The following is a 288,358-nucleotide window of genomic DNA, read 5'->3' as shown; positions in this document are numbered from 1 at the left end:
GTCCCAGGCCGCAGCTGCCGGGGGGAGGTCCAAGAGGCAGAGGTCGGAGTTGGACTCCTCGGCAGCAGAAGGGGCAGCTGGGACCCCACAGGGCCCAACGGGGGAAGATGGCACGGAGTCATCCAGGTTGGTGGGGGGTTTGATGGAGGAGGAGGCCGTGCAAGCAACAGAGACGGGGTCAGGAGGTGGGGATTCCACTGGTGCTAGTGGTGCAGTGCAGGACCAGGGACAGGAGGCAGCACAGGCCGCCGCGGAGGTGCCTGTGTGCAATCCTGTCCCTGAACCTGTCACTGCATCATCTTGCACCAGCAGGGATGCCTACGTCCAGACCCGTTTTCAGGCAGGGGATGAGCTCACAACAACTGGCCTTCCTCTGCCTGCGGATGTGGCTATCCGGGTCCACGTTGAGCCTGTCCTGACTGGTGTGGCGTTGCGTCAACGGGCCATGCGAGGTGACCTGCAGTCTTTTCATGAGGAGACTGCACGTCATCTGGAATGGCTCGTTGACCGCATCGGCCTACTGGGACAGGTCACCCAGGCCGGATTCCTCCATTTGATGGGGCTTGCTCAGACCCCCTCCTCAACTGAACCCCCTATGCGCCAGTCGTCCTCCGTGCCATCTTCCCACCCATTAGTCACCTGGGTGCCCTGTGGAGCTGCCCCTGACGGTGCGGCCAGGCTGGTGGAGGAGGCATCCCTGCCACAGTAGGGAGTCGGACGTCCAGCAGGAGTGGCCACATCAATGACTGCACCCCAGCCGGTGGAGGATGTGCAGGCAGCAGGAGCCAGGGCACGGGCACAGGCACAGCAGCAGCAGCAACGAGGTGGGAGCCATGGTGGCTCGGGGCCTTCGACATCAGAGGGGCAGGCATCGGCCAGAGGGCAGGAGGACCCAGGACGGGAAGTGTCTTCCGTGTGGCAGCGGTTGGGCCACGCCATAGATGCGGAGCGGCAGCGGGCGGAAGAGGCACGGCTCACGATGGTCAGGGCAGATAACTCCATGCGGAGGGCCCTGAGGCGGGCTGAGTGCCTCGAGGCAATCCGCAGGGAATTGGAGGTGAACATGTCGACGGCCCTGCGGACCCTCGGGGCCATGGAGGAGGACCGCCTCTGGGACATTGAGCAGGAGTTCGATGATGCCCTGGCCCGGAACATCCCGAAGTGAGCCGTCGGACTGGCCCGCTGCCCTTGTAAATAGGTCTGTAGTTAGTGTTAGGTTTCCTTTGGTTTTGCATTTTTTTTTTACCTTTTGGACAATGGGCCACATTTTTGTATATAGTTTTTTTTATTAGGTAGTGTTATTAGGTAGGTTTCATTTCTTCTGTTGGGTTCATGGACCCTGGATTGTTTATCTGTATATAGTTGACTGTTGGATTTTCTATTTTTTTTTTTATAATTTACCCATGGAGCAATGGTTACTTTTGTGAACTGTGACTTTGGACACCTTTCCTTTGGATTATGATTTGTGGTTTTACATTATTTTACGGACATGCTGCTTTCTTTTTTAATTCCCATTCTCGTTTGTTTATTTTTGATTCAATTTATGTTGCTTTTAATACATATTTTTTCTTCAAACTTCAATGTTTAGTATCATCTCATTGGTTTCATGCATATCATGATATGGGTTTTGACATTCACTGACACCCATTGTGTGTATGTGAGGGAGATGTGTTCATTTACAAACTTGCCATTGGGGTTGTATCATGTAATTGCCATTTCTAAGTGGGTGGATGCAATACTTGGGTGGGTGTTTGGCATTTGGAGGCTGCCCATAAGGCCCAGGGATCTAGATTGTGATGACGTGTTGGCTGGGGGACATGTGTGGGGGCCTGCTGGCAGGTGCCCCTGACTTGTGGGGGGTGGGGGTGCTGAGATACATGAGTGGGTGCCTGGTGGAGGGTGGCCCACAGTGCTGGGGGGTGGGGGTGCTTGGAGACATGAGTGGGGGCCTGGTGGAGGGTGCCCCACAGTGCTGGGGGGTGGGGGTGCTGGGAGACATGTGTGGGGACCTGGTGGAGGGTGCCCCACAGTGCTGGGGGGTGGGGGTGCTGGGAGACATGAGTGGGTGCCTGGTGGAGGGTGCCCTACAGTGCTGGGGGGTGGGGGTGCAGGGGGACATGAGTGGGGGCCTCTGTGGAGGGTGGCCCACAGTGCTGGGGGGAGGTGGTGCAGGGGGACATGAGTGGGGGCCTGGTGGAGGGTGCCCCTGGATGCAGGGGGCTGGGGGTGCAGGGGGACAGGAGTGGGGGCCTGGTGGAGGGTGCCCTACAGTGCTAGGGGATGGGGGTGCAGGGAGACATGAGTTGGACATGAGTGGGGGCCTGGTGGAGGGTGCCCCTGACTGGTGGGGGGTGGGGGTGCTGGGAGACATGAGTTGGACATGAGTGGGGGCCTGGTGGAGGGTGCCCCTGACTGATTGGGGGTGGGGGTGCTGGGAGACATGAGTGGGGGCCTGGTGGAGGGTGGCCCACAGTGCTGGGGGGTGGGGGTGCAGGGGGACATGAGTGGGGGCCTGGTGGAGGGTGCCCCTGGATGCTGGGGGGAGGGTGACATGTGGGTTGGCTGGGGGGCATGGGCATGGTGGATGGGCTGCCTGCGGGACATGTGCAGGGTAGTCCCCTGTGGTGTGGGCTGCCTGCAGGGGCCGTGGATGGTGTCGAGTGAACAGCTGGGAGGATCCAAACGGCCGATTCACGTGTAGGACTGCCCGGCACCCCCGGAATACACGTAGGCTGCTGGATTCGCATGTGGAATTTCCCTTGGAACTTGGAATACACGTACCGTGCTGAAATCGCGTGTGAAACTTCACGCGCAACCCGAAATACACGCACCACGGACAATCGTATGTGGAACTTCTCGCGCACCCCGAAATACACGTGCCCAGGGCAATCACGTGTGGAACTTCCCGCGCACCTTGGAATACATGTACCCTGCTGAATTCACGTGTGGAACTTCCCACGCACCCCGAAATACACGTGCCCAGGGCAATCGCGTGTGGAACTTCCCGCGAACCCCGTATTACACGTACCCTGCTGATATCGCGTGTGGAAGTTCACGCAGACCCATAATACACGTACCCTGATGAATTTGCGTGTCAGACTACACGTGCAACCCTGACATACACGTACAAAGGCGAATCGCACTGCTGGGGGGTGAGGGGGTGGTAGAAAGGAGTGAGGGCCTGGTGGAGGGTGCCCCTGGATGCTGGGGGGTGGGGGTGCTGGGAGACATGAGTGTGGGCCTCTTGGAGGGTGCCCCACAGTGCTGGGGGGTGGGGGTGCAGGGGGACATGAGTTGGACATGTGTGGGGCCTGCTGGCAGGTGCCCCACAGTGCTGGGGGTGAGGGTGCTGGGAGACATGCATTGTTGATCAGTAGTGCAAGGTGACATGTGGCTTGGCTGGGGGGCATGGCCCTGGTGGATGGGCTGCCTGCGGGACATGAGCAGGGGTGCAGGGTAGTCCCCTGTGGTGTGGGCTGGCTGCAGGGGCCATGGAGGGTGTAGATGGAACACCTGGGAGGACCCACACGGCCAATTCACGTGTAGTGCTCCCCGCGCACCCCTGAAATACACGTGCCCTGATGGAATCACCTGTGATACTTCCCGCGCACCCCTGAAATACACGTACCCTGCTGATTTTGCGTGTGATACTTCCCGCGCACCCCTGAAATACACGTGCGCTGATGGAATCGCGTGTGATACTTCCCGCGCACCCCTGAAATGCACGTACCCTGATGGAATCGCGTGTGATACTTCCCGCGCACCCCTGAAATACACGTACCCTGCTGATTTTGCATGTGATACTTCCCGCGCACCCCTGGAATACACGTGCCCTGATGGAATCGCATGTGTTACTTCACGCGCACCCCTGATGTACACGTACCCAGGACAATCGCGTGTGAAACTTCCCGCGAACCACTGAAATACACGTTCCCCACTTGGCGTTTGCTGTTTGGCAGCCCTGTGAACTGGTCCAGGGTTAGCGCAGCCCTTTGCGATGAATTGGGAATTTTGATGGCTTTTCCTTGCGCAAGGGCGTTCTTGGGGGCGTAACTGGCGCTGCTGCAGGGTCGCTGCGCCACTCTGCACCACGGCTGGTTTTGGAGGCTTAAATCCATGAAAACGCTGTTCGATGAAATGGATTTTATCGCACGCGGCTAGCGCAGTGTATCGCACGTGGACACTGTGCGCCAGCCGCGTGCGCCACTTTTGTGCGAAATTCTATGAATTACTGTGCTCCACAAGCATTCCTTCGGCCACGCATCCAATAGTCTAGGCCTTGAGCACACCCACAGCAACATAATGCCCCCATCATGTCGCTGTGTTACCAAGTGCAACATTCCACATACACACCACTGCCACCAGCACTCCTACCTAACATCCCCTTAACTAAGTTTTTTCATTGAATTTCATAGGTTTTTATTAGTGCAACTTAACCATAACGTCCCTTTAACAAAGTTTATTCAGTGAATTTCACGGGTTTTTAACAGTGCATGCTATTTTCCTACAACTTACTAATATCATACTTGGCCAATAAGCAATATTTTTGTCCAATTTACAAAGTTTCACCTTAGAACTTTGCCATTTCCCACCTTGTAGCATCATTTTTAACACGTCTACACACTTTTTGCAACTTTTTGAAATAATTTTCCATCCGTAGACTTCCGGGAAACTTCTGGACAGTGCCACGTGACAATACGCATGCGTGCGGCATGGTGACGAGTTCGCAAAGGCGTCTGCACTTCGTGATCAGATACGTGCTTCGAAGACAGTTCGAAACTGCATTTTCTACAGATCTAGGAACTTTAAACTTCAAAATTTCCCTTGCACACCTCCGATACCTTTACGTACTCATTATCCATTACCAATCTAGTACACAGTACATACTTGGAAGAATGTTATTAAAACTGCTATTTATCTTATAAATGGTTCAGTTATTACTATCCATCCTCCCCAAGAGCCACCACCACCACCAGTTGGAGGACATTCACAACAAAAAAAGCTCAGTACTTTCAACGACAAAGAAGAGGACCAAGAAGATGAGGTAGAGGAAGTGCCTACTTCTAGCACCAATATCGAATCATGGGTGTGCCATTTCTTTGCTACTGTTGGGAGTGTACCAAAGACTAAAGCTACCAAAGTGAAATGCACTTAGTGCAATTTTGTGCTTAGTCGCAGACTACCTGGACAGTACTCCTACGGGCCCACCTCCATGCGCCGCCACACCAAATCCAATGGCCACAATGCTCTCAGAAAAGTTGTTCCTTTCTCAGCAAGTAGTAAGCTGTCTTCCTCCACCTCATCTTTCTCAACAAATACTGTAAACACACAGCCTGATGTCTGCGGCTTTGGCGCGTTATAAATAAATAAATAAATAAATAAATAAATAAGGAGGGTTACAGACCATTATCGTACATTTTAGCCCCTGAAATGGGGGTTAAAGGCCATTAGCACCCCTGGTTCCCAAAGCGGGAACCCAGGGTGCTAAAACATAGATTTTCTTCCTATAGCATCCCGCTGTGGGAAAGAAAATCCTTTTCCAAGACAGCCAACATGAAAGAGAAGGTGGGTATCCGTACACAGCCCCTCTTCCCTTGCCATTGCAGCCTGCTTAACCCTATGAACATATTACCACAAGCACTTTTTCTCCCTTTCAAACCTATCCTACCTTCGAATAACTTTATCACATAGCCGGTCCCAGGTAAACATAGCCACTTTAACACAATTTTTTATTATCCCTAGCGGTCATGGCCAGTAGCAAGATTGTCTGCGTCATGACCTTATGTCATGACCCAGACAATCTGGCTACTGCCCACGGCAACAGGCTATATATACACCTCAGTCACCAAAGGTATATGACTATTTTTTGTACCTACATTATGACACTTGTCAAAAAATAAAACACGGGCTCATTTGCAAAACCATGCTTTAATGTCCTTGCCAATGCTCCTCATGAGTTTTCTCGAAATCTGCCCATGTTTTATTTTTTTTAGAGTGTCAAAATGTATGTACATACAATAGTCATATAACTTAACCCCCACTTGACAAAATCCATTCAGTCTTTACACAAACATTGAAGGTTGGAACTGTAATCTTTCTCAAAACTTGTGTCCACATTCGTCAAATAGCAACAAAGCTCTAAGCAATCTAAAAATGTTGAGACCACCCTCTAATTTCGCCCCCTCTTGAGTAAATCCCACCAAACTTTAGAAAACCATTTATATCTAGATCCAAAATCGTTTTGCCAAATGTTGTGCAGATTCGTCAAATGACACCACATTTATGTGCCTTTACAATATTTTGGGCCCCCCCCTCTAATTTTGCCCCCTCTTGACAGATCCCACAAATCTTTGCAAAGCCATGCAGGCTTAGTTCTAGAATAAAATTGCAAAATTACATGCAGTTTCATTGAGTGGCGCAAACGTTATAAGCCATCCAAAAACTGCTTGTCCCCAACCCTGTAATGCAGAAATAGGTAGAGATGTCTGAAGTGTCCGCGAACACCCCAGGACTGACCCGGGACATCTGGAGTGTTCGTGGACTGTCAGGGGGGTGAAACAACCCGTTTTCTGGATTCTTATGGCCATATCCCATCCCATTCTCACCCCTCACCACATCCCCAGAGATTGTTTGTTGAGTTTGACAAGTGCAAAGTTGCTTTTTTTTAATGTTTTCACTGTGCTGCCCGCGGACCCCAAAAAAGTCAGCGAATCCAAGATGGCGGCCGTTTCAGGAAAACCGACGCATTTCAAATTTTCTCACCACCCAATCAGCGGCAGCGTCCCGTGTCCACGGACCAGGCAAAAGCATCTAATTTTTTGGGGCAATCGGATGCCAGTCCATGGACCGAACAGGGAAGTGAGTCCACGGGGCGGACATAGATATCTCAATTTTTTTTGCCTTATGTTTTGGTCGTTTAAAAAAAAGCTACCGGATGGATTTACACCATATTAACAAAAGCTGTCGGGACCAGGCCGCCGCTGCTGCCGCAAATTTGGTGAAAATCCATCCAGCAGTTTGGGCTGTAGGCATGATGGAAAGTTTTCCCATTATGTCTATGGGAAAAATATAAATTTTGGGACCCCCCCTGTAACTTTACTCCCCCTTGACCAAACGTCACCATACTCAGAGTGGGCCATATACTTTTTTTGTAAAGTTTGGTGAGTATTCGTCCAGGTGAGCAAAGTTATAAGCCACCCAAAAAGTGCTCTTCCTATGGGTTTTTCAACTTAACCATAGCTACATGGCGGCTACCGCAAGCCATGTAATGTGTATATATATATATATATATACATACATATATATATTTAGTGAAAAAACTTTGTTAAAGGGACGTTATGGTTCCAAGTAAAACCGAAAAACCCTTGAAATTTGCCAGTTATGGTAAGCTAAGCAAGTATAACTCGTGCCACCACCGTGCACTGCTAAGCCTAACACCCAGGACATCAAAGATGACATCACAAATGTCATTGATGAACATTCTACCTGTCCGTACTGTTCGCTACCAACTTCAAACTGTTCTAGAACACATGTGGTGTCCCGAAATGTTCGTTTGACGTGTGACACACTTTTAATTACTTCAGGACCCGAATAGTGTCCATAGAACATCAACACGCATGCGCAAACCAATGTCCATGCATTCGGTGTCCTGCGGACAGCTGCTTCCTTCGCAAACATGTTCGCGAAGCGATCATGTGACCGCGCCCATGCTGATCGCGTGTTCTGAATGCGGACACTGTTCATGTCCCAGAACAATTTAAAAGCACATTTTCAAGTAATCCACAATATTTCTCAATAAAAACTCACCATAGCACAAGTCCCACATACTAATCCTGAGTTTCTACATACTTTTTGAAAGTTTTTGAACCTTTTTTTGTGCTCGATCTGTCCGCGGACAGCGCGCATGTCCGCGAACCGCGAACAAGCACCCCTATAAAATACCACGCCTTAGAGCTTATTCTCATTGTGTTTCTGGCTATTCTTCAGAGCACTGCTATTTTTCCTGCAACTTGCAGATTACACCATCATCGAGATGGCATCCATGGCTGCACTACTGCCACCTGGTGCTGCACCTGCTTCAGCACCCACTCCCTCCACCACCACCACCTTCCCAAGGGCCTGAAGAGGGGAACAGGAGTGAGGATGCAGAGGAGGAAGAAGAGGATGACGAGAATGAGGTGGAGGAAATCCCTACTACCCGCACTAGGCGTGAGTCTTGGGTGTGGCGGTTGTTTACCATTCATGGGAATGGTCCTAAGGCTTGTGCGAACCGTGTCACCTGCAATGAGTGCAAAATGGTACTCAGTCGCGGGAGGCATGGTTCGTACAGCTTTGGGACCACTACCATGAAGTGACACCTAAGATCATTTCACTCTGGGGCCATTTGCAAGGTTGTACCTTGCGAGGAGCATAGTAGGTTGATTTCCTCTACTTCATCCTCCGTTTCTGATCCTGTCACCACAAGGACCAACTCTGTGGGACAGCGTCTTCCTCAAGCTGCCTCACAGGCAATACAGAATTCTGATGACCCTTACCTTTCGAGGGTCACAGTTGCATGTATGTACTGCGACATAGTACTCTGCAGGGGGGGAGCCACTTAGCAGTGCTTTTGAGACTATCGTCTCAGAGCATGAGAAGACCTGCTCACAACCCAAATAAAACCCACTCTACATCTTCCTCTCTCAGCTCGCCTTTTCTTATCCCTGTGGTTGGTGTCCCCCCCTTTACCCTCCTTTCCCCTCCTCTCCTATTGTGTCATGTATAAAAAACCAATAAAAATAACAAAAATCAAAAAAAATAAGGCTCTTTTCAGAGCCGCCTTTCACAGTTAAAAAATAGAAGTGAAAATAAATGAAGCAGGGCCCTTTGTATTTTTTAGAAGTCCGCGGACAGTCCGCGGACATCTAAAAATTTGGGGTGCTACCCTATCATAACCATTGCAATTTTCTCTGGGAGTAAGTGTTGGCTCTGAAAAGAGCCTTTGGGAGGTGTTTGTATGTCAAAAATACTCAACACCTACTTCAAAATGGATGCTGTAATTCTAAAAAAGGTTGCACTGCATTTTGTACATTTCTCAGAAAAATCTGATTGCCAGCATAAGTAAGATGGGCTCCATCTCTGTGAAAAATGTATGTACTACGAAACATAATATTTTCATTGTGAAAAGAGGACATGCTAAAATCTCTTAGAAAGGCACAAACAGCATTATTAACATTCGCCTTGCTTTTTCCATTTGTCTCTGCGCAATACTTGAAAATATTACTTGAGAATTAGGAAATATGTCCATTACCTTCCCAAGTCCTTCTTTCATAGCAAATTTCAAAGAAATTCCAAACACATGTCCTAATCTGTTCCCTCCACAATGAATTACAATTATGTCAAGGATGTTGCTCTGTCTCCAAAGTAGCACAGAGAGCTAGCAAGTCCAACCACTTCATTCCACGTACTCCATGCCAGTGTACTTCCACATGTGGAAATCCAAGATCTACAGCTACTCCACAGCTTTCTGCATGCACCTTCAACCAATGTATCCACGAATCTCCCAAAATCCAAACAATCTGTTTTCTGAAACACACAGTCATAGCTATCTGTTTTTCTCCCAGCAAAAACAGTATCTGAGAAACTCTCTCCTGGCACAACACACCCACTAAACTTTTCTGACCAATCCCTTTCAGTGCTCATTCTCATTTGCATGACTTCTGAACCCCAAAATCCCCGGATGTAACACCCGATGTCCGCGAACTACTGGCATGTCCGCGGACATATCGTAACATGAACAGCCCTTTAACCATTTCCACTTCACTCTCTGTTCCATTCCCTCATTGGATGTAGCTAAGAAGTCACATGACCATCCACCAATCACATTCAAGACCTCTACATCTAACTGCATCATCATAGATCAGCACTGCACATGTACTATGAATCTCTCTGAGTACAAGTGTCATATCATTGGCAAGCAGCATCTACAAGAAATACTGTACAAGTCTCCAAGATTTCTACTTGCAGCTCCGTACATATCCATATGCATGAACACAAACTACAGGTATGCATATTTTCTGTACAGTACATGAACACATTTTCAAACTGACTTTTAGCTTGTGTAATCTGTAAAATGAATCTACTGTCTTTTTTTCAATCTCCTTAAATCAACTGTCACTTATAAACCTTTATACTTATATACACCCACACACTCAAATCATGTTAAACTAACATTTTTTAAATGAAATATATAGACTACATATATTCAAAAAAATTACATACATGCACACGCTATGTTCAAATCTAAAAATAATACTTATATAATTACATAATTTTTTATTCATTTATTTATTTATTTAATTACTTTAATTTAAGCATGACATTGAGGCACTATTACCTGTAAGAGCTTAGTTACAGAAATAGTGGTATTCAGTGGTACATTATGAATTTCACAAGACATTGTAAAGATATTTTGTTTGCTACAGTTAGTTATTGCAATACAATTTGTTCATTAAGAAAATATCATATGTATTGAACTGGTACAACGTATCTTATGTAAATAAGATAGTTTTAATGGTTTTGAGGAAGGCGCTGAGGATTTCAATTAAAAATATCAATGTCTAAATTAAAAACAGTGCTATATACAAACAAAATTACTAATTTGTTTCTTTTACAATTGCAGTGAAGACCATTCTCCTGAAAAGAAGCAGCCGAATTTGAAGAACTAAGAAGTAACCTGTTCATTTTAGAAAAAAAGTAAGTAGAATATCACCATAATATTTGTATTATTACTCAAACACACTGTAAAGTTAATTCATGCTATTTCTGTGCTTAAAAATAGAGATTGTGCACCATTCTGTCCAAAAATCGCCATGTCTTAAACAGCGATTTACAGCCAGAATGGCCCACAAATTCCTATTTTTGGACACACAAATTACCCAACTCAACCGCTAGAATTTTGATATTATAGAACAAACAACTGTTTTAATTGTATACATTAGATTTACTATGTGTACTTTTCCACACCACTAGCTTACTTTTGTCTGTCATCTGAACCCCAGTTTAGTAGCACATAAATTCAAGAATACCCATCCCTACTATTTGAGGTTCCCAATGCACAATCACACACCATTACATACATCTTTATCATCTTACTCAAACACTCATGCACACAGCACACATACATTGCAGAACACCCCAACCCATACCTTCTTTATTTTTTTCAACAGACCCTAAAGAATGCCTACCAAAAGTCAAATCCGTAGAAAGCAACGCAGAAGTGGAGCAAATGAAAATAAAATTGTCCAACATAAGCATCCATCTCTAGCAGAATTTGTAAAAAAGTTGAAACAAAACAGCTAATACAGTCATTTAGTGAAACACAAGAAGTTTCAAGTACAAAAACTTTGCCTCCTCTATCAAAATGTAAACCAAACAAAAAAACAATTAGTAGAAAATCAGCTATCACTATAGATACAACTGCCTCTTTAAATCTTGATATAGTTCAAAGTAAGCATACCAAGAAAAGTATTTTAGCCAAAATGTTCTGTCACAAAGTCCTTCAAAATCTTATAAAAACAGGAGAGAAACCAGGTTCAACGCTTAAAACCTATCGTAGGAAATTAATCTTAGAAGCGTTGACAGACAGTGCAATTCCTCTCAAAAGAAAGGTATTTATTTTAGTGTTAAACAAAATGAAACCATTAACAAAACTAATAACTAAATTACAAAAAAGACTTCTCAATAAACGAAATGTCAACAGAAAGAACTTCTTAAGTATCTGCGGAGGTGAATGGAATCACACTACGAGCACAGAACCATACTTTAATGAAGAAGCGTACAAACAAAACCAAACAAATACAATTGCCATACATAGCAGTGGTCAAGGTTATGAAAAAGTGAATAATACCATAATGGAACAAGAAGTACTCCTTACAAAAATATGCCCTGAAAACTTAGAATTACCCCTCCATTCAACTGAATCAGAACATCTAGTGTACAAATGGCCATGCACGTCAATGTGTAACATTCCCAAACAATGTTTCAAATCTTTACGCCAATTCCTCAATCAATATGTAAAAAGCAAAGACAAAATCAAAATTAAACTACTGCAAAATATGGATACCTGTCCAGTGCGTAAGTACACCGGACTACAAGGACATTCATTGGCCTGCATTACAGGACCTACTTGCAAAACCACCTTCCATGGTATCAAAAGGATATCAACACATCATTCAACTATAAGAAATCTAGTCCATAGGTTGTACTATGCTAAAAGTCCTGCTTTAGCACTAGCAAATTTAAATAACATTCTTCTACATGGTACAGCAAAAGACCTACTTGAAGAAATTGACTATATCCAGAAAAAAATATTTTGGAAGTGAAAGCCACTTACAGAATGAAATAGCTTTAAACCAAATTAGCAACAATTCTACACATGGCAACCTTTTACTAAACGCATACAAAAAAGAAATAATAAAATGTAAAAGTACATCAGCTGAAGTACCAAACCATGTGTGTGTATGTTGCCGCAGAACTTTTTATAAAATTAAGACAAAAACTGGAGACCTATCATACAAAATAGAAGACAATGAAGATTCTAAATGGTTTGAATTAGCTCTCTACCTTGTAGCAGAAAACAAATACGAAATAACTGACCCCTTAATACTTTGCAGTTACTGCACTACAAAACCTGACAACAACCAAACTCCTTCACGTGCTATCACAAATAATTTGGAATTATACCCACTACCAAAACCCCTACAACAACTTAATTTATATGAGAGCATCATAATTCAAACAGTGCACCCATTTCAAGCAATAATATGCCTTCAACCAAAAACAGAAAAATTACCTCCCTCTGAATTGGTAAAAGGCATTTGTGGAAAAGTAGTTTATTTACCATTAGATCTAAAAGAAAATGTGCATACTCTAGGAGTGTAACGTCTAATGCAGCAATCTTTAATTACCTTAGTAAATGGAGTACCTACAAAAGACAAAAAATATGGCAACAGCTGGTAGATTTACATAAAGTTAGACAAGCCTTGCAATATCTTAAAGAGAATAATTAATATTACAAAGAAATTAATATTGGAGAAAACTTGAAGGATACAACTGAAATAATTCAAGAAACACAAGAAACTGGTCAATTTACGCTCTTAGATCCTGTTACAATATCAAATACTTTAGACCATTATACAATTCATCCTTTGCACTCTAATGACACCATAGAAGATGCACTGGAAACATACCAAATGCGTCAAACCAATGGATCACCAATCAGCATATGGGAAAAAAGTATAGAAGCCCGTGCTTTTCCTCTACTCTTTCCTACTGGCAAAGGAGGAAGGTACGATGATAGACCTATTCAAATACAAGCATCAGAATACCGCTCATTACGGATGTATTCTGAAGATCCCAGATTTAGACAAAATGTGGAATACATATTCCACCTACTCTTTGAAAGTGAACTAGCAACTTTATGTTACGGAGTTGCACGAATATTAAAATCAGGATCACACTTTCAAAATATGACAGCTATACAATTATTACAAAAAGTGCAACAAAAGGATGAGGTTTTACAATCAAATATTACAAATCTATTAGCAAATATGCGTGGTATTAAAGAGTACTGGTTTCGACGTCATGGAGATGTACGTTGTATGATCAGAAACCTTGGCCAACCCACTTGGTTTGTTACATTAAGTTGTGCAGAATATGCATGGGAAGATTTACATGATTTCCTACGCATATCAAACAAAAACAAAACAAAACAAACATAGATATACTAACACCTGCAGAACTTTGTTCTTTGGATACTGTTAATGTTTCAAGATATTTTCACCATCGCTTCATTGCTATGCTACATTTTATTTGTAATAAAACTGTTCCTCCCCTTGGAGAAGTGCAACACTTCTATTGGAGAAAAGAATACCAAGCCAGAGAAGCACCACATATCCACATGCTTTTATGGATTAAAGATGCTCCTAAATTTGGTCAAGACAGTGATGCCACTGTTTTAAAGTTTATAGAAAAATATGTCACTTGTGAAATTCCATTGGAAGCAACAAATAGTGATTTCATGCAAACATTTTACAATTTCAAAGACACAAATGTGGAAAATATTGTCGTCGCAAATACAAAAACAAAGGGAAATACTACACCAAATGCCGATTTGGTTTCCCTAGACCAGTTACAAATACAGGTCAAGTGAACAACCTTATGTCTTCAGTTAGACATAGTGTCAAAGGTAAGTCACCTAAAAATACATATTACATAAAAAGAAAAGAAGAAGAAAAATATATCAATGATTATAATGCAATCATTGCCCACTTATGGAATGCAAACATAGATGTGCAGTACATTGCAGACAATTCTACTGCAGCTGCACGATATGTCACAGCATACTTAACCAAAGTAGAAAAGACAGAGCTCCAAGACCTCTGGAATGACCTGTCATCAGATAAAACAGTGTCTCAGAAATTATGCAGCTTGGGCATAAAAATGATCTCCCATAGAGAATGTGGATCATGTGAAGCAGCTGATCGTTTAACTGGTACTGCATTGTATGGTAAATCTGAAAATATAGTATGGCTAAGTCTTGGTCCAGCTAAATCTAGAAAAAGAGTTCTAAAATCATACGAAGATATAGAAACAATTGCCAAACGTGATCCCAACAGCCAAGACATTTTGAAAAACAATGTATTGGACACATACTACCCAAACAGAAGTAATACTTTGGAAACCATGTGTCTATACCACATAGCCCAAAACTAAACATACAAAAATCATATAAAAGCTGAATAAAAAAAAGGTAAATACAGAGTGACAAACTGTGAAGGCAGCTTAGTTAAACTCACCAAACCACATTTAATTAATCATATCAAATTGTCATTAAAGACTCCTCAACATAAAGAAGTATATTATATGTCCCTGCTACAACTCTTTAAACCATAGAGAAAAGAAGAAGAAATACTAGATAACTATGACTCACATGAAGATGCTTTCAAAGCAAGCGAAAGCACTATAACTGATGTAAACTTTACACAGTACAAAACAATGTTGCACAATGAACAGCAACACGAAGAAGAACTCCAGGCCCAACTAGATAAGGACACTCCTGACAGTAGTCAACCTTCTATCACAGGAAGCCAAGAACCACTGGGAGACCCACAATTAACAAATGAGGCGAAATAGCTATGATAGAATTAGAAAACACCATGTGTCAGTATGAAGAAAAAGAAGACTTAACTATACTACAATCAAAACTAAACAATGAGCAAAGTAGCATTTTTCAAGAAGTAACAAAACAAATTGCACATGGTGTACAACATGAATATAAAGAATGCTCCTGCCATAATTATAAACCTATAATACTATACGTCAGTGGTGAAGCTGGTTCTGGCAAAACATTCCTAATCAAAATCATCAGTAAGTTAATTCAACAATTGACAAACAACAAACTGTCAGCTGTTGTCACTGCCACCACTGGTTTAGCTGCCTACAACATAGGTGGTGTCACGTTACACCGATTACTACTATTGCCAGTAGAACACCAAAACAAATTAGACTATTACAAATTTTTCTGCAGAAGCTGCAATGGAACTACGCAGAGTATTGAAACAAATGAAAAAGCTACTAATAGATGAAGTGAGCATGGATCCAACCTAATGTTGGCTTTGATTCACCTCAGATTACAAGAAGTACTCAAAACAAACTATGAAGAGCTCTTTGCAGGAAAACACATTATTGTTTTTTGGAGATCTTCTTCAATTGACACCAGTAAAAGGTGAGCCTATTTTTAAAACATTAGGACACAAACTCTGCCGTAAAACTGTTGGCAGCATTGGAAATTTCAACCTTTGGCAACATTTCCAATACAGAGAATTAACAGAAAACATGCAGCAATCTGCAGATCTCACTTATGCCAACATCTTAAAAAGTATGAGAGTTGGTATACTTTCTAAAGAAGCAGAAGCAATATTGAAAACCCGGCACATCCATGCACTTTATGGCGATAATGCATGTGCTACAGATGTTATGGAACAATTAGCCCACAAAAATGTCAATTGTATGGCCTTAATGCCAACTCTTGCAAGCTGTTTCAAATTCAATGAAACAATGTTAAGTAAAGAAATGCAACCAATAATGGAAATTAGCGCCACAGACAAACTAGATGTACATGGTATGACACTACCCATGTGTAACCAAGCCCCAACAAGACTAAATAGTTTATAAAAATCAATCTCAAACACAGCAGACTTAGAAAAGATATTAAAATTATCCTTAAATTGCAGAGTAATGCTTATACATAACCTTGACGTGGACCAAGGACCAGTTAATGGAGCACTGGGTACAGTTGTTGGCTTTCAAACATACCCACGTGACAACACAATTCAGTTTGTCAATATTCTCTTTGACAAACTTTCAGAAGTAAAAAGGATTGGACACTCAACAGCTCGATTTCTTCTCTTCAAAGACATGTAGGTATGCAGAGAACAATTTTCTCTAACTCTTGCATACACAGTCACGATTCATAAATCACAAGGTCTTACCCTAGACAAAGCAATGATAGATATTGGGAACACAGTCTTTAAAGAAGAAATGAGTTACGTAGCACTATCACGCTTACGTACACTTGACGGTCTATTTCTAATCAACTTTGATGCAAGTAAACTGAACGCTGATATTTCTTGCATTTTAGAATACAATAGACTTCGCTCACTATACACCCCCCATCTAAACACATATTCTGTTCCACAAAAAGTAAAACGTTATAAAAGAAAAATAAATCAAACAGAAATGCAACAGGATGTCACTGCAAATCCTCCAAAGAGAGTAAAATAAACTAATACTTCATTAAGTACCAAAAGCAAAAAAGAATCAATTAGGGAAAGTAAACCAGGTACTTCTTCAAAGAAGGAAGACAAACTCCAAAAAAAGCAGTCAGATACAGAACTACCTGGTCAATTTAAACTCTCAAATATAGTTGGTGTAAGTTGCTACGCAATTGTAGCAATGAATATTCTATTTCAATTACCACCAATTGTTGAAAACATTTAATTACACAGTACAGACCCATTGTGTTTGCAAATGTTAGTACTTCATAGAAACGCATCAAACAAACCTGACAACACGTATAGTGTTTATGGAATCAAACAACAATTGGACCACTGTGTTGGAATGGTGAAATTTACTATAAACTCACAGGAAGATCCACAAGAATTTCTAATGTACGTACTACAAGTACTGCAAAACAAAAACATACCTATAAATGAATACTTCCAGATTTCATACATGTGGAAACATACATGCGCACTCTGCAACAATGTGACACAAGAACAAATCCGCAATGAACGCTTCGTATATATATTAATACCTAATTGTGAATCCATTCCATTTCAGCAACTTGTACAAAATGCAAACCATGGTAGATTATGTTCTACTTGCAATTCAGATAATCGCTCCACGTTAGTAATTCGAACACATAGTAAATAAGTAATACTAATGCTTCTACGTTACAATGCAGATGGTACCAAAAACAACTGTAAGCTGACTGGATTCACACATGGTCAAATATCACTTGGTAAGAAAACCTTCACAACAATAGGTATAATCTACCACGCAGGAGCCACAACCAATTCAGGGCACTACACTGCATATATAAAAAAAAATGTGTATGGTTTGAATGTAATGATAGTACCATTACTCTAAACCAGAGATTATCAGCAAATCTTACAAACGCTTATTTAATGTTCTTAAAACCAAAATTTGATTACTAAACTGTACTTAAACCTTTAGTAAACTTGTAGTAAAAAAATTTAAACTGTTAGAATATTCCAAAAGCTATCTAACTGCCCAAAGATCTGACAACAACTAATCCGATAAATAAATACCACTAAATTAGAGCAAAAAATAGATAGTTAGAATACGCCAATTGGTATCTAACTGTCCCAAAATTTAACAATATCTAAACAGATAAATCAATACCACTAAAATATATCAAAAAATAGACAGTTAGAATATGCCAATTGGTATCTAACTGTCCCAAAATTTAACAATATCTAAACAGATAAATCAATACCACTAAAATATATCAAAGAATAGACAGTTAGAATATGCCTACTGGTATCTAACTGCTCCAAAATTGTACAATATCCAAACAAATAAATAATATGTTACTGCTCCAAAAAAATGCAACAAGTCAATGTATAAAGCATTAGCCAGAAACAACAAGTGAACACTGAAAACAAACAGACAAATAAACTGTAGCATAACAGAAAAAGTTTTTTTTTAATCCAATATAGATTTTTTTTTCTCCCACAGACCCAATGATTTTAGCAACGAACAAAGAAACTGAGCAAATTGCACAGTACTCTGGTTTGTAATCTACTAAATATGAGGTCAAAAAAAAAAAAGTTGATTATACAATGTAATAAGTCATTACAAAATACTAATACTAACATGCTATTTTCTTTTATCACAGAAATGAGCAAGAAATACATGTACTCCAGTTACTAAACCAAACAGTAAGTATATTCTACACTCTATGCCCTGGCCACAACCATCGCAGCATATCACACCCATAGTACCTTATAACTTTGTTTTTGACCCAAAGTTATAAGCAACTATAAGTTGCTTATAACTAGGGCATAGAGTGTTGGGTGCATGGCCAAATGGCAAACAACACTCTATGCCCTGGCCACAACCACCGCAGCATATCACACCCATAGAGTCAAATATATCAACTATGGCCTATGGAAACTTTTAATGTCCGCGGACATTATGAGTATTCTTAGAACACTTTCAACTTGCCAGCGAACAATACGGAGAGCATCTTCAGGACACCCCCTATGAACATTTCAGGACAACGCGAGAGTTCTAAGAACACATTCAACTTGACAACGAACAATACAGACAGCATCCTCAGAACACCCCCATTTTGTTTATTTGCGAACATTTCAGGACACCGCAAGTGTTCTTAGAACACAGAACACCCCCATTTTCTTTATTTACGAACATTTCAGGACACTGTGAAAGTTCTTAGAACACTTTCAACTTCTAACAATACGGACAGCGTCCTCAGAACACCCCATTTTGTTTATTTACGAACATTTCCGGACACCGCGAGTGTTCTTAGAACACATTCAACTTGACAAAGAACAATACGGACAGCGTCCTCAGAACACCCCCATTTTGTTTATTTACGAATATTTCAGGACACCGCGAGAGTTCTTAGAACACTTTCAACTTGACAACGAACAATACGGACAGCGTCCTCAGAACACCCCCATTTTGTTTATTTGCGAACATTTCAGGACACCGCGAGTGTTCTTAGAACACATTCAACTTGCTATAGAACAATACGGACAGCGTCTTCAGGACACCCCCTACGAATATTTCAGGACACCGCGAGTGTTCTTAGAACACATTCAACTTGCCATCGAACAATACGGAGAGCGTCTTCAGGACATCCCCTACGAACATTTCAGGACAACGAGAGAGTTCTTAGAACACTTTCAACTTGACAACGAACAATACGGACAGCGTCCTCAGGACACCCCCATTTTGTTTATTTACGAACATAATACGGACGGCGTCCTCAGAACACCCCCATTTTGTTTATTTACGAACATTTCAGGACACCGCAAGAGTTCTTAGAACACTTTCAACTTGACAACGAACAATACGGACACCGTCCTCAGAGCACCCCCATTTTGTGTATTTGCGAACATTTGAGGACACTGTGAGTGTTCTTAGAACACAGAACACCCCATTTTCTTTATTTACGAACATTTCAGGACACTGCGAAAGTTCTTAGAACACTTTCAACTTGACAACGAACAATACGGACACCGTCCTCAGAGCACCCCCATTTTGTGTATTTGCGAACATTTCAGGACACCGTGAGTGTTCTTAGAACACAGAACACCCCATTTTCTTTATTTACGAACATTTCAGGACACCGCAACGTTCAACTTGACAACGAACAATACGGACAGCGTCCTCAGAACACCCCCATTTTGTATTTGTATTTATTTTATTTGTATAGCGCAAACCAGGCACGGAGGCTACCAGGCGCGTATCTTGGTACATTAGTTACATAACAGTATGACATTACATAATACATTTATTTAGCATAATAACGTAGGAGCACAATGCAGATTGGACAGCTGACACATAAATAACAAGATTATCTGCGTGACTCATGGTCGTCAAGGGAGACCAGCCAAAGTTTAGCTTTGTGTTTGAATGAGTTCAAGGAGGGCATGTTTCTGATGGAGAGTGGCACAGAGTTCCATAGTTTGACTGCCAGAACTGGGAAACTGGCCCCACCAGCTGTTTGGAGCTTGAATCTCGGGATCTGTAGGCCCTGGGTGGAAGCAGACCTTAGTGAGCGAGGTGGGATATAGTGGGTGAACCGGGAGGATAGATAGCTAGCGGCCAGATTATTCAGGCATTTGTACGTCAGGGCAAGAGATTTTAGTGAGATCCTTTGGGAGACTGACAGTCAGTGCAGGTTCTTCCTAGTTTCAGAGATATGGGCCGATCTAGGGATGTTGAGGGCTGCTCTGATGGCGTTGTTTTGTATGATCTGGAGTTTGTCAAGGTTGCATTGGTTGGTGCCTTGGTACAGTGCATTACAGTAGTCAAGTTTGGAAATGACCAGAGTCCTGGCGAGGGTTGTGCAGTTCTGGGCAGAGAGAAACGGGTGACATGCTGTGATCAGCTTGCATGTGTAGGCAGATGCAGCTGCAACTGCATTCATTTGTCTTTGAAGGGAAAGAGTGGAGTCCAGGTAAATTCTGAGGGTTTTGGTATCTTTGGAGACTTTTATGAAGTTTCCGTCGATATTGAAGGAGCTGAACATAGGGTTCAACTTGTTCAGTCTTTGCTGTGTTCCTAGGATGAGGAGCTCTGTCTTATCATCATTAAGACAGAGCTCATGTTGTGCCATCCAAGTTTGCACGACATGGTATATGTCATTTAGGGATTTCGAGTCTATCGTGTAGTCACCTATGATGGGGATGAGTATCTGGGTGTCATCGGCATAATTGGTGTAGGTGACACCCAGATAGTCAAGCACATCAAACAGTGGTTTGGTGAAAACATTGCAGAGGGTGGGGGACACGCACGAACCTTGCGGAACCCCACAAGGGGCTGGCGCAGGGTCGGCCGAGGAAGTAGGGGAAAATACCCTCACATGTCTGTTGTCCAGGAATGATTTAATCCAATTAGTGGCATTATCAGAGAAATGGGCTGCAGTGTTTATTTACGAACATTTCAGGACACTGCAAGAGTTCTTAGAACACTTTCAACTTTACAACGAACAGTACGGACAGCGTCCTCAGAACACCCCCATTTTGTTTATTTGCGAACATTTCAGGACACCGCAAGTTTTCTTAGAACACATTCAACTTGCCAGAGAGCAATACGGACAGCATCCTCAGGACACCCCCATTTTGTTTATTTATGAACATTTCAAGACAACGCCATTGTTCTTAGAACGGTTTCAGCTTGCTTGTGAACAAAACGGACACATATTGAGTCCTAAGAACACCCCGCATTCAGTTTATTTAGAAAATTTCAGAACACCCGTGATGTCCGCAGACAAATCGAACACAACAAGAACGTCTACCACATAAAAAAACACAACTTTCAACCTATCTCATACTTTCCCACCCTCCGCAAACACTCCTACACACCAACACACTCTACTAAATACAAATTTTGAAACAAGCTTCACTGTGCTGTCCGCGGATGTCCGCAAATCGAAGATGGCGGGCGCTACCGAAAATCTGACGTGCTTCACGCTCCAGACTGTCCAATCAATCCGCAGACACCACGAAAACTGATTGGCCAATCAGGACACTGCCCGCGGAGCAAACACGGAAGTGTGTCCGCGGACCGAACACAGATATCACTGATTTTTTATGACCTACTTTTTGGTCATTTTTTAAACAATTACTGGACGGATTTTCACCAAATCTGCAAAAGCACGCTTTCGGGACCAAGCCGCTACTCCTGGTCCAAATTTGGTGAAAATCCCTCCAGCGGTTTGGGCTGTAGGCATGAGCAAAGTTTTTCCCCCATTCAGTCTATGGGAAAAAAAAAAGTTTTGGGACCCCCCTTATAACTTTGCCCCCCCGGACGAATCCTCACCAAACTTTTTTACTCCATTTTTACTTCCTGACTGTACTGAAGAAAACTATGTGGCTTAGATATGTCAGTAAAGGAAAAAAAGGGAGAGCCAGCCATGTGATGTAATCAGTGATGTCATCAATGACATGTGTGATGTTATCTTTGATGTCCTGGGTGTTAGTGTTAGCAGTGCACGGTGGCGCGAGTTATGGTTGCTTATCTTACCATAACTCCCGAATTTCAGGGGTTTTTTGGTTTAACTTTGAACCATAATGTCCCTTTAACAAAGTTTTTTACTGAATTTGATAGGTTTTTAGTAGCACAACTTAACCATAACGTCCCTTTAACAAAGTTGTTTTACTGAATTTCATATGTTTTTCATAGCACAACTTAACCATAATATCCCTGACTTTATACACATGTAACATAGAACATACTGGACCCCTAGCTAGTGATTTCGATGTCCGCGGACTACCGCCATGTCCGCGGACATATCGAAAATCTGAGCGTGGTAAATGTAAATTTAAATAGTGTGCCCCATTTCCCCTTTGAGGTTGGCTCTGAAAAGAGCCGTTTTTTTGTTTTTTTTTGCCGATGCTGACAGACACCTGTTATTTTGTATTTATTTTTTCTTACTTTACTCCTAAAATCTTCACATAACCTTCTCCAAAGCAACCCTTATATTCCAAAACAGAATGGCATTTCCCATAAAAGATAAGGAAATGCCATCTTCTTTAAAATAAATGTCTATGGGAATAAACAAAAGTTTAGGATCCCCCTATAACTTTGCCCCCCCCTGGACCATACCTCTCCAAACTTTGCAAAAATATTCAGAGTGGGCCATATACTTATTTTGCAAAGTTTGGTGAGGATTCGTCCAGAGTTGAGCGAAGTTATAAGCCACCCAATAAATGCTCTTCCGATGGAAACATCAACTTAACCATAACTACATGGACGCTGCCGCGTCCATGTAATATATATATATATATATATATATATATATATAAATATACATATAGAGTGAGAGAGAGAGAGAGATACATTCATATCTATGAGTTTTTCATAATCCCTCCATATCTCTATTCAGTAAAAAAAACGTTGTTAAAGGGACATTATGGTTAAGTTGCGCTACTAAAAAACCTATGAAATTCAGTGAAAAAAATGTTGTTAAAGGGATGTAATGGTTACAGGTCAAACCGAAAAACCCCTGAAATACGCCAGTATGGTAAGCTAAGCAACCACAACTCACGCCACCACCGTGCAGTGCTAAGACTAACACCCAGGACATCAAAGATGACATCACAAATGTCATTGATGACATCACTGATGACATCACATGTGCATTTACTTTTCATGAAAAGTCTGTACAATGGATTCTTATTGTAATGTTAATTTAAAAAAGTGTCAACGATCATTATAATAAATATCATGAGGTACGTAGTGCATTAAGCAATTCATTAATCCAAATAGCATTCTATTATGATCTTTTTTTCCAGTAAACTAAGGTACATATGTAGAAACATAGGTATAGTGTGCAGCAGACATGATGGAGGTGCAATATTAATAATCTTGCTATATTAAATACTAACATTATAAATGCTTTCTTATTAGATTTCTCCATATTATAAATATTTAATAAGTACCTAATAAAACCTACTTACTACATAACTGCATTATTGCAAACAAAACACAAACAGACAACAACACATACAAATAAAAGTAAAGTAAACAAACAAACAGCAGTATTACCAAACAATCTTCATACCCTAACTGATTATCTTCATGCACAGAAATGATTGCTCTGCTTCAAAGCTTCTACTTCCCTATGTATGACTATCACATACTGTGACTAGATCCCAAGGAAAGTAGTGTAAGTGCAATTTGTACGAATATGAGCATATCCATGGAAAGTATAGTAATAAAAAAACAGCAGAACTATAAAAAAGCGTTGATAACCTTACTAATCATCTCCATACATAGAAAGCATTGCTGTCTTCCAAGTCTGTGTTTTCCTCTATGTATATGTTTCATATGCTGTGAGTGAACCCCAAGTGAATTACTGTAGCACATATTTGAAGTATAAGTCTATAAATATAGTACTTTTTGAATTTTTAGTTCCTGACTGTTACTGGACTACATATTACATATGTCAGTAAAGGAAAAAAGAGGGAGTCAGACATGTGATGTCATCAGTGATTTGTCTTAGCAGTGCACAGTGGTGGCGCAAGTTATGGTTGCGTAGCTTACCATAACTGGCAAATTTCAGTGATTTTTTGGTTTTACCCGTAACCATAACATCCCATTAACAACGTTTTCTTCACTGAATTTCATAGGTTTTTAGTAGCGCAACTTAACCATAACGTCCCTTTAACAAAGTTTTTTACTGAATATGCATATAGACAATATAAATTGGATAAATGTTTCCTAGGATTCCCTTATTTTATATACATATAACAGAACATACTGAACCCCCTACCTGCGCTAGTAGGTCTGATGTTTGCGGACCATGCATATGTTCGCGGACGGACTCGGTCAACATCAGCACTATCCAAAAACTCATGGGGGTATCTTACATTGTTGTATCATGCAATAGAAACACTGAACATGTTCGAAAATCAGCACATAAATACATTACATTCAATAATAAATAAGAAGTGGAATCTGTATATGTAAGACACCAACCTTCCAATTACATAACATATGCAACATAATGCAATATACCAAAACAAAATCAATATGCCTCCATCAGAATTGCCTCATTCAAACTGCAGAACAAAAATCAGCAGCACACCAACGCATCAGTAACAGCAAAACTTAGCAAGAAACTAGTGAGTACACTACATTTATTTTATATATTTGTAAACTTTCAGTATTAGGTACAGTAAAAATAATAATATATTTATTTTTATTACACAGAAATGTCTAATACTTTGAAATGCCTGGAAGAAAATGTTCCTCGTGATGAATTGAGTGAAAACAGTGATATTAATGGTAGACACTACACTTCTCTATATAAACCAATTATTACCCATTACTTTATGTGTACTTACCAAAAGACATTTTAAACACACCATACAAACATTGAAAATAATACTTAACAGAGACCATAGAAAATCATCTGCAGCGAATGGAGCAAAATATTGGTCTATTGAAGGAATAGGGCGCTCAGAAATATTATTGTCCGAGGGTTCGGGCATGTGTCTCTACGCATATGTGATCGATCGTACAAACATTTCCTATGCACCTTACAGTAGTTTTCCTCTTTTTTACACATATGAAAACAGGCAGCAGGGCACGGCCATCTTGTGATAATATTATCCGTTGCTGCATCGCCCAAGGTAGACTGCCCTGGCGGCACTAATTCATATGGCCCGCCCCTGAGGCTGACATCACCAAACCTAGTGATATTCTCTGCTTATCTCCGGAATGCCACTGGGCAGCATAGCCAAACGCACCCAGTCATCATCTACATGATAACGTTAGTTGACACAGAACCCGGGATATCAACACACATCATCTCACAACACAGCGCATCTCAATTTTGAATTTAAACCCATACTTTTAAAGGAAATAGCAAAACTGTAAATTTTTTAAAGTACTTTTATTTCACAATAAACACTCTGAGAATATCCGGCGATTGCCATAATCAAGCAAATAGGTCATGTTTGCCTTCATTTTCGAACCACAAATGTTTATCATGAGTCACGCGGTGTTCCTTTTGGATATAAAAAGGGCATTGGACGCACTGTGAATCGCAAGGCTGTGGCATCAGCTTGGCGCTAGGCCACCGTAAACGATGTTAGGATGCTCCTTATCAATGATGCAGCGTAAGGGCATAACGGCCTGTTGTGATCATTCCAAAAAAGAGTCACTGTTATCCAGCCATTCACGTGTATCTGCAGCTGCCGGTTGAAAAACCCATCAGTTGGTATCTGGAATCGATGACAATCGCAGAAAGGCAGGATGTACCTGTTTAAAAAACGATAAAAGAAATGTGTCTCAGTAGCCGATCTTTAGTACAGTTTATCATTTTACCCATTCATTTGGCCCCATGTTAAAACTAATGATGAACACATACGTGAAACAATGGGAACACAGAGAAAACAACGTGAAAAGTAGTCATCAATTTACTTCAAAGGTTACTGCTATGCAGTATGTTCACCTCGAAATGGAATGCTGAGGCTACAATCAGGGAGCAAGCTAAAGTCACAAAGAACATATAGATGGAATTTTAATTAAATATTAGCGTTGAATTATGCATTTGTGGAACCTGTGGGAACCCACTAGTGGAGTACACGCATCTTGATGCTGCACTGCCCAGGAGCCCGGGACAAAGCCAAGTACACACACAGGTTACATTTGCGTGTCGTTCCAATATGACACAAACACCAACAGCGTACAATGTAAGCCAGCAATAAAGGCTGGTGAATGGTAAGTTGACACGTTGCTCTATAAAATCTTCGAAAGTAAAAAGTACATAATATTTGGCATTTCAATTCTCTCGGTCTAACGCAGATACTCCATTCAGGTCAACGAATTTTCATGAAATGAAATTACATGTTCCTTTGTCCAGTTTTGGAATGGTGAACCTTATCATATTTGACAGTGTTACATCCCTCCCTGCAAGCATTCCTTTTGGAATCCTTCCTTTTTTTCAAGGTCAAACAACAATTGAACTTTATACTTCATATGATGGCTTGGTTTGCTGAGCTCGGGTACAACATTTCAACGGCGCTGACCCTCACTCAGAATGGCAGCCAATAGCCCTTCAGACCATAGTGGCATTAGAAATATTTTTTTAAAGATATGAATTGTTTGCTGTCATCCACCAATGCTGCGCAAAATTTCTAGTGATTTACTTTTTTAAATGAAAACAGTTACAGTTAGTTTATTCCAAATGCCTTATTTATAATGTCCCACTGGAGAACTTCACACTCTCCCAGCGACTCGCACAGCCAGCCCACACCACCTATCAGCTCAGCCCATCTCCTGTTCACACGGCAAAACACGTAAACATTTTTCGCAAGCAGCAAATCCCGACCCCTGACAAAATGTGCTTGTACGAGAATGTCCGAGGAAGTCCTGCTGCAACCCCCTCCGAACAGGCCGCGGTACCCTGAACCCATAACCGCAGTTATGTGTTTGAGGCCTATAATGTGCACACATGTCTTTGTACTAGCCCACTTTGGGTCACTAGAGTGGTGAACCGTGTGGGGATCTTGCCACCATACAAATACAGGCACATAGTAAATATGTAATAGTAATACTTTTACGATATACTGCAGATGGTACCAAAAACAACTGCAAGCTAAGTGGATTCACACATGGTAAAGTATCACTTGTTAAGGAAACCAGCAAACGCTTACTTAATATTCTTAAAACCAAGATTTACTAACTAATCTGTGTATGAACTTAAACAAACTTGACCTTCAAAACTATGACCAGTTAAAAAACGCCAACAGGTGCCTAACTTCCCCAAGATTCTGCAACATCCAAACAAATAAATGAATACCATTAAAATGAAACAAGAAATAAACAGTTACAATATGCCAACAGATATCTAACTGCAACAATGCTACCACCACTTCCAAATCAAAAACCATACACATATTCAATTCCTCCTACTGAACTCAATGAAAGAAATGTATTGTACCACAACATAGAAAGGTTTTTTTTTTTTTAATTCAGCATGGATTTCTTTCCCACACACCCAATGATTTAATCAACAAACATGAGCAAATTGCACAGTACACTGGTTTGAACTATAGTACTTGTAAAGCGCTAAATATGAGGGTCTACAAAATACAGAAATATCTACTATGCAATGCAATACTCATTATGAACTACTGTAACGCTCACCTGGTATCCACGGGGACGCCACTCAGCCTGTTCTGACGTCAGACGACCTAGAACCCTTCCCTGGAGTCTACTCGACTGGAGATTGGGCCTGAAACTCAGGATTGGTATTTAACTCCCTATTGTCTCTGTGTGCTTGAACCCCTTCTTTCCCGGGGTCCAACCCTTCCCTTTGATCCACAGCTCACCTTGTTTTCTTGGAAAGTGTGCTCTCCATCCTGCTTTCAGCGCAGGGGTGCGTTGATTTATGCGGGCTCGTTGCTGCCTAGTTACTTCACTGGCAAGAGTCCGACAGGTAAGTATAATGAGTCTTTTGAACAGTTCTCTAACTTCGTTCCTTTCCTTCATTAGATGATGGCCGGCGTCTGGGGATGTCGAGGTGCTGCTGAGATGAGTAGCACTGAAGGTGAGTGAGAGCGCGATGCGCGATGCGACCCTTTCATATTTGTATTGAACTGAGTTCTTTTTCTGTGTCTTTCAGGTGCCATGATGTTTTCAGTGTGGATGCCGGGTATGAAGAAGAAATGCGGTGAGTAAGTGCGGTATGCAGCGCCTCTAGATGTTTCCACGCTAACCTGAAATGTCTTTTCCCTCTTGCAGATGGATGAGAAGTTCCGGAGACAGAGTTTCCCCAGAGCGGCTGGGATTCAGGTAAGCGTTTAAAGCTGGTACAGTCTTTAAAATATAGGCGAAGATTTGCTAAATGCTTACTAATGTCTTTTTTCTGTTCTTTTCCCTTTTCCTTAAGAAGCAGCGTGCCGGGATGGGAATGGCACCGCCGAAGATGCCCGCAGAACAGAAGAAGCGATGAATGATGGGCAGAAGCACCGCAAGGTAAGGCTGTTCCTAACAGTGTTCTTGTTCTTGCAGGAGCTGAGCACAGAAGAAAGATGCAGGCCTACTGGAGACTGATCCGAACACGATGAGTGTCACGCTGCAGGTGCAGAAAACACAAAGCATGTTTCTCAGCCTGGGCGTGGCTTAAATAGTCACTAGGTATCCCAGGTGTCTCTGGGCTGAACCACACCCAAAAAACTAGACTGCACATGCAGTTCTGCGAACCGAAATATGTGGGGGCATCCATCTTGTCCCCATCAAAGCACTACAAGTCCAATCCCCAATGTTATCCTATGGGAGTGAGTGAGTCTGGTGCCACAAGCGCCAAGTCTGACTTCAAGTGGGTCTTTGGAGGGATGGAGAGGCCCTTGAGGGCCAGGTAGGTGATCGTGGCCTGGCTCCAGCCTGACATCTTGGAGGGATGGGGACATGAGGGGCAGGAATCATGACAACTACCTACACTAACATGTGTTTTTTTCTTTTATCACAGTGATTGAAAACAAATGTCTGTTCGAACTACCCATGTTATGAAAAAACTGCAAAAAACAAGCGGGTTCCTTGGAGTCTCTCTGCCAGACATTAGTCCTGGGTGCGAGAGCCTTACCCAGAATCTTTAGCTCATTATCTTTTACAGAGGAGAAATATCCCAATCATATCAGTATTTCTCCTGCCCTGGGGCAGTCCAGTACCAAAATGCTAGTCAATTGCCCTCTGAACAACAGTACCAACAGCAACCCCAGATACGTGTTTTGGTCTGGTTGGACCTCATCAGTAGGGTGGACATGTGCCTCTCTAAGAATAGTGAGTAAGGGATCCACGTCTGGATTCCCCTAGTAATTTAGGGTAGGACACAAAGTTACTTAAATATGCAAAAAACAAGGGGGTTCCTGGGAGTCTCTCTGCCAGACATTAGACCTGGTTGCAAGAGCCTTACCCAGATTCTTTAGCTCAGTACCTTTCACACAGGAGAAATATCCCAATCATATCAGTATTTGTCCTGCCTAGGGGCAGTCCAGCACCAAAATGCTAGGCAATTCTCCTCTCAACAAGAGTACCAACAGCAACCCTAGACACGTGTTTCGGTGTTATTGGACCTCATCAGTAGGGTCCAGCTGCCCATCTGTAAGAATAGTGACCAAGGGGTCCACGTCTGGATTCCCCTAGTAACTGAGGGTGAGACCCAAAGTTACTTAAATATGCAAAAAACAAGGGGTGTCCTGTGATTGCTATTGGTACTCTTCTTCAGAAGAGAATTCCCTAGCATTTTGGAGCTGGACTGCCCCAGGGCAGGACAACGACTGCTATGTTTGGGATGTTTCTTCTCTGTGGAAGATAGTAGGTAAAGACTCTGGGTAAGTCTCTCGTAACCAGGACTAATGTCTAGCAGAGAGACTCCCAGGACCCCTCTTGGTAATTTGCATGAAAAACCTGCATACAACCACAAAAAGTCAAGTATATAATGATTGGACTCACAATCACCACAGCATAACACACCCATTCAAGCAAACACCTCACCATACACCACAATCCAAAATGTTTGCTTCCATGGCTATATTATGTTGCAGAACTTCTTGCCAAACACACAATCTTGACTGCATGGCCTGGCCAATACTCTTCATACAGCCTCACCAAAAGAAACACTAAGTATATAATAATTAAACTCACCACCACCACAACATAACACAGCCATGCAAACGAATACCTCACCAATAAATACATCCCAAAATGCTTAGAGTCTTCAATACCAACATTCTGACACAATCCAACTAACAAACTAAGACACATCATGTCATGGTCCTATAAACACTATTACACTACTACCAATCAGTACACACATTTTTGAAAACATATCCCCTAAGCAGCCCACATACCACAGTCAAAATGGGTCTGTTATGCTGCGGTGGTTGTAGCCAGGGCCTAGAGTCTTGGGTGCATGGCCGAAGGCCTACGGCACTTCGGCCATGCACCCAAGAGTCTAGGCCCTGGGTACAACCACCGCAGAATAACACACCCATAGAAACAAACACCTACCAAATTACCACAACTCAAAAACATAATAGATCGACCTCAAAACCTACCCACTTCGCTTAACATTCTAAAAAATAATTATAACCAACGTACAAACTCTTCAATACATACCCTCTTCACCCAATGCTCTTCTAACGACCCAAAACCAACATCATACTAAACAAAAATAGCCAGTAGTGTGCTCAGTTTTTATTATGTCCGCGGACACCGTGAACACATTGCAACCTTCTCCCACCTATGTAAATACAGCATTTGACCCATCTCTTACTCCCCACCCTCTCCAAGCACTCATACACACCAACACACTCCCCAAAATTGGATTTATGCTCACTTCCAGCGCATGTACATGCATCCAATATGGCAGGCGCATCGAAACAATTTTACGCACCTCACGACTCATCCCAGCCAATCAGACAACACGTCACGTGTCCGCAGACATGACGCAAGCCGATTATCCAATCGGTGTCCTGTCCCCGCAGCGAACAGGGAAGTGTGCCCGTGCAGCGGACATAGATGATCACTAATTTTTTTGCCTTACATTTTGTTTGTTTAAAAAAAAAAACTACTGGATGGATTTACACCAAATTAACAAAAGCACACTTTTGGGACCAAGCCGCTGCTCCTGCCACAAATTTGGTGAAAATCCGTCCACGTTTGTGGACCATACTCACTCATGGGAGACGTGAAGAGAGGATTTGTAAAATTAGTATGGGCAATTTTGCTCAGCGCAGAAGGTTTGTAGAGACTAGCTAGGTAACTATAAACAACACATACTTATCATGTGATGGAGTAATGTTGCAACAGGTGGAAAAGTCACAAAGGTGACATTATTTAACTGATGGGTAGAATTTTAGAAATGTTTCTAGGTTGTATTGGGTTCAAGGTGGCAATGCGTATTTTCATGGTGTGTAATCAAATTCTGTTTTTTGAAAAGTGTGGAGATGAGTTGGCTGTGTCCAGGTGTGATACGGTTAGGTTTTGTTGTGATGCGGTGGTTCACTTTACATTGAAGAAAGACTGGCACCTGGTAGTAAAAACTCTTTTGACATTAATGCAATCACCATCTAGTCTGATCGGAACCGTAGGGGTAGATCGTTCAGCACCCCAACCCCACTGCTGCAGGATGGCCTCCGTTCGGGGCATCTATAACAAACCTTATCATACATGCCAAGGGCACGTGCCTGGTGGTGGCCCTGAGCACACAGCAATGTGTGGTGTCTGTATACCACATCACTCCATGCTGCAGGTGATGCAATAGCCCCAAGTGGGGTGGGACAGGGCACCTTGAGACCATTAAAATGGAAGCTGTGCTCACAATAAATCACAATAACACAACATAACCTAAACACTTGTTTGTGGTCAGTTCCTGCTGAATTTCACAAGAAACCATGTATCGAATTGTAGTTTATCATGTAGGACAATTTCAGAATTGTGTTGAAATAAGTTAGTCGTTATTGATTGCACCAAAGTAAATTTGATTTGGAAGAAAAGTTATTACGTATTTGCATTGAATAAATTGCTGAACAGATGAACACTTCCTTTTTCACCATGTATTCATGGATGTTAAAATTATGAAACAAATTTTAAAAGATTACATTGCAAAGAGGTATATTTAAGGTAAAGAACAAAGTAAATATTTTGTTCTTTGGAAGAGTTGACATATTTCCTTATTTTCATTGCACAGCTTGCAATTGAAAGTGGAAGATAATATTGTAAATTTTTGTGCCATTTGTTCACGAAAACGAAACGTTCCTTTGGAATGTGAACACACAATACAGGGTCTCTTTGTTATTTGTCCTTGAATCCCTCGTACTAACAATTTGAAGGACACAAGGTGGAAAATAGCCACAAATAATTGATAAGAATCACTATAATTAAACCTTACATAAGAAAGTGAAGTTTCAATTCATGAGATCTGTCGATCAAGACGGTTCTTCAACTTTACATAGAGTGAATAAAAAATCAGCAAATAATATAAAGAAATGTTTACATAATATTTATGTGACTGATGTTGGCATGTGTGCTGTATGCTTGATGATTAATGATGTGCCGCATTGATGTTCAAGTTGACACAAAGACTAGACATCATACATGTACATTTATATACTGTGTATATTACTTTTGAAAATGGGTATTGAAATATATTTTTGCCTTCCCAAATCTTCATAGCTACGTCATTGGGATGTGCATTTGTCATGGATGCAATCTTCCTGAGGCCGGGTTTTTTATCCAAAACCGGACAGTAACCATCAATAACAGAACTGAAAAATCCATATTCTGGGAGGATCGGCAGGCACCATTGTCCATTTTTGGTGGCAGTGATATGGAGCAACATGCCAGCCTTACGGTATGAATACGTGCGGATGGATCGCAAAGTGGTGCATTTCAAAGTGAAAGGAGTCCTTTGTTCTCACAAATGGAACACCATGTGCATCGATCAAACATCAGAGATGGAACATAAGTGCATTAGATTTAACACATGGAATGTTGACTTCACAGTGAAAATACAGGGATTAACATCAATCAAGGAAATAGGCAAGATTTGATGGAAGTTGACAGTTTGGGAAAAAATGTGAAGCATGCCATGTTTTCTGGTTATCACTTTTATTCACAAATGTTTTTAATGTGTTTGTAGATGTAATCCTCAATTTTGAGAATCATGTGAAAAATATAACTACTTGTAACATACCTGACTATTAGTAGTTGCTTAAACGTATAAGTTGTTTTCTTCTTTTTGTAAAAACAAAGTGAACTTCAAGGCTGTGTGTGGATGTGTGTGTAGATCTTTCTGGATTTGTGTTATGTAACATTATGACATAGGTGATGACAGGTTGCTTGGGTATGCTGTACACAAACAGCATGAGAATAGGTGGATCATATCATTTTTGACTAGGGATGTCGGTATGAGGGGCGGGTGATCTGATTTACTGCCACAGGGGCCCTTAGACCTAGGGTAATGGATCAACAGATAAGATTAGCACAAGATGGTGGTTACCAGCCCATGAGTTTCGCATGTTTTAATGTGAGAAAATTGAAGGTAAGATGCAATGGAATTATTTTTTGGATCGATCGATGTATGCTCAAAAAAACATGCTCCATCAATTTGGTCCATAAAATTCCTGAGAGAATTTCCCCTTTAAGGCTTTGTTTTTTGTGGCATTGAGACTAAATCCATTACCCGAATCTGGGAAACCTGTTCCCCAACACCAGATCCTCATGTAAGTTGTGGATCACCAGGTCTTTGGTGTTCCAGATTGTGTCCCTCACCAGGTAGCCATTTTGGTCTCTGCCTTGGAACTGTGTGAGAATAGGAGTTCTGGACGTATGGTAATGCTTGTGCTGCCAAAACTAACAAGGCCCAGACCGTCTCACTCTGAAAAAGTCTTCAGGTAGGTAACCTCGTATATCCAGGTAGCAGTAGAGGGAGCATCCCTTGGAAGCCTTTCTCTTGCTCCTGCATTATGGAGTTGGTTTCAATGAAGGAGACGGATCCAGCTCCTGCTATTTGGAGAAAGGGCACAGACTTTCAGTTCCCCCCTCAAACAACAGATTAGGCACAGCAATATTTAATTGGTCTTAATCTCACTGCTCTATGGGAGATCAAAGTCCTCATTGCAGTCATTTTGCAACTCTCGATTTATCCAACATCCTTCCATCCTCCATCACCACAGCATCATCAAGCACTTTCCTAATTTTTGATAGGTAACCCCGGGGCGCTCCACAATAGACCACTGACACAAAGTAACCTGTTTGAATACTGGACTAATGAATTAACACATTGTTGGTGTAATGCGATTATTGAGAGAGACAGAGTGGAGAAACATTGTAACACACATTGCCAAAGTAAAGCAGGGAAAATATTCAAATGAACCGAACGCAATCTACACAAAGGGAGATTACCCAAAAGGGAAAACGATACCTAGCATTACCTAAGCCAAAGAAAGGCAATTATAAACAAAAGGGGAAACAACTTTCCTCGAAAGGGACATTTTAGAAAGAAACATTACCAACAGATACATTATGTTGTAGTAGGAATCAAAGGGTGGCAGGAAAGACCTCCTTGAAAAAATCATCAGGGGGAGAGGAATATAAGCTGCATTGCATGTGTCAAACAAATCAGTGGAACAAACATCATCAATGTGCATTGTACCCTTATGGAAGAGGTTGTGAACCCCAATGCTGTTGTTGAAAGTCAAAGACTTTTCTAAAGTTTGAAGCAAGCCACACCACAGGGTACTTATATTAGTGGTAGGAGTTTTATCCTGGCATGCGAGTACCGCAGGAAAGGGACTTTTAGTGGTTAGTCTTGGCAGGTGAATGGACCAGGAAGAAGATCATTAAAGTGCTGCAGTGTGGTTAAAGTTTGTGGTGGAAGGAATGTGGCATGGCCAATAATCTGTTATGATGAACTGTGCTAAAATCATCCTGACAAAACGCTATTGTTTATGAAGAAGAAATGTAAAAGTGGTTGTTTTTCAAAGAAGAGAAGTTACATTGAATACTGACTGGAAGTGGGAAGACAAAGTCTTTTTTGGTTTAGCAAGCCAGAGCTTGTTGAAACTTTGACAATCATTTTTAAGAGTGATAATTCATGTTTAGCAATAAGACAATCCAAGTGGCAAGTGAAAGACTTTTGGAGTGAAAAGAACATTTGTGTTAAATTTGGAGCAGAACTTGGCTATTGAAAAGGACTTTCTTGATTTGAACTTTGGTATAGAAAACCCTGAATTACTTCTGGGCAAGGGGATCAGACCATGGTTACAAAATTTATCTTAGAATATAACTGTTATTTTATTGTTTGAATGGCCATATGATACCTGCATAATTTCCTTGTATGTACAAGTGTGAGAGACAGATACCTTTTGATATTAGAGCGTTTTCCTTTAGTCTTAGTTTGACAGGTATGGAGCGAGGTGTTTATCTCATCCTTATTATTTAATAAAATGGCTACTTGTGAGAAAACTCTATCTTCTTGTCTGTCTCACATTTCTGACTCCTCACAATGATTTCCTCCTTCTCAGTACCTCGAATGGCATCAGGCCAGTGATAGGACGTGGTGCTAGACTGTTAGCAGATACTCTCTTTTTTACCAATTCCTCCCACTTTACTCCTACCCCCAAGGCCATCCTGATACCTTGCATCAGTGTGTGGTTAAACCTTTCCACTGCCTTATTAGTGTTAGGATGGTACAGCAATGTCTCGTGGTTCGCTATACCAACCGCTTCTAAAAATGTCTCCATCATCATCGAAGTGAATTGCACCCTGTTATCAGTTAACAATTTCCTTGGGTATCCCTTCCTATGGAACACACCATCCAGGAACCGTATAATTGCTTTTGTGGCTGCCTCAAGAACTACTTTCACCTCTACCCTTGGAGTATAGGTCCATCAATACAATAACATATTCTGTCCTTCCCTTTCACCATTAAAGGGCCCCAACATGTCTAAAGCAACATGTTCCCATGGCATGGTGGGCCATTCCAATGGCCTAAGCGGCTGAACACAGCTCCTCAGCATTTTATCAGCCTACACTCAAAGTGCACATTCTTTTACCATTTTCTCGACCTGTGCATCCAGCCTGAACCACCAATAATCCACTCTAAGTATCCCTGTCGCCTTAGTTATTCCCAAATGGCCTTCATGACCTCCCTCTACGAGTCTGTTCCTCACCCCAACAGGTGGAACAACACGGCCAACTTTGCACAACAGTGCCCCTTCTACGCTCAGTTCATCCCTCACCTTGTGAAATCCTCCTTATCCCTCCGATTCTGTCCAATTCCTCCAACCTGTTTCCGCATGTTCCTTGACAAACCTGAGTTTACTGTCCTCGGCAGTGCCATCCAGCCACTGTTTTGTGCCAACAGTAGCTTTGTGCACCACAAACACCTGATCCTCCACCTCACAATGTTATGTTATGTTATGTTATGTTACCTACATTTTTAAAGAGCACCTACACCATATAGGGCATCATGGCTCTTAAGAGGTAGAAACTGTACAAGGATCCCTCAAAGAGACCGCAAACAGGCTCAAGTTGTGAACAGAAAGATAGTTGACAATTTCATGGAGGAACAGTGGGGTGAGCTCCATAAGTGAGCCACAGCTACAGAAAAAAGAATGAACACCCACATGAGAATATTCAAACCGGGGGCCAACGATCAGCAAGGATGTGGAAGAGTGCAAAGGTCAGAGAGGGACATATTGACCAAAATTGCCTTGCAAATATTCAGGCCCTGTTCCAGAAAAAGCCAGATGGACTATGCAGAGGGCCTTGAACTTGGCCCACTTGGCCACAGGCAACCAATGCAGCGTGTTCAAAATAGGTGAGGCAGACTCGTAACGGGCTGGCCCAATGGCCAGGCAGGCCACTGAGTTTTGGAGGATTTGCAATCTCTGGAAAAGAAAAGCTGGTTGAGCGAGAAAAAGTGAATTGAATTAAACCAAGGATCCAGATGTTAACGAGGACACAACCAAGGGACGAAGTGGAGAGGGTAGAGATGAGGTAAGACCTTGAAGAGAATGTGCGGTTTGTAATGAATAGACTGGCATACTGCCCTGACCTGCCCTGCATTGAACATGCAATCTCAGGGCAAGCCTAATTATCTGACCACCTTATGTGATCAGCATACCATCTGAATCTTATGAGAATGAACATTTGGAACACACAAAATATATAATTAAGACAAAGGTAGACCACTTTCCAAGCCAGAGCTTTTTTCTCTCTCTAGGCTACGAAAGGTTTAGACTGTTGGAATGAACCCTCTTGTCAGCTAAGTGAATAAGGGAAAAAGGAGGAGCAAGCACATACTAGGTTAAACTCAGCCAGCACAGTTGAAATGATGGCCCCAAAAACCTGAAATTAGGAAAGGCATACTGCAAATGAAAAAAACACAAGGAGCATCAAGCAAAAACGAGATGTCTCAGAACAGTAATACACAATATCATTCTTTCATCCACGAACAAGGACATGTCGCTATCACAAATGCCCAAAAATCCTTTTTCCAGCCAAACCAAGACCCAGGATAAACAAGATGCTAGAATTCCTCAAATAAATGAATGGACAAAATCAAATAATGGAGTTGAATTGCGGTATGTCCGCAGAGTAATCTTCCCCAATTTCTGTGGTCTAGTCTGTGAACAGCTGAAATAAGACATCGCTCCCTTGCTGCGGAATAAATGGATGACTTTGAAGCATAGACTGGGAAACTTGTCAATTCTCTAACCAAGTTTGCTATCGCATTTCTTTCACTCCACCCAATACAATCTTTTCTGATCTGCCTTTCCAATCCCTCCTAGTTCGCCCTTCTGTCCCTTCCCAGGCCCTCTGCATGGCACTGGCTTCTCACTTCATCTCTAGAACTCAGGATATCCTGTCCTCACTCTCTTCCTATCCCCTCCCACCCCCTAATCCCTGATTTTCCTCTGGCCCTTCTGCAGCCACCTCTCTTCCCTCCTTCTCTGCCTTTCCCCTGTTCTCCGCTGACAAGGTTTCTAGACAAGTCCAATCTATGAAAGTCTTGTCAGAACAGGTTCATCCCTGTTCCTCCAAAACTGTCAAGGACCCCCTGGCTCCTGCCCTGGCTGATTTCTGCAATCACTCCTTCGCCACTGGAGTCTTCCCAACTCCCCTGGCTGTTCAACCAATACCTGGCACCTCTTGCCGACTGCATCGCCACTCTCTGTCCCAACTTTCAGTGCTATGCAGATGACACCCAGCTCATTTTCAGGCTACCCTCCGCCTCCTCCTCTCCTTCCCTCATCTCTGACTGTCTGCTATCCAGGAGCGGTGTGCCGCCAATGACCTCTGCCTTAATGCCAGTAAGACTGAGATTCACCTCATCGGTACACCCACTCCCTACTTCCCTGTAGGTCTCTGGCCGGCCTCTCTTGGCCCTCTTCCTGCTCCCACCTGCAAGGCTAAAAACCTCGGGGGTAATCTTCAACTCCACACTCTGCTTCTCTCCTCACATCTCTGACGTCTCTAAGAAGTCACACTACCAGATGCACCTCCTCAAAGGTATTCTTCCTTTCCTCTCCTTCCCCCAGAAGCTCACTGTCTCCAGACATCTGGTTCTCTCTAGGCTGGACTATTGCAACTGCTTCTTTCTAAATCTGCCTGCTTCTAATCTCCGCCCTCTGCAACTTATCCAGAACAGGACTGCGAGACTTGTCCTTGGCCTCAGGCCCAGGGATCGTATCTCTCCAGGAATGAAATCTCTGCACTGGCTCCCAGTGGCTGCGAGGATTAAGTTCAAAACCCTCTGCATCGTCCACAAGGCCTTTTGGGGCCTGGGGCCTCAATAACTTCAACTCTCTCTTCCTAAATATCTTCCTTCTCAAGCTCTTCGCTCATCCGCCTCCAACTCCCTCGAGGTCAGTTGCTTCTCCAAGCAACGAGTTGGTGGTAGATCTCTTTCTTCCGCTGGTGCCTGCCTCTGGAGCAGCCTCCCTGCCTCCCTTACACTTGAGGAGAACCATCTCCGGGTCCGGAAGCCCTCAAAACCTTTCTCTTTGCTGCACTGGCTAACTGGAGACCCTCTGATCTCGAGCCCAGGTTCCTACCCCACCAGTGTCTCACACCTGCACTGCCCACCTGGCAACCACCGCACTTGGGGACTGTTTCTGCATCCCCAAAGTCCCCTTACCATCTCCTGACACCTGATGTCCGCACTTACCCATGCACTTTCCACATGTTGGTCGTTACTTATTGTTATGATCTTGTACTGCACTGTCCCTGCCCTCTTCCCATGCACTTGTGCGATCTGAATGACACGTGGCCTAGTAGGATCGTTGTCCTTCCTCCCTCTGATTCCCCCCTTGCCTTGTCGCACCTTGAAGCACTTGTGCATAGGCGCGTTATATATGCCATATCATATCATATATCCAATATTACACCACAGGTCATCCCCACACCCTCTGGTCCATGTGAAGTTCCTTTGTGCCCCCAACCCTTCTCGCACACAGGTGTTGTCTGTTTGGCTTTATTCTTCTACCATGCTCCCCCCCACCACCAGCCTACTTCTGCAGGAGACTGTCCTGAAACATTCTGTTTCCACCATCAGCATCTTGTGGCTAATGCTGGATTTGACTTTTATGGACTTCACTGATTCACAGTGTGTCACTGTTTCTCAACTCTCATGCTGTACTTCCTTTGCATCTTGTACTCATGGTGGCCCTGAATCATGCTGTTCCCATCTTCATCTTGTATCCTGGCTTGCAACATTATGTGTTACTACTGACTTCTGCAATTGTATTCACTCTCCCCTCTTGCTTCTCCACTCTTTTTGACTGCTTACTCTGTTCTCGCCTCCTCTCCCTTTCCCCCTTTTCCTATCTCCTCCCCTCCTCCCCTTACTTTATTCTATGCACTTACTCTATCAGAATTGTCCCTGGACATAGTATGATAGCTGTCTCCTCCTCCCTCCTCTTACTTTCCCCCATCCCCCAGCACTATCTGAAATGTCATCAGGACTAGCACGATAGTCGCTTGTTTTGTTCCTCCCATCCCTTTCTGCGCCCCTCTCCCTCACTGTTTGTTTTTCTCCGGCTCTACCAGAAATATCATCAGGCCTAGTATGGTAGTTGCCTGTCTGTGTCCATTTCCTTCACACTCTCCCCCTGCCTTCCTTATCCATGTCTTAGCGCTTGCACTATCTGAATTGTCGTCAGGCTGATAGTTAATTTCACAACCTTACTGTTCATTGCCTGTAAGAATGTCATTCTATTTTCCCTTGTTCCCTCCCTTGCCTTGAAGCGCTTTGAAACACATTATGTATAGGCGCTATATAAATAAACGATCATATCATATCATGAAGCAGCAAACACTGAAACCCAAAAGAGTGAATCAGTTTAACAAGTGGCTGAATATACATATGGAAGAGAAGAGAGGAAAGAGCAGAGCCTTGGGGTACACCACACTTGAGGGGTCTAGCAGCAGAGAAAAAAGGGGAGCGAGAAAGAGACTGAGAACGGCCAGAAAGGAATGACCCAAACTAGTCCAGGACCAGGCCCGAGACACCTCTAGGTTCTCATTCTTATCATCCACCTGAGTAACTCTCGAAAGGTAGTCTGCAACCATGTTGTCTTTTCCAGATACATGTTCCACCACAAGTCCATGCCCTTGTAAGGACGTCACCCATGTAACTGTCCTCCTGGTCAGTACACACAACAAACGTCCTTCCCAAAGGAATATTTTACTTTTCTTAATGGCCCATCTTGCGCTCAATGCCTCTGTTTCAATTGCAGAGTATGTTCTTTCTGCTCCCCTCAGAGCTCTGGACGCAAACACAAATCTTTCCACACCTGCATGCAGTTGCATAAGCACTGCACCTGGACCCTTATCACAGGCATCAGTCATAACAATTGTGTCGCACTCTGTATCAAAGTTCACCAACACTGGCACACAGGCAATTGCTCTTTTTACATCTTGAAATTCTCCCTGACACTTCTCACACCAGACAAGTGGAGAGCCCTTTCTGCAGAAACCCTGAATAGTAGCACATTTACCCACACAATGTGCCACGAACATGGCACAGTATTCAACCAGCCCCAAGACAGACATGACCTGTCTGTTAGATGGTGCTTCCACATCCACAAATGCTTTTACTAACTCCTCTCTCGGTTCTAGCCCTTTCTTGCTAAGTTTGTGTCCCAAATATTCAGTCAAGCTCTTTCTAAACTTTCACTTCTCCCACTGCAGTGTCATTCCAGCCTCTATCAACAACACAAGCACCCTGCAAAGCCTCTGGTCATGTTCCCTCATATTGTATTGTATCGTATTGTATGCTACTTGTCATTTGTATAGCACCAATCTACCATAATTGTATTCTCAATGCGCTGTTGCGTGGAACGCCCTTGGAGGACCGAAGCCCAGAGTGTTGGGGGACATGGAGTATGATTAGGATGCCTGTGTGCATTTGGCCAAAACAGGCTTAGAAGGGCTGGCCAGGTTCCAGTGGAGAAGCAACCCATGTGGTCATGCAATGCAATGTGTTTAGCATGCCCGAATTTGTCATAGGTCTGCGCTGCACTCTGCTTTCAGAGGTGTTGAGGCATAATCTGTCGTGAGTAGGTGGAGAATGTATCTGAACAGCATGACCACATTTTATCGTAGTCCTTGCTGTATACTAATGTGTGTGCATAACCATGCCTGAAGCCAGTGGAGAGGTGTATTATACTTAGTCTGCTGCAATTGGTGGTGCTTTGTTCTTAGGGTGCCCGCTAAGGTACTTGGCTTCTTCTGTCGGTTCTTGCGGCTGTGATGAAAACATTTGGCAGCAGCAACTGCCTATGCTCCAACTATTCGCCACAGGAGGCACATGCGTTGTGCCTCCAGATTCTTCTAGGTGGGTCGGGTGTCGAGTCTGCCCAGATAAGGATTCAAAATGGATTCATCTCGTCAAACAGATTTTCTACTGCTGTTTGGGGAACCTTGACATATGAATGAAGTGGATAGTTGCTGCCAGACAGATGGTCAACTAGGAATAACCTGTATTCACAATCTATACTAAATGACCCTGATAATATGGTCACTGATACAGTGTCTCCTCCTATTGCCATGTCACCTGTTTTACCCTCTGAAGTAAGCAAGCGAATGCTAGTGCCTAACGCCCCATGTTTGGATGTTGGAATTAAAGATATACCCAACATCAAATGGGTCCAAAACCCGACGAAAATACATATACTCCAGGCTATGCCCAGAAAACTGTGAATCAGAAAATCTTTCAAGCCGGTGCCCATAGAGAATACCACTAGGAATGTGTTGCAATGGACCAGGGGAATTGTATTATTACACATATCGAGAAGCCTTGCAGCAATAAACCAAGAGTAGCCCTGCAGAACAAAGTAATGGCATAGCTTCTGCAAAGAACTTAGCCATGAGTGGTCAGACGCTCTGACCTGAAGATCTTGTGTAGACTCAAGATAAATGACTAGTGCACCCAAGAAAATAAAGACAGTGTTCGTAGGATGTGGGACTAGCAATTTACCATTCTTTCTCTCAGTATCTGTCGATATTTGTCCAGAAGCTCCTCGAACCTAAATCTTATAGGTAATTAGATTTAGGTTTTTATTTCTTGTTTAGAATACTTTTATCATGATCCCATTTTTGTTTGTGGTTATGTTTTGTTTGTAGCGCTCTGATGCCTGTGCGCTCCAGCGCTATATAAATATATAAATGAATAAATAATAAATATCGAACACTTACTGACCATCCTTTCCCATAACCAAAATGTCATCTTGGAAGTATGTTATGCCTTCCATTCCCATCAGCAACTGATGCAATATCCTCCGGAAAAACGCTGCTGCAGACACCAATCCAACAGCATCCTTCTACATCGATAGGTCCCTTCTGGCATTACAAATGTCGTAAGATCCCTACAATCTAGATGAAACCTCACCTGGTGTAATGCTTTTGACTGAGACATGGCGCCTGAGTGCAAGTGCATTCTGGGTGCACCCAGAATCATAATGGACATTTGCTCCAGGCCTCAGTGGAAGCTGCACTTGATGCAAACTCTTTTCATATTACTTCGCTGGTAAACATGTTTCCAGTGCTGTATATTGCTTATGTTATTCTGCATTGCTCCAAGGACACCTCGGAAAGAAGATATGCGCATAAGCAGTTAGAATGAGCCAGGTGCCGGCTGGTACTTTATAACATTGTTGTGGAATTTGCTAAAGCCGAAGAAAAGCTATGTAGCTGTTTTGACTGCTTTCTTGAGAAAGGGAAATGCTTTGCCGCTTGAGGTTACCATGGATCACACCGCCCGAGGGCCCATGGAAACTGGCAACAGGTAGAGACTTAGAAAAAGCCAGAATGTTCTGGAAAATGCCAGCACACTTTTGCGAATGGCTTAAATTGAAGAGAGCCAAATGAGGAAGAAAGGCAGAAAGCTTCACTGGGAGATAGACACATCGTTCAAGGCCTGTTGATGCTAAGAATCTCGCTGCCTGGCCTGTTTTGGGAGCTTTTGAGAAGACTGCTGGCAAGATGAGGATGTGCTTTGTATCTGTGTTACCAGTGATGTATTTGTGATGTACCTTTCCCTTGAACTCCAATATTGCCTCAAATACTCCAGTTATTTCAATTTGAGAGCCCCCATAGGCATTAGCTCTTACAGTAGGCTGCTTGAGTTTGGTGCACTTAAAATGTTCTTCACATACTCCGCTTTCCAAAATGGTATAGTCAGAGCCTGTGTTCATCAACATTGACACCCCAACACCATTTATCACAACCACGGGATGTGTTTTCTCTCCTCTTCTTGGCCTGGCTCCCACCTGCCTTACTGTCACTGGGATAACTGTTGAGCAGAGAACAGTAGCCGGTCTGAGAGGGTCTTTGCCTCCAGAAGCATTAATTGCAGAGGCTGCACAGCGGGAAGCGAAAGTGTCGAAAGCTTTCTTCCCCATAAGGCTTTCTCCAGTGTCAGGTGAGCGTCAGAGAGCCTCCGGAGCAAGGAAAGCTCTGTGCACAAATTTCACGGGAAGAGTCAGACCAAAATCTGCAAGTTGCCTGTTTTCAAGGAGCAGCTGAAGCAAAGTACCTGTGAGCAGTGAGGGAATCAGAGGTGTCACACGCACACCTAAGCCGGTGAGTTCACCAACTGAGAGTGACACCTGTGCACTCTGTGACCACATGGGTGTTCGATACAGATGTTTTCAGATTAGATAACGATCACGTATGTTTGAAATTAACAATGAAAGCAATTTTGAAAACCAAACTATCAGAAACCAGAGAAAACAGTGTTATGCCAAACCAAATGACTGTGGGCGTCATCATGAGTTGGGTGGTATCCCAAACGGGATACCACCCAGCTTTATTTGCATTACCACCCAACCTGTCGGCGGTATTATCGCCAGATCACGGGTTGGCGGTAACCGGAATTCCCCATTCCCCACTTGGCCCATTGGACCCAATGGGGAATTTTCAGCTTAATTAGCGCGCGCTAATAGCACTCCGCTAATTGCGCCCCAAAATGGACTTTCAGTCAGCGCATTTACCTCCAGCTTGGAGCTGGGGGTAAGTACTACCAGACTCATATTTTGTCAGACCCTTAAATGCAGCGGTAACATTGTTACTGCCACATTTAAGGGCTACCGCCAAACTCGTGATGAGGCCCTGCGTCTTTAAGTATGCAAGTTTATTTTGAAACCATCAGCAAGATGGGGCTCATTCTAGAACCTAATGCAGATAACCATTACCCAAGCCAAAAGAAAATAAAAGCAATGCAACTAACAACCCACAGATATAGCCAAAGTCAGGAGGGGACAAATGAAAGTTCCAAAGGTTGTAAGGCTTATTCACCATATTTGAAGAAGTACATGACAAAAGCTGGTATTAACCCACATTGCCAAAGCCAAGGAAGAGGCAAAATAAAACCATATCCTTTTTCAGTGTTTGCTTAATAAAGCAGTGGGGAAACAAGAGTGGCAAGAAGGCTGCCCTTCTAGAAAAGGTTGTTCAGACGGAGAGGAGCACAACTTGCAGAGGTTTTGGAAAGTACAAAAGAATACTAAAGAACACAAATGTGAATCTTGCCTTCCCTGAACAATTGCTTAAAGCTTGATGTTGGAAAGTAATGAACACTGCAAAGCTGTTGTAAGCTGATCTTAACCACAGAGGCACTTGTTTTTGAATTACTCTTCAGGCAGGGAAGTGTATACTCGAACAACGACCTTTGAAGTAGTAGACCTAGCATGCGAGTAAACCAGTTGCGATTGAAGTAGTAGGCCTGGCATGGGAGTAAACCAGTTGCCATTGAAGTAGTAGGCCTTGCATGGGAGAACACCAGGTGTGATTGACGTGGTAAGCCTGGCATAGAAGTAAACCAGATAGAAGTTGATGAAGTGCTGTGAAGTGGTGTTATCCTGACACACTTTCATTGCTGAAGCAAGAACGGTATAGCACTGCTGCAGAAGTGTTGTATATCTTCAGAAATGCGAGCTTGTTGCCAAAAGCATCCTGACATAGACAAGTTATGCTAATACTGATGAACTAAGGAAATATTCTTTTTTATGTGAAGAAGATTACTTTGACCCTTACTATTGCAAGAGGAAGATGCAGAACCGTTGTTGAACCAAAAGAGTGTTGGAACTTTTTGTTGCCGAGTTGGATCACAAAGAACCATGTTAGAACTTTGTTACAAACCATGATTTCCTTATTTCTTTTTGGAACTGTGGAACAGAGTCCTGCTTGAATCTGGGGAAGGGGAATTCACCCAGATTATTGGGAGAGACTGTTTTCATATTATGAATTTAACTGTAATAATTAAGTTGCCTTTAACTGCCATGCATTACCTTGTTCAGTTACTGTATGTATAAGTGTGAGGGACCAGGATCCTTTGCTAAAGTGTTTCCTTTCATTTATTTAAGGCAGGTAAATCCTCATCAGGGCAGGGATAGTCAGGCCTTTATCCTACTTTTTTGATTTAATAAAATGGCATCTTTTGAAAAACCTTCAAAACGTTGTCCGCCTCACATTTCTGACCCCTCACATATGGTGTCAGATGTGGGATCAGAATCCATTGACACAAATTGGGGAACCCTTAAATTAGAGAAACTTAGCAAAAGAGCCTCCACTCCCACTAAAGCTACTGAGCAATCAATAGGTTTTGATTTATAATGTAGTAGAGGGGAGGGAATTCACCCAGGAGATAGGGCCTTGATCCCCACATATTTAATTCTTAGTCCTCCCAAGGCTACTTACACCCGCCTTGCCTCTAAGTCAGGTCTAGCAATAGTGCTTATGCAGGCATACAGAGCACACATTTCATGCTCACCTGCAGCACAATGAAGACGTGCAGAGTGGATGGGGTCTGCTGGGTGAATTCTGCAGTGACGTGGCTCCTGGTTGCTTGGTGGAAGGGAGAAGGGCTCCCGGAGGGAGAATGCATGCCGATATAAAGAATTTTGTAAAAACATGTCCCTTGTGTCAGAAAACTAGCACTGAAATACCCCCTCCTGCTCCTTTACAACCTTTACCTATTATTGATGTTCCCTTTTCTAGAATTGGGATGGACATAGTGTGTTCTTTAGAAACATCAAAGCTAGGTAATAAATATATATTGGTCATTTTAGACTATGCAACCCATTACCCCGAAACCTTTCCCCTATGGAATAATACTTCACAACAGATCTTGAAACATTGACTTCAATTCTTTCTCGAACGGGATACCCAAAAGACATTCTGACTGATCAAGGATCTACTTTTATGAGTAAAGTCATGACCAAGGTAAAAGATATTCTTCAGATAAAAACTCTGTGAACCTCTATTTACCATTCCAAAACCAATGGATTAGTTGAACGAGTTAACCAAACTCTGAAACACATCTTAAAGAAATTAGTAAAGGCAGACAGAAATAATTGGGATAACATGATACCATGTACCCTATTTGCTATTCTAAAAACTCTTCAGTCATCTACAGGAGTTTCTACCTTTGAGCCAGTGTATGGAAGAGAACCCAGAGATGTGTTGGACGTGTTACATGAGACCTGGGAAGAAAGGGAGAGGGCTACTATTCCATTATCCTAACAGCCCAAAAACTAAAAGATCATATGACTGCAATCAGGAATATAGTAAATACTAATATGGCCCGGCTCAGGAACATCAGAAAGAATGTTATAATAGGAAGGCAGTAATGACATTCGTTTTAGTAGGACCAAAAGTATTGGTTCTACTACCATCATCTGAAAATAAGATGCTTTCTGAATGGCATGTTCATATGAAATCTTAGAACAAATGGGACCTTATAATTATAAAGTCTCTCAGCCCAAATGAAAAATGTAAACTCATATATACCACATCAACCTACTTGAAGAATGGAAGGAAGACACATTGAAAGATACTTAAGTCATTTTACCAAGCTTATTATCTGAAGAGAGTGATGCTAATCAGTTAATCTCCACTTACTTATTTCAGCATCATAAACAAGATCTATTAGACCTTTTTACAGCAATTGCCTGATGTTTTTAGAACTGAACCTGTAAGAGTACAAGGAGTATATCATTACATAAACACTCCCTCTGGACAAGTAGTTCACCAGACACCCTATTGAATCCCTGCGAGCAGAAAGCAAATGATCTAAAAATAAATAGAGGCTATGTTAAAAGCACACATTATTGAACCATCACAAAGTCCATGGTCTTCTCCTATTGGATTTGTTTTAAAACCAGATAATTCCAGGAGGTTCTGCTTCTATTTTATAAGGGTTAAGGAAGTATTACAGTTTGACAGCTACCCCATGCCTAGCATATATGATTTGATTGACAGCATGGGGAATACTGTATACCTTTCATCCATTGGCCTAACTAAAGGATATTAGCAAGTACCAGTCAATCCAGGGGACAAGCCCAAGACTGCGTTTTCCACACCCCTTGGATTATTCCAATTCACAGAGCTAACTTTTGGGTTTCATGGGGCACCTGCTACTTTTCGGAGACGAATGGACCAGGCTTTAAGACATCTTTCATCATTATGTATGCCTTATATTGATGACATTATTATCTTTGGTAAAACCTGGCCTGAACATAAGTCACATTTATATCAAGTCATCTGGGCATTAAGGAAAGCTGGACCCATGGCAAAAACCAAGGAAAAGTCATCTGGCTAGATCTGCCATAACATATTTGGCTTTCTGTGTAGGGAACTGACTAATTCAATCTCAGACTGAAAGGAACTATGGGCCTTGTTGGTTACTATCATAGATTCATTACACATTTCTCTTCCTTTTCTGCCCCTCTTACTGATAAACTTAAATCACAATAGATGCTGAAAAAAACAGTGACATTAGGGGAAGGGTATGTGATGAATCAGTGATGATTGCCCCAGAAATCCTGGTCTGGTACCCTTCTCATGTGGCCAGGGAAAGGCAGACGTTTTCTGATCCCGTCCCTGGCAGTGGTGTTCTGAGGGAGTATCACATGGCGGGGGGTAGCAGGTCAGCTGAAATGTGAAAACCCCTTGTTCAACATCCCCTGATACCTCAACCCCAGGGTTGCCTATTGCAAAACAGAAGAAGTTAGGAAAACTAATGTTTGCAATAGGGACTTCAATCCCATAATCCCTGAAGTACTGGGACGAAGAAGAGGGCTGAAGCGGAACAAAACTGCAAAGTGCAGCATATTAATGGGAATGACGCACACCTGAGTGAGACTCTAAGGTATAAAAGGCCCCCTCATATGCAGGCCATTAGTGAGCAGGGGGAGCAGTGTGAGCAGCAGAAACTGGAGGAGAGAGAAGAAGCCGGGACCACTGTTGAGCAGAGAGCAATAGCCAGTCCTGAGGGTCTTTCATCTAGAAGCCTTAAACGCTGAGGTTGTGCAGCAGGAAGCATGAGAGAGGGAAGCTTGCCCTCTGAAGACCGGTTTTCCAGAGGCTGCGCAGTATGAAGCAAAAGTGTGGAAAACGTTCTCCCCCCAAAGGCTCTCTCCGGTGGCAGGCAAGCACCAGAGAGCCTCCGTAGCAAGGAAAGCTCCAGGTACAAGTGGCACGGGCGGAGGCAGACCAAAATCAGCAGGTTGCCGTGTTGCAAGGAACCTCTGAAGCGAAGTACCTGTGAGCAGCGAAGGAATCAGACGAGCACGCTTTACCCAGTGAGTCCACCAACTGATAGTGACACCGGAGTGCTCCATGACTGCTTGCATGCTCGATACAGGTGTTTTCAGATTAGAAAACAAATGCTTGTGTATATGTGAAATTGACACTGAAGGCAATTTTGAATACCGTACTATCAGAAACCAGAGAAAACAGCATACTGCCAAACCAAATGACTGTGTCTTTAGCGTGTGGGTTTAAGGCATATTGCCCATATTTGAAGACATACATAACAAAAGCTGGTATAAGCCACATTGCCAAAGTCAAGGAAGAAGCAGAATAAAACCATATTCTGTTCAAGGTTTGGTTAATAAAGCAGTGGGGAAACAGGTGTGGCAAGAATGCTGCCCTTCTGGAAAAGGTTGTCCAGAAGGAGAGGAGCATAACTTTCAAAGGTTTTGGAAAGTACAAATGAATACTAAAGAGCAGCAATGTGAATCGTGCCTTCCCTGAAGAACTGCTTAAAGTCGGATGTTGGAAAGTAATGAGCACTGCAAAGCTGTTGTAAGCTGTTCTTAACCAGGGAGGCCCTTGTTGTTTGTACATTACTGTTCGGGCAGGGTAAAAATAAACCTGAACAGCGACCTTTGAAGTAGTAGGCCTGATATGGGAGTAAACCAGGTGTGATTGAAGTCGTAGGCCTTTCATTGGAGTAAACCAGGTGTGATTGAAGTCGTAGGCCTTTCATTGGACTAAACCAGGTGTGATTGAAGTGCTAGACCTGGCATGGGGGTAAACCATGTAGAGGTTGATGAAGTGCTGTGAAGAGGTGTTAACCAATTACCCTGACACATTTTCATTGCTGAAGAAAGAACTGTATAAAACTGCTGAAGTATTGTATTTCTTCTGAGATACAAGGTTGTTGCCCAAAGCATCCTGACTAAGACAATTTGGGGTCTCTAGGGCCATGTCCATGTTTAGAGCTGTTTAGAGCTAGTCCAATTGATCCATTGTTGGAACTGTACAAGGGCAATTAGAGGCCCCACCCAGAGCCTACTTGAACCTCTCCTCCACTCCTACAGCCAATTGGCTAGCACCCCCAAAGCGGCTCCTCAGATTCTCATCCAAGCAGAAAAAAATGGGGCTGACCCGATCCGCACAGCAGAGACCAGATGCAGCTTGATCTGTCGATCAGAAAGCTGGTGCTGAAATATCCGCTCCAGTACAGCAGTTCAGGAGCAAGGCTGCGTGCCCAGACGGCTTGGCCCATATGTTCCCAGCTCGCTCCGCTCAAGTGCACGGGGCACCCTCTGTCCCCTTTGTGGCACCAAACCCATCACTCTAGCCACGATTCCTGCGTGTCCTCCACCACTCACTGCTCTGATAACTGCCAGCCCTGACGAAAACTGCACCAAGCCGGGCACACTCTCAGCTCCCGGCACCGAATCAATGCGAACCAAAATCGCTGCTCCTCCCGGTTAGCGAACAGGACTCCAATGCGTCCCATAGAAGCGGCGTACCACTTCCCAATTCAGCCCACTCGTGGGGAGTGGTATATTTAAAGGAATCTCTCCTTTTTGGGGGCTAATGGGCAGCAATACCTGAGTGCACTCTTCCCCCTGTCATGGCTGAAGCTCAATCTGAAGCCGTTTTAGTTGCGTGCTCTCTACCACACCCAAGTCCAGTTTTAAAGGGATGGCCTGACAAGCTGTGTCCTTGAGGCCCAGTCACACTGCAGCAGGCTGGGCCACATTGTCCACGGGATTCCTATTGGTGATCAGCAAGCGTGGTGTGTTAGTGGCCACTGCCAGGTTCCCAAGGAAGGATGAATGGGGGTCAAAGGGAACTTTCTTTCTCTTTTCACTGGGAGAGGGCATATGAACCGCCAAGCGCGGCACATGGTACGTGGGTAGCCAACGGGTGAGCAGCAAGCATGGTGCAATAATGGTTGCCGCCAGTAACCTGAGTAAGAAGGAAGGCGATGAATGGAAGTCCAGGGGTCAAAGGTACGGCCTACATGTGGGTCTTAAGTTGCCTTGTACTGAATGACTACATTTAGTAACTGCAATGAATTCCAATTCGTTCCTGCACCGCACCAACCCCTTAACAACCCCAACCAAATGCTAAACTACCCCTTCTGGAAGCCGCCACAGCACAGATGCTGACAGTCTCCTGAGTGTTGTGTAACTTTCACATAACATTCTGTGCATAATGTGGACTGAATAGAGCTGCATGAACTATTCAAATTATAAATAAATATACATCATTATCGTATTATAATTACACGAAGCACTTTTAAGTACTCGCCCAGGACGAATGAACACTTTATCCAATAATACCACCTATTATGATAGTGCTTGGAAGTCGGAGCAATCTGGCATGACACGCTATATGTCATGTATTGTGTTCCAAGACTTTGCCATGTCTTTGCTTGAGTTTGTCCTAGGGTTTATGGAGGATGACACTGTATTTTGGTATCTTGGCGAGCAGGTCGAGCGTGATTGCAACATGATTTCCTGTTGTGCTTGGCATTTTTGCACCCATGGGATCTGCTCAGACAGGTTGTCCCAACCTCTTACTGGAGCCGCCTAAAAGGTTGTGCGAACATGTTTCACAACAAGCAGCCTATTTTCTGGCAGGAGATAAAAGAATTACCTGGAATAGGGCGGCCTGTTTTTACAATCCAAGTTCCAACGTATTGGTTCTAAAGTTGCTTCACTTACTGGAAGGTGTTTACCATCAACAAAACCTCACAGAATATTTATTTATTTATGTGTGGGGTGGACAGGGGTGGACTGGGAACTAAAAGGGGCCCTGGAAAGAATTTTCAAAGTGGACCAATATTGCACATTTTCAGGAAGCCCAACCCTTTTCTGATGGGAAAATGTGGAAATACCACACAAAAGAGGCCCAGGGTGCAGAGGCCTACCGGGAAAACTCCCATAGGCTGGTCCACCCTGAAGACAGAGCTTGGGGGAGTGATACAGGATCTCATTTTGCTCCAGAATGTAATTTGTCAGCAGGGAGCACATACAGGTAGGCGGCTCCCCGCCCCCACATTTTGGTCATTTGCATGGTGTAATGCAAAATGTGAACGGGAAAAAGGCGGCATACATTCGTGTACACCGCCTGGCAGGCATCGTTTACAAAGGATCCCTATGGAGCCCGCCGGCTTTATGACCCAAGTATGAAAATGCATGCGGCCCAAATGCTGGGGCATTGGTACGGCGGAGAGGAAGGGAGGCGTTCATTAATGGAAGGCACCTTCCATTGATGTCACGCCCCAATGAAAATGAACTCTGCAGTGTGCGTAGAGAGGGGGGGAGAGAGAGGAGGGAGAGAGAGGAGAGAGGAGAGAGGAGAAGGAAAGAGAGAGGAGAGGAGAGGAGAGAGAGAGAGGAGAGAGAGAGAGAGAGAGAGAGAGAGCGAGAGAGAGAGAGAGAGATTTCCTTAGGGTTTCAAGCCATACAATTAACAGACCCTGGTTTCAAAGCTTGTGCTTCGTTTCATTTAGAACCCCCTTTTGAATTGTGGGTGCAAAGAATTACACGAGAAAGGAGACAGAAGCTCTCCGGAGAACTGTCTCCCAATATCGCTTATTGATTCTCTAGCATAGGATTGAGATGAGTCTGATATAGAGACAGACAAGAGGAAGAAAACCTCTTCTAAACCCTATCACTATATTGCGGTCTCTATTCTAACAAATAACAAACGGGTGCTCATCAGGGCGTTAACGCAATAAAAGTAGTCCTCTGTCAAAACCCTAAACTAACTTAATATCTGTCCTACCACTATGAACAGAAAGAGAACCTAAGTTTTAATTTAGCGTAGAGTTGCCTTCCCCCGAGTTTACTCTTTGGTGGCTGATTTTCTGACCCCCAAGGAACTGAATGAATTCCTCTGATTCGTATTGATCAGCTTTTACAAAACACCACTCTCTTCTAGTTCTTGTTCAGAAATTCCTGATTTCTGCCTCAGGTAGGCCGAGGGCTTGCTTAGCCCAACTTGGGTTCTTGTCTTGTCGTAGTTTCTCTCAATCCTTCTTGGCGTCTTCTGATTATTGTTCCCAGGTGAATGATGGGCCTACTTGGCACTGCTTTGGTTGTGGCTTCTCTGCCAGTTGCTCTTGCCCCTGTTGGGGTCCTCTGAGGGCCCGATTCTCAAGTTGGTGTTAAGTACCAAAAAGGATGATAAAAGGCTTAACTACCTTTTCGGTACTTAAGACCTATTCTGAAGTTGGTGCATTCCTCCGAAGTCGAAAGGAATGCGCCAATTTCGGAATACATGTGGCGGTTGCTGGGATGGGTTGGAAACCAACCTAGCAACCGCCACATTCGGATACTTTCATGTACACCAAAGCAAGCAGCTTCTACGTTGCAGGATACAACATTGAAGCCGCTCGCTTTAAATGAAAGTGTTCATATACACCACACGGGTGTATATGATCACTTTCCTATCCACCAAAGTAAGCAGCTTCAACATCCTGCAATGTTGAAGCTGCTCACTTTGGTGTATAGGAACTGTGTTCTCTGCAGCATTTTTGTAAAATAACGATTCTCTCGTTATTTAACGAAAATGCTGCTGAGATTCTGCAATCCGCCTGTTTCCATTAGAAACAGGTGGATTACAGCAAAAGCACTGTCGTGCTTTGCGAAACGCCCAGGCCCACATGAGAATAGCAGTGGTGCCTGGGCGTCAAGAAATGGCGCAGTGAGTTGTGCTATTTAGCACGCTCACTGCGCCAAGATGAGAATCGGGCCCTGAGTGTCAGCCCTGTGTGGGCTATGTGCCTGCTAGGCCATGTATGGGTTACAGTTTCTCTGGCGGTTTCTCTTACCCCTGCAAGGGTCCTCTGAGTGTCAGCCCTGTGTGGGCTGGTGCCAATTTGGACCAGCTTTGGGTGCAGTTTCTTGAACCCCCTCCTGGGGTTTTCTGATTATCAGCCCGTTCTGTGCTGTGGAATCGTTTTGTTGTTTTCCACCTGCTCTTTGTGCAACACCGTGTACCTTCGTTCCAGCAGGGGTACTTGTTTGTGGCGGTGGGCTCGCTGGTGGGTGCAGATCCATGGTCTGTTCTGGCTCCAGACTGCAAGGTCGGCTAATTCGCCTCATTTCTTTCCTCCTGCGCTGGTGGAGGAGGGCACTGCTACGTATTCAGACCTTCCAGGATATTGCAGCATGAAATGGCAACTTTTGCGACATGAAATGGCAAACATTGCGGCACAAACCTTTATTTATTGAAGCATTTTTGCGGGACATTTTGTATTAACTGCAGGGTGTAAGATTGTCACATTGCAGGAAAGAGGCAGAGTGCAAGGCTACACGAGAGCCAGGGTATCATTATTATGTATCTTTTGTATTAATTTAATAGGAAGAGTCCCAGATGTCTCTGGCTTGGCAGAACAGTGTGTGATTTGGCTACATTTTTGGTTTAATGTTCATGCCTATTTAATAGTATTAACTAAATTGATCATTATCAGGTGTAATGCTGAAATGTTTCCCCTTCTGTGTTCTCCAATCCCCCAAACACCCACACACCTCTCTCACCAGCACACATCATACAGCTCCCCAACTCCCCATTACAACTTGCATTCCTGAACCTCTCACTCTCTCATACAAATACTAACGCGCTATGTCACACTGTCAAGTCACAATTTGCACTGCCCCTGTCAAACTCCAAATCATACTCCCAACTCACACCTTACACCCTACAATTCCTCACGCAATATACAGTGCTTCATCCTTTTGTGCTGCTTCTGCATCCTTACTCCCATTCTATCGTACTCTTGACTCATCTTTTTTCTCTTTCTATAGCTCACTGCCTCTTTCCGGCCAACCGCTTTCTCTCTGCATTCTGACTCACTGCTCCCCCTGACCACACGCTCCCTCTACTTTCTGTACCCCTGCTCGCTCTCAGATTTCTGGCCCACCCTATCATCACTGCTTCCTCTGCTCTCTTGTGCACTGCTTCTTCCTCTGACCCACTGCTCTCCCTATGCTTTCTTGCCTATCGCGTCACATTTCACCGATCACTCTTCCTCTCCTTTCCCTTTCATAGTGTGACCATTTTAAAAAACAATTAGATTTTGACCATGATCCTCAAAAAAGGGGACATTTAAGCCGAGGATATGCTATTTTTCGATAACCCATTTTTGGAAATGAGCAGGTCTCCTTATTCTCAAAAGTGATCAGCGCATTTCCACGGGGCTGAGCTGTACTGCAAATTGTGTGCTGACCAACTGCCTTGAATAGGGTTCTGGGTTGTTTGACCGAAGTGTAATTATTTGCGGCGGAATTGACCGTAGTCAATTTTGCCGCTAATAGATTTGCACTTCAGCCAAACAACCCAAAATGTACCTTTCACCACCAACCCACCCCTACATAACTGCTTGGCCGCCCTCCGCTTCCCCTCCAAACCTGCACTGTCAGATCAGTCCCTCTAACGCAGAACAAATCCGACGCCGCAGGGTCCCTTTTTACTTTTTTTGTTTTTGTTTTCAGACCCCCCACCTCCAATTTTGAGGAAGCGGGGGACACCCCTGCAACCACCAAGGCCAAAATACTGAACATAGAGAGTGGGTGACACCGCCGCAACCCCTGCTCCACATGTTCGGTATTTATAAAAATCGATCGAATGGTACTGGCGAAATAGGTCAAATTGTACCATTCGATCGACGTTGGTGGTCAAAATGGGAAGTACCTTGAATAGAAGCACTCTCCCGACAGTGTTCTGCAAGCTCCCAGCGTGTCCATTGTAAAATGCGACCCAGAAAATACATTTCTATCCTGTTTAAGGAACAGAAATGCAAGCGACATAGCATCGGTTCATACCTATGACAGGGTCAATAAAGATCCTGGGGGTCAGTATGAGGTTGCCGGTCCGGAAACAACATTACCGGTAAGCTTGCTGCTACCGTTGTTTCCGGACCAGCAAACTACGAGTTCTGCGAGCAGGTGCCTTTCAGCCTGCCAGGTCTCACCTGGTGGGCGGAACGGCACCCGCTCGCAGCCCTTGAGGGATGCACTGGCACTGTTGCACACAGTGGTGGTGCATCCGTCCTCCCCATTCCCATCGAGTCCTATGGGACTCGATGAGAATAGGGATTTTCTTTTTTCCAGCGCCTGGCCGGAGGGACCGCCAGAAAGAAAATGACTCAGGCGGACTTGTAAAGAGGCCCCCTGTCATGCAGTGGCACCCCCAACTCCCGTGCGCGTAGGGTTGCCTACAATTTCTGCACATTTAAAAGTGCATCTTGCGTGGAAACTTAGGATGCGCTTTGGCAGAATCGCCCCCTGATTTACTCAAGGAGGTGAACAAGGCCATCTGAATGGGCGCGCATATAAAATCCACAAGGGACACCTGAATGGGCACATTTTAATAAAATGTGCCCATTCAAGTGTCCCTTGTGGATTGGGCTGCTCTTTTTTTTGGGCGCAAGTGATGAGATGTGTTTGCGCATTTCATTTCTTGCATTGATCAGTTTTGAGAATCTGGCACCCTGAGGATTTTTTATTGTAGTTTTTGCAGTTTTTCTTGCAAAAATGGCCGTTTAGTGCAAAAACTGCAGTTTTTGCAGCATTTTGCGTAAAACAGCCATTTTTGCTGCATTTTGCGGGATCGCAAAATCGCTATAAGCTGGAGGGTCTGCATATTGTAAGGAGCTCATGGCGGCAACAGTAAAGACAGACACAAGTTATCACAGTCAAGGGTGTTAATTAAACTGAATGCAGGTTGGCAAAACGCTTAATCTAAATCTAAATCTAAGATGGGAGCAAGCGTAAACGATCAAATGAAAATAAGGCAGTCCTAATGGCATTCTGTCAAAATGAAAACGCCTATATTAAGAAACCTATTGCCAAACTTTGTACAACTAATAGGAAAAGGGTGTTGGATGGTTTTAAAGAAAACGAAAAAAGTGTTCACAAATAATAAGTCAGGATACAGTAGCTTGGGTTTCCCTTCCCCACATTTTGAGCACAGGGTAAAGTCGGATCCTGGAGCACAGTACACTCTCGAGCTTCCCCAGCACAAGACAACAGTTCTACTTGCAGCCATCAGGGCCGTCGATGGCCAGGTCTCGTTTCTCTTGAAAGTCTCTCACCTTCGAGGGCCTGATGTGATCAATAACAAAACAAAAGTTCCTTCAACAAATGAAAGTTTGTTTCTTGGTTTCTTGGGTTCACCTCTTCCGGGCGCTGACCCCTCTTTACTTTCAGCCTCCCTCCACCAGGTTCTCTATGGCTTTTCCTTCATTCACAAATCTTAATGTCTTTTTAAACAGTTCCATTTTACATCCCTCGGCCGGGTTCACCGTTGTCAACGGACTGTTTCTTGGAACTTTAGAATGTGCCCCCTACTCTTCAGCATCCGTCGTCTGGGTTCACTCTTGTCACTTCACATTCATATAATTTCAATATTTACGGGATTCACTTCCCTTGCTTTCTCTATGTGGTGGGATTCACTTCCCTTGCTTTCTTTATAGTTCATAGGTCAAAGACTTTCGACTGTACAGGGATTTTGCTTGGCCTCCTGTATGAGCACTTTGACTTATCTTGGCGGCTCTTCTACGGCCTTCTGGTATTTGTAGTTTCACTCAGAAAGGGCTTGACCAGAGTTTCTCGGAGCAGCACCCAAGTGGTGCCGGTCCCTTTCTGCAGCTGGTCTCCCCTTTACAATTTTACAGTTCTTTGAACTTCTCTCACTTTGCTACTCTGCGACCTTCATTCACCACAGCCCGGTTCTCATTAGCTCTCCCTTCGACTCACTGGCTGTCATGAACCATCTGGCTTTCTTCGCAATTGGAGTCAAGTGTACTGTGTACCGTTGACATCAGCTGAAACACACTCGGGCTATTGTCTCGGTCGTAAGATTGCTTCTGCAGAGGTTTCATGGGTCTGTGTCGAAAAAGGCAATGTCGTGTCTCTCCTTGTCTGCCTCCCGATATTCACCGCCTTTCTCCTCCTCTTGAACTCCCAGGCCTTGATAGCTGTCTCGTCGTGCGGTCTGCCTTGCTCGTACTGTGCTCTCTTGCTCCAGCTTTTATCCCTGTTGACCACGCCAACTGCGTGGCTTTCTTGTCAGGCTCCTCCTGAGGAGCGGGACTTCCTCCTTTGTTGAGCAGCATAAGCCAGCATCTCTTGTACCTCGGCTGGTCTCTCTCTCTTGACCTGGCAGTGTATTTTAGAGCATCCTTTGAATGGAGGGAGGATTCCCATTGTTTCTGGGTTTCACAGTTGTATGTGAAAGACCAAGCCATCCACAAAGGGGTCCTGCACAAGGCTAGCCTGCTCAGTTCCCATATACTCAACAAATGTTTGGGACTTTGCTGTGAGAGGAGGTGAAGAGAATCCCTTGGGCATTCCTTGTCCCCAAAGGGGAGTCACTCCCAATGGGATACTGCTTGCCCTGTCCCCTTAGGAAGAGTATTGCATAGCAGGCTCACCTCCTCAGTCCTAAAGTGGGTGGCTCCCCCCTTAGGGAGAAGGGAAGAATTTCCTAGATTCGTCACATAAGATTCTTTATGCTAAACCTGATGACCCGGGTACGTGAACATAGTCTAATTCAAAAAATAATAAGGTGGGTACAAACAAAACAAAGGCACTCCTCTGCACTTTAATACAGAAGGTTGCCATCCAAAGGAACATTTCCCTTTTCCTATTCTTGCAGGTTTTAAAAGGCCTTTGATGGGGCAAATAGGACAAGGATGTGGAACATTTTAAAGGGGAAAGCAGTTCCATGTACTCGTCTTCATATGACCCAACTATTACAAATGAACAATACGGCAAGAGTGAGATACAGTTCTGGGGGAGACTGCACCGAGTATTTCAACACAACAATGGGTTTAAGGCATGGATGCGTTTTGCCACCCCTGCTGTTTTAAATGTACATTGAAGAGTTGGTCCTTCAGATCCAAAAACTAGACTGCTGCCATTAATGATCATTGATGCAAGAATAGGCTTATTGCTTTATGCTGACGATGTGGTGCCGATTTTGCTCTCTCTGTCTGGCATAAGTAAAAATCTATACATTTTAACCAGATTTTGTGAGGACTGCAGCCTAGCTTTTAACATGGCTAAAACAGTTGCAATAGCTGGCAACCCAACCAAGTCTGCAAAGGTCTCCCTTAAGTTTAATGATGAGCCTATCAAGCAAGTTACCCATTTCTTGGGTTGAGGTTGATGGCAGATGGCACCTGGGTAGATCAAATGACCCGTAGCAAATATCCCCTCCCCAAAAGATCTGCAGCCCTCACAAACTGTGCCCGCAGATTTGTGGTAAAGTGATCATTCTGGCCTCAGAGTTCTACAAAGAAAAGCAGCACTGCGCAAATTTGAATGTGGACGAACTTTGGGGGCATACACCAATGACCCAATTACAGCTTAGCATCAAATCATTCCTGAAGAAAATGCTAGCGCTCTGTAACAATGCACCAATGGTGGCTATCCTGAACATGGCCCCCACTGCTTAATTGTAATGCACGTCTAAAGCCGATCACATGTTAGTTACGTCTGAATGCTTTCTTTTATTTGACTTGCCATAAAAAGTGTTTGTGCATCAGTTGAATTCACTGAGCACCCAATATGGAAATGGCTTGGGTTTATAAATCAAAAGCTGTCAGGGGACGGGAGAAGGGATTGGGGGGAATGGGGAGAGGGGGGACCAGTTAGGGAAATGTTTAACATGTTGTAAAACTAATAAAAAGCGTTTGAAAAAAAACAAAATCATTTTTAAAAAAAGCTGTCAAAAACCTTGGTATCATTATGGACAACAAATGAACACTAGAACCCCAAGTAAATGCGTTAATCCAGAAATGCTACTTGCACCAACACACAATTAAAAAGATTCTACCATTCCTCTCCTTCACGCACAAAACACTGGCCATCATACCCCTCCCTCATCGTGTCCAGGATAGATTATGCTCACAGCATATACCTTGGAATGCCGGACTACCTACTGAGGAAACTGCAACAAATACAAAACGCGGCAGCCAGACTTCTTCTTAAACTCAACAGAAGAGATCACATGACACCAGCTCTGAGGAAGCTACATTGACTCCCGGTCAAGAAAAGAATCACCTTCAAAACAATGTGCATAATGCACAGAGCAATCCACAGACAGGGAGCGGAATTTATTCAAAAGAAACTCTCAGTTTACAAACCAACCAGAACACTCAGATCCTGCAATGACATCCACCTAGAACCCAAACCATACACAAAGAAACAACTGGCTGGATCAGCATTCTCCTGCTTAGCCGTGAAACTATGGAACTCCCTTCCTAGAGAAAAACGAACTATGGAGGACCATACAAAATTCCGCAAACCTCTTAGAACCTGGCTCTGCAGCCCCGAACACAATGAAACGAACTGAACAGCACCTGCGCACCTCATAAGCGACTGAGTACTGAAAAAAGGATGAATTAGCCCAAAACCAATGGAGAAATGAGGGAAAGGACTGGGATGAGAAGCTCTTACTGGAGACCCTCCTTTACCCCCCACCCCTCTCCTCACCCCTCTTTAGAGAGAGCCACTGAGGAACAGGAGAAAGCGCTGGACCCGACACGACTGGACCATGGAAGGAGACCTAAGGGAAACCTGGGGAGGAAAATCAGGTTGGGGAGAAATAGGGAACAGGAATAAGCATAAGGCTGGCATCAGCTAGATAATAGACAAAGGCACAAGGGAACAGAGGAGAGATAAAAAAAAAGAAAAACAAAATTGTCCTTCCCCTTCTGAGCCACCTCGGGGCCGGGAATACATCACCTAACTAGAAATAGGGCTTGAATTAAGAGATCAAACAGCCCACGTAATCACCAAGAATCATAGGAACCCATCACTCCTAGAGGTGACAACTATTACATTCCAAAAAGGGCAAATGGAGGGAGGGAGGGAAGGTACAACAAATCAGTGGAACAGCGGAAGTAGGAATATGTACTAAACCGTACCAAAACTCACCCCTCCACATACACCTCTCATAATCTGCACTAAAGACAAACACACCTCTACAGCAGTGCAAACCTCAGATACTTCACAACATTGTAACCACAAAAGAAATCACACACTATGGGCCTCATTACGACCCTGGCGGTAAGGGGTTTACGCCAGCGTTAGCTGCGCCGACCCCTTACCGCCAATTACGAGTTCCCTTAGCGCCATGGCGCTTTTAACACCTGCTTTTAGCAGGTGTTAAAATCCATGGCGCTAAGGGACCATGGAGTTAATTACGCCACCGTAATTTACGGTGGCGTAATTAACGCCTTCCCCACTCCCATTATGCCCTATGGGGCAAAAATGGGAATGGGGAAGGGTAAATGGGGATTGGGGACTTACCGCCCCGCCAAGGTCGGAATGGGGCGGTAAGTCCGCCAACCACCATGGCGTAAACGTAGTTTACGCCATGGTGGTAAAGTCACGGCCCAGGCGGTAACTTACCGCCTGGGTCGTAATGAGGCCCTTAGGGCCTCATTACGACCCAGGCGGTAAGGGGTTTACGCCAGCGTTAGCTGCGCCGACCCCTTACCGCCAATTACGAGGTCCCTTAGCGCCATGGCGCTTTTAACACCTGCTTTTAGCAGGTGTTAAAATCCATGGCGCTAAGGGACCATGGAGTTAATTACGCCACCGTAATTTACGGTGGCGTAATTAACGCCTTCCCCACTCCCATTATGCCCTATGGGGCAAAAATGGGAATGGGGAAGGGTAAATGGGGATTGGGGACTTACCGCCCCGCCAAGGTCGGAATGGGGCGGTAAGTCCGCCAACCACCATGGCGTAAACGTAGTTTACGCCATGGTGGTAAAGTCACGGCCCAGGCGGTAACTTACCGCCTGGGTCGTAATGAGGCCCTATCTCTCACAACACTACACGACGGCCGCCGTACGAATATCACACCTATTCTCAGCGAACGGTATCTCCGAACCGAAGCTGCCCACGGCACATCACAGCTCTCTTGCTCTTTTCCCGCTCAACCCGACTAACCTCTCCACCCACCCTCCTTGCTTTACAGTTCTGCCTGAGCGCCAAGAAACCATGCAGGTGGCAACAGTGCGCGTTATGAAATCCTTTATGATTAACATAAAGACCGCTTTAATAGAGTTAGATATTATGAGATTTTGGGACAAAGGCGCAGTCAGCTACGGGGCCCCTGTAATACTGCATTAGATAAGTACAAGGAATAGGCATTATACCATCTTTTAAATGAAAAACCACTTGGATTCTTAACCATGCAGTGTTTCCCATTTAAAATGCTGTGGGGCCGGTGGACGAAAATGATTTAACATGGTTGTTCGACTTTTGAAAAAAGAGCACTTTTTATGAAAAGTAAACTATTTTACAACTAGCATTTTTTACAGCCAAATGGAATGCAAACTGATCTGGTAAATGTTCGATCTGGACAGCCTCAATTGAATGCGACATGCACTTTATGGTCATTTGCCCATTATGTGCAAAGGCTACAAAAAATATATTTTTTTTCAGTCCTGGTTGCTATTAACATTTCAAACATCCTCATTTTTGTTTATTATTTACGTGGCTTGGTTAGCAGAAATACCTTTTGCAAACCTCTCTTTTTAGTACTAAAATGATGTATTAAGCATGCTCGTTACCAGAAAAGACCAGTTTCAAGGAGCTATAAAAAAATACAAACAATAAGTAACACACACAGAATAAACCATGCATAAAATCAGCTACACAAAAAAGCAATCATCAGACTAATCAAACCGATCCTGAGCAGTTGGTCCCATTATGGACCATAAAAAGAATAAAGATGAGAGATGCACCAGTGCTGTTTAAAACTGCAACATCCCCAGATGCCACTCCAGCTGCTGGTAATGTTATTGACTGTGCTTGGCACATTAGAAGCGCACATCTGAGTTTGGCAGAATGAGCATGGAATCTAAACACTCCAGTTTACTTTTGTGTGTTTTTTTTACCTAGGTTGTATTATTCCTTTTTGTATCCTTGTGTAGTTCTATATGTTAAGATACAATGCTGATTTTAAGTGATATCACCATAACAATGTGATTTTAAGTGTTATTGCTATAAATGTTTGGTTTGCTTTACCTAACCAGAAATGTATAATTTCTGAATAAAGGAATAAACTGATGAGATAAAAATGCCCTCACCTTATAACACAAAAAAATGGCAAAAAGAAGAGGTGACGAGAGGCCTATCTGAAATAACTCTTGCATTACTCCCAGTCATGGATCTGGTGGGAACAGATAAGTGCACACTTCATGTATTGTTCATTCACAAAAGCTAGTTTTAAACAATGATGAAATAGGCAAATTAAGCTCTTAAAATAAGCCACCATTGTCCTTGTAGGTTGCACACATGTCTGCATCATGATCGTAAACCCAGTGATCTGTCTTATAGGCATTTAAGTTTACACACATATCTCTGTTGCAGGCCCATTAGTTCACTGAGCTATCTTAATTTGATTCAGCCCTCTGGCCTGCAGATTCTGAAAAGATCCTCAGTGATGACATTTACTTGTAGAAATAACTTAATGAAATGTAAATCGGTTTCCTGTGGGTCACTTACAGATCCTCTTCAGCTCTAGGAGATATCTTACTGGGATTAGAACCTGGGAATGTTTGGGATGAACCATGTAATAGTGCATAAGTAGAGGCAGGACACAAAAGTGGCATGCTTGTTGGTATACACTTGTATTGAACTGAAAATAAGCAAGAACCCTACCTGTTCCTACGACTAAGAGGGGTTTCCCTGCCTCAACCAAAACTAAGGATAATGTCAGAATGCCCCTCAAAAGTATAAGTCCTCTGTCCTGTGTAACTAAGGATAATGTCAGAATGTCCCTCAAAAGTATAAAGTCCATTGTCCTGTGTCCTTAACCTATTACCGTCCCTTACACTTCAACAGAAAACCTAAAACTAAACCTCCACCCTGCTTAGAACAGCTATAGGATGCTTTAGTCAGTTCAAAACAATATTGGGAAGTCGTCTCTCTTCCCCAAGCGTTCCTCAGGTTCACTTTATCGATAGTCTCTTTTATCGCAGTTCTGTTTTCTGCCAAACGATATGACTCCCTTCCTATGCTCTTCTAGTGAATTGTGCCAAAAAGGTATTTCTTTCCTCCTTGGGCTTTCAGTGACTTGTTCCAAAGGGTCTGTTTCCTTGGACATCTCGCACCGTGTGCAAAAAGTTCTTTGCCCCTTGTATTCTCGCAACTTATGCCAAAGTTTCTCTTTCTCTGGACTTCTCGTGTTTTATTTTATTTTTTTAAAGAAATGTGGTTTTTTTTGTTGCTTATGAAGCACTGAAAGCCCACAGGCATCAGAGCGCTATAACAAGACAACAACTTACAACATAGAGTAACTCATAAGCACAACACAACAAATACGACACAAGGAATAACAGCACAGTCGCAATTAATCATGGTACCAATCATTTTGAACAGAGATTTAAGGCCCAAAACTGGTCCACTATAAGGCTGAAGTTCTAGGAACCATTAGGCAAGTATTTGTAAATAATTAGAAGAAATGGCTGGTTGGTGGCCCCATATCCTACCAAAATGCTGTCATCAATCTCAAGCCTACGTAAGATCTTCAAATCTGAACTTCTAACTACTCCCGGTCCAGTTCCATGGCGAAGCCAAGACAAGGTTTGAACTTTCATAGGTCGGCACAAATCTGCAGGGCTTGGCTTAGATTTCCTTACATCTACCGATGGTAAAGTATTAATGCCCCACAGTTGCTCACCTACTACAGAAGAGGGAACGGAAGGCACTGCCATGTATGCGGACTGATTCCAAAGCCCAATCCATCAGGTATTACCTGTCTGATTTGTGAGCCATGGTCCATTTTCTCCAGTTGAAGCTCTATCTGGCCGCAGTTATCCGATTGTCCTAGCTGATGGTGTGTCATTGGGGCAATTGAAAGATCTGTTTGGGAGGGTGTATTCATCTTAATGATATGATAATTCCCCACACAATTATCCAACAAATCCATCCATGTACAAAAGTCAGAGAAATGGTTGCACAAATTCAGTTCTTTAATTATATTTGCCTTCACCAGCGAACATTGTTCAGAGGTGATCTGCTTCTGTGGGCTATTCTCAGGATCTGACAATAGCAGTGCCAAAGGTTCTCTTTCCCGGGACTTCTCGTGCGTTATTCCAAACGTTCTCTTTCCCTGGATTTCCTGTCTCGTTCTGTGGGTCCCAGACCCCTTGTTCAACTCTGTAATGTCTCTTAGCTAGGCCTGGTTGATTAACCTGCCAAGCATCTCTTTCGGTCTCCAAGGGGTGCTCTTTTAGCCCCTCCGTTCTCAACTGATCTTGCTTGATGCTTGGGTCATTGACCCCTCTTTCAGCTTTGCAATCGCTTTTAACGGCGTCCGGTTTACTATCCTGCCATGCCTATCTTTCTGTCTCTTTGGGGTTCTCTTTCACCCCCTTCATTCTCAACTTGTGTCTCTCTTCGGTCCCACTGGGATAAGGAAAATGGCTCTGCACAAAATGTACTTTGTACCCAAGATCACAAGGTTGCACAAAAATCATACATTGGCTTTCTAGTGCTGATTGCTTCCATTCCTCCCGTTGGTTGCAGAACATAAGCTGTTGAAGTCCTGAATGAGTATGATCATGAGGCTGCACTGTTATATATCACTCCTACTCCAGTACTGACCTTTGAACTGACTGCTCGATCCAGCCTGGCTGAAACACAACAGCTCACAACATACTGTTTGCCAAAGATGGCATGGCTACACTACATTAAATCCGTTCACCACCATGTGCTTATTCCTTTGCTCCCCTCACCATGGAAAGCAACATGCTTCTTAATTGTGATCACAGGGCTGTACAATGATGAATTTTTCCACCTCTCTGTGCTGCTTGCTTTCCTTTCCTCCCTTTAGAAAACAAGAACTCAGAATGTTCTCCCTGTCAAAGATCACAAGTGTGAATTGTAATGAGTGCCAATAGCCCGCAGTACTCATTCGTATCCCTTTTCTTCGCATAAAAGGCTAAGTGTCTATGATGTTTACCATGTGTTGCCCTGCATCCGCTAATGCTGATTGCTCCCATTTTCTTCCCCTGAATAAATGTGCTTTGAAAATACCATTTGCCCAAGATCATCACAATGTGCTCCTTTCTACAGTTGGCAACCGCCCACCAACACTGTCAATGTCTAGTTGTAACGCCTGTCATGCTATGCTGTACAGACAATAACATCTGTTTTTTTTGTTGTGAAAATCAATTGTTAAATCTGAGTATAGTTCTCCTGTCTAATTCAACTTCAACTACTATTATAATTAACTGTTTATATATTTGCAAGGATGTATTAATCAAGAATGCATTACATTGCAATTTAACTTCACCAAAACCATGTTCCACTTCAAACTTGTGTCATGCATTTTCTTAACTACATCAAATATCTTATCTAATTTGTTGAATACTTTTGGTATGTAGGGAAACAGTTTGTTTGCCTTAAAGCCAGGCTCATGGTCACCATTTTTCACGTCTTTGTGCTATTGTACAGAAATCCTTAGGGGAATGCTTTTCCATCTGTAAAGGTGTTGTTGGATGACATGTCTGATAGAAATTGCCATCCCTGTTCTTTAAATAAATGTAAATATCATGCTCTGGAGGGCAGCATCTGGACCTCTGTCTATATGGTGTTCAACATTACATTAGATTAATGGGGAAAAACAATCTATAAGTACAACTATTCTCCTATAGTATAGCTCAGACATTCATTCCCTATCAAGCTTTGAGACTAAGTCAATGAACTGGCTCTGTATATTATCCTCAATAACAACAATACATACGTACATTTCATGTTGCAGCTCAAAGTAAAACACTCACAGCAATAAAGTTCAACTATAATAGAATTTAGCAACGGATTTACTATCATGTATTATTGCATGCTGCAGCTAAATGTTTTCACACACAAGGAAAACACAAGCTGAAAAAAACATTATCAGTTAGCAGACACAGCAGTAAAAATAACATTGCCTGGTGGCACCAATGAAGATTCTGCTTTAGGTACAATGCAATGGGCCAATAAAAGACACCCTATCCATTGCAATGAAGCTGTTTTTTTATGGATTGGGATCTTCATTATATTCTTTAACCACTGCTAGTGCAGTGAATATAAATACTGCAAACAGGGTGAATATAAACAGCAAAGGAACAGCCTCGCTCAATGACAGTTTAACATGGGTGTGTCTTCCTGTCTGCCTGTAATAGACCGGTCAGGCGTTGTGAACTGAAAGCTCATGGGATAATACAGTGGTGGCGGTTCGGTCTCCCTCCACCGGAGACCTTGGAGCTTGGGACTCGCAGCCCCCCTCGGCAGCATTCTGCAGGATCTCTGCCCACCACATATGGAATGCAGTCCCACCATCATGGACAGCAACTGTGTTCAGTATTGCTTCGGCTGGCTCTCTCTCAGCTGCAGCTTGGCTACGAGCGGCTCCAACTCTCCAGGTAATGGTCTCTCCAATTTAGGCCTTTCCCTGTAACGAGAGACACAACACCTTGGTCCTGTGGCTCAAGCCTCCAGGAGGGTCAGCAGCACAACCAAGCACAGTTAATAGTGCCACTACATTATAATTAGTCCCCATATAAGCTGAAACCCATTGGGCAATTGGTAATAAGGGAGATGATGTAGACTTGTTTACTGGGGTCTCCTTGTCCCATAATGTCACAATATATTCTGCAGCACAAGCAAGACAGGGACCTTTTTTCCTTGCAATGGGTGTGTGCACAATCAAAGCGCTTTTTATTTTACAATCCCCAAATGTTTTTTTAAGGAGGCCTCTAACCCATGGACCAGGCCGGTGTGTTCAGAAAAACATATGAAAGCAGCCACTATTGAAGTGGCAACACAATGCACAGGTTTCTAGAACATCACCAGATTACGATAGACTTCAGTGCCACACCAAAATGTTGTGAAAAGCGATGACAACTAATTTCCCTCAACTGATGGCAGGAAGGTTAAGCGCTCCCCACTGTTACAATGGAAAACTGGAGTTTTCAATAATTCAATACTACTACCATGGGACCGAGCACAAGGGTATTTCGGGCTCCTTACACTAGAGAACAATTAGGGCTTTAAAACAGGCTAGCTAGCACACATAGGAAATCTGATTTTTAAGCAGGCAGCACATATAACAGGGGATAGAATTGGAATCTGAAATTACAGAAAGAAGGATTGAGTAGGAAAAACTATTTTTCAAAGGTGAAAAGAAAGATTTAGATAAAGGAAAATGCAAATCACGCTAAGTTTGACTGGGGCTGGAAGTGACAGGCAAGCTCAAAACCATAAAATAAAGGAAAGGCAATGCTAAATCTGAGCTCAGAACATGATAGTGGAAAAAAAATACTTTCAGAAAAATCTCAGTCTAAAGGATGAAAAGAAATATTTGGAAAAACGAAATTGTAAATCACACTGAATTTGGCTGGAACTGAAAATAACAAGCAAGCTCAAAACCATAAAAATGAAGGGAACTGCAATGCTAAATCCGAGCCCAGAACATTGTAGAGGAAGAAGGATTGAGTAGGAAAATCACTTTTTGAAGGAGGAAGAGAATGTTTTGGAAAAACGGAATTGTAAATCACACTGAATTTGGCAGGAGCTGGAAATGACACACACGCTTCAACAATGAGGAAGGCACATAGGAACAATGGTTTACCACGGTTTTTAGTGAAAATGACAGGGGCAACTCACAGGAATGTTTTGGGAAAAGAGATTTTCATAGTGGGACCAACAGTTTGGGTTAATAATGACAGATGCAAATGGGGATTTGTTTTTAGAAACACAATTTATACATTGACAAATTCGGTTTTAGCTCATGATGGGAATAATTCTTTTGAGGCAACACATTAATGACTATAACAATTAAATAACCTCACTGGGCACAAGATGGTTGATTTCGAATTGCAACAATCTTCCTCTGTGAATTTACTAGGGAAATAACTTACTTAACAATGCAAACAAACAAAAGACTTTTCAGGGGAAAGAGAACTATAATCAACAGATACACAAGGGATGATTTTATTCCATGGGTAAAATGACTTAAATTGCACAGAGGAACACAGTACTTGTCAAGTGGCGAGTTACCAAATTGCACAGACAAATAAACATACATTTCAATAGAAAAATGACTAAATTTCACAAACAGAAAGAATAGAGGATTTTTCCTTATGGAAACTCTAGGCTAGCGCTTACATAGATAGGACTTGTTTAATCTATGGCTGTGGAGATCTATACTTACAGACGAAAAGGATTCTATAGTCATCAAGGGGGCCAGGGTTTCACTGCCAGGATCATCAACGTGGTCAATCAAGGCCTCACTCTGTGCTCCCAACCAGTTACTCCAGGTCCCTGCTTCACTCCAGTATTAGGCCTAATGTCTGCAAGTATAGCCCCAATCTCTTGTCAGCTGCGCAGCTCGGATTTTGTAGAGAGAATCTCCAGTTGAGGAGGAGTAACCTATTTATAAGCCAAATGACATCACTGCTGTGTCATCCTCCTCGCACAACTGATTGGGCAATGGTCAAGTGTTCCCTTCCCCTCCCTAAGCCGGTAGGCTCAGAGAAAGTAGGTGTGATTTCAGCAGTCAGTGGAGGATACCCCTTTAATCATAAGACACAGGCATAGGGTTGGATCTGGCTTTTGTACCTAGAAATCTCACATTTTGAAAATTACCTGTTCTCATCAGATTACGCCACAAATGCCAGCATATTCAGACATTACATTTTTTGTGAATTGCATAAACCTTGTTTGATGACTGTGCAACATATTGGGGCGAAGCTACCGCATTTTCTCATTTACGCCCAAACTACATTACTGAAAAATATGGCATTCGGTGGGTGGAGTACCTGTCACTTACTACACCTTTTCTCAATTTTTTTATGATTGTCAGATTTATACAGAGAAAAGAAAATTTGTTTGATAACTTTTGATAGGTTGGTGTCACCAAAATCATTTTGGACCTGCCAGAAGCAGCTCAATGACAGCTTTTCATAAATCTGAACATGCAAAATGTACGTTCTATATGTCCCAAGTTATTCCAAAAATTGCATATCTCCCATTGTGTGCAATTGGTATGAAGCGCCGCCTTCACTCTCCCCCCTCTGTAAGCAGAAACCTGGTTCTTAGCTCTGACATCAAGAGGGACCCTTTTGTTCAGGTTAGCCTACAGCTTCAAAGGCTAATTGCTAAGTTTACGGTGGCCTGAGAGCTTTCGGTCATAAAACCTGAAGATCCACAAAATGCATCAGCTCATTCCCATTTTAACAAAGCTTGGGAAGGCTGGTTTCAGACCTGGGGTTAATTTATAGGAAGTGAAACTTAAGAGTTACCTTTTCCAAGCATTTTACATTTGATCCAACGTTAGCAAATGCACACAATCTAACATGTAAACCCTTGCAACAATAATTTCCTGAAGGCAACACAATATGTTTAAAGACTTTAGCTGGACCTTTGAATACTTAAAGTGTTGATTTTGAAGACCCAATTTGTAGATTCTAGTTACTTAAAAGATTCCCTGTGATGGGCTCATGATGAACAAACTTACAGTTCCTTGATGGCATTCCTACACAGATTTTGAAGAGTGGATCTTTAATTGAAAATGAGAGGGAAAAACAGATTTTTGATGACAATCATTCTTGTTACAGCAAAAACCCCAGTCCGTTGTTCAAACTTGAACACATGTTGGCCCTTTCATTTACATGCTGGATGTCGCCGTTTTTGCCAAGGGGGCTCATCCTTTTCAGACTTTCCTCAACAATATCATGAGGTCTTTCCCTCATGTGTAGCAAGGAATTATTTCAGGCATCCCCATGTTAGATGCCTAAATGTACTCCTTTGTGTTTGGGCACACGCCTCATTTTGCATGTACTCCAGCGCAGGCCTTTTGCTGAGGGGCATATCTCCCCCTCTGACTCGGCCTGTAGTTATGGCATTTTAGGGCTATTTCACCCCACAATAAGGGCTGTTGTCTAGGGAGTGTTTTGCATAGCGGGCTCAGCTACCTAGTCTCAAAGGGGGTGGCTCCCCCTTGGGATGAACGAGAGAATTCCATGGATCCCTCACAGGTCATAGACGGACATATGCCCTCACCATTTTTTAAAAAAATGGAAAGAGACATAGAAAGAATTGCCAAATTGGGTGCCACAAATTGCAAAAGGTTTTTCACAAAACACTATTTTCACATAGAACTCTTCAATGCAGACACTAAGGACATTTATATAGTATCAAAGCTAAAAGCTAACTGGGCAAAGTGCCGGCTTGAGGCACAGTTATATGGTATGGTGAACTCGCCTATGTGCAGCTTGAGAGCAGTGAACGAGTGCAGACATTTGGACATTTCGCATCTGGCACAGAAAATGTGGGTTTTTAATTTCCACATGGAGCCGTATTCTGTTCCGAGTCTGTCTGCCACGCACACAAGCAAAGATGTTTCACCAATTAATGTTCAAAATGTCAAATGATCATTTTATTATTTTTGATTGTTCAATAATAAATAATAGATTAATGTGATCTGAGATTTGTTAAATAAACGCTTTTTTTATTGGTATCACCTGTTTGTATGTCAGTGATATTTTTTAAATAATCTTTTTCACCATCACTGCATTCTAAATTATTGTTATTGAGGGAACAATGAAACAGACCTACTACCATTTGTTGCAATCATGAAATGTTTTGATCAATTAGATCTTCATCGGGTTCATGAAACAAGAAATGACGAACATATCTATTTAGCATTACCACATGAAATTGCCTGTCAATGCTAGACAAACACATATTTTAATCTGAGTAAGAGCACTCAGCCAATCAAGTGGCCGTACAATGCCTGCGTTTCCAGTCACCCCAGGCCTTTCTCTGGGTTCTGCCATTTTCTTGGTGCCCCCCTGCCACTGCTCCTCCCCAACTCTTACCCCATATTATCCACCAGCCCCCGACCACCCTCCCCCGTCCTCCCCCAAACCTACTTGACTGTTTGGACTCCCAGCACAGCTGCTCCATCCTGTCAGGCCTCTGTCATAGAAACAGAAAAATGACTTAGTGGCAAAGCCATCTTGTTTTTGTAGTTTTTTACAGAATATTGCGCTAATGCAATATGTGTGGAGCCCATCCTCAGGTAAAAAATAATAACTATTTACACCACAGATGAAATCCCGGAGTGCAAAAAGCTAGCATCCCCTTATGGGGGGCAGAGGTGTGGCATACAGGGCCTCGAAGACAATGTGTGTGCTCCACTGGAAAATTGCATAGATTATGCAGGCTGAATTCGGACACCTTTTGAACAAATCTTAGAGGCTGTTGGACAAATGTATTAGTCCAAAATCACCATTAATACTAGGTGTAGCCTACTGTGATTTCTTTCACATGAGTAATTACTACCTCATGTAGGGGAAAACTGTTAGTTTGAAATAAGGAAACACAGAAATGTTAAGATCCAATGTTTTGTAAACCGATGAAAATGGAAATTGTTGAATTACTTTATTACTCCCAGAGTAGCCCTTAGAATCACACACTGGCCTGGTTTAGTTAGCATACCCCTCTTGAAATTATATATGCTTGAAAGTTGTACTTTCTATTAAGCAAAGCGAGGCAAATCATCACACTCGGGGAACTCGAAAAACCTACTTCACATATGAAATTTCTATTCATTATCATAAATCAATTTTATTAAACATATATGCACACACAATCATAGAACACATATATAATAAATATATAGTACAAAACACAATAGAAAGGAATTAATCTATGAACATAAAACACATATTAAAACCATACCGTGTCCCTATGTACTGTTTTGTTCTTCAAACAATAGAAGCAAAATACAAACAGTATGTAATTCAATGCTCCTCAAATAGCTCAACTTGTCCGCGCTTCTGTCCTAAAGGCTTTACTCCACCGGTCATCGGGTGCTGATACACTCTGTACGTGTAGTATACTTGGCTGATGAAATCAATCAGTGCACCTAATTCCTTTCAAGGTCCCTCTACCTAAAAATAGACTTTGTTACAATGGGTCTCCAAATGACCAAATGAATTCAAAAAATATTCAGAAACTTTCCCCTACTGTAAAACCATATTTTGCATAATACCGCCTGATGATGAACATTGGCCTAAGCACATTTGCATCGCACTGAAAATCGCATTCAAATGAAACTGAATAAGGCTGACTACGCTGCCATTTTAGAATCATACGCCATTTTGCTTAACTACTGTTTTTGCCTCATGTTAAACTTTGTGTTTTCTGCTGCAGCAGTGAAAGATGAACTTTGTACTGTGTCAATGTTGTGGTTGCTGAGAGTGGATTGGTTGTCCTGAGCTAAGAAAACTTGGAGCTGAACTGAACCTCAATTTAGACGTTGTCTGTACCAATAGTATCATCCTTGTTCAAACACTGGAACAGAATGGGGACTAGCTAAAACTGTGTGCATTTGCAGAAATTCTTTGTGTTCATTTCTTGAAATTAGACTTACTTTAAGCTTGGAAAAACAGATGTTAGAATTGTATTTTGTGTACAGACAAATATGTCTAGTGTTTAAGGAAAACATTGTACAATGTATAGTTATTTGATTCTGTATTAGCAATGTGAACTGGATATGAACCCTAGCAAATTGTTAACTTGAAGAGGGGCTGGACGATGTAACTGGGATTGGGGTAAAAAGTATATAAGTTGATGTCTTTGTAATGTCCAGCACTCTCTCCCCTCACGTTGTTTGCTGGTGCACACTGCGAGGCGCTGGTAGCCAGATAGCTATCTGCCTATTAAAATTGTACATGTACTTCTGAACTCGTGACTGGCGTATTTCATTTTTTGGTGGTACTAAGCCTCGATATTTCTTTTGGTCTTTCAGATGGCACCCAAATAGGGACACTCAAGATTGATGGCACATCGCTGAACGGAAAAACGCGGCTACCGGACTGGGATCAGAGAGTGAAAGGGGCCCCTGCAAAACGAGACAGGTCTCCTCAGCAGTACTGCATGATCCGATCCCTGGACGGTGAGCAAGTGATTTAGGAGGACATCTTAACGAGGCCGTTTTTTTCCAAAATTGCCAGCCACGACGATCCTTTGAAATCTGATTGGACCCCATTGCATTTGAAATCAGGTGAGTCGTGCCCCGATTCCTAATAATCCTGATATTGGTTGCAGACTGGAATTCATGAATACAAACAACGCCAGGTAATACCAGTAATCTGATATGCCTGAGAAATGTTCATCCTTTTTCAGGGTATTATTCCACAGAGAGGCAATCTTTGGGACAAAGCTAACCGGCGCCACCCAAGGGGTCACCGGCTTGTTTATTGTACTATAAGTTATCGTATGTAATTACATTTGGCACAGACAGACTAGACATGTTTCCAAACTTCAGTGGCCAGTCTATGGCAGTTTAGATATTGCCTGCCTAGAGTATTTAGAATCTATATTGTTGAAGAAAAAGGCGAGGCCTGCAGCATTTCATGCAGTTAAAGATTGGAGAAAGGAAGCTATGTAGCAACTTAGAAGTAAAGAAAAGCATGCACGTAGACACATGACAAATGCTGAAAAAGCACTATTGCATGATCAGCAGAAACAGTCAGAATCTATTAGAAGTATGGATAGGGCTTTATCACTTGATGTATAAAAGATATATCTGTCTCAGGATTTTCATACCTCAGATGAGTTGATTAATACATTGTTAAATTAACATAGAAATGTTTCCACTGCACCTCCTCCCTATATGCCTCCCCCGTTGTTGTGCCTCCTCCCATTGAAGTTCCTCCTCTTCCTGTTGTTGTTCCTCTTCCTGTTGTTGTTCCTCCTTCTGCACCCTTACCGACAGTTGCCATCCCCATAATTCGGTCTGCACCACCAGCGGCATTGCCTCCGCTACCTATTGACTCTTTACCAGGTGGTTCTGCTTCACCTGTAGTGGTTGAAGAGGCGGGAGTTGATCCAAGAATAGTGACTTGTGGTACAGTATCCAAAACCAGGAAAAGAGAATTGCATATGTGGGCTAAAAATTACATACAAGAGGGCGATGAATCAATTGTTTTAGTTGCAATTTCTGTCCAAGAAACAGACTATTTTGTTAGAACAGATGGAAACGCATTTAGCTGATAAATGGAGTGATTTGACGGATGTGAATGTCGCACAGGGGTTTAGGGATTTGAATGTCCTAGCCCGCTCAAGGGACACTGCGGAGAAAGTACATGAGCATGTTGAGAAGGTATTTGAGTTTAAGAGGGAGCTAGATCTGTTACAGAAAGATGAAATGTATGGTAATGGACGGGAAGCCTTATATGTACAGAAGCGATTTCTTCCTCCATTGAAACCAATGAGTGAAGAAATGTGTATTTGCACAAGAGACACTCTTAGATGGATTTTGGATGTTTCAATTTCTCCCATTGAAGTGCATGACAAGTTTAGTCACTATGCTGCGGCAATGCAAAGGAAAGTGTTACATGTGATGGTAGAGTATCTACAAAATGAGTTTATGAAGAAAAAGGTTTGTTGTCCCGCAGATTTGATGGTCATTTACAAGAGAGCATTTTCACTCGATACTGCTTTGACTACTTTGTCACTTGATTTAGCTTTGTTGCTTAATAAGCGGTCAGATTAGCCTACTTTACAATTGCCGATGAGGGAGGTTCCTCTGACATTTGTTCCGAAAGTAGAAATTCCAGTTTATGCCGCGCAGGGACACCTGCTACTACTATTGAAGCACATTATGTCTATCAGTTTGTTCATGTCCAGTTTTGTAGACAGGAAGTGAATACTATTAGACAAACAATTCCAGATATTAGGAAGAATCCAACAGGATTTTATAAAGAAATTGAATCTGGTTTGCATTCATAATTTTTCAAGCTGGGTGATAGACATTTGTTGTTTACCGTGATCCTTCCTGCTGATTTGTGGAAGAAGATTAGAACTGTAGATGATCAAGCAGGTATGGGTGATACATGGGATAACTTATTACGAATAATTGGTGAAAGGAATGCGGGAGAGAAACCGCCACAAGTGACACTGATGTTGCCAGATAGAATAGTAGCTAAATTAAAAACTTTGCTTCCTGAGAAAGGAATCATATGGGATAAACTTACGGCTTGCATAGAATTGAAGTCAGAGGGTCCAACATAGTATTTTAACAGATTTGAGCAGGTATTTTCAGATTTTAGTGGTCAAGACTTGAGTGCAGAGTCAGGGAAAAGGCTGTTCGTAGACACATTTGTGCGCGGATTGTTGCCTGAAATCCAATCACAGATTATTACTTCTGAGAGTGCTTGGCAAGCAAAATCACAATCTGAAGTATTACATGTGGCTCAATACTATATATTACAATCTGAAGTATTACATATGGCTCAGTACTATGAAAATAGGGTTAATACAGAGAAGGAGACGGCAGAAAAGAAGAAGGGAGACTTGAAAACTAAAGTATTATTGCAGCAGATCGCTAGAGGAGCCAGAGGTGGGAATATACAGTTTAGAGGCCAATTGCACCACACGGTAATGCACAAACGGGCCCTATACACTTGAGCCAGTGTGCATATTGGCGACAGTAAGGTCATTGGTGAGCACAATGCCCAGTCCTTCAGCAGAGATCGAATAGCACATATGGTCGATCCAAAGGCTGTCCCGGGATAGGGGGTCCTGGTAGAAGTCAGTTTCCTCAGAATCAACAGACACCTTCACAAGATAATCAGCAACAAAGTGTTACTAGTGGTAACATTTTCGATAATCCTTTAACTGTGTATTTTTCTGAGGATCTTGCATTTGATGATGTACTGTTCCGTTAGGACAGCCGAAGCAGAGTCGGGAACCGGTACCTATTCCCATCGATCAGAAAGGGCCCTACGTTGAAATGAAGGTGGGGAATAGGGAGCACCTCTTCTTGATAGATACAGGAGCACAGAAGTCTTCTATTGATCATTCACGGGTTCCAGATATTCCACTGTCAGGGCAGAACAACATTTCTGTACGGTTCTCTGGGACGCGAGTGGTTAGTCTGGTCTCCCGGCCGGTCCCGATTTCACTGGGGCCGTTTACTGATTCTTGTCTATTTCTTCTGACGACAAATTGTGGCAAAAATTTGTTTGTATTAAATTTATTCAAAGAATTGAATGCTGTAATTTAATGTTCTCCAGATGGAGTGCATTTAATGATTTCACCTCAACAAACTTCCATTCCACAATTTTTGTCTAGACCTTTACCAACTGAATTGAATAAGGTTCCGACATGTCTATGGGAAGTTAATGATAATGACGACGGCATTTTCCAAATTGAACCAGTTAAAATTGTGTTGAAACCAGGTGTTAAATTGCCACGTATTCCGCAATATAAGATTTCGGTTGAAGGTGAACAGGCTTTGAAGAGCATTATTTCTGATTTTGTACACATTGGTGTGATTGAGGAAATTGCAGGAAGCGTGTGTAATAGTCCGATCCTACCAGTTTATAAGAAAGGGGATAATGTGATTCCTTTTCATTTCATTATTGACTTGCATGCCATTAATAAGGTTGTTGCTCCACAGTTTCCGATTGTACCTAATGTTACTACAATATTGAACATGATTCCAGCTATGGCTACACATTTTAGTGTTGTGGATTTGAAAAATGCTTTTTTCAGTATTCCTGTGCATGTTGAAAGTAGATATTTGTACGCATTCACCCTAGGGCGGCGCTCGTTTACATTCACTTGTCTGCCACAAGGGTACACTAAGAGTCCAAGCATCTATAGCAGAGCATTGAAAGAACAGCTTGAAACACTTGAGTTACCTTCTACTTGCACGTTGTTTCAATATGTCGACAATTTACTTTTAGCTGCTGATTCTGAAGTTGCTTGCAAGGAGGGCACTGTGTTGCTGCTTATTCATTTAGCAGAACATGGGCATAAGGCTTCATCGAAGAAGTTTCAATATTGTCAACAGGAGGTCGCCTATTTAGGCTATCTCCTGTCGAAGGAAGGAGGAAGACTGACACCTGAACGGATACAAAGCATCTCTAGCATGTCTGTCCAAAAAAACAGAAAGAAGTCAGAGCTTTAATAGGTATGGCTTCATACTGTAGACAGTGGATCCCAAATGTTTCATTAATGATAAAACCTATGTTGGCACTGACAAAGAAGAGCATTTCTTTGCCTTTACCGTGGAACATGGCTTGCCAGAATGCTTTTGATCTGCTTAAGACTTCATTGTGTTCAGCACCAGTTTCGGGCACACCAAATTACGAAAAGATCTTTGTGTTGTATGTGCATGAATGTGATGGATGCGCTTTGGCCGTTTTGACACAGGAACATGGTGGCAATAATGGACTGTGCGATTATTTTTCCCCCACGTTAGACCCTGTTGAATGCGCGTTGCAGAGATGTTTGAGAGCTGTAGCTGCTACTGCTGTTGCATCCGTGAAACAAAATGAGGGTATGGTTTTAGGTCATTCTTTAACTGTGATGGTACCCCACTCCATAGATGTTCTATTAAACAGAACACAGATGCAACACCTCACATCAGCACGACTAACAAGGTATGAGCTGATTCTATTTGCTCCTCATATCCAAATTAAGAGATGTTGCTCTTTAAATCCGGCAGAACTATTGCCTCTTCCGCAAGAAACTGATTGTAGTGACAAGAAGTCACATGACTGCTTCTATGCGACAGAACAAGAAACAAAGGGCAGAATTGATCTAAGTGATACACTTCTAAAGAATCCGCAAGTGGAGCTGTTTCATGATGGCTCCTGCTTTAAACTCCTGGATGGTACATCCATTGCTGCTTACGCAATCACCACATTAAGCACTATTGTGGAAACCAAACGAGTTCCGTATAACTCTGCGCAGGCCGCAGAGATTATTGCGTTGACTAGAGTTTGTGAACTTTCTGAGGGGCTTAGTGTGAATATATACACAGATAGCCAATATGTCTTCGAGGTAGTTCACAACTTTGGTCAACTATGGGCTGACAGAGGTTTCTTGACCTCGCATGGAACAAAGATTCAACATGGTACTTTAATAGTTCGGTTACTTTCAGCACTTGCGCTTCCTGCACAGTTAGCAATAATGAAGTGTGCCGCACATCAGAAGGTGACAGACGACATAGGAAAAGGAAATGCTTTTACTGACAGAATAGCCATACAGACTGCCACTGATTTACACTACAAAATGTATGTGTTAGATCCAACAAAGGGATGGTTTGAAAGATCACTTCAGCAATAATGATCATACTCTGTGCACACTTTTAGGCATAAACATGCTATACACAACTTGATGCTATTTTTCATTTCACATTTTAATCTTAACCAAAAAACAATTAACCTTAGCTGTCTAGATAGTTTAACGATTCGGTTTTGTTAGTAATTCAAAATAATATACCAATTTTTCAACAAAAAAGTGTTACATGCAGTCTCGTATTTCAAACAATGTTTAAATCAACCAAACAATATATCCATATTTTCACAATTTAAAACGAATGAGTTTCTACTGTCCCTTTAACACTCCTTTTCTTGTTAATCTTTTCAATTTAGAGTCCATAATTCTCGAATGAAATAAAGGGACTATTGTTCACATAGTCTCTTGTCTTTCCGTTGGTCTGATAATGGTCCACATTTTATTGCTGCTGTCATCCTGCACGTTTGTGCAGGGTTGCAGACTGACAAACGGTTCCACTCAGCTAGACATGCTCAGAGTGCCGGTCTTGAGGAATGCCATAAGGGAATTTTGAAGAACAAAAAAGCAAAGGTGTGTGCACATAGCAATTTGAAATGGCCTGACGCTTTACCAATAGCTTTATTATCAATGCGGACGACCACACAATGTAAGACAGGGCTCTCTCCCTATGAAAATATAATGGGAAGACCAGCCAATATATGGAATATTCTAAAACCCAAACAGTTGAAAAACTTTGAACATCTGATTCTGTCTGACTACTGTGACCAGTTAACTAAAAACTTGTATTTGATTCATCAACAGCTGCGAGCAGCCCTCCCAGTAAAATACGAGGGTCTAGATCATCGACTCCGACCTGGCCAATGGGTCCTACTCAAGAATTTTGAAAGGGGCTCCTGTCTTGCACCTTGTTGGAAGGGACCGCACCAAATCCTTTTGGGCACGCAGACCGCCATACGAGTAGCAGGCACGAAGAACTGGATCTATGTGACGCATGTGAAGAGGATTCCTTTTCCTCTGCTCTACGACAAAGGAGAGGAGAAGGGAATTGGTGATCTTGATGCTCACAACGAGCCTGCTCTAATGGACACTGAGGGGGTCACAGAAATTCTTCCTGAGCCCGTGAGACTGCTGTTGCTTCTTCGAAAATCCTTCCTGAGCCTGTTGGGCCTGGGGAGATTGTTGCATCTTCAATTTCTTCTTCACTGTTGCTCGATCCTACTTCTGTTTCTTCATTGTCTTCAGGAAACGACGACACTTTGTTCACCGACCATTTCATACCTGGAGTCTAAAGGTACGATCTGCGACCACAGAATCGGATTTAGATTTAGAGTTGCTGACATTTACGTTAATGTAAATAGGTTAGGAAAGTGCAGGCGAGGCTGTGCCCACAAGAAACACACACAAAACCACTGTTGAGCCAGTCCCACACCATTCCTCTGCTGCATCAAATAAGAGGCAGGGACCGGCAAAGTTACCTTCAATCAACATAAGCCACGTGGTCAGGTGCCACCGATGGATGAACTAAAAAAGCCTAACAGTGAGACTTCTTAACGGACGCTGGGAAACGATGCCCATTTTGAAAGCCACTCATACTAAAAAAGATGTTGGTCACTTTTGTGATGATGAAGCTGCCCATCAAGGGTCATGGTCCATGTAGACCAAACGGTTACTGGTTACAATAGCAGTATTTATTATAATTGTATTGACAATTGGGTTTTGGTATCTGGAAAACGCACATCCACTTGATGTTTTGTTACCAACTGCAAGTATCTCCACTGTGTCTCCACCTTACGTGCATTTGCACACTTTTCCTCCTTGAGACCTCCAACATAGAAAGGGTTATCATAATAACACTCTTTTGATAATAATTAATGCAACACATGCCATTCTAAATAAGAGGAACTGCTGGATCTGTTTGCATTTGCCGCAACATGGGGAAAAGGGACTGGGGTGGTACATACATCCTCTTCTTTTGACTACTGCCTGTTATGCTTCACTCAGGGCATTTGTCAAGGATGGCACTCTATTAAGAGTGGCACAGGACACCCAGGAAGGATTTGGGTGGTTGTGCCAAAGTAAAGTGGACAGAATAGTTCACACACAGCTGAAAGAAAGGAGAGCGAAGAGTAGGCAAGTGTAGTAAGGGAAAAGGTACAGGATAGATTCCCTCTTAGGGTGTATGCAGATATAGGAAAAGAGTATTCCATGAATCTTAGGAAAACTCTAACCTTCTGCACAGTTTGCTATAACAGAGGCCCACACTGTTTTCTCATGGCTTGGAACAACAGCTATGGGTGTCTGTAACGTAGAAACTAGACAAGGGAAAGGGCAGAGGTTGCCTGACGGAAACCAACAGACAAGCTCTGTACAAGGGGTTTACAAACAGTACAAGAGAAGACACTAACAGATAAATCCAGGGAAAAGGAAGTTGAATAGCAAACTAGCAGAAGGAAATGAAGGGAAAGCCGTATAACAGGATTGGATAGGGAGAAAGAACTGAGGGTTGAAAACAAGTAAGAAAGCAAGGGAGCAGCAGTCAGGAAACAGAAGAACTGTAATAACTGAAAGTAAATAATGAAGTTAAACTGATGTGGATAACAGAGGACGGTAGGGTACAAGGTAGAAAGCTCAGAAAAGCAGGGAAGCAATGGGCCAGCCCAAAAGGAGCAGGGCTGTAAGAAAGGAAGCCCTGAGGGATAGGGCTTAGGGCAGCGGAGTGAAGCCGGCTGCACGGCAAGGAGCCCAGAAGGGCCGGGCAGCAAGGAGGGAGCCCAGAGGAGTAGGACCGCTGACTGTAGAAGGGTGCAGGAGGACTGTAGAAGGCAGCTAGACAGGAAGCCCAGCGAAGAAGACTGTAGGTTGAAGGCAGTGGAGCGTGATCTGCTGTAAGGCAGGAGCCTGGGAGGCAATGGCGGAAGGTACCAAGGGAGCGTGATCGGCTGCAAGGCAGAAGCCTGGAAGGCAATGGCAGAAGGTAGCAGCGGAGCGTGATCAGCTGCTTGGCTGGAGCCTGGAAGACAATGGCGGAAGGTAGCAGCGGAGTGTGATCGTCTGCTTGGCTGGAGCCTGGAAGGCAAGGACGGAAGGTAGCAGCGGAGCGTAGTCCGCTGCAAGGCTGGACCCTGGAAGGCAAGGACGGAAGGTAGCAGCGGAGCGTGGTCCGCTGCAAGGCAAGGACGGAAGGTAGCAGCGGAGCGTGGTCGGCTGCAAGGCTGGATCCTGGAAGTCAAGGACAGAAGGTAGCAGCAGAGTGTGATCGGCTGCTATGCAGAGGAACCACATACAAAGATACGTAGCTCGAAGCAAAAAGGTGCTGGAAGGACTCTTAATGCAAGAGACTGAGCCCCTGCAGGCAGCAGCTTTTATACTGCCCAGCCCAGCACAGAGGCAGGCTAATTGCTCGCACCTGGCTAAGCACACCTGCAGACAATCGGCCACCTCCCTCTCTGTTCCTGAGCTGGTGGAAGCAGAGCAAATCTCTAGGGCTTCTGGGGATTGTAGTTCCTATGATGACCAATAGGAATAGATGGTTATAGCCAAGTGCATTGTGGTTATTGAAGTTTTTTGGAAGAAATAGAAAAGTATCAAAGACTCGAAAATGGGGAATCAGGTCCATATTGATCGCCAATGTATGCGCCCATGGCGCAGGCATGACAGCATTATTCTTTGGCCGTTAGAATGATAGTGCCACTAGGAATTTTGATGGGACTAATCTTAACTAAATGTTGCTTCTATTAGGCCATCTGACAATCTCTCTAGACCTTTTCAATCATTGATTTCCTTTAAGATGGCTCCCATAGGCATTAGGGATGTTATGCCTTCTTCCTATACCATCAATCATAGTCCAAACTCTGTTCCATTCTGCATACAAAGGGAAGGTTCTCAACCAATGGGCACATTTGAGGGATGTACAAATATTGCAGTTTTAACAAGTGAGGATAGCCCTTTGTATGTAGGAGATCCTGTTTACTTTGTTTGTGGCAATGAGTCATATCCGTGGTTACCCATGGACTGGGAAGGTACTTGTTATTTGGGTATATTGTTACCAGGAGTATATGTTGCTACCACCACTGAAATCTCTAAAACTCGTCCCAGGTGGGATGGGGATGGTGATACTCCTTCACAAGTCTTGGGTGATGTTGCCAAATCCTTCATGCCATTCTGGGGACAGATAATGAATTCTGAAGATATTAGAACATTGGCAAAGGTACTGGAGAAAACCCTCAATAGGACCACTGATATTTTGTATAACATGATGTTAGAACAGAAGGCAATTAGATTAGTAGCTCTCCAAAATAGGATGGTGTTGGACATCATTCTAGCTGAGCGTGGTGGGGTATGCAAAATGGTGGGATCTGCATGTTGCATTTGTGTACCAGACTCCTCCCCCACCATATTTAAGGCAATTAAGAATGTGCATGTCTTAAGTACTGAGGTACATGTTCCAGAGGGAAACTGGGATATTAGCACATGGTTTTGCGACTTGTTGTGATCCTGGGGTTGGAAAATCTTTGCAGTCTTGATGGTAATCCTTGGCATTTTTCTCTTCTGCTGTTGTTGCATACAATGTCTGCTCATCATTTGTTCTATAATAGGAGGAGTTGTGCACAGGGAATAGGTACACTACGACCTAAGATATATGTGCCTGAAAAAGCTAGTAATGCCTTAGTAATGCAGGATATTACCATCACGGAGTTAATTGCGATTAATGTCTTCGAAAACAGTGATTCAGGTTGCTCAGATGATGATACATAGTCTTTGAATAGTACAAATATTTAATGCTCTTGGCTTAGGCCAAAAGGAGGGTTTCTAAAACCATATTTTGCATAATACAGCCCAATAATGAACATTGGCCTAAGCACTTTCGCATCGCACTGAAAATCGCATTCAAATGAGCCTGAATAAGGCTGACTATGCCGCCATTTTAGAATCATCTGCCATTTTGTTTAACTCCTGTTTTTGCCTCATGTTAAACTTTGTGTTTTCTGTGTTTTCAGCTGCAGCAGGGAAAGATGAACTTTGTACTGTGTCAATGCAGATAAACATGTTGTGGTTGCTGAGAGTGGATTGTTTGACCTGAACTAAGAAACCTTGGAGCTGAACTGAACCTCAATTTAGATGTTGTCTGTACCAATAGTATCATCCTTGTTCAAACACTGGAACAGAATGGTGAATAGCTAAAACTGTGAGCCTTTGCAGGAATTCTTTATGTTCATTTCTTGAAATTGGACTTACTTCAAGCTCGAAAAACAGATGTTACCATTGTATTTTGTGTACAGACAAATACATTGTACAATGTATAGTTATTTGATTCTGTATTAGCAATGTGAACTGGGTATAAATCCTAGCAAATTGTTAACTTGAAGAGGGGCTGGACGATGTAACCGGGATTGGGGTAAAAAGTATATAAGTTAATGTCTTTGGAATGTCCAACACTCTCTCCCCTCACGGTGTCTGCTGGTACACACTGTGAGGCGCTGAGAGCCAGATAGCTATCTGCCTATTAAAATTGTACATGTACTTCTGAACTTGTGACTGGTGTATTTCATTTTTTGATGGTACTAAGCCTCGATATTTCTTTTGGTCTTTCACTAGTCTTTTCATATGTACAATTAATGCTACCTATCTCACCGTGAGCCTCGAAAAATGTCTTTAGACCACTTGCAACTTTGAATGTTGTTCACGCTACCTTAATTACAACTGGTGCATCAAACTGATTCACCCTCTCGCTATTCCAACAAACAAGGTTTGGAATCCCTAGTTACTCTAGCAACTGTTGACCACCTAGTCTAGAGCATGCATAAAACAATATGCTCCAAAAAGCGTACCTTACATCAAGGTCAGCTATTACTCATACATGCTGGACAAGACACACCCCACTGGGTACCTTTAATCCTTTTCAACAAATCGGGTCATCCCAACAGTAAAGGAAAAACCCCTTGGTCAGAAGTCTTTCAGTAATGTTTCTTTAAATGGCTCACTCATCCCAGTTTTCTCTTACCATTGGCCCAATGTCTTAGAGTACTTACAACTCAATCAGGAACTGAAAAACTGAACCCAAAATCCAATTGATCACCAATATCCACTTGATCGTATCATGTAGAGGAGGGTATCTATGGGGAAGCACTTTCACCCAAACATCGCAGCCTGGGCTTTGATTCGTTTTTCTTAAAAAACTCTACTTACAAGAGAAACAAGCAGCAGCAATGCTCCTGTTCTTCACTGTGTTTGTGCGTGGCATTTCAAAATGGCCACCACCTTCAATAAACACAAAAATGTAATGCGATCACAACATCATGCACTGCAATGTCGTCATCATGTGGTAGCAGGAGGGGAACAGCAAGAAGAGAATGGCGAAGGAAAGCGAGGCTCCACGTGCCTAGACGTGGAAGATCCCTTCCCCATGGTCACCAAGAAGCCCTGGTCCGGACAGAAACAACACCAAAGGCCTACTGAGCCTGACATAAAGCAGTGTAATGACTGGTTGCCATGCAACCACGAGGCCCACCCCGGGAGGCCAGCTTCATCCACTAACCACAGTGAGGAGGAAAGGAAGGCACGTGGCCACCCCCCCGCCCTCCCCACCTCATTACCTCCGCCGGGGGGTGCGATCACCCAGGGCCATGTAGACCTGCTGCGTCACCCAATCCGAGACCTCGAGGCAGCGGGAAAATGGAACGAATCCCCCCCTGACTATGCCAAGAGGGTGGGATAGGAGACAGAAGCGGACAGAGCCCCTGCCCAAAGGCAGGGGAAAAAAACTGCTGTTGGGTCTAGGGGAAGGAGGTCTGTTATGCCCGGTGGAGGGGGCGGCCAGAAAGATTAGAAGTATAAAGAGGTTTCCTGTGCAGAGGTGGGACAACTCATTGTTAAGTGCCGGGACGAGGAAGAGTGGACGGGGAGGTAATGTTAACAACTTCTCTTACATACATGTATGCAATTATTTTAAGCTGCAAAGAGCTTTGATGGTAAATTCCATCTGCTAACTCATACATGCCAACATTAGCCATCCATTCAGGAGATGCAAATCCAGTTCTGGTTTTAATTTTGCATTCTGGCGTTTGTAGTCCTTGGTTTATAATGGGGCAATTCAGGTTTGCAAGTCTCAAAATGCAAAATTAAAACCAGGACTGGACTAGCATCTCCCAAACTGAATTAATAATGTTGGCATAAATGCTATTAGAATATTGCAAACATAAAACTTCACTATCAGTGAAAGCAGAACAAAATCACCAAACTTCGCAAGTTTGCTTAGCTCTGAAATTGGAAAATTCGCACTCTTGGAGAAAAAAAAACAAACTCTGCACGTCCTTTCTGAAATCCGCACAGCCGTTTCAGAAAACGTTCACGTTTCCCCCTGTCAGGTGTAAGCCTCAATCAGTCAGCGTTGCCCTCTTTGCATTCTGGTACTTGTCGTTTTGAGTTCGCCATTGCAAACGCAGCATACCTCTGGTGAGTTACTCCCGCCAGGGGTGAGGTAGCCTACCCCGAGAGCTCTGGTATCTGTGTCGCAGCGTCAGAAGTTTCTGCAGGAGTGATTGCATCACTCATAATGCTGCCATGGAATGTTTCCGAGGACGCCCGCTGAAGGTGCGTGATTACAGTGGAGATGGGCGCTGCCTGCGCCAGGAAGGCACCTCCCAGCGTGGGAATGAGCAGGTGAGTGTTCAGGGTTCCACGTGTTATTTTGGAACTTCGACCTCTCATCACACACCAGCAGAGCGAGGCGGGAAGAGCACGATAGCGCTTCCCTCGTCTGCTGCGGCCCATCGAGATAGCGCTCGCGGGCGTGTCTGATACCGCGCCGGCACTTTGGGATACGGGTGGGTCTTCCTGCGGCACCTTAGGTTCCAGCCCGGTCATGCGCTCTTGCCCATGTCGTTGGTACTCATATTGTCGACATCAGAAGGACGAGCGACAGAACAAGCCTGGAAGGATTCCAACTTGAAACCTACTAAGTAGTGCGCACCACTTTCTGCAGCCCATGCATTAGCCGACTGGGCTATCCTGTTCCTAGATCGCACCCGAAAAGGCCTTCCGGATGGACTCCTCGGACCCCACTGCTTCCTGATATCGGGAGCCACTGAACAGGGTCTGCACCCATGAGAGAGCGGCAGGTGTACAGGGCAAGAAGGCAAGCCGTGCCTTCTATCTTTAAGGGCTGGCCCTGGGAGGGAGCAGCGACCTTCTCTGAACAGCATCCGCGACCACTTCTGTAGATGAAGGCACTGATAAGTGTTGCCCTCCTTTGCTCCTTCTTTGGTGAGTACCCAGCCTATTTACCTCTTTTATGCGCTAGAACGGCACCATTCTGCCCAACCTGTTCACAGTGATGGCCGATGTGTTTAATGAGTTATCCCATTAAAGTCAATGGACATTAACATTTCGGGGTGGAATGTTTCTGTGGAGGGGTGATGTAGGCTTGATGGAAGGGTGATCCCATTGAAGTGAAACGCAAGTAACTTTTGGATGTTAGGTGGGCTTGATGGAAGGGTGATCCCATTGAAGTGAAACGCAAGTAACTTTTGGATGTTAGGTGGGCTTGATGGAAGGGTGATCCCATTGAAGTCAAAGGCAAGTAACATTGGGGTGGTTAGGATCCATAGGGGGTATCCCATTTAAGCCAACGGACATACATTCTGCTGGCAGTAAAGGTTCGATGGGGTTGGCCCCATTGAAGTCGATGGTGCGTACATTTGGAATAAACTTAATGAAAGGGTGATTGATCCCAATTGAAGTCAAAGACAAGTAACATTGGCATAGTTATGTAGGATTGTTGGCGATTGTTGGCACGGTGATCTCATTTAATACAAGGGAAATACATCTGGATGGTGGTGGAGTTTTGTAGAGAGGGCGACCCCATTTGAGTCAACGGGGAGTAGGTAGTTTAGGTTTGATGGGTGGTGATTCCATTTAAGTCAATAGAAATAATGGATGGCAGTGAAGGTTTGCTGAAAGGGTGATCCAATTGACGTCACTGGAGAGTGACTTTGGCACCGTGGTGTAATCTTGAGATGGGAGTGGGGGTGATCCCAAGCCCAATGTAGTTATTTCACCTGTTGGGACAGTGTAATCAAAGTGGGTGACACCCAGTAAAGTGGATGAGTTGAGAGGACTGCAGTGTGTACATATTTATTTTTCTGTGTAGTGTTGTCTGCTTTTTTTGGGGGGGGGGGGGATTTCGCGTTTGTTTTTTTTGTTTTTTGTTTTTTTAAGTGTTACATAAATTAGGTTTTGAAAGCCGAACCCCTTCAAGGTCGGAACAAATTCTAAGATTTGACCAAACTGGCCATGACTATTGACCTGGGTTAATTGTTTTAGTCAGAAATGCAAGTCCGGGAAATTTTGCCCAAATCGCCACCATTTGCGACACAAAATGTGCACAGAGGATAATTGCTTATCTCAAAATAGGCAGTCGCTCAAAGTGTTGAGCTGCTCATCCAGTCCTGTTGTGGGTTTACCATTGCATTATGGTACTTGCAGTTCTATGTTTAAAAAAGGAACCCTAAATCAAAAAGCCTCGGAATGCAAAGTAAACAAAACGGGCAGGGCAAGCTTTAAAAGTGGGGCAACTGTAGAGCGATGGCAAATGCGCCCCACAAATGCCCTTCTTTGACCATCACTATCGGCTCGCTAAGCGTCCATGCCCATTCAAAACGTGGCCTCTCTGATGAGACTTCGAAGAAATGTGCAAACAGGGCGCTTCTTTGAGTGATGCAGGCACCGCCTGGCTGCTAAATAAACCATCAGGCGAAGCCACCAATCAACGGTCGGAACCCCAAACAACCCGACTGTGCCAAGTCTGGAGTCTTATCCAGTGCCGTGTTTTCAATTTGTGTCCAGGTCCCTGTGGTCGTGCGCTGAGAGTACGAAAATAGTACACATGCGCGGACCAGTGTGCAAAGAAACGTGTACTGATCAAGGCACTTATGTACTGGCATCAGTATTTGATAAATAGTAATAGGCCTTGAGGATTAAAAGTGGGTACGTCACGTGGGGGTAATATGGGGAGGTTTTTAATGATTACAACAGTAGCGAAGAAGTATAAACATAACATCTTCGAGAACTATAACACAACTCATCGCTTTGTGCTACTTTTCTGCAGTTCCCACCAACACAATATATAAGCCCTAATAAAATACAAATACATGTCTAATCAAACAGCAAGCGAACGCACCCCAAACTTCCGTTTAATCTGAAGACTAATGAAAGAATATAGTTTACATTACCACATGGAAATAGTTATTGACCTCATCTGGGCCAATCAAAATGTTCAGACTGCAGTCAATAACTATTGGTATTGACTGCACTCTGAATATCCCGACTTCTAAAGCAGACCGGGAAACAGCAGCGCAACTTCCAGGTACGATTTAGATGAACACTCCCTCCCTGGGAGTATCTTTTTTCCCCCACTGCTACATTCAATGTACCACACCAAGGAGAAAGCTGAAACATGTGCAAAGCTGCTACTTGCTTATCGAGAAAACACTTATGTTTGCATTACCGCATGCATGCATGCATGCATGCATGCGTGTGGTTAGAAACGTTCCAGTTCAACTTAGTTTGTAATTAAAATGCTTAATTTAGGGAGACATTCGTGTTTTTTTAAATATTACAAAATAACAGCACATTTAGTTTACTAACACGGTTTGAGTATTTATTTTACTTCCTACTAAACGTTTTCTACTTTACAACCACACCTCTGAATTCCTATATCGCTTTTTACCAGTTTGTGTCTTGTAGATCTCGGGAGAGGTCATTATCGCTAGGAAAAATGACTCTCCCCAATTTCGCGTCGGGCCTTAACTTGTGGGCAGGCCATTATCCCACAATAATGGACTCCCTCGACATCCCCACACTTCAAATAGGTGGGTGGCTGGAAAGTGGGATCGAGGGGAGTGATAGAAAAAAACCCATAGAAGTACATTACTAAATTCCAGCCTCTTAAATACCTAATAATGCATGTCTTTAGTGAACAATGTCTGCCTTAGCTGCCGGCCAATGACGTCTGGTAGGTTTTTGATGGTGTACAGTTTACTGCAGTTCTGGCAGCTGTGGTGACAGTGCCTTGTTTTCCTTCATGCAATTGTCTGGAAAGTTTTCGTTTACGTCACATATTCTCACCTGCTTTCGCCACAGTGGTATTGACGAAAGAAATGTGTTTCATACAAATACCAAATACGTTGTCACTTGCCACCCAACCCGACATAGGACTGGCTTTGCCATATGGTGAGACATACGTGATGCAATGCCAATTATTGGTACTGGGGAAGGGGGGTGGGGTCATTATGAGTTGGGTGATAATGGTAAAAAACAGCGGTATTTATGAAATGTTTATCTATAACTCCTGCCCCCTTGACGATGCTGCAGCAATATTTGTGAAATGCTGTTGTTTTGACCACCCACCCAGTTGAGTGGAGGGATGTCACCTGCTCACACTGCTGGAGGGATCATGAATTTGATTTGCCAAAGGGAAATATGCTATTTTTGGTGGCGGTAAAAAGGCTGAGTGGGGACATATATAAATATAATGTCTTTTTTTTTCTTTTTCTCCCACTTTAAAAAGAATGTTTGACTCTGCAGAAGGGGATGCACTGCAACTTCCCTTGAGTACACTTTTACGAACATGGGCAAATATCCTGGTCATTAGTCCAGTGATTTGGTCGCTGCCCCTTACCTAAGCTTACCACCCAGTGCTCTCCAAGAAGTCCTAACTAAAAACAGGGCTCGCTGTCTCTCCCAACCACCAATGCTTCTTCCTTTCCAAATGTCCGTAATTGGCACGCTCAGTCCTGTGCCCCTCCCCAGGCTGCCAAGAAATGCAGCCACCTGTCCTTTGCAGGCAAAGGTGGGATCATAGTCCAACTCTGTAAGAAGAAGAAAAATGCTTTTTGACCATTTTAGAAATAAAAATAAAAAACGCCACGTACCACTGGGTGGTGAATAGAGGGCAGGCCACGCATATCAAATACTTTATTTGGGGGGAGGGGGCATTATGAGTTGGGAAGTTTCGGTAAAACTGGCAACATTTGGCAAATACCACTGGTTTCATTGTCCTCTAAATTCCAATTGGGGGGATATTGCCTCTGGCACTATTCCAAAGGAAGGAAGCTGGCTGCAAATAGCGCCTAATTCTGTGTTTGATCTTCCCAAGGAAATTCTTCCAAAGTTTACCTTCACCCCAGAGGTGGGCATACAAGTGCAACGTGCCCTGTAAGGTTTTAATACATCTAGCCATTACAGGTATGATTTTATGCACAGGGAGGACCTCTGGAATGCACAAGCTCTCGCCTCCTTTCCTACATAGGGCATACAGGAATAGAATGGCTCTTTTGTGCATTAGCCCTGTAGTGGTATGCACCGGGGCCGGACTGGGCCATAAAATTGTCTAGGGTACCAATGAAGAGGGTTTACCAAATTTGACAGAATATATTTTTTTCGAATGGGAGATTTGATCGAAAAGGAACATTACGATCACTATAATGCCGTTGGATTAGGACATTTGAGCAGAAAGCTTGTTCACTATCCTATCAGCAGGGGTGTCTCCCGCACCCGACCGCTTAAAGATTTAAAAAAAAGGGGAAAAGGAAAGGACCCTGCGTCGCCGGTTACTGATCACACAATTACAGAAAAGAAAGTGAACAGGCGTTGCAGGGACACAACAAGTCAGCGGCACACAGCGCAGTGCCGTAGGTTATTATGGTGGTGGGAGGGGAAGTGGGTTATCCGAAATGGCCGTGGAAGAAGTTGTTTCCAAACAAATATCTTTTGATTTCTTCTCCTTCTGTCATTTCGGATTTCGAACAGTAATCCTGAAAAAGTGGGCCACCGTTGCAAATAACTATTTTGTCATTCTTATTACGGATTGGTTTATTACAAACTTTTCATAAACAGTTATACAAAACAGCTAAAATCCACCCAAAAAGTTACACACAGAAAATATCAATGATCAAATTATCTGTTAGGTTATTTACATTAATGCAGTTTCCAAAAATTTTAGAGCTGCAAACAACATTGATGTGTTCTCTCCTATTAAAGAATGGCTATTAATTCCTTTTGTGACACTGTTTGAATAGTACCAACGTGGAGATTTTGATAAAATCGAATGCAAATTGTGCATTTTAAAGAATATTTAATCAGTAACAGTGGCCAAAACTATAAGCTGCATAGTGAAGAAACTCGTCAAACTGGCCCACATTGACCAAAAAACGGTCCCACTTTGACCCAAACCTGCATTTTGCATTTTTGGTTCGGTCATGGGCCTATAGGCCAGTCCGAGCCTGGTATGCACCACTGCTGTACAGCATGCACTTCCACTCTCCATTCCAGGGTAGACCTCGTTAATAAAAATATTTGAAGAAAATCGAGTGATATTGCTGAAATACCACCCATGGAATTGCAGCATTTCTGGTGCAGCGCTAAACTCTGAGTGGGTCAGATTTTCAGAAATGCCATCAGAGGAGGTGGCCATTCCCTCCAGCAGTACTCCTGGACGGAAAGACGCCCAGCTAGCAGTCAGGCCCATAGGCTGTGTAGCAAGCATGAGTGCCATGTACACCAGTGTGTGAATATGCAAGCACAAGGTTTATTGGAGACCATTAAACCAGGGCATGGGCACCTTATCATGCTTGGGCTAGCTACATATGTACATTATCAGCTCTGTCACTATAGCAAGGTCTCTGCAGCTAGGAGCGAAGATGTGCTAGTGGTATACCAGTTAGTTACATTAAGTGACATGTCAGGGCTGCCTTGTGTTTGTCCTATCATGTCATGTTATTTTATGACTGTCCTATGTTATTCATATCATGTCACGACTATGGAATTATGCTTTGTCATGTCATTTTATGACCCCCGTGTCCCCAAGCCCTACTCTTACCTGTCACATTATTTACATATCTCCCACCCTCCCTGGGGTTGTTGGCTACCACCTTCAACTGCTTTGAGAGATTTGGGAGATTGGGGAGGGAAGCCTGTTTGAAGGCTCAGTAGTGTTGTCGTACTTCACGGTCTATAGGAGAATTGGCGTTAAGCTGGATTTCGACAAATGTTTTTTAAAAGTTCCCCTTACTTCAAGTACTGTAATATGTCTGAGGGAGGGAATTGCAGAGGAGTTAAAATGGCGGCTGAACGTACTTCCACGACGTTAGTATGTCTGTGGGCAAGAGGGGACGTCGATATGGAGCACTTTGGTCTACATTAATGGTCTTCAATTGAGAGGAGCATTTTGCTTGGAACTTTAGTGCACGTTTGATTTAATTCTGTCTCTAGGCGCCGGAACCTTGGTGCACGTTCGAATTCTGTCTGTAGCCACTGTTGTCCAGAATAAATCACACAATGCTATTTATCACGGTCTTCCTTCGCAGTTAAACAATTGAGCATCTTCTCTTTAACCATGGACATTGTATGACAGTTGAAGCCTGTTCCCATGCTGTTCCCATCTTCATCTTGTATCCTGACTCACAACAGTACGTGTTACTATGGACTTCTGCAATTGTATTCGATCTCTTCTCTTGCTTCTCCACTCTTTTGACTGCTTACTCTCTATTCTCTCCTCCTCTCCCTTTCTCCTTCTCTCCTCCCCTTACTTTCTTCTATGAACTTACTCTATCAGAATTGTCCCAGGATCTAGTATGATAGCAACCTCGTCTTTCGCCTCCCCCATCCCCTTACTTGTATTTTTTCCTCCCCCTCCACCCTAGCACTATCTGAAATGTCGTCAGATAGTTTTGTCACGCCTTGAAACACTTGTGTAGATGCGCGTTAAAAATGCCATCTCATATCGTCAGGCCTAGTAAAATAGTCACTTGTTTTGTTCCTCCCCTCCCTTTCTGCATCCCTCTCCCTCACCTTTTATTTTTCTCTGCTCTACCAGAAATGTTGTCAGGCCTAGTACGGTAGTCGCCTGTCTGTTTCTATTTCCTTCCCCCTCCCTTCCTTATCTATGTTTTGGCTCTTGCACTATCTGAAATGTTGTCAGGCCGAGTACGATAGTTAATTTTACATCCTTACTCTTCATGGCCTGTAAAAATGTAATTGTATCTTCCCTTGTTCCCCCCCCCCCCCCCTTGCCTTGAAGCGCTTTGAAAAACATTGTGTATAGGCGCTATATGAATAAACTATCATATCATTATAATATTAAAGCGGTGCTCTGAGAACTGCATTTTACTATTAAGAGTTTGTCACAGCCAATGGAGCTACAGTCAAGATATGAGGTCGCTGATCCCTTATTCTACACACTAGTAATCCTGAGCATAAGGTCTGAGTCCAGGGGGTGGGGTTCCACTGTGAGTGCAACCCAGACAAAATAACCTCAGGACTTGATCGCCCATCTTTAGTGAGCAATGTAGGTCTGAGGTCTCCCTTTCTTGCTTCTCTGTCCGCCTCCTCTGGTTGGGTTCCTCTTTCCTTTCTTGCCTCTGCTCCACAATGCACAATCTCTTTTTTCTCTGAGCTCTACTTCAGTCTTCTCCTACCACATCCTACGTTCTTCTCCTAGCTAATTCCCTCTTCTGCTCTTTGCTGTGCCTTGAACTACTCCAGTGTCTCTCGCATTCTCTCTACTGCTGTTCGCTTAAGTCACCTCCTCCCCATAGCCATGTTCTCTCTTTATCTTCCTCATACAGTCTTTCATTTCTCTACTCCTCCTTCTGTTTCTCTCTTCTTCCTCTTTGTCTTTTTCTTCCTCCACCCTCTTGCTCTTTCTTCTACCTCTCTGTCACTCTACTTCAATCCTTCTGTTCCACCCCCTCGATTCCTCTCTTCTGCCTCCTTTCTTGACTCTCCTTCCTCCACTTATGATCTTGTCCTTCTGACTACCACCTATGTTCGTCTTTCCCCTTCCTGCACCTATTCGTTGAGTTTCCACCACTCCACACCACCACTACCACGCTGTAAAGTGCACCGTCTCTCTTGAAACGCCTGAATCCCACTGCTCGCATTAGCCCCACCCCCTCTTTATCCCAGCTCCAGATCGATCTCGCTATGGTTTTTTTGCTTCAGTGTGCTCGGGTGTGAGAGTGGAGTGATCATGCTTTCCGATTGGACACTGCACATCTTCATTATAAGGTTGGCGGGTGTTGGTAGTTAGATAGCGGACTGCACCCACCATCTTGGATTCAGTTCCTCGGTGGATGGAGTGACAGTTTGCAGCCAGGTCCCAAATGTCATGTCAGGGCGTCGGAGGGTCTACTTGAACATAAAGGTTAGCTAAAAACTGATATAAATGTATAAAGGAACTAAGATTCCTCGTGCAACCACATAAAAAAAAATGGGTTTCCTCTTAACATTTTACTCACAAAGCTTCCAGATATAGTTCCCAATAGTTTGAGACTTCCCGTTGCTTAGTCTCAAGAGAACCATTCACCGACAGCAGACGCCATTGGGTCTCCAACACTAGTTTCAGGGCTGTCTAGTCAAATGGTCGACAGACAAAGGGTCGACAGTCAAAAGGTCGACACATTTTGGTCGACAGGTCAAATGATGGAATTTTTTTTTTAGTTATGTATATTTTTTTAGGTTTTCGTTTAGGGGAAAAAGTGGTTTTTTAGCTTTCGTTTAGGGGAAAAAGTGGTTTTTTAGCAGAAAAAGAGGGTTGGGGGGGACCCCCCCCCCAAAAAAAAAAAGTGGAAAAAAAAATGAAATTTGACCTGTCCACCTTTTGGTGCCGATCATTTGACCTGTCGACCCTTTAGATTCGATCATTTGACCTACAACCGTTTCAGGTAGTAGTAGAAATTCCCCTAGATCCGGGCCTAGGGGGCTGCCACATCCTTCTTTGTAATTTGTCTTGATCATGAGGTTTAAGGTGTTTGCACACTTTCTACCTTCTGTTTCCGTTGTCTTGTGGGCTTCTGCTAAATTGCTTACTTTGGGTCCTGACCACTATCCCCTTCATTGCCTCACTCTTTCTCCTCCTCGTACCAACCCATGTGCGCTCTGCCCTCCCGCAATGGGTATGGCTCTTTTGGGTAATGGTCTCACCCTCCATCCATGCCTTGTGCCAAGCTTGCCTTATGAACCTTCCCAGTGTCACTATGTTCTCTCTCCCTCGCTTGATCATCTGCTACCAGCTCCCCACAGGTGTGTCTCCACCCTCCTCCCAGATGTTCCTCTGCCACCACCACAGCACGCTTCACTTCCTCCAGCCTTCCCCCTTCTACACACTCTTTTCTCGCTCTCCAACGTCCTTCAGACCCTTTCCACACTCTCGAGTCTCCTCAAAGCCCCTTCCTTCCAATCCAACCTCATTCGAACTCTTCCAGCCAACTCCTACACCAAACATGTAGTGAGCCTTTAAACTTATACAGCCCGGGGCCCCCCTCCCCCCTCCCCCGAGGCTGGATCCCTGTGAGGGTCTGCACCTGTGTGTAAAAATGAGACTGATAGTAAATGGCCATCCTTGATTGGGTCACATGACTGCACTCTGGAGCTGGGAGTTTTAACCAAGCTTGTATAATGTTTATTTTGGATGTAATGCCCACCACTTTGTCATCTCTGATGCTTTGCCAAAGCTGTAAGAGTACTTCTTTGGACATATGAATTTCAGTGTGTGTTACCAGTGGCGCTGTTTGTTGCTCCGCTGCACAAGTGTGCAGGGTGCTCGCAGACAAATGCTTCTTCCCATAGTTATGTGGACTCTGTGAGGAGACTGCATGAAAAAACAAGCTGTCCTTTCCTCTAGGCACTGACCAGTTGCACAGCAATTTCTTCTGCAGCCCCCACAAGCTTCCTGTGTGTTACTTTGAAGTTCTCAAAAGCATCTCCAGTATGTGAACGGGGCTCCATTCACGGTATTGTCAAACAGATTTACACGCTACATGTTTGTTTGGAATCTGAAAACTCTTTACTCTTAAAGGGACGGTGTTCGGAGCGGTGCTTCCTGAAGGAATGAAAGGACCATGTTTGGCCACGTGGAAAGCATTGGATCATTATTCCAGGTTCACCGTCCCCAGAAACAGAGTGGAGTCTCTTAGAGATAAGGTTTGTAGGCCTTATGTGACCATTGGCTGCTACGAGACCGGGACTAAGTGGGGCAACCAGGGGCCCGCCCCATAATTCCCCTGGATCCATCATCTGCTAGTTTGGGGAGGCATCTAGCCCATTGATCACACAATTAGATGTTCCCGGAGCCATGCAGGCAACCTTTCCCACATGCGTTCTACATTCGTGTAAGGATTTAGGGTCCTAATGGGCCTGGGTCTATCGTTCACACACTCTTTTCTTCCTTCCTGCCTCCTGCCTGCACGGGCCATTTGTTACCGACGGATATCGAAGCGATTGGTTGTCTAGACTTTCCTGACGGTAACTTGGGATTCAAGGACATCCTGTGGCAAATCAGTGAACTGTCCAACTCACATTACACTTTGCAGTGGGCGATTCCTTCTGCGGTCACAATGGGGTTTCAAGAATAACTGGGGTGTTCCTGAAAACGAGGCTAGTGATGGTCTATGGAGTTTGCGGCATGCACCGTATATACCCCTCTCTAGCCTGCATCGGAGAGTTGGTGGTGGCCCCCGGATCGCAAGTTGACCCCATTTCCATCCTCTATCCTCCCGGATAGGACTTCATCACAAGTTGCACTACTGAAATGCGCCTGGTGGTTTAATATATTGACAAGTAATCTGACTGATAATAAGCCACTCATGATCTGTCTGATTGTTGTAATATAGAAACGGGGTTCGAAATTGAGGGGAGCTGGGTGCTATTTAGCTCCTGCTTGTTACCTAGAAGAGCCTGAAACCAACAGCAACCAGGAACTACTTTTAGCTCCCCCAGGCCAACTGATGTCGAACACACATACCTATTTGACATTAACTCTGTGCACTTAGGTCAACCTATAAATAAGCTTAAGGACGAATCTATACAGTACTTAAAGCCTGAGCAGACATAAATAATGGCCAAAATGTTATTGTGCATCTTATGTGAAGTTTAAATTTGTGGAATGCTATGTACTAGCTCCTTATTCCTCAATGGTAGCTCTTGCGCACTGGTGAATACCGGATACCCAGGAGCTGCTTTGCGCTCCCGCTTATCCAATCTTAATTTCTATCCCTGGAAAGTAAATTAAGCAAACTTCACCATGCAGTTATCACCATCTGATTGGTAATTGAACACAGTCGAGCGTTCTAATTCCAAGTTATACATTTCTCAGACTGAAACATTGCTCTCATACAGAAAAAAAACATGATCATCAGATGCCAGCAATATTATACCATTTGGCAGATGGTTGGGAAAGGTTTTTGAGCTTCGACTTTGTTGCACCCGGTCTGCTATATAGGAGATGCACAAGCTAGTTGATCTGAAAAATAAATTAAAATTAACTAATTGCGGGAAATAAAATCCATGTTTGGATTGTGGGTTAACGGACCAGGTGGAATTTGTATAAATATTCTTAAATTCCACCCCAACGATGGCTAGTCCATCTTTCTGAACGTTTTGGTTGCAGTATTAAAGCAAGGCCTACTCCAAAAGTCAAGGCAAGTATCGTCAACAATCCCAATCTAGAGAAAATCCTCTTTGTCTTTTAGTTTAAATTCATTTTTTTTATATTTGGCCAGGACTGTTAGTATCTAATTACTCTCCTTGAAACAGGGGCAAGAGAAATGCATCTTCCTTTTTTCAGACTTTTATGGACGTTTTCAAAAGAGGGTGGGGGGGTGCAATCTATCCAGAAAATATCAGTAGCCGATAGCTTGACATAGGGATTGCGTATTAGCCTGTTAGCTTTTTACACAGTGTGTCTGATTTACACAAAACATTAGTGACACTTCGGACTGTGCTCCATGCATTAGACCAGGTCCACGCTTACAAACACCTCTTGGTCTGCAGCGGCTTGTTAACGCTCAAATATTCAGAAGAAAGCGGTTTGAAGATACATTTCTCAAATACTAAGACAATGGCCTTTGGAAAAAGGATAAATAACTGTGAGTGGTCTGTAAATAACATTAAACTTATAAGTATTTCCTATTCTTCTAATATGAATTGGAACTACTCCATTACCAACTAGTGCACCAACTCCTGCTCACTTCTCAGGGTTATTAATCAAACTATAACTACAATTTGGGGCACCTTCATTGAGATAACACATTAGCAACTCTTACTTTTCTGTGGACGGCTGCTCTGTTGTGTAGTTACACACACGAACGCCTTAAGAGTTTATTCAGTTTTGTTTATTGAAACAATTCTATTTTCAACAAAAATATTCAAACTTGGGGCTTGAGAGTCGGCCATGTTATAATCTCCCTGAGGAGGGGTGACGCAGATCCCGAACCTTGCCCCTTGGGGGAAATCTATCCCCAACTCAGCATTGGAGGCCTCATCTTGGAGATTTGCCAAATCGCAGGGCTGGGGAGAGAGAGGTCAAGCACTCTTCTAGTTGGCCATATAGGACCTTGGGGCTCCATCGGAGGGCTGGTGGGCTGGCCCGGTGCTGTTGACATTAGGGACATTGGTAGCCACCCATGCAGTAGCCAGCAGTCCTCTTGGGCTTGGCTACTCGAGGTCTACGGTTCCGCTGAGTGGGCACAGTGTGCATTCGTTGACTCGGGCAACGATCAGGGATGGCCTCTCTATCTGACCACAGCTGTGAGAATCGCATTCATGGGCAACAGCACAATGTGACTGGGTAAGAACTGTAGGCACAGTTGCATGGTACACGTTTTGGTTGATTTTATGAATTGAAACAATATTGCGCCTTGAAACACTTGTCTATAGGTGTGTTAAAATTGCCATATATCATATCAATTGGCAGCCATGTTTTGTTTGGGCAAGCTATTATGCTCTAGCATCAGTGCTGCAGCATTGAGGAGAAATTGATGGTGGCCATATTTGAATGGGGCAGTATTCTTCAGACTAGTGTTGTCTCTTGCAACCTGCCGAGAGAAATGTAGGGTCAGGCATTACAAATAGCCCACGGCAGGGAACAAATAAAACTATACTTTTACGCTTCTACACCGGTGGACATGTCATTGAAATTTTCATATGCCCTCATTGTGGGGACCATTTGGGAAGAGAAATCTTGAAGAAAAAGAAAACAATTATACTACTGTCTTGGCAGAGCACTCACCAAATACAAAACATAAAAATGGTGACTGAGAAGAACAAAAGCAAAGCTAAATCAGCAACTCTGGTTCTTAGAACTGCCAATTCCAATCGCCTCACAGTGCCCAGATTCAAACTCACCAAAACTTGAGGATGCAGCTTCCCAGTGAAAGCGGCCGAGTTGTGGAATTCCCTCCCTCCTGCGCTAAGGGTAGACCAGACCTACCCACACTTTAGGCACAACTTCATTCACCGAATTAAGGACAATGACTGCTAACACCAAGTCTGCCCTGCCCGATACCATATTACTTGTTATAACGCCTCTCCTTACCTGGAAATACTCGCCTCTCGTGTCCTCCTACTCCCTTACCTCCTGCCTTTCTGCATCTACTACTTTTATGCCTCGTGTGTAATGTGTATATATCTGTATTTAAATGTATAGCATTGTAACCAAAGCTGAAAATCTTCTTGCTGCCTTCTGCGCTCTGATACCCTGGGGTCTGGTGCGCATTATAAATAATAAAACAAGCAAATGCTGAACTTCTAACAAGCAATACTCATCCAGGCCTTGTTTGCCCTTTTTCCATCCTGTGATGGCTGTGCTGGACTGCATTAAAAAGCCAAAAGCATATCTAGAAGGTACATTTGACAAGGTGAACGAGCAGCTAGCCCGTCTGGGATCGCGTGGCTCTGTCGTGGATTAGAGAACCACAGAACTAGAGCATCAGCGTAGCCCAACTGTCTACGAAGGGAAGCAATTGGGAAAAGAGCTGGAAGCTGTAGTAAAGGGAAACCAGGCTATGGAAAACAGACTGAAGTACAGGTGAAACCTATCCTTGTCCTCCCCAGGCACCCTTGCCAGTCTTTCAGCACTTGCCGCAAGGGCCTACACCCCACTGCACTTGTAATCAACCTTGAAAGCTTCTCTCTCTGCACTTCACCAGTCTCTACTGACTGGGTGCACTTGGTCCCCTGCCCTTCACTTGCCCTCCTGCACTTGCACGATCTGTATACAGCCCTGCCTGAATATCGTTCTCTGTTCTTCCTTGTCTTCACCCCTTAATGTGCACTTGAAAAAACCACAGAATCGCCGGCAGGCCTATTTGCTGTATTTCAACTGTTAAATGTATAATATTCCCTTAATCTGCCTCTGCAGACCGTTATCGTCTCAGAAATTCAAGGGCTCTGAGCGACTGTTGTTTTTCCCCTTGTTCCTTCCCTCCTTGAGCACTTTGAAACACTTGCCTGTGTATAGGCGCTATACAAATAAACATTGCCATGGAGGTAGATGATGAGGACTTGACAGCCTTGGCATCCTGAGGAACTGGATCTAAAAATTGAAGATGATCCTATTTAGGTGGATCAATGTCCTAGTATCAAGCCACGTACTGCCGAAAAGCAATGAGAATCTGGAACACCTACAACACAAGATTCTCCTTTTCCCACGCATGCCACCTGAGACTCAAAAGCCAAGTAGAAGATTGTGAATGCTTTCTAAAAATCTTCCCACTGTGCGAGAGCAGGCATGGTTCGGCCAGAGAAACCTGAGTCCCCTGGAACAGCAAGTCATTTATGTTGTAGGATGTGGAAAGAGCTGAGAAACTGTTGAAGTCCATCCATCGGAGACCTGCAACCATAGTGGACCACGGCTGAAGAGACATGGTTTTTGCTGACGCTAACCTCAAACGTAGCATAAAAATGCAAATTTGAAGTTCTGCTGTTGTCCAATCTGGTTTTGCAGTTTTTGTCTATGCTTAAGTTGCCGGAGTCGTTGATCTCTTGTCGGGGGCATGTACATGCAACCTCAATAGCTTAGTACTATCATCCCCGGATTGGAATCGTGGAGGGGTTGGTTATTGTGAGAAGTTGTACCCTGACGACAGGAGGACTAGTCTTACTTATGCTCTGTGCTCCCAGCTTTCCTTGTAGTTTTGTACTGGTTGGCATGGGTTGGGACACAGTGTTCGCAAGCGGTGAATACTTCTGACCTTTGTTGGGTTCTGAATAGCTGACAGTACCTTTCTTCTATAGTTGTGCAATGAGGAGTGCTGGGTTTTGGGAAAGGCCGGGATGTAGCAGGTCTAATTATTGGCCGGAAGAGATTGCGGAGTTGTGTAACATGGACAGATGTCATGATGACTTGCAACAATACTTATTTTTTATTCTTTCATCATAACCCTTGACACCTACATGTTCTTCCCCAGTAAAGTGGCATTACCGAGAGTTATATCCATCCTGCTGTTCCCCCTTGGAAAGAGGACTACCAGAGATGTGCCCTGTTCCTTCGGCAGAGTTTGTGATGTGAAGTCCAACCAGCAAACAGTCACCAGGAGCTTTGCTCTTGTTTTGCTGTGCATGAAAATTGTAATAAAAAGGTTTTTAAAAATAATGTTCTTACTCTTTGTAAGTCTTGTAATAAATGTTATACATTAGCTTCATAATCATTCATAAAACAATTTCCTTGGTCCTGCGTATTTCAATGTTGTGGTAGTGAAACGCTTTCTCAGGTGTATGCTCTTATTAATCTCTAACACTGTTGCGTTGCAGTCGCAATCTTTAATTTTTCAAATTTCCAGCACATTTCCAGTCTCTGCAATTCCAGTGTACTCTGCCATTGGCAATCGCAGTTTGACAATCTGAGTTTAAGCTCAGTTTGCAAAATCCCAGTTAATCAACCCCAGTATATGATCTGATGATATGATGCGCATGCAGACAAGTATTAATAGGCGCGACAAGACAAGGAGCGGAAAACCGAGGGAGGGCAAAATAACGCTTACTAGGCCTTGTGTCAAACAACGTTCTTACTAGGCCTATATTCCCCGTTGGCACTAAACCAGTATATTCCACTTTGTATAGTCCCAGTGTTTACACGATTCCCCATTCTACACAATTCTAGTGTACTTCCATTTACATGATTGCAGTTTTCCCCCAAAATACAATTGGTCAAATCCCAGCATGCACCTGGGATGCAAAAACGATGAACTTCCTGTTTCAGCACATAGCAGTATCCTTCCATTTTTGACAGTCCAAGACTCTGGCATTTTGAACAACAATGTATACTTCCCGTTTGTCAAGACCAGTACAGTGCACTGACAAACACAAAATCCACTGAGGTGTTCATTGTGCACGGGCCGAGCTTCTGTAAGCGAAGTACCACTTTTCAAATCCTAGGGAAGCAGAGATACAAGGGAGCAGGGAGCTAACAATGGGGGATGGAGCAAGCTACCACCAGCGGTGAACTGGCCCATAGGGCACTCTAACTCTGGAGATTTCCCGGTAGGCCTCTGCACCCTGGGCCTCTTTTGTGTGGAATTTCCACATTTTCTCATAGGAAAAACGTTGGGCTGGCTGAAAATGTGTAGTGTGGGGCCACTTTGAAAAGGATTTCCAGGGCCTCTCTTGGTTTCCAGTCCACCTCTGGCTACCACTGAGGAACCCCGCGCATAAATGCTCAGAGTGAAAATAAAACCTCTATCCCTGCACCCCAGTGAACATAACGGGCAGTGGTGTGATCAAGCTTGGAGGCCCACCAAGCTGTCCCGTTATCACTTTGAAGATGCTGCGTGCAATTTCCAAATGCGATTCATAACCATTTACTCAGGAGCATCTCAGATGCTCCAGGCACCTCTTGATTGGCTCGACAGTCCGGTGGTGCTCTGCAGGGATAAAGGAGCTGGGAGGACATCAAAGATGCTCACGGATGGCTTTCATTTTTTCATCTGAAAATATTTGTGAATCGCCTGGATTGTATTCAGGAAACTCCACCAATCGCAATATTTGCAACTTTGCATGTGATGTAAACTGTTAAGTGGACTTGCGTAGTGCAACTTCTGTCATTTTGGCCGATTTATGGCATAGTGAAGAAGGCCAGTGCTGTTGCTTAAATTAGATGCTTGTGGGGAAATCATTAAAGCTTAGTTTTTGCAGTGCTTTAAATGGGCAGGTGCTTGCTGGTCCCGAGTTCCTGCACTTATTTTCTTTGAAAGAGGTAGCAATTTTTAGCAGGAAGCCAATTATTTTAATAGAGCAGTAACGGCGCTACTCAACAGTAATTGGGTACTGGTTTTGGGCCGTTTTGGGTAGTTGCCACCCACACTTCTCTGGTTCCATTTCAAGCACTGTATTTTGCTAAAATGTTTCCCTCCTCTGGGCTCCAATCCGGCTCCATTACTGCTGTGTCCCTCCTCTGTGCCCTGCAAGGAGAAGAATTGGTGAGGAATGCAGTGGACTACAGACAGGGGAGGACTGGCAACATTTGGCCTGGGGGGCAAATTTACATTTCTGGCCCAGAGTACTATGGCCAAAGCCCATAGTGCAGTGGCCCCAACTTCCAGAACAAGTAATTTCAACCCCAACCACTCCCCCTTCCTCACATTCTCATATATAGCAGACCTTATTTGACATTACTTTCCTTTTATGCACATATTTTTCAGTTATGTTTGTGGTTTCTTAGAGACCAGGACCACTGGAAATTCTCTGACATTCCAAACATAGCAACATTATTTCACCAGGATAATGTAATTGGTGAAATGGGAAAGCTGGGATTTTAGCCCAGTTTTCAATGTGTTCGTTTGTAATTTGACAGCTGGCTACATCTCCTTCCATCTCCTCTTTAGTTTTAGAAAGAGGTTGCAAAGGTAGAGAATTCACAGGTAGAGCAGCTCCATTGCTAAACCAGGGGGAGGGGGGTTTGTGTTTCCTCTGAGTCAGACATGAGCTGGCATGGCGAAGACCCATACCCATGACTGGCTTCCTGCCTTCCGAGCCCACAACACAAAGCCCGTACCTGCACCCACACCCCACAACATAGAACCTCACTTGTCATCCCAACTCCTCACCAGCACGCTTAACATACATTGTTACATTATTTCTAGAGTATAAACCCATTTGTGTGAGGCTTTCTCTACAGATAGTTAAGGAAAATAAGGCACAGTGATGAAAAGGATGCAGGATCACATAATGTATGAAATGTAGAGCGAAGGGATTTCAGCCCTGTCTTCCAAGTTCCACAGTGTCCAATTCAGAAAGCTGAGACTTCAACCTCTCCTATTCCATCTTCAATATTAGAAATAAAACAAATGCTTTCTGTACAGTATACTGTTTAATAAACCTGTTTTTAAAAGTACCTGCAAGGAGTAAAACCTGTTAATCGCCTTATCCTGAGGCAAATACATCTGAGAAACAGATTAAGATAGTACATTTTCATTATAATTATAATCTTACTATCATTATAATCTTAGTCTGTACAATTATGTGTACATTCAAAGCACCAAGTCACATGATAAAGAAACCAGAACATATACGTAGTAATTGAAGCATATGTTCATAAAGCGTGCATACATCACTTTAAAAATGAAAGGGGTTCAAGCCAGTCCCATAGTAGGGTCCAGTGGCATGAAGGTCAGACATTGATCTCAGCAACAGTCAACAGGCTGACCTACCATTCCACATGTCTACCTCAGTCTCATTTACCCTATTTTACACACCCCTCATCCTTCGGTGTCCTACCCTTGCCAGATATTCTCAAAGCCCCTTCTGTTTCTTACAATTCATTTTTACACCTCCATTGCCCTTTTGCTCCATCCTCTAACTAGGAACTCAATCCCCTTCCCTTGCACGTACCTCCTTCCATTGCTCAGTCACAAATTCCTTGTCACCCACGCCCTTCAATTGCCCCTCACTGCCTTCCTTTGCCCTGGCTTACAGTTAGACAGTAGACCACCCAGATTTGCCAGTCAGCCTCTGCAAGGCACGACATGAATCCGTGGTCGTGGTGTTGCTGGTAATTTGGCTATGTGGTCTGCACTTGGATAATGCAGAGCAAAAGACGGCAATGGTATGTGGCTTTTTTGTGCTCCCAAGTTGCACTTTCTTGGAAGGTTGGCTGCATATTTCAACTCATGGAAGTAGAGAGAACTGCAAGGGGAAATGAACCTTGGAGCTGGTGATTGAGAGGGAGGTAGAGCAACCTAATATAGTTGGGGGGAGTGTGTGTTTGTGTGTGTTTCAGTTTCTGTGACTGGTTTCAGTGCATTTGTGATGGTGAAACATATATGTAGAAGGATGTATCTGTGCTCATGTGACTTTGTATCTATATATCTGAATCTGGTGTTGATTTTCATGTGTTTCGTTTGCTGGTCCCATAACAGAGCAATGTTCTGGTGAAGATAATTAATTAAGCAATAGAACCCGAGCGTCGGGGCATTACCGTCCTAGGTAATGCCCCGGGCCAATAGGTAAGGACCCGAGCGAAGCGAGGGCCTTACCGAAGGCCCCGGGGCATTACCTGGGATGGTAATGCCCCTGACGCGAGGGTTCTATTGCTATTAGTACCCCGGCCTGCAAAAATTGTGTGACTGGGGCACTAAAAGCTTTTTTTTTGTTGTCCCGAAACGCTGCAGCGTTTCGACGCTGCGGCGTTTCGGGAGAAAAAAAAGAAAAAGAAAATGGCCGCCGCCATGGAAAGGGAAAATGGAGTCCGTTTTCCCTTTCCATGGCGGCCATCGGGAGCGGACGCGCTGGGAACACACAAGTGTTCCCAGCGCGTCCGCTCCCGAAAAAGGATAAAAAGAAGGTAAGTGGGCTTGGGAGGGCGAGAGTGGGACGGAAAGAAAAAAGTACCTGCGTCCCCGGCGGGGGACGAGGGAAGCCTCCAGCCGTGTGGAGGCGCAGAGCAGGGATGGCCCCGCTCCGAGTCTCCACATGGCTGGAGGCTTCCCTCGTCCCCACATGGCTGGAGGCTTCCCTCGTCCCCACATGGCTGGAGGCTTCCCTCGTCCCCACATGGCTGGAGGCTTCCCTCGTCCCCCGCCGGGGACGTAGGACCAAAAAGGTAACTTGGGATGGCAGGTTCGAGGGAGGGAAGGGATTTAAAAAAAAAAAAAAAAAAAAAAAAAAGAAAAGACTTACCCGAGTCCCTGGCGGGGGGGCAAAGGCAGCCTCTCAGCCGCGGGGAGGCTCGGAGCGGGGATGGCCCTGCTTTGAGCCTCCTCATTGGCTGAGGGGCTGCCACGCCCCCTGCCGGGGAAAAAGGCAGTGGAATCCCGACAGAGGGATTCCCGGCCGGGTAGGGACCTGGCGAGAGCCAATCAGAATGCTTGCTGCATTCTGCTTCGCACTCGCCAGGTTACTAATAGAAATTACAGACTTAAGGGGTCATTCAGAGTTGGATGGTAAAATAAAATTGTCAATATTTATTAAATACTGTTGATTGTACGGTCTATCCAATTCAGGGTTTGATCAAATACCATTGATGGTATTCGATTGGGAATACCGCTGGTCATATTTTAGGCAGTCTTTTTGCAGAAAATCCACCCTTTTTTTACCGGAGGGTGAGGTAAAAGTCCAAATTGGCCCCAAATATTTTATCTTTACTTTTATTGTAAAGAACGGAAGCACGTATGGTTCCCTTCAATAGAATGAAAACCTTTTTTATTGAGAGGTTAAAAATGTGGCCATCTCCGATTACCTCCTCGGACGACCTTATTCATACGATGCATAAAAGGGCCACATTGACGCTTTTTGTGGATAGAGAAAATCAACAATTGTGATATGTGCCACTAATGCACACACATCAATGTATCCCTTCATCTTGATGCTGAAAATTGCTGGGAAAAAAAATGTTAATAAATGTTTTTAAATTTCAGCCATCGGAGGTGGCCTTTCAGAAAAAGCACTGGAGGCATTTCAGAAATATATCTGCTGGTAGTAAACATTAGGCCAGTTTTCAGGAAATTCCAGTCAGTGCTGGTAATCTTCTTCAGTAGTATTAAAATATCCTCCCAAATCTGAATGAACCCCTTAGTTTGTAGTCTTCTAATACTTAATACCTGAATATTACATCTTTCTACGTATGTTTTTCCAACTGTGTCCAAAAGTAAGCAGCACAAATAGTGCAACAGCCATTTCTATAACCACTTTATAAGAAGTAACCTCCATAGGTGCTACTCAGGGTGCTATTAAAATCTTTTTGAATGAATGCACTGGTGATCCAGAAAGTTACTAGAATGTGTGGTAAGCATTTGTACAGAATCAAACCAAGGACAAACTCTAATAAGACATGGACCCTTACTACTTTAGCAAGTATGAGTCATGATAAGGAGCTGTGGATTGTAACAGACCAGTGGTGTGTGGCGGACAGTGGTGCTAACATTACCATCCAGGGTCACAGAAACTGTTATTTAAATGCATACATTGTCACCGTGCGGTAGGGACATGCCTCTGCAGCCTCAACCCCTCTCCCTCTCACTCATTGTGGGGGCCATCCAAGCATATCTACAGCATTGCTGAAATCAAGACATAACGTCTCGCCCCATTTACGCAGAATCTGTGCAGGCTTTGCAGCACTTGGTTAATTTCAGGCAGGCTAGATTCTGGAGGAGTCCGTCTTTTTCAGTTATTTCTTTTACATTTTGGAGCTCTGGCCCATGGGGCAAAAGCCCATCCAACCTGGGGGTAATTGCCCATTTGCTCCCCTTGCCAGGAGTCGAGTGAGGAAGAAGAGAGCGAGAACTTGCACCAACGTGTGAGGGCAGGGCAGACGAGAGAGCAATAAAGCAGACGGAAGTGAGTCAATCGGAGACTTACCTGAGGGCAGCCTGTTGAAGAGTTGTTCATGCTTTAATTATAAACGTATAATTCCCTGGGATTGGTGTGAAATAATTGATGAACCGGGACAACATAGAATCTATAATAACCTTTTGAAACTAGATAAGCCCCTTGGAGTGATCCCTAGATATCTGGCAACATTTCCGAGTGCGGCCTGGAGGGCCCAGCTCCTAAGGTTCACACTTGATCTCTTATTAACTGGGGAAATTATGGCTCTTCAGAATCCGCCCCCGCTTCGTGCCGTTGCGGGATTTCCGCGGGATTTCCGCTGCTGTCCAGTCTTTGAAACACTTGATGATGGAGTGTCCTATGTTGCATGAAGAACGTATGTTTATTCTGGGGCATATTGGGCATCTGGAGGACTGGGTACTGGAGAGCGACTTCGGGTGGTGCTTGATAAGCAGTAATGAAATATCGCTTATGATAGCTGTTTTCAAATATTGACATAAAATTCACACCATTGAAGGTTATTGGAGATTGAACGCAGAATAACCTACTAGCCAGCTGTCGCGCTTTTTATGTAATCGATGATGCATTATATATTGCATATTATTTATACTTGCTACGTATATGGTATTTATTTAAGTGACAATGTGTTATATATGGTTTTAGACTATATGTGTAAGGTTTACTTGGTTTAAACCAGTATCGCATTAAAAAACATATATATAATTCTGTGCTCCAAGGATATTTCTTTATATTGATGTAATCACTAGTGTCTGTTAGAAAGTTCTTTCCTGCCCGTTTAGATAATACTATCTATGTTTATTTTCTTTATTGCTGGCTTTACCCATAACACTTATCGAGTTTCTCGGTCTTCATAAAACTAACATTTGTTTGAAATAAAAAAGGATAAACGGAGTCACAGGGCTCTAAAGTTTCCCCATCCCATGCACGAGGAAGCCATCCAGTGTGTGTTGTTGTTTTTCTTCGGATTCTGGGCCTTGTTGTTTTCTCGTTCCCATACAATTCCAAGAAATAAAGAAGAGACTGGGTGGTTTTCTGCCGAAATGGGGACACCTGAGGGTTCTGTAGCTGGAAGTAGGACCGAGATGGACTCCCGGCTCAGATGTTTAATTCTATACACCGCCTTTTCTACTTGCAACACTGCTTATTGCTTCACTCCGACCCACCTGTAAGCAGGGTCTTAATCACTGTATGTATTGTACATATTCCTGCCTCTTGTAAATGTAAAATGTACTTCTTAATATGTATGTAACCATCAAGTTTCTCAAGTGCCCAGTTACCTCCGGGTTCGGTGCGCGATATAAGTAATAAACAAATACAAATGTATAACTTTATCATTAGTTCAACCTTTACACCATATAATTGTACATGGAACAATATGTACTTATGATAAAGGTCGGCGTACTGACCTGCCATGTGCTCCAACAGTTTTCATTGTTTCCATTTGGCAAAGCTTTTTTTAAGCTGGCCCACTTGTGTGCTGACATTTACCTGGTATTCCCTAGAATAAGTGCAGAGCTACCAAGTTTCCCTATTCCATGCAGAATCTTTGAGACAGTACTGTTTTTGTTTTCTGCAATGCATGCTGGGAATTGTAGGCCTACCCTTGCAATGGTGAACAACACAGCTACAAATTCCAACACGCAATTAGTAGTAAAAACCAAGACTGGCTCGAGGAACTGGGAAACTTTGCAGGGAGGTAAAGGCTGTCAAGTGCTCTGCACTAGGAAGTCGAGGGCCACTAAACCTTCGTGGGCGATACATCATTTCTGAAAAATGTTTACCGTGTTTGCATTGCATTTTTGCATTTGTATCACCTTTCCACATGCAGGTTGGCCGTGTTCCTTGATTTTTTTTTTTCATTGTACTTCTGATTTCATAACGGGAAACGCAAAACTACAAGTTCCAGAATGCAAAGATTAAAAAAATGAGCATTAACAAATTGCATTTGTTGGTATGTATGTATGTTTGGTTGTATGTCTATTCATTGAATTGCTTTTGCTCTAATATTTTTACCACCGACGTGGGGGGGAAGACGCCACATCGCACTGCCCCTCACCGCCTCCCCACCCCACAAATATTACCTCCCACCCTAATGCGCTACCTATATTTTGGTGGTAAAAAATGGTTAAAATATTTCCATCAGTTGGGGGGTTGAGCAATAGACGGAATACTGTCTGTTTTTTGTTTCCTTGTCAGTTTTCGTGACGATGCGAATGAGGGAGGACATCACCCCTCCCCCCCTCAACATCCCTGCCCCGTTCTCCATCCCAAGAACCAGATACTAGCAGGATGGGTAGCGAGTAGACACGAGCCGACCCCTCACATATCCCCCAGCTGAGGAAATAAAATGGAGGTGAGTAAATCTGCCTGCCACCATAAGCATTAATAGTGGAGAAACGAGGCCCACTTGAGGTGTGGAGCAGAAGAAGCCCAAATCGGATATGACTTCCTAATCCTTAATCGGACGGCTCGGGGATGGACTCAGGGAGGAAGTGCAAAGGTCAGTGTGTGTACCTTCTAGAAGAGGGGAGAACCAGGCCGAGCATAGGAGTGAGTGAGAAGCAGGTCCAAGGGGAAGGTTCAAAGCAGAACTCCAGGGAAGAAGGAGCAGAGGGGGCAGGGGGGAGGGGAAACGAGGAGTACCTGCTCAAAGGACGGCCTAAGCAGACCTGGACTCCAGTTGAAGAACAACAGGGGGAAACTGAGCGTTCCAGGACCAGGCATGGAGTACTGAACACATCCTGTAACCAAAACCTACAGCTAGCAATCCCTGGCCAGGCAGGAGATCTGCAATGAGTAATCCAGAAAAAACAATGACCAAAGCATGAGGCAAAAAGCTAGCAATCCCCAGCCACGAAGAGGAGGCAAGAGGTCAGCAATGAGGAATCTGGGAAAAACCTATTGCTATAACCTGGGGCAAACTAACAATCCCGGGCCAGGCAGGAGGTCAGCAATGAGGAATCCATTAAAAAATGATTACCAACGTCTGGGGCAAACTACGATTCAGGGCCAGGCAGGAGGTCAGCAATGAGGAATCCATTACCAAAGTCTGGGGCAAACGGCATCTGGGGCTATGCAGGAGATCAGCAATGAGGAATCCAGAAAACAACCTACTTCTGGAGGAACAAAACCGAACCTAAACATAATTGCAATACTTGTTGAGGAGCAAGGGCAGAGATTGAAGTGAGCGGGAACGATCAGAAACAAATGTCCACTACTTTTGTTTTGTACTCTCAATAGTTCCACCACTTTTAACAATACTTGTTGATGTTCTGGCTGGTACTGTATTCTTCGCAGTTCTGGCGTGTTGCTGCACATGCTGTGGTTTCTATATGGTCGGCTACTCCCTTCCCTGGGGCTCCTGCTGAGCTAGTATCCTGTGCACCGTGTGTCAGAATGTTCAGCACTGCTTCCTACCTCCTTTGTGTGTTTTGCAGAGCACTGAGTATGTCAAAGAAGCCGAGGCAGGTGTATTCATAACTTCAGGCATATTGTTGGATCTGTCACTGTGTATCCCCTTGGTTTTACTATGTGCACCTTTCGAGACTCTTCACATTTTTATGCAAGTTCTACGTGTTTTGTAAAGCTCGAGCAGGCGGTCGTTCTTTCCTTGTCATCTGTGGGAGATTTCAGACCATTTCCGCTTTCGGAAGGTTCTTAAGAGGCGGGTGGCACAATGTTGGGTCCGTCTTCATGGTTTGGCTTCTCTACGTCCCGATTCCTTCTGGCATTGGTCTGTGCTCAATACAATTGTATACATACATACATACCTTTGCAGGCACCATGGTGTGTGTGTTTTATTGTCCCGATAAACACAACTACCACCTGACTGCCTTGGCCCCTTCATCAGCATCTCAAACATTTCCCAAACCCTGTGCTGATAAACGGGGGCCGAGGTGATCTAATGTTGTGTTAGGCCTGAAAAGTAAGGTCCTCCTTGCCCTCCTCCTTGAAATTAGTTTTTGGGAAAGAATAGAGATAAATATACCAGTAGTTGTCAACACTTGTACTAACATAAATTGAAAGAATGTGGAACTGTTTGTTGTTCATAAAAACCCACCAATGATCGAAAAACAAGTCTAAATGGACATCCTCACGCCTTTTCTAGAACTTCTGGAATTTGCAAATGTAATCCCCGCCGTACCCCAACATTTTCCAAATAGCAGTTACAGCTGTGCTTGCATCTGTTTAACTGTACACTCTCTTAAATCCTGAAGAGCACCTTCCCTAATGAGCTCGGGCTGGCTTCAGCCTAGTCAGGTGAAGATGACCGAGGAGACCCTACCAAAGGTGACCTTACTAAAGACTTCTAATCGCAGGAAGCCGTCTTTGCTCACGCCCCATCTCCCCCTTGTTTTGGAGGAACCTGCCTGGTTGTTATCTCGGGTTTAAAGCCTCGAGGTTCTATCTGATAAAAAAGCTTAGCATGGAAGATCCGATTCGGGCATTTCGCGAGGGATATTGTTATCTGGCCGCTTTGAGGGATGCGTGACTTCATGCTGTGGGGCAAGACTGGGGTTGCTGGACGTAGTGGATAGTGGCTTGGACTATCTATTTACCGGAGTGTTACTGAAATGAAACTTAGTTTCAGACTCCAGGTGGCTCAGCACAATGGGATCCAATTGGTTTCAGGACGTGTGACCATGTCAAAGCTGCCCTTGGAATCCATCTTTGGATTCCAGCAGAATCGAGAATTCAACATGAAGCTCGCTGCATCACCCTCCTGTGGCTGCATCGATCTGCCTTAAGGGTAGCAATAGATGGTTTATCCCAGAATGGAACATTCTGTCTATGGAAGATCGCAAACTATTCATCCCTAGGAATCTGCCCAACCAGAGAAGACTTGCAGTGCTGGGCCCCAAACTTTGGCGTGGATGACACTTCAGGTTTTTCTACTTTCCCAGTGGAAGCAGAATCTGGTCGGATAGGAGTTAGGTCTGGGTTCCATAGGAGTTCACACTAGCTCCTAGATGTGATTGAGTTCACAAAGGAACTAATATAAATGTTCTAAGGGACATGTTAACCGAGAGAACATCAATCCAGGAGGATTCATTTCTTTTGCCTGTTCTACCCGCATGGCAGTCTACTCCTCCCAGCCCCCAACTCTTAACAGATGTCTTCCTCCATGCTTCTGCTTACCCCGGTTCCCTTCTGGTGGCACAGTTCCTCTACCTGTTCTGGTACACTTGCAACATGTGTGCAAGGGTGTACAGACTTTCTGGATGTAGACAGCCCCAAGTCATAGCCTATAATTGCCAGCCCTGCCGTAAAATGTAGACTGGATATATGGACCCTGATGGCAATTGCCTCCTTGACGTCCAGCCCTGGAAGAGACCCCACTCCTGGTTACCAAATGAGTGTGAGGCACTCTGGTGGGATAGCGTGTGCGGGAGTGGTGAAGAAACCTCCGAGACGAGGGTGAACGGCGAGCATGGTACAAACTACTTATGACAGTTGTACATGTCTTTGAGCATCTTTCTGTTCTCTGCTGTCCTTTCCAAAACAGAATGAGGACTCCGGGCTAAGCTTTAATTTAATGCTGATATAATTCCAAGAGAAGTAGCCAATTGACTGTTATTGGTATGATTAGGCAATCTCAAAGCTCTGTATTCTCTTTCTCTCTTTGAGCGTCGGATTGTTGAAATACCATTCATCCCTGAAGATATTTATTTCCCCCTCTAAGCAAAGTATTCAAGCTTTTTGAGTAGCACAGTGCCATTAAATCCATTTTAGAATAGTCTAAGCAATAGAGTTTCACTCTGAGTAAAACTCGTCAGAGGAGTATAGTTCAGTCCAGACAAGATCAAGTCACCCAGGTCAATTTCACCAACACTCTTGAAAGCGCAGAGTCACAGAATCATGATTGAAAATAAAAAATGTAACTCTTCCAACGCTCCCATTTCCTATTCGCTTCCTTTCTCCATCCAGTCTATCGCTTCTTTCTCCTTGTTTCATATTCAGTTAACATCCCATGTGCTTTATTCTTCACAATGGACATATATTGCAACTGCTTCTCTAGAGTCTACCAGGTAAATTTGCAAAGCGCTTAGGCTCTATATAAATCTAATTAAAACACAAATTCATGGAAAGTACTTTTGCTATACGAGCAAGAGCACTCCAGGGCCATGTACTGCTAAACCAGGGCAAAGGAAACTTTTTTTTAGTTTTAAGGTGGCCCAATGTAGGCAGCACTTTGTTGGAATTCCCAGCAAGGCGTTATTTGGAATGCCTTTGATTTGTATGGTCTTTGTATAGGCAGAGAGGTTTCCATTGTAGCAAGGGCTTTTATAACTATTCTATAGCAGTTACATGTGGAGATCAAAGTTGCCACCTGTCCATATTTGGATCAGATAGACCCAACTTTTACTGTCCTTTTTATTGTGAGAGTATTTGTTGAGAGCGGTCTTACCTTAGAGAAACAACGGAGCATTTTACAATCATAGGGGAAGAACCCAGTGAGGGGAGCAGTTCTGAGAACCGAGGGAGCGGGGAGCTAACCGGGGAGGGAGCGAGTGAGCAATCTGGCAGCCATGGATCTACAAGCAACTAGTGGATTGAATAGTGGGGAGTAGATCAGCAGCCTCGGGTAGCGTTGGGACTGGAAGGTGTGTGGAACTAGGTGTTGGGGAGGAGCCATTCCTTGAAGAGGAGGGTCGTGAACTCCTTCCTGTACTTCAGAAGCTACGGGGCAAGTCTGATTTTGATTGGGGGCTGTTTTCAGGGTCTTGGTGGCATGAACAGTGAAGGCCTGTCGTCTGGTTGTTTCTGATTGGTCAGTTCTCTGCACTTCAGTCTGTATTTTTCTAAAGGTTTTTCTGTCAGTCTACTCGGAAACATAGAAGATGGCGACTGCTGATGAGAGGAAGGATAGCAAGAGTGACGAGTGGATGCAAAGGGAACTGTGAGAGGAGCGAATGTAACCTGGCAGAGATTAAGGAAGAGTCAGAGGAATAGCAGGGGAGAGAGCTGAAGAGAAATGAAGTAAAGGCAAGGCTGGGGTAGAGAGCAACATCCACTTGCCTCTTAAGCCACTGCTGCACTTATATGCCAATTATATCATGCACTGGTTGTGCTAATTTTCTCTATTGAATGATCCTTTTAAGGAAAGGACCCCAAACAGAGGTCCAGGCTTCGCTAGGCTGCCATAGGGTACGTTCTAACGAAGCTCCGTCCCTCTTCTGGTTGAATGGGAGCAAAGCTCTGTCCCCTTTCCGGTTGAATGGTAGCAGAGCACAGGATGGATGCACTCACCTCTGGCCTCATGAGGCAGTTTGTCACATGATACAATCACCATTGCTAAGGTCCTTTCCTCTAATTACTTTTAATTCGAGGAAAGGTCTTCAACAGAGCAACCTTTATCTGGTGACAAGCCCATGGTATGAGTGTGGAGAAAGGCAAACATGGGCACGCCACCACCGATATGTATCCACCCATCGATGCCATTTACCATCTCGCCACAACATAGAGCAACTGGGTAACAATTGCTATGAGCCAAAACTAAAAATGGTGAGTGTAGGATAAAAAAAAGAACAGTGTGGGAGAGGGGGGTTAAGAGAGGGGAATGCAAACGATGGGGGGGGGGTTGAGTGGGTGAGACCGTGAGGAGGCTACAATTCAAATATAAAAAGAAAGAAATAAAAGCAGAATTGGGTGAGGAGGAGAGAGGGGTGACTAGAGAGAAAGAGATGGATGGCACTTGGCAAATGTAGAGAAGAGGGAGCGTCAATGGGAGAGCCAAAGGGCACGAGACAGAGTAATAAAGAGAGACCCAGAGAGAAACCATGGGAAAGAGAGAGAGGGATCCTGCCATTGGCCTGGACAATGGGAGAGCCATCGATTTAATGCAGATGAACCGAGAAAAGTCAAAAAGTTAGGGGGCAAATAGTGAGGGGAAGGAACCAAACTAGAGAGGTGTTGGGAAAGAGGCTGATTGAAAAGACAATTCATATGTTTTCATTTTGTAATTCAGCAATCAGTTTACGAACAGAAGCACACATTCCAATCAAGTGTTTTAATTGTTGAACATTGTGGAGCAAAAGTACAATACTTAGAAATAGTCAACCGTGTTTTGGTTGAGAAGTAGAAACATAGCGGGTCCGATAGCACAGCAAGTAGAGCACTGCTGCTGAAGCAGGTTCGAATCCCGGCAGGGCCAAACTCAGCCTTTCATCCTTCCGAGGTCGATAAATACGCACCACATACCGTGGGTAATAATAAGCAGTGCTCAGATGTCTGAGGGTTCGTAGCGCTATATAAATGCGCAATTATTATTATTATAATGTCTTCAACTGATTGTATTGCCAGTTTGTTTTACATGTAGGCCCGCAGAGCTGCCAATTCTATGCAAGGATTGATGGAGCAATGTGATCTCTGCTTCCATGGGTCCTTCTTTTCCAAGTTATGTTCACACCACTGCACTACCAATGCTGTGCATCACGTTCACACCACTGCACTACCAATGCTGTGCATCACGATCACACCACTCCACTACCAATGCTGTGCATCACGTTCACACCACTGCACTACCAATGCTGTGCATCACGATCACACCACTCCACTACTAATGCTGTGCATCACGTTCACACCACTGCACTACTAATGCTGTGCATCACGTTCACACCTCTCCACTACTAATGCTGTGCATCACGTTCACACCACTGCACTACTAATGCTGTGCATCACGTTCACACCACTGCACTACTAATGCTGTGCATCACGTTCACACCACTGCACTACTAATGCTGTGCATCACGTTCACACCACTGCACTACCAATGCTGTGCATCACGATCACACCACTCCACTACTAATGCTGTGCATCACGATCACACCACTCCACTACTAATGCTGTGCATCACGTTCACACCTCTCCACTACTAGTGCTGTTCATCATGTTCACACCTCTCCACTACTAATGCTGTGCATCATGTTCACACCTCTCCACTACTAGTGCTGTGCATAATGTTCACACCTCTCCACTACTAATGCTGTGCATCACGTTCACACCACTGCACTACTAATGCTGTGCATCACGTTCACACCTCTCCACTACTAGTGTTGTGCATAATGTGCACACCTCTCCACTACTAATGCTGTGCATCACGTTCACACCACTGCACTACTAATGCTCTGCATCACGATCACACCACTCCACTACTAATGCTGTGCATCACGTTCACACCACTGCACTACTAATGCTGTGCATCACGTTCACACCACTGCACTACTAATGCTGTGCATCACGTTCACACCACTGCACTACTAATGCTGTGCATCACGTTCACACCTCTTCACTACTAGTGCTGTGCATCACGTTCACACCACTGCACTACTAATGCTGTGCATCACGTTCACACCTCTCCACTACTAATGCTGTGCATCATGTTCACACCTCTCCACTACTAGTGCTGACCATAATGTGCACACCTCTCCACTACTAATGCTGTGCATCACGTTCACACCACTGCACTACTAATGCTGTGCATCACGTTCACACCACTGCACTACCAATGCTGTGCATCACGTTCACACCACTCCACTACTAATGCTGTGCATCACGATCACACCACTCCACTACTAATGCTGTGCATCACGTTCACACCTCTCCACTACTAGTGCTGTGCATCATGTTCACACCTCTCCACTACTAGTGCTGTGCATAATGTTCACACCTCTCCACTACTAATGCTGTGCATCACGTTCACACCACTGCACTACTAATGCTGTGCATCACGTTCACACCACTGCACTACTAATGCTGTGCATCACGTTCACACCTCTCCACTACTAGTGCTGTGCATAATGTGCACACCTCTCCACTACTAATGCTGTGCATCACGTTCACACCACTGCACTACTAATGCTCTGCATCACGATCACACCACTCCACTACTAATGCTGTGCATCACGTTCACACCACTGCACTACTAATGCTGTGCATCACGTTCACACCACTGCACTACTAGTGCTGTGCATCACGTTCACACCACTGCACTACTAATGCTGTGCATCACGTTCACACCTCTCCACTACTAATGCTGTGCATCATGTTCACACCTCTCCACTACTAGTGCTGTGCATAATGTGCACACCTCTCCACTACTAATGCTGTGCATCACGTTCACACCACTGCACTACTAATGCTCTGCATCACGATCACACCACTCCACTACTAATGCTCTGCATCACGATCACACCACTCCACTACTAATGCTGTGCATCACGTTCACACCACTGCACTACTAATGCTGTGCATCACGTTCACACCTCTTCACCACTAGTGCTGTGCATCATGTTCACACCTCTCCACTACTAATGCTGTGCATCATGTTCACACCTCTCCACTACTAGTGCTGTGCATCTCGTTCACACCACTGCACTACTAATGCTGTGCATCACGTTCACACCTCTCCACTACTAATGCTGTGCATCATGTTCACACCTCTCCACTACTAATGCTGTGCATCATGTTCACACCTCTCCACTACTAATGCTGTGCATCATGTTCACACCTCTCCACTACTAGTGCTGTGCATCATGTTCACACCACTGCACTACTAATGCTGTGCATCACGTTCACACCTCTCCACTACTAATGCTGTGCATCATGTTCACACCTCTCCACTACTAATGCTGTGTATCATGTTCACACCTCTCCACTACTAATGCTGTGCATCATGTTCACACCTCTCCACTACTAGTGCTGTGCATCATGTTCACACCACTGCACTACTAATGCTGTGCATCATGTTCACACCTCTCCACTACTAGTGCTGTGCATCATGTTCACACCACTGCACTACTAATGCTGTGCATCACGTTCACACCTCTCCACTACTAGTGCTGTGCATCATGTTCACACCACTGCACTACTTAATGCTGTGCATGTGAACTGTGTAAAAGCATAAATTAATTCACGCACCACATTGTTACGTCACTATGTGCTCGGCACAAAACTAACGATAAGAGATCTGAGCCTGGTCACACAAAAAGCAAAACCCAATACAGATCTGAGCCCTTTCGCAATGGGCCAGACACCACCAAGTACAGAAATGAGCCCTGTCGCAATAGGCCAGACACAACCAAGTACAGATCTGAGCCCTGACGCAATAGGCCAGACACCACCAAGTACAGATCTGAGCCCTGTCGCAATGGGCCAGACACAACCAAGTACAGATCTGAGCCCTGTCGCAATGGACCAGACACCACCAAGTACAGATCTGAGCCCTGTCGCAATGGGCCAGACACAACCAAGTACAGATCTGAGCCCTGACGCAATAGGCCAGACACCACCAAATTCAGATCTGAGCCCTGTCGCAATGGTCCAGACACAACCAAGTACAGATCTGAGCCCTGTCGCAATGGGCCAGACACAACCAAGTACAGATCTGAGCCCTGACGCAAAAGGCCAGACACAACTAAGTACAGATCTGAGCCCTGTCGCAATAGGCCAGACACAACCAAGTACAGATCTGAGACCTGTCGCAATGGGCCAGACACAACCAAGTACAGAAATGAGCCCTGTCTCAATAGGCCAGACACAACCAAGTACAGATCTGAGCCCTGTTGCAATGGGCCAGACACAAGTACAGATCTGAGCCCTGTCTCAATAGGCCAGACACAACCAAGTACAGAAATGAGCCCTGTCGCAATAGGCCAGACACAACCAAGTACAGAAATGAGCCCTGACGCAATAGGCCAGACACAACCAAGTACAGATCTGAGCCCTGTTGCAATGGGCCAGACACAACCAAGTACAGATCTGAGCCCTGTTGCAATAGCCCAGACACCACCAAGTACAGATCTGAGCCCTGTTGCAATAGCCCAGACACCACCAAGTACAGATCTGAGCCCTGTTGCAATAGCCCAGACACCACCAAGTACAGATCTGAGCCCTGTCGCAATGGGCCAGACACAACCAAGTACAGATCTGAGCCCTGACGCAATAGGCCAGACACCACCAAGTACAGATCTGAGCCCTGTCGCAATGGGCCAGACACAACCAAGTACAGATCTGAGCCCTGTCGCAATGGGCCAGACACAACCAAGCACAGATCTGACCCCTGACGCAATAGGCCAGACACCACCAAGTACAGATCTGAGCCCTGTCGCAATGGGCCAGACACAACCAAGTTCAGATCTGAGCCCTGTCGCAATGGTCCAGACACAACCAAGTACAGATCTGAGCCCTGTCGCAATGGGCCAGACACAACCAAGTACAGATCTGAGCCCTGACGCAAAAGGCCAGACACAACCAAGTACAGATCTGAGCCCTGTCGCAATAGGCTAGACACAACCAAGTACAGATCTGAGCCCTGTCGCAATGGGCCAGACACAACCAAGTACAGATCTGAGCCCTGTTGCAATGGGCCAGACACAACCAAGTACAGATCTGAGCCCTGTTGCAATAGGCCAGACACAACCAAGTACAGAAATGAGCCCTGTCTCAATAGGCCAGACACAACCAAGTACAGATCTGAGCCCTGTTGCAATGGGCCAGACACAAGTACAGATCTGAGCCCTGTCTCAATAGGCCAGACACAACCAAGTACAGAAATGAGCCCTGTCGCAATAGGCCAGACACAACCAAGTACAGAAATGAGCCCTGACGCAATAGGCCAGACACAACCAAGTACAGATCTGAGCCCTGTTGCAATGGGCCAGACACAACCAAGTACAGATCTGAGCCCTGTTGCAATAGCCCAGACACCACCAAGTACAGATCTGAGCCCTGTTGCAATAGCCCAGACACCACCAAGTACAGATCTGAGCCCTGTCACAATGGGCCAGACACAACCAAGTACAGATCTGAGCCCTGACGCAATAGGCCAGACACCACCAAGTACAGATCTGAGCCCTGTCGCAATGGGCCAGACACAACCAAGTACAGATCTGAGCCCTGTCGCAATGGGCCAGACACAACCAAGTACAGATCTGAGCCCTGTCGCAATGGGCCAGACACAACCAAGCACAGATCTGACCCCTGACGCAATAGGCCAGACACCACCAAGTACAGATCTGAGCCCTGTCGCAATGGGCCAGACACAACCAAGTACAGATCTGAGCCCTGACGCAATAGGCCAGACACAACCAAGTACAGATCTGAGCCCTGACGCAATAGGCCAGACACAACCAAGTACAGATCTGAGCCCTGTCGCAATAGGCCAGACACAACCAAGTACAGATCTGAGCCCTGTCGCAATAGGCCAGACACAACCAAGTACAGATCTGAGCCCTGACGCAATAGGCCAGACACAACCAAGTACAGATCTGAGCCCTGACGCAATAGGCCAGACACAACCAAGTACAGCTCTGAGCCCTGTCGCAATGGGCCAGACACAACCAAGTACAGATCTGAGCCCTGTCGCAATAGGCTAGACACAACCAAGTACAGATCTGAGCCCTGTTGCAATAGGCCAGACACAACCAAGTACAGAAATGAGCCCTGTCTCAATAGGCCAGACACATCCAAGTACAGATCTGAGCCCTGTCTCAATAGGCCAGACACAACCAAGTACAGAAATGAGCCCTGTCTCAATAGGCCAGACACAACCAAGTACAGAAATGAGCCCTGACGCAATAGGCCAGACACAACCAAGTACAGATCTGAGCCCTGTTGCAATGGGCCAGACACAACCAAGTACAGATCTGAGCCCTGTTGCAATAGCCCAGACACCACCAAGTACAGAAATGAGCCCTGTCTCAATAGGCCAGACACAACCAAGTACAGATCTGAGCCCTGACGCAATAGGCCAGACACAACCAAGTACAGATCTGAGCCCTGACGCAATAGGCCAGACACAACCAAGTACAGATCTGAGCCCTGACGCAATAGGCCAGACACAACCAAGTACAGATCTGAGCCCTGACGCAATAGGCCAGACACAACCAAGTACAGATCTGAGCCCTGTCGCAATAGGCCAGACACAACCAAGTACAGATCTGAGCCCTGTCGCAATAGGCCAGACACAACCAAGTACAGAAATGAGCCCGGTCTCAATAGGCCAGGCACAACCAAGTACAGATCTGAGCCCTGTTGCAATGGGCCAGACACAACCAAGTACAGATCTGAGCCCTGTCTCAATAGGCCAGAAACAACCAAGTACAGAAATGAGCCCTGTCTCAATAGGCCAGACACAACCAAGTACAGAAATGAGCCCTGACGCAATAGGCCAGACCCAACCAAGTACAGATCTGAGCCCTGTTGCAATGGGCCAGACACAACCAAGTACAGATCTGAGCCTTGTTGCTATAGCCCAGACACCACCAAGTACAGAAATGAGCCCTGTCTCAATAGGCCAGGCACAACCAAGTACAGATCTGAGCCCTGTCGCAATGACCCACAAAGGACCTGGTATAGGCCTGAGCCCTGGCTCAGTAACCCACACAGGAGCAAGTACAGCTTGAAAACCTATAATGCCACATCATGCACAACAAATTACAGACCAGAGCACTGTGGGAATACCCAGAGCAAAAACAGGTATATATCCGACACCTGTCAATCATTCACGCTCATCCTTCCACAGTCCCTGCTGAGATGGGTAACCCGACTACCGAGCACATATTGGAGCCCCGTCCCAATAACCCTGACAGGCCACCTGGTGATATCATTAGCCACCATTGTGTGAAATCCTTTAATGAAAATGCCAGAAAGGTTCAAATAACGTGCTCTATGGTGCTGGAGCGCACGCAAGATTGTTGGTCACGTTTCATCTCTCTGCGCCACACTACAGGAGAATATTGATTTTCATATCGGCCTGACCATATCCATGAGGGCTGATGAACCGGAAATGGAGGGACATTTCCACTAATCAAAAGCGGCCACGGCTTTCTGTATATAATAACTTGCTTATTTATAAAGTGCTCCATACCGAATTCCTCAGGCTTCTAAGCAGTATAATAATTGGTAACCTGATATTACCCACTCCTGCAGGATAGCACGGAGGCAACGCACTGGTCTTGGAAGCAAGACCACGCAGAGCAACAGAGGTTCAAATTCCGGATCCACGCTTAGAAACCGAACTCCGATATGGTATTAGGCGGGTTATATAAAAAAAAATTAAAAAAAATACTCCATTCATCATCCCAGGGAGGATGAAAAAGTAGAATCTGGCCAAGTGGACCATGAAACCTATATTGCAGCACATTGCCCCATCCTGAGGCGAGCGCATGGCGCTAGGGCTATCTGATGGTCTGGCTTGTCCCAAAACCATTGAAAAGCTTCCTCTTTTCCTAGTTTTTTGTCTAGCACTATCGTATGCACATTGCGCAGTCGGCATCAGCTCTAACGAGGCGCGCACTTATCCTGCCCCCGGCTGCCAGATGCAGTTGGGTCTGCCTGGTACATATTTCTGTTGTGTGCACAATACATTCAAATCTATAATCCTCCAGAGTAGCTTCCAATGACTACCTTTTACCTTCTGTTTGTTCCCAGTACAAGATTTCTCTCACCCTGGAATAGTTTGGAATCCCTGAAGCACTGTTACATGATATATGCATCTGGCAATAATGGATAAGAACTGCACACGTTGCACATGATATGATATAATATGGCATTTATAACGCGCCGATACACATGTGTTTCAAGGCAAGGGAGGGGGAACAGAGGGAAGACAGACAGCACTCCTACTAGGCCAGGTGTCATTCAGATCGCACAAGTGCGTGGCAAGGGGGAAAGGGAAAAGTGCGTGGGTGAAGGGAGAGGGGAAAGTGCAGTACAGGGATAGTAGAATAAATAGCCGTTTGCGAATCGCTCATTGCTCAAGTTTGGCTTTGTTGCATATCCTAGTTCGACAATTCTTTGCCCCAGCACATGATTTGCTTCCATCATGGAACAGTGCACTGTGACGGGGATCAGAGAATTGACCCTGTCAAGAGGGTTTAGGGACCCTCAGACTGGGGTGGGAGGCCTACAGGGGAGAATTCCCAGAGCCGTCCTTGCCCCAGAGGTGGGGCGCAGGAGTTTGGACAGTCCCAGAGCTTTTCCCTCCTTTATGTGCTTGCATGATGCAAGCACAAGGTCTTCTTGCCCCATACCTGTTTTTCCCAATTCTGGTCAGTCCTTTCTCTATGTTTCATAGATAACGATGTTACCCAGCAGGCCCCGCGACTGAGAAGCATGCAAGCAACCCAAGAGAGAACGCGGAGAGGAACTGTAGCACCACGGAGCATTTTGTATCTGAAACTAGCAATAGAGCAGCTCTACGGTGTGAGATCTGGCGACATGATGATCCCTTCTGCACGACCATGAAACAGTCCGCGTGCCAAACAAACAGGCCAGATACTCCATATAAATCTTGCCACGGAGGTGAGAACTGGACAAAACCTAAACCTCCACCATTCTCTAACACTGGCGGGCACATGAACTATGAAGCAAACTTTCTTCAGAGTGTGCCGCCATTACCAAAACCCGGCAGAACCACGTATGAAGAGGTGGTGCAGCTGAAGGCTCGTTTTATGCTTTTCAATGTTCTTAACCTACCCTTTGGGAACAAGCGAGCTGGTGTTTGCCTTGGAGAACCAGCTGACGGGGGGCAGAGGGGACCATTGGAGGGTATAGAGGGGGCACAAAAAGGCATCCCAGAAAACAGATGGTGTCTGCTTAGTTGAGCTCAACGAAGAGGAGGAGGATCAAGAAACCAGACACCAGTAGTGGAACGTAGAGGAGAATTGTGGAAGGGGTGTGCAAGGTGGGTATTGTATGGTGGGAGGAAGTGGCACTTGGGTTTGAGTGGGCATACAAGGTGTATGAGTCGAACTAACAGGGGGAAAGTAGCGAATGGATAAACAGGTGACTGATGGACTGAAAGGAGAGTGACTGTGCGAGAAGGTGTGGGTGGAGAGGAGAGAGGAGTGGTAGTGTTGTGGAAATGGGAGCGTAGTAGTAGCAGGTGGAGAGAGTAGAACATAGCGGAGAAGGGAGAGTAGTAGCACGTTGGGAAGAGGGAGAGAGACTGTAGGGGAGAGTAAGGTCATAGGGTGGTGGTAGGCAGTAGACAGAGAGAGGGGAACATCGGAGAGACAGGAGACAGAGTGGGAGGAGTAGCTGGAAGGAGAGTAGAAGAGGAACTACCAAATAGATCACTGTGGCCAGTGGTACAAGGGCATGAAAGGAAAAAAAAACAAGTGGAGATAGGAGTGTCTGAAAGGCACCTATCCCTTCATGCTTTATTGGGGAACTTAAGTTAGGGACCACCTAGATTTTTCGTGGTGGTTTTTGGAGAGACAAGAAGTTTGTTTTTAGGCCAGGAGCGAGACTGCATCTTAGAAGGGGTTACCAATCTCTAGAGACCATCCTGGGGTTCAGGGGCATCTGGACTAAGGAGGGGAAGCCCCAAACGAGACGAGATGTAGAGTGCTGGGTTTTTAGTGAGCCCCTTTCCGAATCTTCACATGAAAAACCTTGCACTGTCTTCGCAAGCTGGTGTGTTCTTGAGGCCATCTGTGACGGTAGGTATCTAGCCGCTACTTGCAGGTAAAGAAGTGCTCGCCATGCGCTTGGTTCACGTTATCTTCATTTTTGAACTTTGCCCGATTGTGGCTCTTGTTGTTGCAAAAACATTAACGAATGGGCCAATCAAGTGTGTTTATGGCCTTGTTCTGTTCTAAATGGCATCCATAAACCCTGAACTCCTATTTCTCTTACTCAAAGCCTCCGCCCATAGTTATATATTTCACTGCCTTGTAGTTGGTCTTTTTTTATTTTATTTTATTTATTTATTTATTTATTTATTGGGTCCAGAATGTAACGGCTGGGGACAAAGCCTCATTTTGGCAAAACAATGGCAGTTTTTTTGCAGGCCAAAGCAATATTAATGATTGGTATTCATCAAATAAGCCATGTAACTATAAATAGATCCATTTAAAGTCCTTGATCATTTAATCGATAGGAGAAAACGGATCCTGCAACATGGAAGTGGAACTTCGTAAAGCATATCTTCTACATGGTCCTGGGGATCTCGAATACATTTCCCGCTCCCTTTGCTTTTGTGCGAGATGGTCCTTCCACGAGAATATGCACTAAATGAGCAGCATCTAAGGCAGGGTGTCAGGTGGCTGCCGGAGTCGGGCGTGGGTCATAGGAGCCACGTCTCTGTCTATTGCTGCCATAAAGGTCTATGTGCAAGTGGGGACTCCCACTCCACCATCGTATCGCAGCAAGATTCCCATCATGCTTAAGTCCGTCCAATTGGCAATGCCGCGATAAGGTGCCTTTTATTTTAAGGAATAAATATTGTTCTCGACTTTAAATTAAAAGTTTTATTTTTAATGTATGTTTCACTCCCATCTACTACATCATTGCCTATCCATTTACATTATACATGCCCACTTTGTACTTCAAGTCTGAGTTACCATTATACCCACACAGCACCTCGTTGCTAGGTTATGGCATTATTTAGAGCCCTCCACGTTGGTATAGGCCGATTTGACCGACAAAAAATGGTTGCAATGACCTAAAGTTCTAAAAATGCTACCACCAAAGGTTCGAACTTGGTGTTTTTTTTACATTGTAAAAAAATTTAAAAAACGGGGGCTGTGGGGGTGTCCTCCGCATAGCCCCGCTCACTGCACTTCATGGTATACTGAGCGGGGCTGCGGGGGTCACCTCTGCAGCCTTCCGTTTAAAAAAATAAATAAAAAGAAAAGGACCCTGTGGCGCCTGTTCCTGATCACGGAAGTGAAAGGGAACTGGCTCTGCAGGAACCCAGCGTGAAGATGAAGGTAAGTGGGGTTTGTTTATGTTGGGGGTGTGGGTGGGGGTGTGCTGAGGTTGTGGATGGCGGGGTGTTATGATGTGTTGTGTGTGTGTGGGTGTGAGTATGTATGCGTGTTCGCATGAGAAAGGTTTGAACTTTTGGCAGTTCGCACCTTTCTCATGTGAACGTTTCGGCCACGGTAGTTTCTTCCGCGGCCAAATCACTTGGATTCTCCACGTCAGATGAGTTTAAGGATAAAATGTTGCCTGGCCTAAAGTCGCCCTATCCTTTCGGATGTGTGGAGCCACTGTGGTCCAGTTTTTGTCTTTGCCTCATCATTCCTGCAGTTTTACTTCTATTTAAAACATCATTTCAGTCTTATAATAGAAATAAAGGGGAAATGGCAATAAATGGTAAAACCCATGTGTTTTTTTAAGTCCCCCTTGTGCATTGTTGCCCCTCGGCCAACCGCTCATTCCCATGGATTGTTTGGCCCGCTCTATGGGACTTAAAACCCTATTCTGCCCAACCTTGACTTTTTCTCCAAGAACATAGAGCTAAACCTCTGTTTCCTCCTCAGAAAGAGGGGAGAGCAATGCACCCCACGATGGCTTAGTGCCTTGATGGGCAGTGTGTTTGCAATCAGCGGTGGGAAAAAGTAGTAAGGACTGCGCCCACCCAGGCAGTGTCTGCAGGATGTCTGGCGTGGGCTGAAGTTCGAATTCTTACCTGGCACAAGCTAGCCTGCAGTAAGACTAACTGGGTGGGGCTTATGACAGATCTTCCCTCTGGCAACTTCTTTATGACAAACCATTTCTTGCTGTAACACCAGGGCAAAGACCCACATTTGCACAGAACTTAGTGCTGGCACAGTCACCAGGTTTGCACTTGTGTATACCAGAGAAATGAATAAATGGTGGCTTGGTTTTTCATACTGGCACCATGTTAAGAATTCGACCATCCGCACAGTGGGTGTGCGCTCACCTGGGCCTTTATAAAATGTTAAATGAAATGGAATGATGGTAGATCAACCTCCAGAAAATGTGTGGGGCTAATCCACACACCTTTTCCTATGCTCACCACATGACATACACAAAGACCCTTGTACTTTCGGTGGACACAGCCTACAGGTACAGTCCCCCCCGTCATATTTAGTTGGAATATGACAGCCAGGATTACCCATGTCATCTCAGAAGGAGGAGGGTGAAACCTTCCTCCTGTCATGGCCAGCCTAATTAACAAAGGATCCACTCTGTCTTTTTGTTTAGCCCCTCAGATGGTGGCAGCAATTAACATAATTAACATATGAATGGAGTGTACTTCAAACAGACCCAAATGGGGCCTGGCTGCAGAGGTTAACAAAGGGGAAAGGAAACCCCAGCAACCTTTCTATGCACTGTGTTAACCTGAAGCCAGCTCCTGCCCTTACTATCAGTGGACAATGAAATGTCATGTCTGGGACCGAGTGTATTACAGTGGTCATCCCCACAGCTGGACCCCCATTCAGAAGGTATGAGTTTGTGGATTGACAGTACCAGAAAGTCTGGTCCCACCACAGCTTTAAGGGAGACCTGCCGCTTTAATCAGGAACCACAGAAAGCTCCATTGACCAGAGAGACCCTTCAATCCACAACAGACTGGAAAAAGTGTGGGCTTAGTATTACATGTTCTCACCCCTTTACCTTTTAAGTTGCAAAGCACTCTGGGTATGGGCTTATGAATATGCGAGATGGTTGGTGAGGACCCAGGATTGGTTCATTAAGGTAGGCTTAGCCTACACCTATCACTGTGGCATATGTGGCTTTAAAAGAGGGCTAAGCTCCTCTTTTGGCAGATCATCTGAAGACTTTGCAGGGAGTAGCAAGAAGAACTGATGGTGCAGTCTGCCTTACATCTTCCGCCAGTGAAGAAAGGCCAGGACTTCCAAGAGGGAAGAAAGATCCTTCTTCTAAACATCGCCCAGGGAACAGAGGGAGATACTGAATGCAGAGGACCCTCCAGCAGTTCCAGAACCAGTACCCAGTCAGCACACAGCATGCCCAGCTGGGCTCTGCAGCGAGCTTCCTAGATGGGAAGTGCCAGAGTCTCTGATCCAAACCAAGGACAAGGCAGCTGCCTGAAACACACTCCTCAGCTTTGGGTTGTACCCCTTAAACGACACCATGAGGTCCATCAAGAAGCTATGAGTGCATCAACAAGCATCTACCAATGTCCGCCTTAACAGACATTTTCGAGCCCCTAGAGCTGCAAGCGACTGCACCGCAGACTGTTGTTACGCAGCAGTTGCAAAAGCCATCCGTGATGCCTCGACCAGTGCTTCAGAATTACCACCCAGCACTGATTTGAATCCTGACCGGGAGCCGTCCGTGCAGCCTCTCTCGCCAAACTGCCTGCCACCTTATACCTGCAGCTGTTTCCCGTCTTGAACTGTCGCAGAAGCTGCAAAGCGCTGTGAAACTGACTCTACACTATTGAGCACTAAGAACCTTTGCAAGCACAAGGTACATTGTGGTTCTGTCCCCCTGGTCCTTCTCCAAGGCCCCTAGTGACATTGTACGACCCACTGCTCCCTTTGTGTTGAAACCAAGTATCGTTGAACTATTGTGATTAATTACTATACTGAATACCTTCGTGTCCGTATTCAGAGTGCATCCCTTTTCCTTCTTTGAACTATCTGTGCTCTGCATTCCTTTACAGGGTGGGTTTTATTGTGGGCTAGAACTGTCTGTTGTGATAATAATAAAGTCGATATTTATATACAACCTTGACTGGACGGTCCCTTTTTATCATTGGTTAATAATTGTATTGTCGCTGTGTTGCAATTGACCAACGCTCCACATCCTTGCGGCGATGACCTGCCATTCTGTCCACATTACCAGAATTGGACAAGGTTAATAATTTGCTTGTGTTTCAAATCTGTTTGGATGCCCTCTGGTGTACTAGAGGCGTGGGGCTGATTGATGGTTTAGAAACCGATATTCATCCCTGGACCACAGTTGATTCGTCACACACGACATCAGGACTTGTACCATTGGAGTTACCAGATAAAACGCTAACAGTAGCATTTGTCTGGTCCTCGCACTGTTCCCAACACCATCCCAATTCATGTGTTCGCTCCAGCGGTATGGCAGAACAGGTTCCCTCGCCTCCATTGAATCCCCAGTACAAGGATCAAACATTTTTTATGTTTGCTCTGATGTAGAGAAAGCATTTGCATTAGTGTTGGTATTGGAAAGAATAGCACAAATGAGATGCGAGACATGCATATCATGAAATAGCATCACATGATAACTCATGGAGAACGTCATGAAATCAAGGCATGACGACATTACATGACAACATGAGTTACGATGACAATCCCAGTATGCTCCCAGTTGGAAAAACACAGCAAAATGCTAGTTTGACAAACCCAGTGCAATCAATTCCAGTAAACTGTTTATTGTTGCACAATTCCCAGATATTTGCAATTTGCACAAAAATAGATAAGGCATGGTGTACCCAATTTCAGAATACTGCCAAATTTGACAGTCTCACGATATATTTGCAGGTTGGCCTTCCCAGTTTTCACAATCCCTATCTATTAATTTTGGACCAATCCAGATTAGTCTCAGTTGGACAAATGCAGTATGGAACCCATTCAAAAAAACATGTAAACACAGTTTGAAAAAAATAGTGGCAGTTTGCACAATCCCAGTATGTCCCTGTTTCACAATTCAACTATCCATGTCCTTTACAAAATCCCAGTATAATTCCTGTTTTGCAATTCCAGTGTATCCCAGTTTGACTAACACAGAATGTTTAAAATTTGACAACCCAGTATAATCCAAGTTTGCACAGCAACATTGCAATTAATTCCTAGTTCTTCTCATTTAACAATTCCAGTACATTCCCAGTTTTCACAATACCAGTACATTTCAGGTTTGCACAATCCCAGTACATTCCAAATTGGCAAATTCCCAATATATTCTCATGCAAAAAGAGGTCTCGCAACCCCTCTCCCGAGAACGAACATGGTCAAATAACCTGTTCTTCGCAAAGCTGCCGACACGTGTGGGTCTACAACCACGTTTAGCTCACTGTACGTTTCAGAGAGGAAAAATCTCCTTTTCCATATCAGTTTGGTCTCACCCACTTGCGCAGTCCAGCACCTAAATGCCAGGCAATTCTCCTCAGAGCAAGAGTACCAACAGCAACCCCAAACACGTGTTTCGGCCTTGTTGAGCTAGTGAGGTGAAACTGTGCCTTTCTAAGCACAGTGAGCAAGGGGTCCACGTCTGGATTACCCTCAGTAACTTAGGCTGGAACCCCAAGTTCCTTAACATGCAAAAAGAGGCCTGGAAGCCCCTCTACCAAGAATGAACTCGGCCAAATAACCTGTTCTTTGGGAAGGTGCCCACTAGGGAGGGTCTACAACCACGTTTTAGTTCACTGTACCTTTCACAGAGGAGACATTTCTCATTCGCATATCAGGCTGGTCCCATCCACTTGGGCAATACAAGATCTTGAGTGTTGGGTTTGCACCGACCTTTAAAAAAATGACACAACTGTAAACATTTGTATTTATTAAATTCTTTATTCATATCTTACCTAAGCCAAGCTCTTGTATCTAAAGCCGACACGTGTTTCGAGCTATGCGCTCTTCATCAGGATAAGTTGAACATCTTCAAATTCTTCTTGTAGCCAAGAACTTCTTATTTCACTAGTGTTAGTATCCTACTCTCCTGATTATTATTTTTATTTTTTAGTATTCCAGTTTGTGTGGATGCTGCTATTATTGATCTATTTCAGTAACTTGGCAACACATGAACCAACCCCCATTGTTTGTTCTTTATGCTTGTATTCCCCCTTCTGATTACAGAATGTGAGATTCCATTGTAAGGGTGCTCTGGGAACTTTGATTCTGTAATCTGAAGGGGACATCCACTGATTATGAATGCTAGCTCCCACTGACGAAGGGACACCTTCACTCTGTCGTTAGCAGACCACAAAGTCCTGCATTTTGCTTTGATTGCTGGTATTTGTAGTGGTGTAGTTGGAATAGAAAAAGTCCCAGAATGCAAAGGTGTACGTCGGGAGTTCTCGGGTGCTCACTGGCTCCTTGAGTACCTCGAGAGCTCTAGCAATGGGCTAAAGGGAGGAGAACAGATGAGGGGGGGAGGGGGGGCTGAATGATGGAGGGCAAAGAGCCTCACTCACACGGGTTACAGGAAGTGATGCAAGGCTCTTCCCGGCTTTAGCTAACGGGGTCAGGGCAGCGGGTGGGGCCGCCCCACCCGGGCAGCAGCGGTGCTGAAGAGATGAGTGGCGATACTGCATAGCCGGTGTGGGATTGGTATCCTCCGTCCCAACAGGACCCGGGCGTCCACTTGGCTGGATGGGGTCGGAGCACTCTGTTTGCCTTCCTGTGCGTTCTTTCACAAACAATAATCATGGGGTGCGAATGAACTAAAACCACTTAGATAATGCATGAATTGGCTTAATGGAGTTCGGAATGGGAAATGTTGTGTCATGGTGACACGTAGTCCACTTCTTACCCAAAAGGCCCTGAATACCTCTGAAATAAGGCTAAGGTGATTCCGAGGCTCACACTGCTGCCAACACATTTAGGCAAGGAATGCGCATCCGGCAATGGCAAAGCGATTTGTAGTTTATCAATATACCGCATTTCACTCTTGCCCCCACATACTCCACATCACTTTCAAGGGATCCACTCCACACTTTTCCTCATTCCGAAACCTTTCTGCGCTTGGAGTAGGGTGGTGGAAGCCGTGGAGAGTTGCATGCTCCCGGTGCTTTAAGTGGGGTGAGGAATCAAGGGGGGCGGGGGAGCTTATCAATCACAAAACAATATTTAGGGGACCGTGCCTAAGAAGAACGTGGTGCCTCCCAGAATCACTTGTGGTCTTTATAACTAAAGGAGTGGCCGCGCCGACAGCCTTCTATACGTGTCGGGAAAGAGGCAACAATCAATTTGAAAAGATGTGTTGACTAAAACTGATCTTCAGTCAAAACTTTAAAAAATGTTTCAACTATAAAAACAAAACTAAATCTTAAAGAGGTCAAGGAAGGAAACTCATGACTTCTATTTATTTGTTGGTCAATTGCTCTAATGACAAGACCTCAATAAAGTAATGCAGAATCACACAAATCACTCCATTATATTTCATTTCATAGTATTGTAGATCAAAAAAATCTAATCACTTATGTATAAAAAGGTTGAGCTGATTCTGGCCCAGTTAAAGCCCAGCGTACTCCTGTACTGGAGTTTAATAGGCTGGGACACCGTCCTCGTAGCTTTACCGAGAGGGAGAGAGTTTACAAAATAATGAAATGCGAAGGCACCACGAAAAGAAAATCATGTACACAAGCTCTCACTCCAAACCGCAAGAGTGACCTCTGAAATGCCCAAGCACAATGGCAAATGCGCATCAGTGTTCCAGGGCAGGAAAGCTGGAAAACTTGGTTGGTCTATGTGCAAATGCTATCCCCCCTCGCTGTGCTCTTCAGCTTTAATTTTGGCTCCCATAGATGGCGCTAGATCCCCAACTATGAGAAAGTAAATGGAACAAAACTGCTCTGGGTAATCAAAAAAGGAAGGATGGTAATACACAAGATTGTCTTGGGAACCATTGTATGAACATTTTTTCCAAGGATAGGCCAATAGCCTTTTTTTTTATTTCAGCCCCCTTTCTACTTTTTGCCACCAACCTTACAAAGGTGTTGGTATTGTTTAGTTTTACTCATTTTATTAGATTGTTCTTGGCTACCTACACGCGCTGCAAGACCCCTTCATAGCGCTATCGAATGAGCAAGTGAAAGTTCATGCCTTCTTACCAGCCTGCCCTGGTCGCGTGATTGGTAATCTGTAACGAATGCCATGTGCCGCGGGCTTAAAAGCCCTGATGTATGAAAATAATTCTGTTTCTAAGAAGGGGAGTCTGAAAATCGGACCCCTCTTTTATATATAAAAGCTTCATGCCAAAAGCATAGTGCATCCATGCGTCTTTGCTGCAGCAGACTTCTGCAGCCCCTGCTTTCCAGTAGCAAAGGGCAGGTTCGAAGGTCACATGTGCATCCCTGACAGCTGCTGGACGCAACTGCATACGGAGGTAGTGTCCCGGATTGCCATTTGGCAAGGGTGTAGAAACCCTGGCTTTATTGATTGTTATTAATTTAATAAAATGATGCTCTGCTGATCAGATTCCCCTTTTGTAAGTTCCATGCCAAAAGCATAGTGTACTCCCGTGCACTTCTGCATCAGTAGCCTGATTGCAGCGCTTGCCCAACAGTGGCACAGTGCAGTTTCAGGTCACAGGTGCCCTCTTGGCAGCTGAGGCGACAGCCAAAGCCACTGCAGCACAGCACATTGGTGGCATTTAAGGTATGCACCCCTGTTGCAAAATATGATTCTGAGTGGCCCATGCTAGTGGCCAAGTGTGCTCTAAATATAAGCCATGCCAGAGATGGAGTCTGGTGCATGGCACTGCTCATAATCATTGAAGGGTTATGTGTATGGTACCCTGACAGGTTGGACTTTGCCCTATTGGCAGGAATGAAGCCTGGAGGGATTGCCTCTTTTTGTTCCTTTGTTAAGTCGGGTAACATCCTTTCCCAAGGACAGTCCCTCCACAGGAATATGGCCTGGAACAAGAATTGACGGGCAGACCCATTCACAAAAGGCTTGGCCTCACACCAGGGGGTTGCATATCTAAAGGCCTTTGATCCTATTGGGAAGGGGTGGGGTTAGTGTAGACTGGGAGAGCTCTGTACAATTATGGAGGTTTCCACCATCTTGTTTCTCTGTTATTCTGCCTCTCACCTTTCTGTCCCCTGCACTTCCTCTAGCACAAAGCACTTTGGGCGTGATACCAGAAGGGCAAAGTCCACTTCTTGCAAGGACAGGGATTGGACGGAACCCTAACGCAGGCTAGCTTTAGTCCAATCATCTGTGAACTTTTACCTTTTAAAAGAAGGGGTCTTATACCACTTCTTTGAATCATCTTTTGGACGTCAGTCTTTCAAGAAGATTTAATTGGACATCTGTTAGGAGAGGTGATCTCTACTAGTGAGATGAAGACTGCATGATGAAGGCAGAGGCGAGCTGTGTCACCTAACCATTCCCATGGACCATTGGGGATGATCTGCAGTTGGGACAAGACCTGCCTCTCTGCCAGCCACAACAGTACCCAATACCTCACTGCCATGTAGGACTCCTGCAGTTGTGGACCAGCCTCTCTAGTGCTTCGGAGAACGAGAACAAAGACCAAAATGCATCCTTATCCTTCGCTGAACCAATTCGAGCCTGTTTGATGCCCTCGAACCCATCCGACTCTTCAGAGTTGCTGTTGGAACTCTGTCTCCTCAAACCGATGTCCCGTTTGTTCAACTCTGCTTGCTGCCACTCCACTCTAGCTGAGTGTGTCGTTGCCCTGGCTCAAACTACACGCTCAACCAGGATCTTTGCTGTAGATTACCATTGCCAGTCGAACCCACCCTGGTGGTCCATAGTCCCGATCATCAAACGCTGCTTTGACCCACTAGAACCGAACTGCGTATCCAGCATCTTTGCCATCAAACTGGCCCTGGTGGCCCTTAAGAGCCACAACCCCTCAAGCACTTAATTGAATGCGTGGTTTCACTGGATTGGTTCGGTCCTCCACTCGCTCCTGCGCATCTTCGCAGTCCAACCAGCTGGCGAATGGACCCTGGTGGCTCTTGCAGTTTGCCACCTTTCAAAATGCAGCAAGCCCCTGCTCGAACCCAGTTTGACACTGCACCCCATCGAGAACAACATGACGGCTGCTCCCGAAACACTGAATTGCACCTTCAAACCAGTTTGCCATCAAACTGTGCCAGCTGAGCGAGTTGTTGCCCTGGCCAGAACCTGAAGTTCATCGTTGTATCCACTGTCTTTGAACTGCCTGTTTGAACCAACAGCATCGTCGTGGCAGCTCTCGACCATCAATCGACCAGACCCGTAGGAGCCTTCGAACCACAATCTTTGAAACACTGCACTCCAGCCGTTCTACTTGATTCGCACATCCAGTCACCAGCTGCTTCACTGATGTACTGACACTGCTGTCCATCCCAAGCTGCACCTCTTAGAAATGCAATGAACTTAAGATCAACCCTGGTTCGATGCCTGATCCCCGTCTGGAAAAATGTGCCAACATAGTTCAACCTGATTCGAACTGCTGGAACAGCACCAATAAGCCTGGTTTGACGCTGTTGATCTGCCAAGAAATGTAAGAAGGTACCATTGACTCTTAAACTGCCCCCTTGGTCCAGTTGTGGGCCTTAGAGACTGGTTAGGTCATTAATCCCCTTTTGCATCAAAGAACCCTATCCTTTTTAAAGAACATTGTGGTTTTTATTTGCCTTACACCCTGATTCATTACTGTTAGTGCTGCATCATGCTATCTTTGCTTATTCTCTGTTCTTTCCTCATGGGTGAGTTTTGTGTAGTGTTTTTCTATGTAGTTATTTTTTCAGATGGTGTGCTTTATTAAAGTACATCTATTTTTATAGAACCTTGATTGGACATTCCCTTTATTTTGGGTTGTTATGCTTTGCTGTTTGGATCACTAATAAATCACATTGTATTTTTGCAACTTTGTACATTTTAACAAGCTGTATATGTAAATAAGCAACATTGAAACTTTGTAATCCTGTGTATTGTAACATGCTGTATTTGTAAGCGAAAGCGCCCAGATACCCCTGGGTTAGGCATGCTATATAAGTAAATAAACTAAACTAAACATTCCAACCCCTCCTAGGAGCACTGCCTGTTTCACCTTTCTGATTGTGTGGCTCTTGGTTTGTAGCAGTGTGAGGGCTGAGTGAGCATTTTAGCCCTTACTCATCTGTGTACTTCTGCAGGGCAGAATCCAGTTTGTCACAGGTAGTATTTTAACTTCTGCAACCTTGAACCCAAAAGTAATTGTCTCATCGTTCTGGGTGGTGTAAATTGTAACAGATTTTATGGCACAGCACACTCCAGCCAGAGACTTCTTCTACTGACAGAGAAGGTGACGCACAATAAAACACGCCTTTTCATTTTTATTTGAACCCTGGATTCTTTCCTGAAGAGGCACCCAACCCGCCTCACACCCACCTTGACAAATAGCCCCATGTTGCAATGGACCGTGAACCAGGCTGGTGTGTAACACTGAAATCTTTATTTTTAGAATTCAAATGAACAATCAGAGCAAAACAAAATTTAGGGCAGCAGTCACCGTGGTGTGGCAATACAAATGCAAAACCGTACAACACGGTTAATACAACTTCTAACACTAACTCAAGCCACCTTTAACAGAAATGGAAACAAAATCACTTTCCTTCACAATCATAGATGGCACATCGGTTAAGCACTCCCCCTGCAAAACTTCCCCCAAACACATGCAGACTAAATTCTGTGTGGATGGAAAGCAGTGGCAAGGAGTCAGAAAGAAGGGGGGGGGGGAATATATATTTTTTTTTTATTCGACCCACCACCCCGAAAGGGAAGTCAAAACAAAAAGTAAAAACCCTCTAAATGATCAAATAGCATACTCTGATTTCACTGGTTACTTATGGATCAGTCACGCTTGCGGTAGGATAGCTTGGACAGAAATTTGTGTGGCTCTACTAAAGAAGCAAGAGAGCTTACAGGGGACTGAGAAGGGCGCTAAAGCAACCAGAGCAAAGGGGATAACATTGATTTTTGGGAAGGAAAACATTGCAACAAAAATCACACATGGCAGAATTGCAATTTCTTTTTTCACGCAGGCTTTAAAAGGGCAAACAGCTAAGAAAATGGGCTTAGCAATCCAAATCGGAAATCGTTTTTTGGGATGAGAAAGAAAGACACAGAACAGATAGGATACTGAGTGGAAAGGATGACTCTTTATAGGATGATAGTATGGGTTTTATTATGGGAAATGCAAGTCAGGCTTTGAAAGGAAAGCAAAATACCTGGGTATAAATCTGTTTTGTTAGCACAATAGTTCTCCTGAAACTATATTTTAAGGCTATAATTAGTAAAAACACTCAACAGAATTGTTACTTTTGCAGTGCAACAATAATAAATATGAGTTTTTCAATGGGGAATTCATTGATTTATTACAAATGATACCAGGGGCTTACACAGGTAACGGCAAGAAATACATAACAGATATGCTAACAAATATAGACTAAACTGATTCTTCTAAGGAAAGGGTGAACAGAGGAAACTGGCAATTTGGAAAATGACCAGGGTTTTAATGGGATTTTAATGCGGTTTGAACAAGAACCGAGGTAAAATAGCAGGATCTGCAGTTTTTTTTGGTACTGGGTGATGTGATACTTACAAGGTACACTGCAGTTGGCCAATTTGGACAGCCAGAAAGGTCTCTGGACAGCGGGGCCAAGAATCTGGTCACAGGCAGCTGGGTCAAGAGATCTGGTTACTAGGTCAGCTGGGCTCTCCTGGATGGGTCCGCTGGGCAAAAGGTCTGGTCACTGGATTTTCCTAAAGGAATCTGCTACAGTAAGTCCTTTATCCTAGATTACTGGGATCAGTGTAGCTCTGCATAGGCGATTCTGCCTGGATCTCAGTCAGCTACTTCTGGACCTGGTTCTGGAGTCTTGCAGGGTGAATTTTGAATGTTGAATATCCAAGCGTCTACCTATCTACCCCTTCTATAGCCAGAATGACATCAGTGACCTCACCTTAGGTGTGTGCATTTTATGACTCCCCTTGTCTCACAAGCCTGTTTCTTACAAAAATGAGTAATGAGACAAAACCTCATATTTACAATAGTCACCATCCTAAAAATCTGATAGCTAGATGCCATATTTCACAGGGAATATACTGGTTGAAACGCCAATTCTGTGCGATGTTGCTTCATCCTTTGGCACCATTTTGCCGTTTTCAGGAGAAACATTATCTACAATTCAGCAAATGGCTACACATATGCATAAGAGTAGTTGGCAGAGTTTCCCCAAGTTTAATATCTGTGCCATTTATGCTTTGCCCCAGAATTGTATTTTTCCTGCCATTTCAGTTCGACACATGCCAGTGAGATGCACATAGTCTTATTGTGCTTGTCCAAAAATCACATTAAAAATGTCTTAATAACTCATCACTGCTTATTCAGATTGCGGAGAAAAATGTCTTTAAGTATAAATGTCCTGCATTAACAATTGGGTAGATTTGCCAAAGATGTGGGTGCTGTTGCCACCCCCACAATCCAAATTGCCTCCCCTGGGTCCGCTTACACAAGGGTTTCCATGACTCCCCTTTTGAAATCCTCCAGTGGATACTGGGAATGAATGCAGAGGAAGTCACATCTTCAAGGCAAAACACAGGGCTTCCCCCCCATCCTTTTTCCTAGGGAGCAGTTCTGCCTGGCAGTCTAGGAGAACCTGTAATTATCACACTGTCAGGTACAAAAGAACAGGACTCCCTTCCTTGCAGCCTTAGTCACTGGTGGGTGTGAAATTAGCCTTGCTGCCAAACTGGTTTGACAGAAACTCCTGTCCTCAGCCAGGATGTTTGGTCATTTGAGGCAAAACACAGAGCACAATACATATCTTTGCAGCACCTTTCCCCACATGTACAATTGTGTTTCTGTGAGAGCTACAGTATTATTTCACATTTAGCTTTCCCAAGGTCATTTTCTGCTTTGCAACAACAGATTTGCACATGTTCATTTTTTTTCTCCTTTTCATTTCACAAAATGCAGGTTTTCCTGCATACAGCTTCCTTGGCATTTACTTTCTGAAAGGATTTTTATAGATCTGGTCAGTTTCTGGACACAGAGATATGCTTGAAATGGTGTCTTGGTAATTGACACAGGCAAGAGAGAGCATCTTTTCTTTGAAGTGCTTTGCGTGTGTTGATTTATTTCAAAAAGTAAATCTAAGCCGTATGGATTTGAAGCAGCATTCTTCTGCTTTTCCTGGACATTACTGATGAAACAATGCCATTCTGGGAGGGATGGCCTTATTTGAAGGTGTTCAAAATGAAATGCAGGGACAGGGCTGTGTTTTAATAGAACAAAACTGTGTGATGTTTGCAGGGAAAGTAGCATCAGTGTGATGCCGTTTCAAATGCAGGTCGTTTCCGGTGCAGCCTTGAATGTTTAAATGACAGAACAGAAATGCACAGCCATTCTGAATTTGAGTTGTTTTCTCTGGATTCACGTAAATGACAACACAATGCAGGTGTAGCTGTGTTCAACTATCGCCCCATATGAGCTCAGCAGACAAAAGCAGAGCCATTTTTGGGTGACTGCTGAAATGCAGTTTTTATTGTGGGGGTTCTGCCTTGGGCCTTAAATGTACTTCACAAAGAAAACCATGGTATCAACAGTAAAATGACGGAAACAAATGATTACAGTTAAAGGGTGTTTATTGAACTTCAAAAAGGGTTTGAAAAATCCATATCTTATAGTAAATCTAAAGATGGGAGCAAGCTACGACTATCAAATAATCATAATATGGCCCTAGTGGTGTCTTGTCAAAATAAAACGGCCTATACTAAAACCTATTGCCAATCTTTACCTCTAAACACAAATAGTATGGGAAACAATGTTATGCAAAAGAAAAGTGTTCAAGAAATTATATGTCGAGATATTCAAGCCACTGGCTTCCCTTCTCCAGGTTTTCAACACGGGACAAGGCTGCACACTCTACCTTAACACAGTCTCTGGCTTCTCTAGCATGAGGGTGCAGTTCAAATCTTTAACTTCATGGCCTTCTGTGGCAAAGTCTATTTGCCATTCAAATTAACTTCTTTCAGAGGGCCTGATGCAACAAAGTTCCTTCCCTTTCAGTATTTCGCATGTACACAATTTCTCAGGATTTTCACTATTCACCTCAGATCCCCGTCCATGGGGCTTAGATGAACTTGAACACAATGTTTTCAGGATTTTCACCTATCCAAGTTCTGTGGTGTTTCACTGTTTACCCCGGATCCCCCTCCACTGGGGCTAACATCCACTTTGACACAAAATCTTCAATTAGTCTCCCTCCGCCAGGCTTGGACCAATTTATCTATTTTAACACATATTTGCTTTAGCATAAGGTTTTCAATTGATCTGCCTCTGCCGGGCTCAGACCAATCTACTTTGCCATAAACTTTCTTTACTGTATCAACATCTAAGAATTCCGATTGTACATTGGATTTTACTTGACCCGTTGCAGGACCATTTCAATTCACAATTCTTTGCCTTTCTTTCACTTTTGCCACCTCTCAGCTTGATACCTTACAGAGACCTTCACATGAGCGCACTCTCGGTGCCGGACCACTCTGCCAAAGGTGTAGGATCTTCGTTTCAAAATTTCAATCACTCATCAGCAGTTCACCTTTACTAAGGCTTTCTTCAGTCGGGCTCGGGTCCGTCTTGGTTTCAACAGTTCATTTTAGACACCTTCCATCACAGCTACCCTTTCTCTGTCACTGTTTTCTAGAACTACAGGTTCCACAATGCAACAGTCACTTGTTTTACGATAATTACTTAAGATGTCACAAATCTGGTGCTCTCTCATTGTACACGAGAACTCGCCGGTTGTCTTGGCCTTCCTTTTTTATCAATCTTTGCCTTAGGTAGGGGCCTCTGGTGTCTGCCTTGCTCCTCACTATCTCCATTGTTCACCCGAGAGGGAACCGGGCAGCTGGCAAAGGCACCGGTGGAAGGAGAACACGCACAGTTCAATGTCGGGGGGAAGGGTTTGGAAGCCTTCACTCTCCGCCTCCCCTTCTTCTGCCTAGTAGAACTTTCCGGGAGCTCCTGCTCTGCTCCACATCCATCCCTCCACCAGTCAGTCCTGGGCTTAAATGGATCTGGGGTTCTGCTCTCTGCTCTGTAGCTCCCCTTTACCAGTGCTGGGTCTGGTCCACTGCTTTCTCCCAATACTGGGGCTTCAGTTCGGGATCCCTTCTGGACTCAGCCTTGCAGCCTCCCTCCTGGTGACCCAAGAGCAACTGACCCTTCTTGCTCAGCAGCCTTCCTTTATGCTACTGGAAGATGTTAACAGGCTGCAGGTGTTGGGTCAGGGTTGGGCCTGCCTGACCTTGCCTAACTCCATTAGTGGGACAACATACTGTCAAGGTGTCATAGTCTGTTTTCTGTTTCCAAGGGGCTTTTCCTTGGTAATCCTTTTACTCTTAGTCCCTCTCGTCTTCGTCTCAGTTCTTGGGTATTTCAATGGGGAATGGGATTATGGGAATCGTGGTGTTCTACAAAAAAGGGATGAAGATGCTGTAGATTTTTTGTCAGGACAAGGGGTTTGAATGTAGGGTTGTTGAAAAGTGGGTTTCGAGGAAAGAGTGGTAAAACTCATGTTGGAATTTAAGGATGGTCTGTTTTCCCTGATGATTGTGCCTTTTCCTTACAGAAAGGTACTGGGTATGATGGGACTATACTATCAATATCCCATGACAACTGAGAAGTCGGGTAGGGGTGTATCAGAACAGGAGGAATACCATTTCTCACACAAGGGCGTGCCTACCATAGTCCACAGGGAACCCCTGCACAGGTGACCCTCGCTCGTCCGTCCCCACGGTTGGGATTCAAGAGCCATGGCCCTCCCTTGGCCACCTGAACAAAGGATCCCTGGGAACGGCCTGGGAGAAATGCCTACGGTTTCTCACAGTGGCAGGTGGGTCAGATAGCCTTAATGATCCGCACAAACTGGGAGACCTTTCAAGGGTTTTTATTCTTCTGAACAATTTAAATGATTTTTGCTCAGTCTTAATAGGAGCAGATTTTTCAATATATCTGACTGGGCTGGAAAAGAGGTGACCCATTATTGGGCATCCCTCTTTCATCTCCCATGGGCTTTTTCTCCCTAACCTATGTGTCTCTAAATTCCATCGTCCCCTAAACCCCAGGTTCTCCAACTAGCGATTGATCAGTAACATCTACCATCTAAGGCTAGCTTGGGTGACCACATATAGGCCTTGTGTATCTGGCTTCTTCTGGGGTCCTTGGAAGGGTTCCTAGCCCCAGTTTTGTAAACAGAATGAGGGTTTCTATGTGCCAATTGCAGACGCTTTGGTCCTTTCTCACACTCACCACTCCTCTCTCCTTTCCCTTGATCTTACTACTACATCCCTTCCTTCTTTCTACTGTGCGCCACTCTGTCCTCCCTCTCTTCTTATTGCCTCTATCCCTCTCTGATGTTCCAAACTCTCTCTCCTACCACTCTCCCTACCTATCACTGAACCCCTCTTTTACCGCTCCTCTCACTTAAGCTGAGACAGCGGCATGACGACCCCCTGCTCCACTGCGACCTCCACCGCTATTGAACTTCCCCTGTTGCCTCCAGGGCTCTGCTGCCGCTGCCCACCGCATGGTTCAGCATCTAGAGGCGTCTTGTTAATGATCACGTGCCTCGCTTTGGTACTTATCCTTCTGCTGACTTGGGCGTCCTCACCCTGGGCATCCTCTTCGAAGGGCATTTCATCCAAAGGTGCTTTAAACTCCCTGTTTTGCTCTTGTTCACCCCTGGTAGCACCTGGTTTATTTTGCACATTTTCTTTACCCCTCTCCTTACTTCTTTACCTCTTTCCTTACGTCTAACATGGTCTTTTCTGCTATCTCGCCCCACTTCGGCTGTTCTTTCTTATTCTTTTTATTATGCCTTTCTCTATTTCAGTCCATTTCGAATCCAGACTTCTCTCTCTTCATCCTGTCGTAGCAACTCATCAAATCTCCTCTATTTCTGTATCTATTGATCTCTAGAACGTCCAATCTGATTGCAATAAATCCCACTCCATTCTTGATCACTTTTTCCAATTTCTCCATCTAACCGAAACCTGGATATCCCCATCTAATACTTTTACCCCAGCTTTATTTCTCTCCTCCCTCGCTAACCTACCCATGCCTCTGTGGCAAGGGTGGTGTGGTAGCTATTCTGTTCCACTCTTCCTGAACACTTGATCCTTCTACTCTATTTTTCGTGTTCATCCATCTTTTGAATATCACTTCTCTAGTTTCAACCTTACTGTTTTCTCATTCTCTACCTTCCTCCTGGCCCTCTTACTACTTTTCTCGATGACCTTGACATGCTCCTTGCTCCTTTTCTTCCACTCCCCTCTCCTCTTATTATTCTTGAGGGCGTTAATCTCCATCTTACTATCGTACACTCCCCTCTCCTGTTTCTGTCGCATCTTCACTCTTTTCATCTGACTCCATTACCTACTCATCGGGCTCCTCTCTTAACCTCATTTTCTCCTCATTCCCCTGTGACTCTTCTGTTAAAGACTATTGTATTTATTTCTCTGATAATCATTTCTCCCCTTCTCTGGCTTTCTCTTTTTCTCCCTCCGTTCCTTTTCTACGTTGTGACCTTCGCTTGATGAATTCCTCATCTTTTCTTTCTTCACTCTCTACCGCTCTTGCTCCCACCGAAAAAGTCTTTCCCTCCCAGATGCTACTTCCTCCGATTTTCACTTTACTGCTGATCATAATATCCTGCTCATATTTTGTCTCACTGCAGGAAGTCTCCTCAACCCTCTCTCTGTCCTTCTCTTCTGTCACTTTCTTCTTCCCTTCCAAAGGCTGAGCGCCACTGGAAGAGGTCATGTGCACCACATCTCTTCACTCTATCTTAACTCATTCCGCTATGGCTCTATTACTTTCTGATTTAAAAACAAAATACCTTTCATCTCACACTATTTCTTTAACCACCCACCATATTTTATTTGAACTGCTTAATAGCATCCTTTCTCCTCGTCCGCCTGATCGTTCTCTCTTCGCCCCTGTTCACTCCAATTTTGTGTAGTCTTATTTACTACCAGTTTCCAAACTTTGCTCCTCCTTTCCCTCCACTCCTTATTCTACCTCCCTTCCCTCATCTTCTCTTTTTCCTTCTCTCTATCTTTCTCCCTTGTAACTGACTGACATAGCCACATTTCTATCTCATGCCCACCCTACTGCTTCCCCTCTTGACCCTATGCCTTCTGCTGTAATTACCCCAATCAATCCCCCCTTCTCCCCCACCTTTGCTCTCATCTTTCTTCTTCCATTTTTCCCTCCTTCACATGCTGTCCTCATTCCGATTTTAAAAAAAACACCTCCTTTAACTCTTCTCTCCCCTCTAACTTTCATCCGATATCTATATTTACTTTCTTATCAAAGCCTCTATGCAAAGAATGGTATACTCTCGAATATCTTATTTCGTACACCTCCACACTCTTCTTCCTCCTGTTCAATCAGGCTGTCACCCTTCACACTCTGAATCTGCATTATTATGTTTCTAATTTTCTTCTTTCGCCTGTCAAATGAAACAATCTTGTATTCTCATTCTTCTTGACCTATCTGCCACCATTGACACAGTCGATCACTCCATTCTCCTTTCCTCCCACTCTACCCGACATTTTTCTGGTTTCAATCCCACCTCTCCAATCATATTCCATTTCCTGGGTTGGAGATCCATCTTCCTCTCGTCTCCTGCTTTGTGATGTCCCTCAGGGATCTGTTCTTGGCCCTTTACTATTATCTCTCTACACTATTCCTCGGTCTGACCTCATCAGTTCTTTTAAAGCTTTCTGCCACCTCTGTGCTGATACCCAAATAATTTTCCTCTTTTCTTCCTTCTCTAACGCCCTGCCCTCCTGTGTTATGCCCTGTCGCTCAGCAATCCACTCTTGGGTGGGCTCTCTTCATCTGAACCCATCTAAAACAAAGTACTTTAGATTCCATCTTCCTCGCCGCCTCCTATCTGCTCTACTACTGATCTGTGCTTTCGCCCCACATTTCTTTCATTTTCTTCTTCTGCTCGCAACATTGGTGTCGCCTTTTATTCTCCTCCTTTTTCATCTCACATTACTAAAACTGCCTGTATAGCCCGTTTTCACTTCTATGAACTTCACCGGACTCATCCATTTCTCTCATTCCATGCTACTAAGCTTCTCATCTTGTCTTGTCTTAACTAATGCTCTCCCTTATTGCTTGGTCTCCCCTCCTCTCCTCTGCCCCCCCCCATGCTCTGTATTTAATTCCTCTATTTGTCTACTCTTTCAACTCCCCCCCGCCCCCCCCCCCCCACAATCCATTATTATTCCTTCTCTTCTTTCGGACTCTTTTTATATTCTTTTGATCTCTATCTTCTTTTACACTTTCTTTGTATCAATGGCCTTGATATGTTATGTTAGAATTAACTAAACGCAGCTGCCACGGACAAGGGCATCATGGCGCCGTATACTGGCAGAGCAAGAGGGAAAGGAAAGAACAAGAAAACCCTCAAACAAAACCGTTTTTACTAGCCAACGAAAGGTCAGATGATCAACAGTCGCCCTAATGGCACAGGGGAAGTTTGTTCCATAGCACAGCTGCACAACAGAGAAAGCCCGTTCGTGCCCCATCTGCACAGTTTAAACCGTGGTCCTGAGATCAAAAGTGCATCCGCCGATCGAAGAGCACACAAAGGTACATGAGGCTGGAATTTGGCATGCAGATATTCGGGACCACTGCCATAAAATGCACGGTGCTCATTACACAAGGCTTTAAAATCAATACACTTCAAAACTGGAAGCCAGTGCAGAGGGCGAAAGAACTGGGCTAAAATGAGAGCGTAAGGGAGTCGACATGGTTGCGCGAGTGGCACCTTTTTGAAGGATTTGAAGACGGTGGAGAAGATAGAAAGGTTGAGCAAGATAAAGAGAGTTACAGTAATCCAAAGTCCCGAGAAGAAAAGAAGACGCCACAATAGCACGTAGTTGAGTTGGAAGAAACAGAAGAATATTTCTCAGCAACCTCAGCTCGAAGTGCCCTACCTGGCAGACCACACCCACCTGTACCTCAACAGAAAGAGAAGAAGAGCACTTCAAAACGAGATTTTTAACCACAGTGACCTGAAGAGGGCAAAGAGTCCAACGAAGAGGGTCAAAAGTGGGGGTGCAGAGAGCAGTAGCAGGCATCTCCAGGAAACGATTAGCAAATACTACCCACCTCCTGTACTTCCTTCTGCTGACAGCCACCTCTTGACTGTATCTTGGTTTCAAAAGGGTACAGTTGGGGGATGTGCTTTTCAGTGACCGCACCAAATCTCTGGAACACCCTCCCGCTGTTCCTTCGAGCTTCTGAATGTCACCTGGCTTTAGGAGATCCTTCCTGTGCTTAGTTTTCTGGAGTTTTTTTTCATTTAATTTCTACTCTCAAATCACTTCCTTCTTTGCCCAGCGCCAGGATACCCTCGGGTCATAGCTGTGGTCTATAAGTACACCACCAAACGATATCGGCAGTTGAGATGGTTTGAGACAATTTTATCGTGGAGTTAAGTCTGCATGTGACACAATGGCTTCCAGCAGTTCGAGACAGTGTTGGAGTTGGGTTGAGGAGAGGTCCTGTTGGTTTGATGCAGTGCTGAAAGATGTGGGGAGCCAAATGCTTCTGTAGCAGTGATCCGGTGTTGGAGTCAAGTTAACACGGATCAGACTCCATACAGAGATTTACTGAAAACATGTTGTTAAAGGGACGTTATGGTTAAGATGCACTAATAACCTTTGAAATTCAGTGAAAAATCTTTGTTAAAGCGACATTATGGTTGAGTTGCACTAAAAAACCTTTCAAATTCAGGGAAAAACATTGTTAAAGGGACATTATGGTTACAAGCAAAATAAAAAAAACAAGAAATTTGCCATTGCCTTTTTATAGCAAGTGTATCATGGTTTCAATCGAGTATAACCACATGAAGTCATCAGCTTAAAATTAACATGTCACTGAATAAAAACCACCACCACAGATATGTGACGTCTTCTATGATGTAATTTGTGATGCCATCTTTGATGCCCTGGGTGTTGGTGTTAGCAGTGCATGGTGGTGGCACGAGTTATGGTTTCATAGCTTACCATAACTGGTTAATTTCTTGGTTTTCTCAATTTGACTTGTAACCATAATATTCCTGTTAACCGAGTTTTTTTCTGGGAAATTGAATGTTTATTTTTTAGTGCAACTTAACCATAACGTCCCTTTTTAACAAAGATATTTCACTGAATATAAATATATATAAACCACAAAAATGAGTGTGGCATTAACACTCAGCAGGTGGGCATCTGCTAGACAAGACAAATTCAAGGAAAAGGGATAATGCAGTATTGAAACCATCTGCATCTTTATTAAAGTTTTAAAAACAAATTCAAAAGGGGTCACGTCCCATTCAACTGATGTTTCACTCTATGCTACAGCTTAATCATGGTATACATTCTTTTATTTTGGATCTCTGCACTATTGCGCTACTGTTATCACCGAACACCCCCTAATGAGAGTATAGCCCGCCCTCGGCCCACGTTATGGCTAGGTCTATTTTGCCTTCAGGATTGGGATCAATGCTGATTTAGTATTATTTTGGGGCTAGGTAGGCGGATTAGCCGCTACTCTTTCTTTGTACTCCTGCAGAGCAGTAGTCCTTTTGTCACATAAGCATTCAGAAATAAAGGGAGTCCTCAGAGATGTCCTGAGAAAAAGAATAATATTGCACCAGTCGGAGGAACTAAACCCAAAAAAGTGATTGGTGGAAGGTTTCAAATTAATCTGAACCACTGGCATTGCTCTGGGCAACCTTCCACAACATTCCACACCAGCGTTTTTTTAGCCCGTCTGTGCCATTGCAAAAGGGGTTCAGCCACATGCAAATCTATCAGTCAGGTACTGCCACCAATGGGAGAAGCCCTGTACGAACTGCTAGACCAGGTCCTCTCAGAATGGAAACCTGAGCAATCGCAGACATGTTTCGGCTTTGTTGGGCCTCTTCAGTTAGATGTAGCTTGGTTGCCTATGGCGCAGCGAGCAAGCGTGCTTGCAGACCTCTCCCTGTTCCTGTATTGGGCATTTGATATACACATTAATGGGTTGATTGTAATGGGAAGGACTGAATCTTAGTTACCAGTGTGGCTTGGAAGAACAATCTTGACTCTTGACACGTTGGAGATCTTTTTGAAAGGAAACAGTTTTTCCGAATTGGTGTGCACTCGTCTCATTTAGGAACAGACAGATTGGTGGAAAGGATAACAAGTTATACCTGATGAAGGGACTGATGGTCCCGAAACGCGTAGTGTGGTGTCAATGGGGGGGGGGGGGGAGTGTCCCATTAGGAAAACTATTTTTCGCTGATTTGATATCACTCTTATTTGAGCACAAAATTGTTATCCGTATATGTGTACTTGCAATACTGTTCACTTATGAGATGTGACGATTAAGTCGTTAAATGTATTGTTCTTTCTCTTCTTTGAGAATTGACATTGGTACGATTTGTTTACCTTAGTATTATAACAATGAAATAGAAGTGCACAATGAAAAAGTATTCATTTCGGTTTAGAACAAATTTATTTCAGTATTATGTATGATTTCAAATCTTTTTGTTGAACAAGTAAATTCATTGTGGAGGGGTTTTCTTACCTCGAGAAGAGTGAATGGGCTATGAATTGTTGACGTTTATGTATTGTTCTCTCTGTAGCGAGAGATGACCCCGGGCACCTGAATATTCTTTTTAACCAATAGAAATTATAAAAAAAACTTTTTTATTTGAAATGAAATCCAGTAGTGCACCCTAGTGGAGTATAGATTATGCAGCGGGCAAGGGACCCACGTCGGGCCTACCCTCTCTCACATAGTGAGACAAACTAAGGCAGTCCCCCTGCAGGAGTGAGTTTCAGGGGAAATTCCTTGTATGTATAGGATTGCCAAGTAGTTAATCCAGGTGAGAAGGAATGGAGCACTGTGCATAGGGGGTGTACCCAGGAATTTACAGGAAAGTTTCAGGGTTGCAGATGAGCTGAGATCCCTAGGGAGTGTAGTGGACGGTTTGAGAGGTCAGAAATGAGAGGCAGGCACAAAGTTGTAATGTTCTCAACATTAGACAGCTTTATTAAAAATAAAGGGGTTGGATAAAGGCCTATCTGTCCCTATCCTAAAGAGTTTCCCTGCATAGAAACTAAAACTAAAGATCAGTCTGTGTCTCGTCAAAATTATGCAATCGGTCCTTGTGTCCAAAACATAACTGACCCTCACACTAAAAATGACAAACCAATTGTGTAAGTTAAATGTCTGTTTTAAATTTAGCAACAATGTGTGCAAAAACGTACGTAAAATTTAACAAAACAAACCTTGGATCCAGCGGGTGGTTCCCTTCCCCTGAACTATTTCAGGTAAGATAGCAAAAGTGTCTTATCAAACAATTCTTCTTTAAGAGTAGCAATCATGTCTCTTTCACACAACACTGCTTCAAGGATAGCTCCCTTGTATACCCCCCTACCAAGAATCCTCCAGTAGACTCTTTAGATCCCCTGGTATACTCTCCTGCCAGGTATCCTTTCACAATGTCTTTTTCTTTCATACACTTAAGTGCATTCCCTTGTGTACTCTCATGCCAGGAATTCCCCTCTGGGTTTTGTATATTCCCCAGCTGTACTCTACTTCCAGGTATCTTTCCCCCAAAAGGCTCACTGTCTGATGTATTTCGTTTACCAGAGCTTCTTTCAATGTTCGTTCTTTCAGTATAGCACAGTTGTATTCCTGCACTGTCTATACTTCATTGGCATTGGTTACTACTTGTTCCAACTTTCCCCATGTTGACATCTCATATATGGAGACCGGTTCAAGTTTAGTCTTTCAGTTTCTTTATTAACATTCATTTGCTCGTGATAAAATGTGCTCCATCTTTGCCCATATTGACATCTCAACCATCAGGATTTGTACCAACTGTCTTTCTATTTTATTTGGTTGGTATTCAAAATTAACATTTAATTGTTCATAGGCTTGTCGGTATGCCCTGGGGTCCCCCACCATCACTGGGCAGACTCAGGTGTTTCCTGGTGTTTCCGGCCTGTGGCCCGCCGATGCGGCAAAGTCTTCACTCTGGGACAGTGTCTCCCACCTCGCACACCCTCTTCCAGCTCTGCCGCCAGCTCCACATTCACTTGCCGGTGAAACTGCAGCTGTTTGGCAGGACTGCATTTCCGACAGTCTCGCTCCTGCCGCCGGCACCTCTGCATCTCCTCATCTGTGCCTGCCTCTCCTCATCTGTGCCTGCCATGCTTCCCTGTGTCTTCCGCCACTCTGGTAGGTAACTCTTACAAGTGGCAGCTTGAAAGCTCCTGCCTTCTTCTGCACGGCTTGTTTCCCTACATCTGCCTCCACCTGCGATTTTTCTTCCTGCTCTGCTTCTCTCGTCTCCGACTCTCTCTTGCAGAAAGTGTAAACATTTTTAAAGGTCCAGCGCAGCTGAGCTCCATTGTAACTACTAGCTCTGTGTTTAGCTTAGGGTTTCTTTCACTCCGTACTAACTCCTTTGTCGTCGTCTCAGTACTTGAGGCATTATGGGAGTTGGAGTCTGTAGGATTTCTAGGTCTTCCAAAATGATATTGTTCAGCATTCTTATTTTGAACAAAAACATCAGACCGGAGATGTTAAATGTGTATTATGTGCATATGATGTATGAATGGTATTCTCATCAGAGTTTTGCAGAAAGGTGTCTTTGGGTTCTACAATGGCAGGGACTTGTAAAATGACAATCAGCCATCAAGAATGTAGGGTTTGCGTGGTCTTGCACTCTTAAGCAGGCAAGAATACTGCATCTCTCCTGTTGGGATCACCACCGTTCCCCGACGGAAGTCTCCTCTCACATGATCCTCCCTCATGATTCTACCCCAGGGTCAGGATCAGGTAGCGGCTACTGTCCCCTGATCGCATGGGAGGAGAACTCCAGCTGGAGATCAATGTTGACTCTGCAGGATTCATCACAAGGGTTGGGTGAGAGAGATGGGGCTGAGTGGCTAATCAGGGAAGCTTTAAGAACGTATGGTGCAGATTCTAATCTTGGCTTATATATTAGGAAACTGAAGCAACACTATAAAAATAAAGTAAAATGGCTAACAGCAATAGCATTGCAGGAAAGCAGGGGAACAAATGGTGCACTGTTTGATTGAAAAATCAGGTTTGACCTATTTGAAACCAATTAACACTCGGGCGATCTTCCAACTAAATGTCCAACAAAACCCAATACAAGAGTCGGATTGGGTGAATTAACGTGTCCCTGGCAGTTAACCTTTTGACAAAGATGATATAATGTGTAGGATCCAAAAATCAAATGAGTTAAGAGCGGCAGGTCACAGTTACAGGACTGGGTGGTTTAAGTAACTGTGTTTTAAAATCTGATCCAGAATTATGGGCAAACCTCCTGTATCTCTTATTTAAGGAAATTATTACAACACATTCCTTTTCCTCAACTTGGAGTGTTTCTCATATAATCCCATTTTAAAAAGAAAAGGGTCATAAATTAGATCCGTGTATTTATCGCCCCATTGCATTAATAGACTCAGATGCATAAACATGTGCCCTTCTGGTTCTAAGGGAAATGACAGCCTGGGCAGAATCTAGTGGTCTACTAACATCATGCCAGATGGGATTTAGAAGGGGGTGGGAACAGTATTACCAGTGACTATTATTGATTCCTTTCAACATCTACCAGGAGAAGTACGGTATCCAAGACATCTATGGATCAAGCATAGATGGATTGCTTGCATTTGATACCGTTTATCGTAACATCATATGACATAAATTAGTATCTTGAAATAACCCCCCCATCCCCTTCTAAGAATTTTGATTGGATTATACTCTCAAACTACAGTGCGTATTATATTAAATCTTGAAGGAGCATGGACAGAGGCTTTTTGGGGCCTATGGCAAGGGTGCATCTTAGCCCCTTTATTATTTAATTTATACCTTTCAGATTTATGGGGTTATTTTGGCCTTGGCTGGCTTTACTTTCCCACTACCACCCCTCAATTGTTTGGTGTGAAACCCTTGTATGTGGCCTATGCAGATGACATTGTGCTTTTTGATTGCACAAAAATTGGACTACAGGGAATGATTAATGCTTTGGCACATTTTGCTGATGATCACAATTTGGTAATAAATGAAAAGACCAAAATCATACACTTCCCAGCAGCGAAGAAGACATTAGTAAATAAGTGGTGGTTAAGAAAAAGACACTAGAGGAAGTTTGTTCTGTAACTTATCTGGACTTTATGGTAATGACCCGTCTGAATAGGAAATCATTGATCGCTTGTGTAAGAAAGAGAGCAGTGCAATTTAGTCACCAAAATGAAGAATCTCCTGTATAACTATGGAAAATTCCCGCGCTTTATTCGGTACGTATGTTTTATGAGGGGACGGTTGTGCCGGCCTTGACGTACGGCTTGGAACCATATAATTTGTTATTTAAATGGGACCTTAACAAGGTTTGATATGGAAAAATGTGCATTCTCTATCAAAATGTATCCCTCTGGCCTTGATGTGCTTTGAAATGGGTTTGGTGTCACTTAGTACCAAATTGTTGTGGAAGAGGTTGTTACTCTGCTCAAAGTTTAAATAGATTCCCCAATTCTCTCTGTTCTCAACGTTTACTGAGGCTGCCTTTACTATGCCGAATAGCTATCTCCAGTTCTGCAATGATTTTCTGCAGAAATGGGGTTTAAATGTGTACGAAGCTATGGAGAATATGCATTCTGTCAAAGAAGAGTATGTATCGTTTGGATTGGTGTGAAACCCGTACAGACATTAAGAAATATAAGAGGTATAGTGACATATATCTAGTTCATAAACAACCTGGAACCATGGCTTCCTATCTGCGTAGGTTTCCATGTCCATTATCTAGGAATACATATGAGATTTAGATTAAATCTACTCCAAACAAATGACAATCTAGTACGGTGGGGAGGCTGCGCTGTTTTACAGATTTTGTAACAATGACTGTGAAACATTGAAACCTCTGGTACTATATTGTCAGGAGCTAAATGAAGAAAGGTTTGCTCATTTTACTCGTTTTGTCTACTCTACCATCTTTATTCAAAGTGATGTACTGTGGTGAAGATTTTACACATCTGAATCAATTTCTTTGATTTTAGCATTGTTTTCTAAGATAAATTGCTGTTGTGCAATAACTTTCATTTGTACCGGCGTGTTTCACATTTGCCTACAAACGAACCGATTGGTTTGCTTGTGAGCCTTACCTGATGGTTACCTCACTTACGATTTACGCGACCATCGGGCCGGTTCTTTTTTTTTTCAGCCCACCACGGGAAGGGAGAATGGACTACACCTTTTTCTTTACTTTTTTTGCGTTCAACTTGAATGGCCGCAATGGAAAGCGAGAAGGGACTAAAGATAGTCCCTTCTCCCCTTCTATGGCAGCCATTTTCTTTGTTTACTATGGCCGCCACAGAAAGAGTAAACAGGCTATGTTTTCTGTCCAGGCGGCCATTTTTGTGGGTCCAACGAGTCGCGAAACAATGTGAAGACGTGGCCTAAGCAGTGTGTAGTAAAATCTAAGAAGTAAAGAAACCTTTTAAAGACATGTGGCCTGTGTAACTGGAGGTGTGGTCTAACAGACACGCACAAGTTGTCATAGCCAACACACATGATTAATCAACAGTCAAAAATTTGACTAATAAATAATTTTCAAATATAAAAGCGAAATCAAAATAGATCAGTGAAGGTCCCAATGCTCAGTTCTTTTGAAGGAAATTCACGAATCCTACACATTGATTTATTTTAGTCAAGCGTTGAAACAAGAAGACTTCAATATACACATCTATTGCAATCCCAACCAGTGTATACCCCAGATTATACTTTTCCCTACATAGTATTTCAAAAATAGTCCTCTAACACCACATGCAGAGCTCTCAAATTTCCCGAGGTCATGCGTGAGAAGGCCATCCTCTCCTGTTTTACCCTTTTGGATTCTGGGACTTGTAGTTTTCCTGAGTTTAGAACGAAAATGATGAAAAAAATAAGTCCCAGATTTCCAGCCAAAAACTGTGCTGGAAGACCACCTCAGGCATGGCTATAAGAAGCTTGAAAGCTCTACATAATCACGCATGACATGGGGAAACTTAACAAGTCTGCAAAGAGAGAGCATTACGTGAGCTACTGAAGGCGAGGATTGTGACTTGTGCCTACAATCGTCTGTGTAATAGTGATTACCTACCCCTGAGCAGCACTGCACTGCGCACGAGGGACGCTCTTGCGGTGCTGGGATTCGGTTTTTTGGAGGGGGCCGGGCCAGTCAGAAACACGTGACTGATCACGTGACTTGCCCCGAGCCCTATTTATTACGTTTGCAGCCGCCCGAGCGGCGAAGAGAGCATTACGTGAGCTACTGAAGGCGAGGATTGTGACTTGTGCCTACAATCGTCTGTGTAATAGTGATTACCTACCCCTGAGCAGCACTGCACTGCGAGCGAGGGACGCTCTTGCGGTGCTGGGATTCGGTTTTTTGGAGGGGGCCGGGCCAGTCAGAAACACGTGACTGATCACGTGACTTGCCCCGAGCCCTATTTATTACGTTTGCAGCCGCCCGAGCGGCGAAGAGAGCATTACGTGAGCTACTGAAGGCGAGGATTGTGACTTGTGCCTACAATCGTCTGTGTAATAGTGATTACCTACCCCTGAGCAGCACTGCACTGCGAGCGAGGGACGCTCTTGCGGTGCTGGGATTCGGTTTTTTGGAGGGGGCCGGGCCAGTCAGAAACACGTGACTGATCACGTGACTTGCCCCGAGCCCTATTTATTACGTTTTCAGTCACCCTCGCGGCGTAAAGCCCTCTGGTGTTAAGCCCTACAGCTGTTGTGTGGCTGTTTGGTGGCGTGACTGGCCGGGAAACTGTGGAGGTTATCCTCTTTGATCCCTGCTGTGCGCGAACTGTCGCAGGAAAATCAAGACATAGATAAGGAAGGCCTGCTGACGGCCTGCTGCACTGATGCCCAAAAACTAAGAGTGAGAATATATTGTAACTTTGTTATACAGGGAGGGCTCAATATATCAGAAAAGGTAAAGTTTGGTGAGTGCAATATATATATACCCTCTCTATATCTATATTTATATATATATTTTGGTGATCTTGGTATCCTGGTTGCTTGCTAAGAAAAATGGTCGTAACTTTGAAAACTGGAATGCCGCACCAGGATAAAATCAAAGCGTGTGTTGCAGCGGCACTACAAACTCCAAAAACTTCTTCTATACGTTGTATACAGTTGGCACGAGCATCTAAATCTGCTTCTAACATAAGGTCATGTACCCCCATAGTGGATATACGCAAATTTTGTGAACGGGGAACTAAAATGGGTAGGGGGGTTGAAAAAGTGCAAGCCTCCCTATCTAATATGGGGTTATGCCCCAATAATGTTGAGGAAATGGATATAAACGGAGAGAATGTTAATGTGAGAGATACACCCCTTGACTCCTTAGTGACTGCTGGTGCTCTGGACATTATTGTGAATCAAGTGGAATTAAGAGATGAGAAGACTGAATGTGATCTGATAATACCTTCAAAATCTTCTCTGATACTAGATGAGCGGGTTGAAGCGAGAAGAGAAATAGTGTTTAATGAGGTAGCCTGGGAACTGGCAAGCCTAAATCAGGAAGACTTATTTAGAAAAACTGATGAAGGTGGGGAGTGTATTTCCTCTGATCACGATGAAGTGGTTGATTTGGTGACTGGAACTAGAGAGAGTTTTCACAATCTATCCAAATCCCCAATGATGTTTTCTCCTTCGCCTAAAGAGTCGTCTGTGTTGTCCTGCTCTTTTATGAATCCCACCCCACGGCGAATTCCAAATGCCGCAAATTTAAACAACAATCCCGCGCAAGGGACATTCATCATAGGTATAGAAACTTCTCTACAAACGATGAATGCAGCTCTATTTTCCTTGACACGGTTATATGATTCTTTAGACTCAAAAATGAATGAGCAACAGGTGTTATTGGCTAAATTACTACAGAATCAAATAAAAGATACTGAAACTCGATGTGGCTGTCTTAAAACCAAAGTGGAGTGTGTCCCATGTGTCAATGAAATATGTGAAAACATAGGGGGCATAAACCATGTTGGAAATGTTCAAACTTCTGATGTACTACTAATTGATTGCTCACAGAATCAACAAATTGTATTACAACACCAGACAGGGAAAGCAGCACAATTAAATGGGATGGTGGAAACAAATGGTATGAAAAAGATAGAGGATAAATGTGAGATGGCAAAACCCAGTCTTGTGCTGGGATGTAACAACATGGAGAAATGTGCTGTTGGTCAGAGATGTTTCAAGAAAAGCAAGGCAAAACTGAAGCATTGTGAAACAGCTCCTTTCCCTAAGGAGGTCTGTCAACATTGTGAAGACGCAGAAATTGTAAAAGACTCTGACTTGGAGAATAAGGGGCCGACCTACCAGATATTTGAAAAACAACTTAAAAAAACACCTATTCAGATACCAAATGCTATAAAAAAATCTAAAAACATCAAAGCCATTCCTAATTCAAAGATTACTGGTACTAGACAATTTATTCAGTCAGTATCCAAATCAAATTCTGCAATTAGTCTGGCGAGGAAAAATATAGCCAACAAATATCGTGACATGTTACTGTTTAAAGCTAGTCAATCCAAACTGGCCAAAACAGCGCACTTGATGTACGAACCTTTGGACAGTTTGGTGTTGATTAGCGAACAGGTCAATAAAAATGCTTCTATCCAGAACCTTGTGGCAGCAGCTCCCTTGGCAAATGACATAGGTTTTCAAGAGGATGACTCGGCTAATAAAGCAGAGTCTGTAGAAATGGAAAATTGTAGAGAACCACTGATAGTAGAGCCTGTAAGAGTGAAGAGTGTGGACACTGTAGTTTTAAAAGAATGGAAAGAAGATATAGAGAAATCGATTCAAAAAATTGTTTCCTTGGTAAATAATACAAATACTAAGGTCTCGATGGATAAAAATATGTTAAAGACAATGGGTGCTCATGCAGATTCCAACAAACTTGTTAATCAAAGAGATCTAAAGTCGATTTCACTTATAAAAGGGCCTTTGAGAACTCCTATAAAAACTACGACTGCTCATCACTTGATTTTGCAGTGCCGCTCGCATCCGTTCCAGACATTTACTCTAAATAGACAATCAGTTATGAATATTTTTGCAGATGTACCGGCTCTAGAAGGTATATGCTCGGCAGATCTTGAGCAAATAGAGTTCTTACATCCAACTGATCTGTCTGTTGTAAAGCTGTGGATGAGGTCAGGTTTCATAAAAAACGCCTTATGGCAAGCTAGAATGGATATATATGAACTAGGGTTCATTCTGCTAAATAACACTGTGACTGACCCTCCACAAATATCTGCAGTTAGAAATCAATACATATCTAAATCTACTGCAGAGGTGCAATACCATTCTAGAAATCGTCAATCAGAGTCAGTGTTTGAAAATGAAAGAGTACAAAAGGATAGAGAGGTGAGACAATATAGAAACTAACTATGCCAGCAATCTATTTCTCTCTCTCTATCCTCATGGAATACGAGAGGGTTTAATCATCTGGTGAAAAGTAATGACAGCACCTTGGAAAAATTCGACATCTTGGCCTTTCAAGAGATATGGCTACAATATGCGCCAATGTGGGATAACCATATCACAACTTTGATTCCAGCAATTATGCCTGCCAAGGGCAGACCCATGGCAGGTCTAATGGTAGCAATAAAAATCAATCCGTACACTCATTTAGAACCCTGGGCTTCCCCCAATAGCTTTTTGCAACTGGTGAGGATAATAATTGATTCCAAGGTTATAGGGTTGATAAATGTATACTGGAATCATGCAGCCATCACTGACTGTGAATTTTTTAATGCCCTCGAGAATCTTCTGAATGTAATCTATCTAGACCCTACGTGTGAGCATATTATTATAACGGGTGATCTTAATATAACATGTCATGCGCGTGGGGGGAAACATATATCCGCAGTAGCCCAAAAATGGAATGCTCTGATGGAAGAACGTCGTTTATGCAAGCTAAATGGTGCCATAAGGGGGGATATTCCCCAACATACCACATGGCACCGAGGTACGCAATCTGCTATGATTGACTATACATTTGTAGACGAGCAACTGTTCAAGAGCATAACTAATTTTTCAATTTTATCCCAACATGTTAGTGACCATGATATCCAATGTATGAACTGGTCATGGTCTGTCCTGAAGAAACACTACGAAAAATCCTCAGCGACGAATATGTCTCTGAACCAAGGGATGAATAGATTTAAATGGTGTCCAAAAACCCTAGATATGTTAAACCACAACCTCAAAACGAACGATGTGAAGAGAGTAAAAAATTGTCACCTTGATACTCAGTCATACGTGGAAGAAATGCAAATTTTTGTGGTTAAAAGAAATAATTCAAAAATTAAGGAGATTAGTTCTCTGCACACTTATGATCATGAAGTGGCAATTCGGAATGCCCAATATAGGAAAGATAGAAGGCATGTGATAAATCTTAACCATAGTAATAAAAGTAAGATACTCAGAGCGTTAAAATGCAAATATAAAAACTGGTTGAGATCGAAACATGCTATTCTATATCAGAAGGATGCGGAAGACATGTTAGATAAATTAAAATCTAAGAACTCATCTAGAATTTGGTCCTTATTAAATTATAAACAGTGTAAACAGCAATTTATTCATCAATTGAATCCCATACCTCAGGAAGTTTGGGCGTGTTTCTATAAATCCTTGTATGCGGACACAACTACGAAAGGGGAAGGTGTGAGACCCACTAAATCTCGTATTAAAGATCTCTCATTTGACATTGATGACATATTGTTTCAGATCTCCAAATTATCAATCTCTCGTGCTCCAGGGCCAGATGGATTATCAAATTTTATGATAAAACAACATCCTATGGCGTGGGCAAAAATATTTCTAACAATTTTTCTGAAAATAATAAGAACACAAATTCTACCTTGCTCTTGGAAAAAAGCAATTACTATACCGATTTATAAAAAAGGGGATTATGAAAATCCCGCTAATTACAGGCCCATTTCCTTATTAGATATCCCAAGCAAAATTTTTGCAAGATTGCTGCTGAGAGATCTGAATAAATGGCTGAATGACGTGCAGATGAGAGACCCACATCAAACGGGATTTAGGCCAGGTATGGGAACAGCAATTAACCTGCACATATTGGAAGTCATAAAAAAACAAGAACAGATTAAAGGTCAATCCATCTATCTGGCCTTTATTGACTTCCAAGCAGCGTTTGATTCAGTGTGCAGGAAATTGCTGGTGAAAAAATTGAATGACGCAAATTGTCCTGAATATATTGTATTCTGGATTAAAGAATTGCACACGGACACCATGGTGCAAATCAGATTGGCCACAGATGGAACCTTATCTAATCCCATTTTGACTCATAGAGGTCTAAAACAGGGTTGTATTTTGGCCAGTACTATCTTCAATTTTTTCATGGCAGCCGTCCGGTATGAATTTATGAAATGTAGAGCTGATGCTCCACGAATTGGTGTTCACCCAATACCGTGGCTATTTTATGCGGATGATTTGGTACTTCTGTCTAAAACCCCGGTGGGTTTGCAGAATCTTCTTGACTCCTTGAGTAGATATGTAGACGAAAACTTATTAACAATAAATCAAAACAAATGTAAAATTATGATACAAAGTTGCAAGACAAAATCCACCCATACAAAATATCGATGGGCAATACAAGATATAGAGATAGAAATAGTTACAGAATATAAATATCTAGGCATCCAATTCAACAATGATGTAGCTGATAAGCCATATTTCAGAGTGTTGAAAGAAAAACTTAAAACAGGAATAAATCAATCAAAAATAATTCAAGCCAAATATGGCAAATTCTCCTTGATGCCTGCTGTAATTTTCTATAAACAAAAAGTGGTACCCATTGTGACGTATGCATCAGAAACCAAAGCAGCTATGAAAAAATCTATATGGGTTAAAATGGAAGGCGAATTTTGGAAATCGATATGTGGCCTCTCTACCTCAGTCTCAGTGTGTCTGATAAGACATGAATTGGGCCTGGTCTCATTGAATGGTATTTATCTCTGGAAAATGTTGAGCCTGTATCGTAAATATGTGATGGCCTCTGAAGATGATGGTGTGATGTATTTGATGGGAAAACACATGCTGAATACTGAAATTAGGAATACGGCCAAGTGGCGTAAGTGGTGTCTTTTGGCTATGACAGAGGCAGGTATTGATGATGAGCTATTGGTGAACAATCCAGAAAGAGCAAAGAAAAAACTATGGATGTGGGATTGGATTGAAACTAGAAATGCATGCGATAAATTAAAAACTTTCAGATATCAATCTTTTGCTGTGAAAGAAGTACATAAAACAGAACAATATCTCATTAAATTTCCTAATCCCAAAAGCAGAGTTACCTATCTGAGAATAAGATTGAATGTCCTTCCATCAAATGAAATACGATTTATGCGAAAGCTGTCTATTAATGGGGACTGTATATTTTGTGAGGAGGCGGAACAAGTTGAATCCTTAAAACATCTAATTGCTGTATGCCCTGCACTCATTGAAAAGAGATGTACTTTCTTCAAGCATTTGTTTGAGAAACAGGTTATTACCGACCATGAAGTGTTATGGGATAAATTATATCATAGTCAATTGGTTAAAATAAATTTGGCTATATTAATGTTTGTGGAGGCTCTAAAGTTAGAAGATGGAATTAATATATATCAGCTGGAAAATGTGTAATTGACTGGAGAAAGTTAGTTTCAAAACCTATTTCCAGATGATTGATTCGCTGGTTATGTTGCATTTCTGTATAATGCTCCAACTTTTATGATGTAAAGTGTATTGTATTTTATTGTGTTTTAGTTTTTGAAAGGCTGTTTTTTCTTATACAGCTAAATCAATAAAAAAAAAAAAAAATAAAAAAAAAAAACAAGTCTGCAAATGTATAAAATGGCTGTTACGTTTCTGAACATTGATTCATAGTGACGCCTACTGGGCAAAATCTGTATTGTCACTAATCTTTCTTTGACTTGTTGGAAAATTAGGTGGGAGAGCCCCGGCAGGTCACTGTTTTGGAACCTGCCGCACATGATCCACAGCTAGTCCCAGCACACTTAAGTCCCTGGATCCAACCTCCTAACTCCCATCTTTGGGCATACCTTTTCCAGTTTCTCGTCGACTGTCACACGTCAATAACTCGGTTCTTTAATCATTATTTACTAACATTCTTTAGCGTAGGTGGACCTTTCTCCCATGTACACTCTCATTGCTCTTGTCCCATTCTTTTTGTTTTTTTTGTGATATTTCGTGCCACAGCTTTTTCCATTACTTCTCTAACTTTGCGCTGCCAACCTGTTGCCCAAAATACCCCCCTTCTAGTGACTCTGGATTTGCTTTTCAGATAAGGAGCCAGATTACAGAAACTTTGCACCGGTGCAAGTGCAAACTTTGCCATGGTGCAACAATGGAGTGAACATTTATCTTTTTTTGCCCTGGTGCTTATACCATGACAAACTGCACTTGTTGTGTTGACATATTTTCTAATATGTCCCGGTGTTTTTAAAAATAGGGCAAACTTTGCCCTGGTGCTAATATAGTGCTTACTTTGCGCTTGCACCGGTGCAAAGTTTCTGTAATCTGGCCCCTGGTGGTCTGTTATTTTCCGCTGCCCACTTATCTTGTGCACAAAGGCAACTGGGAGTTTGGGGACTCCAAGGGCCAGATTACAGAAACTTTGCACCAGTGAAAGTGCACAGTTGCACAGTATTGGCACTAGGGCAAAGATTGCCCTATTTTTTAAAACACTGGGACACATTAGAAAACCATTGCACCACAACAAGTGCAGTTTGTCATACTAATTGCCCAAATGCAATACATTTTCTGATGAATTGTTGCCCTAGTGCTAATACCATTCCGTGTTAGCACTATGGCAAACTTTGCCCGGGTGCAAAAAAGCAGTGACAATGCATATTTTTTGCACTAGGGCAAACTTTGCTCTAGTGCTAATACCGGGCACCTTTGCACTTTCACTGGTGCAAAGTTTCTGTAATCTGGCCCCTGATGTCTGAGTAAATGGCGAAGGGGATCTTAGAACAGACGCTTGAGAAAGATCCCTTGCCGGATGTCGAGGCGGCCATTTTGCGGTTTTGAATAGACCCCCACTAGCCGTGTTAGTTGCAGCTGAATGAATTATTTCCTGTGTGTGCTGCCGAAGTATGCCAGTGGCATAGCAGAAACGCCTATCGAAGGGGGATATGATCAGATCTTATTATTTTATAATGCTCCACGCTGGATTCCTACCCCTTCTAATGACTATAATAATATAGCCTTATAGAGCAAGAGAAAGTCATTAGCGAGCAAGCGATAATGACCCCTCCCGGGGGCCTATAAGGCGATTGGCACACATAGCAGTAGTACCAATACATGTTTTGAGATATTGGTGTCGAAGTCAAACATTGTGCATTAATAGTCAGTAAATAGACACATTGAGTGGCTAAATGAAATGTGGTTTAGGTTCTATTCTTTATATGACTTGATGAGTTGTGCCCCGTTATTCGTAGCCATTGGCACTGTCTGCGTATAGCCCAGTGGGTAGCTTATGGTCCCCCGCTATTAGCCCAGGGGGAAGGAGAGGACCTTGCAGTGCTGAATGCGTCCTGACCTATTATGATTAACGCCACGCTCATAAGAAATCTTTATTTTCCGGCCCAGTCTGCTCTAACCCTTTTTTCCCTTCTTTTTCCAGTGTATGTACAGGCTGCGTGTCTGAATTTCACAGCCTACCCGGTGACCTTTCACTCCAGAAACTTTGAGTGCATTTGGAGATGGGACGAGGAAAAGCGACTTCCAGCGGGCACGCGGTTCAGTGTCCAGTACAAGGAGTGAGTATGCCGGCTCCCCCTGCTGGAGGGTGTGTGTTTGTGTGTGCTGCAGCCGGCCTTCAGTCTATCTATATTAGTTAAGATAAAAGGCCATATCCTGCCAATAATGGCACCAACTTGAGGGCTTAATGCCCGCTATCCCCTGGCGGGCTGAAGTTGATACGTGTGTCTTGCCCACCCTGGCATGTGGTCTGCTTGGGCCACATTACCGAACATTTACGACAGAGCAAATGGCGTTCGCGCGTGAACTAGAGCAAGTGCACTGAAGGTTCATTTGATCATTGGTCTCATGGCAGGTTGTGAAACAATATTTCTGTCATACACAATTAGTTGGAGCAAGGTTACCCTGCGTCCCTGCTCTTGTGCACTCACCACCACACCCACATACACCCTCCTTCCCTCCTGCACCCTCATACATGCCAATAGTAGCCACTCCATTCGGTAGATGATGGTAAAGTTAGTTTTACCTGTGCATTCTGGGACCTGTAGTCCTAGATTTGCCATTATAAATCCGGAGTAAAAGTCCCAAAATCCAAAGTTAAAGCCAGGACTGTACTAGCGCCTCCCGAATGGATTTCGTGAGGTTGGCGTGTGTGCTTTCTCTGTTAACATCTATACATACATGCATGTATGTATTCTCTCACTCTCACTCTCACTCTCACTCTCACTCTCTCCCTCTCTCCCTCTTATGCACATTCTCCTTACTACTTTATTTACTGGGCGGGGAGGGGCGTGAAGTAGCAAACCCCCTTTTTACACTCGGGGAAGGGGGAAACGCCACTGCACCTGGCGCACATTCTCTCTTGAATAGTAGGCGCCAAGCACAGGTGTGTGTAAAATAAAACAAAACAAAACAAAATCCTACGATTTCTTTCACCTGGACCTTGCAGGCTGTCTCGCATAGCTTATGAATGCCAATGTGCCCGGACGGCGTTACAGCCTTTAAACTTTTTCAGTTGAAAGGGGCTTCAGTGGGGCCCCACAACAACTGCCCCTTTGCTGCCAGTCCGCTGTCTTCTGTGACACTGCAATATTTTTCCGTTCTTGGCCTTCAAATGTGCGCTTTGCAGCTCGTGCCAGCTGCGTTTCATGGAGCCCTGGTGGCGTCACTTTTCTCGGGGTATACAAAATGTTAACACGTCGTTGCCTTTTAACGCAGGTGGTGCTACGCATCCGCCACTTGCTGACCAAGAAGGATTTAAAGCTTTTCAGGGTACATTTAGTGTTTCAGCCGCCTGGCCGTCTCGTGATAATTAACCCCTAGCTGTATTTTTTTGTCTCCATTGTAATGTATGCACCCCCAAGTACCTCAAACTATTTAAGGTCTAAGCAAGGGGCGACTTGGGGGCAATCATTATGTTAAAAATGGCCCCCACGCATCTGGAGTGTATGTTAAGATGCAGGATTTATACTCTACAGCCTACACCTCCAGAGTAAAGGGGAGAGGAGGAGGGTAGCTCATTTGACACATGACATGGCCCCTCCTTTTCCCCAGTCTTCGTCCCGCCCACCTACCAAAGTAAATGAAGATGTAGCCCCAAGGATGCTGAGCAAACACAGCCCCACAGATTCCATCCTATAGACATGTATGCGGCCCTAAGATGTATGTACAGCGCTACCACCTCACACAAAACAGCCGAACCCCAACCAAGATTCACAAGTGCACTGGACGGGGTTGCCGCAGCTTAGCCCCAGAGCAGCACCACAACCGCGCTTCCGGGACAGAACATCGCCCTTCCTCTCCCGCGTTCACCACAGTGAGGGCACAGCACCAGAAACAACTCGCAGCCCCCCAGGGTCAGACTGGGGCGCAACATTTGCTCTGGCACAAGGCCCATGCTCGCAAATGCCACTCCATTCCTTTTTTAACAGACGGTTTGAGTAGTGAACAAAGGAAATTTGTCGGGTAACGTATGTTGCAAATTATGCATTTTAAAGACTATTTGTTCAGTAACGCTGAAGAAAACTATTATCTACACAGTCAAATACCCAGAGCCGGCCTTAGGGCAGGGCGGGCTGGGCGATCTCCCTGGGCGCCATAGAAACCCAGGGCGCCATTAGCCCCCTAGGGTGCCAGATAGGGGGAGCCTTTCAAGGGCTCCCCTGAGCTGGCTTGGTTGGAGAAGTGCCCCTTTTAAATTAAAGGCGGGAACGGGCGCATTTACCAATAGGTTCACATAATTACCACCCTGCTCTGGCGCAGGAGTGGGGCGATATTTATCTCAATAGGGTGCTGGCACCCTATTGACATAGTTACCACCCTGCTCTGGCGCAGGAGTGGGGCGATATTTATCTCAATAGGGTGCTGGCACCCTATTCACATAATTACCACCCTGCTCTGGCGCAGGAGTGGGGCGATATTTATCTCAATAGGGTGCTGGCACCCTATTGAGATAGTTACCACCCTGCTCTGGCGCAGGAGTGGGGCGATAGGCTGGCACCCGTCACATAATTACCATCCTGCTCTGGCGCAGGAGTGGGGGATATTAATAGGGTGCTGGCACCCTATTGACATAGTTACCACCCTGCTCTGGCGCAGGAGTGGGGCGATATTTATCTCAATAGGGTGCTGGCACCCTATTCACATAATTACCACCCTGCTCTGGCGCAGGAGTGGGGCGATATTTATCTCAATAGGGTGCTGGCACCCTATTGAGATAGTTACCACCCTGCTCTGGCGCAGGAGTGGGGCGATAGGCTGGCACCCGTCACATAATTACCATCCTGCTCTGGCGCAGGAGTGGGGGATATTAATAGGGTGCTGGCACCCTATTGACATAGTTACCACCCTGCTCTGGCGCAGGAGTGGGGCGATATTTATCTCAATAGGGTGCTGGCACCCTATTGAGATAGTTACCACCCTGCTCTGGCGCAGGAGTGGGGCGATAGGCTGGCACCCGTCACATAATTACCATCCTGCTCTGGCGCAGGAGTGGGGGATATTAATAGGGTGCTGGCACCCTATTGACATAGTTACCACCCTGCTCTGGCGCAGGAGTGGGGCGATATTTATCTCAATAGGGTGCTGGCACCCTATTCACATAATTACCACCCTGCTCTGGCGCAGGAGTGGGGCGATATTTATCTCAATAGGGTGCTGGCACCCTATTGAGATAGTTACCACCCTGCTCTGGCGCAGGAGTGGGGCGATAGGCTGGCACCCGTCACATAATTACCATCCTGCTCTGGCGCAGGAGTGGGGGATATTAATAGGGTGCTGGCACCCTATTGACATAGTTACCACCCTGCTCTGGCGCAGGAGTGGGGCGATATTTATCTCAATAGGGTGCTGGCACCCTATTGAGATAGTTACCACCCTGCTCTGGCGCAGGAGTGGGGCGATAGGCTGGCACCCGTCACATAATTACCATCCTGCTCTGGCGCAGGAGTGGGGGATATTAATAGGGTGCTGGCACCCTATTGACATAGTTACCACCCTGCTCTGGCGCAGGAGTGGGGCGATATTTATCTCAATAGGGTGCTGGCACCCTATTGACATAGTTACCACCCTGCTCTGGCGCAGGAGTGGGGCGATATTTATCTCAATAGGGTGCTGGGACCCTATTCACATAGTTACCACCCTGCTCTGGCGCAGGAGTGGGGCGATATTTATTTTAATAGGGTGCTGCTGCACTCTATTGTTAAACGCGCGGCTCCCGCGAGCCCATTTAATTTTTAAATGACACTTCTCCCACCACAAAGAGAAACATTTGGCGCCTCCGTTCCCCCCCCCCCCCCCCCCAAGCCCCGCCACCCAATTGTCCAGGGGCGCAGCGGGGGGAGCGGTTCTTTTCTGCTGGGGCGCTGCTGCCACTAAGGTGCAAGTACCTCATCAAACTGCCCGACTTTGGAAAACAAAAAGCAGCCCGCTTTGACCTCCAATAGCTGGCCCACGCTAGCATGTAGTGCCCGCTCTTCGGGCATTGCCCTATAGGCCAGTCCGAGGCTGCAGCCCACCAGAGCACACCCATCCTGGTGTGGCGCCTCTCACGGAGCTGCGTACACCCGCCCACTCCTCATCTGACGTCAAAATAGCGGGCACGCTTTTAAGCCTTCAGCCTCCATGTGCAGCCAATAATCTGACATGATTACGGACGAGTACTGGAATCGAACTCATTGGGACTCACTCAAGGAGGCACCAGGCAAGGGGGGGTTAGGAAGAGAGAAGAACTCATCTGAAAAAGAGATGTTATGGGGGGGGGGGGGCAACCTTTTAAGGCGCAGATTAAACGGTCATATTAGTATTCCAACCTGGATAGATCCTCCAGGTAGTGACGTAGACTGTGCTGCCACACTAGAAAGTAAGAGAAACGGGACGCCGAGCCATAGAGAAAGGTAGTGCTTTGGAGAGTCCAGAGTAAGCAACTTGGAAAAAGACCGAGAAAGAAACTGCCTCAAGTCTGTTGAGTGTTGAATCTCACACTGGCAAGACCCAGGAGCTGGAGTGGAGAGATGCTAGCGGGTCTACTGTAGGTTACATAATAGACCTAGGCAGAGAGAAGACAAAGAGACGACAACAAGGGACTGTTGAGGGGCTACATCTCGGACAATGCCCGAGGTCTGCTACCAAGGTGGAGAGCAAACCCAAAGCCTGCTTGGCCCAAAGTCTAAGATGCTTGCTGAAACCCGGTATCGGGAGAGATAGAATGCAAAGAGATTAACGAGTACGATTTCCCAGAAGCTAGGAAGAGACCAACAACTAAGACAACTGAGGGGGCCCTGTGCCAAGATGGCCGCCTCTGGCCGATGGGTTATAAAAAGTCTGGCACAAACCCTAGCGAAGGGTGAAGAAGTGATTGTGAGTGCATTGAATATGTTCTCATCACTCAAGGAGGGTGATACATGACTAGAAGATAATTACCTCTGCATTCGCCCGAGTGAAAAGTGAGATGGGTGCTCTACCCTGTACCTTTAGGCCAAGAAGCGAGCGTTGTCGCTGTGCCCTTAAAGCCGAAGTGCTCTGAAGTGTCTGGTATACCTGAGGCACATTATAATACACCAAATCATTTACTAAATAAATACAATGGCCCCATAGCCTGGAACCCTGTAGGAGGTAATTTCACCTTACCCTTTGTACGGAGTATACATGTTGACCATTATTGGACTCTCTGGTGGGTTAAGTTGACCCTTTCATCAAGGAGCCGATGTCCGAATGAGAGATTTCTGCCCGATGCTTAGATGGAGGGAAGTCGGTCAGTGCTGCACACCGACCGGTCCAACACAGAGGATCTACGTTCTCCTACTCAGGCCTTTTTGTGGCTTCACTTGTAGATTCTATTCCCCATGCTGAACGTCGTATTGGTTCCATGTGCACGTATAAGGCTGTTGAGAACCCATCCTCTGAGAGTAAAGTTCATGACCAACTGGGAACGTTATAGTAAAAATTAGATTGGTATCGTTGAAATAATGATTACTGCACCAGGAGGAGCTTTGGCAGTACCCATAGGGTGTTTAGCCGAAACCTAACTCGGCCACTTGTATGAAAATTGATTAGTTGGTGAAACCGTTTATGTAATATAAATTTGGTATTTGAATTGGTACCATTTTGTGTGATGAAAAGAATGTAATTATACCAATATATTATAGACCTATTTAACTTAATTGACTCTAGTCTGTAAATATGTTGTCTTGAGTGTTTAGGTTGTGATCGTTTTTTATCTTGTGCACTGATGTGTCTTTTTCTATTGGACACCAGGGTTGGATTATTTTAATGACTACGTAGCATGTATTTCTTTACTGTAGGACCTACTCGTTTTTCGTGCATGTTCTTTAATGAATCGTCTCTGGGTTGTCTTGATGTGAATTCAAGTCAATCAACGGTACAAATTAATATGAGAGACATCTTTACATAGAGGAGAGAGAATGAGATTTCAAGCAGCAGCAAAATAATGAAAATGAGTCAAGAGAAGGAATAGATGGAGACAGAGAATTCCAGAACCTACGAGCCAGTAAGGAGGAGGAGCGAACACGTGATTGGGCACAAGGAGGAACAGAAATGAGAAGGAGAGATCGAGAACGGAGAAGAAGTGATGGTTTGTACCAGGAAACGAGCAGAGAGATAAAGAGGAGCCGTGCCATAGAGGCATTTAAAGACAAAAGAAAGAAAATGATATTGGAGACAATGTTCAAAGGATAGCCAGTGTAGAGATAAGAGCAGTAGAGATGGAACTACAATACTGAAGAGGGCAGATAAGATGGATGGATGAGTGGTAAATGGACTAAAATGGGGCAAGAGAGGAGGCACAAAGACCAAGGCATGGAGAAGAGCAGTAACCGAGCCGAGTCAAGATGAAGCTAGAAACCAGGCGTTTGGTTGCCCCATACGTTAAAAAAAGGGGCGAGCGTTACATATATTTCTGACTCTGCTTTTGATTTGGAGCTATCAAACATTGGTTATGTCAACCGCGAAGCAAGATCCGCACCGGGTGGAGAGGTGCTGGCCAGTCAGCTAGCCACGAACGTGGTTTTAATCCACCCATAACTTCCCACCTTATCTCCTGGCAACCTTCCCCTCTTCCCAGTGTCCACCATTTTTAGTTTGGGCTATTAGGTGTCGCTTTAAACCAAAACTATTGCACTACTTGATTGAAGTTATAAACCTGATACTGGTGTAATAAAAATGTCTTGCTGCTCTGCCTTCAGCCATTCGATTTATAAGCGCTCTGCGTGTCCTACACAGAAGTCCTGTTAAGAACAATCATTGACAAAGCCAACAGTTTTTGCTTGTGCATATGGCACTGCTATTAGATGCTCAGGTACATGCACTATGTTGCAGCTGCACCATTCAATGGGTGGTTGATACCACTGTTGCTGTGTCTGGCAAGTGCCTTTCTGATACCTACACAAAAGCCCAAACTGTTGGCATTGACAATGCTTGTTTTCTGTGCTGGTTCGCACTGCTGTGCTGACATAACTGCGCACCTCAGGCACAATGGTCTCCTTCACGCCAACCTGCTTCCTGGCAATAGAAATACTGAAGGGACTACTTCCCTTTTCTCTTTCTGTTGCTTTATAAATATTTGTGTAGTCTTGTAGGTTTTTTTGGTTGTTGTAATTTTCTTTACATTTTTTGTGGGGTAAATTGAGCCCATACCAAAGACAAGGCTCCCATTTTCTCGTAAAAAATAGAGAAATAGCACGCTGGACGAAAGCCCACTTCACCCTACCTGCCATCTAACGTGATTTTTTTATTGCTTCAGCGTACAAGACCGCACACCAATCCTCTTCTGGTCGCAGGCGAGAACAAATCTACAATGGACGTTATGAGCACTGTATGGCTGTAGGTCACTGAATGGTCAACAAAGAAGCAAAAAAGGAGACCCAGTATTCGGGACTGGATGTAAAGCTGAAAAAAAAACGAAAACTTCTCAAGTAAAGTAAAGAATTACAGGATCAAGTCGAGGAATTGCAGTGACTAGCGTGAATCGATGAGGGCATACTACTTTTCAACGGATGGTTACCAAGGGGAAATAAGTGAGAAGATCTATGATATCTGCCCCCCTGCCTTGAATAAAATTTAGATTTTTTTGAATGCAAACCCAGGAATCCCTTATTTTATGGCAAGTCGGGAGTATGATGTTCTAAGCAAGTTGAAAGCTGGTCAATCGCGCTCTAAGAAGCATGTCCAATAGGCTTGAAGTAGAGGGAATTGAAGATGGAATCTGTGGCTGGTCACAAGTCTGGAGTATGCCTTTTTGTGTGTGCCCAGAGGAGGAAGCCATAGAAGTCATGGCAACTCGAGACCAGTCCGGGAGTTGGGGAGACTTGGTGGTCTGTCATATAGGTCTTTTGAGGCCTCTACATTATTATCTTCCTGTCGTTTGGCTCCTTTGAGGAGTGATCTTCCTTGTCTCAGGAATAAAGTATCATGTAATATTATCGCCACCAATAATATCGCCATATATATGGTTGTCAGAACAGCCAGAGGCGATATTAGTGGGGATTGGGGATAATTTGTGCAGCAAATGGGAGCGGGGTTTGCAAGGGTGTCCCCCTGTTGCATTTAAAATAATATGCGGGATGCAGGGATGTCCCCTGCAGGTTAAATGTGTTAATATCGCCGAAAAAAAAGGGTGCCATTATGGTATGGCGACATGTTTGCGGGGATATTAACACATGGAACCAGGAATAAATACCCCCATGAACAAGTCTGGCCCACACTTGCATTGTTTGAATTCGTATTGCAGAAGTGTCATCACGAACCAGATAATCACTCCATACGATTCCCAGTCAGCAAATACATGTTGGCACGGAAGATCTTCCTCTGTAAGAAAAGGATTACATCCCAGAAGTGAAAGAAGTGACTTCTTGACGAAGTCCTTCAGGAAAGATTTATCAAAAAGCAAACCACCAGCATGTCTGACAAACTCAGAAAGAGCAATACCAGGATAGGTTCTAGATCAGGATTGTCCAACTCCAGGCATCGAGGACTAGATCCACGTTGGGTTTTCAGGATACCAGTCATTACTATTCATGAGATAAATTTACATACAATGATTCTTTTTTTAAAAAAAACTTTATTTTTAGTATTTTCCGAACACAACAGAGAAAAAAAAAAAAAAACCATGCACCAACAGGATGCTCATTAAACAATATCCCTCATACCCATCCCTTCCCAGTCACCCCCCCCTCCCTCGTGTCTCTCGTTTTCTGTGCAGATGCCTTGTTAACACTGTGTTCGATGCTTTCACTCCTGAGTATTCTTCTCAAAAGAACCATTTATCCCGGTCTGTCCTACTTGAGAGTTCGGGGTTTCTGAGTCTAAGGATTCTGTACTGTTTATCAGGTATGACATGTATGGACCCCATATATTACGGGGGGCGCGCATGTAATGGAAGCGTTCTAATGAATTCTGTGTCTAAGTCTTGACAATATATGATAACTTTTTCCCAGTCTTCAATCTTGGGGGACCGGGCCTTTGCCCCATGTCATTGCTACTCTTCTCCGGGCCAGAACCATGAGGAGTGCTGTCAATCTGCGTGATGCTGGTTGCATGTGTCTGGTAAGTCCCAGGAGGGCACCCAGGGGGAGCGGGGTTATCTGCTCTCCCACAATTTTGGAAGTTTTGTGAATGACGGCGGACCAGAAGCGGTGCACGCCTGGGCAGCTCCATGCCAGGTGGAAGAAATCTGCATTATCGGATGAGCATCTTCCACATTGGGCCGAAGTTTCTGGGTGGTGAATCTTTTTCTTGGCTGGTGTATAGTACGTTTGGTAAATAAAGTTAAAGTGGATCAATTTATATCTCGTGTTTAATGCGATTTTATTTTTTTTTTTTTTTTTTATTTTTTTTGGGTTTGTCGGAGGATGTATGTCCAGTCCTCTGTGGGTATTGGCTCCAGAATGGCTGTTTCCCACTTCCGTTGGGCTCGGGGGTTGGGCTTTCGAGTGTCTTGTGTAAGAGACCTGTACAAGGTTGACACCAGTCTTCCCTCTCCCTCAGCTTGGATCACACTGTGTAGCAGGGTCCACGTGGGAGGCTGCTGAGGGAACGTGGGGAATACCCCTTGGAGGGTGTGGCGTAGTCTAAAATAGAGGAATACATCTAGGGAAGAGTTAGCCCCTCTGTCTTTGGCCATTTGTAGGGTTAGAAAGGTGCCCTCCGGGAACAGATCTCCCAGAGATTGGAGGTTCAGTTTGTCAACCCATATGAGAAACACTTTTTCATTTGTGAGGGGTATTCCGGGGATGAATTTAATGGGAAGTAGGGGGGAATACCGTATGGTTATGCCATATTCTTTGGCCATCTTTTTCCAGATAGCATATGTGGATAGTACTGTGTTTAGTGTCTTGTGTGGGGCAGGGAGATTGCTAATAATGACCGTGCAAGAGACTTGGTTTTTGGAATCCCCAACATGGGATAACTTCGATGTCATTTTATTACCTGCAAAGATGGGAGCGCGTGGTCGGCCCTCGTCAGGATTATTGGTGGCTGTTAATAAGAAATTGGGTTTTACAATCGAAGCCTGGAAGCATGTCAGCAACTATATGCAATTGGTGAAAATTACCTGTCAAAATCATATAATAGCCCTTGTTAACATCTATCGTAACCCGGTTGGGTTATCAGACGCAGCTTTCTTTGAGGGCTTAACAGGTTTCATTGATCTAATATCTAATATCTGTCACTCCTGGCATTACCGATTTCTTTATCATGGGCGATTTAAATATGGCTTGTTTATCCCTACCGAATAAAAACAAGACGAGGGCTACTACCACGTGGTCCCGCATTATGTCTGATTGTGATATGTGTATGGTGAATGGCTCTGTAGATGGTGACATTCCACCAAATCCAACATGGCAGCGAGGCGTTAGCCAAAGTACCATTGATTATATGTATGTTGAGCGAACCACGCTTACCCGCATTCTTCTGTTTGAGATAATAAAGGGGTCTGTAAGTGATCATCATCTTCTCTCCCTCCAACTAGCTTGGACGCCTATGAATGCCCCTAGACAATGGCTAGATCAGCATTTCATGGTTAATAATACCAAAAATCGGCTTAGATGGACGCATGGAAATCTTATGAAGTTCACGCAGGCAATTCATCAGTACGATAAATCATCTAAACTGATTGAGTATATTGATTTTCTTGACCCATTTCGGCATACTATTGTTCCAAATCCTAAAGCAAAAATTCATAAGCATACATTTGACTTTGCAATTAAAGCTCGCAAGGCCGAATATCGCAAGGAAAAAAGAGCAATTCTTATGTCAAATAATGCGAACACTAATGCTAATCTAAAAACGGCAAAATGCAAATATATGAATTGGATTCGAGGACATCGAGCCAAGCTTTTCCAACAAGATGGTGAAGCGATGCTATCTGCCCTCGGGTCTAAAAACTCAGCAGAAATATGGCGATATCTCACTCAAAAACCAACTGTAGCTCAAGCCCATGTCCAATCAAATCCTGTAACAGAGGCCGCTTGGGTAGCACACTTCTCTGATCTTTATAGTGATCCAGAATTTGATACGAATGATCACCAGATCCAGTCCTCTGAACCTTGGGACATCCATTGCTCTCCTGACCTTCTAGAAGCAATGATCAAAAATTTAAGCTCATCACGAGCTGCCGGTCCCGACAGCCTCCATAATGTCACTTTGAAAGACAATCCAAGACTTTGGGCATTAAACCTTCATGCAATCTTTATACAAGTGATGACTAATCGCAGACTCCCAGCCTCTTGGCTAAGTTCTGTGATAGTCCCTATTTATAAGAAGGGTGACCGCTCAGACCCTCGTAATTACCGGCCAATTGCCCTGTTAGATACCCCTGGTAAATTGTTTGCAAAATTAGTACTGTCAGAGTTTAATCAATGGACAGAAACCTGTGGTAAACGAGATCTCCACCAAACGGGCTTTGTTGCGGGCATGGGCACCTGTGTCAATCTTTTTACACTGAACGCAATTAAAGCTCTCTGCCAGTCCCATAAGCAGTCAGTCTATTTTGCGTTTATTGACCTGCACGCTGCATTTGACTCTGTTTCTCGACCTCTATTACTGGCGAAACTAATAAGAGACAATTGTCCATCAGACCTCTTTGACATTATCCATGCATTTCATGGTACAACTTCTATTCGCGTAAGGCTCACTTTGGAAGGGTTGCTATCTGCTCCTATTCAGACCGCGCGAGGTTTAAAACAAGGCTGCCTATTAGCGGCAGCAATTTTTAATTATTTTATACATGATTTGAGTACTTCCTTCTTACAGATATGCTCTGATGCCCCTGTCTTAAAAGGGTTTAAAATCACTAACTTGAACTATGCTGATGACATTGTCCTAATTTCCAAAACGTCGAAGGGCCTACAAAATCTTATAGATGCGTTCGACCTATACATATGTACGAACCAACTGGTGGTCAATACTAAAAAGACCCAGATTGTAGTCTATCAAGCTAACAAACCTAGTAGGTCTAGGTTGGTGTGGTCAATAAATAATACACCACTAGATATTGTACCAACTTATACCTACTTAGGCGTTGAGTTTGATGGCCTAACCAACTCATGCAACCAGACTGAACGCATGGAGGCAAAGCTGACCGTGACCATTTCACAGACCAAAATAATACTGCACAAATTTGGGAAATTTTCCATTCAACCGGCAATAATCTTCTGGAATGTAAAAGCAATCCCTTCGATTATATATGGAGCGGAATCCATTTTGAACTGTAAAAATCTCAGAAAATCTGTCTTTGATAAATTCGAGGGGAAATATTGGCGAGCAGTGTTATCTTTGCCAAACTGTGTTCCAGGCCCCTGGCTGCGCTATGAATTGGGCCTTACCTCAATGCATGCTATTTATACATGGCGCTGTTGTATGTTTCTGCGTAAATGTATAGTGGCATCTCAAAAAGTAACCATCTTGTCGATTATTTCTGGCTTTATGCTAACATCGGATAAATCCTTTGTGAAATTATGGATTGATTTCTGTTTAGGAGCACTTGCGGAAGCAAGCATACCAATAGCCTTGCTAATATCAAATCCAACAAAGGCAAAAAATCTCCTATACCAACTAGACTGGATCAAGACCCTAGAGAAATGCCAAAAATACCACCAACCATGTAAATATCGTTTCTGGCCCAAAACCGTAAGAAGTCCGGAATCTTATCTACTAAAATTCCCATCAGTTGCATTGAGATCAGGAATAATGAGGGCACGTTTTGATCTATGGCCCACTCACCAAGTTCAAGTGAGACGTAATTTGAGACCTAGATCACTTTTGTCATGCCGATTCTGTAATGACTCTACTATGACTGAATCTCTTGAACACCTAGTCTGCAATTGTGCTCAATTGTCTATTTTAAGATCGAAACATTTCTCAAAGGTGATGAGTACGCTAACAACCATTGCCCACGATATGCGTTGGTCTTATCTGCTATGTTCTAATAAACACTCTGTCCAGGTGGCCCTAGGTAATTTTCTGATGGCCATAAATTGGGATATTTCTACCTGACAGGTGGTTTCAAGCTCAAGCAGCGACTGACTTAACGAGGGGTAACTGTTTACTAAGACATCTACCAGATAACCTGTGTATCATGAATATTCTAATTGTGATATAATAATTAGACTGACTGATAATTGCCAACTTACCAATATGTCATTTGTGATGTTAAAGTAATAATAATAGTACTGGCGCTGCTTGAGTTGGTACACCCAACATGAATTTTTTTAAAATATTTTTTTAAATGTTTTTTTAAATGTTTTTTAAATGTCTAAATGGAAATGTATGTTGTTTTAAAATGATTAATGTTTGAATTTTGTATATTGAAAAGTTGTTTTTAACAGCTAAATCAATAAATAATTAAAAATAATGACCGTGCTAAGCAGGTCCGGGGACGCTAGGGCTCTTTCCACTTGCACATGCGGACGGATGTAGTGAGCCGAGTACCAATGACTCAGAAATTGTGCCTGGGCTGCCCAATAGTATTTTTTAACATCCAGGAGAGCCAAGCCTCCCTTCGCTGTTGGCAACGTTAGGGTGTTGTAGGCCACTCGTGCCGGTTTCCCGGCCCAGAGTAGTTCTAAAATCAAACTCTTGACTTTTTGAAAGTAGGATTTGGGTACGAGTAGTGGGATGTTCGTGAAGAGGTAGAGCAATTTGGGGAGGATAACCGTTTTCATCAGGGAGGTCTTGCCCCAGAGCGTCAGCGGAAGAGACTTCCATCTCTGGACACGTTCTTGTATGGAGTGTAACACTGTTTGGTAGTTATCTCTAAAAACCTTGTGATGATTGCGGGACATGTAGATGCCCAGGTAGCGCACTTTGGACTTTTCCCATTTGAACCCATGATCATCCCTGAATTCTGTCGTGTGAGGGGTTAAAGGAAACACTACTGATTTAGAGTGATTTGTTTTGAGGCCTGACATTCTCCCGAATTTTATCACTTCCCTTATTACAGGGTTCAGATTGTTTTGGGGATCGCTGACAAATAGTATGACATCGTCGGCGTAGAGAGAAACTATCAGTTGATGGGGCCCTAGTTTCAAACCGCGGTGACGATGTTCGGCCGTAGCCTCGACGCCAAGGGCTCCATCACCAGGGTGAAGATGAGGGCTGAAAGCGGGCAGCCCTGTCTTGTTCCGCGTTTCCAGTGTGATGCCTGGGGACCTAGTGTTACCAACTGTGATCTATGAGCGTGGCTTTTTGTACAACAGTGACACTAGTTTAAGGAAGAAATTGCCTAGGCCCATCTGCCTGAGCGTTGCAAACATAAAGGGCCACTCGACAGAATCAAACGCTTTCTCTGCATCTAAAAGGACTGCAATTGCCTGTTGTGATGGGTCAAGGGCCTCAATAATGCCGAACAGCCTCCTGATGCCATAGGTTGTGCTACGACCTTGGATGAAGCCGGCCTGGTCGCCGCGCACCAGGGCCGGCATCAAAGGGAGCAACCTTGTTGCTAGAATCTTCGCTAGGATTTTATTGTCCAGATTTATTAAAGAGATCGGCCTGTATGAGGCACATTCCTCTGCAGGTTTGCCAGACTTATAAAGTACCATCACGTTGGCTTCGCACATCGTGGGTGGGAGTGAACCTCGTTCTATCGACTCCTCGAAGACCTGACCTAGAAGGGGGGCCACTATTGAAGCGGGTGCTTTGTAAAATTCTCTGGTTAGTCCATCTGGACCTGGCGCTTTCGTGTTTGGGAGGGCCTTTATTGCTTCCTGGATTTCTTCCAGTGAGATCGGAGCGTTCAGTGGTTCTCGTAGTTCTGCGCTGACCCAGTAAAGTTCAGTGTCATTAAGAAACTCTTGTATTGCTCCTGGATCTGCGGCACCCTTTGAGCTGTACAGGGTGCGGTAGAAGTCGCAGAATGCCTCGCAGATGTTTTCTTCGGTATATACCAGTTGGCCATGTGCGTTCTTTATACGTTCTCCTCCTTCAATATTGATGGAAATCCTATCAGGGTCTCCAAGGAAGTAAAAACCCTCGGATTCTACTTGGATTCCACACCATCATTCGACAAACAACTAAAATCCTTGGCCTCCACCACCGCTTACACCTGCAAACTGATAAGAGCAGGCAAGCCTTTCCTCTCCAATGACAGTTGCATGATCCTGGCTAGAGCACTTATCCTCTCCAGGACCGACTACTGCAATGCCCTTTACAGTGGCGCCAACAAATCTACCATTCAGAAACTTCAAACGCTCCAAAACAATGCTTTGCGAGCAGCGCTTGGCATAAATAAAAGAACACACATCTCCACCATTAGACGTCAACACAAATGGCTATCTACAAACCACAAAATTCAATTAAAAATGATCTCCTTGACACATAAAGCTCTTAACAACGCCGCCCCAAGCTACCTTACGAACAAAATACAAAAAAAGCCCTCCATCAGACCTATCAGAGCTACCAATACGAACTGTCTGGTAGCACCTAGATTTAAACTTACCACGGTTGGTGGGAATAGTTTCCCTGTGAAGGCGGCCAAAACCTGGAATCTACTACCCAATAATCTAAGAGCAGATCAGCCGTACCCACTATTTAGAAGGAATGTTACCCAATATCTTATCTCCAACGACCACTAGATATAGGTTTACAGCATTCCCAGACCTGACACTTGTCCCTCTCTTCTATCTCACGATATGTTATGCGTACCATCCCCTATGTAACTCATCGACCTGCACGATGATGGTCCTGCACATTTGTATACTATTACTGTATCCTGTATAATTTGTATAACTTGTATAATATCTATAATATCCATTACTGTATCTTGTATAATATGTATAACTTTTACTGTATCCTGTATAATCTGTAACAATGTAAGTTTCGCATTATCCTACCTGCTGCGCCCTTCTACCTATGGGTCTGGAGCGCATTAGAAATAAAATAAACAAACAAACAAACAAACGTTCAATGCGAGGTGGAGTTTTGTCGATCGAGAGAAGGTGGGCTAGCAAGGCTCCAGGTTTCTGACCTTCTCCATATTGTCTAATCTGATGCCTGCGGCCCAGGAATTTTAGTTCTCTTTCGGCTGTTTCTCTAAAGTTCTTGAGTTCCACTTTCATCTTGGCTTGGAGTCAAAGACATTCTCTGAGGAAAAACACGAATAACGGACCAGTATCTGTCATTGTCTTCTAAATAATGATACCTGTGAAGGAAAACCTATGTGGTACTGGGACGAAGTAAGCCACTGGAAGAATACAGAATATGGACTTTACATATGAGAAGGATATTAACACTACGAACAGATGAGAAGGACTTTAACACTACGCTGGGGGAAGTGCCACGGCTACCTAATAAAACAGATGCAGAGATTTTGGAGGTGAGAGACCCTGCAAATTTCAAACTGGATCACTGGATCGCTGAGGTGTGCTGGAGGCAACTTGGCCACGCAGTATCCAATGCAACATGGAAAGTCAAGTACTGTTTATTTATTTTATTTTTCCATTTATAGAGCGCACAATAGCAGCCCATAGGCATCGTGGCGCTGGTACAAGCAGCCTTACAGAACGGAGCCGGGCTCTGGAGGGAGAGCGGAAGTACGACAAAAATTGAACATACTTCAGGTTCGTAGTTACAGTGATCCTGTTGACAGTAGAGAACGCTTCATAATAAAAGAAATGGCCGAGAGGTAACAGAAGAAAGGAAAGTTGGGACAAGGCAGGTGGATTTGGAGGGGAAGGCGTGGCTGAAACAGAGAACGAGGGTAGCAGCAGTGTGATTAGTTGAAAGGCAGTGTGTTTAGAGTTTTCCTGAACGTCATGTGTGAAGTCTCGGCTCTAAGGCTGTTGGGGAGAGCCTTCCATTGTTTGGGAGGCAGGTGGAGGAAGCTAGTGCCTCTGGCTTTGGTCATTTTTTATTTTGGGGATGCACAGTTAGTTTGTGTGGCTAGTTCTCTTGGGCCTAGAGGAAGTGGCTCTGACTGTTTCCAACATGCGCCGTTGGAGAGAAGCAGAGCAGCAAGAGACCAAGGTAGTGCGCAGGGTGTCATTATCCTCAGTGAGAAACAAGTGGTGGTGTAACCACTAACAAGTGACGGTGTGCCAGTGGGTCTGAGACCAGTGCAGATACCACTTTCCTGGAAACCGTACGTGGAGCTACAGAAGAGCTGGGAAGCCAACCTGACGGGAAGAGAGGCTCCCAGCCAGTTATGAAACACGGTGATGTTATCCCAGAGTCATTTGGCTAACTGGGAAAGCAGAAGACCCGGGTGGGGGACCGAAGATAATGATTGGAATGACCATACTCATCCCAGTAGAGACGAAGTGTCAAAAATAAATGAAGAGTGAGAATAATTATTGGAACGACCATACTTGTCCCAATCAAGACAAATTATGAAGAGCATATGAAGAGAGTGAGAATAACTGCTGGAACACTGATACTCATCACAGTTGAAACAAAATAACAAAAAGGAAGTGAGAATTATTACTGAAACATTTGTACTCATCCCAGTCAAGATATAATATTAAGAATGAAGGAAGCAGGATACCGAAAACTGTCTATTCACTCAAGAAATGTCTTCTAGTTTTAGGGGCAACAGACTATCATGGATTAAGGGCTGTCTCAGGAGTAAATTATCGAATCAACCACCTCTTGCATCATATCAATTTAAATCATAAAATGAGATTGTTTACAGTCGACAACATTGAACAACTGTTGTCTACTAATATGACTGTTGCCCAAGTGGCTGGACGTGGAAGCCAACATTTGTGTTGTAGTGTCAAGTTAAACCCCTATGTTTGTGATTATGAAATTGCGGTGAAAAAAAGGGAATGAAGATTAGCTATTAGGTCCATCAAACAATAGGTTTTCCCAATAAGTTTTGAAAAAGAAAAAAATGTTAATCTCTATAAAACATAAGATTTTGATCAGGCAACAAAGAACAAAAATCAAACGGGATGCTGAGTCGATGCTTGCCAGTCTTTAAGCAAGGGGAGTAATTGACACCTGGAATTTGGTGAATAAATCAAAAATCTTTACTCAAGGAGAGCAGATTAATGTGGGCTCATCCCAATGGGTATCTCATTTTGAACAACTATATGCAAGGGATCAAGTGGCTCTGTTTCCTACGAGCTTATTGGCCTTAGGGGTCAATAATGAATATTTGATTGACTTCCCTCCACAAATTATTATTATGTCATCTTGGAAGCTAGTCAAATCTAAGGCACCAGGACCCAGCAACTCATCAAAAAGCTCTTTAAAGAAAATCTGTGTGGTTGGGCTACTATCTTGTCACTACTATTTATATTGAATAAAAAGCTGCTTTCCTCCATCATGGCAAATATCTTAAATAATCCCAATATACAAATGTGGGCCTCGTTGTACCCTAATAATTACTGCCCCATGTCAATCTCTGACGTCGATAGTAAAATCTATGCTGCAGAACCTTTGAAACATCTTGAAATGTGGGCCACCCAAAATAAAATGGCAAACCGGCTTTAAAAACAACATTGAACGGTTAGGTTTTAAAATGTTGTCAAGATCACATCAATGAAGGCCATTTTAAATCTGTTCAGGTCGCCACAATAGACTTAAGTGGCACATTTGATCTGTTGAGCAGAAACAGTCCATGTGCAATTGAGGTTTTCCTCCAGAGCTTTTGAAGCTAATCAAACGAATGTATGACTCAACCGTGGTCAAGGTAAGATTGAATAAGGCAGGGCTTATTTCAAAAGCTATTCCTGTTGATCACGGATAAAGACAGGGGTGTATTCTAGCACCTTGTCTTTTCAATCCTTATGTATCGGATGTGGGGGAGGAGATTGAAAGTGCTGGCTTAGCTCCTCCAAAGATGTGGCACCTGCGTATTATTTGGACGGCCTATGCTGACGATTTTCTGTTATTAGATGCAACAGCAGTAGGTACACAAAGGGTGATGAATGCCTTTTAGGTGTTTGCAAGTAGAACTATTTAAGAATAAATGTTGGGAAAACCAAAGTGCTGCCTTTCACCTCAAAGTCCATAGTTAGGCAATTGGACAATGGGTAGTGTCAGACGTGAGAAAGTCTAAACGTCCTATTTCTCGGGTTCTGTGTTTCTGGTTCTCTGAACAAAGCCAATGTAATTGATTTCAGACATCGAACATATTGATTAGTCAGATCTATATTAAAAACAAATACTGCAAATATTAATTGCTCCCCCTTTTGAAATACAATGTTACAATTGCTCTTCCGAACTTAACTTTCTGGATATAAACATATCCAACGTGGGTTCTCCCTATTCTGGAAAAAATGGAAAGTAAACTCTGGAGGGGTTTTAGGAATCCCAAACCCAGTTCCCACGTCAGCAATTTTGTATCCCTTGGGAATATGCAGTATTATGGTGTGGTGGAAGTGGCTAGCATTTTTTTAAGCAAAATGTTGCTACCTTTTCTTATGTCATCATATTGTGATTTGAATACAATTTTATTGTCAAATAAGGAAAAAATCATTAACAACTACAGATTATTATGTGGTCGGATTTTGAAGGAAATGGGCTCCTCGAGAGCAGATTTGAAATTTACTCCAAATAGGGTTACAAAACCTTTTGCGTTTTGACTGGTGTGTCCCGATAGACGGATTTCAGAACCAGAGCAGAATGCAATATCCTCTCCACGAGCATACAATTATGGGATCCCTCATTGCCCATTGGAGGCTATTTCCTTGTCCAAAGCTTTCGAAGGAATCTATATAGAACTCATGAAGTTCTGAAGCGCTACAATGAAGTTGAAGATGACTGTATAAAGTGTCGCTTTTGTGGAGTAGTGGGCTCAATCAGAATCTCTGGAACACTTAATAATGAATTGTGCCAACTTGTGCTCTAAACAGCAGGATTACTTTGTTAAATTTCTTGAAAAGATGGAGTGTGTGGACTATGATCTCATGTTTGAGTAATGTAAAAAGGTCACTATGTATTGCAGTTGTTGGTTTTATTAATTCTGTAGATCTTAATGAATTTGGTAACTGATATAACGCTTGGTTTCGAGGAAGGACTTTTGTAATGAGTTTGTAATACCCTTTTACTATTTTATTCTAATGGTTTTATTTATTTTACTTTGTCTTCTATTACGTTTTGTATTATGTGAGATTTTTAAGGTTCAACTTTCTTGTTAGCTAATAAACAATTAAAAAAATAGAATTAAAACGAGTGAACGAAGAACAAGAAAGTCAATACTGGAACCCTCAAACTTGTCCCAGTCAAGACAAAGAGGGGACACTGGAAAATCTTAAATTTGAATGATGAGAAAGGAATACATTTGTCCCCTAAGAGGAGTGGGGCCAACAGAGTTACAAAAAGATGAGAAGACAACAGGAAGAAAAGAAAGAGTAGTCTACTGAGAGAAGGTTAAAAGCCAGTATCAGAACTGTGTGATTTGATAAAAGTAGTTGCTAAGAACTACCTAGTTTATTGAACTGAACTTTATAAAGAACCATCACACAGGAGAAGGGAGTCTGTCACCTGTGCCTTATGTTGTTCTAATAGTGGTAGGGCTAGGATAGGTTAGTTTGGACAGTGGACAGTGGACTGATCTTGATTTGGACTCTCACTGACGAGCACCCTAGTTAGTTCTGTTAGGTAGGGAACAGCCTTAGCATAGGGAAAGATAAGAGTTTTGACATTTCATTTAATAAATACCTACCACAGAACACAGTAATATGAGCATTAATTGAGTCTACATCCTGGTGTGGCTTGTTCAATTGTGTGCTTGTGTATGTGGCCTAGGCCCCTGCTGGAAAGCGGTCCTGTCCAAGGTGGGAGGAGTAGGGAATGGAGATTAACATTAGTATCCAAAACCACCTGGGAGACGTTATCACCAAAACTGAAGCACTAGGCAGTAGACAATAGAACACCCATGGCTGCATGTGGTAGGTCATTGCTAAGATAGATCTATGAACGCAAACAAGGGCTTGCAGCACTATCTTGCCATTCATATTTCAGGATAAGATTTTTATTATGTTTTTTTTTTGTGTACTATAGTTTACACAAAACCTTGGACACAAACATAGATAAAATCACAACTTTTTCAGAAATACACAATAAAAACACAGTAAATTATCACATATTCCCATTTGCATAATTATACAATAGATGCAGAGAACAACCCTTTATGTCCCCCATCATTTACCCTCTTTAAAATTACAGTTCATCATGCTTAAAGTGCTTTAGTGCAAGTACTGTTTTCAGGATAAGATTTTGATTTTAAGTAAATATTTATGTATACATTATATTTTTTTTCAAATTGTAACTAGGATTTTCTTTATGGAGAACAGCTACACCTAATGTTTTATAACTGTATCTTCATAATGGGTATAGCTGTTCTACGATGGCACCTAATTTGTCTGCAATTGGGTGTGCCAATAAGGAAGAAACAGTCTATATTTGTACCCCACCATAAAGTTCATGTAACTCCAAACAATTTGAAGCCAAGCCAGCACATCTAATAAACCAGTGAGAGCTTGTTACTTTGCATCTTCCAGTTCTCATGCCTACCCCACCTGCATTTACTGTTCTCCTTTAATGACTGTAGATTGCTTTGTGCAGATGCTCGGCCTGTTCAGGTACAGCTTCCTTTGCCCCCATTTCCCCACTTGTACCTTATCTCACCCCATTTCACCCCAACCTAGGGATAGTAAATGTGAATACTGGCGGGCAGCGTGTTTGCCGGCACATTTGGAATGTCAGTATTGCCACCTAGTACAATCTAAATTGATGCATATCGTTTAGGTCTCTGTTTGACCTGTTTGTTGGTGTAATCGATTTTATAATGTGTAGTATATGACATCTTGAAGAGAAAACATTCTGCAATTTATCAACGCACACAGTGGACCTTCCCGATTCATATTTATCAGGGTAGTCGGTGTACTGCACTTTGAAGAATGTATGAGGTTAGCCAATGTATTGCACTTGGATGAATTTTGAAGGTAGCCAAAGTGTTGCACCTAGAAAAACATGAGGGTAGCCAATGTACTAAACACCCCTGCTCTGGCTGCCCTCCCGCATTCTTCCCAAGTACCGCACATGCCCCACGGACCCACCAATATACACAGGAAACACACAAAACCCATGTCCAATCAACATAACAAACATTTGCATACAACAAACCATCCCATACACTGGGCCTTAACCCTCCAGAAACAACAAGCCAGTGCACACAATAAAAACTCACTTAGAAAGCAGACCCGCACAGGCTCCAGCTTCTCCTGGTTCTGCAAGCATCAGCACAAGAGTGCAACCTCCATCCTATCCCTCTTCCATCACTAACCCACCCTGCTCTCTTTCTTAGAGAGCTACGTGAGCACTTGGAGACCATGCTAATGGTAATGGTGCATGCTATAGGTTAACTTAACATGATGTATGTTTTTCAGATATGGGGTAAAGCCGTGGACTGACAAATGTGAATGCCAGAACATAACCGAGAGGTTCTGCAACCTCACACGGGAAATGATGAACGAGACGAAGAACTTCAACTATGTTGAATACGTCATCCGAGTCAAGGCGGTGTCCAAGGATTGCGCATACGACTGGGTGCAGTCAAGGAGGATCAATGTAAAGGAAAACAGTGAGTACATTTAACGCCTAGTAAAGGACTGCTGCTGAGAGGTGTGCACAGTATGAACTTTAATAAATACATCTTCTTAACACACTTGGTGCTGAGTCTTATACTATAATGCATTATGATCATGATGCAAATGCAATTCAGATCACTAGTGCAGAAGTTATTTGCTGTTCAAGAATAACAAAATCCCTTACTTTATCGTAGCCATCAAGTTTATTTGTATTGGTTGTTCATCAATGAAGAACATGGCTGGTATGTGTTTCGCATTTCAGTGCTTCGTCAAGGCCACATTTTGTGATCTGAATGCTGGGTTTCATATTGGCACAAATCTATCCTACCTTTTATGCAGCCCCCTTTGAACAATAAATATGGCTGAATGAAATCATCCATGAAGACAAATATTGTCCCTTTTTTGGCATTTAACTGTCAAACGGGGTTCCAACTTATTACAAAAAGGAGAATGCCAGTAGTTGGTTACAGCAATTGGATTTGTTATTCATGTTTGTTTTGCTAATCATGATACATTGCTCAAAATTAGACTCAGACAATGGCTCACTATTGACTTAAGAAGATGTAGTTATGAAAGTTTAAATGGACTTTTTCACCCCTTGTGTCTTTTCAGTAAGTACTTTCACATATGGCAAATAACTGGCAAAATTGGGTTCAATCTGTTGCTAGTTAGTAAGAAGAATTGTTTGCCAAAAATGGTCTGTTCTGTTAAGGGACTAGTGTTCATCCAGCACTCCTTACCAGTGGACTCAGAAAGGAGAAACCTATTGCATTACGTGCGCAACAAGTCACACGAAATGCAGGATTTAATACCTTCTATTGAAATAACTGGAAATATTGTGCTTTGATGAAACAATGAATTACTTTCAAAGTCCCATAGACTTCTTCCACTCTACACCATCTGTATTTCTGATAAATATAACTAAAATGTGTTTCTTTATTTTTTTTTTAAACATGTACATGCTGAATTTGGGGCATTGTGGCGGCGTAAGTCTTCTTAGTGGGTCCTACAAGAGCATCACATCTGATTCAGCTCATTCATTAAATGTGTTAATTTTCTTTGGACCAAGTTCCGGATTTAAACCATCAGAACTTAATTGTTGTCCTTGTGCAATACTTGTACATGTTTATCAGGCCCTTCTAACTCATAGCATACTAAACCGATCCATAGCATAGCTTTATAATCCTACATTCTCTCTATTTTACAGCGACCATTGGGCCTCCATCGTTGACCTATGTTTCTGGAGTTTACTCAATAAAGTTTACATTACGACCTCCCACTATTTTTATTCAGCGTGAAAATGGACACCCACAAACCATCGAAAATCTATTCAAGGACATTCCAATTGAATACCATTTGAGTATAGCCAACCGGAAGACCAAGCAGGCGGTAAATAGCATTTTCTTTGTCAAATTCAAATGTATTGTTTAAAGTGTTAAAAAAACCATCACGTTATTAACACAACACTGTACTAGTTAAAGCTCTTAAAACAAATACAATTAAACACAAACATTACTCAAGCAATGTGAAATGGAATAAGTTGGTGTTAGAGAGTGTCCGGAATGGGAACAATATTAGTGTGTTCAGTGCTGGAAATGGAAACTGTGGAATCCAACTAGTGATGGGGATTGGGTGGGGTGACAACAGCAGATTTCTCTCAGCCCCCCACCCTTTAAATAAACATTTCCATTGCAGGAGATTAATTATTATCATCTCGAGGATGAGCGCTTCCAATAATGTTGCAGGCAAAGTATAAAATGTGCAAAATCTACAAGGCTGTAGTTATATTTGTTTTTCTGCAGAATAAAATAAATAAACATATTGTGATGAATCGAGGTATTCAGTCACATCGGTATCTGGTGTTTCCATTGAATTCCTATCCATCGAAATGTGTTCATTTAATTGCTTTTCCATCGAAAAGCATATTCATTGAATTAATTTCCATAGATAATTTCTATGGAAACATCAGATACCCTATGAACGGTTAGATTAAGGGTTAGGGTTAGGCCTGGGGTTAGATTTAAAGTTATATTAAGGGTTAGATTAAGGTTTAGGGTTGGGGTTTAGGGTTAAGGGCGGGCATGGAGGTATGGGGGTGCTGGGAAGAGCCCCCAATATACAATAAACATTAAAACGTTACAAGGAGCTGGCCAGTGCTGAAATTTCAGCACTGGACAGCTCCATGTGGCTAGGGTTGGTTAAAGGGGGGCTATGGGGAGTGTGGGGTGTGGGGATTCTTGGGAGGGGGACCCCCAATATACAATAAACATTAAAACGTTGCAAGGAGCTGGCCAGTGCCAAAATTTCAGCACTGGACGGCTCCATGGAACGTTTTAACATGGAAAATAAAGGCATCAAAATGCTACCTTTTTACACTTAAAAGTACATATCCATGGAAATTGCCCATTGCTATATTCGATGGATAAGTTTTGATGGATATGTACTTTTAATTCAATGGTTTTTCATTGATGCTTTTCTTTTTTGATGCATTTTATCCGATGAAAAAACCATAAACCAGTCGCATCTCCTCAGGGGGAAACCATTCCCTTGCGATATTCTCCCTAGGGCTGGCGGTAAGCGGGACTTTTGACTCCCCTCTTGGGGATTAGGACTCTTTCCAATAAGGACCTCCCTTTAGATTATTCTCAACACCCAATACAGTTCTATCAAGTGACAGACTCCAAGACTCCTCAAATACATGCTTTTGTAATGTAATTAGTGTAGAAATCAGTATGGTACTGTGAAGAGTAAGAGCAGGATTAAAGAAGAATGACTGTCAACCACTGAAACGAAGAAACCATACAGTTAAGAAGAGCACAAGTCCAACACAAAGGAAGGACTATGAGAGGATGGGGAAGCCCCAGCGTTGAGTGATAAAAGTGGCAGGATACATAGAACCAGGAAGAGAAACCTGGGAGATTCAAACTGGCTGGCTGAGGGAAACCGGTGACTCTGGGAGAATGCTGGTTTGCACGGCGGCAAACCGATTGAGATGAGCCCGGGAGTGGTACGGAGCGAGCGAGCAACCAACCGAACAAGTATCCAGGGACTAGTAGTCCCAGGATGGACGTTTGACCAGGGCTGATCGAGACCCCCCACTTCGATGTGAATAAAGCATGCCTATTGCAGACCACACCAGGTCTACCAGACTCAAGCATATTCCCAGAAAGGAAACCAGTGCAAGAAGTGGTGGCCAACAGGGAGAGAGAAAGAAGAACCCTGACAAAGTCGATCCCACGTTCAGAGACCCTAGGGTGTCTACAGAGAAATCTGAAGATGCAGAAAAGCCATCATGAAGAACAGTGAAACTGAAGCAAGGAAGAATGCCGAGCCAGTGACGTGGCACCATTACTTTCCAGTAAAAGGGGAGAGCAAGAGACCCGGGAAAATGGGCATGAGTAATATCTATGAATATTGTGAAACCGACCATAAAGAGTGGAGTAATTTTACTCATCCCAGTGAGTGGCAAACTTGTAAGAACAGTAATCATGCTTGTCCCAGTGAAAAGCAAACTTGCGAGAATCCTACAAAGCCTGGTCAGAGGAGTAAAGGTTTAACAAGGACTCAACCTATATGGTTTAGTGCAAAGAATATTCTAGAAAGGAGAGATAATTATTCAGAGAAAACCCATAGGAAGTAAAGGAGCCCCTTTGCAGAACTGGGGGACTTGCTACAAGAAGTTGCAAGGGACTATCTGAAGCCTTCCTATTAACAATTGTGAGAACTGTGAGAGCTGTGCTGAAAACGGCAACCCAGGAGAAGGCTGTCATTCTCCTGGTCTTTTCTGTTATTTAATATAAGCAGTAGGGTCAGGGTAGGTTAATTTTGGGAGGGCAGACTTTACTTACAAACTTAACTACTGACGACAAGCACCCTAGTTTAGTTGTGTTTGGTGGGGAATCCCTTAGGTTAAGGAAAGTTAGGTGTTTTCTTTATCATTTCATAATTAACCTTAAACATTACATCAATTGGTCTGTCTCCTTCTTCTGACCTACCGCAATATTCACAGTTATCCTGACGAGATGTTCAAGTGGTCTTGCAGTGAAAGGTGTGGAAGAAGTGGGTTTGAATCCCGGCTTTGGCATCAAAAGCAGGTAGAAAACACTTGTAGGGTGCAAATGAATTTGCGGGGAGACATTTTTTGATGGATCAGAGATCTGGGGAAAAACCAGCTCAATGACAAGTGCTCAGTGTGCTCCTTAGCACTTGAAGATCATTGCAAACCTTTGGACCCACACTTGAAAAGGTTTGTGCCCTTTACTCCCGGCATCAAATGAAAAACCCTTAGCACAGTGAGATGTACTCTCTGAGTAACTTAAATTGTGTGTTGTCAGCCTATCGTCCACCACTTGTGCCTGCCCATAAGTGTTGCGCTGCTTGCTATGGGCAAAGTCGCCAGTTATGTCTTGGACCCTAGTGTTATTTTTGAGGCACTCATGAAGTTTGAAGATGAAAAGTTGATAAGGAAGGACTGCATGTACAGTAAGGACATCCTCCACACTTTTGTACCTTTTTTGTTGAATATTTCAGATAATTGTATCTGTTTTACAAGTATGAAGTTTTTATGATTGTTGGTTTTAATATCATATTTTGTATTTACATAATTGTAAGCCAAAGTTTCTTTGTATAATGATTAGCTCTGTAGAACTATTTAACTTCTATGTCATGATCTTCTAAATGTAATGATTTGTTTCTGAATTATAGCATTACATTTATTGATAAGTGGGTAAAGCTCAATGCAGAGCTTTGATGACACAAATGAGCAACTCCTACTTCACATGGAAAGCTAAAAGTACCCAGTACAGATCGTGCAAGATGGCGCGCCCGTGAAGAACGTACCATATGGCGGGGTTCAAGTAGCCTTGCTCTGCATGATCCGCTAGCTCCATGTTAGGCACACAAAATGCTTTGCGGGGTGCGTATTGCTTCAATCGAAAGGCATTGAGCGAAGATCTTGGCCCAATTACAAGAAGTCTGCTGACGACAACATAGGGCACAAACCAATGTCCGTCCTGGTCTATAAACAGATGACCTTAACCACTGTAGCAATGTGTGCACATTTTGATCACACTGGACCCGTTTTGTACTTTGGTTACTGGAATAGGGATTACACCATTAAGACGGAAGCCGACCCAGTTGGGAGGGCTGAGTGGTTACTTTCAGAACCCACAAAGATGATTTTTGTCTTCGAAGTATTCATCTTCAGCCTTCTGGACACTGCACAGACTCTGCCTGTCCTATCAGAATACATTTTATTAATATGTCAATCACTGGGAATAGAGTACAGAGCAAGCATTGGCTGTATCCTGCTATATCATTGTGGAGATCATGCAGCTTTGGGGGGGGGGGGGCATAGCTGGAATTAGAAATGAGGAAATCTGTCCAATAAATACAAAAATCAGTTGGAAAAACAGGACTATTCGGAACGTTTTCATCCAGTAGGTAACATTTTATGATGAACATATATACATGCATTTGTGTATTTGAAAAAGACCAGCAAAAGTGGACGTTCCAGGGGATGTATCTGCTATTTGTAGGTGTGTGTGAATGGAAAATGGGAACATGCACACATCCAAAACAGTGTAACGTAAGAGTATGCACAGTATTTTAAAGTGGTCTTACAATGGTTTTTCAACCAGCTCAAGAGGTGTGAATGAAAGGATTCATTTATTTATTTATTTTAGGCATTTCTATAAGCGTGCAAAGCCTGAGGGAATCAATGTGCTGGTTACAGGCAGACCGGAGCGAGGAGAAAAAGTGCAAGCGGACACAAGGGGAGGTGGAAGAAAGTCTTAGTTGAAGAGGTAGATTTTGAGCTTCTTTCTGAAGCTGCCGTAGGATGGTTTGTCACAGAGGTGGCCAGGGAGCTATTCCAGGGTGCAGGAGCACGGGCTGGGAAGCTGCACCCCCTCCTTTTATGATCAAACCTGTGGGTGATGACGCAGTGTTTGTAGGCTGTCCGTTGTGGCCTTGTTGTAGTGTCTCTTGAGATTTTCTTTACCAGGTAGGAGGGTGCGTTTTTAGAGAGGCACAAGTGTTATGGAAAAGATCTTGAAGTTGATCTTATCCTTAACCGGAAGTAAGTTGGCCGATCTCCTGGCTTCCGATATGCGGTCACACTTTCCGATATCAAGAACTGCTCTGTGTGCATTGTTTTGGATTGATTGAAGATTGTATAGGTTTATGTCAGAGGTGCCGCAAAGCTGAGAGTTGCAATAGTCATGTTTTGAAGAAATTAGTGCCAGAGCAACTTTAAGCCTTTTTTTTTTAGGTCAAAAAAGGCTGATGGTGAGCTTAGTGGCGTAACCTAACGTTCATGCAATGTGGTGCGTTTGGCATGTAAGGTTGAGGGTGGAGTCTGGGTAGACTTCAAGGGATTTACAGTGGTGGGGACCTGGATCATGTGAAAAAAGGAGAAGAAAGAAGATTCAACCTAGGAATCCTCCCGTCCCCTGCACACTTTCAAATGTTTGGAACACGTCCAATACTGAAGTTTTTAAAACCTGGATGAATTGAAAACAAATAATTATAAACAACTTATGTAAAGGAATGTCAATAGGCAAGATTAAATACAAAAAGGTATTTATATCACAGGCAATGTGATTCAAATGTTCACGAAAAATTATTTACAAAGTAGAGAAGCACAAATATTATTGATGGATCCCAACAATTTACAAAAAGAGAGTGAAGTCCAGTTCAATTGGCAACGCGTTTCAAGGATTCATTCCCCTTCTTCATATGGCCAGAATTGGATACTTAATGTGAAAAGAAAACATTTTGTTCAGATGCTTGTTTGATGGTTACAAACTGTATTAAATGCACAGTAGATTATTCTCATTCAAATTAGAGAGCTGGTATTCACCAACAATTAATCATGCTAAAGGGTGCAATGTCATCTATTCATACAAATATACATTTTAATTTATCCAAAGATACAACGTTCCTAGATGCATGAGGTAACAAGGGCCACCACCACTATGCTGGTCTGGTAACAGGAAAATCCTATAAATACTGTCGGAATCACGGGAAAAAGAATAAATAAAGAAAGTAGGTATGACATCAACTACAAATGTAGAGGAGGAGACCAATAAAGAGAAAAAAATAGTTACCAGTTAGGAAGAGATCACAAGGTGCAAAAAAGTCACAGAGGGAGCAGTCCTCAGTGTGTGCCAGCGTGTGCACACGAAATCTAGAAAAGGAAACATAGATTCAGAGCCGGGGAAAGTCTATCAAATAAACAAATTATATTGCCACATAGGAAATGGGATACCATACCTAGTGTGTGTTCCAATATGAAATAAATGGCATGGTGATGAACATCAAATTTACGGCGGAGATCAATCGGATCAATTTCAAGCCTACGGGATGCGGCAGTTAGCAAGTGTTCAGCCTGCAGATATCGGCTAATTGGAAAACATAATACGGAATCAATGGTAAGTAAAATCTATGCATAAGGGATCCCTAAATATCGGTAAAAGAAAGCGGAATGCTAAAGTAAGTACCTTTACAGAGTGCGGAGCGCATCAGGAAGATAGAGGATGAACAGGGTCAGCAAAATAGTAGTGCTCGCGATCAGTCAGGTAAATGCAGGAACGCCAGACAGCGAGTTTGAATGGCTACAAAGTAAAATAAACGGGTTACAACTCGAGTGAACTCTATTTAATAATCCTCTATCTGGGAGAAGAGGTGACAAGCAGGCGCTAACCTGAAGTGCGTGGGGTACTGTTCTTCACAGGGTCTGCATTCAACTCAGCGTAAGCTCCACGGCTTTGCGTCTGTCCACTGAAACTATGGAAACGGCACGATTCCAGTCGAGTGAAGTGAAAGTAAGGCCGATGATGGAAATAGAGAAAGGACTCACAGTAACCGATGAGGGGTCGGCCATCTTTGAATGGTAAATGTGAAGAAGAGCATGTTAACTCGTAGGTACGAAAAACTATGACGGAGTCAAGAAGGCAAGGAAGTAGCCACTGTTTTAAGCATAACAGTAGAGGAATAGTTAAGAAAAAAATTGAGTCTAAGGCACATGTAAAAGATTGAGCTCGACAGGTTCTGTTGACAGTAAAAGCGAAGGAAATATATGGTGAATCCTATATTTTTTAAAAGAAATAATAATCAGTGAGATGTTATCAGACCGACAGAGTGCGGAGTACCCTGACTGCCAGCCAGACAGAAAAACATGATGGCCCTGTAAAACACATGCATAGTGTATCTGGTGGGGATGGGGATAGCAAATATTATGGTGTTGTCGTCAGACTACGGCTGGGAGGGTTGTCAAGGATGATGGCCTTTCTTTTGTGTTCCAGGATCCAGTCCAGTGTGCAGTTCTTAGCATGGGTGGGCCCAGTGATGAGGTTGGTGTATCTTAGAGCTGCCCTAGAATACGCCTGCGTGGTGGCGTCCGAGTCTAGTGGGTCATTGTAACCAAGGTTGAGGTCACTGAAGATGAGGAGCTGGGTAGGGGGTCTCAGGTTGCTGAGGGCAAGCTGTGACAGGTCCAACTCGAGGTTGGCTTGTTGGCCAGGGGGCCAGTAGATGAGGTGGAGGGTGACTGAGGCATTAGCAGAGCATTTCATTTTGGCTGAAGTGATTTTGCAGTTGGGGGAAAGGGGTCGTTTTCTAGGGGTGTTGAGCAATGGTGTCTTTATAAATAAGGGCCACCCCCTTTTTCTGGGTTAAGTCAGTGCAGTAGGGTATAGCCACTAGGGATGGCTAGGGAGAGCGCAGGGCCAGAGGAGGGTCATGAATGTCCTGTGCATGGGCAACCAGAGGTCTGGTGTTGAGTAGGGGTGCAGTGCAGGGGAAGAGCCGCAATGGGAGGGCGGTCGTTGGCCTGGGTATGATTGGCTGATGAGGAGTTGTTGGAATAAGGGGGATATGTTGTGCAAAAGTAGTGGGGATGGGAGACTGAAATTCCCAACTGCATCTGTGGTGCAAGACCTCTGTGTTTGGTCATGGTTTTCTGGCCTAGCCCTCATCACAGGCCTCTCTCGGCTGAGCCAACTATGAATGCGGTTCTGCGAGATCCTGTAGCTTGCAGCACCATTGGTGCACAAAAGATACCCTTTCCATGTACACCACTGCTCACAAGATGGATGTGTGTCCTCCAGTAGTTGGTTGAAGCACACATATATGATTCTAGTGGGGTTAGGGTTTCTGTACCGCAAGGGTGTCCCGGTTGGGCGCCCCAGGTACATTTACCACTGAGCCTTAGCAGTCTAATATTTTGCTCCCAAAAGTGAGTGGGACAGGGCTGTTACCATTTATGGCCAGGGCTTCTGTCTGTCTCTGATGGGCAGATTGGCAGAACCAGAAAGGGCAGATGCTTGAATGTTTGTAATCCACCTCAAATTCATGCCTACAATATATACTCTGGGTTCTATGTGCTATGGCCATCTCCTCCGCCTTCCAAGTGCATGTGGGGTTCTCAGTGCTTTGAATTTCTTCACCTATTAAGTGCACCTGGGGTGCACTGTGTGTTGGCCTTGTGTGTTGGCACATGAGGGTTTCAGTGGTTTGGCCTGTTCCTCCATTCACTAAATGCACATAAAGTGTTTGCATTGCTTTGGCTTTCTCTGAGGCCTACTAAATACTCATGGGAATCTCCAGTCTTTGACCTTGTACAACTACTAAAAGCCCAGGGCGATGCTTGATAATTTTTTTATGTGGAGGCCAACGACCGACTGGGTGTCTTCCAAACATTGGAATGACCTGCAACCCAGCAATTGAGAGCAGAGCCTGCTCTCTCCGCTACCGATTTCCTTGAGAATCAAAGGGTCTTCACCCATACTTGATCAATCTTTGGGATAAACCCCAAAGAATGAAGAAGCCACCTCTAGCGAAATCATTGAAGGACTGTATCCTTCCAGCACCGCTTCCGACAATGATGCACTGCCAGTTTTTGTGAACAGATCAACCGGCTTCTTCCACTAGACTGGAGAGATGCCCTGTGTAGCACTATCTGCCCTTGCCTTGAAGGGTATAGCTGAGTTCAAAGAACCTTTGCTTGTCAAGAGCTTTGCTCGCCGCATATCCTGCACAAAGAGGCAGAGATATTGTAGTCACAAACATCAGTAGCCACTACATTCTGGGGCCAGTGGTTACTGAAGAACTGACATCTTCGTAGGAGAGGAGGGTGGGAGCTTTAAATCAGTGTTGTCACATGTTCTTTTTCTTCCTGTTGGTATGGCCGAAGTGTAGGCTGGATAACGGTTCTACCCTGCGAGTGAGTTGGCCATTATGGCCAATCGGGTATGACTTTCACTGATTTTTATGACATTATGAAGTTCCATGTGATTTCTTTGTGAATAGTGTTTTGCAACTACTCCTAGTCCTAAATTACACCAAGTGCACCTTACACCTTCTTTGAAAATCAGTCCTATTTTCTTTAAAGAGGCTATGGCCTTGGGGCTAGGAGAAGAGACTAGTTGCCGTGACGTCTCCTCGTACGCACCTGATGCTCAACCATGATTATGTTCGCTATCCAAAGAGATTGCTCAATGTTGAGACAGCCACCAACATACAAGACTCATCCTAGGATGCAGTTCCAATTATGTTAACGGGGGAAACCAAATGCTTTAAAGTAACCTGAGAAATGAGGAACTAAGACATTGGTTTGTCTGAACACTTCATGCACTACCTGCTGAAGACCAAATGCATGTGTCCACTTTTTATTTTTAACACTGTAACCCATGTATTATTTAATTTATTGTTTTCAACAGTTGTCCATTGTACAGACGAGTCAGGAATTTGACATCTCTGGCCTGGATCCTGATACTAGTTATAACGGAACTGTTCACATGTTTTTGGAGACCGGGAAAAATAGTGAAATTGCGACATTTTTGGTGAAAACTTTGCCAGGTAAGAGTGGTAGATACTGCATCCAGAACATGATTTGTATTTGATTTTGATTGATTTTGATTTTGTGAATTTATAATGCGTAACCAAAATTAAATCCTCAACATAAGGAGAGTTGTCTATCTGAACAAAAAAGGTTTTTAATGCTCGGCGAAACTGAAGGAGTGAGCTCATAGTCCCTAATTCAAGTGGCAGAGAATTCCACAGCCTCGTGCCAAAGACAGCGAATTTTCTATCGCCCTGTGATTTGTAGTCTGACTGAGGGATAGCCAAGAAATGACTATCACTAGAGCGTAACTGTCTTACAGGGTGATATGGCTGAATTAGCTCTCTCAGATACATTTATATGGCCCCTAGTGAAAACCTGCATATATGTAAATGCAATAGTCATGTTTTATGTACCGGCTACAATCGTACTCGTCTCCCAATGTGGGGCATGTCCAGAAAGTGCATTGTGCAAACGTCTGGGGTAACCAGAGCATGGTAACTGGCGGTGGAAATGAGAATGGGTAGGAAGCAGAATAGGGAGAACATCAGGAAGAGAGCCTAGACAAAGGACAATTAAGAAGACCAGGAAGATGCGCAAGTGCTTGCGTCTGCCTGTGTGAGCTGTCGTGGATCGAGCGAGAAGGGCTGGTGAGAAATAGGGTGAGAAAGGTGAGCCAGTAGATGGTCAGTCAATTAGGGTGGAAAATAATAAACCACTATGATAACCAGCATTGTCATTCCTTGACTACGAAACAGCAGTTACAGGTGTGTGCGAGTGCGTGCGTGTGTGCGTGCGTGTCTGTGTGCATGCACAAGATGATCTGTGCTTGAACATAGTGGGGTATAATATCTATTTAACCGTGACTGTCTCCCCTTATATTTTAGGATGAACTTGATTTTTGAAGAACCAACCTACACGATTCTTTAATATTTTTCAATGACCTAAATTGTCACTTTTCCTTCTTCAGATATGCTTTTTTTTAAATTGTTTTGAAGTAGATTATTTTTGTATTTATTATTATAACGAATATGCTTTTCTGAAATGTGTTCTACTCTAAAGTCATCCCTTTGTGTAATTCTATGAAGATTGCAAGATGTGTACACATTTTTGTGACATCTGTTTGAGTATACAAAAACTAAAATCAACCCGTTTTACCTTGACTACAATTTTACCCAGTAAATCACTTTTTGGTTTGTCCCTCTTAAAGAAACAGGTTTTTCTTCATTTTTGGTGTTCTAACTTTTCAGTCCGATTTTTCATCCATGGAACATGATTTTCTGTTTCCAAACACAACCCTTGTAAGCAAGCCTGCTGCCTCCTTTTCTACTAGCATACCTAGGAAACAAAAAAGTGAGCAATAGAAATTCTTAGGCTAATATTTGATTTGAAGAGAATTTTTTAAGATTGACTTTCACCCGAAGGCATCATGCAAAAACAAAGGGCAAAAAGACCAGGAAGGAACTAGAAGAGAAAAGTTTTCAGAGCTTTACGGAAAGCCAGGTGGTCAGCAGAAGATCTTAAGGAGCGAGGAAGATCGTTCCACAGACCCGCCACAGTGAAGGAACGCACCCCAATGCGGCTGTATTTCACTGAAATGGGAAGGAGACTGGAATCGGCAGAGCGCCGAGCCCATCCCAGGACATAAGGCTGAAATTTAGCCTGCAAGTATTCTGCTCCTTGCCGATAGTGCGGTGAACCAAACACAAGGCTTTCAAGCGGATGCACTTGACTACAGGGAGCCAGTACAGCTTGTGAAGGATGGGAGGAATTTGAGAGCAGCAGGGGGTACAGGTGGTGAGACGTGCAGCAGAGTTTTTGAGAAACTGAAGGTGCTCTATTACATAAGCAGGTTGAGAAAGGAACAGAGTTACAATAGTCTGTACATGAGGAAACAAGGGAAAAGTCCACAGGGGTGTGAAGATGTTCTGGATGAAGGGAAGCACACAGTGAAGGAGCTTGAGCTGGAAATATCCCTGATAACAGATTGCACTGACCTGGAGTTCCATAGAAGGAGATAAAGAAAGTTTGACCTCTAGGTCTTTAACTATGGAAACAGGAGAAAGGCAAAGGGCCTAGAGAAGAAGTCCGGAAAGCAGAAGTCCAGAAGGAGGAGGCAAAAGGGGGGCCCACCACCAAGACCTCAGTCTAATCGTTGTTCAACTTGAGCCAGTTGTTCTGCATCCACTTCCACATGGCCTCAAGGCACACATGGAACCTGGCCGCCGACCCATGGATTGACGGGTCAAGGGGACCAGGATCTGCATGTCATCTGCATGTCTTGGGTTGTGTTTTCAGGCCAGATCACAATTTACTTTGTATGGTCTGTAAAATCTAGGTCTCTCTACAGCTATAGTGTCTTACTTTACCTTGCTTCATTTAGCTAGACAGGGACAGTTGACAAAGGATTTAGTACATTTTTCTGTTATTACTCAGGTTCTCAATAACAGAAGTACGGCCAAGCATTAACTTTCTCATTTACTTTCTCAAATTGCTTATTTCCTTGACCAAATGCCAATTGCCTGGCGGATTTTGCAATCGACACAGGCTCAAAGGTGATGTATATGTTCAATTCCTGTGTATCATTTGTTGTATAGCATGGAATACACCTTCTAGTACATTGCTATATATATATATATATATATTACATGGCCCGCGGTAGCGGGCGTGTAGTTATGGTTAAGTTGCAAAACTCATAAGAAGAGCACTTTTTCGGCGGTTTATAACTACGCTCCAACTGGAGGAATCATCCCCAAACTTTGCAAAAAAAAGTATATGGCCGTCTCTGAATTATTTTTTGCCAAGTTGGATGAGGTTCCGTGCAGGGAGGGCAAAGTTATAAGGGGGCTCCCAACATTTTTTTTTCCCCATAGAATTTGGAGAAACTTTGTGCACGGCTACAGGCCGAACGGCTGGACGGATTTTCTCCAAATTTGTTGCAGGAGAGGGGGCTTGGGTCAGAAAGCGTGCTTTTGTGTGTTTGGTGGAAATCCGACCAGTACTTTTGTTGCAAAGAACTGAAATGTACATCCCAAAAAATGTGTGATATCTGGATCTGTTCTGCGGACCCATTTCCCTGTTCGCTCCGCGGACCGAAGTCTCATTGGCCTGCAGTACACAGTGATGGCGGCAAACATTGGACGCGGCCGGTGGTTGGCTGGAGTCAAGCGTGCTATTCGTCAACGTTTTTGGGAAACGCTGCCATAGTGTATCGGAGGAAAGTGTTATGGTGTGTGTACAAGGCTCTAAGCCACTGTGTGCATGGCTGGGCCTCTTGTAGGTAGCAGTGTGCGCACTAAAATGAGTCCTATCTGGCTCTGCTCCGGCGGCCCATTTCCCTGTTTGCTGCATGGTGAAAATTTTGATTGCACTGCAGTGCGCAGTGACGGGATGTGTGTCCATGATGGCGGCATGTTGTATCGGAGGACAACGCGGTGGCAAAAGGGGCTGAAAAACATAGTGTACGGCATCTGGTGGTGGGAAGAAGGGTTGGAAAGTGTGCGGGAGTGAGGTGCTGCATGTGATATATATCATTAGAAGAAGACAGTGGTGTGCCAGCGCTATCTGTGCATGCTCCGCCAATGCACGGATACCTCAACAGGCAAAAATCTTGTGTGGTCATTGCAGGCAGCCTTCGTTATGGCATGCCAGCTGCAGCAGCAATGTCTTTCTGTGATGAGTAGTGGCAGGCACATTTGCAGAATGGGAGTACATTCCACGAGACATGAGGATTTAAACATAGCTTGTACTATGTTGTGCTGTGTGAGGTAAGTCCATAGCCCCTTCGATGCATGGCTGCAGCCCTAGCACAGAAAAGTATGTCCACTGGTTGAAAGTAGGTGCCAAATTGTTGCTTTTTGTGTGTGGCTTGGCTGCATTGCACACAATGTTGGTTGCATGGGTGTGGTGATTGGTAGAACAATCTACAGTTGTCGTTGTATGGGTGGAGATGCTGCAGTGACCAGTCGTGCAGTGTGTCTACTGGGTGTACTAACGGAATAGTGTACATATGGAAGAGGTCACGGTGCAACTGGTTCTTATATGTGCTTGCGTAGTGTGCATTGTGCATATTACTAAGTGTTGCACTAGGCACCATTGGTTCTATGCAAGTACTAGAGTGTTGGGAGCAGACCCAATGTTGTCAAGATTGTCTTGTTTGGTTGGCATGCTTATAATGCTTTGTGATTGAAATTGGGTAGTGGTGCCAAACACAGCAATATGTTTCTTCATTGCAGTAAGTGGAAGTGCTGGTGCTTATGTTGCCTTTGTGATTTCTGGCACATGCCTACGTGGTCAACTGCATGGCTCTGTTATGTTGTGGTGAGTGTGGGCAAGGCATAGACTGTTGGGTGCATGGCCGAAGGCCGTAGGCCATAGGCCGTGCACCCAACAGCCTAAGCCTTCATCACAGCCACCACAACATAATACAGCGATGCAGTTGTCACTCTGCATACATTTGAAGTAGGTGAGTAGCACACAATGGTTGCTGAGGACATTTTACACTTTGTAGAACAGCAGAAGTGAGCTGCTATGCGTACATTAGCATATGGTGTTCATCATTGCCCCTGTTGCACAATAGGGAGACACATGTCACCATTTGCGTTTGCTATGGTTAGGCCGTTATAAGACCCTTGCTTGAGAAAGTGTTTGAACATATTGTGCCATGAAAGGAAGTCATCAGCATCAGAAAGTTGCAATATGGACAATGTACACAGCCACTCACGTACCGTTCAGCACAGGCAACACAAAGGCATGGATCCATGCATGTAAAGATGTGGCCAGGGTTAAAGGTGGCAGGCGCAATTGCAGATGGGGTGTGCAGTACACATGACAAGCGGAGTAAAACTTGGGTTGCACTAGGGTGTGCTGTGTGTGGTGAGGCCCTAGCTGTCAGTGATGGTAGAGCAATGGCAGAAGGGGAGTACAATGAAGACCACATGAAACTTGAAACATACACTGCAGTATGGTGTGTTGCGTGTGCTAAACCCATAGCCCCTTCGATGAATGGGTGGCCACCTGAAACTGCCAAATATGTGCTCTGGGGTGAAGTAGGTTTCACATTGTTGCCTTAAATGTGCGGTTTGTGATCATTGCATAAAATGTTGCTTTCATGGTTGTGGGAGGATTGATTGCAATTCTTACACTGTGTAGTACATGCGTGGACCTGATGGAGTGAGGACTCCTCTAGTCTGTCCTGTGGGTGCAGTGGTGAAGTAGTGGATGCTTAGAAGTGGCTAGGGGTGACCTGCATGTACCTGGCCACCTGCATGACTCTGTTATGCTATGCTGGGTGTGGCCAAGGCCTACACTGTTTGGTGTATGGCAAAAGACCATAGGCCAGGCACCAAAGAGCCTAGGTCTGCACCATAGCACGCCACCATAACGCAGACATCCAGTTCTACGTATGCATGTCTCCAATGGTGGTGATGTTCAAAAAATTGTTCTTCAGCACCTTGTAGACGTGGTAGAACAGCACAAGGGACCCGATATGCGTCCAGTACCATATGGACGCATATCCACCTTGGACATTAGGGAGGCACATGGCGCTATTGCTTTTGGCATGAGTTGCCATTTGCACCACCCATCCTATGTTACGTTTGTGGATTGTGGTATGTGGCAAATGTTCCCCTTTATGAGGCCATTATGCTGTGCTGGGTGTGGGTAAGGCCTAGACTATTGGGTAGGCCTATGGCCATGCACCCAAGAACCTATCCCTTGACGACAGCCAGCACACCATAATGCAGACATGCTGAGGCAACTCTGTGTCTCTCGGATGGTGACCTTTGAATAATGGGTGCGGAGAGCATTTTACACTTGGTGGTTCAACCAAAGTGAGTTGCTATGTGTTCACAAACACATGGTGTAAGGCATTGCACGTGTTGCACATTAGGGAGCCATATGTTAGCATTTCCATTTGCTAAGGGATGCCCTTCACAAGACCCTTGCTTGAGGAAGTGTTTTAACATATTGCGTCATGAAAGGAAGTCCTCATCATCGGAAAGTTGCAATTAGCACAATGTACGGAGCCACTCACACACCGTTCAGCACAGCCAACGCAACTTCATGGAGCCATGCATGCAAAGATGTGTCCAGGGTGAAAGATGGCAGATGCAAATGGGGAAAGGATTACACATGACATGAGGAGTAAAAGTGGAGTGCACTAGGCTGTGGCGTGTGTGGTGAGGCTCTAGCTTCTTGTATGCATGGCTGGAAGCCTTACACGAACAGCTAAGTTGGTTGCTTGCAACTACTCCTCAGATTGTTGCATTTCGTTTGTGGTTTGTGAGTTTTGCATGCATTTTTGAATCCATGGGTGTGCTCATTGTTCGCACATGGTACATTTTCCAGTATATGGCAGGAGCTTATGAAGTGAACAGTTCTGCAGTGTGTCCACTGAGTGCTGTGGTGAGAAAGTGTGTGTGTATCAGTGCATAGGGTTCAACTGCATAGTGTATGTGCTTGAGTAGTGTGCATTGTGCAGATTACTAACTATTGTACTGCACTTTGAAGTATTGTATCATTGGAGTTAGTGGAGTTCTGGGAGGAAAATAACTATGGCTACCTGCAGTTTGTGGTGCTGGGTGCCGCTCCGGGTGAATGTGGATACTGAAAGCGTGGATCGTTTGGAGAGCTGTTACCTGGAGGTACTGTCACATGACACAAGACATGTACTTTGAGCGTGTAAAGGTACGGCTGCAGTGCAGAAATGATAGTGTTTGATGCGGAAGTGAATGCTACATGCGTGTGTGACTATTGAATACTACCTAATGCGGGAGTGTTGCATATACAATAGTGGAAACTGAAGGAGTGCCTCTGCTTTACTGGGGTATGGCCTTTGCTGTAGCTGGGAAGGTGCATGTGCTACAATCTGCCCTTCTGAGCATGGTGCCTTTGCAAATGGAACTGTGGGGATTATCCAATCAGTTGTCGAGGGTGTGGTTCACAAGAATGGGCAGTGATATATTTCCCCAAACCTCGATGCATTGAGGTTGACCGAGCTGGACAGATGCAGAGTGTTCATTGTGGGTGATACCTTTGTGCAGGATCTGCACAGGTATGCAGTGGAAAGAGGCTTTGATACTAACTTTCAGTTGGAAGGAGTGAAGACTTTTTGGGGGCAAAAAAGTCTTGTCTGAGTGGGGTTTCGGTGCCATGGTTCTCCTATGTACATGTGTTGCCTCTGTCGGTACGGTGGATGTTGTGGTCGTGCATTATGGAGCACTACATTTGGGGTACATGTCGTGCTCACATTTGTTCCGTAACCTCAAGAAGTTGATGACAGCAGTGATGCAGATTTCTCCCACTGCCAAGGTGATTTTTCTCCTCCATACCACCAAGAGGTGCATGGGACCATACCGGTGTAATTTGTCCACAGCCAGAGGTTGGGAGGTGTTTCATAAACGGAAGCATGTGTGACTTTATGTGCAGTGCTGGGACGTTCTTCACCGACTATGACCGCATTAATGAGCAAGATTTGCAGTAGTTCCAAGGAAATGGCATTTTTTTACCTCCATTGGGAATGCTGTTTTGTTTGCCACTCTGCACAAAGCTTTGCATACAATGTTGTAGAACTGTTAGAGAAGCGTTGACGTTCAGTGCATACAAATGTCATGAGGCGAACAAACTCATCGAAAGAGATAAAAAAAATGGTATGCAAACACGTACATAACAAAAACAGGACAACAAAAAAAACTTTAGTTTTTCTGAGACCGTACCCCTCAATCCCTCCCTAGCACGAACAGTCAGTGAATTACACTGTACTTTTATGCTTAGACGTGCCACATCCAGCCATTTTCTGGATGGGAGTCATGGAAATGTAACTGTGGAGTGAGAAACACTGCTCTATGAGGTTGGTGGGTCTGGTGTGTACGTAAACAATATGCCAGAAGGTCGCTTTGCACAAAGAAGTGCAGAAGGCTATGGTGGAAGTGTGCAAGATAAGGGGTAGGTATCCTGGGTGTATGCATGAACTATATGTATTTGTTTGAAGTTAGTCACATGCAAGTCACACCCTCTTTTTTGAAAAGTGTAAAGTAGGTGGGGTACTGTGGAAAACAAAAAACAACTTTTCAGTGTATACAGTAAGTGGCATGCACTCTGTTTTGTATGCATTGTGTGTTTGATATCATATGATGTGCAATTGTATGCTATGGCATTCGTAATGCGCCTACACACACGTCTCGCAAATTGCAACAAGGCAAGGGAGGGGAAAGAGAGGGGAGACAGAGACAACAACCCCCCTAGGCCAGGTGTGACTTACATTGCCCACATGCATGGGTGGAGGGAGGGGAAGGTACAGTACATGGGAAGAAGAACACACAACAATAAGTAAAAATACGGGCCAATTGTGCCAAGTGACGGCTAAGTGCACACAACAGGTGGTGGATGCACTGTTGGGCAAACAGAAAACAGTCCTCAAGTGCAGGGTTTGCTAGAAAGCCAGTGCAGGGGTTTGCTTGGTGGGGGGAGGTGACATGGGCACGACATCAGAGTCACCAGGTAACCACTGCAGAATCAGTTTACGTCAGGCAGTTAGCCAGGGAGGGGAGCAGATACAGCAGACACTAAAGGCTTTGAGGTGCTTCCGGAACTGGCAATGGTTCTCTTGAAGTGTCAGGGGGGCAGGGAGACTGTTGCGGAGGGAGGCCCCAGGCAAAAAAGCACATCTACCAGAAACTGTTTTTTTGCAGAAGCACCTGACCCTGAGGGAGTTGGAGGCAGATGAGGGAAGAGCTCACGCATGCAGATATATAGGGAGTTCGAGTTTAAGGTATTGAGTTCCCAGGGCCCAGAAGGCCTTCTGCCTAATTCATAGTGTTCTCACTTTATTTCTCGCAGGCACTGAGAGCTATTGGCGACATTTCAGTGCAGGACATATACCATCCCAAGTCGTGCACGCCTCTTCTGGATGTGTTCCAAAGGGCGGAGAGTAGAAGGGGGCAGATTTAAAAAGAGCCTGTTGCAATAATGCACCCTAGACAGAAGTACAGCTGTGCAGACAGTGATCTTTTGGAAAGTTGCTTTCGCTTGGTACGATGATACATTCAATGCTGCTATTGGTGGCATTTTCTAAAGATTTATGAAGGAGGTGGGTTAGTGGGGAAAACATTTCGTAGCATTGTTAGAAGGAAAGCAGAGTTCCTGTTTTGATATTACACTGTATGATATGGGTAAATGAGAACGTTGCAAGCACACATCACTGAAGAGCCACTTCATGGTAGGGGATGGGAAAAAACCCAATATGCTTTTAAAGAACATAATGGCCACTCAGTGGCAGAAACCATGCGCAGAGGCACTTATAACACAGGCATACACATAGTGCAGAAAGTTTCTGTACCTCCATTTTGTGGTGATGGGTGTGCATGTGGATGAATGCAGATTCACAAATCTTGCAATCTTTTACTTACCTTTCTACTGGGCATGCTGTCCAGTGACAGCACACTAGCAGGCTGAATTTATAACGTGACCTATCAAGTGTTGTGCAGAACTGACAGTGTTAGATGCTAATGTCTTGGAAGGGATTGGTGGAATCGTGTGTGCCTATTTACTCGTACACAATGCGGTTGTGGTGGACAAAAGGGAGTGGAAAGAGAAGGATTGCTCCTGCTTTACTGGGGTGCATCCCTCGCGGTACTTTGGGCACTGCACGTGCCACTTTATGCACTTCTTACCTAGCTGGCCAATGGCCATGGGACTATTGGATTATCCAATGAGGTACTGTGGGTGTGGTGCACAGGAAGGGGCGGTCAAACGGTTGTACATTATACTGTGCGTAGTGAGGCTGGCTGACATGGCGAAATGCATTGTGTTGCCTATAGGTGATGCCTTTCTACTAGATCTGCACAAGTATGCCCTGGAAAGAAACTTTGATGGCAATTTCGGTTTGGAAGGAGTGGAAGCATTGTGGAACGGTGTCTACGAGCGCAGTTTCACCGACATGCATGCACTTTGCAAAGATCTGGCCACCTTTGCTAGAGCCGATGTTATCGTCATCCACTACGCGGCATCCATATGGGTTACGTGTCTTGTTTAGGTTTGTTCCGTCGACTGAAGAAGTTGCTAAATCTAGTGAAGAGGCTTATTCCCACTGCGTAGGTGCTTTTCTCATCCATAACACCACAAAAAGTATGGGACAATGCTCCTGGAAGTTGTTCCGAGCCAGAGGTGTCTCATCAACAGAAGCATGTTTACATTTTTGTCCGCTGCCGGGATGTTCTTCTGCAACAATGACCTCATTAGTTGTGGAAATGCAGATTTATTCCAAGCAAATGGAATTTTTTTCACCCATTGGTAATGCTGTTTTGTTTGCCCATCTACAAGATGTCCACCATAGCCACCTGTCTTAATTTAGAGTGGTTCCACAAATTGGTTTTCCAATTGGTTCATTAGGGGACCACCCCCTCTTTTGTGAGATCTGCATAAGAATAGCAGAGGAAGCTGCGGGAGAAGATAAGCTTGGTCAGCGGTTTAACGTAAATGTTAAACAAGACCGGGGAGATGGCGGACCCTTGAGGGACACCACAGATGAGGTCTGTCACCTTAGAAAGAAAAGGAGGAAGAGAAAGAGTTTGGGGATGGTTAGAAAGAAATTAAGAGAACCAAGCCCAAGCCAGGACGGTGCCCGGGAAGCCGGCCCCAGCCAGACTATCCAGCAGGACCCCATGATCGATAGAGCAAAAGCAGAGCACTGATGCCACCCCCGCCATGGGTCTGCGCCAGATCGTCCATAACAGAGACCAGGGCACTCGGTGCCATGTCCGGAACGGAAACCAGACTGACGAGTTGAAAAGAGTGTCCTCAACGAAAGTGGTGATCAACAGACCGACCAGAGAATCCAGGAGCACCATAGAAAAGGGAAGAAACAATATTTCTAAAGCACTAGGCATTCCTTTGAGTCAGGGGAGTATCCAGCATTGCAAGAGTAGGTGGGCGAGCTCCAAAAAATATGTGCACAATTAATGGCAAACTGAAACATGAACTGACATCATCGTAGTATATGAAAACAACACATTAACCCCTTAAGTATCAAGGGCGAGGCATCTCGTTCTTGGGATTACTTCCCTGTTGCCAAGGACGAGATCTCTCTTCCTTGGCACTTAAGGGGTTAAACAACAAATGCAGTATCTTGGTTTTTAATAAGCATTTTGTATGCAGGATGAGGAAGGTAATCATTAGCTAAGTAGCTTGAATTAACACACAATAAGTTGTCACTCAAGAAGGATGTGTTGTTTTTTCTGTCTGCTGAACCGGTCAATAATGTTGACTGATTCTGCAACAATCGCGTTCAATGCTTTGACATGCGTGGAAAGAAAAAGGCTCTTGCCCCCCACCCTCCATGGTTGACTGCAAGTAGGTTTTTAAAAGGTGCAGCTTGCTACAGGAATGCTCCGCTTTGGAAGTAGAGACTGAAACCTTGCCAAGAATTCGATGGAGTATTCTAAAGCTTGGAAAGGCATTGTTAATGTTGTTTTTTCACAAAATAGTTAACATGGTACAGATGAATGTGGGTGTGCGATCTATAGAGAAGTCTTGGGAGGCATCAGAAAACGGTTGGTATTCAGACAATAGCATGTCTGTGTCAATGTCATCAGAATACAAAATACTCAGCCTAACATAATTGTCCTGGTCTAGTATATGGGTTGGCAAAAGACAACCAAACAATCGAACAACGTTATGGGTTGTCACTACGTTCATCTGCGGTTTCCTCACAGCGCTAAAAACCAAGCTATTCAACTAGACTGATCCTGAATGTTTTGAATGATGTTCCCCTGTACCCATGGTACACATCCACAACACTGTCTTTGAACCCCTGTAATCTTGTTCAAGAATCTGTTTTTAAGCTGTACCTAAGTAAATGTACTGTAACAGCACCTCGATGCCTTAGGGTCGTGTGTGCGCTTTATAAATTCAAATAAATAAATACATGTGTTTGCATTGGCGCTGCCATAAAGTTTTTAATTCGACATGTTTTTGTATAGGAAATGGTTTTGAAATAAAAAGCAAAACATTAACAATTCAAATATACTGAGATAATGATTGGTAATTTAATTTGGCATTTTATATAGCGCTACGAACCCTCAGGTATCTGAGCGCTGCTTATTATTACCCACGGTGTGTGGTGCTCATTTATCGACCTCGGAAGGATGAAAGGCTGAGTTTGGCCCTGCTGGGATTCGAACCTGCGTCATGTCAAAGCGAGCGCTCTACTCGCTGTGCCACTTGACCGGCTGTCAGGATGTCCATTGATTTGCTTTGCAAGTAGCATGAGAGACTGCTCGCAAGCTGGAACATCTCTGCCCAAATGTCAAGCATGAATATAATGCTTGGTTAATTCCCACTTTGTTATATATTCACACAAAGCATAAGCCTCGCGCGGACTGGAATGCTCTCCAATGAAAGTATTCTTACAGGGTATAAACATGTGACACTTTTGGCAGACTCCTACCTGCAATATCATCTGGTTTCACATAGGCACTTACGCCTGAGAGGGCGTATATTCGGTTCCACTTGGGCCTTTTAAAATATTTCTAAGCGCATCCTACTTGCAGTTATGAAGTAATATAGCTTTTCAATATAACCAAAAAAATGTAATGACCTCTAAACCAGAGTTGCAGCTGTCAGCTAAAACAAGGTTATGTTTGTGTGCATGGCGACATACATATAAAACGCTGATTTGTGGACTTCCTTTATCCTTGTGTGCAGTCTGGAATCCATACTAGTCATGTTTGCTGCACCATCATATGCTTGAGAGCGCATATTGGACATGTCAAGCTTCAGAGTGTTCAGAATACTTTGCAACTTGATGTTCGAATTTTGATTTACATTTGTAATGCGCATACCCCATAGGGTCCAAGCAGAAACTGCATCTAGGCACTTATGTTATGATAGCAATTTGCATAAAATTGTCCACCCCAACACTGGAACGCCTTGCCTACAGCCCTCAGAAACAAAGAATCCTACACCACCTTTTGCAAAGTTCTTAAAACCCAACTGTTTAACCTGTTCAAGATGTGCTTAATCCATGTTCCAAAGTAACCAAGGGACACACTGTATTTGCTGCTTCATGAAACTTATCCTCAGTGCATATTGTACGATGTTCTCAAATGCCTGCACTGTCTGTACTACCATTGCAACTACGTAAACTCTCTGCAACAGCGCCACAATGCCAAGGACTGTTCGCTTTACAAATGTAAATAAATAAATTAAAATACTAAACTTAGCAAAAAGACAAGGCCTCGATATTAGGAAACCTCAAAAATCTCTCCTGGATGCTAATACTGGCATCAACAAACCTAACACAAAATGTTAACTCATCCATGTGAGCGATATCAATTGTGGAATCTATTATAATTCCATAGTATTTAGCATTGTGAACCTCGCTGATGATTTTACATAAAACCACAGGTGACCGTGAATGAAGGAACTCATTTTGTATTCCAAGGCTCAGATCAGATGGATTCAGTGTGCAATCCGAAAGATGTTTACTCAACAAAGTCCTACTTGGCTAGTAGTTTCGCCACCCTTTGTACACTCTTGTATCATCACCTGTGTTGAGTGATATTCACATGCAGGAGACCCTTTTTTCACTATGGTCACAGAAGAAAAGATTTTGTTTCTCAAGGAGTAATGTTCCATCCAATAGTCTACAAAGCACCCCTCTGTTGCGCTGCTCCGAAAATAGAACATGTAATTGAGTTAGACCTCTTTTTTGATGTTTTCCACTGCAAGTAGAAACACTTTACCATGCCAATGACCAAAGCACTGTTTTCAAGTCATACTTTTACAGCTGCTACTAGAAAGAAAGCCAGACTGGTACCATTTCCTTACTAATGTGGAGAAAAAAACAGGTACCCCCCAAATGTTTCATATGGTTAAATCCATGTGCCTGAGAATTAGAGTATGTTATTTGAATACCTGGTTACTGTATGCTTGCCTTCAGTTGACTACCAAATCCATTGTCAGTCTCATTATCGTTATTAACATTAGTTTCACTGCTTGGAAGTGGATAGTAGATTGTTGGTGTTCCCTGAACCTTACCATGGCTTTCTTCCAGTTAGCAAATCCTCCATGTTTTTTTTCTATCCGAAAATGGCCAGCTCGCAGCATTTGCGATGGCATTTGGCAAATAACCAGCAAGGGTGGCAGAAGGCACATTTCTTTATGGGAGTCTATACGAGCCGTTTTCTGTAATATGCCATGTCATCTTCCTTTGTGTGTCCTTGTACTATTCACGCCCAATCCTTCGGTTTGCAATTCTTACTTTTGGAAAAATAAATTGGTTATTTAAGCTGGCTGGCAAGGGCCAAGAGCTAACAATTCTCTCACTGTGCTGATGTTAAGGTGGACATCAGTAAAAAGAGCTAGATCTGTAAACTATGCCAACATTTTATCAATTGCACATATTTGCATACTGGTGGGAAAAGTATGGTTATCTAGCAATTGAACTTCTGCAGAATGTGTGTCACTTTCAACTTTATTCAGGAGTTCTGGGGTTTGCTTGTTTTATTTATAGAGCGCACCACACCCAGGGGTATCTGGGCGCATTACAAGGATATGCAGTTTCCTAGATACACATAGAAAATATACAGTAGACGGTGCAAGAAAAAATAGAGACATGTATTCATGTTATCTACATCAGGGGGTATATACAAATAAGGGGGGCATAGTTAAAGTGAGTACTAGCAGTCAATGTAAGTAATAGGGATTAGTAAAGTGCATCATTTGAGATAATCCAGTTTTTCATATCTTTCCTGAATTTATGGAAGGATTGGGTAGATCTTGGTGTGGAGGGTGGTTTCATTGCTTGCGGGAGTTCTCTGCTGACAACTTCCACTACCGAAGAAAGAAATCTTGGTTTCTGACTGATCTGTTTCAGAGGAATGCAAGTCCCCATCTGGCTTTGAGCATTATCGCTGCCTTGTTGCACAGGTTCAGGACTGTCCTCCTTCGTGGCATCTGTTATCAGATCACATGTGGCTGGATGTTCCTCGTGACCATTGAACGCAACGTTTCTATGTATTGCTGCTGTGAATGATTCGGCCCCTTGCTGCAGAAGTACTGACCGAGGCCACAATCTTTTAGATTTAAAAAAACACTGGTGAACATCTTACCCTAGGTTTCTTGGCGCGTCTTATTTTCCAGTTAAAATAACACAAACACTGATGCTACGTAGCAGTCACAGAAACATTATTTTCACTGTTTTCTCAAGGATCCATTAAAATCTGTCTGCTACCGTTTTGAGAAGCTGATTTCAACATGTTGCTGCCAGTTGAAAAAATTGGATAGTTCAAAGACAGTCTGCTCTGTAGTGGAGAGTAGTGGGAGGGGACAATAGAAGAGGGTAGAGCAAAGTGACAGTAGTGGAGAGTTGTAGGTGCAAGAAAAGGAAGAGAAATGAGTGAGAGGAAGAACAGTGAGGAGAGTAGGAGGAAGGGAAATCGGGCCCACAGACTGAAGGCGCCGTGGCCGCCTGCTGCCACGTTAGAAACATCCGGTGCCAACATGTCCCAGTCTGGGTCACAAAAGACCCACTGGGGGAGAAGCGGCCCCCACGGACCCTCTTCTCGGTACGCTACTGATCTGGGAAGCATTCCATTCCATAACATGCAAGCTTCTCTGCATAGTTCTAGAAGGAGACCAGCCATTTGCATATCAACCTGGACCTCTCCCTTTTTGGGTGAATTCCAACCCGAAGTGCAAGGCTAAGGGAACAAAATCAACCCGAGGCACGTTTCAAACTTGTAGGGCTCCATTGAGGTGAGGACTGCGCCCCTCGGCCCAGCTACCTTAGGTCTCACACTGTGGCATCCCTGACCCACCTTAGGGAGACTGAAAAAGGAAATGGAAAAAGTAAAGTATTGACATGTTTGATTCAATTAGGCACTAAGCACCGGGCCTGCGGGTCGTTGCTGCATAAGGTAATGCCCGCCGGGCCCGTAGTTATAGACCCAAGCTTAGCGAGGGCCTTGACGAAGGCCCCGGGGGCATTACCTTGTGCGGTTTATGGCCCGTAGGTGAGGGGCTTATTGCCATTAGTGCCCGGTCCATTAGACCGGGGTACTGAAAGCATTTATTTCTGTTCCGAAACACTCTGGAGATTCGTAACAGAATGCAAAAATATAAAAAATGGGCGCTGGGGTCCTTAATGTCATCTGTAAAGAAAACTTGAGTATGTTCTGACATGGGAATGCTGGCAGATAGAAGTGCAGCCAGCATGGAAATGTATATGGACAGCCAGAACGAAAATGTTTTTTTTAAACAGGAATATATATAATTGGATTGTGGACAGGGTCGGCTGAAGATGTGGTGGGGCGCTAGTGGCAGCCCATTTCAAACTGGCTTCTGGGGGCCACTCCTTGCTTAAAACTAGGATTAGAACCATGGGGTGTTATATTGTAAAAACGAAAGCAATAGGGAGTTAATAGCTGCTGATTATCTTGGGACAGGCAGCAAGCAGGTGGCCAAAACACAAAATTCCGTGCTGAAAACCTATTAAGCGCTCTTTGACAGCAGTGTGCCAACTGCAAGGTGGAGGTGACAAACTGAATCTGTCAGCAAAGGCAACCTGCAATTTGCGCAGTGGGCACCATTAAAGGAAAGAAGGCTGACAACATGGGTCAGCTGCTTTGGCCCCCCTCAGTGACTATTTCAACTGAAAACGTTGAAAGGCGCTGATGCCCTCCCTGATTCTGGTAAAGAAGGCTTCATGAAAAGGCTCCTGTGCACTCTTCATGACTTGAATCTACTGTATTTTTTCGAGAGTTATCAAACAGAAGTAATTGCAAACGTGTGGCTTTTTATACAATTTCTCAAAAATGTCTCCTGTAAAATGTACCATTCTAACCCATTATTTAAACAATTTTTTGGGGGCGTGTGGGAACACCCCCAAACCTCAGTCACTCCCGCACTTTTAGGTGAAACATTTACGCCCCTCCAATTAACAAATTTACCAACCGCCAGAGTCCAGACGAATCACTTAAATTTAGAAATATTGGTAGAGAAACAGCCAGAATTCAGTGTACTGGAGTTATTGCAAAATGAGGCCCCCCCATCTCTACGGGGAATTATCAATGAGCTGGTCGTCGACCCATCGAAGAGTGAAGTCCACTCGTGTCCTCAGACGGGCCAAAAGATTGAACCATCTCCATTGAAACTCATTGAATTCCTCTCCTCCATGTTTCTGTTGGATATCCCCAGTAGGATAGTTGATGTAACAAGTCCACCTCGACTGCACATTGGATGAAACAGACGCCTGTTTTATGAGGGCGCCTTAACTGTGCCCTCATAAAATCCAGGTCAGAGTGATAACTGGAGAAACGGAGTTTGCTAAAAAATTAATTATTGACCAACTGTTCCTTTTTAATATCTTTCCCAATTTTTACGATCATCATTAAATAATTCCCCAGTTATTATGTGTGAGGCTTCAAATTGCTCATCTTAACCTTTTGAAAGTTCTCTAGGCCTCAGCGGGGGCGCTGAGGCCCTCATCTTCTAAGTTGTTTCTTGCATTCCGACCATGATTCCAGTTCACTTTAACTCCTCGCACCTGAACACCTGCCCACGCCCGCCTATCCTATGTTTACAACTAAAGTTTCTGCAATGACCTGTTCTCTTCTCTCACGGAGATAAGACATTTCTTTCTTTAATGAGTAACTTCTCTCTGTCTCTCGCATCCGATCCACAGCAGATGTTTGTATGCACACCACCCTTAATCCTTCAGCAGACCTCTTCATCCCAACGGTCAATTTGTGCAATCTTCCCAATGTGGCCCATGCCCTCTGCATTACCCCTGAAATGTGCTACAGGCATGGTACACTTTCCACTCTCAAAAACAATTCCTCCTGCTTGTCTATTGACTGCCCGATCAGAACGCAGCCTTCCTTGACGATTTCATTAACGATGTTACCACCATCTCTACGCCCAACCCAAACGTCTGTGTTGGGATAGTTTAATGAACACCTCAACAAACCTTTTGGTTCAGTCCCCAAGGAGTTCCTGTTATTCATGGACAACCTCAGTTGGACACAGCTAGTGAGTGGACTTCGGTATGTGCTGGATTTGATCGTCTACCCAATTAACCTAGCTTCAGCAAGCAATGGAGCACTTTAGAAGTCATAGTGGGGAAGTACACAGCGAGGGAAGATCGCATGGGATCAACACAAAGGAGTAGGGTGCTAAAAATGGGGGCAAGGGAGAGCGAGCAATTTGGCAACAAGGAAACCGGAGGGGGGGCAGAATCCCAAGTTTTACTGTGCCCCAAATCAACACACAGCTACTTAACCATAGGGACTTTTGTTATCATTCAGCTGTCGGCAATGAGGCCCGCCATCCTTGCAAATCCCTTTTCAACCCAATCACAAAGGCCTTCTCTTTGTAAACCACTAAGATTTACAAAGTAATCCTAGCTAGTAATCTTCCGTCATACGTACACCTGCCAGACCACGCACTGCTTTGCATCCACACCCTTCTGCCACCGAACCAACACAATTCTCCAGAGTAAGATGTCTGAATCTACAAAGGGCTGTCTCTCTGCCGGACACTGCAGAAAAGCCTACATCATGTGCTCCCCCTAAGCATATGGTGGAAGTCATTAAGAGTTGTCTGAATCTAGGCATGAAATCTAAGCTGCTAACCCCCAGTTAAACCAATCTTTTCATGAATCATGTCATACATGTGATGCAAATAAGTTCAGCCCATTTTCAATATAACCTTCGCCGACAAACTGCTACAGAAATCATTGTGGAGCAACTCTCTGCATACATAGAGTAAGGATACACCTCTTTACGGATACCTCTTGCAGGTAGGGGGATGGAGTCTTTACAGATGGCTGTCCTGGATGATCTGGGGCTGCTGCAGACGGGAACCAGGTTGGTGTGCTGGTCTTACTTGACTAGTCAGTGTCATTCGGCACTGTCAACCACTGCATACTTCTTGACAGACTCTATGATGTTGGCATTGATGTCCTGCTGTGGGCAAGGCTCGCGGCTTAAGTTTCAGTAAAAAGACAGCAGTGAATGTCCTTTCAACTGTTCTGCTCTAGCCCACCCTTAGTAATATGCAGGGTCCCCTCCCCTGCCACGCTTGTTAACCCTTTAAGTGCCAAGGACGAAGTATCTCGTCCTTGGGATTACCTCCGTAGTGCCAAGGACGAGATAGCTCGTCCTTGGCACTTAGGGGGTTAATGAAGGAGAAAATGTTAGAAGGCTTTGCATGGTGAAATACTGAAATCACCAAAAAAGGCCTTTGCAGTGGGAAGGGGGGAACCCATGGCAGTTCACCTGCTATCTTTCACTAGGCTGATAGGCTGACCCCGTCTTTAAACTACTTCTTGCATATGGATGCTGACAATACCCAGATTATTTTGGAACTGAATTTTTTTGTCGCATTTCTTCAGAGTAAAATGTATTTTTGGAGTGTGTCCTAGGTTTAAGTGAATGGATGTGCGATGCCCTGAAACTCAGCCCAGTGAAAAGAGAAACTGTATAGCGATATTCAACTTTCAACGCACTTAAAGTACTTTTGGCCAACTGCCCATGGCCTTTGCCTGCCCAATGACTGAAGTAAATTATCTAACCATGTATGTGGATGCTTCTGTTTTTCTCCCTCTTTCTCTTTCTCTTGCTCTTTGTTTCTTTGCCTCTTTCTCTTTCTAGAGTGTTTATCTTTTTCTTTAGCCCTTCTTTGTGTCCCTTTCTGTTCCTGTTTTCTCTTTTTTTTCAACCTTCGTTCTCTTCTGTTTCCCTCTTTTTCCCTTCCTGTGTATCTAGGTTTCCTGCTGTCTCTTTCTGTTTCTTTCCATTTCTCTTTCTCTGTTTGTTTCTTGCTCTCCCTCTTTTGTTTTTCTTTTCTTTTTTTCTTTCTCTTTTCTTCTATCTCTGCTTTGCTTCCTCTGTTTCTCTTTGTTTCTTTCTTTCCCTCTTTTTTCTGTCTTTGTCCTTCTCGGTTTCTTTTTCTTTCTCTTTGTGTCACTTTTTCTTTCCTCTTTTTTCCTTTCTTTCAACCCTCCTTTCAGTTTCTCTTTCTGTCTTCCTCTTGCATTCCTTCTCTGTCTTTCTCTTGCTTTCTTTTCTTCTTTCTCTATTCTTCTTCTTCTGTTTCATTCTTTGCACGCTGTTTCCCTATTTCACTTTTTGTGTCTCACTGTTTCCTTCTGTCTCTTTCTTTCCTTCTCTTCTTCTGTCTACTCTTTTTTTCTCTTCTTTTTTTCTCTTTCTGTTTGTTGTTCACTCTTTTTTCCTTTCTCAGTTTCTATTTCTCAGTTTCCCTCTTTTTCTTTTTCTTTCGTTCTTTGTTTTTCTTTTTTCTCAGTTCCTATTTCTCTTTCTGTTTCTCTCTCTGTTCTGTTTCTGCCTCCTTTTTCGGTTTCTCTTTCTGCCTTTCTCCTTATTTATATATAAACTTTATTTCGAATGTCTCCATTTAAATACAAAAACAGCATCAACACTCTGCAAGATTCATCATTAGCTAAATAAATGTACTACTATTTATATTGTTTAGCATGCAAAGGTTCTGCTCCTTTAAGGAATTCAACCAAACTAAATACAAAACAAATCTCTTCAGAGTTCATTGTGTAGCTCATTGCAGAACTGCACATCCTTATTCCATTTGTCATAAAAAGGTTTCAACAGCTCTACACAGTTCTAGAAAACACAGGCAAATTAGCAGAAATGGGTGCGATCTTCCTCTAGCCCATGTGACCTCTGCACGTGGTATCCCCATATTTCCATCTTGTACCTTTTCCTTAGTGGTAGTAGATTTAATCTAACCTGTACCAATCCTCTTCTGCAGGCAGGTGAGACAAGCCTAGGGATATCTCCTTGCTTGCCATGCCGATATTTCAATTCTAGTTTGAGCGAAGGAATCTTATACATTTTTTGCATTTCTAATGCCTTTCCCTGTTCGTTCTCTTTTCTCCGTTCATTCCTCACACTAGTTTTGTCCATGACGTGATTTGCTTCGCAGATACCCTTAATCGACCAAGTTGCGCGCAGTTTAGTTGCTACTTTGTGCCACCTATGTTTTGTCCCCGCCGGTGATGTCATTGTCATTAGTCCGCTGTTAAGATTCTGAATAATAGAAGGTTGCAGATTTTTCTTTAGGAAGTAAACCAAAAAACTTGAATTTTCTTGTGTGCCTATAGTTCAGATCCTCAATTCAAACTTCAATGTGCTCCTTGGGATACCCAAGTATGAGTTTTCTTTCATGATATCTGCTCCGGGTCCGTCTAGAGGCCAATTATGTTTTACCCATTCTCCCAAGATCCATAATTTGGGATTTAAGCTAATTTTTTTTCATTTCTGCCTTAGCAAATATTTGTCCGCATAACTTAAACCTTGCTGAGTCCTGCTGGCGTTAGGCCCAGCATGACGGTATCGTCAGCGTATGTAAGCACGCCGTATGGCACCGATTTCAGTTTGGGGGGAAAGAGAAGACTCTTCTTCCTGCTGTGTTTGGATCAAAGTCGGATAGAAACAGAATGACTAGTAGCGGGCCCAGGGTACAGCCCTGTTTCACTCCTCGTCGTGTAGGGAAGGATACTATGCAAGTGCCGCCTTTCTTTAAACGCACTGATGCTGTGGTATCTTCATAGCATAATTGTACCAGATTCACAAGGCCTTTGGGCATACCTTAAGAATCCAGTTAACTCCTCAGCACGCTGCACTCAACTGAGTCAAAAGCCTTTTCCAGGTCAAGAAATGCAGCAAACAAACGACCCCCTCTTACCTTGCAGTAATTCTCTATAATGGTTTTAAGTGTAAAACAGTGATCTTTCGTATTAAATCCACTTCTGAACCCTGCCTGATAATAAGCCTGGGGCACGTTTTCATCAGCCCGGTCTTCTATTCTGAACTGTAGCATTTTTGCAAATATTTTAGAAGGGGCATCCAGTTCCGGAATTGGTCTGGAACATTGAGGGTCATCGCTGCTGTTGCATTTGAATATTGGCACATTTGTGCTTTACTCTTTCTCTCTCACACTCCAGAGAGAGAGGGAAACACACCTGTTGTCAAGACTGGCTTCCTCCACCTCCGCTCCACCAAACGTATGTTTCTCTACCAGGGATACAAAACTCAGGTGGTCATGGTCTTGGTCGATTCATTTCTCAACTATATCTACCTGGGCCTATCAGACAACCTGATCAAGCGACTGCAATTCCCAAGAATGCAGTTGTCACCTTTTGCCATCCACCAGTTACTGGGACTACCTAACCCACACCCCAAGCTGCACTGGGTTTCCATAAAATACTGGTCGCCTTCATGACTTCATCTGTTGATCAGGCCTGGCTTTAAAAAAAGACCCCATATCTCTCCTTGGCAGACTCATCCCATACCTTCCATCCAGAGCTCTGCTGTTAACTCAACAGTACTATATGACTGGGAGCCCCCTCAGTGGCATGCGTCCTCTTTATAAACCAAATGAACATTACCGAGTGGAGCCTCAAACCTCATAATCCTTAATAATCGTACCCATGTCCTGCTCTGCTCCTCAAAAACCGCACAGATCTCTGACCTACATAATCCTTAACATTTCGTTCTCCCGACTCCTTATTTATTTTCCAAAACTCAAACTCGTTTCCAATCAATCCTTTGCATGCTGTTTAATTGCACTTAAATCAGCAACCCAAACCACAGGCTGCAACCATGCTCTTTGCAAAAGAATCTGACCATTTCAAAGATTGCAACCCTTGCACATCTGCTACATCATTCATTACACTGCCCCATCCCTTGGCTCCTGTCCCTGACACTGCCATGTTCACTGCTGCTTCCTACTTCAACTCACTGCTCCTACTTTACCTCTACCTGTCCAAAGGGGGTCTAGTGCCTTCCATCCCTCTCTATCTACTTCACAGCACTTAGTTCTATGATGATGGTAGCTTTCCTTCCCCAGCGCCTCACCGGTAACCCGTATATGTTTTAATTACTTCTTTTAAAACGATGTACCAGGGTCCTTGAGATAAGCCCTGAGCGTGATGAGACTCGACGCTTTTCCCTCATCCTCCCTTCTCTCTCCCCTAAATCCCCACCCTTGGTGTTTTAGGATTAGAAGGTGGATGGTATTTTCTGAGGTATTACCCAATTTGATCGAATAATATTGATCAAATGGTACATTTGACCGAATTCAGCCAGTACCATTTGATCTGATCAAGTTGTGTAAAAAATACTGAAAATGGGGAGCAGGGGTTACAGGGGTGTCCCCTGCTCCCCTTGTTTGGTATTTTTTGGCTTTGGCAGGGTTGAAGGGGTGTCCCCTCCTTCCTGAAGATTGGAGAATCGGACGAAAAAGTAAATAAGAAAAGAGGACCCTACGGCATCGGGTCTGACCCACCGTAGAGGGATGAACTGATACTCCACGGTCAGGAGAAGTAGCGCATGGATAAAAGGTAAGTTAGGGGGATGTATTGGGGGTTGTGGGGACATAGATCTGGTGAGTTTTGCCATGGTAAAATTGTATTCATGGCGAAATTGACTGTGCTCAATTCTGCCGCGGTCAAACAACCCAGATCCATTTTCTGATGTTTTATTCTAATAATATGAATACACAATTGGGGGTGCACTGTTGACTCAAGCACCAGAAACGTGGGAAGTTCCTGGTTTTTTTCTAGTCCTATGCTTCAATGTGTCTCCAGTTCCTGGTTTCATCACGAGGAAGAGCCCAAGAGCGCAAAACGCGTCTTGACATTTGCAGTGGGTTGGAATTAACCACCATCTATGTTACAACATTTGCTAATTTGTTAATTTTATACATGTGAACTATGGGTTCCTTTTCATGGACCAGTAGAAATTAAATTCTGTACAGAATAATGGACCCTGTACTAGACATTAACAAATCTAGAGCCTCGATACGAGTTTGGTGGTAATTCGGCATTAAACCCAGAAAACTACTGCCAAAATTGATTAGTGTACCGCCACTCAGTCCTGTGCACTTGCCACAGGATTACGAGCGGTGGTATGGTGGGGTTAGTCCCCATTTTTGGGGTCAATAGGACTCCATAGGGTTTTTTTTCAGATTTATAACAATCAGCAATTCTGACCATTAAGTGGAGGATTTACCGCCAGATTACAGCCACATTTTACTTCACCACCGCACACGTAATGAGGCCCATAGAATCAGCTACTGGAGTTCTGTGCCATGTAACCTATATGGAAGTTCCAGTGGAAAATAATAAATGATTTATTCTAGATCCAGGCATGACCTATGGGGTTTTAGGTCCAGTTGAACATTATAAATGATTTATTCTGGATCCAGGCATGGCCTATGGGGTTTTATACATTCTACTATGACTTACACTAGAAGCCAGTAGGTAAAAGAAGAGGAACTCTACTGGATAAATAATAAATGAAACCAATCGAGCCCATTGGTCGCCAATGTCCAGTTAGAAGAAGTAACTGGACTTCGATGGGAATTGTCTCCATGGTTTTCCAGAGGTCAGCAGCTGGTGCAGTTAGCACTGGTTGTAAGGGGACAATAGGGGTTTTAGGTGGCGGATGCAAGCAGGTATTGCATCACCAGCTATGTGGTGATGTATGTGCCAGTTTGGTAATTGGTATTATCCTTGCGAAGCTGTAAAAGGTGCTGTGAGGATAAACTAAAAATATGGTGCAATTATTTTTTGGGACGGGTCAGCAAGCCGCAAGTTGGTGCGCCCAGGTGCTTTTACTCGGAGTAAAGGCAGGGCCTGCAACTGTATCTTATCCGCTTATGCTGTATCTCTGTGCGCTTTCATTGCCATCACTTCTCGATGGTGAATGAATAACCCAATACAGTAATATAACCAGTCTGATGTGGTGATAATATCAATAAAAATAGTTCTTTATATAGTGTTTCATTCTGGACTCCCACTGCTTCTAAGCACTGTAATAGCAGGTGTTGAATTTATTTTTGTGTATATTACTTCAGAAGTTTGAAAGGTTAAGCAGGCCCTGCCAAGTGCAGATTGCCTTCATATCGGAGACCAGCCATTTACTCATGTCAGCCGGTCAGATAGCACAGAAAGTTGAGCGCTCATTCTGACATCTGTGCGTATCCTGCTGATGCAGGTTCGAATCCCGGCAGGGCCAGCTCAGCCTTTCATCCTTCTGAGATTGATAAATTGAGTACCACGCAGTTGCATAATAATAACTGTTATGATATGATCTGGCATTTATGTATGGCTGTTATTCCAGAGCTTAGATACCTGGGGGTTTGTAGCGCTATATAAAAAACGAGTTGTTATTATTATTAGCTATCCACCCTGAAAAAAAATGGACGATTATCATTAAATCAACAAATGTGCATGTCAGAAGTAGTTTATATTGTATAAAGTAGTCCTAAAGTTATACAATATTTCAAGTCAGAAGTTGCACGACCATATGTGGGAAAGCCTGCTATGAACCGACATGCCTCACTTTCAATTAATGACTGTCATGTGTGATGAATCCCAGGATGTTAAAACTGCTTCCATAGGGGGATCCCCTTCCCATGAGGCCAGGAAGGTGAGGCCGCTATCTGATAGGCCCCCTGTGAGTGGTACTCAGATGGTGGATCTCATAGGAGGAGAAACCCCCTATGGGACCAGTGACGACTCTTGTGGGAGAACACAGTATTCACTTAACAACCCCACCTCGCCTTCATCTGCACTCTCTTCATCCCTAACCTCCTATTCCCATATACGTCTGTAGTATGCAAGAAGTAGAAGGGACTGAGACGAGGAAGAATAGGGATGAATATCATGATCCAAACTAGAAAGGACTGAGACGAGGAATCCGCAGGGTTCACTCAAAGGAACTTACCTGAACGGTCTAGCTTCCAACTACGGACCTTGATAGGAACGGACATAAAAACTGACAACGGATTTACCCGAATGTCAGATGCACCAGAGCGGAACCGCGAGAGGGATCGAGGCTCGCAGACGGAGGCAGCAGGAGCAGACCCAGGCACGGAGACGCTGAAGAGGCGGTCTCTCCAAATTCACTGAGAAAACCGGGAGACTGGCTGCAGAAGTTCCAGCAGCGCAGAACTGCAGGGGCACGTGGTCTGGAGAGAAGGAAGATGCCAAAGTGGATCTGGAGCCGCTGCGGCAAGCCAAGGAGAACCCCAGAGCACCGGCAAAGCAGAGGATGACACTGGAAAGCCCACGACTGACTGGAGAGCTGCAGCCAAGGGTCACTGAGCCTATGGTTGGGGTCCCAGAGGGTGCAGGAAACCATGAGGAGCATTGTGAATGAAACTCTACCAACTTGTGGTAACAAGGGGAATAGGGTCTGGGACCCATACAAGAAAAGGACATACCAAGTAGAAAGCTGTGGGAGAGATAGATCTGAAGGCAGGACTTGGCAGGCATGTAAACCAAGCCTGCATGTGGCATCAAGAGGCCGTAAAGAGACCTGTGAGGATAATACCAAGGAACACCAAGCGTGGCAGGCGGGTAAACCAAGTATATTTGGGACTAAGAGACCTGATGGAGAAGGTAACCAGTTCTGCCAACCAGAGTCAAAGACCCATCAGAATTTGAGAAGCATCCAAACTCCTTTTCTTCGTCACAGTGCCTGGTAGGAAGAAACCAGGTATGTCAACCAGGGTCAGTCACTCACCACAGCTTGGAGGAGCATCCCAGCCACTATTCCTCGTTACAGTACATGGTAGGAGGAAACTAGGTCTACCAATCATAGTTGGGGGCCCACTACAGTTTGGATATGCATCTAATCTCCTCTTCTTTGCCACATTGCCTGGTGCCTGGTGAGATAATATGATGATAGGTTATTTATAACGCGCTTAATACCCAGAGGTGTCTAAGCATGGACCCGGGGATCAAACCTTTGGTGCTCTGTGTCATCTTGCTTCCAAGGCGAGCATGTTGCCCCTGAGCTATCCTCCCAAGACCAGGAAAGGAACCAGGTCTGGCAATCGGGGTTGGAGACCTAGAGTCAGAGAAGAAGCCTGAAAAGGGCCAATTGGAGAACAGAGATGAATCGCCACCAATTGTTGAGCTGTGTTACAAGCCTGAAGAAGGCCGTGGCAGGGAGACATCCCCCAGCATTTGATGAACTGTATGAAAAGGCTTAGGAAGGCTGGGGAAGGAAGACATTCCCCCAACACTTGAGGAACTGAAATTCCAGGGGAAGAGAGTCCCTCCTTTGGGTTAGAAAGATTTTTTATTTAGTTTAACTTGGAGTGGGAGGGAAAGAGCTAGGATTCAGACATTGGGACATTTGCTTTTGACATCCTGACTGTGACACTAGGTATTTTGTGTGAGGCAGAGAATCCCCTTTTAGAGTTAGGGCAACATGAGATTTTCTTTAAATTTGTTCTCTTTAACAAAAGTGTATGCCATCCACCGTGACCCCTCCGCGTCAGAGTCTTACTTCTGCACCTTTACACCGAGAAAGGTTGCTCTGAAGAAAGCAAGCTGAACCCCAACAATGGCCTTAATTAGGGCTTAACGGGCACACTGCATTCTACCCACAGCAATGGATTTCACACTCTGACTGCCCTAACAGCAAGCATTGTGATGTCACAAAACAACTGCAATACATTATTACAAGTTTGCAAATGTTCATGTTATGATTATTACAAATAGTCCAAATAAACTATTTTACAGATTGAAACAAAGTCCATTTGACTAACAATCCAACCTTAATTCACACAACTAAACAAGCCTCATTTTAATCGTAGTACTAATGGAAGCCACCTCATACTTCAAATGGGTAAGTAGTTCTGTCCTCGGCATCGGGTCACATGATGTTAATGGTCATACTGCAACCGGAGGCCTGACTGCCCCTCTCAGCTCCTTTTCCTGTACAATTGTAAACATTCTGTGAGGCTTCCGGTTTTGTGGGGGGAAGCATCATATTTAGAAACAGGAGCCGAATGTCACACCCATTTTAATTCTTGCATCCTTATTCTGAGGCTGCCCCACAGAGTACAAGGGGTGCATGGTTGAAAACACTTAAATGTTTGAGTGAGTGTTGGAGAGGAGACTCAAGCCCAGTGAGTATTATGTATCCACTTAGAGATTCAAGCATACAACTCTTTAACCACAGACATATTTGTCAAATAAAAAGTTCTTTGCTTATTCTCATGTTCCCAAAATGCTCTTTGAATGCATGGGAAGGAGCCTGGAATCTCCATTGGTACGATTTGCCCTCTTCCCTTTGGTCAAAAGAATCTTTCGAAAGAGTAAAATAGGCATGTACCAGATTGTCCATTTTGAAATCCTAATCTTCATCACAAAATAATGTATATGGTGGTTTTGATAATGTGTGTTTCTTAGCAAAACAAGTGTAACATTATTATTTAGACTAGTGTATATACTGGAAGTGATCTTTAAACATGAACATTGTTTGTTTGTGCATTTATATAGCGCTGCGAACCCTCGGGTATCTGAGCGCTGCTTATAGTTATAAAGCTTCTTTTTGCAGAGGACACGCACCATTTTGTATTTCAAAATGTCCTTTTTGGAAAGGATAGTGCTCAGATTTAAACCAAGAATGTGCTCCTTCTGTGAATGCTTAGGCAATGTTTGATCTTTGGCATAATGGATACTGATTGGTTTATAGTGCTGAGGCATCTGCATATGTTATTGTATATGAAAGCACTAATAATGAACCAATAATGGGAAATTACTTGTCAGCACCCCCAGCACAACCAGCAGAGATTTTTCCGCAACCCCCTCTCCTCTGATTCTCCCAGCCCCCCACATGGGCAATGCACCCTAAGTGGGATGATAACATTCCTGCAGGAAACATTCAATGAATGTATGTCTCCAAATTCCAGTTCAGAACCCCACCTCGGGGGAGGTCTGTCGCTGCTGCTCACATTCTATTGTTAACATAAAACACACAGCACCTCCCCCTTCAAGATATTTGTGTTTTGCCTCGAGTGGAGCTGCTGTCAGCAATGACTGGGGTGACTATGGCACAGGAGAGAGTGGGAGCATGAGTGCGTGTGAGTGCGTGTGAGATCAACCTATTAAAAGTTCAAATGAGGCTTCTCGTGCTCTTATTTGCCAAATGTTTGTCATCACTAGACATTCAGTTGGCATCTCAGTGGTAGGTTGCAGCCCCCGGATCTAAGACCTATACAGACATTTAGACTTGTGAGTGGTTTTCATGTCTGCACCATTACATTTTCAAAGAAATGACATGACTGGCTGTTGGTGTTATGGAATGGTTTCTAGTCATAGAAACACAATTTGCAATGGGGGAAGTGGGGGCGGGGGGGGGGCATTTCATTAGGGTGCATGGTACCCATACTGCACCATACTAAAGATATCTACTTAAACCAGGGATCTGCAACCAGATGTTTCGTTCTATGACTCCCATCAGCTCTAACAAGCATAGTTAATGATCAAGGAGAGTTGTTGGACAAAAAATGCGGCAAGCCGCATGTTGCACAACCCTAAAACCTCTTGGGTATATAAAAAGATCTTCAACCCCCTGGAATCTATACGTGGAGATGATTTGCATCATAAAGTTATCTATAAAAAAAAAATAACTCATGAAATATAATTATAGCAGCTTAAATTTAAAGATATAACGTGTCGAAAGTAGTTGTAAACGAATCCAGATGACCCTGGATTCCTTACAGCTTAAAATCAACCCAGAATGCACGTTGCCGGAGCTGATTTCTGTTTGATATGATATGATAGGTCATTTATAATGTGCTTAATACCCAGAGGCTTCTAAGCGCAGACCTGGGGATCGAACCTGTGTTCCTCCGCATGTTGCCCCTGAGCTATCCTCCCGATAGCTCCCGAGTTTGAATGACTGTTGAATTAGACTTGTTTCGTGTATGTACAATTACACATGAGGCCCACTTGCCCATGCTTTCTGTTTGTCTTCATGTCTGGAACAGGCAACACCTGGATCCTGCTTGTCGTCGGCCTTCTGGTTTCCATGCTACTGCTTGCTGTGGTTTCCATCTGGCTCGGTTACAAATACGTAAAGCGACCACAACCACTGCCAAAGTCTCTGGTAAGCAGGATTTGCTAAATGTTCATGGGTACATTAAGACGCCGCTGGAGGGGATTGGGGGAGGGAGTGAAATGTCGCAGTGACGTCTTATAACGAAATCCATGGCCACCACACGATACCTGACCCAATTTGACCTTAAAGAACGTGTCATCACATTACCTTTTCTTTGGTCAAAGAGCACTGCATGAGTGTTGGCAGCTTTTTGCTTTCCCTCTAGCTATATTTATTTTGTATAGTATTGTTTTGCCAATGTTTTTTTTTTTCCTTTGGTGGAATTATTTACACCAAAATTTCATCAAGAAAGCTCATCGACCTCTACAGGGGGGGGTGTAAGGGGATACAATGGCTAGGGAGAGGGTTGGAGTAGGTTATATCATATAGGGAAGGGGAGGCTTGGGGAAATAGAAATAAAAAAATCCATTCGTTTTTTTCGATGTCATTTTGGCCGAAAATTACAGCGGGGGAGAAAGAAAATCAGCAAACGAACATAGAACCTTTTTATTTGTGCGCTTCTTAACAGAACTCGTACATCTCAAATGACTAGCCATCTTATTGAGAGGTCCATTGCTACTTCACACAGTTGGATTGTGGAGGTTTTTGGATCTAGTCATTATCCCGAAAGAAATTACAATAAATATTCCACACTAAAAAATGTACACAAAGGGGGCGTGTTGCACACAAAGCAGAGGCCACAGGTCGCATAAAAAAGTTTCCTTCGTTTGCCTGCACAATAGGGTTTAATATGATGTAATTGAACACCTATATTTACCATTATTTCATATTTTTTCAGTAATTTACAAAAGGAAGATATTTATTTCTGAATTTTGATTCATTCCAAAATTGATTCCAATCATATCAGGAGTAAAAAAATGAAACCTACAACATTACAATGTATGTTTTACACAATCTATATGTGTTCTCATTTGGGGTCTGCTAATCTGCAAGTTGCATCTCTGTAAATTAATGTTTGCTTTTTGCTTACATGTGGTCGTTGAGCACACACCATTGTGGCAAAATGATTGATATAGAGTGTGTAGGCAGAAAGTTTGCATGTGTCCCTTGGCAGCTTAGTTTTGCGAGTAGGTGGCTGTTTAGAGCCACCATTGGTTTTGACTCTTGGACTGAGTCAAGGAAATCGCAAACTGAAAAGGACCAGATGGGTCGGTGGGGTGGTTATCCAAGTGACGGATCACTGCATGTCGTCCTCATGGCAGTGCTGTTTCGGTCATGCAGGTTTTCTCCCTGCGACCACAATGGATGCGTACACGGCAGAGGGAGTTGTCTTTAGCAAAACCAAAACTGTTGGCTTTGCCTCGCTTATTGAGAACTGAAATAGAACAGTGCCAAGAAGTGAATATTTGCCAGTGGGGAATTGCTCAGAAATTGCCCTTTATACAATTTTTAAAAAAAGACTACAACAAAAAAATAAACTCCCCAGTCTACAAAGCAAAAAATGTCAAAGGATGGGAATCACATTTGCTTGGTTTAGAAAATGTAGATTTGAACGTTTAGAAAAAATGTTGGCATATGCAAAAGAAAGCATCTCTTCATTTCTGATGGATTATTCTTTTTCTTTCTAAATCTAGGATTTAAGAGCGCTTTCACACTTCCAGTCGATGAATACAACGAAGGACCAGAGTATCATTTCCTATATACATGGATTTTCCAAACCAGGAAAACTTGTATCACCACTGTCCACCTCAAACGTCAAGCTGAGTCTGTTTGAAGGTCTTATGCAGTCACCTCTGATGGCCTGTCAAGGAAACGGATACAAATCCCAGTGTACAAACTCAATCCAAACCAGTATCCAGTCCTCGGATCAGACCAATACGTCGCCTGTCTCCTATCTTTCCCAAGACACCCGAGAAAGTCTACTGGGCAGCACTAGCAAGAATTCCTCCATAACCTACGGAGTATGTGTGGAAGACATTGGAGCAGTCTGGAAAAATGCCCAACGAACAAATCATGGGATTCAAAGCTTTGGTCCATGGGACAAAAACATCCAATACAGACCTCAAACAGACAGCGCTACAGAGTACTCTCCCCAAAACAAGACTGACTTAACAGAGAATCTGCTTCGAATTGTATACACTCCACAAAATGGAGGTGAGGATTCAGGATTCCGATTTGGGAATGAGCAGCTAATTCAACAACTACTTCTGCAAGACCAGAAGAACTTTTGTGAACCTCAAACATCGTCGATTCTCCCCTTGCAAACTGAGGAACATGTTCGGCTATCATGGCCTGGCTTGGGGACATATAGACTACAAGCCACCACACCTTTATCACTCTTATCATCAGTAAAGGTGATTGACACCTTGCAACCAGACCGCGAAGCAGATGGCGGCCATTTTCTTTTACAGTCTACATCTAGGTGTGACTTACCTGCTGGTGACCCTGTTATGGCTCATGCCTCACTGTCCGAGTTGGAGACGATGCCCTTTCAGTATCGGTCTAACGATATGAGACCCTGAGATGCAGAGTGAGCCCGTTTGCAAAGAAGGGCATCGTGAAGCATTGAACATGCATTCTGGAACTTATAGTGAATCGTACAATGGCAAAGTGTAAGGAAATTGATGCAAGAGTTATCTTGCATGTTGATGCTTATGCACTCGTCTGGTTGATAAGAATTGCGAATTTCAGAATCATATGAAAGCAATCGCCTCTTCTGCCAAAACTAGCCTACGAGTTTTTTCAAAAGGTTACACTGGCTGAGGAATGTGAGATATATATGTGATGCACTAAGATTGCTGTCCCACACGCTACCCTAATCCACCAATTTCATTGGCATTGAAAAAGAATCAAGGTAGGCTATAGTTGGGTTGCAAAGGACCATTGTGGCCGTCGAGTCACAAGAAATTGGGTGTACGCTGTTACTGTTTTAACCTACACCTATAACGGGGCATAACTTCTGACTGAAACTGTGTTGACAAAATAATTGGGTGTAACTTACTACTGTGGGGAAAAACAGTTACTCCTGATTCACAAGTGTAGGTAATTTCTGTCCAATGTTTGTGCTCTGACACGGTGCAGCAATACAAGGGTATGCCATGGCAGATTTGTTACGCCCCATGTTCACTTTCTCACCGCTCACACAATCGCTCACTCATAAACTCACTCCATCATCTACCACACCGAAATGCATCCCCTCAGAATTCCCCCTTTTTCTGGTACGCATAAGGTTATGGAACTATGTGCCAAATGCACTCCTGATCCACAGGGACATTTGAGAGTGGGGGGTCGCTTGTAAATCAGAAATAGTACTTTCGTGAACAGTCTTGATTACTACTGGAAAATGTGCTTGTATAAAGTCATGGGAGGTGGGGATGTTTGCCGATATTTCTTAGCTTTTCTGAGTCACCTAATGTGTATATACCCTCTTTGTTCACTTTGCAATCCCTGGTGGCTATAAGGATTCCAATTCTAAGTGCTTTTACCTGTACTTGAGTGCACCAACCCTAGTAATGCTCCCCGTTGACCCATTCATGATGAGCTGCACCTGAAAAAACAACAAAGATCATTAAAATGGATTTTTTATGGGATACTTATTTGGAAAAATGCAATCGATTTTCTCTTTCAAGTGTTGACGAAAGGCAGCCTTCTAGGTGTCAAATGTTAGTTCCCGAGAAGGTTATTGATAAATAATTAGGCTTAGGAAGCAGTCGATTCCTCTCCTTGTACTGTGGGATGCAACGTAGTTCCCTATGGACAGACCAGCCCCCAAGAGGAGTTGTAGCAAGTGGCCCCATGTTACACCATGTCAGCAAGCCCAACCCCTCTAGGAGGAACAGAAAACAAGAGTGCCCTCACACAAGAGCCCATGGTGCAGAGGACCCTGTAGGCCAGTCCAGCACTGGACTGGATAATGTTAAGTAGTGATTCGTACTGCTGCCGGTCAGAAGCAGAAATGGGTAAATAGTGACCTTTTATGACATGGTAAGTTGGGGGTGCATTGGAGCTGGCACATCCTAAAAACTCAAAAAGGGGCTAACACTCCTCTGCGCTCACCGCCATGTATGCTGTGTACACAATGTGATTTGGTTTATTAATCAAAGATCCTATTTTAATTTGACATGGATAGGCAGCACCCTATTGCCCGGGAGAGGCGTTGTGGCTTATCCAAGCATGTCAGAAGACCGGTGTTGTGTTGGGAACTAACCCACTGGAATTGTACGATGATCCATAACTTCATTTGACTGAGATTTGCGATTTTAAAGGTTGGCGAAGAGCCATTAGGTTTCAAGATTTTGGATAATGTGTTCAGAATTAGACCAAGGAATGCTAAGAAAACTTAAACTCAACTTTGTAAGGAATGAATTAGAATTGTTGGGAAACAATATAAGGTGTAGAGAAGTGAGAATAGGACACCACTTGGAAGACTTTGATTTTGAGCAGCACATACGCCCTGATGAAGATTTGCGGTTATAAGGTCGAAACACATGTTGGTGGTGGCTGAATATTAAAAACAGTACTTGTGTTTCAATGACATCTGTTCATTAGCCATTAGTAACCGGCACGCGCTGCGCATCAGGAATACAACATGTGGATTGGCTATTTTCCGAGCCATACCACATGGCATTCTCGTGTACGCCGTGCGTGCCGGGTACTGTGTTCCCGGCGAGGGGCGTGCTGCCCCTTAGCCAGTGAGGAGGCTCAAAACAGGGCAATTCCCGCTCCGAGCCTTCCCATGGCTGGAGGCTGCCTTCGTCCACCGCCGGGGACTCGGGTAAGATTTTTATTTTTTTTTCCTCCACCCTCCCTTACCAGCAAACTATCCCAACCCCACTTACCTTCTTTTTTCTTCTTTTCTTGGATTGAACGCGCTGGAAACACTTCTGTTCCCAGTGCGTCTGCTTCCGATGGCCACCCTGGAAAGGGAAAACGAACTACATTTTCCCTTTCCCGGCAGCCATTTTTTTCCAACTTTTTTTTTTCTTCTGTTTCGAAACGTGGCAGCGTTTCAAAACAAAATGCCATTAGTATCCCGGTCTAACGGGCCGGGGTACTAATGGCTATAAGACCCGAGGCAGCGGGCCAATACTGCCCCAGGTAATGCCCCCGGGCTTCGGTGAGGCCCTCGCTGCGCTCGGGCATGTAACTACGACCCTGGGGGCATTACCTGGGGAACTATTGGCTCGCCGCCTCGGGTCTTATTGCCACATTATTGGTTGTTTTACTATGCCACATTAGGAGACGATTGTTATACATTTAGTGTGTGGCAGATTGGGATGATACAATTGTTTGATGCATACTAAAAAAGGTCTTCAACTATTTTGAAGGGGCGTGCCTGCATGTTCCCTTCTAACCATTAAAAAAGTGAATAATATTTTGGGGCACAATTCAGAATTGAATGCTGGTACAAAAAAAAATATTCTCTGGATGAAAATAGTCCATATTTACTGCAGGCAGTTTTCCATCACAATACCACCCGATGGGTATATACCTTCCATCCCTGTCTGAACAGTAAATCCGATAGTATTTAGAAAATATCGCCAGAGTCTGTGTTATCACCCCACTTTCCCAAAGAATATTATGTGAATGCTTTTTAGAAGGAGCAAGTGAGATCCTCAGCAGTTTAAGGGCTGATTTGGATTTCTTAATCAGTTGCACAATGTGACTTGCTCCAACATAGGTTCCTTGCAACACCTCCTCCTTCCGCTCTTTTAATATGGACTTCATATTTTCCAATAGGTATTTCAATATCTATCCGTGCAGGCTGCACTAGTTTGGGCGAGTCCACACCTGTCCGGACTAAACAACTGAACAAAATCACTGACCCACCTTGCTCCAATAAACACAACTACACAAAATCATTTTCAAAAAATAAAATATTTACATCAATGAATTCTCAATTGCAAACAAAAAAGAGAATTGATGAGGCTCTCTGTTGAATCTTAAGGAGACGAAATCTTGAGAACATGTTTATGAACAACAATTTCGGTGTTGGTGCTAACAAATGTTTTCTCCAGTAGCCGAAACGTGTTTCGCTTAGCATCCACTTTCAATCTCGTGGCGACTAGTGAGCTTCTTCATGGCTATATAGACATATTCTTTTCCTGATTCATCAGTGGTTTAATCATGCTGTTTGCCCAATTTTATGCGTTAGTACACGATTTTATATCCTTATTTATTTTCTAGTATGCTATTCTTTCCTCTGTAAGTCTGTGTATCCAATTAGATCAATACTTGGAAATATCGGCATGGCAAGCAAGGAGCTATCCCTAGGCTAGTCTCACCTACCTGCAGAAGAGGATTGCTACTTGTTAGATTTAATCTACTACTACTAAGGAAACGTACAACATGGAAATATGCGGATACCATGTGCAGGTGTCACATGGGCTATGAGGAATATCTGACGGATTTCTGCTAATTTGCGTCTGTTTTCTAGAACTGCGTAGAGTGAGGTTGAAACAATGTGGTTTGGAAGGTGAATGCAACCGGAGTAGATCAGGAATCCATCTCTGTAATGCAACAGGACAATATACAAAGTACTCAATGGGGCTATGAAGGCTCTACTCTATTGCCAAATTGTTTACTGAAAGGTTTACAAACTCTGCACTGAAATCAAGTCTGATAATCCCGACTACTGCTGTTGCCTATTTCTGTTCCTAATCACTCTTCCTTTTATCAGCAGTGGGGCCGATTTACTAAGAAGTTGCTTTGTGTAAATCAGATGTACTCCTAAATTAAGCTCGGTGATGGCTGGCTATTCGATTCAGAAAGAAGTTACTATGAGTAATACTGATTTTCTCATTGCTGTCTGTTCCAGAAACCTAATTGTATTCTTTCTTCACCTCCTCCGATCCCTCTCTAGCCTCCACCCATTCTTCCTCTGACTTTACCAACTATTTAACTTCAAAGATCTCTACTTTGTGTTTTTCCTTTCCCGTCTCTTCCCCGCATGCTGATTGTCCCCCTCGCCCCCTCCTTCTTGGCTCTTTCTTTTGCCTTCTATCTCATTGTTACAATGTTTCATTCTTGACACACACTCACATTACGGCTTCTCCCCTTGACCCCATTCTTTCTTCCCTGGCTCCTCGAGTAGAGCTTTCCCTTTTCTTTCCATCCTTGTGACTAAACATCTGTTTTATCCTCTATTCTCCTGTAGTGTCTACTGCTCTGCACTTATAATCCGACTCAATGAATCTCACATTATCCTTCCTTTTTCTGCCTTTAATTCTGTTTTTCTCTTTTCTCTTCCCTTTGATCTGTTATCGCTCCTACTCTCGATCTCCCTTCTACCTTTTGATTCTCATCTTCTATTTCATTGTCTCTGCATAATTGAAGTGTATCCATGATCTCGCCCTTGGCTTACCCGTTCGCTGATCTCTTTCTAGCCCTCGCTCTTTGTACTCAAACTGTACACCTTGTTTCTGCTCCTAGGCATTCTTACGCTCAAACTTGTTTCTGTTTCCTTCTCTGCTTGCTCGTAAATACTGGACCTCACTACTTATTCGCTCATCTACTACTTTGGACGTTTTCCGCTCCCGCCTTAAAATTCAACATCTATCCCATCGTTCTGATCCTTGAACTCTTTATTAGGCCTTCTTATCCTCCTCCTTCGTTGTTCCATATTTTTTGTACACTTTGATACAAAATTGTACAGTGCTTTGGGAAGGTTGAGTGCAAAACCCAAAGTTTGTTGACTGAGTATTTTTTGGTGGGGAGTGGAAGGGGATGTTGTGTTTTCTATATGATGTTTATGCCAATGTGTTTAGGAATGATGACATGTCATCAGGATGTTGACCTGTTACACGCTGGCAGTTTAGTAATCTGTTGGTCTTTAAATATGGGTTAAGTATGCTGTCGAAATTGGAACTGTGAATATGGGGTGCCTAAGGAATAAACTTGTTTATTTTGTACTCCTTGTTCCTGCATAATTTACCTCATAGTACCGGCAACTTAATGCATTGAGAGCAAGGTGCTGGTTGGCAGTGGGATAAGAGTTGGTTTTCAATGTCCAGCCAACCTGCCCATTGTCAAACATCAGTGACAGTCACGTTCCTGCCTTTGTATACAGGTAGGAGAGTAGCCTTGGACTGGAGGCCTCCCCAAGCCCGTGGGTGATAGGTCAGAGGGAGGAATGGGGAGGTTCTCCGGGGCACTCTGTCCATCCACGAGGCAGCAGACAGCGGCATTAAATCCTGCCAGACCGGTCCAACCGCGTCTGCAAGAATCTACGAAGGTTCCGGACCTACATAGGGCTGGACGTTTGCTCATGACACTTGCAGAGCAGCATGTCCTCACTGACCACTGGCGTAGTGACTACAAAAAGAAATTATTTCTTCATGAAGTCCGAGAGCTCCCACCACCCCATGAAGCCATGTCATGGAGCGGGGAGCCCTATGACTTCAAAATGAAACTGTTGCTTTTTGATGTCACTCTGCCTTCATAAAGACATTATTTCTGTTACCGTTCGACTCTTTAATGGAAATAATTTATTTATGAACTCAATGAGTTCAACAAGAAAACATTTATTTTTGAAGTAATAGGGCTCCCCTCCACCCCATGGAGGTCTCCAGATCCTCTGCAGATGACGGGAACAAGCGTTTCTGCTGCAGGGAGCTGGAGCTTCGTTCCCTAGACCAACGGATTAAAGATAAGAAAATGTATTTTCTTCAAATGTGTGTGCATGTATTTGTATGTATATGTATATGTATATGTGTGTGTGTATATATATATATATATATATATATATATATATATATATATATATATATTGTAGTGTGTGTGTGGCTAAACCTTCAAATGTTGCGAGAGGAGCCAACTTCACGGTCGGTGGGGGAGGGGCAGGAAAACGTATTTGTGTGGGGGCATCTAACGCATTCTAATGAGACTATTCTAGTGCAGCTTAAATGTTACAAACATTTAACTCTCTCCTTTAAGTCTGAAAGCACCGACTTATGTACTGCTGTGAGAATGAGCTGTCTCCTGTCCCCTCTCTACCCTTCAGATCACTCCCCTGGCATGCAAGTACTAAACCTACATCACGATTTAAATTGGCTAAAAAATGATGCATTTAAACGCAGGTACTAACAGTTAAGTGCTTTACATTAGTAATTGCTGGGCCTTTGTTAATAGTGAAACACAGGCGCCCTTTAACACCTGTGTCCTGTTCTGTTCGGCAACGGCTCTGTTGGTCAGCCAGGTCGATTCAACATAGCCGAAAATGTCAGGGGTGCAGGGGCAAAGGGCTGAAACCCAGTCAGATTAATGGTGTTGTGCTGCTGCTTGTGTTTAATGCCATGATCACTTATTGCTAATCTTCATTACTCATAGTCTTATTCTTCCTCGTCCCAGTACTTTGCCTCACACACAAGTACTGGGATGAGGTAGCGGGACATGGAGGTAATGACTGGCTTAGTTACCTGTAGTATTCATTACTCATAGTCCCACTCTTCTTCCTCCCAGTACTTACCTACGTGGTAAGGTGCCTCATACGTAAGCACTAGGATAAGGAAGAGGGACATAGAGGTAATTCTGGGACGAGGTGCTGGTTTTGGGGGTTGGTGCAGGGGATGAGAGGGAGAGCGGATGTGTCGGGGGGGATTGAGGAGGGGCGGGGATTGTGCAATAAATCGTAATGATCACCCATGTCCAGGCTAAGCTGGCCTGATATGTGGTATTACTGGCTAGAGAGGCATTTTGGTGCAGCAAGTCTAGTCATTTCTTAGTTTGGCATGTTTTTTTTTTTTAACTGGGCATCTCTGATAAACTACCTTGCTAAGTGTAATTACCTGCCTAGACTGGCATTTTGGCCTGCCAGTCTAGCCGATTCTTACTGTGGCATTGTACATTTAACTGGGCTTCTGTGATAAAACAACCATGGTAAGTGTTATTGCTTCAACTGGCATTTTGGTCCAACCAGTCTAGGTATGTCTAAATGTGGCCTGGCATGCTTTACTGTAATATTTTATTACATGTCGACTAGTCTTTATTTTGCAGCCAGTTAGACATGTTTGTTTACAATGTGGCATGGGATTTTAAATACCAAAGCATTACATTAATTATAGCATTACTGTTCCTGTGCACTGTTGGTGACTTGTATGTATTGGATTTTTGGATTGGTGTTAGCCAACAAAACAATTGCAAACGCTCAGAATTTTTGGCCAATTATTATCAGAGTGTGTTGTATAATGCATTAAAACACATATAAATATCTTTCAGTGCAGTATACGGCATACCCCTTCAGCAGCACGTTTGCGCGTATTGCGCAAGCATGGTCATCTAGAGTGTGGCGCAACCCATGATTTGTTGCTGAGCTGGCGGGAAATGGCCCTCAGCATGGATCGCAGGGCCTCCCTTGCCCCAAGTGCTGTGCTACACCACTGTCAACGACGTGCTCATATGTCTCTGAACTTGCACAGGCCAGGAAGCCACCCGCATAAACTGTGACCCATCCGCAAAGTCTAGACGCCCACGAGCACGCGGCTGGTATAAGGAACCTTTGGAAAATTCAAAGCCAGCCTAGGGGGCACTCGTGACATTTTGGGGACTCAGTTCCCTATGCCCAGCACTCAAACAGCCTGCTTATGCCTTCTCCCTGACCAACATGGTAGACTGGGAGAATCCAATGGCTACCCTTGTAGACACAACTTTAGGCAGGCCCCTCTAGCCTCATTCTGATTTGTGAGGAGGAAAGAAACCTGACCTGATCAAGTCACAGCTGCGAACCCATAATCCTATTCTCACCCATGGGAGGGGATTCCTTGCTTATCCCAGACCCAAATTTTGGGTTGTTGGAGTAAGCTGTTTGTGGCTGTGCAAGAAGTTCCAAATTCATGGAAAGGATGGCATGGAAGAGTTTGCTGAAGGGAAAGGAGAACTAGCCAGAAGGTTGTGGTGTGCGGGTGTCAGCGGAGGTTTCATCTGGAGGAGGAAGACCCAGAGGACTGGAGGAGTAGGTGGTAACATGAGTTAGTGGTGAGAAGGTTGCAGAGGAGGTTACATCTGGAGGAAGATGAAGTAGTGTGCCTGAGGGGGTGGCAGCAGGAGGTTTGTGGCAAGACTAGAAGGTGTTGGATGTTACATTTGAAGGAGGATGAAGAAAGACAGAGGAGGGGGAAATAAGAGGTGGTTTTGAAAAGCTTAAAGAGATGTAGACCACAGGTGGGCAAGAATGAGAGAATCCAGAGCAGTGTGTAGAGGGGAGTAGTGGACAGAGGAAGTCGCAAAAAGAGGTCAGTGTTATGGAGGTGGAGGCCAGAGAGACAGTGAGAAGAGGAAGGAATGTGGCATGAGACCCAGGTTGAAAGGTCACAGTGGTGAGGATGCTAAATGCCAGTTGGAGTTAAAATATACCTGGAGCAGAGGGAGGGGCCTGGGAACCTAGAGAAAGGTTATACCCCTGCTGACTCAATCTACTTTGCTCTCCAGAAGTTCCAATTCTACCTGCACCTGATGGACGTGACCCAGAATATCCTTGGAGGAGCATAGAAACTGGCATGTCTTGGTTATAGAGGGCTCCTCTCTAATAGACACACAGAAATGCCACATCTAGGAAGCTTTCCCCGGAAAATTGAGTGCACAGAGACTTGAGGGCGAAGAGCTGGACTTTCCACCCTGGCCAGGAGAACCCTGAATTGCCCAGAAGTGGGTTTGTCATTTATCTGGTCCTACAAGATCCAAGTTTCCTCGTTGCCCAGTCATATGTATATCTCACCCGACCTCTGACACTTTCCACACACCCAAGTATGGCGAGACTATAAGGCAAATGCTTGGAAGTTCTTTCATTTATTTTGAAGCCCCTCCTTAGCAGGGCAGAAAGCGGGTTCAGAGGTTCTCCCATAATAAACATGTAAAATGTTTTCTATACATTTCACTCTGTTGTGCCGGGGAAAGAGACACCCTGCTAATGGCATGTAGTAGGCATTGGTCTTTCCCCTTAGCATCATCTTTGTATGTACCTGGGCATAATGCGCATAATGCCTTAGAATGGCAATGATGGGATGTCCGCCTATTGATGCATGGCTATAATGAGGGCTTTTACGGTGAGGTAACAGCAAAGGGCAATCCTGTCTAGTTCCCTACCAATCTTAAACTTTTCAAACGGGGCCAAATGAGTCTGCACCATTTTGAAAGTCAACCTTCAGGCCAACATCAAACTTTGTAAAATTGAAAAGTGACGATTTCCAGCAGATACAGGTTAATGACCTTTCAGACTGTACGCGAACAACCACACACAAGTCAAAGATAGGGTAATACACTAACCTTCTCTTTATCCTGCCATATCCATGATTACCTTTGACAAAACTTGCTATGATCTCATTAATTATGGAGCAAATTATTCTGTCCAATCAGATTAAGAATTTTTCATCAAGACCTTTCATATCCGCATTTAGAAGATCAGGTGTTACAAGAGACTGTATAGAGCGTTTTGAGCCTCGACGTAAAGAACATGTGGTGTGAAACAGAACTATTTTAATTTTAAGCTTGCAGTGGTTTGTTAGGTTTGACCCTTTTTGTTGAATATTAAGGTGTCACTGGTCCTTTTTCGCGAGAGTGTTGACTCTCTAGCACTGAATGTTTTGTTGTCCTTCAGTGTCTTTTTTAAGATCTATTGGGAGTTCAGACTCCCAGTTCCAGCATGCATTGTTTCTTCAATGTCTTTCTCTGAAGATGCTTGAAGTTCTAACTCCTATATAAAGCATCTGTGGCGTCTCTTCAATGTCCTTTTCAAGGTGCTTCAGGAGTTCAGACTCTAGACTCCAGAATGCTTTCCAATGCTTCAAGATCTTTCTCCTTCACAGTTCCCTCCAGATGTACAGACACTAAATTCCAGCAGGTCTTGTCTCAGTGTAGATGTCACAATGCTTTCTAGCAACTTGTGCTTAAAGTTTCAGCATTCAACGTGCCTCAACAGTGGGCCTCCTTCATATTCCTTGGCTACTCATTCTCTATCTTCCAACAGATCTTGTTGGTGGTGCAGACACATTTTCCACCTCCGGATCCCAGGTCTCCAGTTGGTTCTCTCTCTCTCTAGTCTCTGCCGTCAATCCATGGAGTCCCCCTTCTTCCCCGTTTCTGGCCATTACCTGCTCCAAGTCTCTCACGACACACCCCTGGTGGGGTGCACAATGCATCGATTCACTTGTGCCTGTTGGTTCACATATCACCCTCTTTTTTTCTGATCTCCTGCTCCCAACATCCCTGTAGTCTGATTTGGTACAGCATGGGTTCTCTCCTAATCCTCATGTCTGACATCCGCCAATCGGCCTCTCTATGGATTCTCCATGGTTACTCTGCATCTGCCGGTGGAACAGCGAATCTCAGTCTCCCCCTCTTCCCACCGACATTACAACTGGTAAATACATAGGGCCTCATTAAGGAACTGACGGTCCAGAGGTTGTCATTCCTCCAAATAGAGTCAGATTTGCCACTGGTGGTAACTGTGGGATTTCCACTTGATTGAGCTCTGCCAAGCCCCCATTCTGAAGTCCTATACGACTACATTGCGGAATGGAAGAATGGCTTCCGTTCGGCAATTCCTCTATTTAGGGAATACCGCCATGCATATGCTGGAGATATCGCTGTCCTTGTTCCCTTACTGCACTGCACACACTCCTGCCTCTTGTTTTCTTTTTTAATCTTGTGTTTTTGCCAGCCACGGTGACGAGGTCTGGATCGCTGGTCCGTAGACCGGGAAGACCCTCGGTTTATGATCTTTGGTTGGCATTTCTGAATCGCACCTCAGCACAGTTTTGCGGTTCCCAAAATAAGAGGATGAACACAAACGACGGAGATGGAGGGCGATTACACCACCCCCAAGTGCAAGTAAATATGTGCCTTCATGAGTCCATATCTTACGCGCAACCATGGCAGAGTTGCCGAGGGATGGTGCCCGCCGCAAGACATTTCCCTGTTTCAGGTAAGGAATGCAAATCGAAAAATGTGTTAGAACCTTTAGAAAGCCTTTTGATTTGCGTATGGTGGGGTCTTAAAGTAAATTAAATTGAGCCTCCTCCAAAGAACACAACCATCAATTAGGTTTCTCTAAACTCCCTCGCAGGGAATTAAGTGACCCATCCTTCAATAGAGGGGAGGGGGGGATTTGCATTACCTAACATAATTGGGATATCCCATCGTGCAATGGCTATCATTACAACTCTCCCTTCTGTAGCAGTAAAAATGGCACGTGCCGAATACTGTAGCTTTTTATGAAACCGCATGGTAGCACCTCTTGATTTTGAGTGGAAGCAGCTTGATATTAATAGTTAAATTCCTCATTCACAATATATTCCTTTTTTTTTGTTGAGTTTCCTATGGCAGGGTTGTCCAACTCTGGGCCTTGAGGGCCAGAATCCTGACAGGTTTTCAGGATATTCTCCAGTAATATTTAGGAGGAAAAATTTGCATACACTTAGAATCATTGTATGCAAATTTATTCCATGAATATTAATGAGGGGTATCCTGAAAACCTGACATGGATCCAGCCTTTGAAGTCTGGTGTTGGACAACCCTGTCCTATGGATAGACCGCATCAGCTGCCTTCCTTACCAGATGCAATATAACTTTCTTGTTGCTGTCTAAAGTTTTGAGGCCTGATGTTCCAGGAGCCCATCATGAGGAGGTGGCCCCTTCATAGAAAAGACAGTGTCTAGGCCCTTGTAGGAGTGGGATGATATTGTAGAGCCATCAACACACATTAAAACAAATGCCCCTTTGTAAAATATAGATTGGATGTATACGTAACAATAAAAAGAGTGAATCGCATATGCACACAGCAGACACCCACTGGACACCGCCCAAAATCTCTAGCCTGATCCTATGACCAGTGGTAGAAGTGTACCAAAAGAAGTAGTGGAACTGTGACCCCAGCGGAGGACATGGTAGGCAGGAGGAGAGCAACCTGCAACACATGGGTTTCAGCCATGCTGGTTGACAGCCAATTGAGTTTGAACAGCTTTCAGTTTAGCTGTAACTGCTATTGGGGGTGGGGACGTTGAGAAGTGTGCTTTAACTTCACAAAGAACAGTTCAGGAATGGAGAAATGGTGGTGGATCTCCGCTCCCGACCATTCACACTCACTTCGATCGCTGCCTACAACCGACATGAGGAAACAAAACTAGGAATGTGAACGTTCCCCGGAGCACAAGACCCAATAGATAATGTGCAGGTTGTTGGGGCAAGTGGCTACTGACCTGTGCAAGTCAAGTGGCACAGTAAAAGCAAAGAAACATGAATTTCAATTTCTTTTAATGTGAATGAACATTGATATTTCTTGTCATAATAATGTGCAAAAAAATGCCTTGAAAAAGACCTTGTGTCGAAACACGTGTTGGCTGTAATCCGAAGATATTTGGATCAGAATAAATTTGCTGTTGTGGAATCTGATAATTGTACAGATGCATCTCTAACACATATCAACAATTTGTTGTTAATATTTGAGGGCAAGTGTGACTCACCAGTATAACCAGCCACCTATATACAACACATGAGGCCAAGGGTTGAACCTCTTCATACTGGTGACGCAGCACGCCACACCATGTATTACCAGGGCCTAAGCGCACCAATAAGCGGTCACACCCTGACCTTTGTTGCATTGTCGACCCAAATACCCTTATACAAAAATGGGCCCATCCACAGGAAAAGCCCAACCAGTGGGAGATCCAGGAATGACGACCAGTACAGTAGTTCAAAAGCAATAACTTAATTGTTTTTTTTATAACACATTTTATTGATTTTTAAGACAAACGAACAAGTACAAGCACACTACAAATGAAAAGGTCATTGTCTGTTTCCCCCAGTACATGCAAATAGTTGAGAGTGAATCTACATGTTACAAAAATCATACTCCATACCCCTATTATGAGCACACAAGAGTCGCCAAGATAAGTCCCAACATTTCCCTTCAATCAACTATTCCGAGTTGTATTTCAGTGGACGTCTTCCCAACTTTGACATACTTTTTGCGCCTTTGCCAGGCATCCTCTGGCCGTGTATACCCCGCACTCCATTGCAACACAAATGTCCACATCTGTCACCCATTGATCATAACTCGGTGTCACTTCCGACCCCCATTGTTTTGCAATGTTCCTTTTAATTATTGCGATGGTGGTGAACAGAAACAGCTTTTCATATCTTGACAGCTCAATTTCATCCTCCATCCTCAGCAGGAGTAGTTTTGGGTCTCTAGGAATCGTTTTGCCCATGACTGTCGATAATTCATTGCAACATGCCTCCCAGAATTGTTGAATGTGGGTGCAATCCCACAGGATGTGGAAGAAGGTACCCTCCTCAGTTCTACACCGCAGACAGGCTGGATCATTTATCCTTCCCCATTAATAGAGGGCTACCCTGGAGTAGTATACCCTGTGCAATATATTTAGTTGAATCAGTCTAAGTCTTGACGATATAGCCACTTCCCTGGGAAACATCAGTGTAGAGACCCATTCCTCTGGTAGCACGGTACCCACGCCAGTTTCCCATTTGGCCTGTAGCCCTGACAGTTCTGTTGCGCCGAAGGAGGTTATGGCACTGTACAACGTCAATGTTATTTTGTGGGTGATTCGTTCTGGGAATAGGTTTTGTTCTATTGGGGTGTATTCCGGCAGGGAGTTCATATCGGGGAGGCTGACCTGTAGTGCGTGATGCAGCTGGGTGTAATGGTATCGTTCTGTCTGCGGGACATTGAGGCGGAGAGTCAGTTCCGCGAATGGAATTATATTGCCTTCTTTCACAACGTCGCCTATCGTCAGTGTCCCATGCCGTGACCAATTCGGCCATTTGGGAAGTGTGTACACTTCTGGGAGGTTCTTGTTGTTCCATAGTCGCTGTGCTTGGGTCAGCTTGTTTTCCCATCCCACGAATTTGTGTGTCTGCCCAGATCAGGGTTGTGTGTGATTGCATGGTGGGAGTGGTCATTCGGGTTTTCCTCTTGTAGAGGTATTTCATGATGGGTTTCTCGGGAGTGTCTGTCTCTGGTGGTCTGTTATGTGGCGCATAAGTATCTCTATGTAGTTTATCATTCACGACTGGCATTTGGCTAGCCCAGTAGTACGTCTGCAGTTGGGGAAGCCCGATTCCACCCTCCCATATGGACCTCTGGAGAGTAGCGAGCGCCATGCGTGGGTGGCCGTCATTCCATAGCAGCTTCTGGAGTGTTTGATCTATTTTCCTGAACTCATTTGGTGGGATATGTAACGGGGCATTTTGTAATATATATAGGAAACGGGGGAGGGCCATCATTTTGAAGAGTGCCACTCTGCCTAATAGTGTTAATGGAAGGGTTGACCAGTGTCGGACATCTTCCGCATATTTTGTCATTACTGGGGTTATGTTCTTAGGGATGTAGTAGTTTGTTGTTCGTGATTTGTATACCCAGGAATCTGAATTGTTCCCTCTCTACTTGTTAGGGGCTGGTATTGTTTCTTCTTCCTGTCCTAATGGGAACAGAATGGATTTGGCCCAATTAACGCGTAGGCCGCTGAACGAGCTGTATCTCTCCAACACATTAGTTATGGGGCAGGATCTTATTGGATCTTTTAAGTATATGAGCATGTCGTCTGCGTATAGGGATACTTTATGCTCAGTTTTCTGACCAGCAGAAGCCGTTCCATGTCCCTGTGTCTCTTTACACTATCGCAAGGGGTTCAATCGCTATCGCAAAGATCATAGCTGACAGTGGGCATCCCTGTCTTGTCCCTTTTCCTAATTCAAAGGGGTTAAATACATAGCCGTTCACTTTTGTTACTGCTACCGTTGATTTATACAGTAGATTACCCCAGCTCATAAATTGCGGCCCAAAACCCATTCTCTACATAATTTCCCAGATAGCTTCCCAGTTGACTGAATCAAATGCTTTTTCAAAGTCCACTGCCAGTAAAGCTAATGGGCCCTAAATAGTGGTCGCTTTCTCCAATGCTGTGTGTAACCTGTGTATATTCATACGCGTGGATCTTTGCGGCATGAATCCACATTGATCCGGGTGGATCAAGGAGGGTATGATCTGCTGTAGTCGGTTAGCTAGTGTTTTTGCCAGGATTTCTGTTTCAGTATTAATGAGAGAGATGGGTCTGTAAGAACTACATCTGTCTGGAGGTTTGTCTGCCTTGGGCAATACTACTATAGTGGCTTTCCTAAGATCCAGAGGTAGACATCCCTCTCTGCGTTAGGCTTCGTAGATCCTTATTAGGTGTGGCGTTATCGCGTTTGGGCCTATTTTCTTCCACACTTCTACTGGGAAGCCATTCGGTTCCGGAGTTTTCCCGGATTGGAGGTCGGCTATGGCTGTGGTTAGTTCATCTTCTGTGATATCGTTTTCTAGCAGAGATATCTGGTCGGGTTTAAGAGTAGGAAGGGTGATTCCTGTTAGGATTGAAGTGTCTATATGGGAGGTTGGTGTTTTATAGAGCTCAGCATAATAGGTTGCGAATCCTTCCGCTATGTCCTGATCTGCTATTATTGGTGCGTCGTCTTGTATCCTGATTGCCCTAACATGTCTGAGACCCTCATCCCTCCTCTCTAGCCATGCCAGCATTTTGCCCGCTTTGTCTCCGGTTTCATACACCCTGGCTCGCATTGCTGGGTGTGCCTGCTTGCCGCTATCTACGGCAATATTCTATAGCTGTTTGTGTGCCAGCTGTAATGCTGGTTGGTTTAGGGATAGTTGGGCTGCCTCTGCTCTTTGTACTTGTGCTTTGGCTTCCCTGAGTGATTCTGTTTTCTCCTGTGGGCAGTGATCCAGGAAATTAGTTCCCCTCTTAGTACCGGTTTATATGCCTCCCATAGCACTGTCAGGTTTTCCACTGAGGCTGTATTTAGTTCAAAATATAATTCCGTAGCTTTCTGGACATGCTCCACTAGTTCAGGGAAACCCAAATAATAATTGTTTAGCCACCAGGTGGGCAGAGGGGCGGGCCTGTTGGTGGTAAGTTCTAGCATGAGAGGGGAGTGATCTGAGATGCCTCTGGGAAGTAGCTGTAAACGCTTGCTAGGTGCAACTCGATCGCTGGGAGAAAGAACTAGTCTAGCCTCGATATGGAGGCATGCGCTCCAGAGTGGAATGAATATTCTCTTCCATCAGGGCGTAAGTGTCTCCACACATCCTTCAAGTCACTAGCATCAGTAAATGTAGCTAGTTTGGTACGTGTGGAGGGGTTCCTTGTGCGAATATGTGTGCGATCGAGTTCTAGATTCATGACCTCACTGAAGTCTCCCCCTATTATCAGGTTCAAATGGTCTACAGTGATTATGGGTGTTATGTCGTTAATTAAGGAGGTAAGCAGGGTTGGCAGCACGTAGATAGCCAACATGGATGTGGGTCGTTCTCACAGAGTCCCGGTAATATGTACGAATCTACCCCTTGTGTCTTGTGTGACGGACATTCGGTTAAATGGTAGCCATTTGTGTATTAGGATGAGTACTCCACGGGATCCCATAGAGAAACCAGAATGTAATGCCATGCGGTAGTTGGTTCTTTTGAATAAGTTGCAGTTCGTGCCTGCTAAGTGCGTTTCAGTCAGGAACGCTGCATCTGGTGTGTACCGGTTTAGTAGTAGTAGTACTAGGCGCCTCTCAATGCTACTGCCTAAACCGTTCACATTCCATGTCATAATCCTAATGGATTTGGTATTGGTTCTATTGGGGGGTCCTGTCATTCCAGCTGGGGGATGGGTATGTGTTGTATGTATCCTGCTACATGGTATTGCATCCCTACGGTGGGAGCCAGACTCTGACCCAAAGTGTGTGTTAATTGTGCCTTGCTCAGTGAACCCTTACATAACAGAACTAAGAAAGAAAACCCAACCTACCCCCCACTCTACACTCCACACAACATGAAGTATCTGATGCCCGAACAACATTTAGCAGCTGTCAAATTGGCAACCTGCTTACTCTAAAACATAAACTTTCAATCATAGATCAGCTCTGTACTATTTCAGCTTCACAGTTTGTGTGTATACACTGAAGCTAGGGAGCTTAGTACTCTTGCTTGCTACTGTGTGGTAACTTCCTCGTCGGGGGGCGGCTCTAGTTTGGCCGCAAGCCATCTTGCGCCTTGTGATGCATGCTTTCATTTGGAGCAGGGGCTCCGTTATGTTTCAGTTTACAGCGATTGTGTTATTTTCGATTGTTGCTGTTCGTTATTATTCGTTTCCTTGTGGCGGTATTACGTCTTGTTGTTGTTGGGGTCTGATGGTCTCTCTGGGTGCGGTCTGTTGCGGTCGCACCCTGTTTTCTTTCTGGTGCTCCAATCGCCTTCTATGTGACTTTCGGCCCAGTTCCATGCTTCTTTCGGTTCTGTGAAATGTACTGTTGCACCATTGTGGAAAATTTGAGTTGGGCGGGAAGATTAGGCCATATTTTGTTCACATGGTCTGCAGCCGTTTTTTGAGTGGATCAAAGGATTGGCGCGCTTTTTGCACCTCTCTGGTGAAGTAAGGGAAGAAAGCGATTTTAGATCCATTGTAGGTGATGGACCCCTTCGATCTTGACATCTGTAGTACGGCATCTCTGTCCCTATAGTTTAGGAATCTTGCGATGACTGTGCACGGTGGCGCTCCTGGTGTGAACTTGCCTGTTGGAATACGGTGTACCCGCTCCATGGAGAAGAATTTTGAAAAGGATTTTGCATCATATGTGTCCATGAGCCACTCCTCAAGGAATAGTTCCATGGTTGCTCCTTCTGCCTTCTCGGGGAGGCCGAGTATGCGGATGTTGTTGCGCCTGGATCTTCCTTCACTCTCATCCACTCTTGCTTCCCGGATTTTAATGCGGTCTAGCATGCCGGACATGTTTCGGTTGACTCTTCATAGGTTGTCTTCAGCTTGTGAGATGCGTGCTTCAGCCTCACCAGTGTGTGAGGTTAGCTTTTGGAGGTCGTGTCTCAGTAGGAATACGTCAGCACCAATACTGTCCATCTTCTTCTCCATTGATGATCTGGAGCTGGCAATGGCACTCCTCACGTCCCTGAGGGAGATGTCATCTTCCATATTGTCAGGTTGTAGTGGCGTATTGTTCTATCCTCCTTTTGTGTGGAGGTTTTCCTGGGTTTATCTTTCCCCATGTTGTGTCGACCTCGTTGTGTTGCTGAGCTTTCTTTCGATTCATGGGTGGGCTGGTAGTGTTAGCTTGCCGTTATATTGCGGAATCTTGGGTTTGTTGTTCCCTGGAATAACTTCATTGTTGATGTATGTCTTGGCGTACCACCAGGGCAAAGGTGTAGGTGCTAAATGTCATTGCATTTGCCAGTTGCCATAAAATAAGGAACTTAAAAAATGCAATACAAGGGGTTTGTGGGGGAAAAGAAAGCAACATGTTAATGGGTTTTGTACCACACACTCTTGCCACTTACGTGGTATCTTGGTGCTCTGGCGTATCTGCAATGGAAGGAGGGTTTTGGGGTATGTTAGTGGGATCAAGAGGGGGAAGAGCGAGCAAGCTTTAATGTGCTGTTGGCAGCTTCCGTTTGTCTCTGAGCATGAGTGCATTTTCAGTTGGTAGCAGTCATGTGGTGTTGAGGTATGATTGCGTATGGTATGGATTCATGTTGGATGAAGTGCGTGCATTTGCGGTGTAGTAGAGGTGTGTTTGTGTTTAGTTCAGAGTTTGAGGTTATGCAGAATGGTGAGTTTTTAGCACAGTTAGTTAGGAGCAACACATTTACTACCCCCAACAATCCTATTCTAACCAAACTCAAGTTAAACCAAGGCATTAATTCAGGAGTGCTAGTAGACAAGAGGTAAAAACAAATAAATGATCTTAATGCAGTAGCATTTCAAAACAATGGATAGTTTGGGGAATATGCAGTTTAGGCTGTGATGGAGTGGAAAGCGTGGAGCCCAATCAGAGTACCCGGAATAACATGACCCTTCTTCTTATTATTGTGGTATTTATTGAGTGCAGGCCTAGCTCCGAGAAGCAATTGAACACTTTACAATCATAAGGGGAACATGGTGAGGAGAGCTTAGAAAAAAAGGGAATGGTGAATTAACAGGGGAGGGGGGAGGTGTGCAATTTGTCAGCAAGGGCCCTACAAGCAACCAGGGGAGGAAACGGTGGTGAATAGACCACCCATGTTCATGTAGAGTGGAGGGTATGTGGACCTAAGTGTTAGTAAGGAGCTGCTCCTTGATGTTGGGTCGTGGCATGCAACACAGGTTCTCAAGGTCCACTCTAGCCAAGGAACCATGAGTGTTTATGGGCCAGCCTAGACATGGAGACAGAGGAGCGTTGCCACTGTACTCTGGGCAGAGATGGTAGGGTTGCACATCTAGCCATGGACGGGTGAATACTCAACAGAATGAGCACAATGAATGATGGCCATGGCTCTAGATGAAGGCAAGTAGACAATCCTGCCCATACAATGATGAAGCAGGGGTGTAGTTCTGACATAGGTTCAATTATGTTTTTGAAAGAGGAAGTCCTAGAATTCTATTAGGAAGCTAGTAGATCTTTTCAAAAGTTCTAACTAGTTGAGCAAGAAGACAGACACACGTCTTCTGTCTTTTTGTTTTTTCATGTCTATGAACAAAACGGAAGTCAAAGTAGCAACAAGATGTGTAAAACTGCTCATTTGGCCACAGGGAGTAGAACAACATTAATGGGGAAATAAACAAGTATTCAGCAGGTTCATGTATATACTACAAAAATGTGAGGACAGCTGTACTCAGAACAAACGTGGCTCAAATAACCTGATGCGTCACACCCAGAATGGTCTACAACCATCACTGTACCTTTCAAAGCCAAGAAATATGCATTTGCAGATCAGTCTATTCCCACCCACAAGGGCAATCTGGTGCCAAGTGCTAGACAAATCTCCACTGAACAAGTGTCCTATCAGCAACTCTGAGAAACCTGAGGGTGTCCTTACACCTACTCCCCTTGGATCCTCTTTTCAAGTGGCATGGGAAGGCCATCACACTTGGATCCTGGCCCTGGGGGTGGAAATGCGGGGGAGGGTCACCTGGGTGGTCAAGGGGTACTCGAGAAAACACTATTGCCTGGGGTTAAGGAGGAACCGGGAATGAAAAGAACAGATAGGGGTACTCCAGGTCTTGTAGGGGCAGATGAAGCATCTGTTGCCCACTCCTCCCAACCCCGAACCCAGGAAAACTACAGAAGAACACAAGACACCTCCAGACTTAACCTTTGCCCAAAGGTTTGACCCTTTATTGGCTGTAGCATTTCTGCAAATTTTATCTTAGCCAGAAGGTTGTGAGAAAGGGGGACCCTTTTTCTTTTTGAAGCATGGACTTCTATATAGAGGAGACATCACTTCTGAGGGCGTGGTAAAAACACAATTGGTTGTCCCCAAGAGTCATAAGCAGGTGGTCCTAGAAATTTCCCATTCACGTTTGACTGGAGGCCATCTGGGACATCTGGGAGAGACGCAACTGAAGAGACACCTGATGTGACTTCTAACAGCTGTTGACTGTCTAGCCTCATCACCCCTCTCCAACCCTCACTCCTTTTGATATCACAGTTGAGATAACTGCATCTACTGCTCCCTTTATTGACTCACATGAAGAGGGGGCTGTGCCACATGTTTCTGGTAAAGTTATGAGAGAGCCCAGCTCGATGGTGGTAACTCACAAATAGGGTGGGCTATCTAAAGTGAATTGAGTGGTGCTGAGACCTGAAAATCCCCTAACTAAAATGCAAAATACACCAGATAAAAGCAGGGTGTTGGATGCAAAAAGCTGTAAGCCCTCCTTCGCAACATGTGCTTAACTATTTCTCGTATGGGAAAAAACGAGTGAATCCTTTGCACTTCCAGGCTCTATGTCAAGTCTCGGAGTCTAAAATCGTTTGGTAATCGTTGACTTTGGGCTGAGAGGGGGCATTAAAACTTTAGATTGTTCTTTTGCAAACTAACTGTTGAAGTGAGCTCTGATCTGTCATTGTCTCCGGTGAAAAGGACAGAGCAAAAGAACTTAAGATCTGAGATTAACAGCAAGGATTTTATGGAGAGCTCCAGATTGGTGGAATTCCCCCCTCTCATTCCCCAATGTCATACCATTTACGAATCAGAAACTAGAAATTTTCTCAGACAGTGACTCTGCAATGGTATCTTTGCAGCCTACCCAGAGGTCTAACCTCGAACAAGAACCGGTTGGTGCCTCTCACACAAGCGGACCCATGGCCCTTGACATTCGTATCAACTGGGTAACAACTAAGATGTCTATTGTGCAAGGTCCTTCGGACTTAAGTGTTTAGGAGGGAAAGACTTGCATTTCCACAATTAACTTTGCAGTCTACACAACAGGGTTGACTAGTGTGGGGATGGGGGAAAAACTACCTCGCCTAAGACAACTACCTGCTGCAAGACTTGCTCCCCAACATGGCTTGCCAAGAATAATAATGAAAGAGCAATGATTTCCTCAGAAATCCCTGTGCGATATAACCTGGGGGCCCTTTGGGACCTAAATACACATTGTGGATGCCATCATACTAACAGGCAAGTTGAAGAACCCTCAGTTCCTGGTGCTAAGTCAGCTGGGATTGACCAACACTGTGGCAGCCTTGGCACTAACACTAGCCCCTTTCACCAAGCGCTGCCAGAGCTTAAATGTCCAACTCAAAGACCACACCACCCTGCTCTCAGTGATCCACTCTAAGATGTTGTCTGTGGAGTGTTTTTTATAAGCTATACAAGATAGCCTGGACAAAAGCTCTGTGCAGACTACAAACATTCTTCGAAGCATCTTGGATCCGATTATTCAGGACAAAAACAAAAGAAGAGCCCAGATGGCCCAACCGTCTTTATTGACCCGGATGGAGGATGTCATACCCCTGCAGCATTTAATCCGGAAGGAACCCTCAAAAGTGCACGCAGAGCTTCAAGAGGCCCAAGCAAAGGCACCACAGCTCGATCCTGAGATTATCATCTTGTTGGAATCTGGGGAGGAGGGTGACTCGATCATGGAGGGTCAGCTCATTTGCTCCTCTATTGAGGACAATGAACTCGATGAAGTACTGTATGAGGCTAGGCGAGAGGACCCGTATCCCGACCAGTGAAAGAATATACCATCCTCACAAAAAGGAAAGGATCAACAATCTCAAGAGAAAATGACTCTCAACCAAACTAAACCACAAAAGTTACACCAGGGGATAAAACCGAAAAATCTAAAAATGGTGCACAAGCAACGTTCAAATGATGCAGGTCAATTTGTGAGAAATTTGACCCTCCCGGGTAATTCTACTGTGGTGGCTTCTTGCAAGGTTTCAAAAGCCAAAGCTACCTTTAAAAATCCAAACAACGTGAGGGCCATTGGTGAAGTTGCGCAAACTGGGAAATCCCTATCAAACTCATTTGAAGAATTGATGAACCTTTCAACGTAATCAATATCAGACCCAGACTCTCCAGAAAAGATCAACAAGGTTTATAACTTGGTTACTAGGAGACGTTTGTGCCCTGAGCGCATGTTCTCGCAAGCCAGTGAAAGCAGTTGTGGATCTGATAAAGTGGAGGAGATTATGGCGTCAACAAAAGACAAGATCCTGGCCCGAGGGCGCAAATGCTTTCCCCCAAAAGCTGGCGTAGACATTCTGTCTCTGACAAAACGGGGACTGTCTAGGACCCACTAAAGGTACATTTCCTGGTGTCGTATCACACTCAGAACATTAGCGATGGTGGGAAAATCTCTAAGAGTCCAGGTTTTTGTGACAGTTCCCTCACTTGATGAGCTGGGCCCTTTGGACCTGTCTTTGCCTATGCTCCCAACATCCAACACCCTCAAAGAAAAATGGGATCTCTTGAGGACAAGGACAAGGCATGAGAAGCACCACAGCCGAACAAATGATTGTCAGCTGGGGAATGGTATTACTAGGCAAAGGATTAAAGGGGAAAACTCAAGGGTGGAGAGAGACTCAAACAGGCAGGAGACTGTGTGTTGTGGCATGAGTCTTTGTACGCTTAGGGTAGTGCCCCTTAATAGAATATCAAACCACGCTCCCGCAACGTCGGCTCTCCAACCAGAAAACTGTTGGCAAACTGAACCACCTTCTCCTCCATTTTTCAATATGGAGGATAAGCAAAAGGGCTTGTAAGCAAGCCCCCTCAGAAGAAGGGGATATGAATGAGATTGTGAATAACAAGAGCTCCTGCCAATCGCAGCCTAAGCACTTCCAGTGCACCTCAAACAGACTTTTACTGGAAAGAAGGTTGCAAGCCAATGATGGTTTAATTTTAAATCAAGAAAACATACTCGGAATGTTGAATCATATTCCTAAATTCTATATGATATCCACAAAGGACATACAAATTATTGATTTTTTTGGACTTTCACCGGCTGGACGGGGTTGCAATTCATCTGCCACCCAATCTTGTAAAACAAACTCTACTGGAAGAGGTGACTTATCTGCTGCGATTGGGCTTTGACTTGACAGCGCTAACGGATGCATGGAACCATACAGACTCCGAGCAGCAGCATGGGTGGGGTAAACCTCTCAGAGGCGCCAAGACTAAAACAGACGACAATGCTATCCCCTTTTTTCGTTCTGCAACAGCTGTCCGCAATTCTGCATACATCAGAACATTGGTAACTAAATTGTGGTCTTCCCAGTCGCATGGTCATTAAAGCTGGGATTGTCTGTTTGAAGCCTGGATCCTTGATAAACTAAGAGCATAACTACCTCAACCCGGCAAGCGAACACCTTTCACTTTGGAATCCTGGAATACTAGAGAGCACACCCATTTATTTGGTAACAGGGATTTGAAGTTCCATTCATATGATGTGGTCTATTTGCACGAGACCTGGCTAAGAAATCTCCCAATCTTGGATGGGTTCATGGTTTATTTAAATCACGCCTGAAAAGACCCAAAAGGGAGACCAATGTCTGGTTTGTTGACAGCAGTTAAAAATGGAGAGGGCTAACAATTGGAAATTTGTAATCCATCCACCTACATCCAATTGCTAGTATTTGGAGTTGAAGGTGTTCGTTCGTGTGGCCATAAATGGAGGTTGTTGTTTAATTTATATTGGAACAGTGATGCTGAAGGGTTCTCACTCCTTTCAATCCTTAGTGATGGGTTTGTTGTATAGAGCCTTTGAGATGAGGCCAGACCCAGCTGTAGTAATATGTGGTGACTTAAATGTACACTGTTTTGATGGATCTAATGTCTTAACAGAGATTCCAGTGGCCTATACACTCTCTGAAAGGCGAGGTCATGCTTGGTGTATGAAATTGAGAAACGGGAACATACACATGTTGAACTGACATTTACGGGGAGATATTCCCACACAGGCGACTTGGAAAGATGGTGGGGAAATAAGTGTACTAGATTACGTTTTCATCTCAGGTAAAATGCTTCAGAGATGCCTGAAGCTGGAAATAATCCATACAAACCAGAGTGACCACACTATGATGAAGTTGGCATGTAAACATTAGGAGTGCCAAGCAATTGAGGTTTACCCCACGCAGTTCGAAGTATCGAGTGGGAGTACTACATTGATTATGAATCAACCTAGAATAGAGGAACTGACAGAGCGATTAATCAATTCTGTTCCTCTGCATCGAATTGACCTGACCCTGGACTACACTAGACATTTGGTGAATTTTTTGGTAACCAGTAAACCAGGTTGCGGGCTCAAATTGACCCATTTACATGTATATGATATAAAGGTGAAAAAGGCCAAGAGAAATTTGAAAGCTAATTTGAGGATACTCAAAAATAACCCAGTGGGGTTAAAGAGCCTCAGATCAAAAAGTTGAAACAACATTGCAATTGGCTCAAATCGAAAAAACACCTAATACTACAGCATGATGCAGAACTGATGCTTAGCAAAGTAGAACGTAAACAAATGGATGAGATGTGGAAACTGATAAACTTTCTGCATGTAACTCGAGCAGCACTGACCATTAATGCTGTCTCGGACAAGTTGTAGGTTGAACATCTCTCCCGCCACTTTTCAGTAAGTGATGTGTGCGGTTTAGCAGTATCAACTCGTCTACGCGGTGAATGGTAATTTCTAGTGAAACTTGACCAAATTGCAGAGCTTCTTAAAAAAGCCAGTAAATCCTGAGCTCTGGGACCGGGTGGCATCTCAAACGTTATACTTAAGGAGAATCTGGTTGAATGGATGAGCTATTTCCGCATATAGGAAAGATTGAGTTGATCCCACAGTATTGGAGGACTTTGGTTGTGATGTCGATCGTTAAGAAGGGTGACAGGTCTGATTGTAGGAATTGGAGACCTATCGCCCTTCTCGACGCCACAGGAAAGATATATGCAGCTTTGGTTTTAAAGGCATTATTGGGGTGGGTTGATCACTCTGGTAATTGGGATCCTTTGCAGTCAGGTTTTATAAAGGGGGTGGGTATTTCATTAAATGGGTTCTTGATAAACATCCTGAAGATATGGGCTATTAGAAGGAGAAGCAAATTGTACCTAGCCTTCGTATACCTAGCTATACAGTCAACAGGTAGAAATTGCGCAGAAAGCTAGAAGGATGGAGGTGCCCGAGTGACATCTTGGAGGCAATAAAATGCCTGTACACTGAAACATCTTTCAGGGTAAGATTAGACCTTGGCGGGTCTCTCTCTGAAACCCTTTCAACTGATGAGGGCCTTAAACAAGTGTGTCCCCTTGCACCAGCCTTTGTAATCCTGTTTATTTCTGACCTGAGTAAGACGCTAAAGACTGTACGAAGCTTCCCAACTAAGATGGACGGTGAATCATTAGATAACCTGCTATAAGCTGATGATTTGGTCCTAATAGGACCACGCATTGCAGATGAACATTATAGAGAACGCTCTAAGAATAAATGCGGCCAGCACCAGAGTGCTTATCTTGCAGCCACCATCTGGAAAGGTACATTGTAAACATAAATGGTACCTGGACAAGGACATCTTGCTAAAAGCTAATTCTGGAGATGCACCTGGGCAACAGCATCAAGGTTGTCTCTAGAAAACAGGTTTTGCGCTCAAATGCGAGGAACTTGGCAGCACACAGGAGGATTATTTTTAAAAGATATGGAAGATTCTCTTTAATCTGTGTGCTATCCTTTTACTGACTGAAGGTGAACCCAGTCAGAGGCTTCTCATAAAGGGGGCTTTACTGAATGGCTTTGACCCCACCCTAATAGAATGGAGGTATATTAGTAGCGCAATACAGAGTGACTTGAACGTCTCCGAAGAAATTCTGGTTGCAAATTTGACCTTGGAGAAGGACAAATTATGGTCGAGAGACTGGGCAGGGTCTCGGGACCAAAGACAGTCTTAAAACTGTATCGGCAAACGGTCCCCGAACGCACAGATATAATACCTTGCATCAATATCTAGCAGGATTCCCAGACAGTAACTATTGCACTCAATAAATGAGATTTAGATTAACACCTCTACCTTACTAGAGAGATCTTGAGTGAGTGCAGCAGGGACAGAAGTTAGATACACGTTGTAGGTTGTGCAAACTGGTCAATGCAAAAGAGACCTTGAAGCATCTGGTATTGTTCTGTACATCACTGACTGAGTTCAGAACGAGACTTTTGGGCAAATTTATTAACGACCAGATTTCGAGATACGATAAGCAATAGTGGTTAGCATTTATGCATGGAGAAAGACTGACCCTAACCTTAACCTTGTGGCTTTTTATAAAAGAGACTAGCTGGGGTACCCAGCGTTGCCCGTGTCCTGATTGAGTGGTGTCTCATGTGCCCTGGAGGATGTTGCTTTTGTCCTCATGTCAGCAAGTCTTGCTTCAGTTTGTTTTGGCATCTAATTTGCCCTGGAGAAAGTTGCTCTTGTGCTCTGGTTGGCAAATCGTGCTGCTGTTTGTTGTTGTGTTTCAGAAGCTCTTGATATTGATTTTCGCTTTGCATCAGATGGAACTTTTCCAAGTGATGTTTGTTTTTTGTGCAGCATGCTTCAGTCACTCATTGGATTCAGCACATTTGAGAAAATGTCCAAGAAAGATTGATTGATTGTGCTCTCTTCTCGTGAATGAACTTAAGTAAACTGTAACCTTGCCATTTGCCATATTTGGAGTGGCATGATAAAACAATTTTCTTTTTTTGAATTCCCTTTAAAAATGCTTTAATAAACACTTTCAAGCTGCATACAGTAGTAGTACATTTTCAAAGGAATAACAAACACATCGAACATTTTGCTTCAGACAATTCTTTCAAATTTTGCCTCCTTCTAGTACCTATTGTAGTGAATCGGGGTGAGCATCGGTAAATGAGGGTGTCTACAGGTGGCTTTTTTGCATCCAAACATAGACTACGATCTTGCCCCAGACTAAAGAGGAATCCATGCACAATTTGTGGGTTCAACGGTGTGGATTTGTATAGCCAGACAAACAAACACACACATATATACATTCCACTTTATATATAAAGATGTTTACACTTTTGGAAATCTGAGCCGAATTTGTAAAGTGCTTGTAACTCTGTTTGGTGCATCTAGGAGCAGAATCGCTTTTTATGTTGGTTTTATTGTTAATAATAAAATTGTAAATGCATTGTGGGGCTGGTTCTAATTAAATAATTTTAAGGAAATGTATGATATAGGAAGTATTGATGTTATTGTGTGGGTCTCATTAGGAATTGCTCTTTTGTTTTTCATCTTTTCGTTATTTTCTCTTTTTAATTCTGTATTTTGTGAGGAATGGTAAAAGGTTTTAATATGTAAACCAAATGCCAATTAGTATTTCTGTAATGTTGACGATATTACAACTAATAAAAACATGGTTTAAAAAAACACAGGACAGCTGTTAGATCTTTTGTACAGAATCACATGGGTAAAGCACAGGAACAACTGAAGACCTCCTATGATAAAAAGGTCTCTTTAAGGTCCTTTTCCGTGGGTCAAAAAGTGCTAGTACTCTTACCCACTTCTGAGAATAAGCTTATATCTTAGTGGTATGGACATATAAGGTTTTGCAAAAAATGGGTCAGTGTAATTATAAAATCACGCAACTGGACTGTTGTCTTAAAACCCAAGTCTACCATGTAAATTTGCTAAAGGAATGGAAAGAAAATCCTTCGGAGTCCAATGCCATCATATAATTCTCTCTATTAACAGAAGATACGGATAATACTGCTCTAATTTCACCTGATCTTAGTTACAAGCAAAAACAAGACCTATATGATCTGATAAGACATTTTACTGACATATTTAGAGAGGCACCTGGACGAGTGAATGGTATTTATCATCATACCCGCACTCCCGAAGGCAAAGCGGTACATTTGAATCCTTATCGATTACCAGAGTCTAGAAAGGATACCATCATCCAGGATGTCAAAACCAAGCTTGAGGCCAACATCATCAAGCCTTCTAATAGCCCCTGGTCATCCCCTATCTTGTTGGTGGCAAAACCCGAAGGGAGTTTGAGATGTCGTATAGTTTTTAGGAGGGTGAACGCCATCTCTGACTTTGATGCTTACCCAATGCCACATATCAACGGTCTTATTGACAGGCTGGGTAATGCTGTGTATCTCTCCACAATAGATCTCACAAAATGATATTGGCAGGTTTCACTACATGAACCTGACAAAAAGAAAACTGCCTTTGCCACTCCCAAAGTTCAAGGTTCTTACATTTGTTCTGCATGGTGCTCCCGCAAAATTCCAGAGAATGATGGATAATATCTTACAACCATACTCAGAATTTTGCAGAGCCTATACCGATGACATAGTGATTCAAACCAAGACCTGGGAGGACCACCCGTACCATCTTTACACAATCGTGAGATTATAAAGTAAAGCTGGGATGACCGCTAATCACCATTCTAGTACTGACACAAGGAATAGGCTCATAGACTGGTGTAAAGGGCAGGCAAGTCCAGAATGCTGCACTGATTGTAGTCAGGCAGCTGAGCCTAAAGACTCACACCTGCAACCTGTTAAGCAGTTGCTGGTGTATATGGCAGGAGATGACAGCTGCCCAGAGGAGATGCTGGAGATCAGTGAGTGGGGAAATGGGAACACTCGAACCAGAGCGCTCCTGGGGCTGTTACATGGCAAAAGAGGAATGTTGAATGAACAAGAATAAAGGAGCTAGGCATGGTGAACCAAAGTAACCCAAGGATTAAAATATTTGTAATCATAACCATATATACCCTTTAAGATGACTTCAGGAATCTAATTTGACTATACTTTTCTGCCCAGCTCTCCACATGAAGCCTTCAAGAACTCAATCTGCTCCATGTTTTCTCAATATCCACACATAACGCAATAAATGTGAATGGAAGTTATTTACACAGACAATAGTTTTTTTTAAAACTTGGTGTGGCTGAGGCTCACGTTGAAACCTGATGTCACGCGGGCTGACCGGGATCAGAAATCAGACAAAGACCTTTGACCTTGAAACTGAATCCCAGGGAAGATGCCGAAGCAACAAAAATAATGAACTAAAAGTGGTAAAGGTTCACAAACCCTTAGTTTTTAATTTTCAGGACGGGTGTCCAGATGTTTGTGCAGTTTTGCAGAGAGGATCACGCTCCTGTCGGGGTGGTGCTCCTGGGGCCGGCAGAGCCGTCCGCAGGCTTCCGGGCTGGGGAGGCCCCAACTCCTCCCGTCTACCCAAAAGGAGTATGAGACACACACAAGAAGCAAGGTGGTTCTGCTGTTTATTATAACAACGGCAGGGATGGGTCTCGGATTGTACGCGTCCGATGAGACTCTCACCCTTAGTGGGGCTCGCAGGCCCTTTTTACAGCAGTATGACGCGCTACTCGTGTCACCTGGGAAAGTTAGCACAAAACCTATCGCCACTCTGGATTGGTTCCCCAAGTGGTAGGGTTAGTATAGGTAACATATGGAAAGAAATATTTTGTGGATGAGGATGGGTCAGGTGGTACACTTGGGTTGTCCCTTGCAGTTGTTACTTTAGAATTGTTACAGGGGGACCCTTGGTGATTGGTTAAGGGTAATGGCGTCAATAATAAGCCCCCCTGGATTCTGATTGGTTCTCCTGCATGCCCCCAAGCCTGAGACCATCGTCGTTCCCAGCTCGCGGTGTACCTGTCATTAGCAACAATGTGCAACTATGTGTTTGTGCAGGCAACGGACAGGTCTGCTCATGGCTTGTGAGCGGGTCTTTCCCATCGCTGTGGGTGTCCATCTTGCCACTTTGTTGTTGCAACCTGTGTCCCAGACGTGGGACCTTGACGACTTTGTCTCGTGAGCTTGGCACTTTGTCAGTTCGGCTTGGTCACGTGTGGAGAGACCGTAGCTGGAGCAGAATTATGAGCATTAGATTTGTATTTCGTTTCTGTGGGCTTGGCATTTTTCAGGTATAACCTTGGTGCTGGGCTTGCGGCAGGCGGGTTGCAACATTGTGGCCTTGGCTGTGAGCTCTCGCCGGGGACTTGTTCTGCATAGTCAGCACTTGTACTCTTGTTCTGGGAGGATTTTCATTGCTAGGCTCCAACCTGGGGACTCTTGCTTGCGGCCTACTCAGGCCTAGTTCATGGGTGGCGGTACATAATCCATGGTATGGAGGTCGCGGGTTGACAGGGTATCACAAGCAGCATTAGATATACATGATGGTATCGTCATAGGGGTGGGTGGCGAGAGAAGCGTCTGCAAGCATATACACAAGCTCTTCAGGCGTCTTGCGTTTGTGCGGTGCTGTAAAAAGGCCCATGTGAAAAATAACAATGATGCACGTCAGTGGGTGTGTCAGTCACCTACGTCATAGCACTGTGTATGTTCTTCGTGTAGGTTGGTGTGCGAGTGACCAGTGTGCATGGTAGCACGTGTGTTCTTGGCAGTTGGCTATGTCGTTATGGCATCTCTAACGATGTGGATACTTGCGGCTGCTGTTCTAGTCGAGCTCATCCATGTCGCAGGTGTCGGCTTGAGCCGGGTGGGCTGGTGCCAGGCATGCTGGTGGGCATACTCCTCTTATGTGTACGTTTCTGAACCAGGGTATTTTGTCATCTGGTAAGTAGACGAACTCGTCTCGTGGGGGGTGTCTGGGTCGTGATCCTCTGGGCCATGGTCTGGATGAGATTGGGGGAGGGTATTGTCCCATTCTCCCACTTCAGTCCCCCTCTGGTCGACTTGTCGACCACAAACTCCACCTTTTCCTTTTCTCCTTTCACTCTCCATACTTTAGTTATTTCAGCCAAGTGCCCATAATGGTTGACATGATCTTCAAATGACCAATACATGTAAACGCAGCCGCTGCCAGGTTTGCAGTATACCCATCTTCCGATTTAGCGCCTTGGGTTTCTTGGGTTCTCCACCTTCACAGATGGTGGATCCATGTGGTTGTCAAGAATCTGTTTGCGCAACCTCTCTCTTTCCTGTATTATCATGCCGGTGTGCTTGCCATCATCGGCCGGCAGTAAGGTGTGTATGCCAACCATCTCCATCATTTCGTCCGTTGTGCGTGCTTTTCTAGCTTTCCAGAACTTTATTACAATCAATACAGCTGCAGCTAATATTATACATCCTACTATTAGCTTCAGCCCATCTGACAGCCATGATCGCATCCATGACCATATGAACGAGAACCAGCTGGCATCTTCCTTTACTCCTTTACTTTCTTCCACCATTTTCGGGTGCATCAGAGCCAGTTGTGAGACTTCTTCAGTAAGTGTTCCATTGTCTGCGTCGTTAGCAGGGATAAATGTGCAACATGACTGTCCTATTTTAGCACAAACTCCCCCTTCCATCGCCGTGAGGAGGTCTAGCACATACCTGTTTTGTAGTGCTACCATTCTTACCGCTCTCCGTTCTTCTTTTTTTGCGTTGAATCCATTTACTGTCGAATGTATTGTCATCATCAGCTCCCATCCGGTGATCTGTAACCATTTTGCATTTGCATATGCCTGTAGTCCTGGGTGTATTATGGATGAGAAGAACATTGCTGTTCTGCTGAATAGCCTGAGTTCTGGTGGGATTGAGGTGAGGGCTGTTTCCGATCTTCCCCACAGGTAGTTTCCTGTCAGTGGTTCCCTTTGTCATTTCAATCTTGGCAAAACATTATTGTTCTTATTCTTATCGCCTTCTTGTGATTGTACAGATCTTTTCCTCCTCTTATTCCCTTCGTCCATCTTGGGGAAGTTGACATGTTTCTGAGGCACAACCAGGGATGGCACATTGATGTGTACCATAGTGCATAGTCCATTCCATGATGGAGGCAATGTGTGGTACGCCTTATCGCCGGCAGGCCCAATAGTGGTCCATTAGAACTGCTGTGCCAGCACCCCCTTCAGGTATCTCTACCGTGCTTCCACAGTTGGTGGTGTATCCCACATCCACATCACCTTTGTGTTGATAGCACATTTTAGGTGAAGTTAGTGGTAGTATGCTTTTTGGATCTTCGTCCTTCTCCATCCACGTCAGCATCGATACATATTTATCCCACGTCGTCCAACATCTGTCGTTGTGCTCTTTTATGGTGGTAATATTTTCTCTTGTTATCATGTTGCTTCCAACCACTCCTATTTCCCATTCATTGTTCATATATATTTTCCCAGTTATTGTTATTAGCGGTCTTTCCCAGCACCCTTGTTCACCAGCAACTTCAGTTGCATACCAATCACACGGCAGGTATGCTAGCGTTACTTTCTTCGTTTCTCCTTTGTCGGGGCCATCCGTCATGTATCTGAAAGCTTCAGCATGTAGGCTTCTTTTATGGTAGCTCAAATATGTTTTGAGGAAATTGTTTTCGTATGGATATGTGTCCCTTGTTTTGCATTGAAGTGTCACCACCGTCCCTTGGCATCGTCCTTTTGTTTGGAATAGTGCCAAATATATCAGACATTGCACTGTTTTTGCTGGCACTTCGGTCGCCACAAATGTTCTTGATGCGCTCATAGCGTGCGGGATCAACGAGCACACATAGCAGCTGTCCTCAGTTATCTGCTTACCAATTTTGGTCATGTGCTGATACCACATGTTGTTCGAGACGTGTGCTGAATCTATAAGATATGTGTCAATTCCCTTATCATCTCCATATGTGCTGCGTTTAACTCTATGTCCCTTACCTCTAGAGTTGCTTGTACCACCTGACATCATACCTGTTGCAGCTGTGGGTGGAGGTAAGTTAGTTTTGGGTGCAGTCATAACCTTTAAAGCATAGTTCTTCTGCCAGACAGAGGCAGCCAATAGACCAGTGACAATCAACACGCCTATGATCTTTATTACAGTAGCTAATCTCACTGGCATTTTTGCTCTTACCTTTGCTGCGGTCCTGCAGCTTATTCTTTGCGATGATAAAGATGCCCACCTGAAAATTCTGAAGGTATGCATTATTTTGGTTCGTGTTTTTAGTCAAGCTCTGCCTATCAGATAGTCGTTTAGTGCCCAGGCGAAAAGCTGTTCCCACGCTAATCTCAATGACCTATCCCTCAGAGCTGGCAAGTGCTCGTGGAGATGGGGAAATGATTGTTCTATGGCCAAAACAAACGTGGTGTGGTACACACGTATCCATCTCCTTTTCAGATACTTGGGCCTTTATATGGTATACAAATCGGTGTGATAGGGCCTCAGGGGTGTTATCATCTGTGGGTAACATTTACTTCTGGGCAGAACACTACCTCAATCCACCTTGAAAATGGGCACACCACTACAATCATGTATCTTTGTCCTTGACATACGTTGATCATGTCAACGTAGTCAATATGTAAGTGTAGGAAGGGTCCTTCCGGCTGGGGTATAGTACCTTTTATCACTTGCAGCGTGTGACCGGCTGTAAACTGTTGGCACGTTAGACAATTGCTGATAAAGTTTGCAACATGGGAATTTAACTCGGGACAGAACCATGTTTCTTTAATTTGTGCTGCAATCACTTCCTTTCCTGTATGTGCCGGATGATGTAGCTGAGCCAAGGCTGTGTTCAACAGTGCCAGTGGCATAACCACCTTTCCTGTATTATTTTGACCCCACAGTGCATCTGTGGGAGACATTGTACACCCTCTTTTTACCCATAGCTCCTTTTCTGCCATTGGTGCAGCTGCCTGCAACTCCATTATCTGGGTTGCAGGGAGAAGGGTGTACCCATCCTTCATCAACATCTGTCTTGCTATCAACCTCCCTCTGCCTCTCTCAGATTCTGGGGGATCCACATTTCGCCAAAATATGCAGCATGTTTGGCATGTGCATCTGCTGTTTTATTACCTTTCGAGATAGGGTCATCTCCATTAGTGTGGGCCTGACACTTAACCAAAGCTATTTCTTGAGGATCGTTAATTACTTCAATCAATTCAGCCAGTAAAAGGGCATGTTGCACCGGTGTGCCATCAGCTCTTCTAAATCCCCTTCTTTGCCATTTGATTAATCCTGAGTGCACTGTTGATATTACATATGCACTGTCACAGTATATAGCCACTCTCTTGTCAAAGCTTTCTTTTAGTGCCAAAATCAGTGCTACCAATTCTGCTGCCTGAGCCGAATAATGCTGTGGTAGTTGGACACACTTCACTGGGACATACATCAAATCCTCCGTCATTCTAACCACTGCTGCTCCCGTTATCCTTATCCCATCACTCTGATCAATAGTTGATGACCCATCAATGTACATTATCTCACCCCCTTTTAGGGCATCCTCCTCAACCTTCCTTGTGCTGGAATACATTTCAATAGCCTGTGTGCAATCATGGGTATAATCACCTTCCTCAAGTACCTCTGCTATGAACCTAGCTGGGTTTACATTACTGCATCTGATGATTGTCAACTCCGGTCTGGATAGGATGATCTCATAACCTGTTGCCCTCTGTGTGGTCAGGGTGGACTTGGGCTTTTTCAAAATTGCGAACAGTGCATGTTCCACAAATAGTGTGGTGGGGCACACCATTGTTATTGATGATGATTTTTCCACCGTAAATGCTGCGGCTGTGATACTCTGTTCACAAGGGAAGTGACCTAACATTACAGGGTCCAAGTGGCCGATGTAGAAAGCTATTGGCTTGTGGCCCATGCTTGTTTTCTGAGTCAGTACTGCCTTCATCACAGCTGAGTCGCAATGTGAAAAAATGAAAAATTGGTGCTCATAGTTTGGAGTGGCTAGCACGGGTGCAGTGGATATGGCGTGTTTCAACTCATCAAACGCCTCTTTCATTTCTCTTGTCCACCCCAACCTTTTGTCCCCTTTTTGTGCTTCTCTTAGTGCTTTGAGCAGGGGTCCTATGTATGAACTCTAAAAAAACCATGCTCTGCAGTAGTTGCATAAGCCCAGGAACTGCTGCAGTTCCTGCACTGCTTGTGGTTGTGGTGTTAGTTATTGCTTGTGCTCTCTGTGGGGCAATGTTTCTTCCATGCTGGGAAATGAGTTGGACAATGTATAGTACCTGTTCCTGACAGTACTCTAACTTTTCCTTGTCCACCTTGTACCCCTTCTCAGCCAGCACTGTCAGCATCTTTACTGAGTCTTCCCTGCACCTTTCTTCAGTGGTGCTGCAAATTATTATGTCATCAACATATTGCAGCACCGTGCTCTCCATTTCAATGTTTCCCAAATCCATCTGTATTACTCTGTTGAAGATGGAAGGTGACTCACAGTACCCTTGAGGCAACCTTGTGGGCTTCCATTTTGTGTTCCTGTATGTGAAGCTTGTGAGGTCTTGTGAATCTGGGTGCAGAGGTATTGAGAAAAAGGCGTTTTTGAGGTCAATTACAGTAAACCGTGATGCCTCTGCTGGTATTCCACACAGTATTGTGGCTGGGTTTGCGGCTATGGGGTTCTCTGCCTCTACAATGTAGTTCAAGGGCCTAAGGTCCTGGATGAAACGCCAAGACCCTCACTTCACTTTGCGCACTGGGTACACGGCCGTGTTGCATGTTGATTCTGATGGTACCAATATGCCATTGTTTATCAGGGCTGTTATTGTTTCGTATATGCCCTCATCTGCCTCTTTTGGTAGTGGGTACTGCTTCACCCTAGGTAATATTGCTCCCTTTTTCAACTTTATTTTTACTCCTCCAATGCTCTTTATGCAGCCCATATTGTATGGACTATTGGTTCACAGTGATGCTGGAACTTTAGCCATGTCTTCCTCATAAAATGGTACTGGGGTAGGGGCAGGTGCTTCTAGTGCCACTGCCATTTCTAGGGCCACTTGCTTGTATGCCACTCTTAACCAGATGTCAACACTCATCATAAACACCATCTCCCCTCCTTCTTTATCATCTGAAAAGAGCTCCTCATCTGATACCTGTGTGAGCATGCACCCCTCAGCCAGTGCTATTACTGCTCTCCATGCCCTTCCCTCCCTGTCTTGGCCATGAACTGTGATGTAATCTGCAGTTGCCATGATGCTCTCAATGCTCACTGAAATCACCTTCCCTCTGGTTCATTTTCTGGTGTCTCTTGCCTGAACAAATATGCTGCTGGCTTCCTCCAAATCTTGCCCTCAATCCCTGGCATCCATGCGAATGCCATGATGTCTGTTCCATATTGGAACATCTCTCCATCTACTGGCTCAGCCCGAGCTACTGTTTGGCCACAGTAAGCTTGCAGTATTTGTCGTGCTGTGAGCATGATTATTCCTGGTGTGGAGCAAATTATGCCATTCTCCGTGAAGGAGATTGTCATGTTTAACCTGCTCATTATGTCCCTCCCAAGTATGTTTACTGGTGACTCCTTCGAGTACAGGAGCGGGACAGACATATCATTATCTCCTATAGATAAAGAGATGTTATCAGTAAAGGGAACCAACCCTCGAGCCCCAGAGAATCCTTGAGTGTGCATGGCCTCGCCTGACATCTTAAATTTACCCTCCCTTATGCAGGAGCTAGAAACCCCGGTGTCAACAAGAAAGGAATTTTTTTTGTCACCTATCGCTACCTGTATGCGTGGTTCCTCCGCACTATTAGGTGTTACCGATAGGATGGGACACATCAAGGACATCTGTGAGCCGTCCTATTGCGGGTACAGTGACTGGCCACCCCCTGTATAAGGTTTGGCCCCCAATATTGTCACCCTCCCCAATTGTGTCTGTTGTAGGGGTACATCAGTTGTTGATGCTGCATTGTCCTGTATCTGTGTGAGCTGCTGGACTGGTTGCAGTTGATGTTGTTGTGTTGCTATCACTTGTTGTTGTGGTAGTGCGTATGTTTGTACATGTGTCGCTTGTTGCTGTGGTGGTACGTACGTTTGTATCTGTTGCTGCTGTGGCGAGGGTGTTTGCACTTGTATCTGCGGCTGCGGTTGTTGCAGTGGCACTTGTTGTTGTGGGGTGCACTGTTGTGTTGCTGGTATACTTGTTGTTCCCCCATATGCCCTTGTTGCCCCTGTTCCCCCCCCAAGCTGGTGGGGTGGGTCTCATCCTACATGTGTGTGACATGTGTCCCACCATCCCACAGACCCAACATGTTGGTGGTTCTCTGGCCTGCCATGGAAAGTTCCCTGTGTTGTCCTGATAACCTTGATGCCCGTTTGAGTAGTAGCCCCGGAACCCTCCCCCTTGTTGATGTGCATGCTGGCCATACCCTCTCCCTCTCATCATTCCCCCCCTTCCTCTGTAGCTGTTATAATATCCATTTCCCATTTGCATATATCCCCCCCGCGGTTGCCGTGTATGGTGGGGGTGGGGAAATTTGCTGTGTTATCATTTGTGCTGGCTGCTGAAGTTGTTCTACATGTTGTGCCGTGCCTTGTGCAACTATGGCCTGAGCAGGTGCTGGTGTCGCTACCACGGGCGCTGTCAATAATGCTCCTTCCATGGCGTATTTGGATAGTTTTTTCTGTACCAATTTTGCCTCCTCTGCCTTCCTATCTTCTTCCTTTTGTTTAATCTTTTCCTGCCACATCCTTCAGTGATGTACTATAGTTGTATTTCTGGCCAAGGCTTTACCTCCATCCCCTCAATTTTCTTCAGCTGTCTCTGCACTGGTTCGGGGAGACCTTGTATCAGTATGTGGTAGAAGATGGTAGTGTTTTATCCCACGGCTCCCTAGTTTCCAAGAGCCACTTCTCCTGAATCTCCTGGATGTAATCAACAGGATCTTCATGCTCACGCATTTTGCATAACGTAATTGCCCCTATGTCTGACGTGTCTGGGTACTGGACCCTTAATGCCTGCCATAGTGGTTGCCTGCAGTTGGCAAATGGCGCCCTGTCATGTGACGTGTCTGTTATTGTGACCCCTGGGAAGCCTGCCCTTTTCCAGATGTCATCTGCAGCATCCCCTAGTATTGATATTAGGAGCCCTTTCACATCCCCTACCGCTAGTTTTTGTCCTGCAGAATGTTTCTCCATCTCATATATCCCAGCTCCACCCCTTAGAGATGGGAGCCTGCACTTTGTGTTTTCTTTATCGGCATGCTTCCATGGGACGTATTGTGGTCTGACCCCTCCCCTTTCTAGAAGTGGCATTAAGTTCCCCCCCTTCAATTCCCCTAATGCTTGTGGGCCTATGTCAGTGGATTTGTCCTCTTCCTCCGTGTCATGTGATCCTATCATTATATCATTACAGTTATCTGTTCTGTTGTCCCCTTCACTCCTCCTCCCTCTTACGTTACCCCCGTGTTTCACCGCAGGTGTGCTCGTCCTGTCCTCCTGTCTGCGCCCCGGGAGATCTCCAAGTCTGTCGACATATGGAGTGTGTGCAGGGGTGGGTGTCTGAGGGCTTGGTGTTGGTGTCACTGGTTGTGGCGCTCTCCCTGCTACTTCTCTTACCTGTTCTTCGCTCGTCTTTTCCTCCTCCCTTTTCCTGCATGCCCAGGGTGATTTGCAATTTACCCGTGTAATGTACAGTTTGTCTAAAATGTCCCTGTTGTAATCTCCTCCATTCCTTGCCAAACATCCTTCCTCCTCGCTACAAAATTCATCAAGGAAAGACAATCTCCAGTCTGTTAGTTTTCCCCCCACTGTAACTGTCTTTAAATCGATCAAGTTTGCCTCCTTGCGTTTTCTGCCTTTAATGGTTGCCCCTGAGGTTGTAAGCACCTCTGAGTCCTGGCGAGTGTATGTTCTTACTTCATTCTCCGTTCTCCTAACCCCCCTCTCTTTTCCCAATATTTCCCAATATTTCACCCCCTATTCCCTCTCTCCTTTTGCGTAATTCTTCCATTACTTCGGCACTTACCTTTGCCAGTATCCTTTCGTCTTCTTCCCGTCTTCCCCATTTTGTCCCTCCTCTTTTCAATATGCTCTCTATTACTTTACCTTCTTCATACTTCTGTGTGCTTTCAGTCAATATTTTCTTTTTCCACATTTCCATTTCTTTTTCTTTTTCCTCCTCCTTCCTTTTCATTTCCCGCTGGTCCATACGTGACACTCTCTCTGCTATCGCTTTCATTCTTTCCGCTTCTTTCTTTCTCTCCTCCAGTCTCTCCCTCATCCTCTCCTGCTCCTCCCTACTCTCCTTTCTTTCCTTCTTTCTCCCCCGTGTTTCTTGCTCGTACTGTCTAATCAGGTCGTTTTGTACTTCTCTTAGTTCAGCCAATCTTTCCTCCAGCATCTCTTCCTCCACCTGTGACAGCCGTCTTTCCTCTGTGTTACTCACCTCAGTCTCTGTCAGTGTGTTTTCCATTCCCTCCTCTTTCGTTCTCCGCAAGGCGTCCTCTTTTTCCTCTGTAAGTGTCCCTCTGGGTTTTAGGAGTACCTGTGCTGCTATCCACTCATCTGGTCCTATGCTTGCAACTAGTTCTCACTTTTCTTCCCTCCCCCGTACCGGTCTGTGTTGTGTTGAACTGTGGCACGCCCGTTGCTGCCACTGCCCCCTTCTGGTAGCTATCCTTAGGGGCGTAGGGTGGAGGGCTGTACGCTGGATTTGAATACCCCTCAGCAGCTGTTAATTGTGGCCTAGCAGCTTCTCCTAATTCCGTCACTGGGTACAATCCTCCCTCCTCTTTTTTTACTACCTTCGCTAGAGGCATATCGTCTGTCCCTTCCTTCTCCATCTTTACTTCTGGTACTGCAACCGGTCCTCCTTCCTCCTTCGTGCCCTCCTCCATACGTGGGGCATTGCTGCTTGCCGTGCTCATGTCCCCATTTTCTTCCTTCACCGACTTACCCTCCTTTGTTTCTTTGCTCCCCTTCTCCTCTGTTGCCCCTTCCATAGTAAACATCCCTGTTGCTCCTGGCCTGGATCCCTGGAACATTCTCCACAAGTTAAATATCTCTACATGATGAGCTAATTTCTTCCCTTTGTATGTGTTATGTATGTACGTCAACAGCGAGTGTTGGACGTATGGGTGAAAGCTGCTGTTAGGCGGCCAGGTGTCGTCATTTTGTTGTCTGTTCCTTGTGTCCAATCTATACTATACTTGATAAGTTTCTCCTTGTGGGGTGATAGTGTCTTACAGATGTGTTGGAGGGGGGTAGTTAGAGTGTTTCCCCACCCACCGTATCCTGACCCGTGAGACATTGCTATGTTATATTTCAACTTCTTCAGTAACCACCTTCTTTACCTGGCCCTGTAATTGGGGACTTCCGACTGCCCGCTGAAAGGTAAGGCAGTGCAAATGTACAGTTCTTTTCCTCTACTTGTTTTTCCTCGTGTTTTTTTCTTTGATATCACTTGTATGGCCCCCTGCGGCCACGGCGCACGGAGCCCCCTGCGGCTGCATGCTCTGTGTGACGTGCTAGTACAGCCGCCCGACCTTTCCTTTCCCCTTTTCAAACCTCTCCCTCCCCTTTTCAACCACCTTGCTCACGAGACCGGCGTTCTCCGTGCGCTGCCACCTTTCCCCTCTTTGCCCTCCCCGTATCGAGGGGTGCCGGCGTTCTCCGTGCGTGGCCTTCCCACCTCTTCTACGCCACCCCCTCCCCGATACTTATTCCCTGGCCACCCCTTTTATCAACACGTGTGGCCGCGGTGTCCTATGGAAGCCCTATGGTGAAGTCACCAACTTCTTCAACCTACTACCGGTAAGAACGTTTTATAACATTAGTGGAGCATGCAATATGTTTTACTCTCTGTCCCCCTCAACCCCACAGCTGTCCTCTCGCTTCGCCCAGAGCAAGGTATTCAACAAAGATTCTTATAATCGTACTGCACACACTGTGTCGCCTTGCATGTGATAACGCCCCTCGCCAGGGGAGCTTAACCAGCCAATTATCTTCTGCACTTGGCAAATATCTGGCTATCTCCTAGGGAAAACGTCATCTACCTAACGAGCTTCAACACTCAATTAGTAGGGATCCTCATCTACTCATTGATCTAAAACACCAATTCATAGGAAAACCACACCCCTCCCCTACAGGTGCTCACGATCTAGACAAATCAGTGCCTTCGAGCAACCGCACGTGGTGCCTTCTGGCTCCACCCACCCTGCTTCTGTGACGCGGTAGAAGACGGCCCTTGTGCCTGTCCCGCTACCGCTCACTCGTCTGTCAAAACTTGTTAATCAAATCTTTGCAACACACTGTAAAAACACCTCCCGCCGCCCTTATTACAATTCCTCCTCCCTCCCTCACAATGTCACATTGCTTGTTTGGTGTGTCATACTCCCCAAGTTCCCTTGATGCGGGGCCGCTCGACTGCGTGCACCCCTCCAAATGGCTCGCTACCTCCCCTCGTCTGGACCACATCTGGACACTCGCTAACCGCGGGCGGGAGACTTCTCAATCGGCTCCCGAGGGCCAATATCCGGATTGCGCTGTCCGATCTTCTCGCAGTTCTGCGATGGTCCTGTAGTCCTCAAATGGGGCAACGGCAGAGGGGGCTGCGCTGCCGGGTTGCCTCGCTGCAAGGGCCTTGGAATGAAGCTCCCAGGAGAAAGACCTCAAACAGATCTCAGCAGTGCCTCCAACTTGTCGGGGTGGTTCTCCTGGGGCCGGCAGAGCCGTCCGCAGGCCTCCGGGCTGGGGAGGCCCCAACTCCTCCCGTGTACCCAAAAGGAGTATGAGACACACACAAGAAGCAAGGTGGTTCTGCTGTTTATTATAACAACGGCAGGGATGGGTCTCGGATCGTACGCGTCTGATGAGACTCTCACCCTTAGTGGGGCTCGCAGGCCCTTTTTACGGCAGTATGATGCGCTACTCGCGTCACCTGGGAAAGTTAGCACAAAACCTATTGCCACACTGGATTGGTTCCCCGAGTGGTAGGGTTAGTATATGTAACATATGGAAAGAAATATTAGTGGATGAGGATGGGTCAGGTGGTACACTTGGGTTGTCCCTTGCAGTTGTTACTTTAGAATTGTTACAGGGGGACCCTTGGTGATTGGTTAAGCGTAATGGCGTCAGTAATGAGCCCCCCTGGATTCTGATTGGTTCTCCCGCGAGCCCCCAAGCCTGGGACCATAGTCGTTCCCAGCTCGCAGTGTACCTGTCATTAGCAACAATGTGCAACTATGTGTTTGTGCAGGCAACGAACAGGTCTGCTCATGGCTTGTGAGCGGGTCTTTCCCATCGCTGTAGGTGTCCATCTTGCCGCTTCGTTGTTGCAACATGTGTCCCAGACGTGGGACCCTGGCGACTTTCTGCCTCGTGAGCTTGGCACTTTGTCAATTCGGCTTGGTCACGTGTGGAGAGACCGTAGCTGGAGCAGAATTATAAGCATTAGATTTGTATTTCGTTTCTGTGGGCTTGGCATTTTACAGGTATAACCTTGGCGCTGGGCTTGCGGCATGCAGGTTGCAACATTGTGGCCTTGGCTGTGAGCTCTCGCCGGGGACTTGTTCTGCATGGTCAGAACTTGCACTCTTGTTCTGGGAGGATTTTCATTGCTAGGCTCCTGCCTGAGGACTATTGCTTACGGCCTACTTGGCCTAGTTCATGGGTGGCAGTACATAATCCACGGTATGGAGGTTGCGTGTTGACAGGGTGTCACAAGCAGCATTAGATATACATGATGGTGTCGTCATAGGGGTGGGTGTTGGGAGAAGCGTCAGCAAGCATATACACGAGCTCTTCAGGCGTCTTGCGTTTCTGCGGTGCTGTAAAAAGGCCTTTGTGAAAAATAACAACGATGCACGTCGGTGGGTGTGTCAGTCACCTACGTCATAGCACTGTGTATGTTCTTCGTGTAGGTTAGTGTGTGAGTGACCAGTGTGCATGGTAGCACGTGTGTTCTTGGCAGTTGGCTATGTTGTTATGGCATCTCTAACAAAGTGGATACTTGCGGCTGCTGTTGTAGTCGAGCTCATCCATGTCGCAGGCGTCGGCTTGAGCCGGGCGTGCTGGAGGGCATACTCCTCTTATGTGTAAGTTTCTGAACCAGGGTATTTTATCATCTGGTAAGTAGACAAACTCGTCTCATGGGGGGTGTCTGGGTTGATCCTCTAGGCCATGGTCTGGATGAGAGTGGGGGGAGGATATTGACCCATTCTACCACTTCACTGTGTAACGAAAAGGATCAAAGATGTGGAAGCTGGCCCTTTGGTGGGATGCCGGAGTTCCCCAATGAAACTTTAACTGACTGTTTTTTCTGGACATTGCGTTCCCTTAAAGGGGCGATGTCTAATCCTGTCCTAAGCTGCGCTTCCTTAAAAGCACAATACAAGTTGACTTCTCTAGCACAGCAATGGGAGACTTGTTCCTCCTGGGAAACATGGGTGGTTGTGCAATATTGTAGCAATGATTTAGAGGAGACCCTGTTTCCTTGGTAGCTTTGAATGGGACAGTGATGCACCTGTGTCTTGTGACTCTCCCATGCCTCCTGGAGGGAGATAAGTGGGGGTGAACAGGGCATCCTCCCCATGCCACCTTTCAGCCCATGGTCACCCCACCAGACGACACCATAACCAGGCAAGGGACATGGTCAGACAACACCTTGATGTATTCCTGATGCATGATGAACCCCATTGCTTCTTTCTACTCCTGGTACAGGAGGCACCCACCCTCCCCAGCCCAGGTTCAGGAATCTGATCACATTTGTTTACATAAACCAATCGTATATTCTTCATGGAGGTTTACTGAAAAAATGTGCAAATTAATTGGGAATGAAACCTAAACAAATTGTTTTAGAAATTAACTGATTTCTGTATAAAAAAAGAAATGTTGTCTACATGCAGATGAATATCCAGGAAGTAAACAATTTTCCTTCCCTTAATTCCCTGCGCAAAGAAATGGCAGCAGCCCCGGCAGGCAGACTTGTAGTGTGGTGGTCAGAAACAAGGGTGCCGGTAAGCTTACGGGCACCCTTGTTTCCGGACTGCCAAACTTGTAATGAGGCCCAATAATATGGTTTAATTTCATGATCATTTTTAGTATAAAGTTTAAGCTTTTCTAGACCTAGATTTATTTTTCATGATTCCTATAAGAGAAGGCTAATTGTTTAATTGGTTTCCTAGTCCAAAAGCAATGAGAATGCCCAAAAATGTATTCAAATTTGAAAATGTATTGAACCTTTTAATTATTCACTAGCAATACAAGCAATAAGGGTTCCGCGTTCAGTGTTAGAGTAGGGAACACAACACTGCTTTGGTGAACAGATGTTTAGGAGGGCACCCTTGTTAGTGAAAGAGGGAACAAGTCTGTGGTTAGCCGGGACAATTCAAGGCAGCTTGGAGAGCAGTCGAAGCTGTCTCTGGAGTAGTGGGGGTGATATGAGGACTTTGATGAGCACACACAGTAGGACAACCAGAATGACCCTTAGCCAGTAGTATATCAAAAGTTCACAATTTATTAGGCCCAGAACAAACACAAGTGGATAATGACGAACACAGTAATACTACTACTAAAACACACCCTATGTAAAATATATGTTCAGTCACGTTTCGGTCAATGCGGTAAAGAGTGGATTTCCGCCAAAGTCTGTGAGGAGGGAAAGCAAACAAACGTCATGTGGGGAAGGAGAGAGGGTCTTCCCACCCCCCTAGCCGATACCGAATGAGGACGAACGCTAAGAGTTTGTCCAGGGAGTAGGGGGGATGGGAGTGCATTCACACCTGAGTTCATGCATTATAAGCTATATAGTAGATGCGGGTGTGAATGCCATCTTGGCAGACAACAGCCATCTTAGAAGCTAGGCTCAAACGTGGTGAACAGCATTTTGTGTGTTAGTATTAAACCCCATGCATGGGCGTGAACACCAAACCCACCCTGGCCAGGTCGCAGAGATTCAAAACTTCCTCCATTGTTCAGAAAGTTACAGGCCCTCCTGCCTGGGAAGAATGCACCCTGCAAGGTCATGAGAAGGGAGCAGAGTGCCTCTTTGCAGTACCATTCCACGAAACAGATAGCAAAGCCCTCCTGCCACCAATGATCTCCACATAAGAAATATAGCTTTGCCATGCTTTCATCCCATAACCCTTGCATGCCATAGAACCGTCCAAACCCATACCGCCAACCTTAGAACGTTTACACCCCTCGATCGATCTCTAAGATCAGAAGGCAAGTGAATTGCGCCTTCAGGAATGGGTCACGTGATTTGTGCAGTGAGATGCAAGGTGGCATCAGACCTGAAGCCTAAAACTAAGGTGGAGGACCTTGGGGGTAGCTGATCTGTCTGGGAGCGAGTGAAGTGTGTGTGAGTAAGTGTGACCTCAGCTCTCCCCCGAGCACATCCCTGTATCTGCCAGGTGCATTGTTACCACATTTAAATAACACTGTCAGAGTAGCTAATTAATTGTTAGGTCAGTTTACCGCGTATGACAAGCCCAGAAGCAACCACGTGAACGAAGATGGACAGATGAAGATGGACCAATGGCCTGGCATCCCACATGGAGCAGGCCCTACACGTATAGGGCACCTCCAATCCATATTGTAGAGCTGTACTATATATGATTACGTCATTAGTGACGCTGTTTGTGCTTATAATGTACCGCACAAGCCTACGGAACTTACAATAAAACATCCTACATACTAGCCTCCAATACCTACAAGTCCGCAATCATCCAAACAAAAGAAACATGTACAATGAGAGAATCTGCAACTCCAACACCAAAGAGCTCTTCAATATCCTGAGAGAACTTGAGTCCCCTTCCCCCATCCCAGACACATGTACCAACGACATCTCTTGGTGTACCAACATACAAGAAGCACTCCTTTGCAAAATTGCTATATTACAAGCCAAAATTGAGTCAAAGAAAGAAAGTCTCACCTTCGCAGATAATCCTGTCCCTTCCACCCACACCTCAAGAATGGACGACAACAACCTATTTGAATTCTCCACCATCACTACCAAAGAGGTTGAAGACATAATTAACTCTCTGAAACCCTCCAAATGCCAAGGTGACATCTGCCCGGCGCCAGTCATCAAAGACGCGACCAAACATCTTGCTCCTTTCATCACATCCCTTATAAACTCTTCCTTCACATCCAGCATAGTACGTAACAACCTAAACCTGGGTTTTACCCCTACTCAAGAAACTCACCCTAGACCCTAGTGTCCCCACGAATAACAGACCTATTATGACTGTGCCGTTACTCCTAAAAATCCTTGACAGAGCTGCCTACCTGCAGATTCAGAACCACCTTGAGAAATATAACTTACTAGCACTAAGACAATCAGGCTTCCGCCCCAAACACGGCACCGAGACAGCCTTGATTGACCTCAAGACACAAATGGACAACATCAAAGACAACGGCAAACTAGCCCTTCTTCTCCTCCTTGACTTGTCGGCACCTTTGACTTGGTTAATCATGACATCCTCTGCAAACATCTAACCTCAGCAGCCAAATTCTCTGACAAAGCTAATGCATGGATTCAGTCCTTCCAGAACAACAGATCCTTGAGAGTCGTTGCTCTCACAACCTCTGCCAAACCAGCCCCCATCACATGTGGCGTCCCTCAGGGCTCCTGCGTTTCCCCCACACTATACAATGTGTTTACAAAACCCCTCTTCGACATACTGGACCATTTGGGTGTCATCTACACGAATTATGCAGATGACACTCAAATACTCATCCCACTAACAGGCGACTATTCCACCGACAACACAGTACTCAACAACATTTATTCCATTATCCAAGAATGGATTGCCAAACACGGTCTCTGCCTCAACGACGACAAGATCGAGCTTCTTCTACTAGGCTCCCAATCCAGACTCAATAAACTTGACAAACTTTACCAGACATTCACCATCGACGGCAACAACATTTCCGTCTCCAACAGCGTCAAAACTCATGGGATTTACCTTGACTGTTCCCTTACACTGACAAGACAAATCAACACCATCTCATCCACCACCGCTTACACATGTAAGCTCATCAATGCCAGCAGACCTTACCTCTCGTCTTCCAACTGCACCACCTTAGCCAGAGCACTAGTACTCTCAAAAGTAGACTATTGCAATGCTCTATACCTGGGTACCAGCCAAAAGATTATCAACAAGCTGCAAGTTTATCCAAAATAACGCACTAAGAGTAGCTTTGAACATACCCAAACACGAACACATCTCTGTCACCCGACGATCCTGTCAATGGCTATCTATACCTCAGAGAATCGAATACAAAACACTCTCTCTCACTCACAAATGCTTATCCAACCAAGCACCCAGATACCTCTCAGACAACTTCACACACCACACCCCATCCCGCCCGACTAGACCAACCCAAACACATTGCCTAAATATCCCCAGATTCAAACTCCAAAACCCAGGAGGCTCAAGCTTCCCTGTGCTTGCCGCTAAACTCTGGAACTCACTACCAGTCAATCTTAGATCCGAACCATCCTTTCACCAATTCAGACACAGTGCCAAAACTTGGTTACTGGCCAAAGAAGCCTAAAACATCATTTATTACTTCACAAATGTACTTACTGCCTGCACAATCTGTACAATCTCAATTCCTGCAAATTATGCATATTATGAACATTACCTGTAACTGTTTTTATATTGTCTAGACTACCTGTATTGTTTACCTACTGACCTTGTTTGTAATATATTGGCTATGCTGTAACCATGCCAAGCGCCTGGAAGCCCCAGCGCCAGGCAGCGCTATACAAATAATAAACTAAACTAAACTCAGAACATTCGACAACAGCAGAGTTCTTTGCTGATGCATTTCTATTTTGTAGAAATCAACACTTGTTATCTTGAAAGCGTATCTTTGGCCTTTTTCCCTAGCGGGCTGTATTTTTTTCTGGTGTGAGCATGCAGGGGCGTGCCTTCACTCACAATGACCAACTCCAGAAACGGATATCCCTAAATTAAGAATTCCAGCCCTACAAAGATTGAAGCCTTGTGCTCAATGTTGTCGTTGTGTGTAAACGCACTTGTCCATGCCTAAAACTTAGAAAAGACAAACTTCAATGGGAAGGAAAAGTTAGAAGAGGACAACACAGTGTGAGGAATTTGGTTCCAAGAGTCAGAGGTGGGTCTGCTACGCCTTGGGTTTCCCCTCTGGCTTTGGCTCAGTCTTGAATTTGGCCTGGGCAGCCTTTATCTGAGACCTAGTGCAGGGTCTCTCTGCTTTATCTCCCACAAGACCTAAGTCTCTGAGATCGTTTCCCAACACTACTCTCCCAGGGACCTGCTTCTGAACACTTACATGTATCTATCTCTGGTTCCGGAAGCACCTCAAGACCTTCCTCTTTGCTTCTGCTTTCGCTCTTCCTCCCCCCTGCTGATCTGTCTGCTTCGGCACCATGCACCTGGGTACCATCTGATTTCGTGCCCAAGTCCCTGCCCACCCAGCCACACACCCGCACTGCCTCCTGCAACCCCTGCACTTGGGTCTGTATCTGGAGCCCTACAGTCCCCTTACCTGCACCAATCAGACACACCTTGTCTGCGCTTTAAACCTGCACTTGGCCACCTTACTGGCTGCACTACCAGTTGTTGTTTTATCCCTTGCTAAGCACTTTCCAATTCTCCCCTCTCCCTTGCACTCTCCTCCTTCCCTTGCCCCTGCACTTGCGTGCTCTCAATGTCACTGGGCCTGGTAAGATTGTTGTTTTGTCCTCCCTTGTTCCCCTCCCTTGCCCCGTCGCGCTCTGAAACACTTGTGTAGGAGCGCGATACAAATAAAATATCATATCATATATCCTGACTACTGAACCATTCAAAGCTAGAGTTACAGGCGTAACTGGAAACTTGAGAGTGGTACCATCAGCCAACTTAGTGGGCATTAGATGGGCTCTGGCCAGCTCATCTGAGTTTACCACAGTGGAATCCACCACAGTTCTGCTGTCTCCAGTGTCCCCAATGGCAGAGGTTTCTACACCATCTACCAGGACACTATCCTTGAAGTGATGCTTGGTATTGTCAGGGATGGAGGCATATGCCACAGACAGTCAGGGCCCGTCTTTGTGTCAGGCAGTGCAGGCGGCTGCCTGACGTGAGTCTCTAGGGGGTGCCGGCCGCCCGCACCAGCAGTCCAAGAGAAATCTACCACAAAAGTTAGTGAAAAAATGTTAGACTAGTCTGACTGGGCAGAGAGCGCATACAAGCAGACAGCAGTGTCTGCATTCCATTCGGTGCTTGCGGTGCTCCTGCAAAGCCAGCCCGCACCATGTTGATTTTAATGTATTGCTAGCAAGCATCCTCCGCTCAGGGCAGCAATAGGAACAGTGTTACATTCACTTCCCCAGGAGGCGCCAGCCAGCCAGGTCCCTGGCCGCACGTGCTCTCCTTCAGCACATGTGCTGCACTAACGGTCACACAGGGGGTTCATTGATTGGGCAGCCTGCCCTGCTGTGACCCTGTGTCAGTTGGTGTGAACATTTCTGGAGGAATGCGATCAAGGGAGGCCCAGCGAGGCAGGATGTAGGTAGGCAGGTGCCCAGGCCAGCCAGGAGGAGCCCGAGCCCAGAGAAGCCATCCTTGTGCCAGCTGCCACTCCCAAGATTGGCATAACGGTGTTGTTGGTAAGTAACTGAACTCTAATACCAAATGCATATATCCTATCTATTATCCTTACCGACCGTTACCTTGATGAGGTGGTTGTGTCTGTGTGGGCCTGTTGTGCCACTCTCTGAATTCGTCCCAGATGAGCGTCTCGGTCCCCTTCAGGGACCCTACCACAACATGGGGCCCCGAGGCAGGTCCCCAGGAGCAGCAGGGTCAGTAAAGCGAGTGTAAGAGGAAACCCATGGACACTGTACAGACCTGCTCCTTGGGTTCTCCGGCAGCCTCTTCCTTACAGCCACTTCCCGAGCATGCAGTTCCCTAGAGACTGGGCTATCAGAGGTACGTACCTTGTTGAACGCAGATTCAACATCAGCAACGGGTAATAATATAATCTGTGAGATCATGCAATGCTAGGAGTATTGATAGAAAGACGAGTCCCCGACCTTTTAGCCTCCCATCAAAGTTACTTACAGCAGCATTGACTAGTTGAGCTAGCCCACTGTGCGTCACCACATTGGTCTAATAGACGGTTATACACTCATCGCTGCATCAACCCATTGAGCTATATATACACATACCTCTACAGGCAGTGTTTTAATTTCAAAGTTGTTTAAATTCCAATAAATAGCATAAAAAGTTGTAATTTTCTGCTCTGGCTGATTATTATCATCCGTTAATAGAGCGTGCACTAGAACTGATTTGTGTCATTAATTGTGTTAAATTAATGGTGGAGTGGAGACTATTCGTCTGGACGAAGGATAGATTGGGCCAGGGCGCAGAATCTGCTATTTCCACGGACAACTCCATTGTACTTGTTTAACCCACTTTATCGACCTCAGGCATATTAAAAGTGCAAGTCGGCTCTGATGGGACGGATCCTGCGACATGCAGATATAGCTAGACCTGTGGAACAAGGACATTAACGGCAGTGTAGTGCCCTCATCCCTCAATACAGTAGACCTATTCCAGAAGGGCAAGGCGTATTCCCCTACCCCCTCGCCAGGGGGACGGAATGATGTCCGGTGGAGTGGGAGGGGCCTTTATAAAGGGAGCACAGTGTCTGCTTTCAATAGAAAACATGAGCAGATATGCATCTAGGGGGCACAGCAACAATATTTTCACTCAAGGGGGGGATCTGCACAAAAAGGTTTGAATACCACTGCCCTAGTGACTCTGGCCGGATCCCGAGATCCGGCTACACATCTGGTGCCGGATCTCGGATCCGGCGAGAGCCTGCCCAATGACCAGCACTGCTTTTGGGGGGAGGCCAGGAGCACCCACACTAGGTGTGGCATCCATGGCCAGTTACTTGTGGGTGGCACAACTTCCCCCCCACCTCCAATGCTCAGACCGTGACATTTGGGATTGTGGCTGGGCACAATGATTCTCTGACCTTCTAGGTCCTGTGCCCAGCTGCCAGCCCAAAGGTACTGAGTGCTGTGTGTTCTTCTTTGTTCTGTTCCAGCCCGAGTGCGTTCACTAGTCCGACTTCATAAAGAAGTCGGACTAGTGAATGTACTCAGTCAAGGCTGGAGGGGCACACAGGAGCAGTGTCTGCTCACATTTGTTTCTGGGCATCTGTGACAAACTGTTGCTTTATTATACATGCCCCGAACAAAAAAATGTGTGCCAAAATAAGAAAGGGCTAGACTCGCTGCCCCCAAATTCCAGTCTAGCCAAGTATGATTTGTGTTACTACTTGGTTAGACTGCATTTAGGGGACAGCGTCGGGGCCTTTTAACCTTTTCAAATGAAAGGGACCTCGAGCCTCACAGGGGGCCCTCAGCAACTGCCCACATGTTGCCAGTCGGCAGTCTTGTAACACAGCAATATATTTATTTCTCTATTCCCCCTTCTGAAGGCTTACAATTTGAGCTTTGAAGCACTCACATTACAAGCTGTATTTGTTTCTTCCCACGGGATATACAGAAGTGTTCTCACCTCATTGCGTTATAGCACCTGATTCTCCTCATCAGCCACTTGCTGTAAAGAAGGGTTTAGTGCTCTTCTGTGGGCTATTAGTGTTTAAGCTCCCTGCTGGCTGGCTGGCTCTCTTGTGATAATTGTTAACCTTATCTTTGTCGCCATTGCAATGTATGCACACCCACAGGTGCCTCAGATTGTTTTCGCGCTAAGCAGGGGCCCCCCTATAATCATGTTGAAATGGGCCCTCACACATTTTCAGTCTGGCCTGGGCCAGTAAGTCTAGCTCTTTCTTACTGTGGCATGACTTTTATTCTGGGCATCCTGTCCGGGACAGCAGTGTTTCTGTATGCACCATGTCCCATGCTTGTCCGAATGTTGCAGGGAGAGGGTACAGGGTCATCATATGGGGGGCAGGAACAATTGTGTGTCAGTTCAGAATTCATTTTCCAATGTGTATTTGGGGGTGGGTGAAAAGTAGCAGGAGTTATTTTGGGCCTGTCCCCCCTGAATGATGGATTCTCCCCTGGCCATGGGTATTGGATCAGCTCTAATCGTGCAAAGAGCAGCAGCCCCTGAATGTGGAAAAACAGACATGCCGGGGACAACAGGCACGAGGCCCTGCTCCTGCCCCTGCCAGGTGAATACCTCTACATCACTGTGTCCAGTGGGGTGGGGTGGGGTCTCTTGACAGCCACAAACCTTTCCCCCCAGAAATGCTCCCAGAGCATCCGGTACAGTGTTGTCTCATCAAAAGTATAGTAGTTCTGCCTATAAGGGTTGGATCTGTCCCATCTTTGAAAAATGTTAATACCCGTCCCATAAAATGTAAAATAGAACTCCAGCGAAGTGCTGGTTTTGACTTATTAAATATATTGCAGCTGAAATACTGCGTTCATGTCATGAGAGTATTCTCGATTAATGGAAGACTCGCCAACAGGTAGTTCTGCTCTACTTAAAAGATGGGATGCTTGTAAGTAGCAATAGGAAAAATGGATTTCAGAAAAGTGTTCTAAATGGTTTCTGAATGTCACTTGTGTGTTTACTGTGTGATGTTTTCTGTCTGCGCCATTCAGCTTCCGGCTCCCTGGTGCTCATTGTACATGGATTAAAGTAAAGTAAAGGCAGCAGGGCAGGATGTAGGCAGCAAATGCCCAGCCAGGAGGAGCTCAGCCACAGAGCCCAGAAGCCACCCTTGTGCCGGGGCGGCTGCCTCTGCCAAGATTGGCATAACGGTGTCAGTTGGTGTCAAGTTGACCATTATAATTGGTAAATTACACAAATTGAGGATTTATACAGAATTATTTGCTCTCTGGAAAGGATGCACCCCCTGTGTCTTGCATGCCGGATAACACAATTGTCAGTAATTAATAAACACAACCCTGGGGAGCCACTTTAACCCTTTGGGCAAAGTGCTTCACACTCACCGCCGGATGTGTGGCCTCTGGCATTTTCGTGGCAGGGAAAGTTGAAGACTTGTGGTTTGTATTGCATGGACCCGTGGCTGGTGGCTTTATTTCTGAGCTCTAACCACAGCTGGGCCGTCTTAACAGCTCATTCATTATAAGTGCTTTAACAGCTTTCTCATTCGACTGGGAGCCTGCAGCCTGAAGAGCTGTGTCTGCTATCTTGATTTTGGAGTCAGAGGGCACCTGCGCTGGATGTCTGTTTCCATGAGTGGAGCCGCGGTGGCTTTACTCATGAGTGTATGTTTCTGAGCCCCATTGAGTAAGTGAGAGAGATAAAGCAATGGCTGTGTTGTGTGTGTGCACGTGCGTGTGCATGTAGGGGGACACCTGGCCTTGAATTATGTCTATTGGAAATGGCCACTTGAGCAGCTTTACCGCATTCCTAAGCCCATTAGGGCTAAAAAGCCTTTTCTGTTTAAAATGACTGTCCCCACCTAGAGGAAGCTAAGTATGGGAGACCAGGGGACCCTTCCCAAACTGCCAGCAGTTCCATCATCCACTGCCTCAGGCAGGCCCCCTGAGTCACTCATTCCCCAAACAAGGCAGCGGACCCCACCACAAAGAAATAGGAGGGTGCTACGCTGCTAATGGAAGAACATCAGACATTATTTTCAGAAGGACAAATATGTACACAAGCATGCGTCCAATGTGAAACGCAAATGAACGTGAGCAACGATTTAACGATTTTGAAAACGGCATACAAATAATTGAGGATAGGTGGTGGCCAGTGTACCAGATGTCATTTAATGGACCTTTTGAAAAATCAATATGGTACGATGTTCAGTTAATAAAGGTCAGATTTAGAATGGCTTGTTCAAAGATGATCTGTTGATAATTGCAATTGTGCTGTGTACTTTGAAGCAGGTCACTGCTTTCAATGGGGGTGGGGATCCATTTTGTAATGAACTCAGAAACATTGGCTTCTCTATCGTACATTCCCATGAGGGTCATTTTAAGGGGGGGGGCAAAGGTGTTTGTCCCCCCCCCAACCTTCATGGCACATCATTTTGTCCCCCAGATTTGGCAAGGGTCCCTTTCCATTGTACGGTCCCTTATTTTGAATGGCCCGCAAATCTTCCAGAGGGAAAGTCCATCATTTATTAGGTCCACAACTCTCCATACAAAATTGTCAGGGGATTCCAAATGTGGACCATTCTGTGCCAAGAGAGAAAGCCTCACCTGATGGGCAAGGAGATGAGAGGACCCTATTTATGATTCTCTGGGAATTCTAGCTGCTCTAGCAACTCCTGACCCCTATCGAGGCACTTGTTGGAAGCCATCATGGATTTGTTTGCCTTATTCTTGTAGGAATTATGGTCTTTGAAGTGTCTTTGTGTTTCCTAAAACCATAGCCATTTTCATAAGCATTATTTCAATCAAGAGATCAACCAGATGGAAAAAAGTCACCAGAAACGCTTACGTAATTTGAAAAAACAGAAGACAGCTAACTTCAATCAAGAAATAAAAAAAGAAAAACAAAAGTACAAAAACTGGATCAAACAAACCAAAGCCTCTTTATACCAAACGGACGCAGAAGCAATCTTGGCAGCACTAAACCAAAATAATACAAGACAATTATGGGCGCTCCTAAACAAAGACAAACAATCGTCATCCATCATGACCCAAGAGGTAGAAGAACAAGAGTGGATTCGCCACTTTACAGCTATGTATAAAGAACGGACCCCCTGTGCAACATCAGATATACCAAACTTAACCAAATCATGGGATTTAAAATGGGCCACAGAAGATATTGAACTTACAATCAAGGCTCTAAAAATATCAAGAGCCCCCGGGTCAGATGGCCTCTCTAACAGCGACCTAAAAAGTGCTCCGACAGAGTGGGCTAGATTATTCGCTAAACTCATACTGATACAGAATATGCAACAACTTCCAATCAGCTGGAAATCTGCAATCATCATTCCAATCTACAAATAGGGTGACCGAAAAAAAATGGAAAACTACAGACCAATCGCACAATTAGACCCGTTAGGGAAATTGTTTGCGTCCTTCCTTCAGAAAAAACTAACCCAATGGGCAACCAACAATGATAGACTAGTAAAACGCCAAACCGGATTTGTCTCTAATGTAGGAACATCAGCCTGCTCATCTTAAACCAGATAAAACAAGAAGCACGAACCAAAAAGCAACTGTCATGACGCCTACCTCCAAGGAGCCAGACCCGGTCCAGCACCCCCAGAGGCAGACATCATGTTACTTGGGAAAGCCTCAGCAGCCCCAAATAGGGGCCCTTTGGACTCAGTCCTGGCGCCTTTGGTGCCAGGCTCATAAAGGGGAACTTGTGTGTAAGAAGGTGCTTGGTGAAAGACTTACCTGATGCAGACCATGCTGCATCATCCAGACCATCCAGAGGCCTGAATGGGACTACTTTATCTTCAGGACTACTTAACCACACGGGTGTGGTTGGAGGAAGTATACATTCCTTTGGAGGAAGGATACATACCTGGAACTACTTTGAAGGCTATTTAAGCCACACCCAAGCAGCAATCCACGCTTCGCGTTGTTCTGCATCTAGCAGCTGGACGCTCACCGTGTCTGCTCCTGCATCCTGGCTTCAGCCACACATGTCACCATCCTGGAACACCTGCAAGGGGGAGAAAGGAAGAGAAAAGGAGAGAGAAGACATTTACCTGCTGAATCTGCATCCCGGAATCTTCTCCTGCAAAGAAAGACATTCATTTTAAAAGGCGCATCGCCGCATTCTACTCACCTTTACCAGGCGCAGGCACGATCATCAGCGACCACCAGGATCCTCGGCCTTTTTTTCGGTACCTAAGAAAAAAAGACAAGAACAAAGGTGAGCTAGGGAAGAGAATAGGGAATCCTTAATTTCTACCATAATACTTACCTGCTGGGTTTTCCTTTTTCACATCGGGTCGGTGCCTCATCCCTGGCATTTCCGAACCCCGGCCCCTATGGGGAAAGAAAACAAACATTAGTGAGCGAATGCAAAGACATTATAATAACGCTCATTACAGACTTACCTGAGATTGCACATCTCACTTCGGGTCGGCGCCATTCCTCCGGCATTGCCGTACTCCGGCCCCTATGGGGAAAAAAAAGACTCACCTGAGCTTCCTTCTTCGGTGTCACGGCCAACCGCAGAATCTTTATTCGGCATCTGCAAAAGAAGCAAAAGACAATTATTATTAAAAGCTTGGACCGGCAATTGAACTTTAACTATATGTTACCGGATTTTCAAGCAATTCTGAACTCTCATCACACCACGCTCCAGTGAAGTAACTGGACCTCAACGCGCCCCAGCTACCGAAGCAGGATGGAGAGCTCATCCTTCCAGACCCTAAGGTGAGAATTCACGGGGAATCACGGAATGGTCTCGTGGAGGGGAAGAAGGGTGTGGTAGGTTTGAGCATTGTTCCTCCGATCGCTAATACTTCCTTTTCACGCACAGGAGGGTATTTCTGCGAGCCAGACAAGTCAAATTCGAAGGGCCGGTCCATTCCATATTTCGAGTCCTGCGTTTTACCATTGAAGAGGCAACAGCACTCCAAACCAGACCAGCGCCTCCGTGGGAGTCAGGTGAGCGTTACAGAACGCGAAGCCTACCTACAATTTCCCACCCTGGCGCTATGGAGACTTCCGAAACAGACCAGTTGGCTCAGCTTTTGGGAGAATTACGGGCAGAAGTACATGCCGCCCGCCAAGAGACTAACGCTCTCAAAAGAGAACTGATCCTATCTAAGGAACAAACTGATGACCTGGCCAAGCGGTTGTTGCAGGGTCAGGCAGGACAAACTCCATTACCTAGTTCTGGAGTAAATCCCATTCCAATGGTTTCAAGTAACCCTGTACAAATCAATCTACCTGGAAACATGCCATTGGCCCCGTCCAAACGTTTTGCTGGAGACCCCAAGAAATATGCCGTTTTTATGAACCAATGTCGCTTACACTTTCTATGCAGGCCTGGGGCCTTCCCTAACGACCAAACCAAGGTGGCCTTTGTATTGTCCTATCTCAGCGGCAGTGCTGCCGATTGGTCTGTCCCTTTGGTAAGTCAGGATGACCCAATTCTCCAGGATTTTCAAGGCTTCCAGGCGAGCATGGAAAGATTATTCGCTCAACACTCTCAGGGACAGGCCCTTGACAACGAGCTGCTTTCCTTACGACAAGGTAACCAGGATCTCTTATCCTACATCGCCAGCTTTAATAGACTGATTGTGGAAACTGGGTGGCCTGAAAATAAAAGGATCACATTATTTCATCAAGGTCTGCGCGGAGAACTTAAAGACGTTCTAGCTCAAATAGTAAACCCACCTCAGGCCTGCGCAGAATACATAGACTTAGTGGTCCAACTCGATCACAGACTTCAAAGTAGAAAAGCTGATCGTTCCAAGTTTGAAACCCGAATGTTGGTCAAAACTCATGTTAATCCTAAGAGTGCCGATGTTTCCGAACCTATGCAAATCAGTGGAGTTAAAGGACCGTTAACGCAAAAGGAAAGAGAGAGAAGGCGGCAAAAGCAATTATGCCTCTATTGCGGGGCTTCTGGTCACTTTCTTCGAGACTGTCCAGTAAAACCGCCTAATAAGGTGGTTGGAGCCACTGACAACGTAATGGAACCAGATTCGGGAAACGACCAAGCCCGACAAGCGTAGAGGTCCGCTTGCCGAGCTTGAAAACAAACTCTTTGACCTCGCATTTCATCATGCCAATGA

General features: G+C 44.2%; 1 protein-coding gene across 1 annotated transcript; it reads left to right on the top strand.

Annotated features, from left to right (window-relative positions):
- Window positions 1-87,117: 87,117 nt before the first annotated feature.
- On the top strand, window positions 87,118-231,298 carry IL22RA1 (interleukin 22 receptor subunit alpha 1). The gene is made up of 7 exons (XM_069622683.1): window positions 87,118-87,752; window positions 164,332-164,467; window positions 186,758-186,951; window positions 188,166-188,347; window positions 197,680-197,818; window positions 227,634-227,752; window positions 229,339-231,298. The coding sequence occupies exons 1-7, from the start codon at window positions 87,710-87,712 to the stop codon at window positions 230,224-230,226; spliced, it is 1,701 nt and encodes a 566-aa protein (XP_069478784.1). The 5' UTR covers window positions 87,118-87,709; the 3' UTR covers window positions 230,227-231,298.
- The last annotated feature ends 57,060 nt before the right edge of the window (window positions 231,299-288,358 follow it).

This window comes from Ambystoma mexicanum, chromosome 11, assembly GCF_040938575.1.
Source record: "Ambystoma mexicanum isolate Mex_15411 chromosome 11, UKY_AmexF1_1, whole genome shotgun sequence".
Lineage (NCBI taxonomy): Eukaryota > Metazoa > Chordata > Amphibia > Caudata > Ambystomatidae > Ambystoma > Ambystoma mexicanum.
Note: the sequence above shows the minus strand (reverse complement) of the source record. Positions and strands in the feature narration are given on the sequence as shown.

Bases quoted from the DNA above. Each gene is read 5' to 3' on its own strand.
- IL22RA1 (XM_069622683.1), top strand. From the start codon at position 87,710: ATGAAGGCACTGATAAGTGTTGCCCTCCTTTGCTCCTTCTTTG. The intron at 87,753-164,331 runs GTGAGTACCCAG...TTCTTTTTCCAG, and splicing joins CCTCCTTTGCTCCTTCTTTG to TGTATGTACAGGCTGCGTGT. The intron at 164,468-186,757 runs GTGAGTATGCCG...TATGTTTTTCAG, and splicing joins TTCAGTGTCCAGTACAAGGA to ATATGGGGTAAAGCCGTGGA.